This window comes from Aptenodytes patagonicus, chromosome 3, assembly GCF_965638725.1.
Source record: "Aptenodytes patagonicus chromosome 3, bAptPat1.pri.cur, whole genome shotgun sequence".
Classification (NCBI taxonomy): Eukaryota; Metazoa; Chordata; class Aves; order Sphenisciformes; family Spheniscidae; genus Aptenodytes; species Aptenodytes patagonicus.
In genome coordinates this window covers 54,189,325-54,477,682 of record NC_134951.1, presented here as the reverse complement: position 1 = coordinate 54,477,682, position 288,358 = coordinate 54,189,325, and the positions used below count along the sequence as shown (strand labels likewise).

General features: G+C 41.4%; 5 protein-coding genes and 1 long non-coding RNA gene across 24 annotated transcripts; 4 read left to right on the top strand and 2 right to left on the bottom strand.

The window, feature by feature from the left end:
- The first annotated feature begins 8,603 nt into the window (after positions 1–8,603).
- Positions 8,604–49,256, top strand: SLC22A16 (solute carrier family 22 member 16). 2 transcript variants are annotated; one of them, XM_076333418.1, is made up of 8 exons: positions 8,604–8,683; positions 31,066–31,542; positions 33,562–33,679; positions 35,576–36,125; positions 38,037–38,164; positions 38,558–38,667; positions 39,178–39,277; positions 44,400–49,256. In XM_076333418.1, exons 1-8 carry the CDS (start codon positions 8,634–8,636, stop codon positions 44,610–44,612), a joined length of 1,746 nt encoding a protein of 581 aa, XP_076189533.1. In that variant the 5' UTR covers positions 8,604–8,633; the 3' UTR covers positions 44,613–49,256. The 2 variants fall into 2 exon arrangements, with proteins under 2 accessions (XP_076189533.1, XP_076189534.1); XM_076333419.1 differs by lacking the exon at positions 8,604–8,683 and adding an exon at positions 12,139–12,161.
- Positions 49,257–52,951: 3,695 nt separating this feature from the next.
- On the top strand, positions 52,952–64,379 carry DDO (D-aspartate oxidase). 5 transcript variants are annotated; one of them, XM_076333414.1, is made up of 6 exons: positions 53,075–53,482; positions 56,207–56,285; positions 58,383–58,586; positions 58,784–58,892; positions 59,730–59,906; positions 62,455–64,379. In XM_076333414.1, the coding sequence occupies exons 1-6, from the start codon at positions 53,141–53,143 to the stop codon at positions 63,020–63,022; spliced, it is 1,479 nt and encodes a 492-aa protein (XP_076189529.1). In that variant the 5' UTR covers positions 53,075–53,140; the 3' UTR covers positions 63,023–64,379. The 5 variants fall into 5 exon arrangements, with proteins under 5 accessions (XP_076189527.1, XP_076189529.1, XP_076189528.1 ...); XM_076333413.1 differs by having other exon boundaries at positions 56,204–56,285; XM_076333412.1 differs by lacking the exon at positions 56,207–56,285 and having other exon boundaries at positions 52,952–53,482.
- Positions 64,380–79,455: 15,076 nt separating this feature from the next.
- Positions 79,456–130,328, top strand: METTL24 (methyltransferase like 24). Its single transcript, XM_076333411.1, has 5 exons — positions 79,456–79,761; positions 100,806–100,904; positions 104,728–104,867; positions 110,733–110,961; positions 128,768–130,328. The coding sequence occupies exons 1-5, from the start codon at positions 79,456–79,458 to the stop codon at positions 129,104–129,106; spliced, it is 1,113 nt and encodes a 370-aa protein (XP_076189526.1). The 3' UTR covers positions 129,107–130,328.
- LOC143158023 (uncharacterized) lies at positions 86,195–107,812 on the bottom strand. 2 transcript variants are annotated; one of them, XR_012994894.1, is made up of 5 exons: positions 107,711–107,812; positions 107,478–107,605; positions 99,582–99,719; positions 93,364–93,500; positions 86,195–88,160 (listed from the first exon to the last, which is right to left on the bottom strand). It is a non-coding gene; the product is annotated as an uncharacterized LOC143158023 (long non-coding RNA). The 2 variants fall into 2 exon arrangements; XR_012994893.1 differs by lacking the exon at positions 99,582–99,719.
- A 10,184-nt stretch (positions 130,329–140,512) lies between the features above and the next one.
- CDC40 (cell division cycle 40) lies at positions 140,513–182,779 on the bottom strand. Its single transcript, XM_076333410.1, has 15 exons — positions 182,588–182,779; positions 170,979–171,065; positions 169,289–169,418; positions 159,353–159,436; positions 157,226–157,365; positions 156,504–156,600; positions 154,683–154,822; positions 153,319–153,393; positions 152,615–152,660; positions 151,115–151,216; positions 149,697–149,812; positions 149,481–149,614; positions 144,251–144,327; positions 141,906–142,050; positions 140,513–140,982 (listed from the first exon to the last, which is right to left on the bottom strand). The coding sequence occupies exons 1-15, from the start codon at positions 182,777–182,779 to the stop codon at positions 140,805–140,807; spliced, it is 1,743 nt and encodes a 580-aa protein (XP_076189525.1). The 3' UTR covers positions 140,513–140,804.
- Positions 182,780–184,054: 1,275 nt separating this feature from the next.
- On the top strand, positions 184,055–286,990 carry WASF1 (WASP family member 1). Of its 13 annotated transcripts, none has more exons than XM_076333402.1 (12): positions 184,055–184,184; positions 204,598–204,772; positions 238,950–239,154; positions 250,219–250,483; positions 253,747–253,907; positions 268,438–268,572; positions 278,158–278,311; positions 279,008–279,125; positions 279,937–280,109; positions 282,211–282,390; positions 283,752–284,389; positions 286,076–286,990. In XM_076333402.1, the coding sequence occupies exons 5-12, from the start codon at positions 253,775–253,777 to the stop codon at positions 286,231–286,233; spliced, it is 1,689 nt and encodes a 562-aa protein (XP_076189517.1). In that variant the 5' UTR covers positions 184,055–184,184; positions 204,598–204,772; positions 238,950–239,154; positions 250,219–250,483; positions 253,747–253,774; the 3' UTR covers positions 286,234–286,990. The 13 variants fall into 13 exon arrangements, with proteins under 13 accessions (XP_076189517.1, XP_076189516.1, XP_076189519.1 ...); XM_076333401.1 differs by lacking the exon at positions 250,219–250,483 and adding an exon at positions 244,687–244,765; XM_076333404.1 differs by lacking the exon at positions 250,219–250,483 and having other exon boundaries at positions 238,950–239,030.
- Positions 286,991–288,358: the final 1,368 nt, after the last annotated feature.

The window sequence follows — 288,358 nt, the reverse complement described above, 5'->3', positions numbered from 1 at the left end:
AAAATCCAGAGCCTCATTATTTTACTTCTTTCATTTCACAACACTCTGGTCATTTTCTCCATCTGATTTGAAGCAGTGACAGAGGATGGGGACCTGATTTTTCCCTTTACCCAAGTTTATGTCAGGAGTAACTGTTCTGGGTTGATTTGTGTTTGCATGTTGGGGAATATCAGAGAAGCACGAGATGTATAGCAAGTGCACAAAATCACTCCTTTAGTTTCCTGAGTTGCTGATATTACAGTTGTCAAAATACTGAGTGGTTTGGTTTTGCAATCAAGTGCTTATGTTAAGCTTTGCATGTCCTTCGGAAAATTCAGCTGTGTATCGTGTGTTATTTGTTCTGAACAGGAACAATATTTAGTACCTTAAAATAATTGCCTCGAGAGGACTGGAAGTCCTTGAGCATGTGCGGACTTAGTTCAGTCCCTCTCAAGTCAGCCAAGCAAATTTAAAAGTAACAGGAGCAGCATTCTGAGTAATCACTGCTTTCTGCTTGAAATCTCACATAGGCCAGCGTGACAGGGTGTAGGAGGAATACTAAATAAACTGTTAATCCCAAAGGGTTGGCAAGAACTCACTGAGCATACCTGCCTCACTGTGGTCTTTTAGCATATAGCAGGCATCAGCACATCCAGTAAAAGATAAACTGGGTCAACTGGGAGAAAAGCAACTGCACAAAAAAATCGGTATAATCCAGGTAATTTCCACTGCAAGATTTAAGAGCCAAGTATATCAAAGGGAAAGCAAAGCAGCAGAAATGCTGTAAGGATATTGGCTTTGCTAGCACGTCATCAAAGTTCATGTTGCACTTTCACACCACCGTTTGTCCAAAGAACAGGACTCTACAAATCTTGAAGAATCACATCTACCAATTTCAGAAGTGGAAAGGAGGGACAGCTTCAGGGGGCACTGTGTTAAACTAGCGGTGGTTGTTGATAGCTCACTTAAGTGAAGGGAGACACTGGAAATGCATAGGTTTTTTGATGCAGGGTGCGTGCTATAGAGTGTGAAATGCCATCTGTTGTAGGACTCTCTACACAGACATGGATAACCCTGTACAGGAAACTAAAGAGTTACAGTTAAGAGCACAACACCCAAAATTGCTAGCAAATTTTGCCAAAATGTGTAATTTTTCCTGCCTCTGCTGTCTAGGAGTGGTGGTGTGCCTGCAAGGAGAGACAAGACCGTTGCTTGGTAGGACTTCTCTTGGAAGGTCCTTGCTGTAGTGTTTGCTGTCTGTGCTGTTTGGCTTTGGCATTATCTTCATCTACTCCTGCTTCCCTTGCACTACTGTGTGGAAAAACCCATCTGGAGTATTGCTTGATGAGAGTGGCTGCTCCATACCTCTTAAGAAATGATGAATGTGGCAATAGGATGAGGTTTTCTATGGGGTTGCACTTGGACAAGGTTGTGGAATTAGAGTTTGAATTTGCTTTCTAGCCATTTGTGGATTTCACCTGGCTCAGCTTTACAGTAATCTTTAAAGCTTTAAAGAGTTTACGTAGCCAATGTCAGCCTGAGATTAGACTTTCTGAGTGAGGGATGCTTGAATCTGTCTTTGGAAACTCAGCTAAACAAGCCTCTTTTTTCTCTTTGGCTCTTCATAGCCTAAATGCAATCAGTCCAGTGAATGCAAACTCGCCTGTGGCATTTTGTATCCCCAACTGGTATGCAGGATAGGAATGATTCTGTAATTGTGTGTAGCAATAGCTTTTGAATCTGTTGGCAAAGTTCCCTAAAATTTTTGCCTTTGAATCAGACTTTTTGATGAGAGTACCTGACATTACCTGGCTGCATATCTGTGTATAGTCTCTGTCTGATTTTTGCCAAACGCACACAAAATATGCGTCTCATTTTTAGTACGTTTCTTACAAGAAGAAAGTATTTTTCTCAAGAATTTCAGTTACATTTCATTACTCTTCACCCTGTGTTAAAGTCATCTTGCATTAGGAAATAAGTAGCTCCTACTGACATATGCAGTATAATTTCTGCTTGCCTGCTTTATTAGCCCGGGTGCTATTTTGCAGTATACAGTACAGGCAGTATGTATTCCAGATCCCTGAGGTGCTTGTGCTTGGCGTCCTTCCTGCTCCGAAATCTGTGCTGCCACTTCCTCATTGCTGAGACCACCAACAGACAGGATCTGGGAGTCCGAAATGCAGTGGTTTAAGACACTGCTGGCACTCAGGTCCAACCCACCTTTCTGCCAACACAGACAGGGCCAAATAATGTGAAATCTGTACCTCAGCCAGCCTGTTTCACAGACCATATATTTGCTGAGGCATCAAGCAGCGGGCCATGGAGCAGACAGCTGGTATTGGTATCATCTTCAGTCACTTCATCTAAGTCTGTCAGATCTCTCTTGACTGTGTCCTTGGTTCATGCTAAATAGCTTAAGCTAACATGATATGCTGCTTTTTTTTGTGTGCACTGTTAAGAAGCCACAATCCTTGTCTGTGGGGTCCCAAAGAAACTCCAGTTTTCAGAGAGAGCTCCATATGTATAGCATGGCAGCAGCGAAAGGAATTCAGTCATTGCCAGCATGGTTTAACTAATCAGCTGCAACAAAAATTTCACCTCATCAATTTTCTCTCTGAATATATATATAAGCTAGAAGGCACTACCTGCATGCCTGATCACTTGCATAGCAAAGGATATAGACTTTCAACTTGTTTTATTACTAACTTATTTGATAAATACCTCTATATATGAGACTATATATAAGAGAATATCTATCTATTTATCTACCTATAAAAGAGAAAAACTTCTAATTTGATGATGTTTAGAAAATTTCAAGGGGTGGAGAATCCATCAGTTCCTTTGCTTGATGGTTCCAATAATTATCTACACTTCCTGCTACGGACGTGGACCTTGTTTCTCATTTCAAGGAATCTGGCTTTAACTCTCAGCTTTTGGCTTATACTATACTTATACTCTCTGTCTCCACTGGTGTATAGGACCACTTGGCAATTGTATTTTTCCCTTCTTCAGGTTCTAATGCAGCATAAATTCTAGTAACTTCTTAATTTTACTTCTAACAAGATTACAAAATTAAACTGTGAGCTCCCTTCCCCTCTTCGACGCTTTTTCTTTCCAATAACTGTTCATTCTGTCCTCCTGTATATTGAACACCATAAGAAGTACAAACCAGCAAATCATAACTAGTGCAGAATGCAGGATATTCTAAATGATGCATAGTCTAAAGATGCCTTGTCTGTTCCCCAATTAAATACAGACTGGCAGAGAACCATTTTGTAACCCTGCTAACACTGCTGTTGCAATCATACATGCTGCTGGTTTAGGAGGGCTCTGGGGAATGCACAAGACCACGCTGTCACTTTCCTGGTCACGTTAATGGTGAGGAAGTTGTGCGGAAAACCTTGGAGCAGAGAGAGCTTGAGAGAATATTGCCCAGACTTTGCCACTGAGCCCTGTGTCCCCTGGCAGGCTTTCTGGTGCTGTGTCCTGGCTAATATGTGATCACCGATCTTACAGGAAGGGAGGAAACATATTAAAAGGATAATAATTGAAACAAAATTAAAGACTTGGGATTTTGAGTGTACCGTGTCACATTTAATTAGAGCTCTCTGGAATTTCTCTTTAGATTAAACTTTTGCTAAAAGGTATTTTTAAGATGTCTATTGGATTTCTCTGACTTTTATAAGGCATCCCTGAAGAACTCATAAAGATATCATCGAGTTTAGCTTCTGCTTTCCCTAGAAGCCAAGGTCTATGTGTATACCCTGTAGGTGTAGTCCAAAACTGAAACAATATTCAGACAAATTCTCATTGCCGTCTTGCTTATAGACTAATGCGCTTCTGTTACCCCAAAGAGTTTAGACGGAGTAATGACCTGTAAAGCTCTCATTGTTTTCCTGCACATTCAACTTGCTTTTCTGAATTTCTGAATTATTTTTTTTCATTATTCAAAAAGGCTGTTTATTCATATTGGACCAGTAAAGAAAGTTTCCATGATGAAGTACTCTGTTCATATGCATTCATCATCTGTATGGCTGGAATAACTCCAGACAAAACAATACTGTGGAGGAAGAGTTCTTGAAAACGTGAAACTGAGGTAGTCCACGCTGAAGTGTCATGGTTAGATGTATCCTTGCAGATGTCCACAGTACAACTAGGAGACATTCACTAGGCTTCCAATATCCTGTCTAGGCCTTTATTGGGCTGAATATAAATCCTGAGTGAGTTCTCTAGAGGAGTCTCTTTTGATTATTCCAGAGTCCTATCCAGGAGACAGTGGAAGAAAAAATACAGCCAAAGCCGTAGCGAATGACTTTGGGCTGCTACAACTGCCCAGTGCCTGCCTGGCCTGCTGTTTGAGTAGTAGCAGAGAGGAAAAGAAGATATATTGAGCATATTTGTCTTGTAGTGGCTGCCAACAAACCACTCATCAACCTTGGTATGGCTCTGGTTCTGTAAGGCTGATGAGAAAATGCTTGGACTGTCATGAGAAAACAGGGAATTGCAGGGTTCCTTCCTTGTAGTTCAGGAGAATCCCAAAAGCTTTTGCATAGGTGGGTGCACATGCTGATCCTCTTTATCAGCCTACTTGCTACACATGTCAGTGACCCTATTTTTAAGTCTGTTAAATGTGTAATGATGCACAAGCTATTGCAATCTAATTGCAAAACCCCCAAACCACCAAAGTAAAACTCATATAATGCCTTATTTTACTTTCCAGCAGACAAAAGCAACATCTGCATTACTTCCCTACTTTTCATAAAGAGAAGTTTTCTGCAAGCTTTTGTCAACACCAGCAGTTCAATGGCTGACAGACATGTACGCAAGTAAGACCCATTCTGGGCTTACTCTCTACAAGCTTCCATTGTGTTTTCATTGATAAATGCACTTGCAATGGTCCTGCAGGTTCTCCCTGGAAGGGAGCAGAAATTGGTAACTTCTAAACAGGAGGTGAGAAGGTTATGTTCAAGCTACATTGTGGTTGATTTCGGTGAGGTTTTTTTCACTAGTGCATTAAAAGCAGACATTGGAGACCACTCAGGGATGGACTCGACCCGCGTGCTTGACTTGAGTGCTGGTGGCAGTAGTTAGATCATCTGTGTTTCTTGCTTGACACAGCTGCAGTTCCTGCACTCCCTGTAATACTGCGCCTCATCTGTGGGTTGCAAGCCTTGTCAAAAGGCGTGGGGAAATAGATGGGTCAGAAATTGGCTCCCGTTAAGAAGTCATTACCTGTGTCCATAGAAAGGTGTTGGCAACACTACCAGTTATCTGCTGTCCTCACCGCTTTGGTATTTAGGGTTCAGCTGTAATCTGAAGCTCAGCATGCACATATGAATGTACGAGAATACGTACAGGAATTCACATCACAGGCATGTTCCTCATATACCTCTCATATCTTGGTGACACTGTCATTTGACTTACAAAAGAGGAGGCCAGGAACAGCCCTTACCAGTAGAAGCCAGTTTTTTCCTAGTGGGAATGACAAACTGAAGGAGATTGTTTTGTAAACCATCTCTTCTCCCATTACAAGTTGTTAAGATCACTTCTTCCTCAAGGATTGTGCAATATTGAGTGTCTCTGTTGAACAAAAACTTGCTTGTGAGTGCCAGAAATGAGGTTAAACCTGTAACTGAAGTTTTTTGTGATGAGTCGTTGCATATTCCCCTTGCGGGATTAAAAAACCAACACTTTAAACCCCTGCAATACCCTGCAGTGTTGACTGTTGTGAAAACTCTCAATCTTCCCATCCCAGTGGTTTCCAAAGACGTTATAGGAAAGGGATCACAACCTCCCTTCTGTTCCTTCTGCTAATAAAATCCCTAAAATTCTGAAGTAAGTAGAGCTTGGATGTGGATCGTCTCATCTTGACACATTTTAATTATAGGTATCTTCCATTTCTTCTTTAGATGTTCCCTGTATTTTCTGTAGCCCAAGAGTTTAGCACACAGCACAATCCTTTGGAAAGAGAGACGTGTACTGTATGTGAACAGTACTACGACTATTTCTAGGTGACTCTGGTGAAAAACAACTCAATGAGGAATAACGGTGACTAAAAGCACAGTTATTACTTCATGTAGCGTTGGTGTAACAGGATAGAAGGAAGGCAGGCTTAAAGCATGTTGTGCATCTTCTGAGGCTTGAAAGAAAGAAGGCAAATCTGTGACCACCACATGTTTAAGAGAGCGGATGTTGCAGGCATTACATTAATAACTTTTGGAAGTGCAGCATGTGGGAGCTTGGTATTAACTTTAATAAGAGAGAATGCAAATTTCCTGTCTTTACTCTGAGATGGGCGGTAAAGTCATGATACTATGAGAGAGGCAAGCATAGAGAGAACTGTGGGCCAGAATGCCTGTGAGAGATACCACAAAGGGAAAACTATTTAGGTTTAAAAAATGGTGCTGAGAGGGATTTATCTATTTATTTCCTGCTTGACTTTTACACCAAAAATAGATCTTCCCTATACCATAATGCCGCTGAAAACTAAGGACTTTACTTGTTGTAGGAGGCAAGACACTAAAAAGAGCCACATGAGCAGCAATGCAATATTTAGCCGGAATGTTTACCATTCATCGGTGTTTATTTTTGCAAATAACTGTTTAACTAGTGTGGCGCTTTGGAGGAAGAAATGCTTTGTTAAAGTACCAGTGCTGCATTCAAGCACATACCGTTTCAAACCTCAAAAACATTCTCCAGGAAAAAACGAAGGACAATTAAATTTAATGCTGATATTTATAAGGTAAAAACCATGCGATTCAAAAATTCTTACCAAAAGCAAACAAATCTGTCCTTAGACTTACTAGTTTATATATCCTAAGAAAGTAACAGCAACAAACTCTAGACTCAGTGTTTAAAAAGTCCTTTGCAGATGCAGAGAGACATATGGGGAGCTTTGTCAAACATAGCAATGCCTTCAAAACTGTTGGGTGAGGTGAGGGGCCTAACAACACGCTAGCTGTGAGGAGCAATCCTCTACTGAACTTACTATTCAGATTCCTAGTTGTGTAACGTGGTATTTGCTCATTTTGCTGGTCGGGTCAGGATTCACTCGGAGCCAAGGAGCCTGACAAACATCTGCTTTTTCCAGGTCTGCGCTGGAACAGATTGTCACCCCGAAGCCCCAACATCTGCTCTGTGCAGAGGAACAGTTGTGGCGCCTGCTTGGTGCCAGAGCCTTTTAAAGGCACATTTCCCTGTGAAACGGTGGAGCCTGACAGCCCGTGTGGGAGTAGAAGTATTTGGGTCAGGTTTTGGAAAGGGAAGGCTGACTTCCAGTGATTTAATAAGGGTTTACTTCTCAGCTTTTGCTGTGCTTCCTCAAAAATGAAGTATGCCTATAGTAAGATTGAATTGACTTGGCTTTTTCGGTTTTTCCCCCCTGTGTTTTTCAATAGAGCCGCCCAGAAAGAGCTCATGCAATCTGCTGGAAACATGTCTTTCATCACAGAATCGTAAATTAATTTAGGTTGGAAGGAGACTTTGGAGGGCATCTGGTACATCTCCTCACCGAGAGCAGGGACAACTTTGAACTTGGATCTACCCGAGAAGAGAAATCAAGTGTTCTGGAGGGGGAAAACCTTAAATATGAGAGCTGCACCTGCAACAGTTTTTTCTGTATCTTGCCTGATTCTCAGAGCCCAGAGCGACTGGGCTGCTAGAGCGTATCTGTTCCAACAAAACCCACTGCTAAGTTAATTACAAAGGTCTCCTGTTGTAACTCGCTTTGCTAATTCTCAAGCAATTTCAAACTTATTATCTTGGCCTACTCTGGGTAAGACAGAAAAATAGGCCCAAATATAATTGACGCTTCATTACAAATTGGAGTGCTAATGACAGTCATGCAGATATGGGACACATTACATATTTTACCTTTATTAAATGATACTATTTTACATTGTGTGCTAAAACTTTGAAAAAACCCCATGTAATTGCAAAGTGATATATCCAAATAACAGAGCAGATTATAAGCCTACTAAAAATGACTCTTACTAACATTCAGATAGTGTCCTGAGAAAAAGTTGTTTATACCCTCGTTTAATTGAAAACGTCCATATGAAATACGCTGGAGCCTGAAATATCAGATTATTAGTGACTGTCACAGGAGGATTTAAGCACATAATTGCCTCCTTTAATTTAATTTTAATGGGGAAAAAAAGAGCGTGCTGCAGATGCTGCCCGACGGGATAGGCAGAGACCCATCTTTCAGCGGCAAGTGTCCGAGGCACTCGGCCTTGTGCGAGAGATGACCCGCTCACTCGGGAACGAAAGCCCTGCAGCAGTAACACAGGAGTTATGACCCCCTCTCCCCCGCGCACCGCCTGCCCGGTGCCGCTGAGGTGAGCCCGCCCGCCTCGGCGGGCGCTGCTCCCGCTCCGCTAAGGCAAAGAGGGCCGCCGGGGCCGGAGGTGCCGCCTGCCCCGCCGGGGACCGGCTCCGCGCGGGGGGCGGTTGGCGGCGGGGCGGCGGCCGTTAGGGCGCCGGCCCAAGGCCGTCCTCGCGGCGGGCCGGCGGGCGGGGGCGGGGCGGGACGCCATACCCCGCCTGGGGGCCGGGCGGGCCGCAGGGGGCGGGCGGGCCGGGCCGGGCCGGTGCCTCTTCTCCCCACCGCCGGGACAGCGACACCGAGGCTCCCGGCTTGCAGCCGCCCCGCCATGGCTCCCAGCTCCGAGCGGCTCTTCGACTCCCTGGGACACTTCGGCAGGTACCGGGGCAGCCCCGTCCCGTCCCGAGCGGGGACCGCGCCGGTGGGCTGCGGCCAGCTGCCCCGCGCACTCGCACGGGCGGACGGACAGAGGCACCGTCACACACGCACTCACGCATCCCCATGCGGGGACGCGCTGACGGACACCCGCACAGGCAGGGTACCATAGCTACCCGCACAGGCACTCACACGCACACGGGGGCTGACGCAGGGAGACGTCACTGTGCATCGCGCGTACTCACAGCATTGCATAGGCTGCAGGGGGATTCGCACGCACACGCAGAGGAGCTGACACACGCACCACACACACGCGCTCACACACACTGCACCCCGGTGTAAACTCACGCTATACAGACAGGCACTGGCACATGTATTCGCACTGCTCTCCACACCCCCATATATAGTCTTCCATACATATGCTGCGACCCATGCATGTGCTCACACACACTACGCCTGCACATCTGTGCGTATGGCATGTTCACATATGCACCCACACACTACCCATTCACACGTAGGCTCACGCACCTGTAGGCACCATGTGCATTCATATACACTACGCAGTCACACACATTCATGTACGTGCACTCTTAGACACTTAACGCTCACACATTTCTTGCACGTGTGAGTGTGCGCACGCACACACACATGCACCCACCCACACAGAGCCCCAGGCCCTGGGACAGCCTGGGCACTTCAGGGGTGGTAGGAGGGTACAAGGAGTACCTATAGGAGTATCGCATGACACACAGGCTGTTTCTGCACAGGGGCACAGGCTTGTTGTGTGCGATAGATGGCGTGTTTTTATTGAGGTTGGGCTTGTTGCATGTGATACACGAATATGGAGTATATGTATATATATTTATCGGCAAGGGATTATCTGTATGGTAATCTGTATGGTGTGATGCATTGTGGCGAGTTTTCTTCGATGTGGTTTGTGGCTATGGCGTGTGTGTATACAGGCCTGGGTTTGTTAGATGGGATGCACAGCTGCGGTATATGTGTGTGTGTATGCTTCTGTAGCTGTGGATGCAGGGCTGGTATATGAGAGACTGTTTACAGCAGGTAATGGAGAAGAAACGTTTGGCGAGGAAATGAAATTTTAGAGGATACGGATTGTAAGACTAAGAGGTGCACATCCTCACGGTGGGTTCTGTCCTGTACTTTCACGATGCGTTGATCAGTGTGGATTTTGCAGGCGCATACTCCTCGGAGCAGATGTCTGGAATAGACCCATACGTCACAATTTGGCTAAAAGTTTAAGCTGTTGAATTGCAGTGTTGGGCTTTCTAGCTTCGTCACCAGTGGGCTAGCCTAACCCACAATGTTGATCTCTTCTCTACTGGGGGCAGGAAGGAGCGGCATTTTGAACAAAGCCTGGGAGCTCCTTTTAATGGTAGAAGTGTGTGCCTGAACTCTACAGCAGAACAGGCTCTTAATATCACGTGCAAGCAGTAGTGGTGGGTATCAATAGCCTCTGCAGATGGTTAGGATGGAAAGACTTTTTCTTTGCTTAACTGGGACCTATGCTTAGATTACATGTTTGGCTAAGTTGTGACTTACATGCATATCTATCTGAACAATATCTCGTTCATTATCAGTTCTGGGTCAGCAACGAAAATACCTTGTTCTGTGTGAACTAGGAGAGAAATCCTAGCAATCAGTTTATTTTGCTGTTGCTGTTGCTCTTCTGTCTTGCGTGCTCTTTGTGGAAAGCAGGCACTTGACACTGAAGACTGAAATAACATGGAAGTAGCTATTCCTAACTACCGAAGTAGTTTTCCTACTTGAGAACATTTATCAATATTTTAGATAAAGTTTTCACGACTACTTCTTGCAATTAAAGAGAGAAGAATTCTACAGTGTTAACCCCACGTCTAGGGGCCAGATTATTTGAGACGTAGTTCAATAGGGGTTACTTTAGGTTTAGGACCTGTGAGATGAACTGCAGACTACCAAAATTGGCGTAGTCATGTTAGGCTCATGGCTGTTCAAGATTTCAAAGACCACATGCTAAAATAAGTAATAATAGTAGCTTATGGCGGATGCATCTATTTAAAAAATGTTGTAAAAACCTCTTTTTAATCCCTTGATACTGCTAGATAAATGATCATACTTCATATAAAAAGTTGTTCTTAATTGTAACTATGAAGTTAGTTCTGATTAGTTTGTATTTATGCATCATCATGACACTGACAGATGATGGATCATTTCTTCAGTTCAGGCAATTCTTATAAGGCCCAAATAACCTATGCACTACATACAGATTCTGTAGATTTGCCACAGTCAGATTCTGAGCAAACCAAGCATGAGTGTTAGTATTTTGAGACTGTTTTGATTTTCTTAAAATCTGACAGATGCAGTAAAGAACGGCCAGCTGTTTATGTGTATATAAGTATATACATGGAGAGAGTATGTATGCATTATATATATAAGTAATATATATAATATATATAGCTATATAAAAATTATTCCTATACAGATAGTATATAAACCTTTAACTTTGTTTAAGGTTGTGAATTTTGCAGAATTGGCATTCACATGGATGCTGACAATATTTTGCTTTCCATTCGGACTCTCCTTCAGAAGTCTCGGTGATGCTGTAGTTCTTACTGGGGTCTTGAGACATGCATGGACAAAATAAAAATGTAATGGCTTCTGTATCCTTTGCCGTTAAAGGAAGACTTTATGCCTGTCGTTGAATTTGGGCATGGGTAGCATCTGTGGCCTATAAATTCAAGAAGGTTGTTTTAAACATTGTTCTTGAGTCTGTCTCTGGAGAATGAGATCGCTGCTCGCTATTGCAGAGGTGAATGAGAAAAAATAGCCCCGTCTGCCTCAAATGGCCTCATCTCTAGTGAGCTGCCAGGCCTTAAAGCTCCCAATTTACCCGCATTGAACTGCACCCTTCTCCCACGCAGCAGTTCCTGCCAGACTGTGCCTATGGGCTCTCCCTCTCCCTCTCTGACCCGGGCCCTTCCCCAGCCCCTTTCTGCCCACCCACTCCAACTGCAAAAACCCGCTCAGGGGCCCGTCAGGTAAAGAGGACGTAGTCCTCTTTATCCACTTGCCGTCGCTGGCAGGCCCCCACACTGGGAAGGGGGAGACGTGACTAACGGGCGTAAAGTTGGTAGCACAGCGTGTGCGTAGCGGGGAGGCGTGCCTTAGGACCTGGCTGGCTGGCTCACACTGCCCGCACATCTAGTTCCCAGGTAAATGGAAGGATTTTTAGTAACTTTAGTGACTTTAATCTACCAGCAGGACACAGGATTTATTTATCTGGTTGCTGGTGAGAAACAGGCTACGTATTTTGCAGCTCTGATCTACACCATGACAGAGTGCTGAACGGAGACATGATCTAATCAGGAATAGCTGTCTAGAGAGAAATCTGGTAAGGTACCTCTTATCGTAAGCGTGGATGAGAGTAAGGATTTGATTTCCCAGCTGGAACGCCTGGTAGCTGTGAGATGCAGCTTACGTGGTACGTAGACTTTTCCCTGTGATTTACAGTTTCCAAATCTTGGCTTATACTTTAGCTAAAAGCAGGTGGTGAAAATTGTCAGGGAGAGAGGGGAAGATTGGGTGTCACCGACACTATTTCCAGGTTTGTAACAAAGTGTTTCCAGAATCTTTTAAAAGATTGCCTTTTCTTTTAAAGTATTCTGTCTTTTACAAAGTTGAGTAAGTTATCCAGATTTTCAAATGTTGGTTTTATAACTAATGTATTTTACTAGCAGTTAGACTATCTAATAAATTAACAATGACTGCTCTTTATCTTTACTGAAATGTTTGTGTATTTATTCAGTTTTTAACATCTTTACATTGTTGTCTTATATGAACTTGTTGCCTAGTCAGTGGAGTTGCTACAATTTGGACTTTAGAAGCAACCAATAGAAGGGTTAGCAACGGCTGCTGTGAGGAGGAGAGAAGCAGGACAGGCTGCCTGTTCGGATAGGATGCTCACCGGTTGCAGCCAAACATGGAGTTTAGTAGAGATTAATACAGTTACCAACAGTTTCAACATTTTCTGTTAATTTCCCTGGAACTTTTCTGGTGTTCATAAATAGACCAGAGACTGTGCTTAGCTCATAAAAAAAACTGGCTTGACTTTTGTAGAGATTCTTTCAATGGACTTCTACAACGCAGACCCTGCTGTTCAGTGCCATAGTAGCAATATTTGAACACTCAGTGCTAACGCCATTTTCCTCTTCTCCCTACTTGTGCTGGTTTTGGCTGGGGTAGAGTTAATTTTCTTCATAGTAGCTAGCATGGGGCTGTGTTTTGGATTTGTGCTGAACACAGTGTTGATAACACAGGGATGTTTTCGTTACTGCTGAGCAGTGCTTACACAGAGTCAAGGCCTTTTCTGCTTCTCACACGACCAGCGAGTAGGCTGGGGGTGCACAAGAAGTTGGGCGGGGACACAGCTGGGACAGCTGACCCCAACTGACCAAAGGGATATTCCACACCATATGACGTCATGCTCAGCATATAAAACTGGGGGAAGAAGAAGGAAGGGGGGGACGTTCGGAGTGATGGCGTTTGTCTTCCCAAGTAACCGTTACGCGTGATGGAGCCCTGCTTTCCTGGCGATGGCTGAGCACCTGCCTGCTGATGGGAAGTAGTGAATGAATTCCTTGTTTTGCTTTGCTTGTGCGCACGGCTTTTGCTTTACCTATTAAACTGCCTTTATCTCAACCCACGAGTTTTCTCACTTTTACACTTCTGATTCTCTCCCCCATCCCACCGGTGGGGGAGTGAGCGAGCGGCTGTGTGGGGCTTAGTTGCCGGCTGGGGTTAAACCACGACACTGCTTTGTAGGGCTCTTGGTTCACTTCTAAAGTCCTACACCAAATGGTCTATCATCTTTTCACATCTCAGAACTTTTCCAGGCTCCTATTTCCATGCTGATGCCCTTATCTTCTCTCTTGTTTCATAGCTCACAGCTCTTGTGATCAGATTACATCTTCTGCAAATTGTGGCGTGTACATGTTACTTCCAGGAATTCTGGGGTTTGTATCAAATAACAGAGTCCCAAGTATCTCAAAGGTCATGCTCACCACTTCTTTTCACAAAAAGAAAATAAGAATACTTTCAAGCAATGATTTTTCGAACTCAAATATTTTACAGATGTCTTGAAAAGTTCTTCCCCAACAAAAATACATTTTTCAAGTGGAGAAGTGTACTTGCTGGACATGCAAAGAAATTGGTTTTCCTTTTCCAAGTTAGTATGGAGATACAGGCAATCATATTCAGCATCTGAGCAGATGATTAGCTTTAACTTATAAAATGGAAACATTACAAGCTTTTTCTGAAATACTAATACGTTTAGTGTTTAGTACATCCTACACAAAATTAGTATTTTTAAACAATATAATGTGAATTTCTGTTTAAGCTTTGAGTAGTTTCCTGAAGATGAACAAAATACCGTGGACTAGAAATGGTTTTCAATAAAACATTTTTTCCCCATATACTGGCTATTCTATACAGTGGAAAAGTTTATCGCAACATATCTGTCATTCAGTTTTCAAAATGTATCAGTGAACAGCTGTTTGTGTTTACTGGAATGTGACAACAGGAGAATCTCAAATCTAAGTCCTCCTCTGGCTCCTAGTCAGGGGTAGTGTTTGACAGAAATGCTTGATAAATGTTCTTCAGCTTTATAACTATGCTATATTATAACATCTGAATCAGCCTGTACTCATCTCAGATGTTCATAGGATAAAAATAAGTGGACTTGGCTGCATTTCATTTTTTTCCCTTTTTTTTTAGGGGGGGGAGTTGTCCGGATATTTTGCAAAGAGTACTTGATCCCGTTGGTTGAATGGCATCATAATAGCCTTGGAGAAGTGAGACAAGCCATGTGTTTTCACAGAGCAGACTCTAGCAGCTTAAACAAAGATCTTATTATCTATGCCTGACTAGGCAAAAGTAGCAATGCTCTCAAGACTCAGAACCAAAGTTGGATACTGGCAAGTGCTCCTGTATAATGGTGACAGTACACTAGCAGTGTGGTCTGCAAGAGGTACTAACAGTATTTGCTGGGATCCAGGTCATATGGGAGGCAGTCTAGCACAGGATCTGCATAGACAAAAGTGTACTGCATCAGAATGTGCTGGCAACCTCACCCTGCCTGTTTCTGGATTGAAAAAGTAGATTATAATAATAGAAGTAGATTAAAAAGTAGATTACCATAATAGAAAAATAACTAAATAAAAGCAGGATGAAATTGCACTTGTGCTATCCATTACTCCTCTAAGGCTAAAACCTGCAATACAAGCAACACGCAAGCTTAAATCAATTACGATTTTTAAACCAGCTGCTGAGATTCAGACTGCACCTCTGAAATGTTGGCAACCCCCCAGGGTGGCTTCTAGACAAAGTTGTAGCATGGACATAGTTATGGCAGCATGAGGCAATTATCACACACATCAAGGAGCTGATGATCAGCTGTTTCATCCCGAAATATTATGGTATGAATGAAAATGAAATATATAAGGCACTGCACAGTGTATTCCCTGTAATACGATGCCTGGGACTGGGATATCACTCCTACAAAAGCTCTGTCCATAATTTTCTCGTAACAGTCATGATTTTCAGCAGTACTAAGATATCTCGACGTTGGAAGGAAATGTTTTATAAAAGGGCTTACTCATGAAAAGTTTGACCAGTTTATTGAAGGAAGTGAAATGATACAAGTAGAAAACAACGTTAAATTTATTTTTCTAAGGCCCCAGAAGCCTTCAGCACATGCTATGAAAATTTCTGTGCTACCATTTTGCTGTATACAAGAAGAATGGAACTGAGATAAATACACAGCTGACATTTTATTTAAGGTAGCTTGAGGCATGAAGCTATAGCAGCTGAACAAGAACAGGAGATTCTCAACTTCTCAGAAATACGGAAAAAATAGCAAGACAGAGAAAATATCAACTGAGGTAGCTATATCTTGGTTGCAAGGCCAAGACTGGAAAAAGTGTGATGACAAACTGTACAAGACAGAGATTTACAAGTACTGATAATGACGGTTGATCTGCCAGATTGTCCATATACTTGGAGAGAAATCTCAGCTGTCTTTGAAAAATACTGAAATTACCTAGAGTGCTAATGTATACCTTAATATCATACATAGACAGCCAAACTGTAATGCTCACCTCGCTCTGAGCAGCTGTTCTCTGAAAAATCACATGCAGTGAAAATGTGGCTTGAGGAATCTAGAAGCACCATCCATTGGATCACAGACTGAACCCTTTCCTCAAGAAAATGTTTTTATTAAGAGGTGAAGCTGGGTTTCCTCTTCCTATTATTTGGAGGCATTACTATTAGGTAGCAGCATCAGAGGTGCAGCCTCAGCAGTGGTGCGATCATTTAGAACTTACGAAGTAGGCAAAAATACGTTTTTTTAGCCTTTAAATTGCAGGCATAGATATTTGTGTCCTTGATGAAAAATTAGAAAATATTACTAATAATATTCATTTAGCCCTTGTTCTATAAATAAATATTACCATATCTATGATGTAATATTTCATTTGGAGAGAGAGAGAAAGTCAAATACAAAAGGTGAAAAATGAGCAATAATAGATAAGCAATATCCAAAAGTGTTCTCTGACACAAAGTCGTTGGATATATAGTGAAATTATACTGATGAGACCACATTTCATTTAAATAATTTATATTCATGGCTCATATTCCAGAACAAATTATTGGTTGGATTTTTTTTCTGCATCTTTGGAACTGGTGTAGGTCAGCAAAGCTGGGAAATACCATAAACTTGTTACAGCTCCACCCTTCTGAGAGAGAGAATTCATGTTAGTCCCAGGGTCAGAGCAACTGGGACCTCATCTCATTTACACTTGTATTTTAGGCTCTTCGGAGAACTGTCGTCCTTTGTAGGTCAGTATAGCCGCACTCAGTTCTGCCTCACTTATCCATTGAGAATAGAGGGGGCAGATGGTACAAAAATAGATTTACGTAGAAGAATCCTGGTAGGTCTGAGCAGAATCCAGCTTCTTTATTGGATTCTTGTGGAGAATGGGACCCGTATATTGCTCATAAATATTTATATAAGGCTAGAAAACAGCATTATTCCAAATCATTCCCTTGTATGAGCTACCATAAGAGAAGGACTCAAGGAAAGAACCTGACAGTACTGTGGAAGTATAAGCAGGTAAAAGAGAATTACAGAATATATTTACTAAGAGGTCAAAGTGCATTCTTAGCCTTGGAAACAGTCAAATCTGTAATTTGCATTTCTTTGTTTTTAATTTAAATTACTTCCAATTTTAACAGTTTAAAGAGAAAGGTAGTAGAATCATCTTCCTTGAATGACTGGAAATGAAAAGGTTGCTTTCCATTAAGAAATCAAGAACAATATAGAATAACTCAGTCTGTTGGTCATGGAAGAGATAAATGACCAGTAAAACTAATGAAAATATCCTTTCTTTGGAAAGATCAATAATGCTGTTAAGATTTTGACTTGTCTTCTTTAGAGAGGTTGTAGAAAAGCTCTTTGTCTAGTTAAAATCAAAGGCAGTATGTAAAATATACAAGATCTATTAAATCAACTTTTGGCATTTCATACTATTTCATATACTCTACAATGTGTAAATCTCTCGGAGGAGAGAAAACAGAAATATTTTTCTTGTGCTGTGAAGACACAAGCTAGCCAAACCAATGCCCAGGACTGAAACTAGAAGGGAATATAAGTAAACAAAAATTGGACAGAAGTTCATGACCAGGCTGCTAATCAAAACAAAACAAACGGAAAAGCTCTCCAATGGGAGTTATTCATTTAATAAGGTCTTATTATGGGGCAGATTCCCATGACCATTTGGGGAGAAGGGGTTGAGGACTTCTAGGCAAAGAGTGGGTTACACATTTGCAGTGAAGAGGAACAGTTTGGAGGGAAGGTGGGCTACGAACCTGCAAAAGAAGCTGAAAGTCCTCTTGCGCTCAGTAACCTTCTTTTATGTGGGTTTAGAGATAACCTGCCTTGCCTTGGAGAAGATAGCCTGTCAGGGATACTAACCTGGCCGAGCAGGAACATGGGTGGGACAGGCTGGATGATCTTGCAAGAGCCTCTGAACAGCCCTTGCAGGAGCTGATGAACTATTGGTGGATCATCAGTGTAGACTCCTGAAGAGAGGAAGAAGGGAGCTATGTCTTACTCCTCTTTGGTGGCCTAACTGGGCTTTAACAAAGTCTGTAGAAGATACAAGCTACTCTGTTACACAAAGAGGGAAAAGCTGTCGGTGTGGAGGGTGTTCTCCTTTTGAATGTAGAACATAGCTGCTAAATATGGATGTACTTAAACAATTCATACATAAGCAAACCCAAGTTTAATAGAAGACAATACTTTGACCATACCAGACTGTGCATTAAATCAAATCTCTTTCTTCAAGTTGTAGAACTGTAGAATTACAAGTGTAGAATTCCATACAGCTAGAGTTGCAACTTGCTGTATTGTCTTTGGCAGCAAGAATCTCTGGCTGAAATTGAGTTGCCTTTCCTAAAGCCATGCCTTGATTTATGTGTTGACTTTGTCTCAAATTTTAGAAGACACAGTATTATCTGACACTTAATTCCCTAAATGTAACATGTTGTTAAGTGCTGCGTCTTTTTTTAGTGACATATTCCTAAAAAGTGAATAAGACAAAGGTGTCTGCCTCAGCTCTTCTGTTTCGCTCTTGATGAAAAGTCACTGTGGTGAAAGTCAGAATTAGCAAAAGAACATTGTAAGAGTTGCAAATGGAGCCAGGGAGAGTAAAATGACCCATTATCCAGGTAATACAATGCTTTATGTAGCCCACAGAAATAGACCAAATTATCTTAATCATATTCTAGGCTGCAAAATTAACGCTATGGGTAAAATTATTGCTTATATTAAGGAAGAAAGAAACAATGGAGCAACCCAAAATTCCATGACATTTCTGTCAATATTTACAGAAATGGTTTAAACATAATTTGATCCACAGAGCTAATACTCCTTATTATTTCTAACTGAAAACTCAGAAGATACTAGTATGTGCAGGAACGGTTACAAACGTGCTAGGAAAGTGATGTCCAGTATGCTTAAATTAATTAAACAGATTTCTTACTTGTTTTAACTTTTCCCATGAGAAAAACCTATAGGAATGAGAAATTCTACAATCATTTTCCAAGCGTGGAGGAATTAAATTTCCAATGTAGAAATTTAAAGCCATGGGTAGTATGCTTAACAATAAGTGTGGCATGGCATGAAGAGAATTTATGTAGAATTCAGACTGAAAATGAGCTGTCTGCATCCAGTTCTTCTTAGGTGTTACTACAAATAGGAAACAAAAAAAAGCGTTCTTAAAAAGCATCATTTCATTATGACAACAGTAAGGCTTAATTATTTTGCAAAACAGTCTTTGAAGATTGCTAGTTGCTTCAGAATTCACAGTTTTCACCACTGTGAAGTAGGTATTCGTTCCATGTATTTGTACCTTCAGCTATACCAGGTTTAGAGTTTTGCAATAGAAATATGTAAATAGACTAACAAATAAGTAAGAACATAATTCATATGAAAACCAATGGGTTTTATTTCAGGATTATAGGCAGAAAAAAAATCAGATAAAATAAATGTAGACTTCCATAGTTTGAACAAAGTTAGTGCAGTGTATCATCAAGGTAAACAGCAGAAAACATCTGATTTCCTAAATGGGGAAGGAAGAATGAAATATAACAGTTTATACATGAAGTACTGCCTATGTCTATAATTAGGTGGAATCTCAATAAAAACATTTAAATTCTGTTAGACACCTTACAGATTATAATGTGAAATGATTTGCTTATGTAAACTGATGGAAACGCTACAGCGTGGAAGGGAATTAAATACCTAATTTGGATTGTCCCCAAAAAAGAGGCTGACCAAAAGAAAACAGTGTCACCAAAGATACTGGAATTGAGTTTTCCCTGTGAGAAGTAATGCTATTAATATATCATGCAGACATGCTAATTTTCTAAATGGTAGATGTTTATAAAAATGCTGTTCCTGGAATGGAAACATCCAAGTATAGAGCCTGAAGTGTTACCACTGTTCAAGCGTAACCACTCTGCTGTATTTAGCACTGATCCAAATAATTCCAAAACAAACCTAAATAACTTAAAAACTGCATGATCATGTTCTTTTTTAATTAAATTACCTGGTATATACCCTTGACACACGTAAAACAGAAAGGACAAGTGGATAACTAGAATGAAATAGACTGACTCCAGCTTTGCCATTGGAAGGTGTTGGAATTGCTCTTGCAATCACAGTCCATTCCGGCTTGCCAGCCTTGTTCCCGTTGTGATTGCTGCTCCTCCTCTGGTAACTGCTGTGGCCCCACTTGGAGCCGTGACCTCAAGTTCAAGGCCTGCTTTACTGGTACCTGTATGAGTGCAAACGTACCAGAATTACAAAGTTTATTTCATACTGATTTTGATAATCAAAAAGAAGGCTGACCAGAAGAAGGTTAGAAATTAGTGATGTGCACCGTTTAATGTTTGACCATTGTTTTCAGTGATAGTCTTAAATTTCCACTTTTTTCCTCCCTTTTATTGCTTTATTTCTACTAGTTATAAGATAGATACTATAAATATATGAAGGAGAAAAATTGCAGTTTCTCCTCACAGCAAGCGAGATGTTTGGTTGGCATTTGTTACACAGGCAGGTCTTGTAGATCTCTCTCTTCACTAGATAATCCATCGGTAGATGGATCCCTCCATGGCAGGTTACATAGCATTTATCTTCCTTTCACCGAAGGAGGCTAGAGTGTGGAGCAAGAGCTGTGCTAACCTCTAATGTTGCCAAACTGTTCCAAGTCCATTGTTGACTTCTCCAGAATCCCTTGTAGTTTACGCATGCAGGAAAGCTAGTGGGTATAGCCCCAGCAATTAAAAAGTTACCGCTCCCAATGATGTGTTCCCCCTCAACCAGAAGTTACTTTCACAGTAAAGTCAAGAGTGGAACATGTGTGCGTAGCTTGGTTGCTTGAGTGCAAATCCAGGGCCTTTGTGTCTAGTCCAGTTCCACTGTCAGTTGAACAAGAAGGTTGGGCGTTGAGCTGAAGTGGCCGAGCTGTGAACACACCGCCCTTCTGGCTGGCTCTCCCCCGGGGGCAGTAACCCTTGGCAGAGGAGCAGCAAGAAATGTCGAGGCATCTTTAATGGCAGCTGCCCTTTCTGCTGTGCATGGCTGTCCATAGATGAAAGCTATGCTACTAAACTGTTGAAACCCAGCAATATTTATCAACTGGATTATTTTGTCACAAGTGATGACAGAAACCTAATGTGCCTGATTTGGATAGTCAAAAACAAAGAAGTGTTCCATTAATTGCAAAAAAAAAAGTATTTTAAAAGTATGGCCCTTAATTCTGTAGCACTAATTCTTGATTTTTACACTGATGTGACTTTGTCTAAGCTGTTATACCAAATGTGCAGTAGTGAGCAGCTGACGTATTTTTCTTCTTGACTCTGGTGAACAAATGCTGGGCTTGTCTTAATCAAAGGGAAATGTGCATAAGTTTAATGGGATAGAAGTGTTACAATTCTTCAGAGAATCAGTTTTAAACGACTGTAAGAATGATTTGGTGAGTGTCTGCTGTTTGGTGACTGCATGTTGATGCACACATTGTCCCCAGTGATGATATATAATTCCTGGGGCCTCCCTAATCCCTATAGGCTTTCTTATTCCTGTTGCATCTGTGCTGTTGGTATGTTTAAACTGGATATCCAGCACAGCATCTTCTGCCTCTGAAAACAAATTCTGGAAATAACCATCTTGCTGATGCGGGCTGAGACCAAGTCTTAGCGTAGTTTAAACCACCCTTAGGAGGGAAGAAAGTTTACTCTTGACACTGTAAGCCAAATAAGACCGTGTCTGTTGTATATTTAAGGCTGCTTCCAAATCTGCATCTCTGCACCACGGCAAAAATATTGCTCCTGAGTCTCATTCAGCTCCTTTCCTCTCAAAAAATAAATGTGTAAGTGTAAGTGCATCACAGCTTTTTGGTTTAGAGTGGAAAGAATGCTGAATGGCTTTTCTCACATTAAAAAAACCCAGGATGGAATACAGAGGTGAAAGTGGTTACGGAATACAAGTTCTTTCAGAAATAGTAAATATCTGGAAATTTCTTTCCACTGAAGCCATCCTGTTGAGTGTACACTGCACAACAAAAACATACTGTGTTTTCTGACTAAGCAATTTGCTAACAAGGTGGTTGAAAAGACAAACAGTAAAAATAGTTCTTGTAAAACCTGTGGAATAGTACAAATCTTTTACTAATCACAGAACAGCCTTGTGACTCTATCCTACACTAAAAGGATTTTTAAATTTTTGTATTAGCTTTTGATGAGTATCTAGTAATTCCCCCTCTCCTCTCTTTGATGGACAGACAAGGAAACAAGTATTATCAGACACATATTTTATTTAACATAAAATTAGTGTCTAACAACAAGTTTTGTCCCTGCTATACACTGCAATAACTGACAATGGTAAAAGTACTCTGAGGCTGGGCATTTATTCTCTAACATATATGCGGCAGTGTCCACTTCAGGTGTTTTTGCATGCCAGATGTACCACCTTTCAAATAGACCGGTGCAGATTATTTGCATGGATGCAATATAAATTGGATCAAGCAACTAATCTGGCTTGGTTTATTTTTTTTAATCTATTTTGACTTTTTTTTTCAAGTTAGATCAGTTTCCCATATAAAATTCACAGAAGGTCCACATAAAATGTACCACCGCAACTGAGGGTAGAGTGCACTATGTCTCAGGGGATGAATAAACAGTGAGAAAGGAGAAGGAAGGAAATATCTTACAGTGACAGTGCCACAGAGATGTTGTGTCATGAGACTACAGCCAGAGCGACAGTGGCCTGAGATCTAGTTCATTATCTTTATGGAAGAATATGTCTTCAACTCAGGTACTGACATTATGATATCACCAGTTGCTTTTCTTACTGGTGAGATCTTAAAACTTGTGCGGAGGAGTTAGAAAATGTAAAAGTCTTTTTTACTATAAACTGTAAACTGAAAAAAGAGTAACTGGGGAGAAATTTCACAGAAATATTTTAAGAAAGACTGGAACATTTTCATGTTGTGTCTTGCTCAAGCTTTTGTGAAGACAGTTTTATGCTCATTTGACTTCTGGCATTCGTTAAGCGTCTCTGTACTGGAGCAGTAACCTACAAAGTCTTCTTGACTTCCATATTTGACACTCCTGGCAAGAGTGACAAAATGTACTTGCCAGATAATTATCTCCCATGGCAAGTCACTGAAGAGATGGAAAAACACTGCGAGAGATTATCATACCTTTTAGGACAGTCATCATGTTCACAGATCTTAAAAATTGCAGAAAGTGTGCTTTTAAAAAAGAAAAAAAAATCTGTAAAAGAGGTATTGAAAACTGCTACTTGCAACAACATATATTACATAATCTGATGTGTGTATGTGAAGATAACTGGCATATAAAATACCCTTGCTAAAAACTGCCTTTTTTGAGATCAGTCCGGGAAAACAGATCACAGACTTTGCTGAAAGAAGCCTTGCTTTCTTTTGGTGGATTTCAATAGTATTTATTGCTACTGCAATGTTTCTTTCTTAACATCTTGATGCACGAGCAGCAGTATCTCTTCATTCAGGGAAATTTAACTTTTAAAATGGGGTTCGGTGAGTTTACTAAAAAGTTTATATTACATGTTTGCCTGCAATAGAAAGATTGGAGCTTAGTAATAAAAGAGTTTCTTATCAGTCCGGTGTTCTTAAATTAAGAATTTGGGAAAAAAGTTAATCATTTACAGTAGGCAGCAAGGACAGCATAGACTTTAACCTGTGCCTCAGGGTCAGTGAAGCGTATGACCTGTATACGTTCTGCTGTGACCTGCTGCCCCAGCACAGCCTGCCGCAGGGGCTGCTCCAGGCTGCCCGAGCGGCAACGCCTGTGCTCCCCCGGCACCAAGTCCTCCCGCAAACAGGGGAAGCTGCTCAGCTGTCACGTGAGCATGGGCCAAGAAGACGCCCCAGGGTTTTAAGACTGGGGAAGAGCATTGACATGGCCACAGCAAGAGGGCTGAGATAAAACTGATGCACCTAAAGGTCCAAAGGGAGGGATCCCAGGCTGGCAATAGAGCAGGCAGCAGCTTTATGTTCCTCCTTGCTCAGCACTGTCTGTTGCCCCGACCTCTGTTCTAGCAAACCTGTGTCTATTATGAGGCTGGGCCTGTGTCTTTTTCTGTCCCTTTTCAATCTTCAGCTGTTCTGGCAAGCAAAGTTCAATGCATCTATAGTATTCTCCCATCCCACGTATCATCCTCCTTACATGCTTTTCATGCTTTCTGTATGTTGGCACTAATGGCCTCATTAACTCCTTTTGGTAACTATGCAAGTTAATGAATTTCCTGACCTCTACGCAATTGGTCTTTCTAGAAGAAAAGCCCTTCCTACCCACCGGAGATTCTCGGCAGCTCATAAGGTTGGGCTTTTCAGTCTAGCATCGGTAGGGGTGCTGTGACAACACTGCTGTAGTCGGCAAAAGAGGGCTTTCAGGTTGGGTTTTTTTTTGTGTGTATACATACACACACGCACGCGTGCGCGCACACACACACACACAGAGGCTTAGCCAGCCCATTGTGGGCTTTTACTGGAGAGAGCAGTAGGTAGTTTTTACAGGCAGGGGAGCAGCCCATTAGTGTGGTGGCAGGGTGGGGGGATTCCGTCAGCCACTGGTGCTGCCAAACGCTTTTCTAGCTTCACATCAGGCCTTATTCTTCCCTACTGCTGCTTCCCCTGCCTGCTCCTTGGCTTTTTTTATTGAGCAGTTAGAGGTTAAAAACTGCAGTGCAATCCATCCTGCAGGATTCTGCAACAACATGGCCATTTTTGCTGTAAAAACGCATGTTTTCCTGTTCTTCAATTAAGTCATAAACAGCGTAAATTATGTCTATTAATGTATATCTGGCATTCTGTTTGACTTTTTGTGTTTGCTTAGCATAGGTGCTGCAAATTAGCTAAGAAAAATAATGATACTACAGAGTGGATTTTTTCATTGGAACTGAGTAAGATTTTCATAACATTGAAAATGGAAGAACCTTTTTACAAGAATCAGTTATATCTAGTTCTAAGTTAAACCCTTGAAAGATGGGTGAAATATGGCATGACACAGATATTTCTTTAAAATAAATCCTTTATTGCTTTTTATAGAGGTGGAAACTGTTCTATAGGACACAAAGGAAAAATGAGGAAAGGGTAAGGCACTGTAATTTATATAGTTTTAGAAAGTAACTAGAGGGGGATAACTGATAATTCTGTACAACAAAGTGATAAAAGACAAGGAAGATTTATTCAAGGTTGCACAAGGATGTTTTATAAGCTGCTAATAGTCTTAGAAAAAGGGGATGTCAAGATTAGATTTAATGAGAAACTCCAACAGAAAGATTTGACAGTGGAGCAGTCTGTCAAAATGGCTATTGAAGTATGATCACAAGAAGTGTTCAGGAAGAGATAAGATAAAACTCTCAGGGGAGCAGTTAGTGCAGAGATTAGCTAGACCTGATCAACATCATATCCCTGGTGATGCTCTTGGGATTTGGGTTTTTAAAAAATAATGTTTGAGGTTGCAGAGAGAAGTCCAGAGAGAAATCCAGGAGTGCTCAAAAGGGACTTGAGGGCACTGGGGCGATTGGTTGAAGGATCAGGAGCACAGGTGGTGTTTTCCTCAATCCCTACAGTGGCAGGGAAGGATACTGAAAGGAGCAGGAAAACACACCTGATCAACACGTGGCTCAGGGGCTGGTGCCATCGGAGGAATTTTGGCTTTTTTGATCATGGGGAGGTTTACACGGCACCGGGTCTGCTGGTGACAGATGGAGTTCAGCTGTCTCACAGGGGGAAAAGGATTCTTGCTCATGAATTGGTGGGGCTCATCAAGAGGGCTTTAAACTAGGTTCGAAGGGGGAAGGGGATAAAACCAGGCTCACTAGAGATGAGCCTAGGGTTGGCGTGCCGATGCCGGGGGCGAAATCGATAGCCCAGCTCAAGTGCATCTACACCAATGCACGCAGCATGGGCGGCAAACAGGAGGAGCTGGAAGCCATTGTGCAGCGGGATAGATATGACTTAGTCACCATCACAGAAACATGGTGGGGTGACTCTCACGATTGGAGTGCTGCAATGGATGGCTATAGACTCTTCAGAAGGGACAGGTGAGGAAGGAGAGGTGGTGGGGTGGCTCTATATGTTAGGGAGTGTTTTGATTGTATAGAGCTCAACGATTGTGATGATAATACGGTCGAGTGTTTATGGGTAAGGATGAGGGGGAAGGCCAACGAGGCAGATATCCTGCTGGGAGTCTGTTATAGACCACCCAACCAGGATGAAGAGGCGGATGAAGCATTCTACAAGCAGCTGGCAGAAGTCTCTCAATCACTAGCCCTTGTTCTCGTGGGGGACTTCAACTTCCCGGATGTCTGCTGGAAATACAACACAGCAGAGAGGAAGCAGTCTAGGAGGTTCCTGAGTGTGTGGAAGACAACTTCCTGACACAGCTGGTAAGTGAGCCTGCCAGGGGAGGTGCCTTTCTTGACCTGCTGTTTACAAACAGAGAAGGACTGGTGGGAGATGTGGTGGCCGGAGGCCGTCTTGGGCTTAGCGACCATGAAATGATAGAATTCTTGATTCTTGGTGAAGTAAGGAGGGGGGCCAGCAAAACCGCAACCATGGACTTCTGGAGGGCGGACTTTGGCCTGTTCAGGACGCTGGTTGAGAGAGTCCCTTGGGAGACAGTCCTGAAGGGCAAAGGGGTCCAGGAAGGCTGGACATTCTTCAAGAAGGAAGTCTTAAAGGCGCAGGAGCAGGCTGTCCCCATACGCCATAAGAAGAATGGGCGGGGAAGACGACCGGCCTGGCTGAACGGGGAGCTCTTGCTGGGACTCAGGAAAAAAAGGAGAGTTTACCGCTTGTGGAAGAAGGGGCAGGCGACTCAAGAAGAGTACAGGGACCTCGTTAGGTGGTGCAGAGAGGAAATGAGAAAGGCAAAAGCCCAGCTAGAACGCAATCTGGCTGCTGTCGTTAGAGACAACAAAAAATGTTTTTACAAATATATTAATGACAAGAAGAGAGCCAGGGAGAATCTCCATCCTTTATTGGATGCAGGGGGGAACATTGTCACTGAGGATGAGGAAAAGGCTGAGGTACTCAATGCCTTCTTTGCCTCAGTCTTTAACAGTCAGACCAGTTATCCTCAGGGTATTCAGCCCCCTGAGCTGGAAGACAGGGACGGTGAGCAGGATGAACCCCCCATAATCCAAGAGGAAACAGTTAACAACCTGCTACGCCACCTGGACGCTCACAAGTCTATGGGGCCAGATGGGATCCACCCGAGAGTGCTGAGGGAGCTGGCGGAGGAGCTCGCCAAGCCACTCTCCATCATTTATCAGCAGTCCTGGTTAACGGGGGAGGTCCCGGACGACTGGAGGCTTGCCAATGTGACGCCCATCTACAAGAAGGGCCGGAAGGAGGATCCGGGGAACTACAGGCCTGTCAGCCTGACCTCGGTGCCGGGGAAGATGATGGAGCGGTTCATCTTGAGGGCACTCACAAGGCATGAGCGGGACAACCAGGGGATCAGGCCCAGCCAGCACGGGTTCATGAGAGGCAGGTCCTGCTTGACCAACCTGATCTCCTTCTATGACCAGGTGACCCGCCTAGTGGATGAGGGAAAGGCTGTGGATGTGGTCTACCTGGACTTCAGTAAGGCCTTTGACACCGTCTCCCACAGCATTCTCCTAGAGAAGCTGGCGGCTCACGGCTTAGAGAGGTGTACAGGTGTAGCTGGGTAAAAAACTGGCTGGACGGCCGGGCCCAGAGAGTTGTGGTGAATGGAGTTACATCCAGTTGGCAGCTGGTCACGAGCGGTGTTCCCCAGGGCTCAGTTTTGGGGCCGGTCTTGTTCAATATCTTTATCAATGATCTGGATGAGGGGATCGAGTGCACCCTCAGTAAGTTTGCAGACGACACCAAGTTGGGCGGGAGTGTTGATCTGCTCGAGGGTAGGAAGGCTCTGCAGAAGGACCTGGACAGGCTGGATCGATGGGCCCAGGCCAACTGTATGAGATTCAACAAGGCCAAGTGCCGGGTCCTGCACTTCGGCCACAACAACCCCATGCAGCGCTACAGGCTTGGGGAAGAGTGGCTGGAAAGCTGCCTGTCGGAAAAGGACCTGGGGGTGTTGGTTGACAGCCGGCTGAACATGAGCCGGCAGCGTGCCCAGGCGGCCAAGAAGGCCAATGGCATCCTGGCCTGTATCAGAAATAGTGTGGCCAGCAGGAGTAGGGAAGTGATGGTGCCCCTGTACTCGGCACTGGTGAGGCCGCACCTCCAATACTGTGTTCAGTTTTGGGCCCCTCACTACAAGAAGGACATCGAGGTGCTGGAGCATGTCCAGAGAAGGGCAACGAAGCTGGTGAATGGTCTGGAGAACGAGTCTTCTGAGGAGCGGCTGAGGGAACTGGGGTTGTTTAGCCTGGAGAAAAGGAGGCTGAGGGGAGACCTCATCGCTCTCTACAGCTACCTGAAAGGAGGTTGTAGCGAGGTGGGTGTCGGTCTCTTCTCCCAAGTAACAAGCGATAGGACGAGAGGAAATGGCCTCAAGTTGCGCCAGGGGAAGTTTAGATTGGACATGAGGAAAAATGTCTTTACTGAAAGAGTGGTTAAACATTGGAAGAGGCTGCCCAGGGAAGTGGTTGAGTCCCCATCCCTGGACGTATTTAAAAGACGTGTAGATGAGGCGCTTAGGGACATGGGTTAGTGGGCCTGGTGGTGTTGGGTTGACGGTTGGACTCAATGATCTTGGAGGTCTTTTCCAACCTTAATGATTCTATGATTCTATGATTCTGTGATTCTAATGCATTGGTTCATGCCATCTTCTCAGTCCGTATCCTTACAAGTTGCTATCATCTTTCAAGCCTCTCCAACACGAAAGGGCATAAACATACTTTTCCTGCTCACTCTTACTGGGTAGAAGGGAACTGATGAACCTGATATTTCTTGTACTGTGAGAGCTAATTACGAAACTCAAGATGAATGTATGGGAGTTTTAAATTTTTCGATACTTCCTCTGTCTGGGAAATACCAACTGGGCTATCTGACACTGCAATTTCCTGATGCATAATGACAGAAATTGCAAATACTGGGGATCCTGGTTCCAGGTATGCCGCTTTTTATTAGCTAGTAGAAGATGCAACTGCACAGCTTCTAGGGATTAAATTTGCTAATTTGCTAGAGGTCCCCTAGTCCTGATTTCAGTCATTCTGCACACAGCAACAATAGCCCAAGTTGTTGAATTTGGTCTTGCTCTGCTATTTTTAAAACAAGTTTGTGTCTTTTGATGGGAACAGTTAAAATGAAACTAGAGAAGACGAACTAGAAAATGTTGCTGACCATATTTGTCTGCATTGATAGGGGGACAAGGGTTACATTTAAGAATAATCTTTGCTTTTTTTGTGGTCCAGGATAGTCCAAAAGCTTTTCAGAGCAGGTTTAGCCTTGCTTTGATTTATGGCTAGCTACTTAGTCCTCAAGAAGCTGTTGTCTTGAGAGGGGATTGGTAGGCTTAAGGGGTGCTGTGGTTATGTTCAGTTTCTCTTGACCATATCTCTGACAAGGTTTGTTGGGAAAGAGCAGCACAGCACCTGTGTGCGGGGTGCCTTGCCGAGTCTTCAAGAGGGAAGTGGAGCCAGCTTTTGAGCTGCCACGGTGGGTTTAGCAATTCAGCCCTCTCCTCAGACTGCTGTGGAAAAGTCAATAGAGCTGTTGCCAAGAGAAAGGGAGATAAAAAGCACTCCATCTGAACAGCAAGAATGCCATTGGAAACACAGGATGGGCAACTGGGTTTACATTTACCAAGGAAAGAAATAAGAATTGCAAGATAAAAGGCAGAGGAGAATGAGGATGGTGAATGGAATTAGGTTATACAAGAGAACTGTTTAATTGGAAAGGTTAATTGGACATTAAGACAATGTATCCAGCACATTCTATTTAAAGACTTTGGTTATAGATAGTTTAGAAATTCATTAGAAATTGTGATGATAGATGATTTAAAAGTCCTAGGCTAGGTACTGTTGCAACCTTTATTGTGGGAAGTCAAGGCTAGATTAGATACATTTCAGAGAGGAGTCATCTAGAGGTCATATTTGTTATGGGAATTGGAATTGCTCTGACTTTTCCCACGAGACATTTCAAGGCAATTTTTTTTTGGCATCATTTCCTATAACTTCAGCAGAGATGATAGCCTCTGATCATTTAAAAAAAAGTGGCTTTTTGTTTCATACTAGCAAGGCCCAGTGCATACTGCAGTAAGGATGTATATATAGAAGCTCATTGAATGCTTCTTCAAATTAATGCAATGGATTGGCCTTCAGGAGATAAAAAGAGGAGGAGAAACCAAAGCGATGTTGTTTTTTCGAAACAGATGTTGTACTAATTATGTGCATAATTTTAACATGTAATTGAGGAAAAGACTCCTTATGCTTAGATTATCAGAAACTGTCTAGAATTTGCAGTCAGTGATACCAGAGTTCATTGCAAGTCTATCAAAATTCAGAATACATGTGCAATTTATACACTAGGATTTACTTGCATCTCAAGCATGTTTTAAAAGCTGTTAAAATGCCAAAAATTCAGGCTATGCATAAAACAACCTTTTGCCATGTTTGCTTTATGATACAATCTTTAATGCATAACTGCACACCCTGCTTAAGCCAAAACCCAGCCCAGTTTACAGCTATGTTTTGGTACAGAACATTTCACGCTGTTCAGATTCTATCTTCCTCTACATGTGTCTATATGTATTCTCTCTTTGTCTTTCAGAGACAATAAAGAGAGGTGGAAGATAGATGGAATACAGTTATATAGATACAATTATGTGAAATGAAGGGCATAATGTGTTTGGTTTGTTTTATTTGATGCGCATATCTCTATTCCTCAGAACCTGAGGTTACAACATTTTGGTTTTTCTAACCGTTCCAGTAATCTAAGGCCTTATTTTGAGGGGATGTACTACACAGAATTGGAGGGTGGAAGGTTGCTTCAAACTAAGTACTTAAATTCAGAATTGTTTCTTTTTAAATGGTCTTCTCTGTGTATGGCTAAACATATGAGTAAGAGCAGCATTTATTTCCTGACAATAGATTACTTCTGCTGTGGATCTTTTCTCACCTTTGGTCTCTTGCAGGGCTTAGCTAATATTGAAGCAGCACTATATAACAGAACACTAGGCACTTAAATGTTGTCTCCATTTACTGATCCTAGCAAAATAACTATGTTGATTTTTTTTTCATGTATAGAGGGCTTTTCTTCAGTAAACTTTTTTCTTTCCCTTTACAGATTTCAAGCATGTGTTTATTTTGCATCTGTCTTTCAAGCTATGTCATGTGGTATCCATTACTTAGCGTCTGTGTTCATGGCTGTTACTCCTAACTTTGTATGTGGGATCCCTGGAAATGTGAGTAGTGTTCTTTTCTACAACTCCTCTGAATCCAGTATAGAGGACATCTGGACGCTGTGGACATCAACAGAAAATTACATTGTAGTCCAGCTGGAAAATGGAGAAATTTGGGAACTTAACCAATGCAGCAGGTCCAAACGAGAAGTCAGTTTGGATCTGGCATATGAATACAAAGGCAACAAGTCCATATTTTCTTGTTCTGATGGATTTCTCTATGATGATACAAAGTGGAAGAGCACAGTTGTTACGCAGTGGGATCTGGTCTGTGACCGAGAATGGCTTGCAAAATTAATCCAGCCTACATTCATGCTTGGAGTCTTGATTGGAGCAGTGATTTTTGGTGACATTGCTGACAGGTAAAGTGCCATCCTCTGAAAATTGTAGCTTCAGCCGACACTTTCTCCCTGGATGTTATCTCAGATCATGCACTGAGATCCAGCATCAGAGCTGGACTCAGAAGCAATAGTGAGATCCAGGATGTACATCTGTATCCTCCTGCTTCTCTTTCTCAACACAAACACACGTATTCCTACCTCAGAAGAACGCCCAGCCGTGCCCCTCTATCCATATGCGAATCAAACGCCTAAGCTACGTTGTACTTGGTTTTGCCTCAGGCAGTTTATGTACCTGTGTTTTGCTTTGCAGGCTGGTTTAGTGTTATTTATCTCTTTCTATAAAGGAACTTGTTGACTAACAGCTCTGTTAGGTGGAGGGTGACATTTTATCCCACAGCTAAGAGTATAAGCAGAAAAAGGAGACCAGGCCTGTTGTTTTCTGATTTTCCTTCATTAGCACAACACTACGGTGTGACAGTTACAACATGGGAATGCAAAAGTGAAGATGATCTTTTTTTAATTTGGCTTTTAGAACACATGGAATCAATCCTGCCTCCCGATCCAAGGCTCTGTAAAACCGTGTTTAATACAAAACCAGAATATAATGCCAACATTTGTTCTGCATCCCTTTAAATCATTCATAGCTTTATTAATTAATACTCAGACATGATTTAAAGGTTATGATCATATTGTTCTCATTTCCATTAATTCGAGCCATGGACAGCCAGTTAAGATAATACGCACATTCTGAGTTGCGGATTTACAACTGTAGATTTTACAGCTGAAAGTTATTATTTTCTGACATGTCCTGGCTGGTGGGAAATAAGTTTGTGAGTTCCTCCCATTCCCAATTAACAGATTTCCCAACAGAAGAGCTCGGACAGCTAGGACTCACTAGGATCTCTTCTGGCAGGGATCAGAGATCAAATGTGCATGACTCCAGGTGACAGCTGGAGAAAAATAGGAGTTGTTTTAATGTAGTACCAAATACTTATGGAGAAAAACCGACAAACGAGCCCACACCCCTGAAAGTCCTCAAACTCTCTGTCTAAATGTAATATCCACGTCTGTGAAAAGCTGTTCGCATTGGAGTAGATAATAAGAGTCCAAGAGAATATTATCAGGGAAGAAAAAGGATTCCGTGCATTTTGTATTACAGAACATTTGTAGATAGAATATAATGAATCCTCACTAGAGTCTTGTATATCTACTGCAGTTTTCTAGGTTTTCTCCTCAGATGAGCTTCTTATTGATAGCATGTGCTCACTTGTTTAGGCACAACTGGCTCTACTTGGTATATTTTCTCCCTGAGATATGGGAAGAAGATAAACAAATAGAAGTTCCTTTTTACTTAATGCCCTTCTTTTACACTGGAAAATACTATGTTGTTGATGGGAAGCTAGTATTTGACATGATTTTTTTTTTGCTGTTAGTATTCTAGCTTCCTGGATTTCTGTGTTTGTGTATGCACGCATGTGTGCTGTGATGCAATCAGAAAATTCAGGGGAACTATGTAATTGTCATTTATTAGAGAATTCAACTTTAAATAACTGGACAAAGATATCTTACAGAAGCCTTTCATTCCTGTCCAAATTGGTTGTTACTTTGGCAAGAGATGGCATGTGTTATCACAGCTAACTTTTGTTAGAAATTATGAACTAGACGTTACTCAATATAAAATATCTGAAAAAGCGAGTCTTACCTACTGTCCTCATAAATAAGACAGAGTAAATTTGCAGATTAGTTATGTAGAAGTTAAACTTGAAACTGGAGGTGAGCATATGTAATGCCCACTTCTGCACGTTGCTTCCAGCCAAGACTTGTGGAATGGAAGTTTTGTCCATAGGAGCTTCTTTTGTCTTGGAAGTTGGAATTACTGAAAAATTAATACGGGTAACTAAATCAGAGTTTCTGTTGTGAGTGAAAGTATTAAGGACAGTATTTTCAGACTCACTTCCAGATAGGCTCTCTGGAGTTGCAGGTGTGTTTTAATAGAATGTTTGTGGTTATTCATAATTTTATTACTGCTGTGATTTGCAGGCTGGGGAGACAACGTGTTATATGGTTCACAAGTGCTGGTCAGTTTGTATTTGGCGTTGCAGTGGCCTTCACATTTGACTACTACAGTTTCGTGATTGTGCGCTTTCTCCTTGCTATGGTAAGAAAGGATGTTCACCCTGGCTCTTTTTATGTGTCATTTCCTACCCCTTCTCAGGAAAACCTCCCTTTTGTTATTATTTCCTCCCCTACTTCATTAATCTAAAGCCCCCTCTGTTGCACTTATTTCAGCAGAGCAGGGAGAGTCTGAATGTTCTTGGACCACAGCACTTTTCCTCTTTGAATTAATAGAAAGCATCTGTATGAAGCAGTGTTTGGTACTTCCTCCATCCCAACCTCTGCTGGACTGGTAATTAAATACCAAGTGTGAGCAGCAAACTCTGGATTCTGCATTGCAGCTGCCATTGCATTTCTCCTTATTGTTAGAAATGGAGTATATTTTTCTTAAAATAACAAATCTATAATAAGTATGATTTTCCTCTACCATTTTCAGTGATGGAGGAGAGATGCACATTTTCTCTTCCATGCATCTCTTTGGTCTTTTAAGCTACATGTAGAATACTAAATACATAGGTAGACATGTTTAACACCTAGATGTTTATACTGTACTTAAGAGTATTCCAGTATATGTCTTTATGCATATCTATACACATACTTTTATATATATGTATGATATATATCCAATATCTGACATATATTCAATATTTGTACATAGTAACCAATTTTAAATTACTATTTAACATCCAAAAGTATAATATTTGTAGTCTTTCACTATATAATGCATAAAGAAATTGGAATGCTATCACAAGAAAAATTATGTAACTTATTTAAAGTAGGTTAGAAATTTGAAAATAATCACATAATTTATTTTATTCCTTCTGACAGTGCATTAGTCAAGACAGAGCCTTGCATCTGGAGTTCCCTTTGCCTGATTAGAGCTCAGAAGGATTTCCTAGCAGGAAAAACTGCATGGGCATTTCAGCCTTGAACAGTGAGATGAACAGGAGTCCCTCTACTGACTCCCTTGGCTGTTGATGCTAGGGCCTGTGGTAGTTTAGGAAAGCAAAAAGCTCTGACCAGACCAATGCTGTAGGTTCTAACTGCCCACTGGGACTGATTTGCGAGATGGAGGTCTAAAGCTCTAGCCCCGTGCCACTGAGATCAGCACAGCCATCCTATCAGGTTCAGTGGGTTCAGAATCAGAGAATATTAACTGGAATATTTTTAACCAGAAAATTGATTAATCAAAACAATATACTGGAATATTTTCTAGTCTAGATTTTCTAGCTGTGTTTTGAAATGTTTTGAGATACCAAGAGTTTGACTGTTGCTAGAGAAATTGAAATATATATATTCAATAATATATATATTCAATGAAGAAATACTATAATGCAGAACATGCTAGTAATTGCATTTGCTAGATAACGTATGAGAACCTATAACCATATATATAAGATTCTCTTCCAACATTGTAAAAATTTGATTTACTGAGATAATTTACAAGGGTGTGGAAGGTAATTCTCAGTAAATTTGCAGTTCCCTGACATACAGATTATTAGTAGTCTACTTAAAAGCCAAGGTCAAGATTTTCAGAAGTGGCAATTACTTCAGGGGACCTCATTTTCCCGAGCGTCCAGTTTGCGATGTCATTAAGGGACCTGATTTTTGGAGGTGAAGGGCTTAGTGACATCAGCAAATTAGGCTCTTTTTCAGGTGTCTCTCGCTGGCTCTCCCCCACTACAGAGAAGCATCCAAAATCACTTCACATTTTTAAATACAGTGTCCAGGCAGTCTGAAGGTTTGAGTGAACTTTTTCTCCGGCTGATTTGTTTTCAGGGTTGCTTTTTTTTCTGTCAGTGTGGGACATGCCAGTGCAGTGGCAATTAAGCATACACAAATGTGGAACACTGTTAGCTGTTTGTTTTTACTGCTGTTGCACAAGGAGAGTAGGTAGAAACCTCACTCTTTTTTTTTTTTCCTCTCTCCCACCCTTCAGGTTTCAAGTGGCTACCTGGTTGTGGCTTTTGTTTATGTGACTGAATTTGTTGGCATTAAAGCACGAACCTGGGCTTCTATGCATGTCCATGCTTTTTTTGCTATGGGAATTATGGTTGTGGCACTCGTGGGATTTTTGGTTCGGACCTGGTGGGTCTATCAGATATTTCTCTCCATAGCGACTCTTCCCTTTGTCCTGTGCTGCTGGATGCTCCCAGAAACACCTTTTTGGCTCCTGTCAGAGGAAAGATACGAAGATGCACAAAAAGTAATTAATATAATGGCAAGATGGAATAAAGTAAGCACTCCCTGCAAAGTTTCTGAACTGTGCTCAGTCCAACAAGATGATCTAGTCAGTGGCAGAACGGGTGACAATGACACGTCCTCAACGAAGAAGCACAACATCTTAGACCTGTTTTGTAACTGGCACATTGCAAGAAGGACCATCACAGTCTGGCTGATCTGGTTCACTGGGAGCTTGGGGTACTACGTCTTCTCCCTCAGTTCTGTCAGTCTAGGAGGCAATGAATATTTAAATCTCTTTCTCATAGGTAAATATTTTTGTACCTTATTCTGCTTATGACAGAACTAGAACGTAACATTTAGAAATGTCAATAGATTTGACGGCCAGTTTTTTAACTTTGTTCATTCAATTATGAACCTTGTTCAAAAAGTTTCTTGATAACTCTTCATAAAGTTGACTAACACAGGAGGAGTATCATTCACTCCAAATCTCACTGTTTCTGAAAAAAAAAGAGAATTTAAAATTTGTTGGTGTACAAAATTCTTCTCCATCTGTCTTTGTGATTGTAAACCCATATTCCGCTTGTCTCTTCTTTGCCCTGCAAGCATATAGCAGATCCACACAAACACCAAGGGAAGCAGACCAGCAACACAAAATTCACATGGCTCTGTTAAAGGCACAAACTAGGAAAACGAGAGGAAAAAATTATTCCTTTAATCACTTACAGTCATGATATATTGAGTCTGTCTGTGTAGAAAATAGAGCCATAATTCTCAGAAGCAAGAGTAATTTTAGTTTTCTCAAAAGTATATTTTTAATTTAGTTGTAGTATTCTTTTAATTTTGTCAGTCTGACTGTAATCTTCCTCTGGTCTGTCAGTTGTTTATAAAGGCAGCTCAGTGCATTCAAGGCCTGATCCAAAGTTTAAGATCATGGAAATATTCCATTGACTGTAGAAGACTCTAGATCAGGCACGTAGCTCTGAGCCAGCAAAGAATTAAATCATGCGCTTTGCTTTATGCAACTGAGTGCTCTCAGTAAAGTGAATGTGACTGTTCATGTACATAAGCACACAGAAGGACTGGGACACTGATGAATTCAGTTTTTGTTGTCACATATTATAGCGTATTGGTTGACTGACACGTTGAAGAGTAGTTGCTAGTATTGCACAGAAACGAAAACATTACGGTGGAGTACAGTGCATAAATCACTGTATCCACCTCCTTCAAAAATATTTTAGCAGACTAACATACACTGAATAATTGCAACCTGCTTTACCAACACAGGCCCAAAAGATTGTTTCCTGATATTATAAGTGTATTGACATACTACATGTGCTCAGTAAAGGAATGCAGCATATTTGTTCAGGGCTGTATCTTATGTTCTTCCTTGATTTTACATTGGACATAGTAGCATTCTTCATGAGCAAGTTGGTTTAAAACATGTCTGAACTGGCTTCGGCTCAATATAATTTGTCTAGGGGCAAATCATGTTTACACAGGGTTTGTGAACAGTCCTAGCCAAATGCCAGTTCCTTTAGAGCTGCAGAAGCTTTTCTCTGGAAAGAGGCATTAGGAAGAGACGGTCTGAGTAAGAGTGGGACATTGTAAGCAGCTGCCCTCTTTTTAATGGAGAAGAGAGAAAGCTGGAACCGTACTCTCTGTATTTGTGGAGCTAACTCAGAAAACCGGACCTGGAGAGACCTTTTACATTGGGGTGATTTAGGGCTGAAGCTGGGGGAGGTGCCTGTGGCTTCGGTTCTGTGTCCAGGTGGAAGCTGGCAAATCCTGAGAGGTGTGTCGGTGTGACACCAGCAGTGTTCCTCGTGGGCACAGTTAAGCTGTTGATGTGAAAATACCTGAAGCAAAAGAGCAGCAAATGGAGAGCTTTCAGTCAGAAGTGCCAGTGTCATAAAAGCAGGACTGTGGCCTTGCTGTCTTCTGTAATTTTCCACCCCAAAGCGAACTGGAGCTGCTCTGTGCTGTGAAACCTGTTTCCCTTGTCCTTCTCCATCCCCCACTACCATATTTTAGGCCATGCCTTCTGCCTTCTGTTGCCATTTCTGTTACCAAATGAACTAGCTCAACACACTGATTATCTCTAGATTTCACTTATTTATTACGCCCTAGATTAAATGAATCCCCATAAAGAGGAAGTTAGAGTTATAACATGAATATGTGTAATCATGACTTAAAACGAAATAATTTCATACTGACAGGTGCTGTGGAGTTGCCTTGCTATGTCATTGCTTGCATTGGGATGGACAAACTGGGAAGGAGAAACACACTCATTCCGTTCCTTATTTTAAGTGCACTGATCTGTGTTTTAATTATGTTCATACCTCAGGTTAGTTACATACCGTTGAAAGTGTTCCTATAGTAGAAATTGATTTTAAAGGCTCTTAAGCCTTTAGATGCAGCTGCTCTTTCTAAATCATATGGTTGATTAAAGGCTGTTTTTAAAGTGTGGCTGCCAGTCTAAGATAGATTTCTGTATTTTCAGTACAGGTTTCACAGTTTCGTTGCTGGAGTCACATGTAAAATGTTCCCAGGGCTTCAGTGAACCAGGACCGGTAAAAAGTTATATGGACACTAGTTACGTATTGAGACCAATTTTAAAAAAGCAAGCAATAAGTATTGCTTCATGTTTAAAGAGGGTCACAACTTTTGAAGGATTTAAATTAAATTTGGAACAGTGTTATTTTCTTGTGGTTTATTTATTTGTGCTCTCTTTCAATAGGATTTCAATATATTAATTGTCTTAGCAAATATGGCTGGAAAATTTTCGATAGGTGTGGCATTTGGCCTTATATATCTCTACACAGCAGAACTGTACCCAACAATTGTAAGGTAAGAACTTTCACCAGTCATATATTTTTCATTATTTTGCTGTTATTTCCTTTTCTTTGTTATGCTCCTGGGCCAGATCCAGCAGCTCTTGACATTAGTGGTGGTGGTCCGGAAGACTTGGGATGGGATGAGTTCCTCCGCTGCTTCAGAGTTGTCTGGTATAGGCTGTATAATATTTTTTAATTTATTTTTCATTTCCACATGCATTCTTTTGTTTCATTGAGGAACTAGAAGAATACTCAGTACTTTCTTAAACATTATTTATGCCTTTCTTAAAAGTCCTGGTTGTTCATCCTGTGGTCTCTGCTGAATGATTGTTGTATTTTTAATCTTAATTATGGAAGCAGCTGAATGTCATGACAATATAAATTTACACTGGTGTAGCAATAGCTTCCTGGTACCAGTGCATAAAGACACCTATCATCCTACTGATGTTTTGAGTGTCTGTGCATTTCTAATTCTTTGCTTTATCTGCCAGAATTCTTATCAAAGTCTTTGTTTTATGTGTAGATCTCTTGCTGTTGGGAGTGGAAGCATGATGTGCCGTGCAGGAAGCGTGGTTGCTCCTTTCTGTGTATATCTGAGAAGTGTTTGGATTTTCATGCCACTTGTAAGTATTTATTTCAATGGTGAATGTTTCTGGTTTTGAAAAGGCGTATGTGTCACTTGTTTTCTTAGGAACCAAAAGCTGAACTTATATTTTGAAAAGGAAATTGAATGAACCATTCTTCGTATAAATTTTACGTCTCAAAGTAACTTCATATTGTTAAAAATATGCAGCTAAAGCAAAAGGAAGACTTTGAGTCACTGAAATCTTCTGAAAAGTTTTTACAATGGAAGATATAAACATACTTATGCACTGAATCCTAGTATAAAATTGATAAAAATATTTTTCATAAAAATATACTTTATCTACCATGTAACATTTAGGAAGTGTCTTAATCCATACTTCTTTACTCTGCAGGCCTAGCAGTTTTTGACCATGCTTATGATTTACTCTTACCTTTTTTCAAAGGCATAGTTCTTCCATTCTTGGAATTCACCATGGGTGGCTGTTTTTTCTTAATATTATTCCTTAATCTTTTCCATGGCTTCCCTGGGACATTGCATCTTTGGAATAGCCTTCCAAAAGATCAAGAATGTCTTATGCTTACTATACTTCATCTTCACAGCTGTCCCAAAGCTCCTTTTTCACATTTTTCATTTACAAGAACTAAACAAAACAATTCATGAGATGATAGAAAAAGAGAAGCAAATGGTATATTGATGAGGTTCATGGTGACTTTGACAAGCAACAGAACCTTGGATTCATTAAGCACATCCTACCTGTAGGTGACTCCAGGTCAAGCTACCATTAGGTTTTGTCTTCTACCTCCAGTTGCCCCAAGAAAACAGAGGTGAAACCATTCCTTCGTGGACTTTGGGCATTTTGTCTGCATTACGTAGCTTCAAATCCATTTTGGACAAAATATTTTGTGTATTTACTGCTTCCAAATGAATCGCATTTCTTCATTACATTTATGTTATGAGGCATTTGCTGCTTAGAAATCCTACAGCTATTCAATCCCTTTTTTACTCCTGAAGGATAGTTTATGCCCATATATGTAAAACCAGACATATATACATATATGTAAACCAAAGTTTATGTTAAAGCTTTAAGTAGAGAAGAGTTTATTAATGATTTAAAAAGAGTTTTAATTCTTTCAAAAACCCTTAGAATTCACTGTGACTAGCACACAAATGTTATATGTAGATTACACATGTCAGAAGGTGAAAATGTAATGGGATGTGTCTTTGACCTAGATTCTTACTCTAATTTTGTCTACCACATTGGAATTTCCTGAAAAAGTGGCATTGTGTCCTTTTGATTTTGCAACTATAAAATCTTCAGTTATAGATGCTAGAGTTTGGTTTCAGAGAATTCTTGGGAACTTGTTTCATTATTTAAATTAATTACTTGCAGTTGTTTTGGATGAAAGTTAAGAGGATGAAGCAGACCACAAATTAATTTATTCCCTCAAGCTCCTAAAAAATGTTTTCTTTCTTAATAATGGCCCCATACAAACCAAGATATCATAGCAGAAAAGACGAAGAAACATTTGCACAACAGAGTGGTCATGGGAGAACATTCTTTTTCTCTTGTCAGTGTTCTGCTTTTACTGGCTGAGATAAGCTTTATCTGTGCAGAAGTGCTGCAGTTAGTTAAACCACAGATGGGGAATGCTCAAACATGCTGGAGAGCAGTGCAAATGGCGGTATAAACAGAGGAATTATTTCAGCTGTGAACAACTCTCAGTGTACAAAAAGTATCCAGAGTATTTGTAGACTTGTGTAGTAGTTCACAGTGAATATGTTTTCATTACTAGCTCCTATTATAAAACATTCATCAGTTTATTAAATAGGCTTGTCCTGAGTTGGAGCATAGCGTGCCAAGTCTCAGGTAACGTAAGTGTTTTGGAATGGAAATGAAATGGATTACATTTGTAAGTAAACTGATATACATCATGTTGATCTATTGTATACACCACACATTGTCAAGCAGTTACTGTTGCTATTTGTTTGACAGTCTGCCTCCCATACAGTTATGCCACCTGTGAGTAATGCAAGCATCTCATTTGAATGACTATAAATCTTGAATAACTTGCCAAGTATGTTTCTCATGTGACAACTTTCTAGAAAACTTACAGTAAAGCAACTGCTCCATGTGTAATTTCTCAGCTGTTAAGAATTATGTTACGGTAGTCCTTTAACAGACTTGATTTTTCTCTCAGATAAACCATAAATTATAAATTTAAAAAAAACTCCACTGAGGTCAGTAAAGGTAAATGAATGCAAATCCTGTGTCTAATACTAGTGGATTTTCAGGACAAGATTTAATCTTTTTTTGTTGAAGTAGGAATTTGTAAATAAGATCACATTTTAGATTGGCTCAGAGCCATCAGATGTAGATATAAATATAAAGAGCAGACTAGAATAATCATTTGTTCTCAGAAGTAAAAGTATTATTTTGTAGGGATATTTAATTCAAATTATCTTTTGTTCTAGACTAAATATATTAAGTCCTGGTCTTAGACAACGGTGAAATTAAAATTGTTGCTCCAGGTAGGGAGGAAGACATATGAAAAATGGTGGTAAATCTTTTTTTGAAGTTAGTTATGGTAGCTGTTAGAAGCTGCTGCCTGTACTGAAGTGTTGGGAATACTTCAAGAGTTTGACTAAGCAGAAAGTCAGATTTGAAATGAAGACCCTGAAAAAGCAATGAATTTAAGCAGGTACTCCTGTCAAATTAACTTCAGTGGAGCTTAAACATACTTAAATACTTTGTACAATAGTACACTTTAATCCATAAGCATTTAAGTCATTGACTATATCAGAAGAACATTTTCTGATGTTGAATTCTGTATGTAAAATAGTACATACATACAAAATGTACACATTTGTTATGAGCAAGCAAAGAGCTAAATTATGTCAGGTGCCTCATGAAGTAGTCCAAGATAAGATAAGACTGCAAAAGACTTGCTTTGACTAAATGTGAGTAACTTCATTGACAAGTGTGGTTACTGCCCCTGAAAAGGTAGATGACATTTGAGAAGTCCTTTCGTTAATATGCTGTATCTTAATTGTTTCATATTCTGTCTTTCATAGGAAATATTGGAAAATGCTTTGTAGGGTCAGGGAGAAGGGAGACACACTGAATTAGTCGGCATGCAGCAGCTTTCACATTGAAAAAAGAAAAACTAACGTGATGGAATAGAGTTAAGAGAGCTGAGATGAAAAGGCAGGAAAGATGGTGGTGTGTTCGCTTACAGAATAGTGAGAGTTTGCAGGGGAATAAGAGGTAGGTTCATGAGGAAGGAAAACATGAGAAGAATGCAAAGTGTCTAAATGACTAACCGAAACAAAGACGACACACATACTCAAAGCACACAGTGTTGCTTTAACCTTGTTCTGTTGGGCATCAGTAGTGACCCTGCTCTCATAAACTCCAAATGTACGGGTATCCATAACCTTCAATATCCTTAACAACCCTCAATATCCTCAAATATAAACTTATGAGAGCCTAAAGAATGTGCACAAGAGAGGTTACCGTGGAATAGCTGCCATGTGTCAATTCATCCTGTCTTACCATGGCAGAAAATCATATTTTGATAGTGGAGAAGGGTTTTGACACTCAGAGGTGAGACTTTAATATTTTGGAATATATTTTTAAATATCACCCATGCCACATATATATATCTCTCTCTGCAAAGATTTCCCTCAGTTTGTTTGTCACTCGGTGCCATTTCCTCTGGTCACGTTACTGCTAGGATTTTTTTTAATTTCTCATGGTAAGAGCATGACTATTTTATTTTCACTGTATTTTATAGTATTCAACAGTATTTTGCTTAATTTTTTATTTCGTCAGCCTCTATATTTAATGCAAGTGCAAAAAGAGGAGTGTATGCAACAGTGTGAATTCTGCTTCTCAGAAGAATGCTTGAGATAAGCTGTCCTCTTCTTTTGGAGGAGGGGGGAAGGAAAAGCAGCACGGTGCATTTGCATGAAAATAGCTCTGTTCAAGGTTACAATGGAGAATTCCAATTTTAAAGCACCTTTCTGACTTAAGGAGAAAGTCTGGCTTAGCTGCAGATGGTAGCTGGCCAGTTCTTGTCTCAAGCTCTGTGTGAGAGACATAGGCACAGTCATTCCAAATGCTCTCTCTCACACTTGGAAAGAAAGTATTAAACAAACAGGACAGACCTGAGAATCAGCATAGGGCAAGATAAGGATAATACAGTATCAAAGTGCACAGTCATAAAATGGAAAAACACTGAGGCCAGGCATGATGTACGCTGTGGAAGCATTTCTATCAAGAGAGATTTGGGTCATCTATAACCTGATGTTGGAAGAATGTCAGGGTTTTAATGCTGTTCTGTACTTCAGAGGAGGAAAGTGTGAATTGTTCTTACTGAACAAGGCACAGAAATGAAGGGAAAGAAAAGATACTCCTGGAGCATGTGAGTGCTTCTGCATCCACCCCACATGATCCTGATCCTTGCACCACTCGTGCTGAAGTAAGCTGTCGTTACGGAACTGTGTACACCATGGAGAAATCCAAGATGTGATCCCAGTGCAAATGTCAGTAGATGCCTGCACCCCTAACAGATCTTTGAAACTGCAGTTGAGCAAAGTATTCCTGTTTATGCAGCTCATTATCTGCTGAAGCGCTCTCCTGAGCAGGGATGTGCGCTTCTGTGGCTCCAGGCCGGCGATCCATACTGAGAAATTCTGATCTGACTGTGTGCAGGAGGAACAGGCACACAGGTACAGGGGGAATAGGTTCAGGAGCTAGAGTGCAAATTGAGATTACAGGTGGCAGGGTAATTGTAGCTCTATGAACATGCATGTAAAAATAAATGTATGTGATCCTAGAATCAGTTCTTAAATACATACCTGATAGTAGCAATACCAAATGAAGAGATGTGTATTGTTTTCTCCAACAGAATTATTCCTGCTTGCACTGTATTGATCCCTTGTGGAACAAAACACTTCACTTGCTCTTCATTAATTCTGCTGCATGATCTTTCATTTATGCAAAAAAAAAAAGGCAGATCTTTTATACAGTCAATATTTAAGACTTGCTTTACATTACCGTTCCTTGTGCTTTATTTTAAATGTACTCTCAAGCAAGATCAGAGTTGCATAACTTGAAGGACGTTTCTACCTTTACAGCTACTGTTTATTTCTTCTAGTTGCTTGTTGGAATCATGGCTCTTCTGAGTGGAATATTAACAATAATGCTTCCAGAAACACTGGGAAAACCATTGACTAATACTTTGGCGGAAGCTACAGAAATGGGAAGAAACAAGAAAAGCTGTTCAGGAAAGACTCCTCCGGCACACAGTGGTGCAGCATTAGAAAAGATAGAGATGTTTTGTCAAGAAACAGTCAGCACTGAGAAATAAAGCAACAGCAAAATGGCTGTTCCCAATTTTAATCATTATCTAATTTATAAGATATTTTTATTCGAGAAATGTGACTGTTCTATAATATCTGTGCCTTTTAATTTGTATCCAGTCTTGCCTTTTCAACAGAGCAAGTATATAAAACCTTTTCTACATGACTGAGGTACTGCAGAAAATTTTATAGGAGTTCTAGATCCCTTGTCAAACTTACACAGGCTTTAGAAAACCTATCTGACTTTCTGTGACCAGTTGGAATGATTACTGTAGATGTTGGAACCTACCTGATTACACATGTGTAAAAAATATGCCAATTCTTTGCTTCACATTTTCTGCAGTTAGATTTGTAAACCCACCACAAAGTGCCCTGTCCGCTCTCGTCCGGTTGCAGCTGACGCTTACGGGCCTGAGACTTCAAAACATGGTAAACTCAAACAGTTATAATTCAAGAGAGAAGCCTTAACATTGCATCAATAATTTCAAATTCTAACTAATTTATTCTTTTTTTTTCAAATTTTCTACTGGAAAAGGTGCCATTGCTAACAAAGGAAAATAGTCTCTGGAACAGCTTCTGACTGAAAAAATACTACTAAGTTTGCAAAACGTGCAAATAGTTTGTATACTATTCATTCTGTTGAATGGCAAATGTATTTTTATTAGTGGTTTAGAAAAAAAGTTCACTGGATTTACTGCAGTCTTAGGACGTTCTTTTTAGTTTAGGTAAAACTAAAATGCCTGATGCCTTCGAAAGTCATATTCATTCCAGACTGTTATTTCAGTGCTCCCCTTCTCACTTATTTCAGCTCAGATCTAGCATCAGGTTATTCATAACTTTCAAGAGCTACACCAGCAACTTTGCCAAATGCCTCCATCAAGGTCTTCTCAGTCTTCAGTGGAGCAGAATAAGTGGCAAATGGGTCTTACTCAGGCTCTCTGCACAGAGGTGGACTTCGTTATTAATGAACGTTTAGTAGACATGGTATCTACACACCGTTTTTCTCATAGACCAGCTGTCTGTAGCTCATTTTTTCCTTATACCAAACAAAATCAGTTAGAAAAATATAATTAAAAAAATGGTAGCTGGAGGACACTGATCAATAGAAGAGTGACCGGTTACTCTCGTAGTTTTAGTCGAAGTGTCTGTAAATGTCCCACTGTTGTCACACCTCATGTGTACATCAACACTTACTTGCTGGTGCAGTGATTGTGCCTTATGACTGTGGACCACAGAAAACTGATAGATAGGAATGCATCATTCTGGCTGCTATTTTTATGGCTTTCTGTCCCACCTCCCCTTTTTCAGTTTACCTCCAGACCTGGGGGTTGCTTCCTTGCCTGAGGATCTGTATCCTCTTCTCTCGGCCACCCTTCGTTTGAGGGGGGCAACACACAAAGCTTCTCTGTGTTGAGGTTCAGACAGCCCTCTCTTGCCTGGGCTGCGTGAACCCTGTCATCCCTGGTTTGAAATCAGAGTTATTCTCATCTTAGGCACCTACTCTCATGCTAGCTGGTACGAGCTCATCAGAACAAGTTTTCCCTTGTTTACTTCTTTGCCATGTACCCCAAAATGAGACATCTATATTACTGTAGATAAATATTCTATATACTGCAGAGTTTAATGGTCACATTTTTCAATTATATCTGCACAGCCATATTAGTTTCAATGACTTCTGAAACCAGAATAATGGTTTATATCCCCCTATAAAAGATTTTTTTCTTCACTGCACTGTCCTAGAGTGTCAAGAAGCATTTTGGTCCTGGTATTAGGACATCATATCCTATATGAGGACTAACATTTCAAAGCTAAGCAAAAATCAGTAAGTTTAAGTTCAGGGAGTTTCTGTGTGATAATTACATGGAAAGCAGAAGGGAATCTTGATGCTCCCTTCAGTTCTGTGGGTGTTCCAATATTTGCAGAGAAAACCTCCGAAGAGAACTGCATAGAATACTATGGCTTCTGTCCAGATATATTAGTTCAGCAAAAGCATGTGCTTAACCTTACCCACGTGAGTAATCCCATCATTATTCAGAGAACGACTTGAATACATACTTCGATGACTGAAGATAGGATTACTCACATGCTGTGGCTTTTTATTTTGCTGAAGAGCAGACCTGGTATTCTTCCACTGCTTTCAGATCCTCCTCCACTTCCCAGAGCAGAACAACTCTCCTTATCTGCAAGATCTGTTGCCTTAAACAGGGGTTTAACCATGCTAAAAAAGAAAACATCATTCAATAGACCTAACAAGCAATTAAACCGCTACTGTCTTGACATTGCAACCACCACCACCTCCCCAGAACTCCAATTAATTGCATTATTTTGGGGTTCTTCCACACTGATACTCCCTCTTTTCTTAGTGCAAGGTCCTATCTTAAACTCCTTAGTCTCGAGTGCTGGGGCCAGTAGAGTCTATTTCTAACAAGGTACTAAAGAACAATTAAAATTAATTCTTCTACTTCCTTACCTGCCGAATAACTGATCTGGGGGTTACCCTGCTAAGAACAGTCAATGCATGTTCTGTGTTCCTTTGACTTGAGGGATTCAGGACCTGGTCATCTGTAATTGGTATACATAAGGTAAAGCAAAAAAAAAGAAAAAAGCAAAAACTTAAATGCGCAATGATACTGAGCAGTCCTTACAGGCTAAAACTTAATGATAATTCTAAAACACAACGTAGTTTGATGGCTTTTAATCCCAAAAGCCAGTTCTTCCTGTCACTGAAGTCAGTATTTGGTATTTGGTCTTTGACTCAAATGAGACCTGAATTTCCCTGAACTAATGATGTTACTTTTTTCCCTGGAAATAAGAAGTTTATTGATCTACAGGTACACCTTTTGTGTTTTTAAGCATGAATAGCTTAGAGGATGCCTTGGGGTATCCTATTCTTTAACCTGAGGAAGCATATTACTGTAAAAAAGGAAATAGCACGTGTCTATATGTCTCTAGCATTTTTGTTTGCTTGTTTTCCCCATATGGACAAAAATATGTTTAACACTAGTCATACGTTATAAACGTAGCATAGACAGGGTGAGTTGATTTCTTTCTCTTAAGTATTCATAGATTATCTAAATCCTTTCGCAAGAGAGCACTGAGTTTGAGAACAAATGCTTCTGTTCCTGTGGGGCATATTTTCCTCTCATTGCTCATAAAAAGAATTCCTTTTCATAGTTTCTTATCTGAGTCCTTAAGTTCTTTTATGTTCATATTTGTCATCTCTATCTTAGTGCAAATTTATTGTGCTGATCAATGTCTCTGGAGTTACATAATGGGTTTATGAGATACTGGATTAGAATTCTTATCTGTCTTAATTGCTGGTCACTATTGCACAACGACAAATGTTTTTGTCCTAGATTTGATATCATATTTTATTAGACAGTCTTGCAGTTTGTTAAGGATATACTTTCTGGGTTAAATATGGGAATGAGAGCAATTATTATTAGTTTAATGATAACTGAGAAAAAATAGTAAGTAAATGCATTTGATATTTTGAATCTGTATTTTAAAACAGATGTATTTTCTACTTTAATAACTCACTTCAATTTCTTTGTGCAAATTTCCATAGTTTAAACATCTATGTAGAAAAAAAAGCTATCTAAACTACATGTGCTCTGTGTCAAATGCTTTGGGTGGTACCCTGAATGTCTCAACAAGGGAGTGAATCCTGCCTGAAGGCTGAGGGGTTTTGTGGAACAGCTCTGTGGAAACAGAAGATGGTCTGACATCCCAGCTCTGGGATGGAGGAATCTGACATTCTCCTGTATCTTTCACAGCTTATTTTTACCAATTCCTTACATGCAGTCACCTAGGAAGCCTCTGTAGCATTGGGCTCAGCAACATGCAAGGCCTGCGAGTGCCTTACAAAATGCGAGGTCGCTTGCGCCATGGAGGCATGATGCCAGAAAGGCATTTGTGGCTGCAAAACGGAGGGTCTGGATTCATCCTATAGCCTTGTACAAACATATCTTAAAGATGCTTGTCTGAATCCCACAACAGATTGATAGCGGAGAAATTGAACTCAAAGATTAAAAAAAAAGAAAAAAAGAAAAAAAGAAGAGTGTTGACAAAAGAACAAGTTTATTTTATCAGGAAAAATTCTGGTAAATGCAGTTGAGCATTATCTGCATTGTTACATCTCTCATGAAGAAAGGTTAGAGCACATCTAAGTACTGGTAACCTAATAATTTTGTACAAGATTCTGTACCAGGTGGAGTGTGCATTTTGGTAACATGGGGGAAGTATGTACTCATGGCAAGGAGTTTGTTTGCCTAGGATATGTGGGTTTAGTACAATATATGTTAATGGGATTTTTTATGTGTATTTATTATTTGCAATTATGTGCAAGAATAAAGTCAAACACATGTTATTTAATCTTTACACCTTCACGTAATTTAATGAACTCCTAACAATCACCAGCACTCCATTTGGTACATGCTCCCTTGTAGGAGCTGGGCTGGCGCTTTGACATCCCACAGAGATCCCTCCTGCCGGGAAACCCATGGGATACCTTCTGCATGGTTTAGGCTGGCAAGTATCACCTGCGTGCCTTTTTCCTGTTTGTGTTTGCAGGTGTAAACCAAGGTTTGGGTAATGTGTTAGGTGGTGACTATGACAAGATGTGCATTAAAAATGTAACGGTTTGCATTTCAGTTGCAGGAAGAATATGATTCTTTTTTGCCTTTACTTGTGTAAGCTGGCTGGGGCAGTAGTCCCTCAGACAAATTCAGTAGTGACAAAAATAGCTGCAGAATATAGGAATGACGAAACAATATAACTTGTAACTACTTGGTGTTCAGTGGATGTGAAAACTAACTGTAACTTCCTCATGCAGGAATTGGAGTGGGCAGACAGCGCAAGGAAAATGAGAATTGCAGTAATCTATAGCCCTATTCTTTGTCATTTGTCCTCTTAGCCCTTCTCAGCAACCTATTTATTTTCCACTCCCCTTAAATCTCAAATTTAGTGCAAATTACTCAATTCTCCATGCATATTGTATTAATCTTATGTTTTCTGATCAAGTTACACCCATCATTTGGCTTAATCATTTGTGGTTTAATGGCTTTATATGTCCTTGCCAGGTGATTTAGGTTCCTCCCTGAAAGTAACCATAGTGAATGGTTCAAATATTTGTTTGCTAAAGTTGAGAAATTTGAATCATCCCTGATAATCTGATTTCAAGAGCACTGAGTTCAATCAAGCTGAGAAAAATCAAGCCTAAAAAGTATATACCTCAAATGGGGAAGTATCCTTTTTTTAATATGACTGATATAGAAAAATGCTTGCAGAGAGGTTTGTACACAAAACCAGCTCTTTCAAAGAAATTACTATCCTAGGTTTATGAATTATCAGAAGTAATGGGGAATATCTCATTTACTGACAAACCAACTCTTTTCTCTTTGCATTCCTGTCTAACACACAGGCTTGGATACTGCTCGGGTGTTCGTTGCAGATGAGTAGGATCCAGCCGTGGCGTGCTCACAGGCATCTAGTTACTAACGTTGCCTCATAATATTCCATGTGGAGACGAACTGACTTGTACAGGAATAAGAAAAAAGCAGCACCAAGGGGTGATCCTTGTGAAGATTCTCTCCACAGTCTCACTGCCAGTGATGAGAATGAAAAGCAGTTTTGACTGAGGTGATCAGGAACATAGCAAAAGAACCAGGGATAAATGGCCAATCTCTCAGTAAATATTTTCACAAAGCTTTTCAATAGGAATGTCAGTACTGCTGGTATCTTCCTCGTATTGAGAGAATTCCCCCAAAAGTAAGTAAATAACATGGGAAAGCAGCAAGATGAGGAGCAGCTTAACCTCTTTGCTGAAATGGTAACTTGCCGTGGACATTGATGCTTGACTTGATCTTTCAGCTGGTTAAAGAAGTGGCAGAGAAGTGATTCATGCCATTCATAAGATCAGAAACAGGTCAGCACTGCTGTGTTCACAGAGGTCATTTCTGCTCATCGTTACTGCTCTATTCAAGAGAGTACACAAAGCAAAGGGAATGCTAAGGCAAAGGGAAACACTTCTTAAGCACTGCTCGAGCTGGGTTGGTGGTGTGCTGGGATGCCACTGCCGGTCATTGTTCAGAAGCAGCTCCAAGTACAATCAGGGCTGTGTTTGTTTTATGCCAGAAGCCTGGTGCTCTCTTCTTGAGTGACCAAATCATGACTTGCATTCAGTCAAAGCATACAATAGCCACTATCACAGAGTTTGTCAGGAGTGTTTTTGAAATACAAATAGGTGAATGTTGCACTTGGAGTACTATTTAGCCAATTATTTATTAGTTCAAAATGACATACTTTGCACAATACACAGAATAGTATATACAGAAACATCCAGGGGGTCTTCAGCAGTTGGGCTGTTATGCAGAGCTTCTTGTCTGTCCTTGTGCTTTTTCCCATCTTTCGCGAGAGAGCACCAACATCTGCAGCAAAAAATTTCTCATATCTTGAAGGCCTCAATACAGAATGGCTGATCTTCAGTTAATCAGGGCCCTGGGAGTTAGACCAAAGAGGCTCTATATTGTGCTGTTCATTTTAGGGAAGAGCAGAGGTAAGAAAAACAGTGGCAGCACTAAGGAGCTGAAATTTCTTCCCCTTATAGATGCCTGCATGGATAAACAAGCATTTGTGGTGGGAAGTCACACATTTAGATTACATAGAAAGAGGTGACAAACGAAGTTCTTTCCTCATCCTAAAATATGGCAAAACATAGTGTGTTCACCCTTCCAAAATACTTTAGCCCATAGAAGACTAAGAGTTTTTCAATGAAATTACTTGTCGTGGTTTAACCCCAGTCGGCAACTGAGCACCACGCAGCCGCTTGCTCACTCCCCCCGCAGTGGGATGGGGGAGAGAATCAGAAGGGTAAAAGTGAGAAAAACTCGTGGGTTGAGATAAAGACAGTTTAATAGGTAAAGCAAAAGCTGCGCACACAAGCAAAGCAAAACAAGGAATTCGTTCACTACTTCCCATGGGCAGGCAGGTGCTCAGCCATCTCCAGGAAAGCAGGGCTCCATCACGCGTAACGGTTACTTGGGAAGACAAACGCCATCACTCCGAACGTCCCCCCCTTCCTTCTTCTTCCCCCAGCTTTATATGCTGAGCATGACGTCACATGGTATGGAATGTCCCTTTGGCCAGTTTGGGTCAGCTGTCCTGGCTGTGCCCCCTCCCAGCTTCTTGTGCACCTCCAGCCTTCTCAGTCGGTAGAGCATGGGAAGCTGAAAAGTCCTTGACTAGTGTAAACACTACCTAGCAACAACTAAAACATCGGTGTGTTATCAACATTGTTCTCACCCTAAATCCAAAACACAGCTCTGTACCAGCTACTAGGAAGGAACTTAACTCTATCCCTGCCGAAACCAGGACATTACTGTGAGAGTTGGTATCCCAAACCAGCATGCATTTCCTGAGCCTCATTCTCAGGAAAAGACACACTGGGAATTCCCTGAAACATTCAGCCTTGCATAAACATCCGACACAGAAAATTTCAATCTGAATCATTCAAATTTGGTGAAGTTACAAGCAATGAGAAGTAGAATCTCCGGAGGAGAAATAGCAGGTAATTTTAATCTTAGTTGGCACTGCGACCTCTATTTATATTTTAAGATTTCCGTATCTGAAAGGCTCCTCTCCAAAGCTATTGCAGATATCCTGCAATGACTTAAAATAGTGTGTATTTTACAATCAATACACCAAGCCCATCAACAATTTCATTTCTAAACAAGCAAACCTTCTCCATTCCTCTGCCTCCTTCCCTGTCTTATTCAATACCCTATTTTCAAACCACTTGGAAAAATCAAGCTATACTATAATTTTGGCAGAATTATTCCTTGTTCCTTTCACTGTTAAAGGAAAAAAAACCCTAAAAATTATGCATCTGAAAAGGTGAGTGATTACATATATGTAATATACGATGGCTTTAGTTTTATCATTTAAGAACACGGCTACACTGGGAGGCGAGAACAGCTGCCTCCAGCTGTATGTACAGATGCCCTTTGGATGGCTGCCTGGTCTGTATTTAAATGGCTACAAAGAAAAGGCACCTGCTTGCAAGATCCATGGCAAATGTTCAACAGGACTGGAGGGGAGCAGTCTCCAAACACTGTCCTGCTGAGCCTGTTCAGGGACGAATGCTCAAGCAGTCAAATATTAGCCAAAATGTCCTGCCAATGGCAAATACCCTGGAGCCAAGAATCCCTGGTATACAATTTCATCCTAGTCATCCTGCAGACAGGTTTGTTTTTGATAAACTTGTGTTTTTCTGCTGAAAAAGGTTAATCCGGACAGTCTTGCCTGGCTGCGCTCGTCAAGCATTTGCAGTTTAGCAGGGACTTGTTCCTTCATTGGCCTGTGATGAGTGAAATGTCCAGGCCCACGGACACCCCATGTTACTGCCATCCTGACTGCTAGCATGATTGCTCGAGCACTATGGCAATCTTAAGGCAGCTTCAGAAACATTCAGAACATAATCAATTGCTTGTAAGAGAAGAAAAAAGACAATATATTCTGCTCGGGACAGCAGGGCCCCATGAGCCTCCTCGAGTGCACCGGGGAAATCTTCAAGGAAAAAAGTTATCGGCAGGCGGTGAAGGGCACGGCTCCAGCAGCGCCAACGCGCGGCTGCCAGGCTCTCCCGGGAGAGGTGCCAGCGCTGGAGGCGGCCTTTGCCCAGGCACAAACAGCTCCTTCATTAGCAGAGGGACGCCGAGCCAGGCACTCGGGGAGCGGCCTCGGAGAAGGGGAGCTGCCGGCAGCCCCCTGCGCCCCCCCACTGCCCCGGCAACGCGCTCCGTCCTCTCCCACTCTGCTTCCCCGCGCTTCCCGGGAGGGCGACTCTTCCAGGCAGGACCGGGGGCCTTCTCCTCACCAGGTATTGCCTTCTCTCCCTGCTTGCTTTTTTTTTGGACCGTACTTCCAGTTGAGGAGGGAAAAGTTAGATGACAGAGCCCTTTTGCTGCCGAGGGCCGGGGAAGGTGCCCGCAGGGGCTGCACGGGGACCTAGCGCTGCCCCGGGGACTTTCCACAGGGCACAAACCAGCTCCTTAGGCTCAGACAGGGAGAGGTTTAGGCCACACATAGAGGCGGTCACACAGTAAAAGTGTGGTGGCTGTCACAGCTGGTTCTGGTGTGAGGGGTGAGCCGCAGGGTTTGGCCAGGCGTGTGAGATCCCTGCTGTTTGGGGTGTGCTAAACCTCAGCTTCTCCCTGCTTTCCCCCTCTCCCCACACAGAGAGGCAACGGGCTCAACAACCCCCGCCCTGCGGGGAGTGAGCAATGCAGACCTCTCCGGTTTTGGAGAAAAGCAAGAGTATCGCTTGGCATGTAGGTGCTGCTGGTGGAGGTTAATATTGTTGGTACCTTATAGCATGGGTATAACCTACCTTCCTTTAGGAGGTATTTCCCATGCATGCATATGGAGACAGCTATCTGAAAGAGGAGCTGAGGCCTGCCTGGTAGCCTCAGGTCTCTGTGGTGGTGGCTCGGAGACACCTGCTTTCCGGCAGTAATGCTGTACGTGCACCCAGCAGAGAGGCTGAGGGGGTCCCGAGGAGCCTCCAGCATCCCTTGTTCGGTGAAGAGAGCATCCTTGCCTTCCCCCTGTGGCAGGCCCCGAACGTACGTCTCACAGAGCAGCCCAAATGACTGAAAAGGGATCAGGCCAGAGTCAAAAGGCCAAAATCAGGGCTCCCTCCTCAGCAAACCCCCAGCAACAGATCCAACTTCGTCAGCGTCTGTAACTACCTTTAGCAAAGAGCCTGGCAAAACCCCTCTCCAGGATCAGGTGAAGGGAAGCAACACCAAGGGTGCTTGTGAACTGGGGAAGTGAATAAACAAAGGAGTGATCTGCAAAAAAAGGAAGGGAGAAAGCGTTCCACGTCAGGCACGGACGGGGACGGCGGGCGCAGCCACCCCGGGTGGACGAGGAGCCCCTCCGGGAGTCCAGAAAGGCTGGAGCCTTTGCTCCCCGGTACCGCAGGCTTCAGGCGATCCAAAAAAATGTTTCAGCACTTAGATATGGTGAGAGTTAGTTCAAAAAAACCCCACAGGACTTCAAATGTAACAGGTTTTGGTTTTCTTTAGTTAATTCCTGTTGATCCATTTTCTGGTCAACAGTTCAGCTGGGCTTTTTGAACTGTTCATTTGGTCGTGTAAATATGCTTAGCTTGGTAGGTCAGCCGGGTTGTGACACAAGCTAAGAGCGGCCAGCCTGCCACGGAAGCATGCTCATGGAGTTGGGCCATAAGGGGAAAAGGGTAGGGCGAGGGGCCGTGCCCGTAACACAAAGATGCCAAAGCAATAGCGTTCGTGCAGCTCTTGCAGCTGAGGGACGCCAATTTCCCAGGGTCCATCGCAGCCTGAGGGGCAGCCTGGAGGAACCATGGGCCAAGAGGCTACAGCTGCAGCTGGCAGTGGGTGTGCATGTTCCTGTGCATGTGTGTGCATGTGTCTGCTGGGGACCAGTGTACTTAACCGTACTGATCACTTTATCCACTGATAGAATGATGTTAAGACTGAGGGTCAGTGGTGATACACAACTATGATGTGAGGCAAGAAAGAATAAGGAATGGATCTAATTAAACCTGCAATTTAAACCCCCTTGCATCACATGAGGCTGACATTGTCTCCTCAGCTGCAGGAGTTGGGAGATTAAGTCACATCACAAAATATCTCAGTATTTTTAAAAATAATTCATTCTGGCCTGGGAAGAGCAGGACAGAGGCAGGGGGCATGAAGCCCATGTCAGGCAGCCCGTGTCTTCTTCGCTGGGGAATTACAGCTCCAGGTGGCTCTGTCTGGCTTCTGTCCCATTCTTCTGACAATGACATTCTTCTGAGAAAGGACAGAGAGCTAAACAATACCTGACACCCTTCGCCTCCCTCCCCAACAGTTACTGCAACTGATTTGCCTTTTAAATGCTGATTTTTGCAAAACCCTTAGCACAAGCCTGTCTGAGGGGGCAAGAAGTGTCACCCCTGCTGGCACTAAGCTGGCCTGCACATCAGCTAAAAATAGTTTCTCCTCCTGTGCCCTCCCAGCAAGGTGCTTGGCTCCCAGCTGAGGCAGGCTGCGCTGCCAGGGCAGAGCCACAAGTGAGTCTTGCACTCATAGTGGGGTCAGTGGCTCTGCAAACCCCCAGCTGCGCTTGCTCATACAAGCTGAGTGTAGCCTCTGCTTTGCACCCGGTTAATTTTTGGCACATTAGCACAGTAAGGCTTGATGTGCTCCTGGATTGCAGCAGTAAGTGCTAGAAAAGCAGTGTGTTCGACGGGTGCCCATCGTGGCCTTCTGAGCCATTCCCGCAGGCTCCAGCACTGCCAGCAGCCCCTTTCCACCCTCACTGGCTTCTGCAACATTGGGATCAGTTGATATCAAACCGGCTCGTCTGCAAAAATCCCATCCAAATTGGGAAGACTTGTGAAACCTGAACCTCTGCCGAGCTACAGCTCCCCTTTCTTCCCTGGCAGTGGGGAGGTCAGTCAGGAAATTCAATCTCCATCACGGTCCAAGGGCTTCAGTGAACGAGAGCGGTGAGGGGCAACCGAGAGCACATCTCTGGCAAATGCATGAGGTACCCGGTGCATATGTTCCAGCAGGACTGTGGTCATCCATGGACTGCTGGGAGGCTCTCTGGGTGTGCTGACAGCCACACACGATTTCCACAGCTGCCAGAAGGTTTGTTAATAAAAATGTGTTTAGAGACCTTTCTCAGAACCCATTTTCCTAACAAAAGTAATTTCAGCATTATTAAAACTCCCCTAATTTCTTGTCACTCCTTTTCTTTTCTGTGTTGTTTTTTTTTAATAACAATTACCAGTACAAAATATTCTGGAGACTATGGTAGGGAAGCATACGCCGTCCATGATCTGACCCTCCACAGGCGTTCCCGGTGCAGGTGGCTGAGGCAGCCTGGGGCGATGGTAGAGCTGAGGAGTGCAGCTTTCATTCAAATCAGCATTTTTTCAGATTGGGTTTGTGGGTGGCAGTGAGGCAGGCCAGCAGTTCTGGTTCAGGGTTCATCTTTACCCCTGCAGTGCGTCCTCTTTCCCTGCTATGTGGGCACTTTTATAGTCAGCTTGTGAAAGAAGATGTAATAATTAACAGGAAGAAACTTAAGCATCACGCTGAGAAGAAGAAGAGGGGTTGTAACAACCCTCAGCTGTGATGCAGAAGGAATGCAATGATGAGCAACAGTGCCTGGTCCTCTCTTCCTTCATACATAGTAGGGACGTCAAATTTTAAGTAGTAAAACCTCAGGGGTAAGTGAAAAGCTGTGTGAAGAGTTATGAGCAAGGATCGCATAAATAAACCTGACCTATCATAATCCCACACAGTCTCTCTTGCCTAAACTTACATCAAAGACGCCAAAAGCCACAGGAAGATGGGAAATCAGCCCATCCTTATAACTGCAGGCACTTGTTTGCGGAAAAGGTTCTCAGAAAGCAATTAGTGAGGCTGGATTTCTACAGTCAAGAAGAGTGAGCCCTGTAGGAGAAAGCAAGACTGTAAGGGAGCAAGACTAAAGGTCCATATCACCCAGCATCCTCTCCAAGAGTGAATATTGGTAGATATTCCAGGAAAACATAAGAGCCACAGGCAGAGGAGATTTTCCCCCTACATCCCCGCTCAGCCTTTGGCAGTAACCCCCAGACGAGTGCCTGAGCCAGCAGGTGCACCCCAACTCGCCTATTTCAAAGCCACGGAAGGATTTATCACCTCTGAGGTTGCCCAGTTTCTTTCAGGCCCATTTAGATCCTGGCTTCAAGGGCGCAACGAGTTGCATGGATCAGTTGTGCTTCATGCCTCTGCCGGTGTGAAACCTGTTAGCTGGCCGTAGCCAGGTGCACAGGCCGGCACCTTGCTGGGACAGGCAGCCAGGTGATTATCAACCAGGAGCCGTGTGCCACTCATCAGCGCCGGTGCCAAGCTCCGAAACTTGGCCAGGACAAGGGAAAATAGAGATGCTGCACCTCCTGGAGTAGCAATCAGCAGTTGAAGATGCTGAGGAGTGGAGTGGAGCTGCTCCAGGACATAAAGCAGATTATAAAGCAAGGCAGAGAGGCGAATATACAGGCTTTTGGGGCAGCGAGGCTGGCTAGCTCCTGGGGACCACTGTGTGCTGCCAGGAAAGCATAGTAGCCTCAGATGCCCATGAATCTGTCCAAGGCAGTGGGTCATGCTGGCAGGTACAGGGGCCAAGGATGGGTTGGAGACCTCAGGTCACTAGGGGCACAAAATTCCCCAAGGTACAGGTAGCTTCTCTTCCCACACTTTTCCCGCCAAGGCATCGTGGCCCAAACAATTTTTGGACGTGGAGTGTAAACAGCCAGGCTGTACCTTGTGAAGCTATGCATTGCGTTTAATAGCTAAAATTCACGTTTTCTAGGACAGAGCTAAGCAGGTAACCCAGTCCTCAGGGTCAGAGGGGGAGCCCTGCACAGCAGGGGAACTGAGGTGCATGTTAAAAAAAAGTCTTTCACAATGTGCCGGACCCTTTGCTCTGTGTAGACAATTTGCCTCCTGTGCAATTTGCTTCCGCTGCCCAGGCGGTGACAGACCTCATTGCTAGAGATGCTGATGTTCAAACAGCCTTTTTTGCTCATGGTGCCTAAAAGCCAGTTTCCCCAGAGCTCCAAAGGCACTTTTGCCCCCAACATGATTAGCTGCCCCAGGGGGGTTATGTTACATCTTGTGTGGGTATTTCATAGCTTGATGAGGGTGTCCGGCAGGGATATTGGTGACATGGGATATGTTATTTCCAAATGCACCTAGGTGCCTCTCTCCTCTGGCTCTGCACCCCGGAGATGGCAGCACCCAAGGTTGCAGTGGTTGGCGCAGGAGTTATCGGCCTGTCCACAGCACTGTGCATCGCAGAGACTTGCCCCAGCTGCTCCGTGATGGTCCTTTCAGACCAGTTCAGCCCCAACACAACGAGTGACGTCGCAGCTGGGATGCTCATCCCTCACACCTACCCAGGTGCGTGCAGCCTGGCGTGGCGTTGCTCATGGCACCGCATGCAGCTGTGTGCCCAGGTATGCAGCGATGCACAGAGGTTCAGGAAGAAAAGAGCCATACCCTGCGTTCCCTGTCTGTCCTGTCTCCTCGACACTGGTTTGTATGCTTCTCCTCTTTGCATTTTCCCTCTCTGCATGTTTGGTTTTGTTTACATGCAGGCACACCGATTCACGTGCAGAAGCAGTGGTTCAAAGAGACCTTCACTTACCTTTTTGCCATCAGCAACTCAGCTGAGGCGTCAGAGGCTGGCATTCACCTGGTCTCCGGGTAAGAACAGGCCCCCAGGGCAGCCTTTGGTATGCGTGTGCCACGTGCTGGAGCACGCAGAGAGGTTTTCCTTGCTGGAGTTCAGGCATATTCCCTTCATGGAGTAGCACTTATGACCATATTCCCAAGAAACTGCATTGCAGCTGCTCAGATACTATGTATTTTCAAGCAAAATTCATGCATAGGTGTGTACAGAGAAACCACTCAAGACTGGCCAGCACCAAATGTCTTTTAATAACTGATGTTTTCCATACCATCATCCACCAGTTGCTTGCAGCAGGGGCAGTCTTCATAGTGATGGGACTGCAGGATCCTCCAGCTTCAGCAACAAGGTATAGGGATGCAACTGGGGTGTGTGTGTGTTGGAGGTGTTTTATGCTGCCCATTATCTACATAGAAATTCACCTCTTGGGAGTGTTGAGGCTGGGCACTCTGGAGCTTTATGGGCACCCAAAAAAATGTGACCAGGTGTGCAAGTGGCGCTACATGAAGGTCCAGCCAGGGTGGCCACAGCTGTGATGGGGACACTGTGTGAGGGGACTTTGTACTTCTACAGCTGGAATTTCATACAGTATAGTTGGAAGAACTCCCTCCAGTTTAGTTACCCCAGTGTGTCACCTGCAAGCTTGGCTGTGGCAGCCCCTCTGCCTGTTTGCCAAGGTGGGTATTGCAGTAGCAGGCAGCAATGTTTCCCTGTTGCTGTTAACCTTGCAGAGCTGAACTGATGAGTGGGAACAGGTTCTTGAGTTCCTGGGTTTGTGCTAAGATTGCCGTGACACATAACATGGCAGAGCAATAGTGACTAAGTTTTGCAGCTTTTTCTCTGTGTCCTTTTAGGTGGCAGGTCTTTAAAAACACTCCCAAGGAAGAGTTACCTTTCTGGTCGGATGTCGTCCTGGGATTTCGACCAATGTCCGAAGCAGAACTCCAAAAGTTTCCGCAGCACCGATTTGGTCAGGCCTTTACGACACTGAAATGTGACTGTCCACCCTACCTGCTGTGGCTGGAGAAAAGGTTGGTTTTGCTGCAGGCTGGGCATGCAGAGAGAAACCGAGGCAGGGGCACTGGGGGCGAGCTGGGGACTCCTTGAGAGCCTTCGGTTTGAAGAAAACTGGAAAAGGGCTGTTTCTCACTGGGGAAAATGCAGCAAGCTCTTCCTTGGGGAGAAGCACAAGAAATAAATACCCAATTTTTCCAAAATGTGAAAGGCCCCATCTATGCAATGTCCACTTTCTACCACTGTGGCTGTACAGTGGGGCTTAGAGTGGGAGCACCTCTGGGCATAGGACTGCATAGCCACAGGGGCCACGCTTGGCCAGCCAGACCTTGAAGGTACATCAGGAACATGCCATGTCCTAAGAAAACATGCTCCTCATTTGTCAGACTTCCCAAATATATCCCTCTGTTCTTCAAGATACATCCAACCCCTGGGAGAATAGGCACATCTGGGAAGATGTCTTATCTGTGAAGACTTTGCACTTAAGAAGTAGCTGGACCAATTAATCTCAAATTTAGTCAACAATTGGAGGCATTTCTCAATCCAGTCGGGTGAAAAAAGGTCAAATAGCATCATCTTGTAACAAACCTTTTGGAAATGTTTGCCTGCGTAAGATGGGTGATGCATTCACTCCGAGGAGTTGTGGCTTCAGAGGCCATGCCTGGATTGACATGAAAGTTAGAAAATTTGCCGATTTCCAAATTTCCAAGTTTCCCCAAAATATGTGGATTTTGGAGAACCGTAGGAGAGTCAGGATGCAGATCTAAAAAAGTTGTGACACCTGGGATGTGTATTTAATCCATTTAAGTATCCCTAAAGTGAGCAAATAGCTGTCTCCGCTTAAGAGAAAGCGATAAGCTGCAAGCTGATTTGAGGTTAAGTAAAGAGACGTGTACCGACACCGTGGTACAAATTGCCAGCTCAGCCGGTTGCTTGGACGCCTTTCATCTCACTGCAAAATGTGAAAAAACGTTTCTTGTTCTAGCAGCCAGCCAGGCTGGGAGTACTCCAGCAGCACCAGTGCCACGTGAGGTCTGTGCCGCCTCCTCAGTGCACATGCTCTGTCATGTTTCATTGCTTAACTGAATCGGAAATTTCTGCTGAAGCACAACTAAGTTGTTCAACCCATTTAGTATCTGCCATCTGATTTCTGCTCCCTCCTTATTCCTGCTATAGCCTTCTTATTTCTCAAAGGATGTAGTCTAGTAAGATGATCAAGCTCCTTTTCTTTCTCTTCTCTCTGGTGATGAGAAATGAGAGCATATTAAACATGTAACTAATTCTCAACCCCCTAGTGACCTGAGCAGTATTTATAGACCATTCTCTTGGCAATCCACAAGGAAAACTGTTTTTGTGCCCACCTTGCTGGTCCAAAAATAGACTTCAGGAAATTTTTCCTGCTTGCTTGCCTGAATTCAGGAGTTTTCAGTGTATTTTTTATGCCATGATGGCGGAGTCCCAATTACAACACTTAGAAGCTCTCCCAGCAAGTTGCCCAGCCAGAGCTGCTGCATGAGACCTCCCCAGTTCCTCCCAGCCAGCCTCAGTATCCTGCTGCACCCGAACCCCAGCCCCCAGAGCGCCAACAGTGCCCTGGATCCTTGGCTCACTCACTGCTTTGTGGGAAACCACTGCCTTTATAGTGGGGTTGATCACTGTCAGCTGCCAGAGTATTGCAGAGGACAGGACTTCCCACTTAGTGCATCGTCATCGCAGATCTGTCTCCTGACTTGCTCATGCTAAAACCCCCAGCGACTTGTTCATGCTAAAACCACCCCAGCGACTGGATCCAGCTGACAGCATGTGGTGACTCCACCTCACGCCAATGTTTCTCCATGGAGAAGGGTATCAAGCTTCAGGCAAGTTCAGGGTAGAATTTGGCTTGAAATTGAGCTCAAAGGTGAACCTCAAGAAGGGATGAATTTTGCTGAAGAGCAGACATGGATGTGTAGTGCTCTGAGCTGTCCTGGGTGACTCCTGGCTGCTGCTCTAGAAGGGTGTGGGTCTCCTGGTGGTCCCATGCCACATCTGCCCAGCCTGCGGGGACATCCTGGGTACCCCAGAGCTTCGCATGTGGCACTACATGACTAAGTGGCTCCTGGTATCCGGGGAGTGAGTTGGGAATGAATGAGACGGTGTGTAATAGGCACATTAAAAGGGGTGTAGAACGATAGTGATGTCACTAGCAGAAATACATTGTTGAATAAATCTGACATTTTTCAGCTTGCTTGAGCTGTTAAAGCTTGGTACGGTTATAGAAATGAATCAATGAGACCATGAGGACCTTTCTGTCTGTCTAGGGTCTTATGCCAGACCCTTCTCTAATATTGATCAACTTACTGTATCTTTTCCAGCCCAAACAAGCTAAAAAATAGCTTTGATGAGACCAGATCAGACAAGTCACAAACAGAAACCCCATGGCATTTTCTTTGCTTTTTGTCCCATCTGTTGTTTGGTTTTGATCGGTATGTTAAAGGCGATCTATCCCATTTACTTAATGTGCATAATAATTACATGAGGGTTTAGGGGTTTCTTTTCTGCCTCACTTCTGGAGTCTCTTTGCAGGTTGAAAGCAACTGGCGTCCAGATGTACACCAGAAAAGTCGCAGACCTGTGGGAGCTGCACAGCGAATATAACATCGTCGTCAACTGCACGGGCATTGGAGCCCACCAGCTGGTGGGGGACGAGAAGCTCTTTCCTGTCAGGGGACAAGTACTCAAGGTTCATGCTCCTTGGGTGAAAAACTTCATCCGGGATGGCGATGGCTTAACTTACATCTACCCGGGGATACACAGGGTAACCCTAGGGGGAACCAGGGAAAAGGAGAGCTGGAGTCTCTCCCCTGATCCTGGCGCTACCAAAGGCATCTTTGACAGATGCTGCTCCCTTGAGCCCTCACTGCGGGGAGCTCAGGATATCAAGGTGAAGGTGGGCCTGAGGCCATCCAGGCAGTGCGTGAGACTGCAGAGAGAGGTCTTGAGCCAAGGAGGAGTTAAGCTCCTGGTGGTCCACAACTATGGGCACGGGGCAGGTGGCTTTTCAGTGCACAGGGGCACAGCCAAAGAGGCTGCTCGCCTGGTGGGAGAGTGCATTGCTGCCCTGCAAGGCTCCTCATCGAGGGCCAAGCTTTGAATGCCAGAGGCTCCTTTTCCATTTACGACAAGCTAGTGTTGCATCTCCTAGTAGCAGCTTTGGACTTTTACTCCATTACTGGATAGAAGGAACCTAAGACAACAGCTTGTGCCATTGCAGATGCTCGGTGGTATCTCACCTGGCTTCCAGCTGCCACCTAGGAAAGGCATGATGGGTTGATCCAAGTACTATTCCAGCTGTCCTTCTCCCCCATCTGGCATTGTTTCTGCCCTGGGCATTTCTCCTAGCCTCATGTTAAGGAGAAGGCAAGATGTATAAATATTCTTCACATAACAGGGATCAGATTGCTGCAGTATAATATCAATAACATCAGTTTAGCATTTCTTCATCTGCATCTAAAGGGTATCAAATGCACTAGGTTCAGATTCAGTAAAAACTAGTTCTCTCCTCTTGTACCAAATCTAATCTAGTATTGCCCTTGCTCCTGCCATCTTGCTAACAAACTTCACCATTTTCCATGTGATTTACAAGGAAAAGAAAATGCCACGCAGTGCTGCATTACAGTGCTCCGGGTCAGCTCTTACAGAAAGCAATGTCAGGTCACTGTCATGCACAGTGACCAGGCAAGTGTGATTTTAAGAGCATGTCTGTGACACCGATCACTGCATTTGCTCATATTACACCTTAACACCAAGTTTCTGCGAGAGGAGGTTGCCCCATATGAGCTACAGTTTTGTGCATCTTTTCTCACACTTGTTTGCAAATCTCTTTTTTTCTCCAAGCCCCTCAGATTTTGCTCTCAGACACAGATGATTTCCCCCCCCCAATAGGAGCATTGACATGGCCTGTGTTCTACAGAAGAGGGTTTTTCAGGGTGGGCTTGGGAGTGCAAGCATCTCTCTTCTACTTCACATCAGCACTGTCTGCTTTCCTTGCAACAGCTGATGTGAATAAATCTGTGACAAACCAACAAGGATCTTAACACCAGCTTCAGTTTCATAAGGGAGAGAAGAGCCAGTTAAGACTAGATAAACACTCTAAAGACGAATTTGTCTGTAACTGGACATGAGCAAGCTCCTCTGCCATAAGGAAGCTGAGCCACTGACGCCCAAACCCTCACTCCGTGGCAGAGGCTGAGCTGGGCTTTACACTCCCCTCAGCAATTCAAGCCCTTTGATGTGGCTGAAGATAGTCACTCCCCAAAATTGGAGCTTACCATCGAAGTACAGGTCTGACAGTGATTAAACCACTCATTAGATCTTAAATGGCTCATTCAAAAGCGTTAGCATCCACTTTTGACTAGTTTTTTGTCCTTGCAAAACAAATCAAAATCCTTCAAGAATTCACACGATTAAAATGAACTGATAAATAAAGTTCTAATAACGGAGCAAAGGTCACTTCTGTAGTGTTTCCTTTCATAAACAAGGGGGTTTCTTTCACTTGGGATGGCCTGACAGGACCAAGAAAGGCCACATTCAGACATGGCTGCCAACTCCTGCTGTTCTCAGGGGGGATGAGGACAGTTATCCTTCGCAAGGGACAGCTGTTGAAAGAAACATCATCAAATTAAATTATAGGTCAGTTAGCACCTGGGATCAGCCTAAGCTAGCCCCGCCTTCAGCAGTCTTGCCCTCTTCTCCTCAGCTCTGAAGGCTAATTTTGCACTCCCGCCCCCATCATTTGTCCTTTCCAGCGGTATGAGAGGGCAGAGCTGCTGCTTTTGGCATCAGTGTTGGCGTAGGGCTTGTCAAACTGCAGCTTTGTCCTCAGCTAACACGGAACAGAAAAAATACATGGGAAAATCATGAGAGTGGTCTATTTTTTCTTAATCTTGATTTTAATCTTAAAAAGTAACAAACAGTGTACCTTATCCTGGAGCAAGAAACACTGCTAATGCTAATGGGGTGTTCATAGCCCCGTGAGAAACCAGAATTCTGGTTGTGCACTTCTTGCTCTGCAGGGTGGGGAGGTTTCTTCTAATTTACTTCTAAAAGTTGTCTGGTTGATAAAAATGGCAAAATAGGTTCAGCTGCAAGGCCCGTCAGTCTGGCATCCTAGCTCTGGCCATGGCCAGCAGTGGAGAGGGCCACTTCTAGCATACCCTGGCCCATTCAGCTGAGGGGTAGCTTAGTGTTTCATGGCCCTCAGATCATTTATCTTCCACACATTTGTCGGATTGCTTCTGAAACCATGTACGGTGCTTTTGTGGTCCACGACATCTCATGACAACAGGTTCCATAACGGGAGACACTTTTTCGCCCAGGCACAGGGCTCCTTGCCTTCATGTTTGTCTTGAACCTGGAAACATCATTTGATGGCCCTTTCTTGCATCTTATGAGAAGTGGTGACTAGTTATTCTCCATGACCCTTCTTGAATTTATAGAGCTGTACCATTCTCCCTCTCGGACTCTTCTTTCCCACCTTGAAGAATCTTGGTTTATGTAGCTGCTGCCCACATAAAGTCATCCCATCTCTTTGGTCTTCCTTGTTGCCCATCTTTATGCCTTTTCTCACTCTACCATACCCTTTTTGAGATGGAGGGACCAGAACTTCACACAGTACTCATGGTAGGGGGTGAATCCTGTATTTAATTGATGACATCTGTCTTCCCTTCCTAATAATTTCTACTATTCAATAGTTTTATAGCCACTAATCAGCTTTTAACTATCATTTGGATAGAACTACCTAACTTCAAGATATTTGTCCCGAACAGTACTAGGTGGTTCAGAGGCCATTGCTGAGACTGGGTAGTGAGGGGTGGTGAAACACTGGCACAGGTTGCCCAGAGAGGTGGTGGCTGCCCCACCCCTGGAAACATTCCAGGTCAGGTTGGACGGGGCTCTGAGCAACCTGGTCTAGTTGAAGATGTCCCTGCCCACGGCAGGGGGGTTGGACTAGATGACCTTTAAAGGTCCCTTCCAACCCAAACTATCCTATGATTCTGTGATTCCCAACTCAGCCATCTGTTTTTCTCTGCTGTTATCCACACTGAATTTCACCTGCCATTTCATTGCCCAGGCTCATGAGATGTTTTTGCAGCTCCTTGCAGCCTGTTTACATTTTACTACCTTGAATAAGCTGGTACCATCAGCAGTCTAAGCCACTTCACCATTTACCGCCCAACTGATGGGTATGTGGATTAGCACTGGCCCTACCATGGATCCCTCTCAGATGTCATTGGTGACTTCTCTCCATTGTGAAAAACAGATGATTTATCCTTACCTTGTCTTTCTATCCTATATGCAGTTGCTGACTCATGAGAGGATCTTCCCTTTTACCCCATCCCAGATTAGCTTCTTTATGAGTCCTTGGTGACAGACGTTATTAAAGGCTTTCTAGAAGCTGAGCAGATCATACCGAGCGGATTGCTCTAGCCTGCAGCCTCACTGTTTCCTCTGAAGCCGTAAGAGGATAGTGAAGCACAGCTTCATAGCTCCTCACTGCAAAGCTCTGATGATTCTTCCCTCTTAGTCCATATCTGTCCTTGCAACTATTCTATTATCATGGCTTTTCCTGGTTGCCTGCTACGGGTGTCAGATTTAGTGGTTTGCATTTCTCTAGATCCCTCACAGCACTTAAAACAGTATCACATGCCATCCTCTTTTTTCTTTGGCTGTTTTAAGTAAAGGGTTATACACCAGTCCTAACAGTGCAACAATTTCCCATTAGCATTCCCTAAAAACCCACAAGTGAGTAACATCTGCTTCTCATGAATTTGTTACTACCCGTTGCATCTATTTGTCCTAAACCCTCATCTAATGGCCCTTCAATCTGAGGCAGCTTCCCTGCATTATCCCCTTAACAAATGGCTCCGCTGTGGGAATTTCACTAAGCTTTTCTGTGCCGAATACAGACACAAGTGGTCTGTTTAGCTGTCGTGTTAGGGCTTGTCATCTCTCAAACTCCTTTGCCACCCTGATTGTCTGTTGACTGCATACCCTGGTCACCTGCAGACCCTCTGGCAGGCTCCTTGCTCCTGCTGGGGTAGAGGAAGCTTTTTGTCTATTAGCAAGTTATTTCCTCAAGATCTTTTTTAGTCTGCTTTTCTGTTTCTGCTTTTAATTTGACAGAGTTCGTGTCCTTTTCCATTTTCTCATTTGGACGAGATCTATTTCAGTTCTTTCCCATGTAATTTTTATCATGCTATTACAATTAGCCAGTAGTAATCTTTCTTCTGGAAAGACTCTGATATTTCAATACCTTTATATAAAAATCAAGCATTTTAGTCCCATATCTTATTTTTAGACTTATAGCAAATAGAAACAAGCATACATTCAGCCTGATTGCTCCAGCTCCTGTGCCCTGTTTAAAGGGGCCTTATTTGTCCAGATTGCGCCTTGGTATTTCCTGCTTACTTGTGGTTATAGAGATGTCAAAATGGCACCTCTAAGGACATGCCATCATGAATCCCCGCTCCTCTCTGCCTGCTCACTTCCCTCCAGTCTCTAGCTTGAAATTTGTTTTTTAAATCTTACTCTTTCCTGCAGAGGCTTTCTTCCCCACTAAGGTCGTGCCACAAAAGGCTGAGCATCCTACTCAGCTTTTTGTTCCAGAAACTTTAAATTTGCCAAGAATATGTCCTAATATTTTGGGAATAATTGCACATCCCTCCCTCATTTTTCTCCCTGGGCATGGAAAATTTAAATATTCTAATGTATATCCATAGATACATAGTGATGCTGCCCTGTGCCAACTATACACCTACCCACAAAGGGGAGTCACAATGTTCCAACGCCTGCAAGCCAGCTCGCTGACACTGACCACTTGGCTTTTAGGCAGCTGAAATCTGTTGAGATGAGTCCTTTCTTGCTTCAGCTGCCCAGCCTTGGGTGTCAGTCTCTGGCAGTATCTTATCAGCCATCCCTGAGTTTCTGCTCCTCACCCAAGAGCCTTGCCAGGAGCTGAAGCAAAGATGCGGCCTGTGTTAACTCTCCAGCTCCAGCTGAAACTGAGCCGGCAGCTGAGGAATTTGCAAAACTCCACTTTGATCCTAAATCTGTCCATGCTGTTGCGTCGACTCCATAGTCTTCATCTGGAAACGCAGAGCAAGTGTCAGGGAAACATTCGCACATGGGAGAGGGTGAACAGTGGAAGGTCATTAAACGACTTTCCATGCTGATGAAAGGAGTCCTTAAAGAAAGACTTAGCTGTCACCTGTGCAAAGCATTTTATCCTTGTGCCGTTCCTTAAGCCCATGAGTATCCGGACAAAAGTTAACTGGATCGTACTTGAGTATTTCTTTCTTATCCGCACTTTCTGATCTACATAGAATAGGCATTCCTGGCAGATGGCAAACGATCTATCACGCTCACAGGGAACTTCAAAGGCGTAATTATGGCATAGAAAGGGAACAATTATATTTTGAGACATTTCTATCAATCCTTGTGATTGCAGATAGCAGATGGGCTGTATGATGGATTTTAGAACTTGAGCACAAAATAATACTTTTCTGGAACAGGGAATTTTGTTGATTTTCTTTGCAGAAACAAAGCCATAAAGACATATTGTCTCAATATAGGCTTTTGCCTATATTTAAAACAAATTTGCCTAATTTCTGAAAAAATACAGGAAAATTGGCATTCACCATTCATTACAATTCTTTTCCAGTCGAATACTATTTGACATAAACTTCAGTGTGATACATTCAAATTCATTTGGAATAAATGTAGTAATTAGAGAGAAAATCATGGCCTAGACCAAGATCTGTATTGTTTTCACAACTATCTTAAACCAATGTATATGTTGTATGAGGCTTTATTTTATTCTGCTTTATTCCCTATTTTCCACCAGAGGGAGGTATTGGATCAAGCAGTTACGCAAAGAAACCCACACGCTCCATCTCAAAGAGCAAATGCAGGGATGCTGAACTCGGTGAAAATGTGGGTGCCTGTCGGGCTCCCACATACCTATAAGGCTTGGAGGACTTGGGTGCTGCAGTAGAGCTTAAGACATAATTGTGAATCAGTTAGGGCCGTAAAATGTCATGGGGAATGCTTAAAAAAAAGTACATTGAGGAAATAGAAATCTGAAGGTAGCAGCACACCAGAAGCTGTTGTTAATAAAATTAAGGGATTATAATCCTAGACAAAGCTGTTGCTATAGCAGCATGTCCCAGAGCTTTCCCCCACCAAAAGGCTGGAGGAGAAACCACTGTCTTGGGTAGCCAAGTGTCCTCGATTCCTTGTGTTGCGGGGACTTGGGGTCCCCTAGCACCTCGAGCTGTACCTGGGCTAGACATCCTGCGGGGGGGTCTCTGCGAGGCTGCAGCCTGGCCCATGAGCCCACTGCCTGGCCTGGCTCCCAGCGAGCCCACGCACCACTCTGCGTGCTCAGGTATTAGAAACTATCACTGGTTTAAGGCTGGTCCGAAATGATCTGTTTTCTTTCTGGGAATTTCCCCCCCACATATCTGTTCTTCTCAATGAAGATGTCAAAGTTACATATTTTGGAGACGGAAAAGTGGACATGAGTCAAAACTCAGCCTTATGAGGAAGGGGAGCGGCTGGGGAGAAAAGAAAGCGGAAAGAAACTTTTCTGAAAGTGAACAACTTCATACAAATGGTATTTCCAAATGTAAAAGAAGTTTCAAGGGAGTCTTTTTCCTGTGTTTTGTTTTTCCTCCTTTGAGACTGTCTCACACCACTGACAGCAGCCAGCACTAGGAGAGCACTGTCCCACATTGCTTTCCTCTGTTCCTGTTCATGTCCGCTACCTGCTATGGGGACAATATATTTCTCAAATTGTAAGAGGTATGCACCATGTGCACCACATGCTGTGCTCCTGTCACTGTCACCTCTGCTGCCTTTTCATTTAACTTCTGCAAAGTCTCAGTCGACCAGCTGATATCCAAGCCTTACACTAGCCTTTACTTACATTTATGAGCCAAACAGGGGAGGGGAGGCTTGTTTATTTTCTGTATCACCAGAGAATAAAGAAACTGAGCCAGCTGCAGGTGTTTCTGAAGCACCTGCATATACACCTCCAGTCGGCTTTTTGGCTAAAGTGAAGGTCTGGAAAACAACCCTTCCCTCAGGGAATGCAGAGCCACAGAGGGAGCCTTGCGCTTGCTTTCCTCCTCGCCAAACGAGTGCAGTGTTGGGCTTCAAGGAAATGAAGCCTCTTCTCCCCATATGCCTTGCAGCCTGGTGAGCCGAGTGGTCTCCTGGTTGGTGGGACAGCTGGTCTCCTTTGAGCATGCAAGGAACTGGATTGGGGCTTCTCACATCCCATATAGCTGAGACAGTGGCTACAAGAAGAGCAATCCCAGTTTCCAGGGATGGGGCAGCCACCATCTCTCTGGGCAACCTGTGCCAGTGCTTCACCACCTTCAGAGTAAAAAATTTCTTCCCTATATCTAGTCTAAATCTACCCTCCTTTAGTTTAAAGCCATTCCCCCTTGTCCTGTCACAACAGGCCCTGCTAAAAAGTTTGCCGCCATCTTTTTTATAAGCCCCCTTTAAGTACTGAGAGGCTGCAATAAGGTCTCCCCGAAGCCTTCTCTTCTCTAGGCTGAACAACCCCAACTCTCTCAGCCTTTCTTCATAGGAGAGGTGTTCCATCCCCCTGATCATTTTCGTGGCCCTCCTCTGGACCCACTCCAACAGGTCTGTGTCTTTCTTATGCTGAGGGCTCCAGAGCTGGACGCACTACTCCAGGTGGGGTCTCACCAGAGCAGAGTAGAGGGGCAGAATCCCCTCCCTCGACCTGCTGGCCACGCTTCTTTTGATGCAGCCCAGGATACGATTGGCCTTCTGGGCTGCGAGCGCACGTTGCTGGCTCATGTCCAGCTTTTCATCCACCAGCACCCCCAAGTCCTTCTCGGCAGGGCTGCTCTCAATCCCTTCATCCCCCAGCCTGTCTTGATACTGGGGGTTGCCCCAACCCAGGTGCAGGACCTTGCACTTGGCCTTGTTAAACCTCATGAGGTTCACACGGGCCCACTTCTCCAGCTTGTCCAGGTCCCTCTGGATGGCATCCCGTCCCTCTGGCGTGTCAGCTGCACCACTCAGCTTGGTGTCATCTGCAAACTTGCTGAGGGTGCACTCGATCCCACTGTCTGTGTCATTGATGAAGATATTAAACAGTACCGGTCCCAATACAGACCTCTGTGGGATGCCACTTGTCACCAACCTCCATCTGGACATTGAGCCTTTGACCACTACCCTCTGGATGTGACCATCTAACCAATTCCTCACCCACCGGACAGTAATATTTTGCTGCAAATGAGTTTTTGAAAAAGCTAGGTCACTGTATAGCAGTTATGCTATCTCATTCTGTAGCAGTTCAGTAGGATGGCAGCTTGAGCATAACCAAAGTGTAAGTTAAAAGATCTTGAAAATCACTGGCTATCCTGCTTCTGAAAATCCCTCCATAAGCCTTGGCGGGCAAGGCCCGCACCTTTTTTCTGTGCTGTGAGTATATCTGCACAGTGTCAGCACTCCAGGAACAATCACGGGGCGAATTGCCACAGAGATTTGCAGCAGGATAATTGCCTCAAACAGAAGGATAAATAGCTTTTTCTGGCATTTAATGGGCCTCTTAAGTGAACGGCAATAAACTCTATGCGAACAGATGTTTTTCCTCTTTTTTCGGCCTCTTGCTTCTCATCCATAATTATGCACTAAAATGTTCTTGTCTGGGTTGCTGAGAGCAATCTTGCTGCTGTTTGTCTTCGTAGTGTAAGACTGAGCACTTCAGCACAAAGATTGAGCAAAAAGCCTGCGATTCCTAGAGGCTCCCATCGCTGTACATCAGTGATCATCTTCTTTCCTTCACGTTAAGCCTGAGGGAGGAGCCAGAAGTTAGCAGGAAAATTTGCCTCTTCCAGCACTGGGATCTCTCCCTGCCTGCGCCAGTGCCCTGGGTTCCAGCCAGGAGGTTCCTGCACTCGCCTGGCTTCTGGCATTGACCCAGCTACGGCTCAGAGTAGTTGCTTCTCCTTTGCCTTGTGGGGGAGGTAAGTGTCCTCTTGAGACAGTCCTCCCCACTCTATGCCACTTCTGCTACGCTGACCGGACTGCGGGGAGACGGCAGGGCAGGCTTTCCTCTGTAGCCACTGGCTTTGCCTCCAGCCTTGCCACCAGGACAGTAGCAGGCACCACGCAAGCCCTGCAAAGAGCCTTTATGCTTTCAGGAGCATGTACTTTACCTCCTGACAGAGTACAGAGAAATGACCTTGTTCCTGAAGAAATTCAATGCATTCTGGCAGAGGGATCTCCTCCTAACAAGGAGCCTGCAAGCAAGACAGGAGCTGGGGCACAACCACAAGCATTAGCCTGGCTGAGTGTTCATTGCCTGGAGTGATGTCTGCAGGGGTGCCTGCATCCTCACAAACCCACTTCGTCCTTCCCAGCGCATCTTCGAAGAGTCTGGCTGGCCTCTGCTTTCGGCATCCACAGCTGAGAACGGAGGCAGACACGCTGTGGGAAAAAGGATGCCAAAAGGATGACCCCTGCGGTAACACCTAACCTATATACAAACTCTCAGCTAAGGAGGCTATTCCACTTCGGATCAATACCAATATCTCTGCATCACTGATGCTGCTCTACATGGCATTGAGGGCAAACTGCCTTGAAAGAAGCCTGCGGGAAGAGCACTAAGTTTTATCCTCACCGTCTGGTCCTGGCCAGGCTGCTTGGCTGCAGGGGAGCCGTGGCATCTTTTCTGCTGAGGGCAAGGCTATTTCTCTCCTCCTCGTTAGGATTTTGTTTAAGACATTTAAAATGCAACTAGCTGGAGGAGAGGATTGGCTGACGACATGGCAATAGTTCAGAAAAGCAACCTGTTTGTTACAGGTAAAGACAGTGATACTGAATTTAGTGTCCTGCAAAAATGGGACACTTTTCACACACGTGGGTGAGACCTTTATTAAAGGTGGATGCATATGATTAAATTAGCCTGCATACTGGTCCAGGACATTTTTGCACGCCTCCTATCCTATGAAAGCTGCTTTCCACCCATCAGGTCCATCAAGGATGCTGCCAGCCACTCCCAGCTTTTATTTTATCCTATTGCCTTTACTGAGGCATAAACTGTACAGACACATGCCAGTATATCAAACAACATTGCGAGACAGACTGTAGAAAAAATGCACAGCATTAATTATGGGTCTTAATTTGTTTGTGAAGCTGCTACCTGGAACATGTTGCTGCTGTTCTTCTCCCTAGCAGCCCCAGCACTCTGGCTTGCATCTCTTCTGCCCTTGGAGAGCCCTTTTCCCCGAGCACTTGCAGATTAAAGTCTCTCTCAGTGACCAAATTGTGACATCTGTTCAATTACTCCAGTGCCATTGCCATCCCCTGTATAAATACTTTGGCATTTGTACTGTACTATGTAAACCCATTAAAAACATGTAATAAAAAGGCTTATATAACTTCTTAAAGCCATAATTACTACTCCAGCTGTGGTGTTTTGTAAAATTCTGAGCATTATAGATTAATCCCTTTGCCAAATTACATTTTTTAATGAAAGGTATTCATCCTCAAGCTTAGAAGTGTAAAAATGCCAGTAAAATTGATTGCATCCAAAAAAAGGGAGAAAGCTGAACCCTGAGTGACACCAAGGTAATCTTTAAAACATGCAGAAAATAGGATTTTGTAATAGAAACTCAGGGTAATTTTTAAGCAAAGCTGGACATCTGTCTGGGATTACAGTATAGATACAGGGGAAATACAGACAACAAACTAATATCGCAAAAATCTTTGTGCAATAGTACGTGAACTGCATATGAGCTATCACTGCTTAATTCCTGTAAACCGGAATGTCTTTTTTAAAAAATGGTGATACATGTTTTAAATTTTTATACTAGTATCTGTTCAATAAAATTGCCAGCCCTTACTTTAAAAACCAGGCAGAATTTTGCTTGTTCAGAATGATTAGACAATTTAGTAAAAGGCGGACTGTAAAACCACCGTTGTTCCTCTCCAGGAGTGAAACACAGCTGCTGGAGGCAATAGTTGCATTTGTAGATACCACGAAGATTAGGGTTAAATCAATAAAGGTAAGGCCCAGGGATAGCAGAGAGCTGCAGAGCATCTTCTACTGAAGGGCCGTTGTCTCATTCCTCTTCTCATTCCTGCAGTGAACGTACGTGCACAGGTACAGGTATGTATGTGTGCAAATGCACAAGAGTGTGACTTAGAGGTAAATCTTGATCTATAATCCCCTCTCCAGGCCATTAATTATCAACTATCTCTTTCATCAAATTCGGAGCCCACGGCTAGGCTGTGGTGTTTGAATCTCTCCGTAGCCGGAGGGAAAAGAGAGCTTCTGCCCATGCCTCGCGCTGAGCTGCCGAACAGCAAGATCAATCTTGTGTTAAGCTGCCTGAATATCCCATGAGCTTGAGGAGAGCTAATGGGAGACTGCATGAACATATTTTTTTTAGCTGTTATCTTCAAACCTACCAGTGGCGAGCTGAGAAGTGGTTTTAATGATCCACGCAGCTGAGCTTTAGCCTTGACAGCCATTCAGACACCTATTTCTCAGCAGCGGTAAGTGGGTAATAGACCAATGCGGCCCATTTACTTCTCCATCGCTAAGATCTAAGAGATAACAGAAAGAGATTCTTTCTCTGAGTTTTCAGTGGGATTTAAGGCATGGGAAGGAAAAAGGGCTGTACCTCCCTTGCAGAGCTGCTGGCTGCATGCAGGCTCCAGGGAGGTCTGTCGCTTGGTGCATAGAGAAATACTTCAGGACTTCCAGATGCAGTTTTAAGGAACAGAAGTGAGACCGGGCTTGCACCGAAGCCGTCACTGAGAAGTCACCCGGAGAGCTATAAACATTGCATCCCACATTCCTCAGGGCTATGGCAGAGCCTTGGCCTGTAAATGTGCAAGGCAATAAAACAGACCTGGACCAAAGCCCTGACTCCTGCAGACTCAGGATCAGATGCACACACATCTTCTGCAGGGAAGGACACACCGGGCTTCTCTTCATGCAGCCACTTTTAAAATGACCTTGTGAAAGTTTCTACACAAAACCTCTTTGTTTTCATGGACCAACGTCACTCCGGTTTTCAAAGCATTAGCCAGGAATGTAGGAGGGAGGAGAGGGAAAAAAGTCTTCCTTCGCTCTGTCCTGTAGATTTTGGCAAGTGGCTCATACCAAATCCAGCGGGGTTGTTAAGCAGAGTCAAAAAGAGCATTTTTATTCATTTACTCATTTTATAGGAGGAATATTTGACTTCCATTAACAGCCCTTGAAGAATCCAGGGAATTCCCAGTGGTGTTTTCCTGCCTGGGGTTTAATTTTGCACAGAGACCTGGGCAGACATTTTGACTAGCCAGAAGATAAACAGAAGCCTTGACAGTGGGTGGAGGCAGAAGATGGATGGTGGTAGGCAAGATGTTTGAACTAAAAATGGCCATAAGAGAGATCAGCATTAAATAGCTGTTGCAAAGGAGAGATTTTGCTACCAACAACATCCCAGGCAAGATGTAATTTATAAGCAGCAGGCAGCACTGAAGCAATGAACTTCCATTGATGTTAAACTTTTTTCTTCCAGAGGTTTAGCACTGTGCTCTCACCATAGACAAATTTGTAAATGCAGGAGGAATTTTACATTTTTGAAGACTTTTCCTGGAGAAATGAAGGGAGCTGTAGAAATCTGTGGTACCTACATAAAAAGTAGATACAGTAGGACTGATGTCTGATTTTGGTTATCAGGGCGCAATGCTCGCTGCTTTCAGTAGAAATTGCATGCTCAGAGTCGCTGTTTCGATTACTCCTTGCATTACGTGGCAGTACTTTGAGCTCTAGTGGATCCGGCACGATATATTTTCCTCTAACACTATCCATCTTGGTTTGGGGACAGCAGGGAGGGGAGGCTATTTGCTGCCTGACTCAAAGAGTGAGCATGTTTAGCAGAAGCTGTGAAACTTTGCAGAAGTTGTATTTCCCAGCAATCGCCTCAAAAAGGTCCATCCTCCAGTTGAACTGGAGCTGCATGCATTATGCTGCAATTTTGATTTGCTTTTCATCTTAACAGGCATTGCTCACATACAGGTGTCTTTGCAGCAGATTCCTGGGGGAAGAAATTAGTTTATAATTCACTTGTTAAAATGGAAAGGATGCTGGAGAGGTGAGAATGTTGAAGGTGCTATCTTAATTCCCATTGATTCTCGTGCTAATGCAGATAAGATTTCTCATTGTTCCTGAGATTTCCTGAGATCCTTCTCTACCACTGTTCCCTTTTTCTCCGTCTTTAGAAACCCTCTGTTGTACTTTAAACAAGCAGACTTACAAAAGACATGGGGGAGAAGCATGAGAAATTCAATTGTTTGTTAAAATACAAAAGCAAAATGAAAACACCGAGTTAAATTCACGAACTGTTCTTTATCAGGATCACTCTTAGCATGCTCACAAATTGGGGCTGATTGGCTTTCTAAGGAAGGGAATGTCTCGTACAAGGTCGCCATTTACAGTTGCAGCTCAGCGATGACAGGAAGAGTGGCTGGATTCAAGTATTTGAGCTTTCTGTTGAAGCTATACAATGAGAGAAGAACAACAAATGAACCTGTGATGCTAAAACCAAGAAAGACCTTGTGGTTTTTATTCTGCTCAGTCAGACCTCTTTCTTTGAATATGCATTGTTCAAGATTTTAGGAAAGCTTCAATTTTTCAGGGATTAAACTTCAAGAGAAAGTTTTAAAATGTATTTGGGAACTTTATACTTTTTGAGTCTTGACCTTTATATTGCTGCCTTTAAGATTTTCTCCATAACCATACAAACACAAACTTTTCTTTTAATAGGACCTTCACACGCCATTATTGACCAGATGCTGATACTCTAAAACAACCTTGGTGCTAAGAATTTTCTGATATAATGATTTTGGGTAGCAGTACTGCAAGTCTTGTGTCTTGTTACATTTATCCCTGCATTTAGTGTACTCGACATATGTCTAAACCTCTCTTTCCTGAGCAGTGACATTACTTCTGTCCTCCAGATGGGCGATGCCATTTCAGTCGGACGAGCAGAGTGATGCACAGGCGCCCCCATGCCAGACCGAGCGACCTTCTGCTGATGAACTCCAGATGATGGTCATGGATGGAGTCGGGTGCCCATCTCTCAAGCTGATATCAGTCGTGGTTGTTGCAGTCACACTCTCCCTCTGCCCTCATGTGTTCCTCCCTTGCACTAGCACCAGGGCTTGTCTGATCCGCTCGTGAGCCACCTAAGGGAGGTGTGTAAACAGAGGAAAAGTGCGTGGTTGTCAGACCACAGCTGCCAGAGCCAACTCGCTTCCCTGTGGCAAGCACCAGAGCCTGCCCAAGGGAGGGACAGGGACCCCTGAGCAGGGGCAGGGGGAGAAGCGCTCTGATCTGCACTGCATTTCCCTGGAGGCATAAACGACCCAGAGGCTGTCCCATGTTGGCTGTAGGCTGACCAAAAGACAGGATGGTACCAAAAAGGGTGTCCAGGTCTATTGGGAAACTGCTCCAGATAGAGTTTTTCTTGAGTTAGTTTTCATCTGGGTCATTGTCCTGGTTTGGCTTAGCTTAGGACAAAGGAGCCCCCCTCCTGCTACAGGAATGGCATGCAGGACTGCCACCTACCCCCTTTCAAGAGGAGCCTGCATTTAGGGTGGTTTAAAACAAACATGGAATTGCTTTAACCTAATTTAGAAGTATAGTTTACCTAAAAAAAGAGGACAGCAATGTTTAAATGGCAGGGAGTGTGCACCTGGCCTGCCAGTGCATCTGTTCTTGGAGCCATGCTTGAAATTCCACTTCTGCAGACAGATCACGGCTTCCTCCCTTATCTTCCTGCGTGCAGCTCCTCCGTCCTGCTGCCAGCAGGTCTGGTTGCTCGGCTGCTGGCAGGCTTTGCTTCTCCCAGTGCTCCTCTCCGACCTGCTCCCCTAGCAGCAGCCAGCTCTGCCTCTACCCCAGGCTGTGAACAGACAGGAGAGGTCAGAGAGGAGCAGTGCAGGCTGCTGCCGGGGAGAGGACAGTGGAAAGGAGGGAGAAGGAGCTCAGTGCAGAAAGCCTCTCCCTTGCCAGCAGACAAGGCAGGGGCGTTGGAAGCACAGTACTTCATGCAGGGGACAAGAGTCACAACCACCCTCCCCTACTTGGTAAAAGAAATGGGGATTAGGTGTGTGTCCATCTCCTGCACATCTCACCTGGGAACCCCTGACGTGTCTCTCCACCTGTGGTTCCTGCTTCAGAAAATCCCACTGGCCACCACTACCTGCTTATCACTCAGCGATGGTTTAGCATTGTGGCTTAAGACCAAAGCTGGCCTGTACACTTCAGTATTTCTGTGTAGCGTGTCCCCGTTTCGAGACAAAAGGCCCTGTGTGCTCCCACGGAGGTAAGCGGCACCGCCCGTCCCCTGCACTGCCTCTTGGCCCTGCCCAGCTCACCCAGAGCCTTTCCCTCACGGGTGAAACCAAGGATGTGTCATGAAAATTCACAGCTGGCCCGTGCCGACCCAGGAGAGAGGCTAGGACACAAAGTATAGACTTACAGGAGTAATTCTTTTATTCATGCACATGAAGTGTCCCAGCCAAACTGGGTTTTCCAGTGAAACCACGCCAACTGTGGTTTCATGCAGGGTTCTCATACCCTTCAAACGTTCCGGTTCAACATGATTTGACTAATCATTAACATCCACACTACCGATTACTAATCATAGCAAAACTTTGCAAAGCAACTCTATTTTTTGCAGCATTCTTGCTGTTTGTCTATTGATCCAGATGTCCCTAGAGCCAGCCTTGCTAGTTACTTATCTGTAACGCCAGACGACGCTGGGAGGGTTTCAAAGACATGTCAGAGGGGCTAGGATGCTGGTGTTATCTTGGCTGTCCAGGGGTATCCTTTATCCTTCACCGACAGCTCTAACCTTCCACAAAGCAAAGTCCTCACTTCCAGGGCCAGGCTGTCCTTTAGTTTGTTTTACTGAAGCATGAACAACACCCAAGCCTCCAGTAAAATTCCACTACCTCATGACATCACAGTGTATAATGTGAACTAATATATATATATTAACAAGTTAATAACTTCCATACTATAAAGGCGGGTTGATATAACAGGGAGGGGACTTTTCAAAACGGAAGTCGCCTGTTACACCCGGCCCTCGAGGGCAGCGTGGGTCTGGGTGCGCGCACAGGTGACACGCACGTGTGGCACGCTACACGGCAAGGACCGCCGCCGTGAAGGCGCCAGCGCCAGGCCCACACCCGTGCCCGGGCGCTGACCCACGCTCCGTGGGGCTGCCGGGGCGGGGAGCGTCCCGCGGGCCGGCCGCAGGCGGGCACCCCCGGCGCCCCGCAGCCCCCCGCGGGGCCGGGACAGTGGCAGGGGCATGGGCATGGGCATGGGCATGGCGGCCCCTCCCCGGCCGGCCCCGCTCGGGGCGGGGTCTCCCAACTTTCGGCGGCGGCCGCGGGGCCCGGCCCGCCGGCGGCATGAGCCCTGCGGCGGGGCGGGGGGGGTGACAGCGCCGGGCAGGGCGAGCCCCCGCCGCCATGCCCAAGGAGCGGCCGCTCTGGCGGGGCCCGGCCTTCCGCCTCTGCCTGCTCTCGGCCGCGCTCTTCCTCTGCCTCCAGCTGGGCATGAGGCGATCGTGGTGCCCGGAGGAGAAGCCCCGGGCGCCGGCGGCAGTGGCGCCGGCGGGGCGGGCGCCCCCCCCGGCCCGCGGCACGGAGCAGCACCCGGGAGCGGCGGCGGCGGCGGCGGGCAGGCGGCGGGTCACTTACGTGCGGAGCGGCCGGCGGGGGAGCGCCGCGCCCGGCTGCTGCCCCCTGCAGCCCCCGGGCGGCCGCCGCAGGAAGGTAGGGCGGGCTGGGGGGGGGAAAGCGCCCGCCGTGTCGCGACAGGCGCGGCGCCGCGGCGCCACGGCGCCCCCTCTCCCCCTGAGGGGGAGCCGAGTGTGACCGGTCTCCTGGGGTCCCTGTGCCGCCCCGGTCGGGGCTGGGCTCTGTGGCCGCTGGAGGACCGTAAGAGCCCCGCTTCGCCGATGTGGCCTCCTCCTGTTGCTGAGATGTTGCTGGTACCTGGAGGGTGTTGGTGTGGTGAGGTGAGGTGGTGTGATGGCGGCTTCCTAGGAAGGTGTCTTGTGGTCAAGACATTTTTTGAGCGATGCTGCTGGGCTGCAGGAAGGGTGGAGTGTGCTGGTGCAGGGGCTGAACAAGGTCGGACCTCGCTCTGGAAAGGTAACCTTGACCCGGAGTCACCAAGCTTGCTCAGCAGGCTGAAGCACCTCCAACAGGAGCAAGCTTGGGAAAAGTCCTTGGCCCTTGGCATTCTTGGCCTCCGAATGCCATTTCATTCGCTGAAGGCCGTCAAGAAATGTTTCTAAGACATGGTCTGCATGAGAATTAATGAGTTAGTTAATGAGTTGGTAGATGGACCTGTAATTAGGTTCAGACGTGATAATGATTGTAAAGCCTTTTGGAGACGGGAGGGCCATCATTAGCATCTGGAGTTCAGCAAGAGTGAGGAGTGTCGGTACTAACTTCTCCCCCCAGTTAGCCGCATGTGTGACCAGTAGCGAGATGCCGTCTTCTTCAACAAGCTCCATGCCGTCTTTGGTTTTGGCAGATGCCAGTCTCTCGGGTATCACTTATAGATTCAAGTGTTTATTTTGTGGAGTTTTCTTTGCAGTCTTTCAGGGGGAGAAGAGCCAGCTTTCGAAGGCCAGGAAAGAGTAGCTTGTCACCTATTTTGAGGTACCACTGTCAGGGTGCAGTAGTAGTGGTATGTGCAGATACTTAAAGAAGCTGGAATGACCGTGAGGAGGAGCAAATGGGATTTTGCTAGAGATGGGACCACCTTCCTGGTCAAGGTATATAACTATTGCTGATGTTTGCCTTGACAAGAATAGAACCAGTTACCTGTGGAACGGCTAAACCTTCTCCTGTCCTTAAACTGAAGCTTTTTCTGGGTTTGCTCAGACTCCCTTGATGACGAGACCTCTTGCTAACATCCAAACCACCATCTGAGCAGATGTCCTGTGATCATGGGAAAGCAGGATGTGATCATCTGCAAATCTGCTTGCTTTTCTTTGCCTGTGCGCCCCCAGTAATTTATTTTTTGTTTGAAGAGGAGATGGACAATGAACTCATGTATAGTTTGAATTTTAGATTTGCCTCATCTTCCGTGGGGAGCTGTGATGGAAAAATAAAACTGCTATTTTCGCCCTCTTGTTTCCTGAAATGTTTAGAAGGAGAAATGAGATAATCCCTTACTTCCTTCACTGCTGCAGCAATGATGTCGCGTATTTCTTCAACATAATGACTATGTGGTGTCCTGATGTGCTGTGGTATTGATACCACGTTGAGGCGTCTAGATCTTGCAGTGTCAGTTTTTGTGATTTTTGTTGTCAATGCCATGTTACTTGGTATTCTCCTAAAGCCCAACTTTTAAGTGATTGTAATTATGGAAGAATTTCAGCATTCACGGGGGGAAAAAAAATGTAATCATATGGATTCAGATAGTTTCTTGAAAAGGTGCTAAGCATGGCATCAAAAAACAGGAGGCGAAAGTAAAGCATATCCTAATTTATTTCATGATTTTTGAGGAAACCCTGGTGGAGAAGTAGCATCAGGAGAGGCTGCTCGTCATACCAGAGAACTGGCAGTGCCTTGCGGTGTTGGAGAGCTCGAGGCTCTGGAGAGCCCACAGTACGTTTTGGTGTGTCTCCAGGTGAAGTGTGTGAAACATCATTGCTGTGGTTTGTGGTGTTGGGCATGTTGCTGCTGAGGTCTCGTTTGAATCCCTCTAATTAAGTCAAGTGAAAAATATTAGTAAATATAATACAGGGTGGAGTTGCCAGGTAAAGTTTGAGACCATCAAGTGTCTTCCATGTTCAGCTATTTGACTTGAGCATGTTGCTTCAGGCTAAGAAAAATCTACTTAAAGGGAAGATAAGGCTTTGGGGATAGTGGGACTGAAATTCTGGGAATTACCGGTTTTGAAGTAGAGCTGTTAAATAAAAATGTAGGGGGAAAAAAGCAATGGGAAAATAAAGTAGAAGTGGTCTGAGTACTGCCATTTTTTCTCATGGAAGTGGTGATCATGCGTGATAGCTAAAAAAAAATAATGGGTGATTTATTTTAATTTTTTTCATCAGGAAATATTGTATTTCACTTCAGACTGTTTTAAGACAAGACAGGGGCTCTTATCAGAAAAGGCTGCTTAAATTGGTGGTCAATGGCTTCTAAAGGTGGCAGCGTGCAACTGCTGCCAGTGCGGTTTGCTGGTGTGTGTAAATGCTGCCTGGGGGAGAGGGACAGGCTCCTTGCGCAGATCTGTGCCGTACCGGGTTGGGATTGCTTTTTCCTGTGGGTTTTATATGTTTTTGTGTCTTCTGTCTGTCTGTAAACCGTTGTCAGTACATTTCTGAAGCCTGCAGAGGCTTTCAGGTATGGTTTTTTTTTCCCTGCCACTGGTTGTGGTGGTGGTGGTGGAGTCTGTTGCGATGTGTGAGCCAGCAGGATGGCAGTAGTGAAAAATCAGCGAGGCCAAACTTTGGTCTGTTTTCCTAGTGCCACTTGGTTATAACTCTGCTCACACTTACATCACTGAATTAATGCAGAAGACTGATGAACAGAGCGTTTCCATAGATCAAGTTGAATATCCTACTTTGTGGCTGTATAAAAAAAAAATTGCAAAAACACACAAGGAAATTATTTGATGCCAACTTTGAATCACTTTAAAGTTTCCTGAAGCAGAGTTGTGTTATTTATTTCCCAAGCACAACTGCAGGCAAATAACCAATGGCACCAAAAGGGGAAAAAAAAGACCCAGACAGGATGGGGAAGACAGAGACTGGTCCGTAAGTGGCCCCTGCGTCTGCAGGAAACTGCCTGTGCAGTCGTGCGCTTTTCCTGACCGCTGGTAAATCTTCGTCAGCGGAGAGAGTGACTGTGCGGCAGATGGGAGGCTTTGGCCAACGAGGTTACAAGTGTCTGTTTGCGCCTTAAGATGCATGCATAAAAATGCTAACTGAAAGCAGCAGGGAATGAAGTAATTTAGCTATGTGACAGCTCTGGGAGCTGCCAGAGCTGCCTGTTCTGGTGCTTTTGGGAGCTGTGTTGCTCCCAGCCGTTTTGCTCCCAGTGGAGCCTACCAAAGAACAGATGCTGCTGCTCTTGCTGACAAATAACAAACAAAATTTGGCATTGAGAGCCTATGATGGTCATCTGAAGAATGGGAAGAGTTTTATATTGTGCTGCAAATGTAAAGCAAATGGAAGTTTGTAATCCCATTTGTATTTTTGTGGGAGCGCTTAAAACTGTCTTGTTGCTAATAAAATGCCCAACTATGTTTATAAACTGTGATTCTAAGCTCTGGTTAGAATAGCACTATTCTGGTAACATATGCAGCAGATAAAAACTCCAGCTAGGGACACATGGAAACACACAGCCCTCTCTGAGAGTCTGGTTAAGAAAAGCTAGAGTCCTTTGCCTTCTGGGCAGTTTTATTTCCATGGAGGAGGAAGGGGAAAAAAAAAAAAATTGTAGGGTTATGCATGAAAGAAAAAAGGCCGATGTTAGTCCGGGCAGGTGTTTTAAGTTCCTGCAGTTCTGCTTGCTGATGCAGCAAGTGCTGTGACTATGTCTTTCCTAAAAACCAAGGTTCGGGGTCTTGCTTTCTGCATGGGCGTAGCTGGGCTGTGCAGTGGGGACTCCTGGAAGGCAGGCTTGGAGAAATGCTTGAGGCCGCTAGGCTGCGGCCACAGGTGTGTTTTCTCAAAGCGTGCCTGCCGGAAGACAAGCAAATTACTAAATTTAGTTTGAAAATTGTAATATCAGCTGGAAATCACTTCATCAGTTGTTGTGGCTGTCCAAAGGTGGGGAGTATGGTATGCTGCTGAAGTTAACCTGATGTTATTTTGGATGCTCTTTCATCTCATATCTAGGGATATAAACATGTTTTCCTTCAGTGATTAAAAGCTAAGAGTTACATTTTGCTGCTGGGCCCATTTGTGTTTTGTCTGGGATTATAACATATTTTGAAACCTGAAGTATCATTGCCTAAAACAGAAAAATCTTGTGAGATTATATTTTTATAGATGTTACTTACACTTGTATACATTTGTATTTTGATTCTTTATAAATACAGACTAATTGTCTTTTGCTGTTGCTTGCTGGGTTGCAGGTTTTGTTTTTCTTTAAATAGGAACTATTTCTGAGAGATTACTGCTTCTCTGCAGTAATGACTGATAACAGTCTCATCTTTAATGTAATTGAAATCTGCAAATTGTTTTGGAGTGATATCTTCGAAGTTATGTGGAATAACTGTTTGGCAGTTAATAATATGGCAGGTTCAAAATAACCTCATGCAATTTAGAATTACATTATTGCTAAGATTTTACTTAAATTTTACATTTGATTTTTAATTTTAAAATGGCAATGCTACTTACATTTATGTCAGCAATATGTAGGGCTTATGCAATGAGTCCTTTTTAATTCTTCTACAAATCGGGTAAAAAAAAATGTATCAGATGTTTTCACTGCCTATTTGTATGTATAGTGTTTTCAAGCTGACTTCACATCTTTAAAAATCTGGTAAGCTTTGGGTACTACTTGAATAGAAGTTACTCTGCCTCTTGATGAGCAGGAGCCAAAATTCTTGGAGAAAACTTGGTTATTCTGAAGTCAAATGTATCCATCTGTCTTTCCATATCCCATGGTATAATAGCTGGTCTGTTCTGGATTGGGACTTAGCTTTTATAACAGTTTATTCGTTATGTATGCCTGGAGCAATGTTTTAACATTACAGCAAAGTTTAACACCACAGGGCTTTGGAAGCTGTGAAGCGAGTCACATCAGGCTGTGTTTAAAGGAGCAGATTTGCCCAGCATGAGCCAAAACAAGGGAGCGGCTGGGGCAGCAGCATGGGTCAGGGCAGCCTTTATCTTGGATATCCTAGTGAATTTAAATCCAGAGCTTATTCCAGTCACCTCACCTGTGTACCAGACATGACAAGCTTCACAGCGTGCAGCACTGTTCTCTAAATGCTGAGGCGAGGAGTGAATAGCGTCGTAGCTTTGATGAACGTGAGTTGCAGCTGTGATTCTGTTGCAGAGGAGTGCAGTGCTGAAGAGCTGGGTATTGGTTATTCTTTTGAGTGTGCCTACTTCTGGGCACCTCCTTTAACAACAGGTAGACAAACTGGAGAGAGTCTCAGTGGGAGGAAAAAGGCGTTAAGAGGTGCAGGAAGGCAGGCCTGCAGGGAAAGCCTGGCAGAACTGGTACTTGTTTTGAATAGGGAAAAGTAGGTTTTGAAAAGAATGTGCCACGACTCTTCAAACTAAAAAAAATAATTTTTTTTGAAGGGCATAATGACCGATTGTTCCCTAGGTCCACTGCAAGTAGGGCAAGAAGTAACTGGCTTAATTTTCAGGCAAGATATTAGGAAAATCTTTTAACTCTGCGGTTGGGTAAGCAGTGGAAAGGCTCCCTAGAAAAATGTGAACTTTGGGTATCGCACAGGGAAGGTCTAGGTATCCTTAGTTGTGCTTCAGGGCAGGGAGGTAGAGTGAGTCAACCTCCTGAGGTCCCTCCATCTACATTTACCTGCTCTGCAATTAGAGAAGCAGTCTGGCAGGTACAATGTGATTAGCCAAACTGGAATTTAGCCTGAACAATGATCTAACATCAATGTAATAAAAAGCGGTAATGGGGTCTTTAAAGACTATAAGCGATCCTTGCCCTGGCTTAATACCTCACTAGAGAGACCAGACCCTACCATAATTAATTGTCCTGTGATGACTTAGTGGACCCCAGGGGAAGGAACGCTACCTGACAACTTTTTTCCCTCCAGCACTTGGATGTCTCTTACCAAATATAAACCGGCCCAAAGTTGCTTAGCTTGTAAGATTAGCACAGGGTGGGAGCTTATGACTTCAGGCCATTAGTACCTGGGGAACAGCTGTGAGAGCCTTGGTTGGTTTTGTTCAAATATTCAGGCTAATAGCACAAACTGAGGGAGGTCGTTGTGTTTGGAAGAAAAGAACAAACTTTTATTGATAGCAGTTTTCAACAGCAGACAACCAAATCTGGGGAGCACCAGCCAGCTCTGCCTCTAAACAGGGGCAGCTGAGGCACTGGAAGGTACCCAAGCACAGGAATCCTACTCCAAGTAGCCAAGCAAGGGCAATACTGGCCTTTTGCTGTATTTTAACTGCAGATGAAATGTGTTTATGGTAGACCATAAAGAGGAGATGGTAATGTTGTTTCTGACAATGATGTCACTTGCGAGCTTGTGAGGTAAATGATCACTCAGAATAACCTTGATTCTTACACACTTTTTATTACCTAAAATAGGTTCTTCCTTCATGAATTTTTGAGAAGCAGCTGGGGAATATTATCCTTCAGAAAGTCATTACAGCTTTATGAGACTTAATTATATCCAATAATACATATTTCTTCCAAATACCTACTCAAGGCTTTCTTTCAGCATATAAAGACAGGGGAATAAGATAGCTGTGGCACAGAAAGAATGTTTTTCAGGGTAGAGAAGCTTTTCTATTTAAGGACATAACCCAGGGACTGAGGCGGTAATTTCTTCTGCAGATACCTTACTCCATGATGGCTGTTACAGTTGTGCCATCTTTTTCTTGAACCAGGCTAGATGGTCCATGGGCCTCATACAAAATGTGAATCTTTTATGACTGTGGTAGCGGGTGCAGAAAAAAACCCATACTGATCCAGTCCCGTTTGCTGTCTTCAGCTCAAACTGTTGAACGGGACTGCTGTGCAGGGAAGCGACCCACACTGCCCTCCTGCCCGCACGGTGATGCTCAGAGAGTGGCTGAGCAGCTCTGGGCATGGACATGGCCTCTGTGTCCCACTAAAGGGCAGCAATTCAGTAAACGGGTCCTCTGCTCTCACCTTTCTTCACCCCTCCATGGTTCACTGTGTTTAGCTTAGCGTACTGGATTGTGTTGTCTGGCATACTGTTGGTTATCAGACCTTATGAGCAGCAAACAAGCAGGACTCCCCTTCACATGCTGTGTACGTGCTCGGGGGAGGAAGGATGTCTTCTGCATGAGAGCAGCTGTCAAGCAGGACGTGGGAGGAGGTGAGCACTGGTATGAAAGTCAGTTGTACAGCAAGTCACAGTCTTGTCATGGGAAAAGAGCAAGAGTCCCTGAAAGTCAGAAATTTTGACAGCATTGAAGAGAACGAGCATAGTTAGTACCAAAAATCATCTTTTGTCACGTTTCATGTTTTATATGAGCAATAACAGAAGTGAGGACAGTTTTGAACATGTAGCTTTCCTTATTCCAGCGGTTCTCAAGGTGGCCAAGCTCGCATCATTCTTTTCCAAAACTTCCTTCTTTGGAGAGAGAAGAGGCCAGAAGAAGAGATCTGAGACAAGTAGAATCCTCCCAGAAAGCCTTAGGGTTTTTCCTTTGCATCTCTGACCTTTAGCTGCTTTCTTATGAGACAAATATATAACTCCGTCGCTAGTAAGGTTTTCATCCCAGTTTGTTCAGTCAATTCACATCAACATTTACCCATCCAGCCAGGCAGCTAAGAGAGATGTGCACTGTTATGTTCAAAGATGTTCAAAGCTGCACGGTAGTTGCTACCATGCCAGACATCTCTTTCATGACACTTTTACTGAACTGTGGGAGTGGTTCAGACTGTGGTGCAGCTGGTGGGTCTTTGGTGTGAACCCAGAGCAAAACTCCAGTGGCCCATGACAAGGGATGCAGTACTGAAATCCAGCAGTGAAGAACGAAACCCTCTAACAGCTGCCTTGCAGACTCGTACAGACAATGTGACAAGTGCATCACCTGTCTTACAAAACAGATGTAGAATTTGGAGGTTTAGATAGCGTTAGTGAGGGACCTCCAGCCTTCACACAAGCAGTTTTGTTTGGTTGTGGTAGACCACGCTGTCCTCCTCCTGCAGCCTGGTGGTGACGGCTGTCACTCACGGCACAGCTTAGATAAAAGACTTAACACGTAGGTGAGAAAGTCCGTGTGAACCACCGCTAATCTTTGATGGCATCCGCAGCAGCCCCCTCTTACCGCTTGTTCTAATATTAACTTTGAGCTGTGTTTGTCTTGGACAGCCGTTCAGCGCTCCAGAGCTGTGTGCGGTGGATGTGAGTCATTTAATCAACTCGAGTGTTTTCGTAGCTAGCAGATACACACCAAGATACTTTTGTGAATGGTGAAACGTTGTCCAGAGCCCTTCTGTGCTGTTGAAGTCTAAGATCAAATGGCATTCAGTTCAGTGGAATAAGTAAAAGGGAAAAAAAAAGAAGAGATTTGGTTTAATTTTTCTTTTAATTGTGGTATAGCATGTATATCCTGGAATCCATAAGATACATTACTCACCTGGATGTTGTTTATGTTAGTGTTTCTGTATACAAAATGACAGGGTGACGTCCTGTCCTATTTTGAGTTAGCAAATCTCTAAGGGTAATAGAAACCATGTGCACAATTAAACTGATGCCTTGGGTAACAGAGATGAAAGCCATGATTTTGAACTTGCTCTTATGGCAACAACTCAGTCACTTTAAGCAGGAGATGGCAGAAACGTTCCCAGCTGTTTATGCAGTACTAAGTGGAAGAGTTTGGATCTTCAGTGATACCTGTTTTCCCCTGCCTGATCTTCTGTCCCGTCTTCAGTAGTCTTGCTTTTAAACGTGCCATCAGGCTCAGGTGCCTTCAAGAAAGGCACTGGTGTGAGGTGCTCATGGACTGCACTGTCAGGGAATGGGTGGACGGGGTGTCCTCGGGTGACTGCTGACCCCTTGAAGAGCACAAGTGCCGGGTCTGGCTCTGGGGCAACCCCTTGGTGGTTATTTTGCTTTCTTTTTCATGTTTTTGCAGCATTTGAAAACTAGTCGTGTAATTTATGTCCTACTTGACACATGTATAAATATGATAAATAAACCTTTCCTTATGTTTTTGTGTAATGATAAATGTAATAGTTCCAGCAGCTGTTACCACATACACAGAAATCTTGCTTCTCTCCGGAGTCTTCTCCGTATGCTCTGCAGACGGGAACAAAATGGCTTTGCAGTGTTCTTCGAAAGTCAGTACCACAGAACTGTTTTGGCTTTGCAAATCCCAAATCTGGGGTATCCTTGTGAGGAACGTCTTTCCTGCTGCCACCTCTCCCCATCATGCAATGGGGGCTTCTCTTGTCTCTGGGAATATAGGACCAGGAGGACTTTTCAGTGAGCCTTTTCAGTCAGCGTTACAAGGACTGACCTTGTGGTTCCTGCAGACTGAAGGAATTGAACCCTCTGCCTTTCTTGGGATGTGGAAGACAAACTTCGTGGGCCTTGAGAGCTTAGCAAGGAAAGGTCTGCAAAGAGCCAGTTAGGCAACTTGTCTCTCTTAGGGATATTGCTAAAATAGTGGATGCTCTGTTTTTGCTATTGGTTTTGATGAGGTAATAAGTCACTTTTTTTTGTGTGTGTGTGACAGGGCGGTCTGTTGGGGAAAATTAACCTAGATGAAAAGTAAGCAAAGAAGCAAATATCGGTGGTGTGCCAGGGGCTGGACCTGGTTGGGAAATGCATGCAGTTGAAAATGATGTTAGAACCAGTGAACGTTGACATCGTAGAGTTGCCATCGCTGATTTAACCACCCTGCCTTTGCCCCATCCATCTCCAGCCCTCTTCCTCATTCCTCTCCTAGCAGCTAGCTTAGTCAAATAATTAACTGGAAGCTTCAAAGTCAGTGCCCTTTATTTAGCATCCTCTTTCATATTTTACAAAGAGAGAGTGTTTGAAATGCTAGGGGGAAGAGATGGTAAAGTCTATTGGTGTAATTTAACATTACATGGCATGTAATGTTAAATAATACTTGCCACTTAGAAGCCTAAAAATGATAAGAATCAGTTTGAAATCCTTCCTGCTCCCTCCAGAGTTGATGGCACTAGTGGAGGATCGAGATTTATCCCAGAGATGAATGCTACAGGGTAGGAGCTGCCTGAAAAAAAACCCAAAGGAACAATAAAATTTGTTAATACTGATGTCGGGTCTTTTTTTGGGCTTTCCTCATGGTTGTTCTGTGGCACTGAAACTTTCAAAGAAGTGAACTTTGTTTCATCCTGAATAGAGCAAAGCAACGGCATCTTGTTCCTTTTCCCTCACTCTTTTGAGAAGATTAAACAAGGAGCAATTATGTGTCAATTGGCTGCTGCTGAGCTGATGTGTTTCTTCTTAGTTAGATGTCTTAATTAATGGTTTGATCTTGCAATTATTATTCATTATGAAATCTGTGGGAATTCTAGGTACATCAGGAGTTCAGGGTCAAACCATGTAGCTGTTCAGTGCTATATTTGGTATAATGCTCAGAATTAGTAATAAAACATTGGAAAATGTCCTTAACTAAAGAGGATGGTGCATATTTGCCCAAGCCCATCCTCCATGGGCTTATGATACTTGGGTCTATACTCGTCCTGAACAAAAAAATATTTCAAAATTGTGTGCTTTGAAACGAGCTTGATTTTCTTCTTTATAAATTGGAAAATAAATGTATCATCTTGTACTTAAAATCCTAACAACTTGTAAGCCAGCTCTCGTTCCCTTTCTAGACATGGGGAACTAATTGCCCAACACACTGTTTTATTTTGCTTGGAAGACTTTTGCATAGCTCTAGACTAAGGGCAGTAGTCCATAATCATATTAAAAACAAGAAAGGGAGTATGTTTGTAGACATTTAAAGCTAGTATACATTTCATTCTGTGGAGCTCCATTACCTTGTTTTATTAACTAACGCTTGTATGAAATAAGGAGTTGAAGAAGAAAAAAGTGAAGTTTGGCTTTTTAAGTCTTCCCTGGCTATCCAGTAAACCCCAGTACGATCAAGTGAACTGACGGTGGGTTGGAGGGACGGAAGCCCCTAGGTACCTATTGTGAATATTTTCTATCTTGCCTTAGGTTTTACGCTATGAAATCTAAATACCTGTAGAAGTCGCTCAGCCTTTTGGTTTACCCATGGATAAGAATTAATGTTTACTTGCTTTATGATATTATAGATGCCTAGTGACAAATACTGCCCTCTCCTGCTCCCTGGGCATAGAATGTCCTCCTGGTCCTTGCCCAGGAGGGGCAGATGAAGGGGAAGGGGGTTTCTGATGCTTCAGATCTCCGTTTAGGCTGGAAGGTGTGGTGGACCGTTTCTGTTTAGACATTTGCACTCCACTTGGATGAGAGAGAAAGCTGCACAAGTGTGAAATGCTCTTATTTGTGTGAAAGCATTAAGTTTTACTTTAAAGCACCTTCTTTTTCCCCAGTTCTTGGTGTCAGGCAGAGCCTGCTGAAGTCGGTGGCTGCCAGAAGCATCCCTATCTGTAAATCACAGTTAGAGTGCTGGAATTCGCATAAAATAATCTCGGCTTATCTGGCTGGCTGAGTATTTACTGATTAATTCTGTTTGTTGTATGCTGTGGTTTGAATATTGCAATGAAGTCAACCTAGAGGAAAAACTAGCTTTTTTTCCTTATTGTATGGATTATGACATCTCCCATATTTTCTCAACCAAAGCACTTCATTTAAAGCAGTTATGAATACACATTGAAACCGTGGTCTTGCCTCTGCTTAGCTAAAGTCTGAATTTGACAAGCAGTGACCAATAGTTGCTGTATCTGTTTCTTACTGTTATCCTTAAGAGTTGGCAAAGACATGCAGGCACTGGAAATAATTCAGCTGACTGAGTACTACATTGCTTAAGCAGTTTTGAGAATTTGCTTCCATAAATTTCAATCTGTTCTGGCTCTTGGTTTTATCTCCATCAGACATAAATTATCACGCTGTCAGCCTCTGGATAGCGCTGGAATGCTGCTGCCTGATTTATTTATTTTATTTTATTTTATTTTATTTTATTTTATTTTATTACCATAGCAAAGAAATCCCACTTGACTGTTTTTAAAGCCGTGTGTCTCTTAGCAGGGTAAAATCAATCTCTCTTTTAATAAACGTATATTTCTCCCTGATGTTGCTGGGATTTCCAATGGCAGAGCTGTCAGTCTTTGGTGACCTTTGAAGGTCCGAGGAGGGGTTCCCCGGTGCAACACTGCCCTTTCCTACCTCTGCAGCTCCCAGCTCCTTTGGTTGCAGTGGATTTATTCCTCAGAGGTAGCGAGGGATGGTAGTTATGCTATGTAAATAATAAATTAGATTCAATGCTTTCTGAATTTGTAAGTACCTACAAATTAATATTTTGGCAAGTGTTCTGAAACACATGCTTCCTGTGAGTCACAAACCTGCACCCAGGGTGATGTACATTAGTCGCTGAAGCCCAGGTCTACTGGTGAATTTATGGGGGTGTCCGCAACGGCTAATTTAAACCTGGTGAGCTGGTTCCCAATACCCATTTCCTATGGAAGTCAGGGTTTCGATTTGAATTCAATGGTGCATTAGTCACCTAAATTCCTCTACAGATCTGGCCGTGCCTTGTTAGTTTTGGAAGGTGCTCTTTATTTTTCCAAAGCCATTTCTTAATTCTTAAAGAGATATAAATTCTGTCACTTGAAGTCGGTGCCAAGCATCCTTTTTTTCTGCATATGCTTTTCTTATGAGACACTTGTCTGGGAGAAAAGACACAAAACTAAGAGTTGGAGAGCGCTTGAGCAGGGGCTTTGCGTGTGAAATGCTGAACCAAGGCATCGAAGTTGTTGTTTCGCATCGAGGTCACTGGTGTGGCTTGCCTGCAGCTTAGGCCAGCAGTTCCCCCATGAGCACGAGAGCTGTAATTTGTATGCATGTGGCTCTGTTTCATACCGTCAGATGGGAAATCAGAAGCAAAAGGAGCAGAAAATAAACATGAATATTAACAAAAGGAGAGCAGAGGTGAAATGCTTGGTGATTGCTGCCTTTCCAGGGGTTGTTATGTATGCATGTTCAGACTGATTTGCTCTACAAGGGTAGAGACTCTTTTGGTTTCAATTACCATGCAGTGGCTCAAAGCTTTTCTAATGAGAATTGAAGTCAGAAAATTGTTTTCTTCATTTCAATTGAAAACTTTGCATTCAAGATGTATCGCTTTTTTCCTTTTCCCTGCTAAGCGTAAGAGTTTTACTTATGGTGCAAACTGCAGCCTTGGGAAGCAAGTGCTGATAAACTGCTCTCAAGCAAAAGCCCTCTGGGTGATGCTCAGAGCTGCTAAGTTGGCTCTTGCAGCAATCGCATCCTGCTCCCAGGCAGACAAATGTGTGCTGCACTGCAGAGGCTTGGTGGAGGTGATGCACAGAAAGCAAGGAGCTAGGGGAGAGTTAAGTGCATCCTAGAAGTTCCCTCTTCAATAAAATAAAACACACATGTCCAGACATAGAAACACCTCTAGTTATTAAAGTTCTTCATACACAAGTCATGTCGAAAACTCATTTAAATTGAAGACACCCACTTATTAATGCAGAAGACACTCTTATCACAGGACTGGTTTCCATACTTACTCTGGTAAGTAGCCTTGCTGCATGGGAGAGCCTGACTGTATGTGTTACGTTGCTTGCTCATCTTGGCGCAAAGCTTTTTTTCCTCAGCCTAATGTTCCGCCATCAAATCTTCAGATAAGATCATGGAGCAGATCCTCCTGAAAGATATGTCAAAACATACTGAAGACAGGGAGGTGGTTAGGGACAGGCAACATGGCTTCACCAAGGGCAAGTCGTGCCTGACTAATCTAGTGGCCTTGTATGATGGAGTGACTGCATCAGTGGTCGAGGGAAGAGCTATGGGTGTCATCTACCTGGACTTCTGTAAGGCCGTTGATATGACTCCCCACAACGTTCTTACCTCTGAATTGGAGAGATAGGGGTTTGATGGATGGACTGTCGGATGGATGAGGAATTGGCTGGATGGCTGCATCCAAAGAGTTATAGACAATGGCTCAATGTCTAAGTGGAAACCAGTAACGAGTGGTGTCCCTCAAGGGTCTGTACTGGGACCAATACTATTTAGTTTGAGCAACCTGATCTAGTGGAAGATGTCCCCCATGGCAGGGGGTTGGACTAGGTGATCTTTAAAGGTCCCTTCCAGCCCAAACCATTCTGTGATTCTGTAACACTACAGTTTTATAGCGCTGGAGTTTGCCTATGGGAGGGACTCCCTGTGTGGCCTGCTTGTTCCACTGCACCAACCCCATGTGTACAGAGGATGGAGCAATCCTGTGGTGGCTGGATATGAAGAAGGCTGTCTGTTTGCGTGCAGAGTTGTCAGAGATGCCTCTGATTTAGATAAACTCGGAAAAGTGAAAAATGGGGAAATAGAAAGATTTCCTGTATTAATTTTTTTTCAGTTCAATATGGACTTTGTGCAGCACGTGAAAGTTTCACTGTTGGAGTGGAAATTCTCAGTTTAGGTGGCTGCAGGACTAGGTGTCGGCAGCATTTTCCTGCGATACTCCCAATGCCTGATGCCTCAGAGGGAACCCACTGCTTTTCCCTCAATACAGGCACACACGCGGAGCAGGAGTGTATGTAGCAATTTCTGCAGTATGGTTTCTTAAGCAAAAACCTCATATGTTTAAGAAAGCCAAACTGCAAAGAAAAATAGAAAATAATAGTAATAGAAAAGAAAAAAAAGGGGAAAGAAACAGTTCAGACATGTAGGGATGGGATACCTATAAACCCAGGCACGTTAGAAGTTAATTCACTCAGAGCTTTAAATATGAGTCATAGTCACTTTGTAAGCCTGTATTTTAAATTACAGCTTACTGAGCCTGTGTGTGTCCCCACTACTTCTGAATTAACAATGCAGCGTAGCATGTTTTTATGAGTGTACCTCTTGTGAGCCCTCTGTATGATGCTGATTACATTTAGCTAAAGGGGACCGTATGAATTGACCTTTCTCAAGGAGGTCTTTGCCAAGGCTGAGGCATACTTATTCTCTCCTATTGACACCTCCGCTTTGAGGTGGAGTTTGTTTTACTTGTGCCACGTATTGCTGCTCCAAACATAAAACGTTCGGAGTTACTCAACCTTGCTGAAGAATAAAGTGCAATTAAGTGTTGCTTGAGGCTCGCAACTGAAGAGGAGGCTCAGCCCTCTAAAATACAAGATTTTCTGCAGCATTGCATGTATGATAGTCTGGTCTGGGGTTCCTCTTCCGTGATGTTGAATGTCTACGGTGTAGGTGTTTCTGAGCCCGTCCTCCCGGCTTCGTCTGCAGGCCGTGGAGAGACATGGACGTTTCCAGGGTGTGACTCATCTTACTTATTTTAGACGTCTACTCTATAGTGAGGTGAATCGTTCCCTTAAAGAGCCCGTCTGCCTCGTCTGTCCTGTCAAATAACTTAGTTCCCAGCCCACTGTGGGAGCTTGGTCCCTGGTTGTCTGCACTGCAGGAATGTTTCTTCACTTCCAGCTCTCCCTTGGAGTCAACCAGCTAATTGCCTCTGAAACTAAACGTGGGCGTTCACGAGGGATCGTTCACCGCCGGAGCTGCTCCGTGTTGTCAGCGAGAGGAGCAGTGTGCCAGGTTTGGCCGCCTCCACCCTCAGCAGCCCTCCCACTCATCTCAGCAGGCTTTGCACTTGTTGCGTGTCCCTCATGAGGCGTGCTGGTATGTCCCGTAAAGCCAGTACTTGGGTGGGCTGCAACACACTGCTTTCACTATTTAAGGTACTTTTGAATTGGGGGAAAAAACCAAAACAACAAGACCACTACAATACAATATGCTTAAGGCCACAGGTGCTCCAGGGGGGACCCAAATAAAATGGTGTCCAAGCCCTGTAAATCATATCTAGGGACAATCTACTCTCGCAAGGGTGAGCCTTCAGGAATGCAATCCAGTAAATACACATTTGCCTTGTAAACGTGTGAAATTTTGCAATTTGAATCCCACCCATTGCATTTTAAACTGATAAAACTCCAGCAAAATTTCACCCACGAGCAAGCTCTGTTCCTCTGTACCCTTCCACAAGCGGTGAGTGTGGTGATACGCAGAGTACAGCCAGAACAGTTGGAGGTAAAGATGTGTATGTCATTTGTTTCTATGGCTAGCAAATATTTATGGTTATTGATGGAGTTTGTTGCCACAAGTGCTTTCCACTCACATTTGGTCCTGCCTCAAATGTAAAAAAATATCATTGCACAGTTTAATCAGAGGATTTTATATTTTTCCCTTGATTAAGACATCTGTGTATGTATTGACAAGTCTTTTGTTTCTTTGTTGGAAGCAACAGACTGCTTGGCAGGGCAATGGGATTCCCAAATTTTTGTTTATAAACATGGCTAATATGTTTCTGTATTTTAATAGGCTGCTAAAAAGGAAGGAGATTGAAAGGAGGGAAAAAACAGTCACTGAGTTAAAAAAGATGGAAGTATAGAAAACTTACTAATTCCCTTTCAAATGTAAGCAGAAGGGAATGGAGGAGTTGGGCTGTTTGAATTACTGCACTGAAACTAGGATTGATCTGGAAAGAATTTAATGATTTATGTGTTCAAGTTTATGCTGGGAAAGCCAGAAATTTTGCAAACCTACAATTTTACCCCTGCTGGTTTGTGAGCCCTTTGCACATGTTACGTTATGATTTCAGATTTTTAGGACAAATGATACCATATGTATACTACAGATTATTAAGGGATTATCAGATGACTATCATAGATGGCTGATGAGGGAAAAATTCTAGAAAGAAATTGTCCTGGTTTTGGCTGGGATAGAGTTAATTTTCTTCCTAGTAGCTGGTACAGTGCTGTGTTTTGGATTTAGTATGAGAATAATGTCCATAACACACCGATGTTTTAGTTGTTGCCGAGCAGTGCTTACACTAGTCAAGGACTTTTCAGCTTCCCATGCTCTACCAACTGAGAAGGCTGGGGGTGCACAAGAAGCTGGGAGGGGGCACAGCCAGGACAGCTGACCCAAACTGGCCCAAGGGACATTCCATACCATGTGACGTCATGCTCAGTATATAAACTGGGGAAAGCTGGCCGGGGGGGCCGCTGCTCGGGGACTGTCTGGGCATCGGTCGGTGGGTGGTGAGCAATTGCACTGTGCATCACTTGCTTTGTGTATTCTTTTATTATTATTGTTATTATTATTACTATTTTATTTCATTTCAATTATTAAACTGTTTTTATCTCAACCCACGAGTTTTTCTCACTTTTACTCTTCCAATTTTCTCCCCCATCCCACCGGGGGGTGGGGGGGAGTGAGCGAGCGGCTGCGTAGTGCTCAGTTGCCGACTGAGGTTAAACCATGACAGAAGTGGTCTCCAGAGAAAAGTCACTGTGGATTACTGTCAGATTGGTCTGAAGGAAACATCAGTCCTTATCCTTAAGTGTGAAGTACCTGGAAAAAAAATCAGACCTTCAAATGTGTCCTAGTATTCCTAACAAAGCAATGACAGTGCCTTAAGATTTTCTTTGCTCTGTGGTTCTCTCATGTGGCGAAAATTTAAACATCACTCTGGATAACAGTTTCTGGATATCCATTACTGTTCTAGGGTAGCTGAAGTCAGCGTCTGACCAGTGCTTGTGATAAAGTCTTGCTGAAGACTGATTTTTCTTACAATGCTAATTTCAGGTAACATGTCTGTAAGTGAAACAATGTAAATAGAGGGATACTTCAAGATATTCAGTATCATATTTTTCAAGTGGCATTGTAACTTTCCAGGTACTGTCATCTCTTTATATTGTGGAATCAGGATATATTGGTGTTGGGGAAAACAGAGTCATGGTGTCTCGTTGGATGAGTCCTTACCCTAGGGAGATAGCACACTGATGGCAATAACCAGAGATGCAGAATGTCTGAACCGGTTTTCTGGCTCCTCCTGGGCGACCTTGGGGAGGTCTGTCTGAATTTCATATCCAAAGCTGCATAATACGGACAGTAATACCTCCTCTGCTCCTCTTGTGTACTTGCTGTAGAAGCCCCCTGTGAAAGGAGCTGCTCCTCAGCCTGTTTTGTACAGCAGCCACAGGGACCTGCTCTCCATTATTTACTCTAGAGGTTTCTGTGATACAAGTGAGAAAATCCAAATCATGATGCCACAGTCAGGTTTGCTTTGAGTAAATAAAATTGCAAAGTCTAGAGGGGAAAAACTCAAAATAAGGAACATGTGTTTATCAGGAATGAACCTGATTTTCACAAAGCAGTTGGTTCACAGGGACCAGGTGCATTTTATCTGCAGAGTTTATTTGAGAAGGCTTACATGGAAACACTATGGAACAGGCTGAAAATCACCTGAAAAACTATAAACAAAGGCTACCGATGTACACAGGGAATGGCTCCTTCAGGAGGTTATTTTGTGAGTCCTGAACATACCCATACTGGATCACCGACATCAGTGAATTAGCCGCTGGGAGGGTGTACCTGGTCCAAGAGATGTACTGGATTTTCACCCCCATTATTGTAATGCAGCTGTTGAAGTGTCCCATAGGGCTGTTCAGTAGGTGTTAGGAACAGACCTTTCTAATGTATTCGTTAGTGAATGGAAATGGGCCGCTGCTTAGTAAGGAGCCAGGGACCAAGCTGAAGTTTGAGAAGCTATTCAAAAGCATTGCTGTCAAACAAGAGCTCAGGTCTGATCTCTGCCACAGAAGTAGCATTTGTGTAGCACTCCTAAATTTAAAGAACTATATACAAGGTTGATCTCTCTCTTCTTTTTTTTAACCTTTTTTTTTAAAGTGAAACTGCATTGTTAAGTTACTGGGGTTTTTATCTTCATAGTTGTGTGTTTATTGATACATTTTGGAGACGGTGGAAAGGCAGTTAGCCATCTGTAAGATTTTAAGAACCTGAGAGAAAGCCACAGTGGCTTTTTGATACTGCACTCTGCTGAAAAAGAACCTCATTCACGTGGTTAATTACAGGGATTTTTTTTTTCTTTTTCTTCCCCATCAACTCTGTGCAAAGGGAATTCTTGCTGAATGGTGCCACAATGGCCACCCTGCAATTCCCCGACTTAATGAGCTACTTCTCGCACAAATAGATTTCAGAATAACTCGGCACAGATGTTTAGGTGTCTTTTTTTTTTTTTTTGCCTGAAAATGATTGTCGGTCTTCATTTTCCTTTCAGCTTTCAAGCCTGTTGAAACGACAGCATTCCTGTCATTGCAAACGTTATTCAGCCGTGTGAACTGTGACTCATTCTGAAAGATCACAGGCATTTCCCTTCCCGGCGTGCACCTATCCTCCTGCTGTTAGCTGTTTGCAGGCTGCCTCCTGCAATCAGCAGGTCAGGGGTACGTGCTGCTGCAGAGCTTGCTTGCTAGCTTGCTTCCAGCCTTGTGCTGTGCAGGGTATAGGAGCCAGTGTCTACTGCGGGCAGCAAGTTGCAGGGTAGGAAATGCTACTTTTGTCTGCTTCTGGGGGAAAAAAAAATCTCAAATGTCCTTTTCAGCATCTCTTTACAGTAAAAAAAACCCAAAGAGCAAATGCTAAAGGAACAGTAAACCTCATACAGACCTCCTGGCTCATGTTCACTCCAAGACTATGTTTACTTAGGCTGCAAAAATACCAATTCATGATGTCAGCTCAAGGCAACTCCATCTGGTCTGGTGGTTCCCCTTTAATCATCTTTCTTCTCTAGCATTGCCTTCTCTTTTTCTTTCCTGCGTTCCTCTCTGGCGTTAGAGGATCCCCACTGTCACCGCGCTGGCTCTTCTCCTGGGGCCACAGACCAGTCCGATGGTGGGGCTGTCCTCCCTGGTAGGGCTCAGCATCTTACCTCTCTGATCTGCCTCCATCCTTTCTGGTTAGTTGCTCTTTCCTGTATGTTTTCCAGGGCTTTGTTTGAAATAAGGTCCTGTGGGAATCCCAAATGGGGTTTCGTTTGTTTGGTATTTTATTGGATGTCAGCGTGAACCTATGGGAAAAAAAACCCATCCTGTTCATTATGGAAGCTCAGTTAATTGGGGATGATTAAAGGGGAGCTTGATACTACCTGCCCAGCCATCGAAGTGAGCTATGGCGCCTGAAGATGAAAAGCCATGAGGAATCAATCTTAATTTAGTACAACTTAACACCGTGCTTGTATTTTTATATACTTAAGGGCAAGGGATAACAGGTCTAAACTTCCCAGTGTGACAAAAGCAGGCAGAATTTGGAGAAGGTGGCGCAGATGGGAGTGCAGAGCCCCGTTGCTCTGCAAGCACGTGTCTGAAAGACCTCTTCTGTCCCACTCTGTCTATGTGGGAAGTGTTGCTGGAAAAGCTGACAGGATCCCTGAGGTTCAGAGCTGAGGGGCCTCACAGGGAGTGCGGAAAGCATCCACCAAAGCTGCTTCCCTGGGGCTATGAAAATGGGGAGTGGTAGGGCTATGGACAGCCACACTGATGGTTTTTTCAGGAAAACAAAGAATTCTGGTGTATCTCGTCAGGCAGGCGTGGGAGAGGAAGAGGACTTTTTCTCAAAGACCGCAAGAAGCTTGCTTTTCTATTGAATCTAGATTTTAAAAAAGGAAAGAGATTGTTTGCAGAGGTTTCCTTTAGTGATTAGTGTTTGCAATTCAAGTTCTTGTTTCAGTGGACATTCAAGCGGAGATAGGCGATAGATATAAAGTTAAAATTATGTCACTGTTTTCAGATGTTTTGCTAGAGGATTTAGTTATTCAGATCTTGGTTTTCTTCATGTGTTTCTACAAGCCAGGGCTTACTTGGGTGTCCTAGAATAACTGCGTTGACACATGTATCCTGAATGAAGAGCCCTTTCTTGCTGAATTACCTACATCTGCTTTCAAAGCTGATAATGATAAATCATAGTTAGATGTTCTTTCACCGTAGTTCAAATCCTACTTTATTCTGAAATGACTTTCATGTGTAGATAAGCCCCTAGGAAACTCTTTTTGTTTGAAATTAAATCTCCTTAATTTATTAGCCCTTGCATTTTATGCTTGTTCCGAGAAATTAATCCTGTTCCTTTAAGGTGTTTTTTGTTTTGCTTTTCTTTGCAGACTGTAAGATGGCACATTGAACTACAACCATGGGCAAGTCCAACTCCTTCCCTCAATTACGAGGCCTTGAGGTTCCTGAAGTACATTAGCACTTCTCAGGTAGGTTTTTAATTTCAGTCACCATTTAGAAAACAGTTTGCCTGGCACAGGCTGTTCCCTCTCAGATAAGGAATTAATCTCACACCAAAGTGGTTTCGAAACTGCTTTATTTCTAAAGTTGCTTAACCTAGCAGTGATGGTCAACATGAATGTAAAGGTCAAAACACAGGGTAGAAAGAATGCATTTTTTCCTTGATTTTTATTTTCAGATGGGTTTGTGTCCTGACAGGAGTACGATACGACTGAAATTCCAGACGTGGTTCCTCTCCCACTCGCTCTCTCTTTCTCACTCTCTCTCAGACACAGAAAAATAGAGAGCACTCTGTGGCAAGAGAACTGCGTATTCAACCACTCCACCTCTCAATAATAATGCGATAACCTAGCTCATTTTAGCTAAAAAGGATGCATTTGAGGTTCCCCGTAAAATGAGAACAAGGCATCAGTCCCTAACTTGGACAAGTTGTCCAAATGGTACCAATGGAATCCTGGTATTTTGAGGACAAAAATGATGACCTGGAAAATTAGTGGGTTTATGTGCTTTTTCAAAGGTGACATTTCCAAATCCAGATTGCGTTGACAGATACTTCCAGGGTTCAGCATATATGGAAATTGGGCCGTCATGTCTTAATGGAGGCATCACTTCTGCACAACAGCATTTACGCATGCATTTCCTGTAATAAAAAATGGATGAGGTGCTGGATGCCCACAGTTCCGACAGGGCAGCTGCTTTTGGTACCCAGGTCTATCAGCAACTGACCCTTGAATACAGATTTAACTGTGCCATCGCTTACACTGGAGAACAGCAAAAAGCCTCAGGTGCTAATGTCACTGAAATGTCACTCACATACGAAATTCTCTGTTAATTCAATGCCTTCAAGGTTGAGACGAGATTCATTTGAAACACGTCTAAAAATACGCTGCTGTGCTGATGGTGTGGTAACTGGGAGGGTAGCAGAGTGTTCACTTATCCTCCAGCTTGTGGGTACCCCTGGCTAAATGCTCAAGAAGAATGACATCTCTGCCTCCCCTCATGCCAGCACTGAGAGGGCAGGAGGCAAGATGATGCATGTGGAGACAGCAAGAGATGTGTGTAGAGCTGCTTGTTTTGCTGTACAGAAGTTTAGGCTGTGGCAGGCATATTAAGCTGAAAACATCCTTCATCTCGGTGACTTAATAAACAGTGGCAGATGCTGCTAAACTCCACTAGTTGGGTCAAAGCCTACAAGGACATCAATTAGCAGAGAGTTTATTGCTTCTGACACACTAATCCAGAAGTTTTGTTCCCAGAGTAACTGACCCTGGTGGTAGGGAGAAGCATAAGTGAAAACAAAAAATGAGAGAAATCCTTGTTCCTGACCTGGCAGATGTTATAGGATTAATAACTGACAGGATAACACTATGACTGGTATGAGCACTTCTGGAAATGGGATCCTGCTTTCGTAGATGAGCATGGGATCTCATTTTCCTTGTTTGCTGAGCAAGTGTCTACTAATTACTCTGCCTGAGTTCAGCTCCCTGCCATTAGTGTAGAATGGCTGGAACTGCTGGAGGGGGAAGATGCTATGTCAGCAGGGTCGAGGTGTGGCCAGAAAAAGCTTTTTCAATGCTGGTGTCTAATCATCAGAAGAACCATCTTACATGTGCTGTTGTTTGTTTGTATGATAGTAGTGAGTAGAAGCCCAGAACAGGACGTGAGCTCAGTGCATCAGAGTCTGTAAATCATGCGACAGACTGGTGATGGTGCTAAAGGCAGAGTTCAGGAATTTTTTATTTTTGATAGCAAGAGCTATTAAGTAGCAAGAGCTATTAAAATTGCTCCAAATTCTGAGTTGTAATTGCTCATAATGCCATGAGTCAATTAAGTGGCAGCACTGCAGAATCTTAGTTTTCTGTAGAGAGCACATTATTCTTCTGTGTCTTAAAATTAGTGCTTGTTATTGCAATGCCATTTATTCCTTGATTGTTATGTGACTGAAGGGAAATGGGTAGTGGGGTGCAGTGCAAATCATTGCTTAAAACTTAGTGAATCCTGAGAGCAGCATGAAGAGATGCTATATTAGCTTTTATGAATTTTCCATGGGAATTACGAGCTGGGAAGGAGCAGGGAGGTGGTGATGCAGCATGCAGCTCTTTGTATGTAATGCTCCAGGTAATGATTTTTCAGAGCTTAAGCTTCTTAAGGAATGAGAGTTTTATTTATTTATTATAAGGCACATGGTGGAGAGTGCCTACCACAGCAAAGGCTGGGTTCCAGTATTTACTCTCACCCCTGTGTAAAATTGTTCCATTTCTGTGGTTCTAGGTGGGGCCAGACCTGTGCTTTTTAGTTTGGCTAAAACCAAGAGCTGAGCCTGGGCAGTCTGCTGTAGAGGAAGGAAGGAGCAAGATGAGAACAGTCAGTTCAGGACTGATGTTTAACGTGGTTTTGTCTCTACTGCTGTTCTGTCCACCTTTTTTATTGTTGGCTTTCTGGCAGTGCCAGCTCCCATCCCTGCAGCCGGGGTTGGTACTGGGCCCAAAGAACAACTTCTCATCATGATGGCTCAGCTGGATTCCTGCAACTCTTCTCAGTCTTTGCTTTCCTATCTGCGTGTTAGCGGCCTGCGCGCTGCAACCCCTGAATTTGATGGTCAGGCTGCACGTGGTTTGAAAAGCCCTTCAACAACCAACTGTAAGCTGATGCTGGTGCAGCGCGGCACAGCCTCTCTGGGGCAGAAGTAGCCACAGCTTTGGTGCCTACTTCTGCTTCCCGTTACCTCCTTACCACTGCTACGGCGACAGCCATACAAATTGCACTGGCTTTCCATCGCCTGCTGTGCCCTGGCTCCCAAATGCTGGAAGGGCTGCAGCACCCCCCAGCTCCACGCCTGCCTTTTCCAGAGTGGGTCTGGAGGAAGAGGATGGTGCTGAATGGTGTGGCAGAGCCTGGGGGTGAAGCGCTGGCCTGAGCTGCCAGGCGGACAGGCAGAGCTGGTGCTGCAGGCAGGGGCTCCTCCGTAGGGTGTCACTCACGGGGCCATAGCTTCGTTGACTCAGTCACCGCTGTGTTTCGGCTGTTGCAGGCTGCTGCTCAGCTGCTGGCAAAGCTGACTTCACCTCTCAGTTAAGTGATTTTTGCAACTTCCAGGTTTCTGATGGATCCAGCACGTTTTAGTCCTTGCTTTCTTGGTCTTTACAAGGCCTTTGACTTACAGTGTTCCTCCCTGCAGGGTCTCTCTCTCTTCTCCTTTTGCAGTGTTTTTATCCTGGCTTTAGACTCTAGATGTCTAAGCCAGCACAGCATAGACACACGTGCTATGATTCCTCTGTTTAGTTAAGCACTTGCTTAAATCCCTTTGTTGTTGGAGAGGGGGTGTGTTGGGGTAATGATTAAATCCCTTCTGGAACTGAGATCCAGGACACTTTAGGTAAGGTATACAGTGTACATTGCAGTGACACTGCAACTTGTGATTACAATCTTGAATCATGACATGATTTTAACATTATTCAGGATGCAGAATCCACTCCAAAAAAAATAAGCATTTTAATGCCAAAAGAACTTGTTCTCGGGAAAATTGATTCTTGGATATGGTACTAATGCTTCATTATTTGCTTTGCAAACTGCATTGCTCTCTGGGGGATTATGTAAGCCTTAAATTTCACCAAGCAGAACAGACGAACACAGAAAAAAAATCGTCAAATCTCCATAGCTGTGTATCGGATTGACAATCAGATTTAAATGAAACCAATTAACATTTTTCTTCTTTCCACTCTTTCCCCAGAAGGCAAACTAAAAAAAATTAAAAGTCATGTCCTAAAATGAAACATCCTTTGATTTCAACAGATTTCATGTGAACACATGAACCTGAACAGCCTGACAGGGCACTCTGAAACCGCAAAGAAGCCCTGGTCGATCTGTCTTGACGAGAGGTTTAGCCTCATTCATCGAATCAGAAGCAAGCAATGCCGCCTCTATTCCCTTGGGTAAGTGGTCTCTTTAAAAGACAGCAAATTGTTTCATGACACCCAGCTTCAAAAAGCCCTATAAATGCAACACAGGCTGCAACAAGGTTGTATTTTAAAATACAGACTTTGTTCAGGTTTGTTTGTTAGGTGTTGATGTGCTTCTGTAAACTCTGTTTTTAGGGAAAAACGTTTCTCCATGAGGGTCTTTGTTTTCCTTTGCTTTTCTAATATCAGTATGGAAACAAATTGCTTAATGGTGAGTAGTGAGTAGTAGAGTAGTGAGTAGTTCACGTAGAGGAAGATGGAAATTAATGAGATAAACTGAGAAGCCTACAGCATCTTCCCTGCGCAGAAATGATTGCATAATTGTCAGGTACTTCAGCAGCGTTACTTATAAAACTTCATGAACTACCCCGGGACAAAATAGTACATTTCCATATGAGAGTGTGTTTGCTAAGCGCTTCGGGGTGACATGTGCCGAAGTGATAATAATAAAGGCAGTTGCGGCTTTATTTTAAAATGTTTGTAGTGTTTATGATGTTTACAGCACTTGAGATTGAAGTTTTCACTCTTCACAGAACAAGTGCTTTCACAGGTAGTAAAACCACAAATGCAGCCTGTTTCCCTGCTAATAAAACACTCCGCTTCCCCGGGAGGACAAGGGAGGTCAGTCCTCAGAGTTCGTCAGGCATTACCTATCAGCGCACCGGTGCATTAGGAGAATGATTGCTGGGGTCTGGAGCTCGTTTCACACAGATCACCACATAGCTGCAGCCTAATAAAACTCTCTTTGCTGTCCTGGGAGCCATCTTTAGGTTAGAAGTGTATTGAAGGGCTTCATCTCCCTTGAAGCAGTGGAGTTTATTCCTGTGATTTTGCTGCTGTGGGTTTACAAATGGTGGATAGCAAGGACCTGTGTCTGGGTGGCATTTCTCAGTGATTAGCGCGTGGCAGTTAACACCAGCAATTAACGTAAGGTGGATGCAGAGTGCACTGCAGTCAAAGGGGTTGTTTTCTGTTAATTTGGGTGGGCTTATATTTGGGTGGAGCTTATATGGAGCTGTAAAGACCAAACTCCTCAGAGGGTGAGGGGCTCTCAGGTTTTGTTCAGCTGCATTGCTCTGTAGCAGAACAACAATAACGTGCCCCGTAGAGACAAATCACATACATGGAGAGCAAACTCCTCTCGACTACTGTAGCTTCTTATTTTCTGAATGTTCCTTGCAATCTATTTCAAATTATATCTGCCTGGCTTTAATGCAAAATATAGGTTTACATGATTTTTTTTTTTCCCTCAGTTTTTCATGTTCCTATGCAAGTTAGGAGAAATGCTGTGTTATCCCATGCTCAGGTCCAGACTGTATCTGCTTGACTGTAATACTTGCTCGTTGCCTCAAGCTCCTTCTAGTAGTCAGTAGGGAGAGGCAGGCACATTCAGGTGGAAAATCAGCTAAGCTAAATAACATTCTGGAGGTAGGCATAGCTTTCCTTTGATTATAGAGGAAGCCTGGGATAACGTGGTTGCTGACTTTAGATGTCTTGGCAAAGTACTCAAAGTTCAGTGGAATTAATCTAGACCTTGCCCTTCAAGTTACATGATTATTAATATTAGACCTGAGCTCCTGCATTAATGTCCCTCTTCCCTTTTGCTATGGACCAAGCATGGGTTGAGAATGGTATTTTTGTTGAATTGGCCAGTAGACACAATACAGAGTTAATTTCATCTGTGCTAGGAAATGCAGATTTGGCACAAAGCTGACCAGCACAAAGATAACTTGCTAATGGTTTTGAACAAATCTGAGCTAGTGCACGTGTACCAGTGCTTTATATGTGGTGCTGTTTTGGGTACGGTACAGGGAGCCTGAATGCCAGATTTTGTGTACTGATGGAACAGTAGGGCTTAGCAGAGATTGAAATTGATGTTGGCTCTCCCATCAATCATCAGATACACATGTGCAGTAAATACCCAACCGTCACATGAAACAGCTAAAAAATAAAAGGGAAATATTTGAGGTTAAGAAGGAACAGTCTTCAATCCTCCAGTTTACTTCTGCAGCCTTTGGAGCTCGTTACTGCATAATTCTTCTCTCAGACTCACTTCCTTTAGCTTATGGCAGGCAGAAAAGTAATTTTGTTCTGCGTAAGACAAAAATCCCCTTTAAACATTTCTGTTATCTCTTACAGTTCATTAAGAGCAAAGGGGGAACAGCTGCTTCCAATGAAGAACATTCTCTGTGGAGAGGATGGATGGAGGGCAAATGTGAAAGTTCAGTGCGAGTGTTACTGGGAATCCTGAATTAAATCCATATATCATTAAAAATGGAATGTGCTGCTTAGGCTTTGCCATCTTGAATGCTATAGAAGAGGTTACTTGTGAATGGGAGCAAGCAGTGTCTGAAATGTCTGGAGATCTTTTTAATCAGTATTAGTTGCTTCCACTACTGGGAGGCAGCAATGTTTTTGCTTGGGGGACAGGATTTCCCAGTATGATACATAGTTGCAATCTGCATTAGTGAGCTCTAGTTAGTAGTGCTAAATCTGCTTAGATTAAGCTAAATCCGTTACAAACACCACAGGCAGGCACTCAAGCTGGGATAATAAAAATGAATAGGATTTCGGAAAACTTACCAGTTGAGGTTTAATCTCGCTGCAATACTGTATAAAAGCCCTTTCAGGTGGATCTTAGAGTGGAGGGCTTTAGGATCCAGGCAGAGGATGCTTCTTTTTCCCCCAAGCTGCAGAGCTCGGTTATCTTCCTTTGAGAAAGAAGGGGAGGAGAGGGAACACAGAAAGGGAAAGCTGGACGTTAACGTGCATGTTTTTACAGCTCTGTCCTGTGGTCCCTGTGGGAGCTGGAGTACCTGCAGTTCTCGGGCTGGATCAGGTACAGGTGTCCGCTAGAGCTGTGCTGGAGGAGACAAAGCAGCTTTTGTGCCACCTGCGTGCTTGCTGCGCTCCAGGATGACGCGGGGGCCGGTGCGATGCTCGGTTCAGTGCAAGCTGCAGCCCAGTGTTTATTCCGAGCGTGAGGCTCTGTGTACCGTGACCCTCTGCGAACTGTGGGAGCAGGGGACAGCCAAGGGACACTGCTCCCTGCTGTGCTGCGCTCTGTCCTGGGTCAGCATCCCTGCCCTGCTGCCGGCGGGGAGCAGTGCCAGCCAGCCCTTCCTTTCCACTCTCGGGCAGGCTAGGAGGGCCCGTCTGCAGGGTGCTGTTCCTGCTGCTTTGAAAGCCCACCTCTACCCCCACTGCAGGGGACTGCGTGCAACTGCCGACTCTGTAACAGAGCTCTCCTCCTTTACAGTAAAAACAGGTCGGTGTCTTTAGTATTTTTTATTTTGCTGTTGCTGGAGGCAGCAGCTGCTCTCTCTTGATGGTGGGGAAGGGCCTCTCTAGTCTTCCGTGACCTCCACACCTTTCTTCTAAAATCATGGTCCCTTTTTAAGTAACACAAAATCTTTCTTAGGAGACCTCATTTGTTTACCTTTTTACCTTATCCCTTAGCATGATCACATGTGAGACAGGAATTTTTCAAACCATTTCTTTTGGAGATGACCTTATGTTCTCTCCTAAATATTTGTTGGTTAGGTCTCTCTTCAGGCATAAATTTGAGCTGTTAGCGAGAGTGCCAGAAGATATATCAGCACCTTCTTCACCCTCATCTATATTTTTTTTCTGTTTTGCACCACTGTGAACCTCCCTTTGCAGTCCACATGAGTAGCAATCTGTTTGGAGGCAGCCTGAGGTTTGTCTACATCAAAAGCATCTGGCCCTGTGGATTGTACCAGCTGGTACTGTTAGAAGTGTGTCACGGACGCATGTGTCCGTCAGTCGCTGGTAGGCTCGTTGCTCTAATGCTGTAACTGTTCCCAACAATTCACATGTTGTTCATTTTTAGCCAGCTTCTCATTCCTAAGGGATTACACTGGTCTTTGTTCATCAGTGTCCCTTCTGTAGAAAGCCACATGCAAACAAATATGTCGATTCACTTGGTTAACTTCTGAACTTTTTTCCTAATGTGTGTTGAATGTATTAAAAGAAAACTCCTCTCTTCTCCTCCTACACGGCTGTACGGGCTGGAATCCTGTGAAATAGAGTTGTTCTTAAAAGCACGCTGGGCTGTTTTTGCAAACCTTGTCTCCTCCTACTTTCCCAGGACACCCGAAGGGGAAGATGGTTGAGGAGAAGACCTTCTAATAGGGCATCGTTACACTGTGCTTAGCCAGGATTACAGCAAGCGTCATACCGTATTGGTAACTTCCAAAACATATGCTCTTCCAAGCATTGTTTCACAAGTTGGATTCATTTTAGTTCACCAGTATGTCATCTATGTAAAACATTTAGTGCTGGCTTAATGTCATACCATAGTGTAGCATGATTTAAAATGTATCCTGTTTTACATATTGATGCAAATAGCCAGAATTATTTCAGACTTACACCATTTCTAAGGACAATTGTGGTGTAGTGTAGCAGGTGCTCTGACAGTATATCTAAGAGTACTGCCCTGTAATGGTTTGTGTATGATAGGTAAATGCCATGCTGTTAGTAGATAGTGGATATTCTCAATTAGAACAACAGGTTGAAGCGCTGATTTAAAAATCTTGATTCTCTTTCCAGCGCTACTTGTGTGTATATCAAACAGTATCATTTCTATTAAGTCTAAGGTTTAGTGCATGATTTGAACTACGTTTGGAAGAAGCTTGGAGGAGTAGGAATGAAGAGGACATCCTGTTTTACGCAGTAGGGAAGGCTTGTGGTCCAGACATATGATTGCAACGGTAAATACCAGAAGTTTTAGTGTTAGTGTACCCTGTGTGAACCAATGGGCTGTAGGAGGTGGGAATCTGGCACAGCCTTGTAAAGTACATCTTTACAAGAGACAGGGACTGAGACACTGCTGTACGATGGGGCTATTAATTTTTCTTCTTCTTTGGGGTCTTTGCCAAATTAGCAGCAGTCTCTCTCTTAAGTCTGTGTAACAACTCTGCTACTGTTGTGAAAGAGTTATTTTTAAATTTGCTTTTTTATCTGTGCCTTCCTGTGCACAGAGAAGGAGAGGCATTTGGTTCTTGTGTCTTGCCCCTGTTGGTGGCCATTGTGGCTCATCTTTGTAACACCAGATTATAGACACGATGGGAAATATGCCTGATTTTTACAGAACAGTATTGTATAAATTTTAAACGTATTTGCTCTTCTGCTTATGGCTTGGTTATTGGAAGTTTGTGCAGTTGGGACTAAGGAAGGTATTGTAATCTTGTCAAGAAAAAGCAAATTGAAAACAGAGGAATTTATATAAATATAAAATATAAATAGAGGGATAATGACAGCACAAAGGTTCTAACGTTTAATTTACTTTCTTATAAATGATGTCAGCTTCTGAATTAAGAAAAAGCTCTTTGGGAATGTTATCAGCCTGGCTAAAATGGTTTAGTTCTTGCCTTGAAAGGAGCCCTTCATTCTAATCATATGCAGTATGTTGCATTGAGCTTGAATTTTCTGGTGAGGTTAGTTCATGCAATCCACTCCAGTAGTTTCATTCTATAAATGAAAAATTTCATTGAAAGTGTCTTAAGGACGATTATGAATGTGACATTGGGAAAAAACACGTTCCTTTAAATTTCCTTTATCTAACTACTTATTCCAAATCTTCAGCAGGTATTATTGTGGACCCTTAGCTTTATTTCTGGTTATCTCGTCAGAATTAGGGTTAGATTGTGCTCAGTGCTGTGGATATATCCCAAGCAGCAGCACAACAGCTCCTCCACTTTGCTTCAGAAACAAATAGGTTGGATTTTACCTTCTTTTACTATGAATCCTCAGAACGTCCTACTCACTAATAGTTCTTTTTGCAGCATTAATAGTTACATCTTTTTTGTTTCGTAGGCTAGGCAACGATGACAACCAGTTTGAGATCAGCATGGCCAACAGCGGATGTGAGGTGCATCGCTTTGACCCCAGCATCAAGTCAGCACACATTCAGGAGGGTCGGCACCTCTGGTATCATCGCCTGTCCATTGATTGGAGGGATCCCAATCCAGCCATCGCTGCTCATAAACTTCACAGCAACACGAAGAAGCTGGGCACAATATTGAATGAATTTGGACATCAGAAGGTAAGGACTCGGGGGTCAGGTTTCTGACTGCAGGATTAGGTGTTGGGAAAGCTGCAGAACTTCCTCCTTGCTGTCTCAGGAGTTCGGACACTTTCCAAGGTTATATCCTGACAACGGGTCTTTCTTCAGCAATACCTGTATTTCTTGTAGGGGTGCCTTTCCTGTCTTGCTTTTTCTGTGTGCTGATAACAGCCACCTTGATTTTAAATCACTAGCCATATACTAAATACTTTCCTCCTCCTCCCTTCCTTTTCCCTTCAACTAGCTGGTGACATTGGGTGCTAGTATTTTTAGTCCTGTGGAAGTTCTGGTCTTTGCCTGAGTATGAGCACTAAACTACTCATATAGCCAAGTTTATAAAGAGAAAAAAAAAATATTTGCAACACTAGTTAGAAGAGAAGAGGTAATGGATGGGTTGTTTACATTTTCAAGGTCACTGGTCCTAATTACAGTCATCGACAACAAAAACATCCTGTTTTGAAATTGGCAACGATCTGGGTTTTTTAACATTTCCCAGTTTGTTTTTAAGGAACTGTAAAGACATCAGAAATCTTCAAGTCTCAAATAACTGTTGCCAGAACACATTTGAGGAAGTTCCTTAGGTTGCTTTTAAGAGAGTTTTTCCCTCGGAGGATATACAAGCATGAATTCAAATGCTAATGTACTTCATTGCCTGCAGCTAGTTCTGCTTGTCTTTGTTTTTTAAGAAATAGGCAGCCTGAGCTAAGGAGGAGCTTTTCTGTAAGATTTACAAAGCAAGCAGTGCAATGTTTGTTTGGTTTGTTACAAAATGCAAGATGTCCTTTTCAGTTAACTTCTTGCTTTTCTTTAGTATTTTCTTTTGGTTCAGTTCTACTGATTGGACCATTTTGAAGATAAGAGCAGAAAAAGGAAGCTTTTTCCTACTTCTTAGTCATACTGTAACTACAGTAGGCTATGCATTAGTGAAACATCTGGGGAGAGAGAGGGAGGTGGCTTTCCTTTCACGTGTGCCTTACATTGATTGTTTTGATTTTAGAAGAATTAGTCACAGAGCAAATGATTAATGACCTGATCCAGAAAAAGCGTCTGAGTCTTCTGATATACCAGACCTGCTGAGAACAGTCAGTTCTCAGGTTATCATGGTAATACAGAGTGATTGTAAGACCTTCTGTGAATGAGAAGGGTGTAGCTATGGATTCTGAGTATATAACTTTCTGGGCGAAAGTTAGCTGACATGAAAGCAGCCGGCTGGAGGGCAGCCAAGGAACATAACGCACATGTAACACATGCGGTCAGGCTATTCTCTGGCTGTGTACACATGGCATAGGATTTGGTTAAGTGTGTTGGCGCATCATGAACAGTGTGTATGGCCTCTTGCTCTATTAGCATTCGGGTAGCTCCCCTGTGCCAAACTACGACATTAGTGAAGTCAGGAGCTGACTTTCTCCCAGTGAGGATAAAGCTGTTAAAGACTCTGCAATCTTCTGTTACTTCCTATTTGTGAAATAACTGAATGGGCTGACTCTCCTCACATTGCTCTGTTTAGTTTTTCTTTAATTTGAAAGGCAGCCTGAGAAGTTGTATGTTGCATAAAGACACCGATAAGCTCCAATTTATGAAGACAACATCAAACTAAATACTGTGACGTTCAGGTTTTCATTCTTCTGGTGAATGTGAGTGGAATGTTCCCTTGACTGAATAAGTAAGTTAATTCAAAACAGTTTCACAGAATATTTTCCAAAGCACTTTTTTCAATTAGGAAGTTAAAACGCTCTTCATCCCATTCTTTAAAATGGGACTTTAAAAATCCTTCCGCCTACCCTCAAAGTCATTCCTTTCCCACTTCAAGGCAGGAATTCCAGGCAGCTGCATTCAAAGTTAATGCCTCATTTTCTCCTTGCTTTTATTCTTTAAGATTTGGGACTTGATCCAAGACCTTCCAAGTGATTGAGAGTATTTCCACTGATGTCAGAGACTTTGGGTCAGGCTGATGAAGAGAGGACAGACAAGGCCTCCTGGAGTTCTTGCCGTTGTAGCCCTGAAAAGAAAACATGCAATTTGGGGGTTTTGTGTGCAAGGGAATCAAAGAACTTGGATGGGCTCGTTTATGCTCTGGCTTGGATGAGAGCACACCTGCTATTCTGCAGTCAGTACTGGGACCTCATCCACAGAAAGGGAAACCCATCCTGATATTATGGCAAGAAATACAAACGGGTTTTTGGTGTTAGAGTGGATTTGAGGAAAGATTAAAAGAACTTGATCTTTTTAACTGGCTATGTGGCGTAACAGTCCTCAGTTCTCTGGGGAGTGTAAATAGCCTGGAGGTAGAGGACTTATCTAGTACTATATTAGGATAAGACTGACAAAGGAAACGTAGTCAGAGTATTCTGGGGAACTGTTAGAGTGTGAAATCTTTTAAGCCCTGGAATAATCTCCAAAGGATGTCATGAGAGTCCTATTTCCTGGTACACAAATCTAAACTGAAAATTTACTGGTGTATCTTCTGAGAAGAGCAGTATTTTATTGGCCATAGGAAAGGATAAAGATGTAAAAATTGATCTTGCTCATCTTCCTCCCCACCCCCCCAATTTTTTTGCTGAACATGCACACTCTGTAGCGCACTGCTGATAAACAGTGGAAAAAAGGGAGAAAGCCACTGAATGCACAAGATTTTCTTTCTTATTGCAGTGGAATTCAATTTTGTGAAAGCTTTCACTTTCATATTCTCTACCTACCTACTGAGATGAGGATGCTACAGTGCTGGTGTTCCCCATGGATTAGTGATAACTGGATGGGGAACTTCCTTCATACAGAGTCACTGGATAAATTCAAGTCAGAAGGGATCTTGAGAGGCTTGTAGTTCAATCCTCTGCTCAAAGAAGGCCAGCTGTGAAGTCAGACCAGGTTGTTCAAGGCTTTATCCACTCTGGTCTTAAAAACCACTGAGTTTTTTCCAAAGTGGAGACTGCACAACTTCTCTGGGCCAGCTGTTGCCCTGCTTGACTGTCCTCATCATGAAAAAGTTTCTCCTTATATCCAGTCTGAAAGCCCCCAATTTCAATTTATGCCTGTTGTCTCTTGTCGTACTTCTATGCACTGCTGAAGAGCCTGTCTCCGCTGTCTTGATGACCTCTTCATAGGCTCTACAGGCTGATGTTAGCCCCCCCACAAAGCCATCTCCTGCCTAGGTTGAACAAACCCCATTCCCCCAGCCTCTCTTTGCAGGGCAAGTGTTCCAGTCCCCAACGATCTTGGTGTCTCCCAGCTGACACACAACTATGTGTGGTGCTCAGTTGCCAACGAGCCCAGATTTTAGTATCCAAAAAAACTATAAGGGGAAGACCGTATTGAAATGCGAGCTCCCTCCCACTACTCCAACATTATCCCCTCTACAAAAAGTCCTAACCCTTAACCAGAAATTCAAACCAAGCTACTACATGTATTCTGTATTCCAAAGGTTATGCTATAAAGCAAAATTAAAAACCTTTGACAGAAAGGCCCTGAGCAGCAGAAGCAAGCAAGAGTTCATTCTGTCATGAATGGGCATGCATGAGTAAATCATGCATGTTCACATATGCAAACTCTTACTTCAGTAGTAGTTTTCCTCTTTCTGGAGCTCTGTAGGACAAATCTCATGTGATGCCATCAGTAAGCGCTCTGAATTTGCATTCCTTGGCAGTATAGCTCAGCAGTAGATGAGATGGTTTCTTGGAAAACAAGTTAAGCTGGAAAGGACAATCTGAGAATGCAAAGTAAAACCTTCATTTAATCAGGAAGTGCTCTTAGGTGTAACTTTCAAGGGACAGCACAGTTGCGTTCAACTCCTGCCGTTCATCTTGAACAAATTGTGTAAGAGCCCAAACTGTGTCATTGTTTATTATGAAAAGAAACGCAAAGCAATCTTTAAGTCTTGATTTTGATTTGAAGGCTTTAATTTACACTGCCTCTTCATGAAGATTTTTTTTTTGTGACAACCTGGCTAACAGGTGTCTGTTTCATTTTATTGAACAGGTTTAGATTCAGGGTTTCAAAAGGAAAAACCTCCTCCCTTTCACCTTATATTTAATACTCGACACAACTTCAAACACTACACCCTGAAGCCATTTTGATTAATAACCTCATCTCCTCCTAGGCAAGTAATTTATCACTTGCTCCTCTCTTAAAGCAGATACTATAGACTCTATTTCGTACTGCACTTCCAGTTTTGGGAAGACTGGTGTGAAAGAGCAAAGATTAAAGAAAAGCGATTTACCATTTTGGTTTAAAATCGGCTCTGTTGGCAGTACACAAATAAATATAAAAGCACTAGGAAAACTGTATAACAACTTAGTTGTGTATGGAGATTTGATTAACAAAACAAAAAATTAACTCTTCAGGTTGGGAAAAGTCCATGTTCAAGTTTTGGAGCAACCAAATCCATGCAACTGCTCTTTACTACACACACGTCAGGACTGCAGGGGCCAGAATAGTCTTTTGAATTCTTGACCCTGCCTAAACAAAATCATTTAACTTTGATTATCCCTTGCAAGGGTAGACTTAGGTATTGCACTGGGAGCCTGGGGGTTAGTTAGTGTGAGTTATGTTCACTAAGGGGCTGCCATGCCCAAGTTCAGCGTGTGGATGCCACCAGTGTTTATAAACTCAGCTCAGCTGCCATCTTAACTCACAGAAGGTCCTCAGTACAGGCTGATGAGCGCCTGCAGACTGGTCTATGTCCTGATGTGGAAGCCTGAGCTCGGGATGAGAAGCCAGGAGCTCAGAAGCCCAGGAGCTCTTGCAGGGAGGTGAGTCCTTGTCACTGTTGCTGCTGCAGCCGGGGAACAGCCCCCTTCACCTTGCTGGAGCAGGAGGCACAAGTTCAGATCTGCACTCTGCTACGTTTGGCTTAGCGTCAGAAACACCAAATGAGACCAGCCCTCTTGAATCGCTGGATCATACAAATCCTTAAGTAAATGTTTGGAGTTCTGTCTTGAAAGGGCTTAATTTTTTCTTTGCTTCATTATGCTTATTTGGGGCTTTTCCAGAATCTCAATTCTAGAAGGGGAAAACCCACCCTTCATCTGATTTTTAGCCTCATTATTTTCACATCCAAGTTTTCTTGTGCAATCAATGGTCTTTAGGCTTAAGTGGCCCTTTTTCTGCAGCTGTTATTTACCATCCAGATATATTTGTACCATCCAGATATATTTGTGAAGAACAGCCTTTGCTTTGGTAGGGTTATCATGCTGGCCTCTCTAAGTCTCCTCCGACATGAGAGATCCTGTATTTCCCATAATATCTTGTTGTGGTTTAACCTGGCAGGCAGCTAAACACCACACAGCCGTTCACTCACTCCCCGCCCCCGGTGGGATGGGGGAGGGAGTCGGAAAAAAAAGTAAAATTCATGGGTTGAGATAAAGACAGTTTAATAGGACAGAAAAGGAAAGGAAAATAATAATAATAATAATAATAATAATAATAATAATGATAAAAGAATATACAAAATAAGTGATGTACAATGCAATTGCTCACCACCCGCTGACCGATGCCCAGCCAGTCTCCAAGCAGTGGCCGCCCCCTCCCTCCCCCCAGCTCCCCTCAGTTTAGGTACTGAGCATGACATCACATGGTATGGAATGTCCCTTGGGCCAGTTTGGGTCAGCTGTCCTGGCCGTGCCCCCTCCCAGCTTCTTGTGCACCTCCAGCCTTCTCAGTCGGTAAAGCATGGGAAGCTGAAAAGTTCTTGACTAGTGTAAGCACTGCTCAGCAACAACTAAACCATCGGTGTGTTATCAACATTATTCTCATGCTAAATCCAAAACACAGCACTGTACCAGCTACTAGGAAGAAAATTAACTCTATCCCAGCCAAAAACAGGACACATCTTATTAGCGTTTTGTTGCCCCTCCTGCAGCTGGAGCGTCAGCAGTCAGTACTATTCAGAAGTCCCAATGGGGTGTCTGCTAAGGCTCAGGCTGTGACTGCCTTACTCCCCATCCTGAAAATGTCTGCACTGCTACCGCTTGTCATCTCGTTTGATTTTATGTGGATGCATCAGACTATCTCTTTGTTATATCAGTTTCTGCATGGCACAGTAGAAGGAGTTTTGTCCCAGAGCACTGATTTTTTTAAAAGTGTAAATGGCTGGTCCTGGCCTATTTGTAGTAGGAGTAACTCTGCACAGTAAAGTCCCACGTTAGCACTGGACCCTTTTGCACCAGGCAGATGTAATACTGTAGCTGTAACAGCTTATAGTCTAAATAAATGACCTGCCAGGGGATGGAGGAGCATGGAACCCACCTCCATTAACTTAAATTGCTACACTTGAGATAGCTGTTGAGGTCCTCATAAACTCAAGGGAAACCGTTAAGGTGCAGTTCATCTCATTCAAGGGCAGATGTTTAAAACAGGCTGGATGGTGTGACCTGCACATCTCAAATTGCCCTTCAGAAGTTCCTGTTCTTCTCTGTCGCCTATAAAGGGAGCTTGGACAACTGGTTTGGGTTTAGATATCTAAGGCTGGGTGAGGTGGATCCCATCTTGAGTGACTTGCCCGCAGACTCAGCTCTGTGCTCAGCATCTGTCTGTCCGAGATGCTGTCTTTGCTCACATCTGTCTGTCTGAGATGCTCTCTATGCTCAGCATCTGTCTGTCCGAGATGCTGTCTGTGCTTAGCATCTGTCTGACAAGTCCTGAGATCAGGACTTCAAAGTTATGCAAACCTGTCTCACACGCCTGATTTCCGTGCTGGTTGTGCTGAAAGGGAGAGCGCCGGAGATAACATTGGGCAAGCTAGCCAGAAAATGTAAAGTAATTTTTTTTTTTTTTAAGTCATCCCATTAGAGCGAAAGCTCAGAGTGCTGGAGAACATGTTATTCTACAATAAGCATCTGCCTCTAGCTCTGTAATTTGATTTATGAGTTCTTGTGAGACTTATTGCCCGTAACACATGCATTCAGTCCCTCTGAGGTTATGTTTGTACATGCTGGACCAAATTCATTCTCTGTGTAACACGACCGATTTCCTTGCAGTCTGAGCACTAACTGTTGCCACATGTGAACGTTTTGTTTGGGGGTGCGTCAGTGAGTTGGCAAATTTTACTCCATTTGCTGAAAAGGTGCAATCAAACTGGTGCAGATGTTTCCAGCTGCAGTTGGAAATGCTGCCTCTGTAACCTTGTAATGGTTGCCCCCGAGTAACCTACAAGCTCCTGACACATAGTGTTTCTTTCCTGGATGTATATATTTTTTAATTTTAGCGATAATGAAGTCAAGGTGGTAATTGCTCTGTATTTGCTTAGTCAGCTGCGGCTGCTGCTGCGTAAAGTATTTTAATTGTAACTAGATGGAAGAATTTGGCTGCAAGGAGAAATGGGCTTGACAACCTCGTGTTTCTGGAAGCAAAGATGTTTGGACAGTGATTTACTGCTCACCACCTCTCCCACTCTCTGTGTCGTATGCAATGCCTCATACACGTTCCTTTATGGGGTTTTCTCTTGGTCCCTTACATCTCCTTTCGCCTCATTTAAATTCTCTCCACCAGGAGCAGTTGTCAAGATACTGTTAAGAATAGTGGTGTTTCTAGGGAGCGACCTGAAGGTGCTGTTTAGTATGCAATTGTCAGGCATGGAGTGAAGATCTTCTTAATGATACCGTTGCCCAAATGTGGTGTGATCCACAGCCTTTTCTTCCCCTAGGAAAAGAGCTTAGTGCAATGCCTGAACTGTAATGGAAGTATTTCACTGTTGAAACAGAACTTACGCAGGTCATCTTTAAAAAAAAAAAAGCCCTTTCAAAGCATATTATTGTCTGCTAAATTAGGAAGGAAGGAGGATTTTTTTTAGGGTTTTATTTTCTTTTTTTGTTGCCTTTGTTGTGGTTAAGACCCTTCAGAAAAAATCGGGTATTAAAAATCTGCTCTCCCTCAGCTTTACTAGAGGGCTGCACAAGCTGTGTTCAATTCCCAGCACAGTTCGGTGCACTAATATGCCGTTCCACCTTCTTTTCGACAGCAGCAGCAGCAGCATAACCACTATTTCAGCGTCAAACAGTTGCATTCAGGAGAGTCACGGCACTCGCTCCAGGCACTGTGGAGCCATCATTGGTATGCCGCTGCTGTAAGAAGCCAGTCACTCCTGGTTCCCTCCTCCCACTGAAACCGGAGTTCGGCAGGAGCCTGGGGAACCTGCCCTGCTTCACAAGGTGGTACCAGATGCAGGGCACCTGCCGAGCTCAGACCTGTATTCATGCTCCCCAGCTCCTGCTTAAGCCATTAACACCATCTTAAACACAGTAATGTGAATCTGTATCGTTTTAATTCGGCCGAGGTGCTGAATATCTGCTCAGGGTGGCGGTCCATGACATGACACTGGCTTTATGAGAATTGAGAGCAACCCCCTTTCCATAAGCATCCTGGTCTTTCTCTGCTACCCATCTTTCTCACAATTTCCAGGGAGTAATTGACATTAACAAGCTCTTTAGATAAATGCCCTATCCAGAGCACTTAGGAGCTCTCTAAAAAAATGTAATTTTTTTCCCCCACGTTTGTCCCTAGTAGCTCATCCCTCCTCCTGTCACTGTTTACAAATTCTTGTCACTGGAATTGGCCGTCTCTTGTTTTAATACTTTCACCTTAGTGTCTGGATCCTTTCTGGTCTCATTTTTGGTCTGACAGCAGTTTAAGGCATCCCTCCATTCTCAAAAATTTGAAATCCAGAGGTCAAAGCCACAGCAGCCCTCCTTTCCCCTCCTCGCTGCCCCTCCCAGGTGAAATCTGATAGTCGTGAAAGCAGTTCAGGGTGTTCCTTATTCACGTTTTCAGGAATGCGCAGCTTTCTTCCTGCCATGGTTGCAAGCAAACAGCAGGGTGGACAGAGAAACAGTGAAGCAGAAGAGGGGCAGGTTGGCACCTTGGACCAGAAATGGAGTGAAACAAATAGATCACCATGAAGGGGTTTAGTCTTAAAGGACTTCATTGCACTGGCTAGTGCAGATGGGAACCAGGTCCTCCACCAGATTTAATTGGAGCTACTCAGTTATACTGGGGCTGCACATTCTCATCCTACAAGAGATGTTCTTTAAGGTGTGGTGAATATTTTTTGAAGATGGGACCCTCAGCCCTGTCTTCAATTACTTGCATTTTGAAGGCCCCCCTGGGCATTGTATTAATAAACAATAGCAGGTCTTGCAGCCAAAATGCTCGCTATGAATGACCATTTTACGGTAGCCTAAGCCCTCTGTCCCTTGCACGCGTGCACACACTCACAGGCCTTGCTCCTCAGGGCTTCAGGATCAATTGCTGCTTAACTATTTGCCTTCTAATGCAAACCTCCTGCGCCGACTTCCCCCTCGTCCCCTCGTAATGCATTTGTCGTCCTGCTGCTGGCTTTCACCTTTAGCAAGACCGGGATAACGTGGCCTTATGTAAGCACGGAGCCGGGTCCCTCTGCCCTTGCTTGGTGCTGGGGCGACACAAACAGACTGCAAATGTTTGTTCCCCTTTAATGAAGAGACGTGAGGGTCCGGCATACAGCATTTCTTCTTTTGAGTAAACATCCGTTCCCACAGGCATCCAGCAGCGTCTGGCAGAGAAGATCAAAAGAACAGAAATGAAAGGATTTTCTCCCTTTGCGGGGGGAGCGGGCAGCGGGACATCTCCTGTGAGATTAGATGGCTGAATGGTTTGCAATGCAACTCGTGCACTCGGCCAGAGCTGTGCACGGAGTGACTGCGTTTCCAGCCTGGGCTGTTGGCTGCTGGTGGAATAAATGCAATATTTAAAATGTCTGTTTGCAGCACGGGCTTCGGCAGGCAGAGCTCTTGCTGATGATCAGGCTGATAAATAATTTAAGATCAGGGTTTCTGCAGCGCCCTTGTGGGATTTTTCCCACGTGGGCAATCTAGCCATCAGATTGAGGGACCTGGTGAGGGGATGTTGTTTTCATCTTTTTCTGTACAACAGAAGAGCCATGCAAACTGAAAAAGGTAACACAGTGCAAATGGGAGCTGGGGCACAGTGTTTCTGAGCAGGGATGCACGCTTGTGAGCTGCTGCCAGTCTGAGCAGGCAAGGAGGTCGCTGTTTGGGGGCTCATGTCCTCATGGTGGCTCTTCACCCTGTTTCCTCTGAGAAAGCATCACTTTGAGTCCTCAGCTAGCACTGAGGTTCCCATTGCCTGCTCTGGAGACTGGTCTCGGTTTAAAGAGATGGGGAACCAAGATCTCTGATGCTCAGGATTTTTGTGAGGGGAAGGTCCTCTCCCTCAGCATTGTCTACATGTAGTGCCAGCCTGCCGCATGCTTAGGGCTTGTAGATCCTGTTCTCTGGGTCACTGTACAGGAACCTTGGTCTTGCTGGGTAGCAAGCTAGACAAGATGTTAAGCACAGCACCTCTAGCTTTAAGGTCATTATAGCGTAATGCTAGCTAAACCCATCAAACCTGTCTGAAAATCAGTTCAGGCTTGGGGACATGTATTGTTTTATGACCAGAAGACGATTAATGAGTGAGCTGCTGTCTCTGGCTGGTCCAGTGCCCAGAGTGAGTTAAGATGAGAAGATGCCAAGAACTAATCCCACGATGAAGAAAGATGTTTGTGATGACAGGCCACAGGTGAAACCCTACAGCCTCCTGACCAAATGCGGCCGGGGAGAAAGGATTTCAGGCCATGCTGATCTCCTAAGTCAGGTGGTGGTTGTTTGTCCAGAGATTATTTTGTCCTTTGGTAAAGTGGCATTGAAAAAAGCCTCCTGCTAGCTAAAAGGCCTCTTCTTCTCTGCCTGTCCATTGGAGTAAGTGGCATCACTTGACTGGACTGGACTGGGGGGGGGGGCGGGTGTCTCTTTTTCTATAATGAGTCTTCAGAGAGAAATTGCTTCCAGATGGAGAGAGTATGCGGGAAACGTCTTGGCATCAGAGACCAAGGGAAGAAGCGGGGAATAAAAGTGCCAAGTGGCCCCCACACCTGGGCTCTGCGGCTGTGGGAGGGAGTCACTTGGGGTGCCTGCGTGGGTCTTGGCTGGGAGCAGTCCCCCATGGGACAGCATGGGCGTAGTGCTCCTGAGCACTCAGCTGAGATTGATGCTGCCTGCGTGCACCGGGTCGGCTTTCCGGATGGTTACATTTGTCTGTCTGGGGCCATTACTGCTTCTGGCAAGCTGTTGCTATACTGACAGTTGGCCATCAGAGAAAGTTAAATAAGTTTTCTTAATGTGATTATGAAACATTTTCTCTAGCTTAAGCAGTAAACATAAAACGACTGTTAATATCCTGCCCCTGCTGTGTAACACTTTCATGGAAGCATATCACCGAAACTGGGGGAAAAAAGACTTCTCTGTCACTTGCAAGGCTGCGGAGGATCAGTGGTGAGAGCAGGGGAACAAAGCTCATCTGCACTCATTGCAGGTTTTCTGTTTCGGTGATGTGTATATTGTGTGACTTCAACTGGACAGTTGCCCTTTGCTGTAAAAAAAGACCAAAGACCATGTAAGCACCCAGCTGCACAAACTGGCTTTGTGGCTTTGATGCCTTAAGCAGATACTTGAAGATGTGCCCGATCTGTCACGTTGTAAGCGAATAATCTCAAATGACACGTTTGTCCCAGAGTCATTTTGAAGGTGGCCATACAGACCATCACGGAGGGGTGTGTAAATGTGAGTAGGAAGGAAGGGAGGTAATTTGATGGAGAAGTGCTGCTGTTTGGAGCTGTACACCACTGTAAACCAGTAGTGATTGACTTTTCTCCTGATCTCAGTATCTGTGTTGCTCAGACCATGCCCACAGCAGTCCCCGTCTCCCCACCGGATGGCTCAGAGAGAGCTGGGATGGTTCCCACTCCTACCGATCACAGGGAGCACGGGGAGGAGCAGTCGCAAGCTGCTGGGAGCGTAATTTGCTATTAGGCTACGTGGCATCCTGTCTGCCATCAATTACAGCCTCAGCTCAGAATAAAAGGGAATGAAAGGGACTTAACATCCAAGCCGTCGCCTGCTGGTGAGGAGGGGCTGGGTGCATTTTGAAAGGAAAGAAAGTGAGGGAAGTATCATGCTGAAAGGTTGCAGATGGGAAAAGAGGGAAGCTACGTTTAAAAAAACTATACTCCAGAACCTGTTTGTTACCTGCAAAGTCGTGTGCTATCAAAATATGAATTAAACAGCTTTTTCTGGAGTTCCGTCTGCTGAAAATAGAGAATTTTACTTAGGTGGAGAGGGGAAAAACTGATGCATAAGCAAGCAGAGTTCATCTCGCTGTACAGCTGGTGTCAAAATGGTAACTCGGTATCAGGGAGCTGGAGCAGAGGGTTATTTCTCACAGCCGCAAATCCCGAGTGCAGCACTGTGGTTCAGGAGGACAGGGTGGTTCTGAGCTCCGCTCCTCTGAAAGCCGTAACCAGCTCTCCTCTCCCTGCTCCCAGCTTACGCCGCAGAGCTGCTCCCACAGAAAGGGAGGGATCCTCCTTACCTGACCTGTACCACATTTGCTGTTTTTGCCTTTCCTGTCTGCCGCTTCCACATGCTGAGTTTGTGCTGGAAGTAATACAGCTAAATTGCTTCCTCCAGCTACTCACTCTCAATTGACTCTTCTCCGCGGGGAGCTTTAAATGGTGCCCACGGGGCAGCACAGAGCCTGAAATCCCCGTTAACCCTGGTAGTTCAAGAACGATCAAAGCAAACAGAGCTCTGATCTCTGCTTTAGGAAATGATGCACGGTTGTAACAAGTCATTACCCTAAAAAGAAGAAATGAGCCTTTATACAGTACAGTGTCAACCTTCACTAACTAAAACACATTCTTTTTCAGCTGTTTTATATGCTTGGTTGTGCATGAGGAAAGGCTTCTTTTTTTTCCAAGTGTAACTGGTACAATGCTACACTGCTTTTTCAAGGGAGCTAAACACTGAGAAAACATTAAAAAAATCCACATTTTTTACTTTTCTGTGATAACCTAGTTAGTTTGTGGAAGATAAGAGGAACCAGCCTTTGCGAGTACTCGAAACCGGCGGGCAATTGACTGCCATATTTTACCTTCAGGCACTGTAGATCTTTGCCCTCCAGGATTTACTCTCAGGAGCAGACTCCAGCTGCACTCCCAGGTGAATTAGAGCTCTGAATTTATAGATTTGTCCACTAATCCTTTCACTGGCACTTTGAATCAAGGCATCTGGAAGGTGGTAGCGCATTTCTTACCTGTAGTATGCTGCTTATCACTGAGGGTAAATATCTCCTGCGTGATCTCTCATCACAAAACTTGCATTCGGTGTTAGCAGGACACTTGTTATTTGCTCAGATACTCTGACACAAAGCTGTTCTGCCGTTTATTTTACCCTATCCGTGGCATAAAATGGAGACTCTGGGCTGAGATGGACCCCTTGCATGGAAGGCCGTCACAACAGTTGGTGGGTAGAGACAGGTACCTTCCTCCCTCCAGGTCTCTGAGCAGTGCAGGGCACTGCAGGTAACAAAGAGCCTCTGGTTTCTGCATGCAGCACATCCCCACTAGTGTTGTGTTTTTTTCCTGGTCATTTCAGTACGTGTTTAAGCAGTTACTGTGGTAACTCATTTTATCCTACTGAAACATTGGTTAGCAGCCACTTTTCGGATCAATTTTGCAAATACAGCGCAGAGCGTGCAGAGTACCTGCTGAGCAGCCAAAAACAGCAGTTAGCGTCATGAGAGAAAAACAAACCAACCTGGATGATGACTGAGAACATTACCATTGGGAAAAGATGTCCTACTGTTGCCATAAAGCAAAATCATGGGAAAACAAAAGCAAACACTTAGAAACATACACACACCCCCCCAGAAAAAAAAAGGTTTTGCATAATTTGTCTCCTTTCAAAGTTACAGAAGTCTCCCAAAGATAAGAATCTGTGGTTTCTGAAGTATGGCAGCACAGTCCTATGGCAATTGCAGCCATGTGGAATCAAAACTACCTACAAAATTGCATTACAAGTAGACCTGCGAGTTGCTATCTGAAAAATAAGTAACCTATTTAAATGTATAAAGGGAAACAAGTGAGCTCAACCATGAAGTAGTTCTCAGCTGAAATGTCACGAGCAGCATCGTTTACATTCAGCCTCCCCTTGAACCCAAAGGAGCGCTATGCTAAACTGTTTCACTGACCCATGTATGGACAGACTGACAGGCTCTTTGTTGCAGAGTCAAGTTAGGAAATACCAGAGCTAAGGTTGTCCGTGCAACCTTCCTCTCCCCTCCCCATGTGGACATGCCACAATATGGGCTTTAATTCCATAATCCCTCGGTCATTTTCCACTGGCCCCCTGCCTCCCTCAGTGTGGAGGAGGCACAATGCTGCCTTAATGAGCAGACAGGCAGCAGCTTGGCTTGTCATTATTTGGTCTGTGACCGTGGACCTCATTCAAGTCCCACTCTCCGAGTCCTGCTCTGAAAACGCAGTGTTTTACAGTTTTCCCACAGAAGTCTCACAGCCCTTCACGGACACAACTTCTGCACCCTGCAGCAGGAGTTCAATGGTTAATACCCTCGTTTTACAGATGGAGACCAGAAACAGCAAGCGTTTAACACCTACCGATTCTTGCCATCCCATGCCCATCCATAGTGCCGGAGCACAGCCCCTGAGGAGGGCTGATGTGGTTGTGTTACCGTAAGTCGGCAGATGAAGAACTCTCCAAGACTCAGTTTGGAGTTTTAGAGAGCAGGCATTCTTTATTGCGGTGCCGGGTGCAAGGTGGAATTTCCACAAATCAAGCACACCTATGGCCAGATCACCGTTACATTTATACACAGAAATTACAAGGCAGTACACTCCCAGTTACAATGATTGGTTAGTGATTTACATACACTTATAATATCTGCTGTGTCATTCTCTTCTGTTACTACGCTTGCGCAGGGGAAGGGTCTTCACCTGGGCAAGGGTCTTCTTGACCTGTGGGTGTGTTTTTTAGTATTATAATGCGGGCAGTTCACTTCAGGATACCTTAAAAGTAAGTTTTGTTGCCAAGTTGGTCAGCTAGATATCTACCTTGCCAGGTTGTCAAATAACTCATCCTATATACAATAGAACCTAGGGGCTCTGGTTATGGTCTAGAGGGTCCAGAGAATAGGGACTTCAAGCAACACAGCCTTGGATAACAAGTAACACAGCAACCCCTACATAACGCTAACATAAAGATTAATCAAAATGTTCTTATAGTCGCTTATTCACTATCAAACACAAAATATAGAAAGATTCAATAAAAACTTACGATAATCTTCAACAGTTGTGAGCGCTCGGCACCTCAGCAAATCAGACCCTGGTGCCTCCAGTCTGCCAGCCAGAGAACAAGGGAAGGTAGACGTGGCCATCCCATTGGAAACTAGGATATCACCAAGCCCTCCATGGCAGCTGTCTTGCACAGTCCTCAGATCTCGGTCCTACCCTCCTAGCCAGCCCCCTTCTCATGCTTCGCCCTGTTTGTCTCTAATGACCTCTGTTTTCCCACTGGTAGCAGCATTATCTGGCCCATGGCGTAGCTCCAGGTCGTAGTAAGACAGGTGGGAGTAGCCATACACTGTCCTAGCCTTTACCCCATTGGGAACAAGAACAGCCCAGGGCCCGTTGCTCCTCTTGTCTCCCTTCTCTGGGTTATGCGTTTGCAGTTGGGAAGCACCAAGCTTTTCACCTTCCATTGGTTTCTGCCCTCTTTCAAAGACCCTCTTAAAGCCGAGGAAGGAAGGCACTCTGTATTGCTGCTGCTGTGCTCTGCGTGTACCTCGTTACTAGAATTTCCTCCTCCACTACCTCCAGCCCTGCCTTTTAAATCTCTGCCCAAGCTCTCCATCATACTCCTTTTTCCCAATGTATTTCACCCAAACTTCCAGTCTGAGGATAACTCCTCCATCAGTCTCTGGTCCCAGCCTCTTCAACCTCTGCACTTTTTGTCTTAATGTCTCTTCCCTCTGCTACCAGCCCTGCCTGCCTCTGTCTGTCCCTCAGGCAACCGGGGACCACGGACTGCAGAGCTTTGGGCATCCAGGTGTGATCAGTGTAGTACTACAGGTCCAGGTAGACTGGAGGGACCTTTGCCATGAAGTGAGAGCCCCTGTGTAGGAAGCCTACACAGTTACTGTCGTTTATTTTTGACATGTGAGGTTAAAATTTGAAATTAATTAATTAACTCTTAAAACTTCTTGTCCAATGTCTTTTGACATTGTGGTTTTGGTCCCTAACCCCAGGTCAGGGATGAGGAAGAGTGTGGCAAGATAGCTGTATGAGGCAGCCTTCCTCCTCTCAACTGCACTTACCTATGGAAGTGGATGGCCAAGTTATTTACAGCCCTGGCCCTGCTCCCTAGGCTTTAGACTGGTGAAGGGCATTTATGCACATTTATGGGTGAAGTTGAGGAACGAACAGCATTTCCCTTAGCCAAGGCACAGTTGAAGAAGCAGCCACGCGAGCCCCTCACACGGTCCTGGCAGCTCACCTCACCCAAACCCTGCCATGGCCCTGTGGTTTCTGGCTACGGCCCCTGTGAAGCAGAGCTCACAGCACAACCCCTGCCCTGCGCCCCTGAACAGAGGGGTCCACGAGCCAGGGCCCCAGCCCGCATGGACGGGGCATGGCCTGACGCCAGTGAGGCGTCCTGGGATGGGGCAGCTTAGGGAAGCAGTTGCCTTGGCAATGCTTTTACATCACCTGCCCAAATTTCTCTCCTGTACCTGCACAGGTGCCTTTTCCAACACTGCCTCAAGGGTTAGGGTAGGCTGCCGAGAGAGCCTGGGGTTTTGGTTTTTTTTACTATTCTTGACTCTAAAGTCTTCAGTTTTCACTTCAAACTCATCCTGAGCATGAGCAGATGGGCAGAAGCAGCAGTTCAGGTGGAACCGGCACAGGCAAACCCTGCTCTCATGGTGGGGGGGAGGAGTTTCCCCTGTTCAGCTCTGGGAATCACGGGCCCTCTGCAGCTTGTGAGCATTACTGCAGTCATCATTTTCAACCAGGTGCGAAATTTTGATGAAATGCTTTTTTTTTATTGAAGCATACAACTCCCCTCCTCCAGCTAACTGCCAAGCAAAATCAACCCGCACTTGTGTTGGGCTGTGAGATGTTGGTTTGCTGAATATCTAACGACAAAATTAAGTAATGGTCTAAAATTAAAACAGGGCGCTTGTTTATTAGTTGCATTTTTCCCTTCAAGCAACTTCACGGCTTCTTTCCTGCTGTCCCTTTTTCTTTGGAGCAGCTGCCCTTAAAACCCTGCAGAGTCTTTGCATAATTCTCCTTTGAATTGGTCCTCCTCACTCAGCATCCGTAGTGATGCCTGCAAAAGCTTCAGACAGCAGCTTGGCCGTGGGTAACTGATGACCTGAGCTGCTCACAGTACTCATTCCACTTTGGCCTTCTCTTGCACTTGTGTGGTGCACGCAGCACCTGGCACACAAGGACCCCGCTCTACCGTGGAGCAAGTAATCACTGTTAGTGTGTTTTGTTCTGTCGCAGGATTTTGTGATGGAGAGATAAGGAACAGTAATGCCTTAGTGTCTTTTTTTAGTGAGGTGGGTTTCTTTTTTCCATAGCTTTGATGCCACCACAAGATTTGTGAAGGAACAGTAACATGCTTTGATTGTAGGATCAGCTGCATCAGGCACCTTGGGGTACAAAGCTTTTCAGCCCAGGAGTTGGAGGCAGCAGAAGGGCTGTGAACAGGCAAGCATGAAGCTTCACCTACTGTCCATATTAGCCCTAGGATGTTCTGAGATATTTTTTTTTTTTTTTTTAAACACTAAAGGAACTGTGCATAAGGGCAATTATGTATATTATAAAACGGACAAGCCTGGCCTCAGAGGATACTGACAATAATTGCAAAGCCTCTCATTTTCATTTTTGTTGCAGATTGATGTCCTCAAGGCAGATGTGGAGAGCGCTGAGTGGAAAATTTTGGAAAACCTGATCCTGGAAGATGTTGTTGAGCAGATAGGACAGCTGGTCTTTGAGGTGCACATCCACTGGCCTGGGTTTGAGGTCAGTGGCAATGACAGCACCGTGGTGCGGTACTGGTACAGTCTGCTCCGAGAACTGGAGCTGAAGGACTTCAGGCTTTTCCATACCTACAAAGACTTATCAAAACCACAGATGTTTCTGAAAAAGGAAGCCTTCAACGCCAGTAGCTGTTACACACTGAGCTGGGTAAATACAAGATGGAAATATCAGAAAGGAATTTATGATGTGTGACTGCGAGCCATCTGGCCCTGTAGCATTATCGAAGAGGACTTTGGCGTCACTGGCTAAAGTTGCTAAATATGCACACAGTGACTGCTAACAAAATGGACTGGCTTTTATTTTTATATGTTGTCAAAAGAACTGGCACTAGGAAAAGATACATGGTGCAGATTTGTGTAGCAATATATTTGCCAGCGGGTACACTGTCTCAGAGGACAGAGGTTTCTGTAAAGGTTTGTCTGGGGTGGGTAACAGCACGGCTTTCCCATGCTGCCCCATGCCTGAGCGTGCCGGCACAGAGGGCATCCCTCTGGGGCTGCCCCGGGAAGCTCTGCTCGCTGAGCTGCACAGGCCCTCGGGCAGAAGAGCGCTCATGAGGAGGTGCTTTTCTCAGGAAGAGTCAAGTGTTACTTATCTGTAAAGCGATCGTCTTTGATTTGCACCTTTACTTTTGCCTTCTTTCCTATGGAACAAATTTTAGGCAAGAACAGTATGTTCTTCAACCCACTGGCAAATTGCAGCTGAATTTGGCAGAGGCAGAAATCGCCACCAAACTAAATTCTTATCTATTTGGTTGAACAGATTCTGAGTGCTCTGACTTTGACTCTATAGGGCAGTCTGGCCGCGGGAAGCAAGTTCAGCGCTTCTCACACAGGTGACGGTGGGACAGAGAGACTCAGCTGCAGGAAAAGCTGCCACCAGCACTCCCCCTCCTCACCCTCTGGAGGCTTCAGCCACAGAAGACAGGGCTTCCCTAGGTCATCTGCTCAAAGAACGGCTTGTTTTAAATTACTCCTGCGATGGCTGTAACAAATGGTTTTTCATCTAGTGAGATACTTATTTAAAAGAGCTGAAAATTAAACCTGGTCTTTTTTGTTCGTTTGTTTTGGGTTTTAGTTGAATGTTCTGCTGCGTGCCTTCTCCAGTGCTGGGCCTGGATACCTGCTACCTCCTCAACACCTCCCTGGCCTGGCCGCCTCTCCCTGACATGAGCAGGCCAGACCCCGGGTCCGCACCGATGCTGGCGGAGGTGGCGGAGGCAGATGCCCTGGCTTGTGGGCGTGCTGGGGCTCTGCAGGCTGGTATATGGGTTGTCTGCAGTGCACTCCCAGGAGCCAGCCTTGGCCGTTCCCTGAGGAGCTAAGGAATAGGGGGAGCTAAAAAATATATAGCAGGTTGGGTTTTTTCTTCTCTTTAAAAGAATTTTTACATTAAACTTTGCATTAAAATACAAGATGACACCACTTCCATGTCTTTGATATATGGCCTTTGTAACTGCCTTTGGTTTCTGACCTCTGCAGGGCTCAGTGTTCCTCCCCTTAGTGTGCCTCAGGCCAGCGTTGTTTTTAACAAGTCCCTCTCTCTCTGTCCCCGTGTTGTTCTTTCTCTTGTAATCCTGGCATTCCCCTCTCTCCTTTCACACCCTCCTTTACTTTTTCACCCTCTCCGCTGCCTCAGCTCCCTCATCCCCTCCTTCCCAGAGCAGGGCCCTGCGCTGAACCCAACATGACCACAGGATCTCGGCAAGCAGCCAGAGGGGAAAAAAAAGAGTAGGAGCTCTTCCTTCCAGCCAGGCGAGTCAGCTTTCTCCCAGAGGCACTGCTTTGCCTCACCAGTGGCTCGAGCCATTCCCCTCACCTTCCCCAGGCTTCGCCCCGGAGCGAGGCATCTGCTTTTCTCCTGTCCCACCTCTCTGAGGGCTCCCGCTGCCCCAGGGCGGGCAGGGACCGCTCTCCTCCGCAGAAACTGCTTCAGCCCTTTGGGTCAGCTCCCTTTCCCCCGGAAGAGGCCAGCAGGCGGGTGACCCTCTGGGGCTGCGGGGAGCCACCTGCCCTGGCCCCAGCACCCGCCTCCCCACTGGGACCTGCAGAGCCCGTCGTGGGGCTTGAAACTGCTGCAGCGAATCTGACTTTGAGCATCCGTGCTGGCCACAGAGGCCCCAGACCTCGGGCTGCTGTGGGAAGAGGCAGGAAAAAACTCTCTCCCTGCTTCGATGGTGAAGGACTAGGGTGGTGAGGGGCTGGTGGAAATGGGAGGGATTTTAATCTCTTCAGAGAAAGCCAGCTCTGTGTCCTTGTGCGTTCAGGTTTGTATCAGTCTTCCAAATCATGTTTGAAATTTTAACTTGTGGCTAAATGTCAAACCCTTTCTTTTTTAACAAATGCATGCTGATTTTCAATCTACTGCCTTTCAGTCATGCTGACAGTGCCTTGTGTTGTATGGACTCTCTGATTTACTGCCTCCCCATTTTATTTTCCTTTTAAAAACAAATCCATCTACTTCTTTAGTTACACTTGGATTTTCTGAAGTGGAGTTTAATTCTAAGAGGACTTAACATGGGCTTCTGCACACCAAATGCCTCATTTAGGGAAGAAAGAGGACGGTGCAGCTGGACCAGGACTGCTGACTGGGTGTTGATCCCAGCTGTGCCTGTGCTAGTAAATTAAGCAGTGGCAGGCAGCATGCACAGGCTCTGGGAACGGCTATCTATCTGGCACAATTTTGGCTCAGGCCATCTAGGGTTCTCCCCGACGATTCTTAGGCACAGCTGGGGAGTTAGCCCAAGCCAAGGACAGCTTGGATGCAGACACCTTGTTTGGGAAGCTGAAAGAGTTCAGTAAATGGACATGGCCAGGCCATCTTTGCCAGTTTGCCTCGAGGCTGGGGAATACCTCCTGGCACCGCTTTATTTTCTGGTATAAATGTAGCTTCTGTTTCTGCTCCTGCACATCCCACCTGGACCGGGGGGCGAGGGGCTTTGCAGTCACCCAGAGCAGGGTGCTGTGGGGGCCCACCACCTCCTCAGCTCTGCGGCGCTCAAAATCAAGATGACATATTGTTGCTGTGTTGGATTCCCCATGTCCAAGACGTTAGGCAAAGCGCTTTGCACAGGGCCAAGCTACATATTGCCGTCCCTGAGCCAGGTTAATACACAACCCAAGGGAACCACGACCTCTGAAAATGGCTAGGAAATGCTTTCTCTGTGACAGCCATGCTTGCTGCAAACCCTCCTACATTAAGTACAGAGGTTGTTTAACAATGCAGGGCCATGAGGAGATTCATTAAAATGCGAGAGGGTGCCAGGATTTCCTAAACCAATATCTAGCTTGTTGGAACAATCACACTTACTGCACCACAGAATGGCTCAACTCCCATTTTTCAAATAATGAGGTGGCAAAGGCCCAGCTGTGAGTCTTGATTTATTAATAAAGCATAAAAATACAGGCTCTAGCACTGCACAGGTTTTTCCTCCTGATTAGTCTTAAAGTAACTAGCCTAGTAGCTTATTATAATTTGTTTAAGAAACCAATAGATAGAGGTTAAAAATTAAATTACATGATCTCTTTCAGATGTTAAAATTCCAAAGGGATGCACATCTTCCATCATTTATTGCCCTGAAGAAAAAATGGTGATGTATATGTAAATTACAGAAATGGAGTGGAGGTCCATCCTGGTTCTTTTTTGCTTAAGACGTAGAGTTTAGTAAACCCTCAGCTAATCTCTTGCTCAGGATTGCCAGGTAGTGTCAGGAACAATTCAGGCTGTAGCAAATACATCTTCCACAAGAAAAGATTCCAATAACTATGGTAATTTCTAAGGAAACCTTCTCTCAGATACGGGATAGATAAAAGCCATTTATCATTCTGGAGGCAGTTATGTGATATTATGGGAGAAAATGAACAGCTCTTACTTTATGCACTATCTGTGCCTTTCTACTTAGCATCTCTTAAAGCAGAGTTACAGCCTTCCTGAGGTCTTGCTTTTGCACCCTTACCACTTCTCTTTTATTGATCTCTTTTACCTAAAGGAGAGACTCTTAAATGGATTCAGTTCCCATCTCCTAACGACTGAGCTGCCGGGTAGGTGACAGGGGCACAAGCTGGCGCTGGCTGACTGCCACAGCGGACAGGCTGGCACTGAGGGATGCCGGGTGGGTAAGTGTGTGTCCACCCACTGCCATACCCAGGCACAATTGTCCCCTACTTGCTGCCGGGTCCCAGCCATACACCCTGCTCAGGCGGTATCTCCAGCCCGTTAGGGACAGTGCTGAGAGAAAGGCGGGGATCCAGGACTGCTGATATCCACAGGCTCTCGCTGCTTCAGCCAGAGCTGAAGATCCACCAGCCATCCCCCCCCAGATTTACTGCTATGTGCTGGCTCTCAACCACACCAGCTACTCTGGGGACATCCGCACACATTTGGCACCCGTGTTTGAGCCTGCCTTGCTCCTCTGGGATGGCTCCTTGCGGGGAGCATTGCACTGCCCAGGAGCAGCTCTGGAGGAGCTGTTGGAGAGGCCACGAAACAGGTGAGGAGGTTGTTGACATGGTCTCCCTGCAGTGAGCCTTGCAGTAACCGTGTGCCAGCGTTGTACTCAACATCTCTTCCCAGATCAGACCTGCACAGAAACTGCGGTAGCTGCTCCCTTCTTCAAGTGCAGCATTAAAACCGGTGCGGGCAGGGCATTTTCCCATTAGAGCCACAGCCTGGAGACTGGTAACTGCGTGGCCGTGCCCAGGCAGGAAGAAAGGGCCGCTGGCCTGTCCTGGCATTGCTAAAATATTCCTGAGTGCACTGTCTGAGCAGCGTCCAGCATCTCCTGCAGACAATGCAGTAAAGCCTTTTTTTCCTTCTGAGAGATGACTTGCCAGAGACCCGCTGCGGGGCCCTGCCCTTAGCAGCATCTGAGGAAGAAAGTGAGACTCATCCTTCAAACTCCTACTGCCAGGAGCAGCACAGGAAGGTGCCCGGACCAAATCAGGGCAGGGCAGGAGCCCAGGGGCCAAACCATCCCACATCATCAGGTGGCAGCTGGCAAATGTGCGTCTCTGGACTGACCTTCCAGCAACATGCTCGGCAACGTGCTTGCACGGGAGATCATTGCAAAAGAGTGGCCTGTCCCCTTTCCTAAGCTGTAGGTCTGTACTATGCCATCTACCAGGTGCTCCTGGCACCTACTGCCACCCTGGATCTGCTCAGTGTCACCGTTATGGGTATTGCCCAGCTCCACTCTCCCCCGAGGCTTCTGGCCCTCAGTCCCCAGGTGCATTGGGCATCTCCCCGTGCTCCCTGCAGGTGTCCACATCAGCTCTCCAGAGCAGCCAGCCCATTGCCTCCAGCCTGGCACTGGGTGAAACCTAGCCCAGGAGCCTCCTTACTGCCCACACCACAGATCACTCATGGTGGCCGCAGCAGTGCCAACCCCAGCTAACGAGGACATAATGACCAGGTCTCGGTCCCGAAGTGGAGTCGCTACAGCATTAGTTTGACACCTCCACCAGGAGGTGTTTCAGCTGGGTCTAAAATGGATCTTTGCAGAGATGACCTGCATGTAGTGGCAGTTTTATTTGTACAGATCCCTGTGTGGGGGTGAGGGCATTTCCTTTTCAGAGAGGCCCACAGTGATTTATAAATCACACACATCTGTGAATCAGAATTTACAGGTGCTGCTGTGACCTGGTAAAGATGAAGAGCAGCGACAGATTTGAATCCCCCAAACTATCACACTTAATACTGCAACATGGGCTTTCCATAGAGAGCCCATGGCAGCACAGAGGGGGACGTGTTAGGACACTAACACTCTTTTCCAGGGGAACCAGTCCCTTTCTGAATGCCACGCTGGCTTCCTTGGAGGTTCCAAAATTTGACCAAAGAAAGGTCTGACCTCCTGCCCCACTCCAAAACCTGATGTTTATCGCATGCACTTCGGGCCCCAGGCTTTGATCCCATTGGTGACTTGTGAAGGGTTGCTCTTCACGAGCACCTCTCAACTGTGAAAGATCAAAGAAAATGTAAAGGGAACATATGTCTGGCCTTTCTTGGCAGATGCCAAGAAGACGTATTACCTGGTAGCACACCTGAAGAAATAGCAGTCATTCTCTCTGGTGAATTATTCAACAGCTGAGACCATCTGGTTCATTCAAAAACTTTGATTTCATGAGATTCATTAGCCGCTCCCTTGCCCTTGAAAGGATCCTCAGGCTTATTCAGTGGGAAATCACTCTTGATTTCTTCCTGCTTGTTAACACAATGTGACATTTAATTTAATTGCAGTCAGTAGAGACCTGGTTTAGTGCCGGTGGAAGTTCAGAGCTGACCTACATTCAGAGACATATTTATACTTGCTTCCCTCCGCTGCCTTTCAGGGGCAGCATCTGCAGAGCAAGCCCGGCACTTGAAGGGAACTGCCAGTGATAATGAATGGATCTTTTCCCTTAAATAGAAGTCCCTGTTCATGGTGTAGTTTGACCTGCCTGTTGTAAAGTGTTTCAGCTGGTTCAGAAAGAGACCCTTGCAGAGACAGCCTGTGCTATGTCCCTTATCCTGATAGGCAGGATCTTACACAAGGAGAAAACAGGAGCCTGCTTTGCGCTGCGTAGAAACGACGACTCAGACGTGAATACCAATGCAACATCCCTGCTCTTTTTGGTGGATTACCACCATATGTGCTTATTTTTCAGCAATTTCCTGAAAGAAAGTTCAGTGGTGTACACAGTACAAAACTTCTGTAAGTAATTAAAATGCTCCTGCACCTCAGCTGGTATTTCCCCCCCTATATTTGAAATTCCATTTCTGAATCAAAACCAAACAACGTGAATCCCACCTGTGCATCCACCTTCAGATACCTAGAGTGGAGCCACCACCCTGCGTGCCACCACCCTCGCAGGGAGGTGGGACAGCCGCCTGACCGGTGTCAGACCTCTAATGCCGCAGCAGCAGCAGCAGCAGCAGCAGCAGCAACTGTGTCCCAGCAGTACCCGCGTCTCTCCGCTGACACCAGCCAGGAGCAGCCGCAACACAGGGGCTGAGAATTCATCAGACCCCACGCTGACCTCCCAAACTGGCTTGCCAGGCAGGAGAGGCCCTCAAACGCCTTCTTCCTTCTTCTTCTTCTTCCTTGTGAAGGGAAGGAAAACTGCTCCAAGACATAGGAGAATTCAGCATCTGAAGAAATATTATTGCATAATGTTATTCCACCTTTATAATATTGGAGGAATTATGACAAAAAGCAAACAAAACCACCTCGCCCCCCTGCCCCAAGGTACTCCCAAAGGGTCGGCACCAGGGGAGAGAAAGAGAGGAGCTTGCTGTAGAGAAGCTGTTCTGACCAAACTCAACATGGTTTTGAAAACTCTGGGGAATGGGGCTTACTTTTTTTTCCTGTAGATGTCTGGCCTGACAACTGACTTCATTCGGAGTCCAATTTCCCTCTTCATCTCCTGAGCAAGGAATATTGGAAGGGATTACGTTTTACAGAGTATATATGGAGGAGCTGAAGGAGCAAGATTGTACGTGGATGCGGAAGCAAAATAAAACCAACTAGCCTGGGCGAGCAAAGTCACAGCTGCGTGGGGAAATCAGCCTCGTGCAAGCTAAGGTATGAGGTTAGAGTGTTACAGCTCTTCTGGTACAGGCCATTTTTGCAATTTTTTTTTTTAAATGTTGCTTTGCAAGAGTTTAAACTCCACCGAAAAACCACTTATTCTACCACTGACGCGTTTAGCTGGTGAGTTAGAGCAAGACACCAACTGCGGGGTAATTATGCTGGGAGAACTGGAAAGATTTGCAGCTCCCAGAACCATGTCCGGGTAACTGTCAGTGGTCTTGAAGCTCCATAAAGTTCCTATTACTGAAATGACTCCCTAGAGGATTTGTGGTGTTGTCTTCCTTTCCCAAATCAGAGGAGAAGCAGGCTCAGTTAGTCTTGACATCTTTCAGACTAACCAAAAAACCCAAGGCCTAATGAGAACCTCTTATTCTGAACGACAAACCCAACGCATCTGCAGTAACGTTTCATTTCAGCAGCCTCCCAGTGGCATGAAGTGCAGCAGGTTAAAAGGAGACTCAGAAAGACTCAGTGCTTTAGCATTTAACACACTTTAAATGTTCCATCATACAACAAGATAATAAACAGGTCTGAGGTCAAACTTCCAGAGCACCTGGCAAATTTAGCGGTCCATGCCCCATTGAAAGTCATTGCAACTTGTTTCCAAAAGCTTTAAACTCTGCAAGGAGCTTCTGTAAACATAACCCTGCCACAAGCAGTTTTCTCTGAGCGCTGCAAGACAGCCGTGGTGTATCTGTTATTTTTTTTATCAGCAAGCCTGACAGAAAAGATACGTTTTACTGCAAGATATGAGACTTAAATGTTGAGTGTATGCTAGTGAAGTCAACCTACGGTAGCAAGTCCTTAAGTAGTCTCCAGAGGAACAACCTCCCCGGAAACTGATTTTTCTGGTGTATAGGTTCAACTGTTTGAAGTCTTCCAAGCAAAACTCCCCTCCCTCCTCTGCTCTCCACGTGGTCCCCCTCATGCAGGCTCCTTGTCATGTGGAGTCTTCCTAGCAAATGGGAGCAGGATTTTGTAATGACCAGCTGGTAGAAAGAAGGAAAGTACATTGTGTTACTGGGCTGTCAGATCTGCAGAGCTCGCTGTTTAAATCAGCCTTTAAAGACCACAGTGTTAAACGGTATATTGAACATCTGCCTGTTGCTAAAAATTGGCTTTTTACAAGACAATCTTGGACATTTCTGGATGTACAGTAATTTAGATATTTGTTCCTCGTAATGAGCGCAAAGACTGAGCAGCCTCATCTTACTGGGGACAATTATAAACTCTGTGCAAGGCAGATGCCAAGACCATCTGCTTCAAGAAAGACAGCCTTCTTACCAGCAAGTTGCATGAGGATATGTGGGATATTTCCCCCTCTTGCATATGAAAAAAGTCCAAGAAAAAGAGATGGCACAAGGCCAAAGGAACTATCAAATTTCCCAGGCAGAATTCCAAGAACGATGGAGATAGTTCACTTATCTGTACAACCCCCACTGTAAAATAATTGGTATTAATGAAAGTGGCAATATATTGGCACATCATTTCTGAAAGTTACAGATGCATGATCAAGGGGAACAAAATTATGACGCTATGACAGCAACCCGACACTCCAGCTTGCACGTATTCCTTCCCGGCAGCGTGACACGCTTGCCTCCAGCCCTCCCAAGAAGCTCCTTTCGGCTTGAACCACTTTGTTGCATTCTCCGCCTAATGTTAGGGGAGAATAAATTGGGGGAACTCGAAACACGCTCTTCCCTTTTCTCCCAACGCTGCCTTTTCCCGGCTCCGTCTGCTCACATGCCAAGTTCAGCCTAGGCTTGTTCTGACCAACATTTGTAACAGACCAATTTCTGGCGAAACATGAAATTGGGAAGATAAGAGAAGGACATGATTCAAGTTAATTAGCCCAGCAAAAAATCTTTTCCCAGGTGGCTGCTAGAACGACAAGTCTAGACTCGCACCACACATGCTGTCTATCCTCGTGCACAGCAAACTAGCTGACAACGTGAGCTTTGGAGTTTGCAACTCCCAAGCCGACAAGGGGGAATTATCCTCATAAAAATTCCCCCTGCAGGCTTCAATGCAGATGTGAGAAATTCCACAAAAGATTAACACGGTGACCAACTGTGAGGGACAAAGGATTTTATCTGAAAGTTTCTAGGGGAATTTTCAGTCCTGGGCTTGTTGCAAACATTTAATCCCAGTTTATCAACTCCAGTAGAATTTATGGAGTCAACATTTCTTATTTTTGTTCCCCAAAGGCAACACTCAGTATATTACTACTAAAGTTTATAGACTTATTTTTATACTTAGTATATACACTCATATGTGTGTGTGTATATATATATACACACACACAAAGTTCTGCCTGGTAGGTGACACATGGAAAAACACAGTACCAACTACAGAGCCAAACATTTTGTGTATTATGATTTAAAGGGTTTTAAGCATTTGGGAAAGATGTTTCTGATACGGAAGTTAATATCCATTCCTGTGAGAGTTTCTTGTATCTGCTCTACTCCTCCTCGCCTCCCCAATTCCCTGTACTTGTAAGCTGTTAATGGTCAGGGCACACTGCCACATATCCATTTAAGAAATGTATTTGAAGGAAGAAAAGTGTTCTAAATTATTTCAGCCCACTGCCTCCTGAAGTGGCACCCGGGGCACAGTGCACACCAGAGCTCAACTCCCAGCTCAGGAGTCGAGTCTTCCCTGTGAGAACCACCACGTCGAAAATTCACCCTCTGCGACATGGCAGCAGCTCACTCTCACCTGCACCCCGAAGAGCCGAGAAACACGAACAGCCTCTTCTCTGCCTGCAGAGGGGACGGTCCTCAGGACACACCGGACCGGCTCTTTCCTCTCACTCCAGGCTCTACCATTTCCTACCTCAGTACTTGCACGGGTGCGAGGCTAGGCAATGCCCAGTTACCACCAGCACACCGCTTGTGAAAACAGTCTGTGGAGTTTTTCAGGTACCCGAGGCTACCGAGATGGGAAAGTAAACAGAAACACGTAAGCTTGGTGCAGTTACACAACGGCATGAATGGACAGTAGAAAGACTCTCAAAGCAACCAACCCATTTCCTCCCACCTACCCAATTTGAGATTCTTTGCATCTCATCTACAGACGTGCCTTATCTTCTATCCTGCTGTCAGTTAGGGCAGTTACTCCTTTGCTATTGTTTATCATTGATGAGCAGTGATTGGATTTATAGCAAACAATATAGTGTAATTCAAAAGTGCAATTAAAGACTGATCAATGGGATAAAAATGTGTAATGAATTTATTTCCATTATGTGCTCAAAAAGAGAGCGGATAGGGAGTTGAAAGGATTTTTTTCTCTTGGTTCCAGCTTGCATTAGTTTTGTACGAACAGTGCAAGAGAATGAGTTTATCTGAATGCTGGTACAACCGCAAATTAAAATACCAAATGGTAAGAAATATTCTATATGGACACTGCTAGACAGAAGAATTGAATGAAGATAAGCAGACTTTTTATAAAAAGATTTATTAAAAATAAGTTCTTTAAAGAGAAAAAGTGTGACGTATATACATTAAATTGTCAAAAACTTTATGGGGTTTATAATACAATGTATTCCAAACTGAACAAGAGACATTCACTTTTTTTTTTTCTTTAATATGTCATGCTTATTGGGACTTAAGAGCATATGGGAAGAGAAAAAACAACACAACACACAACCATTACAAGCAAAATCTTGAAATCGAGGAGTACTTGCAAAGATAAAACTCAGTGACCAGCATGATGCTATTGTTAAATAAAGACAGAAACCAAGAGTTTATGAATACAGTCTTCAGTCGATACAGTTTATCTGACGACTGCTAGCTTCTGATTAGTTCTTCATTTCTACTGCGAATTAACAGATCTTAGCAAGTGGCTTTGTGTTCTATAAAGGTAGAAGTACTCTGGGGACAACAAAATACCGCCCAAACCCAGGTAAACAAATGCATCTTCTCCAGCTCTATTGCAGTAGCTATCAAAGATTTCTTCTTAGGAAGAGAGTTGCACAATTGCTGGTTTTCTCCTTTAACTCCCCACATCTCTGACAGCCAGAACCACAAAAATAGTTTTTCTTAAAATTATTTTATTTTACAAGAGTGTTTTGCACAAACAGTGACATGACAAACTAACACTTGATTCTGCATGCTTCAGATGACCTCAGCTTCTCATACTCAGAGGTCATATTTAGAACTATATCCTTTCAGCTGTGTCTTCTGAAGATTTCCCATTTTTAGTGCATATATACAGCTAGCTGAGAACTGCGGTATTACAAACGTCTACCCATCCTTACAGCGGAATTCACTCTAATCTCAGAGGTATGCAGACTTCCATCTTTAGATCTTCGTCGCATCCTCTTTAGTCCCATAGTTTAATAAGACCATCCCAGCCACATGTAATGACTTTAGATGTTTCGTGTGGATGCCACACTGCACCGATACAGACTTTATCATGCGCTTTTAATCTGCTGTAGAGTTTTGTTGTCTTCCAGTCCCAGATGTTAAGCTTTCCATCTGCATCTCCAGATATCACATAGCTATATTAAGAGGATTAAAATAAAAGCTGTATCATGTGTGAAGACTGCTTGTATTATAATACTTTTACACTGAGCAATGGAAAAGAGCTTCACCCAGTGAGCTTCCTGTCTGACAGTCTGCAAACGTACCTACCAAAGAATTAGCATTCACGCTGTGCTCTAACGCGCACAAGTCCTGCAGAAGGTGATTCATCAACTGCGAGGTAAATGTGCTAAGCAATGAGATTATACCATACACTGTGTTACTGGAACTAAAGAGGATACATCCATCAGCAAAAGAGAAAGTGCCAGAAGTTTCTCTAAAATTTATAGACACTTCACTTTTTCCTCCAGTTTTGCTGAGGTTATTCTCCAGTTTTTATAGTAATGAAAATCTTACGTACATACAGTGGTAAATGTATGGGCATATTACTAAGCAAACAGGATGAAAAAGACGGGCCTCTGAACAATAAATGAGGATACCCACGCCAGACCTGCAAACTGGGAAAACTGGGCAAGTCCAAATCCCAGGTATTCTAGACAAGTGCATACTGTGGGAATAGACCTTGTGCTGCAGACCATGCGCAAAAAGAGCCAGATGCGAGGCAGAACTGGAAGCCTCCTGTGCTGCACCAGGGCTAGGGTGGGAGACAAGGGGACTCTCTGGATGGTTTAACAGCAGCGTAAATCATCTTTGCAGAATGGGGAATCTGGACTACATGGACTGTTTCCTAAATGGTGCTCAGAGCAACTGCTGGGTATAACTTAGTCCTATCGAATGGCAAGAGCAAACTTTCCATTCTGCTGCTTGACTAGAGAACTCTGTCTGATGCCGAGTTAATAGGATGGCTGTGCATCAACGAATGTTGCAGAGGACTCAAAAAAGAAATTCAGTGTCTGTGCCAGCAAGTTTTAAGATGAAGCTCACTCCCACAAAAACTTACCTCATGTCAGGTGAAAAATCCACTTGACAAGCGTAGCCAGCTACCATGTGACCTTTGAAAATTTTCTTTTTGTTTAATCTGAATCTGTTCTGAGCTCCAAAAATCAGAATTTGGTTATCCATCGACTGGCAAGCCAACCACTTCCCTATAAATGCAATAAACAAAGGTGGTATCAGAGTGCCGCATCTGAAGAAACAGACTTAACTGGAAGGTTTTAAGATATTTTTATAACTTTTCTTGCACTATCTCAATCCAGATTTTCATTATGTATCAGGGTTCTAGGTAGCAGCTGATATTGCTTCTGCCCAGTACAACTGCCAAGAAGCAAAACCTTATGTTTGACAGGATTTGGGATGCCTATTCCTACAAAATGCACTCAGAACTCTAGAACAGCTCTGGCTGTTAAAACAATGTGCTGCATCAACCCCACTGACTTGCTGATAAGTTTTTCAGCTACTGAGTAAGCTTGCTGGTGCACATAATGAAGTAATCCAGATGAGGTAAAAAAAACCATCAGCTGCAATATATTTGATTATCTGTTTTGTGGGTACTCTAAGATGGTCACCTTTTATTTTCTTTGTGGGAAAAAGAGGTCTAAGGTAGACTCAGGAGTTTGAAAATCTTTATAAATTTTTGCAAATATTTAGTATTCTCTGCCCTAATGGAATACAATTTATGAAGATATTTTAGTGAAAGAAAAAACCCAGGCTTTTCTAATCTTAAGTCTATCCCATTTTGTGTCTTGGCAGTGCATTAACTCCTGCCTGAGAATCCAATGATGATGTGCTACAGAACACCACAGAACAGACACTTCTGTCCTGAACTCTGCATATCGTCACTGCCTTTACAGTGTTTTATGCAAACAGCGATAACATAAAATGTGCTGACTTGACTGTAAATCTGACCACGCTTCCAGCTACTAGCTTGGAATTTGAGGATTTTCTCAGCCTCCCAAAGAAACAAATCAAGTGTGTACCCCAAGCATGTTATTCTCCTCTTCTACTTTTTAAAAGGTCTGTTTCCTGCATCACTCAGGAGGAAGATTTTAATTGATGAGATTCATAAATCAGTGCCCCTAAGCAGAAAAGTTCCACATCTGCAAAAATTTCAATCTACTTTTCTTTAAAGGACTCATTTAACTCCAAAATGATGCATGACGTGTCTGGCACAATCTGTAGTGTAACTGTTCCAGAAGAACTTGTTTTGTGTGATATTGGACTACTGTAGGTCAAGATAATGTTAGTTAACATGACAGGTGATATCTTGAGCTGAAAAGATGACTACTTTATCCCTAACATCATTTACTGTCTCATCTCAGAAATCAAATAATCAAATGCTGGCCAGCCAGAACTGGAAAAAGAATGAGAAATCCAGTATTTCAATGTGGAAGAATGAGATGAACTGAAAAACTGGATTAGAACACAGCAAGTTGTGCAATTTCAGAAACAGGGATTGAAATAGGCCAGCTTGGGAAGCTAACATTTTTAAATGCAGCTATCTCTTTCTCCAGAATCTTCCTTTTTATATTAGAAACCCACTTCTCTTGTTAAGAATAAAATATTTACAATGCAAAGCAAATACAATTTGATGCTGATAGCTGGCTGAAAACATTAGCTGTGCAACAAGTTGATCAGCCACTACTCAGCATAATGGGACTGTTAACTGTAAATCTAGCAACACTCTAATAATGTTGACACTAAAGCTATTTAATTTTGGCCAAAACAGATAACAGAAATTTTGTCCTGTTAGAAGGACTGATTACTGGAGGCACTAAACCTTTATCCTCCTTCAGTTTGATACTAATTAAAGAACATAAACACCAGTGAAATATTAACATAGAGAAACAGTGAGATAATTTGGGATTTCTCTTATGAAAGATTTATTTGGGCTATATTCAGAACAGAAAGGAACAGCATTGACATGATCATGTGCAACATCAGTTTCTGCTTTAATGGTGGCACCACAAGGACTGCTGAACTTGCTTAGTACTTTGCAGCCATCGTCAGTTCCCACCATTGTTTCTCTTAATATTTTAAATACAGCAAAGAGCACAGAGTAGCTCTATGAAAAGAAAGAGTCCTTTTGCCCTGTCTGGATGACAGTCTAAATTTAAATTGATACAGTTATCCTGATATAACCCCTCATTTTGACATACTTGTTCTTCTTAAGACTTTTAAATCAAAACCAGATCCAGTCCAATCTTTGAATAAATGCACACACTGATTTGGGGGGGGAGGGTAGTGTGGGGTGGCAGGGGGATGCAACGTGGCAACATCACAGAGGTATAATCAGTAAGACTTGCCTACGTAAACTAGGCCTAAGAAGGCAGTAAAGTGTTAACCTACCATTTGGAGACAAAGTCACGGCTGGCATCGAATGCATACTTGGCTCAGCTATGTATTTGAAGTCTACAGGAATGTCCCTGCAAAAGGAAGAAGTATGTGTTTCATGAAGACATGGAGGTTTTCCAAAGGGCTGCCTCCAGTCAGCTGACGTACTCAGCCACTGAACCATGGAGAGCGTATGGTGGTGTCCAAAGGAAGAACGTGCAAAAGTTCAAAAATATTACAAATGCCCACCTAGAGGGCTCCAGCTGTGGAGCCATCTACAGGATAACCTCCAATAGAGTGAATTTACCCCCATCAAATGACCCAGAGTCTAAAGCAGAATCATAATTCCAATTGTTAAGAGTAAAACTGTAACACAAAGATACTCTATTGCCTCCAGTTTAACTGCAGCTCTTACAAAATTCTTATACAGGTAGCAAGAACAGACTGATACATGCATGTGTCTTATTGGAATGTCTTACTGACTTGAGTTTTGTTTTAACTAGAATATTTCTGACTTTTTTCTTTTTTTTTTTTTCTTTTTTAAAGGAAAACAGGAGTCTCTCTCTCTGACAATGCCCTTTTCCTCCTGATCTCCCCAAATGGGATGCCAACCAGTTCCAAATGTTCACAGCTGAACTGAACTGTGAACTTTCTTGTCTCGATTCCATACAGGACAGTGCCAGTGTATGTTTTAATAAGAACATATGCTGTCCTGTACAAAGGCTTGTGGACCTAGGGAAAAAACAAGTACAGTCTAATCCTTACTCTGCAGAACTGTCATTTGCTTTTGACTATATAAATTGAATTACTAATGGGCCATGCATATTCACAGTATTCCTCATACCCTACACTAGAAGGCTGGTAAAAAGGGAAGGCATGCATGTGTCTTTCTCATTAAGCAAAAGAAATCTCCAGCAGAAAACAGATTTGATTAATGTATTCAGCAGAAAACACATACAAGATGTTCTGTAGCAACATTCATTAATACAATGGGGATGGTTATGACTTCATTGTCTAATTCGCACAGCAGAAGAGCTGCTGGGACACTATCGGAGCAGAGAGCGTGGGTGGCTGCCTTGTACTTGCTGACCGAGCCTTGCTGGATGGCAATATGGTTGACATTAGCAAGGTAATTACAATTCTATTTTATTGTAGTGTAAGTTACTTCCCGTCATCCTGTGTTAAGTAATGTGCGCATGGGCAGCGGGGTGAGAAGCTGCTCTATTGTCAGGAAGCAACACAAATGCTCCTGCGAGTTAAGTGTTAAAATCATTTACCCCTCTGCCTGAGAAGGGCAACCCACTTAACACACTCTGTGGATAAGAGCACGCGCAGGGGTAACTGGCTTCCGAACAGGCAGACCTAAGACTACTGTTGGACAGTGAACCTGTAAAGGAATAACAAGAAGTCCGTATAATCTCTGAGGCTGACCAACATGACAGCACAGGAAGTGCAGCCCCCCGTGCCCCATCCTACCCTTTTGCACCAATACCCAAACAGCTTCAAAGCCCACCTGCAAGAGGACAGAGGACACAAGGTCATCGCTGCAGTAAGGCCAGATCCTGATCAACTCCCAACATCCAACACTTCCTCAGCCCACCGGTCATCTGGAGTCCTCAATGCCAGGTAAAAGCAATCTCATTGGAAGCCCCATTAAAAAAGTCTCATCACAGAAGATACATCTCCAAATGCTGAATTGTACTGCAGTGAGAACTTTAAATGCAGCACAGGTTGTCCTGCCTTTTCTCCCTTCACAAATGATGGCAGGCTCAGCTACTGGAATTTATTCAAGACAGCTCTGCTTTATGTTGAAGCCTACCAGACACACTTAGGACAGCTGCAGGATATGCTGCATTAAACTATTAAGCAGAATAAAGAGATACATTTATGTTTCACGTTTGCTTCCAGTCAAATTGCTAAATAAGTGATATCAGCCTGCTGCCTTAAAAAAAAATTTAAAAAAAATTACCAAGAAAGATGCTGTCATGGCTGCCTGACCTCAAAACTCATGTGATATATCGCTTGTTCAAATTTTTTAAATTTAAAGATCTTCAAGTCCTCTCCCCACTTCATAGCATTTCAAAGGTTGAAAAGTTCTAAATATCAAAAGTAATATCTGCTAGCCAAGATTTAGAAATGTGATACTCTGGGGTTCTAGCACAACTTCTTCCCCAAGCAGGAGAGAGAAAAACCCTTTCTAAAGAATAAAGAAAAAAACCCAAACCCAACCCAATCCAATTTTGGGATCTGCACATCATGAAGAGCTCCCTCAGGAGCCTACTGTATCTCTACTAGGAACAATGGAGAGAAAAGGCCTGCTGAGGGGTATGGTTTTACAGACATGACAAGGTTCCTAAGCCTGCCAGGATAATAGCTAAACTACCAGCGTACAGTTCTTGCTTTGCTAGCTGACTTGAAGGTAAAAGGAAATAAAAGCCTCCAAGGTCAATCGTCCAAATCATTTCACTGTTTATCCAAGTAGGACCAGATGCATACGAAGCAGACATAGACAAAATAACATTTTGCATTTCTAGAAGAAAGAACACAGAATACGATACCCCTGTCAACTTTAATATCACTGCTGTAATGATAACAATCACATGAAATGCAAAAGCAGACAAATTTTAAAGTACTCCCATTAAGACTCCTAAAGAAACCATTTCATCTGCAAGAGTCTGTCCTATATTCGCAGTCTGAACTTTCAGCAGCCAACCAACTGCAATTCAGTGTACAGCACAGTGAAATCTATGCATGGGATGAACTCCTGGGGAAAGGAGATTTAAATTCTCAGGGGAGAAGTTCCCCACTGTGATGAAGTCTGACATGGCATCCCATTACCAGCCCTGGCCAAGTCAAAGTGTTTACAAAACATACTACAAAATTCCTCTAGACAATTGAAGCTAAGCAATTAGACCAGCTTCAGTTACTGTCTTTTAAGGCCCTACTCAGGTCATAATTACTTCTGCTTTGTTTCTGTAGGATACCGAAGAAGTATTGCGCTGAAGAACATATAAGGAAACATGCCAAAAGGTGCAGTAACCAAATCACCCTAAGTTGCAAATAATTTTCCTTACAAATTTAGGAAAAAGAGATTTGAGGTGCAGCATGAAATAATTTGCCATGGAAGCTTTCAAGCTCCAAAAGCTTCTGTACTGAATACATTAACTTAGTTTTAACGTATTGTAAAAATCTGGATCTTGAAATTATAGAAATATGCCTACAGACCGATTAACATATATCATAGCAGGTTGTGAAGAAAGGTTTTCAAGTTGTGCCTAGGAAGACAGCATTACATTTGCTTTTTATAAAACAAAAAAAAATCCTCGACGACTGTATTACAGAATATTGCCTACAGTTGAGTTCCCTATTATCTGAACAAGGGAGCTTTCTTCAGCATACAGCAAGCTAGTATGTATTTTTTTCTTCAGAAGGAAAAAAACTTCTGCTACTGGAACAATCAGGTTGCAATGTTCCCATGCCAGAACCTTTTTGCCTTTGCTGCTCTTCCCCACAGAGTGACTAAATCCACCCACTTTGCTATTTATTTCAGCCATCAACACAAAGCTCACAAAACAAGGGCAATCCAATCTCAAGGAAATAACAGATTTGTGCAAGTGAGATCCTCCTCCCACTCACCAGAGAGGAGACACTCCTTAGCAGATATGGTATTGTAAAGATTTTTCTTTAAGGAGCTCAGTAAATACATGGGACTAATTATGAAATACTGAACAGAGGCTCTCTTGGAGTGACATATGGTGACAGCACTACATGTCTAGCCTAAGCCTGGGTTCCCAGACTTTGGTCATTACCACCGCTGCTACTGGCAATGATAGCAGCCGATCACAGACACGCTGAGGGTTTTGCTGGCTGCTTGGGTAACATTAAAATACCACAGATTGGAGTCTCTTGTCTAGGTGTTTAAAAAAAAAAAAAAAAAAAGAAGCTAGGAAGGAACTGATTAGTCACAGAGCTGTTGAACTAGCATCCATATTGTGCAACAGCTTTGCATGTGTGAACGGCAAAATGAAATGGATACCTAAAGATATGGGAGTGATTATTTCAAAAAGAAATTTGAAATCCTAGAGAAATCTTCAGAGTCCTAAGCTGAAAAATCTTAGTACCTAGAACCTTGTGGAAAACATTTCAGATAGGAGAGATTTGGTTTCTCCCCAGATATGTTAAAAATTGGAAGCCATTTAAAATGATGTTTTTATGAGTTTTTCTTAGATAGACTTTCACTTTTCTGTCATCTATTGTATTCATACTGTGGGTATCAATGATGGCCAAAAACCCCAGACTACCAGAAAACCAGAAATGAAGCTACACTAAACTAGCCATGTCATACATGGGCCAAATATTATATAATACTATGCACATCCAAGTTCAAAGCTTTCAAAAGCGACACACACTAATGTAACAGAGCAGGCATTTCTTTGAAAGATTAATTTAAGGGCTAATACACCCTTGGGGAAAAGAGAGAGAACAGAGATCACTAATAGAGTGCAACGTGCTTCAGGCTGACAGGGCTGTTTTATGCTTTCTTTGGGAGAGAAGGAAATCTGTGAAGTGTCTTGAGCATTAAGCCAGGACGGGTTGGTTAGCATTCAGCAACGTGATAGGAAGCAACTGGTTTTAAAGATTAAAATCTCTAGAGAAATGATTCTAAAAAGATAAATTATTAATAATTAATGCTAAAAATAAATACAGCCCAATGCCCATATAAAATCTGCACCAATAAAACAGAGGCTATTTAAGACATTTTACTTCGCATACAGTGATTTAGGTTTTCAAAATTTTCAAAAAATTTTTCAAAAGTTTTCAAAAATTGCAGTACAGTAGGACAGTAATTCACTATTAGACATTAAGAATGATTTCAAAGACATTGAAAGTATTATACTAAGATTTTGGAAGGGATGTTTCCTTTCACTGGACAAAAATGTTTAAGAACTAGACTGAGTGGCAGTATGCAGGAGTTTGCAGAGTATATGCCCAACTTCAACAGTTACCAGAAATTAGCAACAACAATAGCTGAGATTGTTCTGGTTCTACTTTATTGTGAAACGTTTTAGCTACTGCATATATAATTACATAAAAAATTGTAGAAATTTAAATTCAGCTCTTCTTCAGCTAGCTAGAACTCAGTACACTCCAGTATCCTATGTGCTACGTATACTTTTAAAAATAAACTCTCTTCTCAGTTTGCTCATAATAGACTTCAAGTTAAAATTCAAATTTTTAAACTTACCATTCCCAGACTCTTAAACTCTTGTCATCAGACGTACTCACAAACCTTCTATTTTCATCCACAAACACAATGGTGTTGACAGCTCCCAAATGCCTATCATATTCCTGCACAATCTCACCACTTCGAATATCCCACTACAAATAAAAAAGTCAGAATAAGACCTTGTTTTTACTAAATATTGTAATTTTTAGAGGAAGAGATATTAAGTAGACATACCTGCACAATTTTCTTATCTGACATTCCTGCAACAAAGAGATTTTGTTTATCTTCATCAGGATTGAACTTGACACAATAAGGAACCTTCCTGTTTGTGAATCTTGAAATACACTGCCCTGCAACAGACAAGCCATTCACAGCACGTCAGGTTGGAAGTTCTATGGGCTGATTAGTTCTTCGCAGATATTGATAAAAACCATTCATTCTACATTTACTTTACTAACAGCAGGAAATATTTGTTTTAAAGCCCTTGAGAGGATTAGAGGGTAGAATCTACCCTGCTCTTTGATTATACTTTCACATTTGTATGCACGCACCTGTATAAACACATACATATACAAACTATTCCGTACCATTACTACAGCTTTCCAAACAATATCACTGCTCAGTACCCTGTATGTCATCAGGACATATCAAGGACATCAGGACTGGTCAGGATATCACAAGCTGACCACTGTCTTTGCATAGCATCACCTCCTTAGGATCAGAGGTCTTCTTGACAAGAAACTTAAACTCAGGCAAGAATTCCTCAATCCTAAGCCTAGAAAAGGATAACAGTAATCCAACTGCAAAACAAACCACTGACCTCTTCTCCTAGCCTCAGCCATAAATACCCTAATTACATGTTATCCGTAACTTACAGGAGCCTGTTGTAGTCCGAAAGCGTAATACATTTTTCAGGTGTCTAAATAACTGAGTTCAGACTCTGAAGAATTTGACTTATACCTTTCTGGCTGTCACCTGTATGTGACTAGTGGCACTGCTAACCAAAGAAAGCTAACGTCTTTTTTCAACATGGAAACTTCCTGTCTTAGGAACAGACTTACGTTTTAAAGAATATTGACAAAATCTACCCTGTATCTTTTTAGCTTAAGAAACTATTTGGAGCAGAATGTTACAGAGTATCTCCCAGGCAGTTCTGTGACAGCATCAGACCTACCCTCCATTCCCTATACCAGCAGCTCAATTTCTACCACCTTTTCTTATTTGGACTGCTCTTCAAGTTCAGGTTAACCAAAAGATCAAGTGAAATAATTCTAGATTAAGAATATTTAGGTCTAAAGTGTAATTTCATTACTTAATTTTATGCCTGTAAATGTAAACATGCAATTAACTGATTTGGTAAAATTTCGTCTTTTTGCTGAAAATTGTTCTGGCATTACAAGTAACTATCAAACTTCTCAAATAAAAAGGTATATGAAATACAGGTATATAGGTAGTGTCAATTGCACCATTACAGATAACAACTAAACATTTAGGAAAAAAGACTATTCATCCTGTAATGAAAGCCTAAACACTGAACTACATGACAATATTAAGGACAATTGGAAACAACCTGACTGACTGATAATATATCTTGATATTTACTATTAATTAAACACAGTGCCAAATAACAGCATCTACAAATACAAGCCTACCTGTTTCAGTGTCCCAGAGTTTAAGATAGCGGTCATATGCAGCACTAAGAAACCGAGTGCCAGCATTATTAAAACAGATGTCTCGAACAGCTTTACTATGTCCTACAAGATAGGAAAAATGCAATGATAAACTTTTATCCATTCATGTTTAGAATTAATGGGGTTTTTTTAAAACATTATTCAAGGTAAATGCTCCAGTCTTTAACAATGCAAAGATATTTCCTTATTGAAGTTCTTCATGAGCACTAGTAAAGAATGATTCAAGTGAGAAAGAAAAAGTAACTCCTAAAAAACGCTGAGAATAAAACCCCCCAAACCCCACACCTCTAAAGCACTGGAGAGAGAAACAATAGCATTGCACAGAACCAACCACTGTGCATCATTCATAAACTGATACACAAGCAGAACAAGCAGGTACTGTTGGCTTCAAAGATTGTTCTGGTCACAGTTAAGAGCTGCAAGAGAAGTATAAAATACTGTAATAAATGTCAACATCTAATGAAAAAGGAGACACAAACACTACAGGACATACATTTAAAGGAGAAACATTTAAAATTAGAAAACAGGTACAAAATATGGGAAATATTAGATCAGAAAATTAAGAATGCTTTCATCTGGTGTTAACCTTGCTACCCCTCAACCCCAATACTTTCATCTGACCACTGCATCAGACTTGTAGGAGATCTCTTTAGTTAAAATATTGGCACAGTAACTTAAATATATCAAAACAGCAGGTGAATCTGGTTGATAATAAGGACCTTTTGAGAAAAACAGTCAAACTGTTCAGAAAGAGCAGTCTATTGAAAGAGAACCTTTTTTGAGCCATTATCTTCACCACACTGCTGTCATCAGAAATATTAGGTGACAAAAGACTTCTTTGTTGTTACTCAACTTATATTCACTCAGTGTTCTAGAAATGTTCCCATTTCAAAAGGGGAATCAGATGCTTTTGTTCTGCATTCAAGGCTGCTAAGAAGTTTGCATTTCTCTGTCTCTCTCAGCTACCTGCTTTAAAAAGCACCTGTTACATGAACAAAGACGGCACCCTGTAAAAAAAAAAAAAATCCCATGCTTTTGCACTAGAAACTCAGTACAGAAGAGACTATCTATTTAAGGTGGGATCATCAGACCACAAGATGCCCTCACTGCAAAAATACACAGGGCTACTGTTCTCAACATGAAGATGGGGCAATTTAATTTCACAATTTTGCCTTTGGAAGAGTCTTGCATAAAGTATTGATGACTGCAGTACACTGATGTTTTGTTTTAAGGGTCGTAAGGTGTTATACGTCAACATTAAATTGCTTGGAATAATGACAAATGTTCACTAAAAACTTGCACCTTTTTCAATTCTTATTGCCAAGATTATACTGAATACCATTTGCCTTGGATGCCTACAAGTCCTCTCTATGATAAATTACTAAGCTAACCTAAATCATATCCTTCCACGAAGTTGTTTTAAATATACATCAGTTTAAAAAAAAAAAAAAAGACTATTACCAATAAATGTTCGTAGACATCTTCGATCACCATATACTTCCCATAGCTTGGAAAAAAAAAAAGGGATGGGAAAAGATGTCAATTGTTAAACAATAATGATGCTGAAATTAAGCGCAAACATATATGGCAACATCTTTTAAGAAACTAATTACAAACATATGACATCTACTGATTAATCACAACTATCTACCCAGGAATTCACAAGAATGCTCTGTCACCTTGTTACCAAAACCCCCTTAAAATAACTAAAAACCCCATGCCATATTCCGACTATAAAGCCCTAAGGTTTTGCTAGTAAAAAAAATTATCAGCTTTCTAATATGATGTATACTGGACTAAAATGAGATTAGTTCAAGACCACAAATGCTTTAGTAAAACACTTCAGCAGAAACCTATTGCTAGTTGTAAAACTAGGCTTCACAGAAAATGAATTATTATAATAACAAGGGCAATAACCTGAGGAACTTGTGACCTTCTAAATGCTATTACTAAATGATTAACACTGTTCTAATACCCACAGTCTTGTGTATTATTTCTAGCTTTGTTCCAATGAATTTGTAACTTAAAAATCAAGTGAGAAAAATAAAAGTAACACAGACAAAAGGCATTTGGTAGAAATACCAAATGTTTAAGTATTTCAAAACGCATTGTCTGTATTTGATGATGATATAAAATATATACATGAAAATAGAAGAATAACTCACCTTAATTTTGCAATCCATAGAGCAAGACAACAGTATATGTCCAGAGAGAGGAAACAATCTAACTGCACTGACACCCTGTAAACAAGGACAAAATTAAACAGTAAGTGGAGCATCTAGATATTTCCTCAGTTCACTTGCCCTCTTTTCTAAGCAAAAAGCTAAAGCTTATCTTCATAAAATATAAAGATACTGTATCTTGAAAAGAAATAACCTACTGACATTCCATTTTAGAAAGAGCAATGCATTTTGAACAATTGTTATTGGCAACAAATGGATTCACTTCAACAGCTGTATATATACCCTCCTTCAACACTCACACCATTACTGTGGTAAACACAGCAAAGAAATACAAATTGCGGGTTTGGGCAACCGTTTTTCCCAGCTTTTCTAGATTTGTCAGCCCATCTTTCTTTTGCTTCTCTCATCGATATCATTATTCATCTCTTGTTTGAAGGAAAAAGCTCTTTTACGCATCAGTCTGTTCTAATAGAATAATAGGCAGAGGAGTGACTAGACTTTGGGGAGGAGATGTTATTCTGGAAAGCACTGATAGTTGCAGCTACAAGCTCTTTGATGCAGCAATCATTGAAGAAGAGTTCAGAGCTGTGACTCAACTAAAAAAGGGTAAAAGCCAGAAGTGTTCTGTGTCCTCCTTTCTTCCATCTTTCAGATATCATTAAGGTGCTGTCCATTGCAGCACAGCATATTCCCCCAAGCAATACTGAAAGTTAGAGGCAAAAGAAGCAGCAAATTGAGTATAGGCTTTACAAATCTGATCGGTGAAACACTTTTTTTAATACCAAAATTATGTATATAGTTACGGGCTCTGGCACAAGAAGAAACTGTACATGTTAAGTAGCATCATAAAAAAAACCTCTTAACAAGGCAGACCTCTCAAAGGTAATAACTGTATTTGGGAATCCTGTAATGCTGATGCATCATAATCACAAAACCTATGTAACTTTTCATAAGTTTGATATGAAACAGCCCTTAAGTACTTTTACTATTAAAAAAAAAAAAAAAAGCAGCATTTTCAGGGATCTCTAGAATTAGCCTTACTCTTATTCACGTGGTAGTTTAGGAAATAACTCCAAGTCCCACAGAAGTCACTGAATAATATTTGTCCCTTTAAAGGAGGTCAGGAAGTCACTATGTTCATGAAAAAGTATATGCAGGTAAACAACTGCATTTGAGCAGGCAAATACCTTGTATGACTGTGTAATGCAACCAATTACACGTATAATGTGGTAAAGACGAAAATACTCCTTCCTTCTACTGATACTTCAGTTTTATAGAAGTTACTAGCTTCAGACACAAAGTGAAGTGGGTTTTTATGATGCACGCTCACAGCCACGAATTCCTACCTTTGTATGTCCAGACCACACATGGATTTGTTTCTTTGGAAGATAGCACTTCTCAGGTGGCACTGTAGAACGTAGATTAACTCCAACATCTTGAGGGACATGAAGATAAGATCTTCCCTGATAGTCATACATTTCCTTAACTGAAAGGGTAAACACAGAATTCTGAGAAGCCAAGAGCCTGTATTTTAAGAGGTTATAATCTTTGAAAGGCTCGACAGCCTCACGCAATTAAGGTTATTATCAACACAGCTGCTATGCTGTGAAGTGGGAGGGAATGAAGAAAAAAAAAAAGAAAAACCCACTTCATAGGACACAGATGTGGAATCTTATTGGACATCAGTTAAGCTCAAATTAAGTCATTTCAGCAAAGTCTGCTTGAATCTGATAATCTGAACATTAAGACAATCTCCCCCCTACACATCTTACTCATCATCAAACAGCAAGAGAGTTCCTCCAGCCAGCAAAGGTTTGCTTACACTAACTCTACACAGATTATAATGTGCAACTCTAACCCTGGCATTTGCTTGCAATTCATATTCAGCCAGCTCTGTGCTGTGTCAGTGACATCAACAGAATTACAAACCAGAGAAAAAGAGATCCATTTGGCCAGTGTGAACCAATATAGGTCAGCGGTAGTCAACAGCTCTTCTTTAACTAGATTTAGGAAGTGATTGGACAGTCAGATGTGCAGGGATGCATTCTGCATAGAAATGGATATTTCAGAGTAGACTTGTATTGGAGAGCCATGACATTAAGCTGCGCACTGATTAAATTAATTTCTCAGTTTCTGGGTTATTGTTATGGCAGTTTTGGTTGTACAAGTGACCTCCTGCACAGTATCAATGTTTACACGTCTACAAAATGGCATATTTCTGGAATGTTTGTGTTTGAGAAGATTAAAGTTTATCTTGTAAGGTCTTTCACCATGAAACTTCAGCTAGAGACCACGAAAAGTTGGATACAAAATAATTATTCTATAGGAGGCTCAGTGGCTAAAATTTCAGGTTTGTTATGCTTGTCACTATTCAATAAATAGTCATGATCTACTACATATAAACAGAATGAAGCACTGATGTCAGCAACAATCTCATAGCCACTTCTTCTTTAATGCCTATAAGAAAGGATGCTCCAGCTGAGCCTGGCTGTAGAAAGCGGTAAACAAAGAGAGACTTGGTTTACCTAACCATCTGTGCCAAGCAACATGAGGCAGGACTGTTTTGCATGCAGAGAGTTGAAGTAAGTTTCCAAAAATCACTTAACTTTACTTACCAAACCATTTTCTTTGAAGGTACCACATGCTATAGGCTTCCATAGGGTAATTATTTGATACACAATTATTCATAGTATGACAGCAAGAACATTTACATTAAGAACTGAGGAAGTATAAAGTCCAAGTGATTTTCTAAATTGTATGTAAGCCATAACTCAAAGTACTACCTGCTGATGAAAGTACTGGAACATAAAACTGCAGTAATTCTGAAGCTGAAATTAAGCTAAACTCATAACTTTAAAATGTTTGCTCTGTAAAATAGGAAAGGGATATGTGCGTCTAATACCATTAAAAAAATAAATAAATAAAACCAGTACCCTGAAAGATGACTTTTCCACGCTGCTCTTCACAGTATGAAGTGGAATTAGTCCAAGTTTATCTCTTTCCCTGTCCTTTATGCTTATTCATGTGAGCACTATTATCTCCAATACAGAAACATCAAGGTGCCTCAGCAAAACTGCTGAGGCTGTCTGCCATCCTTACTAATTAACACAGCAGGTAAGAAAACACAGTGAGCAAGAAAATGAGAACAGGCAGGAAGATGCCATTACCATGTAATATAGTCTTCTCCTCTCCAGGTTTATCATCTTCTAGTTTTCCTCTCTTCTGCCTCTTAGCTGTTATTTCATCCAACTCCTTCTGTTCTTCCTGGAAAAATAAAACATGATCTTGACTTTTAAAAACTCAGTGTTCAGAATCACATAACAAAATCCAGAACTGCACTACTGTTTACTTACTATTAAGAACACATTTGCTGAATGAGATTAGAAATATTTGTAAGCATCAATAAAGAGAGTACCTTTATGAAAACCAGAGTAATTTCAGTGTACATAGTATTTAAATCTTTTAAAAAGCTATCTTTTTATTCATAGACTACAGCTAAACATCGCTGACGGAACAAGAAGGATGTTTGTTGGTTGGAGAGGGGTTTTTTTGGGGGGGTAGTTGTTTTTCTGTTTGTTTTTTTCTTTTCTTTTTCAAACAAGTTTTACTTTCAGTTCTTTTCAAGCTGCTTCTGTTTATAAATGTCTTTTAATCAGACTCTACACACAACACACAGATACCATTAATTTTATTTCCAAACAGCCTTGCAAATAACTGAATGCAGAATATTCGGAACACCTTATTTGGACATATCACCTGAAATGTTTCTACCACCCTAAAGCATAGCATGGATCTTCTGCTTGGAAAGACTACTAGTGCAGCTGGATCTCTGTTACAACTACTGCAATGTACTAACAATTTGTATCTATTGTGCTAAAGTAGCACTTACTTCTGATGGTTTGGCTACTTCTTTTTCATCAACGTACTTCGCCCATGGTCCCAGGAAACCATCAATATTAGATGCATCATTCTCCTTGAATTTCTTCCTTTTTTCAATTTTCCTTTGTCCCGTTTCAAACACTGTTAAACCTGAAGAAAGAAACAATGCACTGCCTAGCTGCTAGCACAGAATACAACACCATAGGTCACACCATAGTCAGTTTAAGAGAAAGAAACCACCACCACTCCTTCCAATACACACAGCAAAATGGAAAAAGCATTTGAGCAAAACTGGCCAAAGCATTGCTAACTTTTCTAACTATGAACACTGCTAACTATGTACAGTGGCAGAGGAACCACTTAAACTGTGTGTCATGGTTCGTTAGAGTATTTAATCATGCAAGTACGCATGCATTTTTAACAATCTGCAGACTGTATGAATACATCAATTTTCATACTTTAAATAGTGCAGTGCTTGAAAGAGTAGTCCTAACAGTTGGCTTCTGATCCCCCTCACCTCTCTCTGTTTCTAAAAAAACCCCCCAAAACCAAAATAAGACAAGTCTCCCAAAACCCCAACCACAACTGTGTATTTTAATTTAATAAAAAGTCATAGAATGGTTTGGGTTGGAAGTGACCTTTAAAGGTCCTGCAATGAGCAGGGACATCTTCAACTAGATCAGGTTGCTCAGAGCCCCGTCCAACCTGACCTTGAATGTTTCCAGGGTTGGGGTATCCACCACCTCTCTGGGCAACCTGTTCCAGTGCTTCACCACCCTCAGTGTAAAAAGTGTCTTCCTTATATCTAGTCTAAATCTACCCTCTTTTAGCTTAAAACCATTATCCCTTGTCCTATCGCTACAAGCCATATTAAAAAGTCTGTCCCCATTGACATGGTCATCTACCTCCAACAACTATCTTGTTCTTCCATATAAATGCTAGCTTTTGACAAATGCTGTGCTCTCAGAATTCCATTTGTCAAAACCATTAAACAATATAGGTATGGGAGGAAAAAAAATTAAAGTTAAAAGATGTTAACGTAATGACTTAAAAGTTTTTCAAAAGGTTGTATATACAATTATGTGCAATTTTCAAACAATGTTTTCCTACAGCATCAGTAATACTCAACTAGTGCAAGGGAGCCAAAAAGAGCTTTGTATAAGCAATGGGAAATAGGCAATGTAAAAATTAAAGTAATGATCATATGAAGGAATTGTACATTAATGAAGAGTTTTCTTAAAATAAATTTCTAAAATTCCATTATGAAAAGGTTATTTTTTTATTTTTGAAATTATTTAATCTTAGCCATTTCTGTCTAGTGTCTGTAGCTGCTATACCAAAATAAGTCTATGTTCTTTATCTTACTTTGGAAGGAAAGAGTGAAATAACCTTGGATATATTCCATGAAAGAGGACACAGAAATAGAGAACCTTTGCATACACATGTGAATAAGATGTTAGAAAAAGGCAAGGGAAAGCATAACTGTAAAGTTTACACAGGTACAATTTTCCAATGCAAAGAAGTCACTTTGAGTGTTAAATATCTTGTATCAAAGTATTAATTACAAACCCCATGCCTCTGGTAGTCAATCCTCCCAGTGGCACTATGCCTTTACCATTTGGCAACCTTCCAATGGTTTTTCTTTTCCTAATAACCCAAACAGCTTAACTCTGCTAAGCAGAGGGAACATGCAATTTGCAACAGAATGCTAGAGATTGCGTGGAGTGATCAGTTTGCTAGAGTAGCACAGTTAAGGTGATTAGCCCAACATACAAGTATCCTAATGCAGACATATGACAATTTTAGCTAAGACAGAATTTAAGAGGACCGAAAAACTCTGTTTCAAATATACAGATCAATTCTATTCATGTAATGGCACATGCTGGGTTCCAGTTACAAATCCTAATTTGAAATCTGACATAGTGATAACCTGAAATATTTGCTACTTCAGGAAAACAAAGCCCCCAATATCCCTCTTCACATTACAATTGCAACACGTCTTCATTTATTGTGTCTTTGGACATGGGTAAGTCTCTCATAATTCCTTCCTTTGCCGATACCTATTCCATTTATTACTGAAGAAGAAATGGAAAGTCATCAGTTGCAAGTCATTTATACGAGATTCTGAATTATTTACCTTGATTTTTTTCAGCTTCTTCTACAGAACCAATATATTTGGTAGCAACTTCAGGGTTATCTATAGAGGGATCTAATGCATAACCTAGAACAAGAGGAGAAATAAAATACTGTTATTTCAAGCTTTTTAGTTTTGTACAACTTTTATTACTCTGCCCCCACCCCCACTCCATGAAATTTTTTCCTGTTGGCTCTCAAGGAGCTAGGGATGAGGAAGGGTTGATAATTTGAAATCCCATCCACTTTTCACTTGGCCTGAGTATTAAGAATACTACGAAGTATTAGCTTGAGGCCCTTGAGTATGCACTGCTGCCAGAATGCTTAACTTTGCACAAGATAGAGAAGCAAATAAATATAATAGGCAACGGTTAACATAAGACACAAAGGGAGGGTAGTCACAGGAAGCAAAGTCACAGAACCTTTCTGGTGGGAAGGGACCTCAGGAGGCCCCTGGCCCAACACCCTACTCCAAGTGAGGTCAACACTGAATTCAGACCAGTTTGCTGTAATGCAAACATTAGATTTTGAAATGCCATAGCAACCTCTTCTTGTTGTAACATGGCATAAGGGAAAGACTAGCTCAAAATCTTATGTTAGTGACACGTGATTTTAAACAGATGCTGCTTTAGTTCAGGGCACGGTTCCTTGGTTTGCAAAGCCAGTAAGTCACACTGAAACCAGTCTGTTGCTGCTGCACACAGAGAGCCTTCTGGCTTCAGCAGCAGCCTCTGGCCCCGCAGCCCCCTGCACTGCCCACTACCTCCACTGGGTCAAAGAGAGTGCTACTCATCTCTGGCAGTCCTGGGGATGGCAGCAGCTGGAAGGAAGAGGACAGAAATGGGGAAAAAAAATGAAAGCAAATGAAGTTTTCTAGGGCTTTGTGCATATTCTGTCTCCCCCTGCAGAAATTATTTTATCCTCCTCCTGCCAGAGCTGGGAAGGCTCGTTCATTCAACTTGAAAGCAGTTGCTTTAACTAATGTGGATGGTATCAGAAGCAGCAGCAATGGCCTTTAATTTTTAAAAGAATTAAGTATTCACACCTTCATTTCCTGATTACGGCTATTGAGTCTCATTAAAAAAAAACCAACCCAAAACCTGCTGCATTTACTCTTACAAATAATTTAGAAAGTGTACCAGCATTTCATAGATATTCAGGATAATAACAATTTTTGATACTGAGGTTCTCATTTTAATACACATATCTTACAGTTTTTCTCCATTTCTCCTGAAGCTGATAGCATGATCTTACGAGAATAAGACAGATGAATAAATTAATCTAGTTTCCAAGAACAGGTGCACTGAACAGTTACTGACCACCATGGCTTTTTTTTTTGGGAAAGACTGCACCCTGGTGGACATATCACCAATTTTTATCAAAAATTATTCAAGTGACAAAATGTCCCTTGAGGACCCAATGAGAATTTCTCCATATCAGGAAGGAAAAAAAAAAGGAAAAAAAAAAAAGAAAGAAGCGATGAAGATATTAAACCACCAGTAAAACACAAAATCAAAGAAATCCTACACCATACAATCTAATTCTTATATTTTTGTTGATTCACAGAGACAATCAAGAACAGTGGGAGATTACCCAGTCCACCCCAGAGACCAACGGCCCATAAAAGCACTTGGGTGCATATAAGTTAAGAACCTATCAACATCATCCCAATAGCCAAAGGAGGTCATCTCCCCAGCCATTTCTCAGAAAGACTACTGTCCTAGAAGATGGTCCAGTTCAATTCTTTTTAGATGCTGGGGGAAAAAAAAAGAAGTTATTGAAATTAGTAGAAGAGCCGTTCCAAGAACACAGCAAGTGTTCACATACAAATGGAGCAATCCACCTGCAGACCAACTCTCAAGCTTCAAACCTGGTAAGACCCAGTTGTGGAACAACCTATGCCCAGACGCTCCATCAGTATGATATAGGGAGAGAAGTATATACCAATGCCCTCTTACGAAATATAAATTCCCACTATACCTAAACCAAACAACAAAAAAATTATTCTAGACTATTATTAGGATTTACTTCCATGGATAACCAAACTGAGCAGACACTGCAATTAGACTTTTGCTAATTTAACTGCCTGCTTTTATTAAGCCCCACTATTTCAATGAGTTCTTTTCCATGCTATAAGGTTTCTGTTAAAAGCAGAGAGATATTACTTTGGATTTATGTCAAAATCAATACAGTGGTTTCCTTGTCCTCCAACTGTATTGACGCAGTCTCTGGGACTCTATTTGCTCGGCACTTGCATAAGAGGGACAGTATTCTAATGAATAGGGCCCCTGGGCCAAGCACAGCTTCCCGTGGAAGCGGAGACTTCTTATATCTGGGTTGAATTTGGTCCAGCATCATTCCCATAGAAAAGCTCTGAACAATTTCTACTTTCTAGTGGATATGTGAATAAGAATCTTTTCTTTCTGGCTGAGACTCCTAAATGCAGCTGCAAAAGACAGCTTGCTTTTATCCTACTCAGCTGGTATGCCATATAATGTGCCCTGACTTCTACATCTCCTTCAATTTTATTTAGGAGGTAGATATTTCATGCCACGTTTTAGCAAAGAAAGGTACAATTATACCTACATCCGTAACTTCAAGTGCACCTGAAAATGGCTGCTTAAATAATCAGACTTTGATGTGCATTCCAGAAAGACAGCTAATTAAAGTATGTTTACACCAAACTGTGCAATGCAGCATACAGAGACCCAAGGTAGCTCAGGTATGCGGAAAAATACAGCTGGACTAACCCATTCTGACTGCACTGGCCTCTCTGCAGAATCAAAGTAATCACAGAATAAAGTGCCTACAATTGTAAGAGGTAATAGTGACTGTAGGTGTTGCACGTAACATGAATAGATGAAAAAAATCAGAAGTGTTATTTCCAAGTCAGACTCATTTTAAGCTCTTAAAATATCAGTCTTACTGATGAAGTAATCCTGTTATAGCCAAGTTGCTGAATACTCATGAAGAGCTTTGAGATTCACGGACAGAAGACTGTTTCTTATTAAAAAGGACATGAATATCTTGTGAAGGAGAGATTTTAAAATACTAAGTGCTGCATGAATGAAGCAGTCCACTTCTAGGATGAGTACTGATGCTGAAATAGCTATGAAATTATTTTTCTACCATATTCATGAACAGTTTGTGTGCAGCATGTAAAAAATAATCCGTAATTCTGCTTCACACTGAAAATTTATATATGCCCACATAATTAAGGAGAGTATATTGCCTTTTGTTTTTTTTAAATAAACAATGCTCAAAAGGGAATTTTCAAGAACAGAGACTGCTTCTGCTGAGGGTACAGATATAGGAGAATAAACAAGTGCTTGTATTTTAGGACTTCCTAGTCTTTTTAACCATGCTCCAAGGACTACAACATTGGAAAAATAATGCTAGTTAAGCTTTTGGCCATTTACATCATAATGGCTTCTGAAGAGAAATTTGTTTTTCTAGAGAGAAAGCCTTCTCTTTAATAGCTGAAATTATATAAGAAGATTGCCTTACATCAATGGATTCAAAATAGGGTACATTACCTACGACTGCAGATGCAAAACTGGTTACCAATTAAAAAAAGGTCAAACTCTCACAGAGTAATTATTAATGGCTTTCCATCAAACTGGGAGAGTATCTTATACAAGATACAGGCCTGCCTGGACTATTTTATTCAATATTTTTATGGATTATGCCATCAGCAAAGGATCACGTACCTGTAAAACCTGCAGCTGACACCAAAGACAAGTGTGAAATATTTAACTTCAGCAAAGACATGCTGAATGACAAATACAAAAAAAAAAGAAAACAACTGATTAGGTACAGGGGAAAAAAACCACAGGCTGCAAGGGTAGTGGTGTTAATACACTTAACAAGTCTATCTGACACCAATGAGGGAAAAAAAAAAGAAAAAAGAAATCTGAGATTTATTGCAAAGGAAAAACTATATAAAACATGGAACAGCACTGGCAAGGCCTAATCTAGATTGGCGTGTCTGGTTTTAAGCAGTGTATTTTAAAGAAAAATTTAGATAAAAATTGAGATTAAAAAGAATGATAAAATGTTGGGGATGGGGGCAAGGCCTAGAAAAGATTGAAGAAACATGCTTGTCAGTCTAAAGAGAGATGAAGGACAGAAGGTGAAAAACTGATGGACCCAAAGGTAGTTTCAATATGCTAGATATTAGAGACAACAATGATCCATGGCTTGCTAGGGCTGCTGAAGGGAATAGGAGAAATAGTTTAAATTTGCAGCCCAGAGGTTCAGGGTGGTATCAATAAAATCTCAACTATTACAATCATGAAAAAACTGCAACTACAATATTTATGTAGATATTAAAACCATGCAAAATAGTATAAAAATAGAAATGACCTTGAAGCAATTCTGACTCAAGAGATCTGACTAGATGACAGGTTTCAAGCTGTTGTCTGTGGATACAGGACCTGAATATCCCCTGACTCCTCCTGGGGAGTCTGAAAGACAAGAGAAGCAGGTTTGCATTCACAGTAACAAGGGTTCACAACCTCTTGGGGGTCAGGGATGAAATGACAGCTTAAGAATCCAGTGTCTAGAGGGAAGGAAAAGGAAAAAAAAAAGGGAGAATGACTAGAGCAGTCTAAGATTTGGCTTTTCCTTTTGTGTATTATATGCCTGAACTACAATGTTTTGTATCCTAAAGAATAAAGACAGCAGCAGATTTGGAATGACACACAACCTTAAAAAAAGACATATCCTTAAGCAAAAGCACAGAAATCTGAAACCTCAGATAACAGGGACAGCAATAAGCACAGAATCCTATTTAAACTGAGGGCAGGGAAATGGAAAACCCAAGCATGCATACAAACTGGCACAGGCTAAAAATAATACATAGTGAAATCGGAATATCTTGTTTAAAATTCATGAACTAATGTAATTGGTAGGACAATACTGACATAACTGGATAGAATACACTCTTTAGCAGGTAGAAAGAATACAGAAATAAGATGGTCATACCAGTGGGGAGAAACATGCTATATGCTACAGAAAGCTTAAAGACAAATCAGATTAACAAATTAATAGCGTTAACAAGCTTTAAAGGATCCTTTGGATTGAAATTCCAGGTTTAAGTAGTGGTGAGTACAGTTGCCAGGACTCCCTTACTGACTGTTCAGCCAGAAGATGCAATAACCACGAAATGGTAACAGAGATTAAACAGATGCTAGGGAAAGCAATAATGACATATTTTCATCACCTCCTTGTAGTAGACTGTGCAAATCTCACACCAAGATGTGATGGAAACAGCATTTTTACACAATGTACTTGTACCATGAAGCAGTCATGTTAGAGACTCACAAGAAAAAAAGCCAATTGAGCAGTGCAGGAAACGATTTTAAAACATTTTTTCTAAGGATACACATTTTAACAATGACCATAATGCAGTATAAATCAACATTGTTGAGGAAGCAAAGAAAGCCATAAAAACATTTACTACAATGATCTCAATCTCAAAACAGGAGGGCTATATTAAGTAAAGAAGATTTTAAAAAGGAACAGAAAGTGAGCACCAAAGGGTAAAGCCTTTTCCAAATGCAGGGACACTTCAAAGGCACCATGTAGGAGAAAAAGAACTAATGCCTGCCAGCTATTAAAAGATGACTTTAAAGAGACCAAAGGAAGTGAGCACAGCTGAACAGTATGTAAAGAGAAACTGTAAGAAATAAGGAACTGTTCTTCAAAGAGCTTAAGTTGCATCCAAATGTGAAAAACACAAAGAACCAAACTCTAGCAGACAAAGTAAACACTACAGTAAGGCAGCCCTGCCCCAAAAGCGAGGAGCAAATCACATAAGGTATAAGAACTAACACTTGTCCTTTGTCAAAAACTGCAGGGGCAGAAAGCATACCAGACAGTAAGTAGGCCAACAGATGATCAAGGAATGAAAAGAGAGCATCAGTGAGGTTCTTTTAAACATATGCTCATTATGGAGGAGCTTGGGTAGGCTCCTGTGCCAGAACCTTTCTTTATAGGTAACGTGACAAAATATCTACCTCAAAGTGAAGTGTCAGGAGACTAAAGAGTCAAATAAGTGGTAACAAAACACCGGGACCGGATGGTAGTCATCCAAGAAATCTAAAGCCGAACCACAGGGCAAAAACTCTCACCTAATATTGCCTCAATGTGACAGAAATGGAATGTATCAAATACAATGCCAACTTTCAAAAGATGCTTCAGAGGAGGTCTGGGGAACTACAGGTCAACCAGCCAGACATTTGTATGGTTAGAAGTTTCAAGCAGTAGAAACTATAATAAAGAAAACAATGAGTAGGCACTTGGATGAGCATTATATATTGCAGCATAGCAGACAACACAGCTTACTGTACAGGTAAATTACAATGACAAAACCTCCAGAATATTTCTGAGGTGACAATCACGTGAATGAGCAAAGCTTGGTTGATGTTGGATACCTTTAAGAAACTGAGTTAGACTTATTACAGGGTGCCTCAAAGACACTTTAAAAACTGCACATGGTCAACTGATTAAAGTTATTAAAACACTGGCAATAATAAATGGTTGGTTTCCACAGCACAGGAAAGTTGCTGGTGGATCCACGCTCAGGCCCATGCTGCTCAACATACTGATAAATGATCTGGAAAAAGGGAGCAAGCAGCTTTTACAAAGTCACTCAAAGTCGTAGAGAAAAATGCAATGCCAAGAATCCTTAGAAAGTGAAGGGAAAAAGCCTCTCACTTTATTAAGCCACAGAACAAATTCATGGTGAGATTACATGCTAGATGCTATGCACAGCTTTGCTGTTCATCTCGGGAACGATGCAGTGGAACTAGCAGAGACATAGAAGAAAGACAAGCGCAGCCATAGGCATGGAAAGGCTGCAACAAAGGAACAAGATTGACCAGATCTTTTCAGGTGGAAAAAAAAGCAGACTGAAATGAAGTTACGGCCAAGATCTATAAAATAAGGGCGGACACAGAAATGGTGAGTAAGAAATGACTGCTTATTGGGTCTTCCAACACAAGAGACTAGGGGATATCAAGTCCAACTAGAAGGCTGTTAAGTTCCACAAGTTCAAAACAGAGGTACTTCCTCACACAAGGTGCTGGTAAGCTGCAGAACTGCCTGCAATACGTTACTATGTACAGGAAAAAAATTACATGGGTTCAAGAAGCAGCTGGACAAGTTTGTCAAAACCAAAAACCAAACAAAACCAACAAATTGACTGAAAATCAATAAATATAGACATTGCCCCTGGTTGAGAGGCTGCACATTGAAAAAATGTATTCAGACGTATCACTATTTGCTTGCTTCTTTCTTCTACTCCTCACTAGGTACCCATTGCTGCCCACCTGTCTAATAGGATAAAGGGCTGGGAGGACCCTCAGTCAATGACGGCATGGATGTTCTGAGCTATCCAAGCATCCCAAGGAAAAAGTACTTTCAACAGTAAATATTTACTGCAAGAGAAGTAGATGAGAAAGACTGTTTGCCAAAAAATACTTGGGTTTTGTTTGTGATTAATATGTAGGTTTGTTACTGAGTATGTATTAACTTTCAAGATGATATAGAAAGCTTTTTTCTTTTTTTTTTTTTTTTTTTTTTAAAGACTCTGCAGCAGTTGAGCTGTTTTGGATACACAATCTCATTTACCACCCTCACTGTCTTGTACCACACTTGTCCTTCATTTATAGTCACTGCTTATATACATGCTAGCCACTGCAGATTTGTTTGAGATCTCCTGCCTTAGCACAACGGTGCTAAACAGCCTAACAGAGGCCAGAGGTCTCAAGATCTGCAGCTTTTAATTAAGAGGTTTACTCTCTGTTCTTCCCATATGTTATGACTTAGTCATTAAAAACATGTACGACTTATGCCTAGCAATTATACTTGCGTTTTTATACTTGGTCTTTTCCGAGAAGATATTTATTACCTCCTTCCAAATGAAAAAGAGAATATTGAATTTTTTTAATAGACAACTTTTTGACAACTTAAAGGAGTGCTGTTTTTAACAGACCTTCTAGTGAGCCAGGATATCGTGCTCATTTACTGCATCTTCTAGCTTGAACTTCAGCTTCTCAGTGCTCGTTCTTGCAGTTTAAATTGCTTATCTCAGCCTTTTCATAGCTCCATTTTCACCATACCCAGATCATTATCTATTGAACATTTCTAGAAAGCTGAATACGATAATTGCACAGTTGCCAATGTTATCAGTCTTAAAAATATATTTTTATACTCTCTTGTAATACAGCTTTCAAGGCAGTTGCTGAACACTGATGATATAAACCAATAGCAGGAGCTTTGAGTAGACTTACTAGTTCTATCTTCCCCCAAACTAAACCTCACAAACAAAAAAACCCCAAAACCAAACACTATATGCCTACAGACCCTTTTTTCCAATATCTATTTTACACACACACACAAATGCACAACCCACACAATGCAACATTTAATTTCACAGAACAAAATCTAATCTATTCAGATCCTGAATAGGCTCCTACGTGCATTGTCTGTCAAGTTCTAACATGAAAACTGCAGTCAAGTAAGTTAAAGTTGTGCTATGGAACTAGACATGCATTTCTTAATATTGGCATTTTGCTTATATTCCACATCCTAAAATCTCAGTGAAAAGTACCTAATAGCTAAAACTGTGTAAAAGAAAAAACACTGCCTTAAATATATTTCATTGTTTAATATTTACAAGAAAACCTCTAATAAAACCCACATATGAAGAGAAACTGAGGATGTGATAGTCTCTGATTTTAGGTAATTTTTTCTTGCAGGTTTCACTGTAATACACGGCTCCCATAGATGTTAGCAATAAAGTCCCAGTCTCGTCCATCACAGAATGTAGTAAGTGAATTCATGCATGCATAAAGCCCTAATGAGTTTAAGGGGACTCGAAACCAAGACAGTATGGAGGTGTTTTTGAGGCATGACAGTTTGCAGGGAGTAGTATTTTGAATGTAAATACAAATAAGAAAGACACAAGTCTGTTGTGCAAGAAGTTGAGTGCTGTGACACTAAGTTTACATGGGAAGTATCAGAACTTGCCTAATAGACTGAATTTGAAGAATATAAAGTGATACTTCCTCTGAAAACAAAGATTCATATTTGCAAGACAAGCATTTGCAGTCAAGTTTAAAACAGAAATGAAAACTTACAACGAAACACAGAAGAAAAATTAACTATTGTTATATGTAAATATACAGCAGTTTTGTTCTTTCAAACTTGTCCAAAAGAATGCTTAGAATCCATAGTCTTTCCATGTTTTCCCTATTAAAAAAATCCATTTTTCTTACAATCCATAAAAAGTCTATTTGAAACTTGAGCCTCTCCAAAACTCTAACGTTTCATTTTTCAAATGCAACTATTTACAAGTGAAAGTGTTCTTAAAGATAAGAAAGCAGCAACTATAATGACCACCAGTATAGAGTTCTTTGGGTCTGTCTTTGCTAAGAATATTTTAGTAACATATACCCACTTTCTTCGATTCCTGTTCATTCAGCTTGTATCTAGAGGCAACCACTGTGAAGAACCTGACAACTCAGTAAGGCTTCCTTCCGGTTTTGAAAGAGCTACCTTTAGTTAGAATCACATGAAAGAATCTATTTGCATAACAGATCTACAGTTATTTGTCATATTAAAAGTGTGAAATTTTGATTTGTGTTTTCTACACTGATGCAACTAATGGAAGGATTAATTAAGAGGGGTTTGGTAGGAGGTCATATACTTGATTACAGTTTCAAAGGGAATTACAAAATGAGATTTCCCAAATAAATACTATGATCTCCAGCCGTATGGGTTCTCATTCAAAGACCTTTCCCCATTTTAGTAAGTCTGTTAAAAAGCAATTTACATAACTTGCAGTCCTATTAGCTGTTCTATAGAGAACAACTTACTTTGTCTAACCTGGGCATAATAAAGGTGGAGGTGAATTCCACTGTTAAGGACTTACCATAGGTTGCAAATGTTCTTCTTTGTTGTTCAAACATGAAATCATTGATGTGAGCTGGTTCTGCATATCCAGAAAGCATATTTCTAGGTGCAGCCATTTGTTGAGTCCTAAATGGGTTTTCTGGTCCAAACTACATCAACAATGTTAAAAGAAAGTATATCAGAATTACTAATTTCTTATTTATGTGTGTGTACTTTTTCAGGAAAAAACACAAGAAAAAAAAAATAGACCTGTCTTTCAAAAACTGTAACGCAAAATCACTTCAACTTTGTATTTCTTTATGACTACTGAATAAACTTCTTAGTCTGTTATTTTACATGGTAATCGCTTACACAGTTGCTTTGAACAGCTCGTTTCATGATTGAACTTTCTAGCCTGTATTACTGGTACAGAGGACTTGACACAAAACACTGCCATTCAGTATGTGATCAGTACAAGCATTCAGAAGACAAAACCACAGCGTACTGTGCCTTGTAAGGGGGAGATACCAAGAAAGAGATATCAGGTCCTACTAAACTTGTGTACTTAATATGGAAATTACACTGCCAACAATACTTTCGTGCATTTAAAAAGCAATTGGGGACTTGCTGTATTATTCCAGGAAATACACTTATGAAACCCTGCCGTGCTTTTCTTCTTGCGAGATGACAAATGCCAGTCTTCCTGACCATACCACGGTTAGGGAAAAGAACAGTGAATACAAACAAATGCAATACACTAAGACTAATATCAAACTAAATTTAATTGTAACCCCTATGCTTGTCAGCCGTATTTGCAGATACCTGAGACTGCCCCATGTTAGGCTTCCCTAACTAAAACGCTCACACAAGGTAACACTGTAGTAAGTTTAAATCAGTATTTGCTCACACACTTCATGGCTTTGGTATGTTGCAAAATGCAAGCTTGCTATGAAAAGGCCAATTTATGTGGTTCCACAAAAGGTTTTCTAAATATAAAGCATAACTAATATAGAAATTTCAAATTGATGCAGCCTTTGTCTACCTAGAATGCTAACCCCTGCCCTAACAGAAGACAAACTGTACAAAGTAGTTAAATACTGAAAAAAGTTAAATGCTTGAACAGTTATTTTTATCTTTCAGATAGCCTGTCAGTTATAATAAAATAGAAAGCGGTTCACATGGCACCAGGCAGTCCAAATTCAGCCTAAAATGGCTTTTCACTCTACACATTTAGCATAGCTTAAGTTACTAAAATACTTAACAGTGATGTGAATAGTTATACTGAAAGTACTTGGATTTTAATTTTAAATCCTCCTCTTAGAAGCCATATATCTACAAGATTTACAACCATTCATTTTGCTCTAAGTAGCATGATGAGTAAATAGCAAAAATGTGAAAATAGTAAGAGACTACTTTAATGCAGTTCATGTTTTACTCAACATCTTTATAATGCTATTTTCCTAGCTTGATTTTTAATTTCCATAGCTACAATTCTAATAAACACTTTAAGATTCTTCTTAGAACAGCTTTATGCAGAATATTAAAATTCAAGCATTAAAAATACCAACACACTTATGTGTAGAATCTTTTTTCAATTTACTCAAGCTAATTCCAAAATACAGCAAGCATCCAAAGAAGATACGTCTTACATGAATTTCACATGAGATTTATAGAACCTCTGCCCTTTAACCCAAAGGCATTTCGCTCTAAAGATCAATATTGTTTCTTACCTCAGGTGCAAACATGGTATCGTAAGTGGGATTGTATTGAACTTCCTTGATAGCAGGATCAAGGTGGACTCCTGTTTCCACATCTTCCTGAAATAAAACAGACATATTAATAAACCATTTTTCACATCCAGACTTTTAAATATATGACATTACCCCATTTCAGACCAAATTAGGGCTGTAGTTCAAGTTGACACTTTCAGCACTATGAAAGGAAAAGAGTAGCTTGGCCAAAGTTTCTATTTTTAAAAAACATTGATTGCAAAACCAATGTCAGGCCCTCACTGAGAAATTCGTCTAAGATACATGTGGAATTTTGCATGCGTATTATTACTTTTTTTTAAAGACTTCATGCATGCATTTTAAAAACAGTAGCAAGATTGGAGGCAAGTTTGTTTTTTTGAGGATGTTTGAAAACCAGACCTTGTAAAGAAGATCCAATTGAAACAGTCACCAATTTAATATAAAAGTGTGAAAACTAGAGTTCTACAAAAGGCAGAAGTCACAAGTAACTGTTTTGAAAGATAGTTGCGAAAAAAATATTAGACATCAGCGCAAACATACATATAACAATGAGTTTCAGAGAATCCAATGATCCCTTAACTCCAAGTTTTTACCAAAAGGTATAAACGTAATTCAGCTTCAGTATTTAAACACACTTCCAAGCCCGTTGTGACAAAAATTTAACTCGATAGATGAAGGGACAAGAAAGAGGGGCTAACCAAAAGAATAACTTCTCAAGCAACTCAAAGGGAGAAACTCAGAAGGGCACATGCAGCTGAAGTAGAAGACAGAAGATGGGAAAGAAAAAAGCTGATTAGGTGGCAGTGCTCAAAAAGACCAGGTTTCACAGAGCTCTACAAAGGCTCATTTACATTGATCCTAAATTGACACTACCTCCCCCCCCGCCATTAAGGGCTCAGTTAATGAAGGAGAATGTTATTTTGTGGTATTATTACTGGTATTGCTTCCTGCATCTTTATTCTAGAATAATTGCATTTGAAAGGGATTTACAATGTGCTAGTATATTGATAATATCCCTAGTAATTATACTGAAAAAGCTATCTTAGCATCAGTGTTTAATCAGTGCTCACCTACAACAGGATCCAAAAGCATTTGCAACTCTCAGAAGTGGCACAACAGAGGATCGAATTTTAGCAGTCACTTCATTAATAGAAAATTACCTCGAACAAATTCAATCTTGCTTTGTATTATAGTATCTTGAAAGAGCAAAATGGCATGTTCTTTAGTTATTTAATATTGTTAGCTATTCTCTGACACGCCGTGCCCAGAAGCATCTCTTCTCCCCAATTCAACATCAGGTCAATTACAAACAAATTTGCTTAGGCATGCAAGACTTAAAAGGTTTTAAAACCTGGTTTTCTAGAACACAGAAAAGAAAAACAGTACCTAGAGATCTTCGGTGTGTTACCTGATTATATTTGGTTAAAACCACTCAAAAAAAAAGTGTGGGGTTTGGTGTTTTTTTTTTTTTTAAAGAAAGAGAATGACATCAGCAATCCCATCAATTGTTTTTCTACTAAGACCACTGTCTTAGAATTGTTAAGTCCAACTAGAAAGCTTTACTCTCACTGTGTATCAATTACTTTAACAGGCAGGTCCAGCCATTGCACTGCTCTTGCTTGAGCCCTTAGCACTGCCAATTCTCGGCTTGACCTCATTTCTCTCATCACACGACCTTTCCAATTCACTGGGCTTGGATGACAACGGCTACCAGTACATTCACAGCCCTGACTTTCATACACTATGAACTTGCCTGGGAACAGCACAGCAGGCCTAACCCAGTCATTCAGCAGCAAAAACAGATCCTCCCCCATCCCCAGCTAGAATAGGAGCATATTAAAACTGTTTCCTAACCTGTATTACCTACACACTTATATTTCCTTTCACAGCTCCATGACCTGAGGACATTTTCCATAGACAACTTTTTCAAGTCACATCATACAGCTTGCTCTGCCAGCTAGACTTCGCACCTTATCCACCAACCTTATAATTTGAGAAAATAAAAATTAATATCATTGATAATATGGCAAAATTTGTCTGATCAACTGTCAGTGACATTTAAACAGTTATCAGTTTACTTGAAATTAAGACACAGGTTTTTTCCTGCTTTTTAAACTGAAAAAGTGAGAAAAATGCAGTTTTGCAAAAATGCCAAGAATTTTTCAGTTCCGCTATTTTTCCTCCTCTTTTCTCCCTGTTAAGTCCTATTATATGCCGCTCAGTAATTGAGAAAAGAAACAGATTGTGCCATGAAAGCTGATCCTCTGCTGGACGATTATAGCAATTCTGGTTCTACTTCGCTGCTGGTGGAACAGTGCTAAGTCACTTGGAAGCCACACAATATGTTCACTCCTAGACCACCACAGGCATAGTCTTTCTGTGTGAAAACCACCAAGCCTTGAAATTGAAGCACATGTTATATTATCAGAGCTACACTCCCCAAGACCTCCAGCCTTATTCATGCTTTCATATATTTGGGCATCAAATGATGATCTGTTAATATGCTGCTGAAGTGCATAATGGTTATGTTTTCACTATGCCATTTCGCTTTAAACTATATAATAATTTGAATGTGTCCCAACTCCCCACTTTACCTTCTCAGTATTTTAAAGAATCGAAATCTCGATAGGAAAATAAAGTATTGACACAACATATTCTGAAATGTTAGTCTACGGCAAGAGTTTGAAATGCAGCAGACAAATTATCCTTTGGTCAACATTCGGTAAATGCCATTTTGTACAGCATTACGAGACTCTGGTAGGTAGCAGAAACATTAAAAATATTAACCTAGTCCATCAATCATTTCACAAATTGGCAAGCTATCTGCATTGGGGTGTGTTTTTGTTTTGGTGGTTTGTTTTTGTTTTTGTGTTTTTTTTTTTAATGAGAGGAAAGAACTCATCAGCAACCTCTGCACATGGCGAAGATCACTGGGTACAACCGCATGTGTCACCGTAAGACTATTTCAGCGGAACTCACCTTTCGAATACCCAGAAAGTGAAAAAAGTAAACATACAGGTCTTACGAGTCTGTCCCTTTATGCTGGCAACAGCCAACAGAACTTACCTGCATGCATTCTAGATGCACTTGCCATAGCTACAGCGAACAGGGAAGGGATCACAGGAGCAGCAGTCTGGCAGAGCTGTGACTGAGATAAGGTAATCTAAGGGATCATGTTCCTCTGCTGTGCTATAGTTTTTCTTTTGGTCACACACAACATGTCTTGATTTATCTAAAAGTCTAAGGTGAGCAATTCATCATGTAGCTTAAGTCCCAAGTATGACACAAGTGGCTCTGCGGGATGGAAGACTTATCAGTAGCTAGGCTGAAAGGGGAGGGCGTCTGTGAGTTCAGTGATGGGCTAAGTATTACCCTAGGTCAGTTCCCACTCACAAACGCACAGGAATCATGAAAAGAGGGGTCAAGAAGCTGTCAATTTAAACAGATACAGTGTTTGTCCAGAGAAATCGAAAAGTTCAGCTGTAGGACTGGCAGAGAAGCAGCTTATGTTTGCTGCAACTCAGAAATTATATAAATATGGGCTTTATGGCACACCGTAATATCATTAAAGGTGGCACACCTCATATAACCTGGAAAAGAAGAATTAAGGTTTTAGGAAGTTATGTTTTACTGAATATGGCTTTCTTGGAAGACATAATACAATGGAGCTGCAAACTTCAGCTCTACGTGTCACCTCTCTGCTTTTCTCAGCACTGGTAACAAGCGCCCAACTGAAATACAGTGGCCGCATTGGGCACCACGTATCAGGTAAGACACATGCTACTGAAAAGGGTCCAAAAGAGAAAATCAAGAATGATGAGAGGTCTAAGAAAATATGACCTGTATAGAAAAATTGAACAACCTAATTCAGCCTAAAAAAGATTCAGATTATGCAACTTAGCATAAATAAGGACAGCCAAACACTGAAATTGCTCAGTCTATAGATCCACTGAAGTTTGGTAAACAGGTTAAATGAGCGTCTGTCCAGACAGACACAGGTACCACTCTTGCTGCAAGGCAAAAAAGAAGCAGATGATGTCTTATCACTGAACTACTTGGTGTGTTGGTTGGGTTTTTTTGTTTGTTTTTTTAAATAGATGCAATGTCTACTTACTTGCAGTATCAGGTTGATTTACAGTTCAGATATGATTTGATTAGGTAAAAAAATTCTTTGATACTTAAACGCTGCTCTTTTGTCTCTTTCATCCTACAACACAGCATCACACTATCATAGAGGAATGGCACTCAGGGCTGTACTCTGGAGTATTAGCGTTTCCTAAGGAATCTACCTTGAGACAGAAAGAAGCTTTCGACGCTAAGTGTAGACAAGCAGGTGCTTCATTATAACTCCCTAGAGATGGCAGAATGTCTAGCTCCTACCAAGGTGTGCTCCTTTAGTCCTACCATGAAGGCCCTTTGGCCAGTTAAAAGTCAGCATAGGAAAGAGCACAGGAAATAGAAGGGATTTTAGACTATAAATAAAGTAAATCAGATTAGCTTTCCTTCTTATGGATTCCTTAAACACGCCACAGTCTTGTTTTTCTTCGGAAAAACCCTACCTGAATGCTATAAGAGAAAACCATTACCATCTGTGAAAAGTACTTGATTTATAAAATGCAAAATAGTTCAATAATTAAAAAAAAAAAAATTAAAAAAGCTTGCTACAAGTTTGCTTTTATATGTATGCAAGACAAAAACATTTTTGAATTAAACAGGCAAATCCCTGTAATAGGCATCAAAGCAAAACCTTAAATAAAAGAAACAAGCTACAGCATGGACTGCAACACTGGATGCTAATTCTGTTCCTTAGAAAGAATACAATGTTGTTTATGTTAAGGCAACTCACAGTCCTTTTAACCCACGATATTTTTAAATTTCAGCCAAATTCTGTAATCCTCACTGTGCTAATATGTGGCTACCTGTAAGTTTAATGAGAGCCATTTATGCATTTAGAAGCAGAATTTGACACTTAAATCTCAAGTGTTTTGTCTAAACACGAAGTTTGTTAGAACAAAGCAAAGGTCAGAGTTTTCCAGTTTCATATCATGCAAGCAAAGAGTTGTGATGTCTATATGTTTTTTTTTTCTGGACATTTTAGATAATAAACCTACAATGTTCCCTTCTCTCCAGCTAAATTCGTTACTAATTAGCCAAATAGCTAAAGAGGGCAGGCTGCTTTGCATAAGATTTCATTAGTTTTAATTATCCATTAAATTAAAATGTGGTAAATTAAGACCCCATCCCATGAGCCACAGGGACTTAAGCAATTTGTCACTTACCAATTCTTGCATAAACCACTTGGGCTGTCAAATACATAGTATTATCTCGTTCTAAAGATTTTCAGATTTATTACCAAGAGATGAATGGCATTTACAGTGAAGTCCCAACATTAAGATTCAGTTGTTATCAGCTTTTAGTCATTCTACCCATTCATATACTCTTAACAGCAAACGTCCATCCCACTAACTTCAATAGAATAAAAATAAACCAGCAAGAAAAGCATATGTTAAATGGTTTTGTTGAATAGGCTATATTCTCAGCATCTTGCAGGATGACAAGTTCTAAACATCTATTCTCTACAAGATATTTTGTGTCAAAGAAAGCAGAAAACCCCACCATATTAAAAGAAGCCAAAACATTCCTAACAAATAACACCTCCCAAGGCACTAACGTTCACTGCTACAGAATGGTCACACACTTTGTGTCTTTCCTCTCTCCGTAGCTGGGCAGGGATTAGGTTTTAAAGAACATTAAGAAACATGACTGTATCAGAAATAGCGTGGCCAGCAGGAGTAGGGAAGTGATCGTGCCCCTGCCCTTGGCCCTGGTGAGGCCGCACCTCGAATACTGTGTTCAGTTTTGGGCCCCTCACTACAAGAAGGACGTCGAGGTGCTGGAGCGTGTCCAGAGAAGGGCAACGAGGCTGGTGAGGGGTCTGGAGAACAAGTCTTATGAGGAGCGGCTGAGGGAACTGGGGTTGTTTAGCCTGCAGAAAAGGAGGCTGAGGGGAGACCTTGTCGTTCTCTACAACTACCTGAAAGGAGGTTGTAGCGAGGTGGGTGTCGGTCTCTTCTCCCAAGTAACAAGCGATAGGACAAGAGGAAATGGCCTCAAGTTGCACCAGGGGAGGTTTAGATTGGATGTAAGGAAAAATTTCTTTACTGAAAGAGTGGTGAAACATTGGAACAGGCTGCCCAGGGAAGTGGTTGAGTCCCCATCCCTGGAAGTATTTAAAAGACGAGTAGATGAGGCGCTTAGGGACATGGTTTAGTGGGCATGATGGTGTTGGGTTGACGGTTGGACTCAATGATCTTAAGAGGTCTTTTCCAACCTCAATGATTCTATGATTCTATGACTGAAGTCTATTTCTTCCCCTGAAGTAGTATTTTTCTGGACACCTGCATAGTGCCAAAGGTAAACCAGATTCAACAGAGAAATAGACCTGAGACTTCCAACCCCTTCCCACATTAAAGACAACACAAACCCTCCAGCTCCTGTAATGGGCCAGGCCAGCCTAGTTGATTTCAACCCAGTTGAGTATTGCTTCAATTGCTTCAACAGCAACAGTTGAGTTGCTTTGTGAGCAATCTTAGGGTGATTTTTTCGTATCAGTAGAAGCTGTAGGAAAATAATTATAATTGGTTTTGGCAATGTCTAGCAAAATATAACTTAGAAAGAATCCTAAAATAAGAGGTTTAGAGTGAAAAAAGGAAACCGCTATGTTATAGGACTTGAAACACATGCTGGCCTCTACTTTCAAATCAAAGCCAGCATTATTAAAACACTGAACAAACATTCATAATGCACTGGTGTTAAGGACCAAGTAAATGAGCGTCTGTATTTGACTTTTTCAGTTTATGTTCTTAATTAGCCTAATTCACTCCACATATAAAAGCCACCACTAACAAACACACCTTACTCAGCCAGTTTCTGGGTACCTAACAGCAAAGGAGCTCTAGATCATCAGACTTCCATTACTTAAACATATTCTGGGTTTCTTCTCACTGCGTTAACCGTAGTTAATCAGTTCACAAAACTTATTGTTTTAAGAGCATAAGAGACGAAGAGCCTGCCTAGCCCAGTATCATGGGCACTGCCATGCTGGGGAGGAGATCTCTATGGCCAATTCATACCTAGTGCCTCAAGTTCTCAATAGGTTCATACTCCACAATAACCAGAGTCAACACAACTGTCCTGGAGCTACCCATCCTGCAGCAAGATGCTCTTACAGAGCAGAAAGGCCTAAGGCCTCACTTCAGGTGGGCTCTATTTCTCTGTAAAGTAGGCTGGAGCAACAGACATGAAGGACGTCTGCCTGCGTGAGGCTTGACTACTAGCAGAAAGGGCTGGTGTTCCTGTATGGGAGGGAGGGAAGGAGATAAGCCTCCCTTCCTCTGGAAGCCACGTGTGGCTCATAAGAGACAGAGAGGCAAAAAGGTTGTACCTTTTTGTTGATTTTAACTGCCTTAAATCTCACCACGAAGCTGATTAAGGCAAAAAACATCCATAGGAAACCAGTACCAAAACACCAGGATGGTGTGTGCTTAGCCAGTACAGTTACTACAGAGTCAGATGGGATGGACGAGCTATGCTTTGCGAAGATCTGCTTCTGCCATGAGTGGAGGAACCTACTGTATCTTAGAGACAAAAAGGAGAACAGGACTTTATTTTTTCCATACAGAAAACACAACTACCAGCAGGAAGCCGAGAAGAGCTGCATCTATGTCAACAAGTCAATGAATCCATACAAATCCTTGCAGAAGTCACAGGACCTGATTTTTCTCTGAAGAAGTCCACTCATGATGGAATGGACAAGTAGAAGTACTGAACATCCACTCTCATGGTGCAAGTGCTGAGACTACCATAGAACTATTCCATATGTCCTGCCCCTCACAACGACCACTGCTGGAGGGAAGACATATCCTACCCCCTGGCTGTTGGCAAGTGGGCTCCCTTCCCTTTGTGGAACAGCCTCTATCAACAACACTGTAATGGTTACCTGCTACCTGATGATGTATTTGGAGTAAGAAAATATCTTGATTAACCTATCCACTCTACCCACAAAAGAAAACATCAGCCTTACAATAACTTGACACCTAAGGGAGAGTAAGAACAGGGCAAGTGTACATGACACTACTTCTGCACTCTCCCAACAGCCAAATATTTTCAGGTCAGAAGACGTTGTGAGCTTGAAAAAATCTGTGTATTTACTGACACCTCTTCCTTCAATGGATCTCTTCCAAGTACTTGTCCAGACTCTGCTTGTAATATAACCCCCATTTTTAAAAAAGGAAAAAAGGAGGACCCAGAGAACTATCTTGGACCGAGGCAAAAAAGTCACTGAGTACCTCCGCCTTCTCCGTGTCCCAGGTAACCACGTCTCCCGTTTCGTTCTGGAGAGGGCCCACATTTTCCCTAGTCTTCCTTTTATCCCTGACGTACCTATAGAAAGTTTTCTTGTTGCCCTTGATGTCCCTGGCCAGATTTAATTCTATCAGGGCTTTTGCTTTCCTAACCTGATCCCTGGCTGCTTGGACAATTTCTCTGTGTTCCTCCCAGGCTACCTGTCCTTGCTTCCACCCTCTGTAGGCTTCCTTTTTGTGTTTGAGTTTGTCCAGGAGCTCCTTGTTCATCCATGCAGGCCTCCTGGTGTTTTTACCTGACTTCCTCTTTGCTGGGATGCATCGCTCCGGAGCTTGGAGGAGGTGATCCTTGAATATTAACCAGCTTTCTTGGGGCCCTCTTCCCGCCAGGGCTTTGTCCCATGGCACTCTACCAAGCAGATCCCTGAAGAGGCCAAAGTCTGCTCTCCTGAAGTCCAGGGTAGTGAGCTTGCTGTGCGCCCTCCTCGGTGCCCTAAGGATCTTGAACTCCACCATTTCGTGGTCACTGCAGCCCAGCCCTTGAGCTTCACATTCCCCACCAGCCCCTCCTTGTTGGTGAGAACAAGGTCCAGCATAGCCCCTCTCCTCATTGGCTCCTCTACCACCTGGAGAAGGAAGTTATCATCGACGCATTCCAGGAACCTCTCGGATTGCTTATGCCCTGCCATGTTGTCCCTCCAACAAATGTTGGGGTGTTTGAAGTCCCTCATGAGGACCAGGGCTTGTGAGCGTGAGGCTGCTCCTATCTGTCTATAGAGGGCCTCATCCACTCTGTCTTCCTGGTCAGGTGGCCTGTACCAGACCCTCACTGTAATGTCACCTGTCCCTGCCCTCCCTTTAATCCTGACCCACAAGCTCTTGGTCAGCTCCCCATCCATCCCCAGGAGGAGCTCCATGCACTCCAACTGGTCATTGACATAGAGGGCGACACCCCCTCCTTGTCTCCCCTGCCTGTCCTTCCTAAAGAGCCTGTATCCCTCTATCCCAACACTCTGATCATAGGAGCCATCCCATCACGTCTCCGTGATGCCAATAAGCTCGTAGTCCTGCAGGCGTGCGCACGTCTCTAACTCCTCTTGTTTATTCCCCATGCTACGTGTGTTTGCATAGAGGCATTTAAGTTGGGTACAATGACTAGAACTAGGATGCAGAACACCAACCACTTAAGGTTTACATTCTCAACTGCCAAAAATGCACTTGTGTGCAGCTGTCGTTTCTATTTATTGTATGACTAACCCTTCTAGCCTCCCTTCTTACCATCTTTTCTTATCCATTCCTGGTCCCTTGTGTAATACATATCCATGCACTTAAGAGTACTTGATCCTTATTCATGTCAAAACAACATTTGCACAAGTGAAGTGATACTAATGATCTGTAACTCTGCTTTCCTCCCCACTCAGCCTGCTGTTTTTCCAAGCCTGTACTTAAAGAATTCTTGTGACCTACACTCAAACATCATGTCTTTTACATTTGTTCAGTAAGGGCTTTCTAATCATAGAGAGTTAGGGTAAATTCCTGAGGGGGTGACTGGCAAGCTTTCACCGCTGATTGGTGGGACGCTATCATTTTTAGGCACGGAAGGTGCTGAGAGCATGTTGTCTATGAGACCAGCACTTCTTTCTTGAACCGCAGAAGTCTGAAAAGAAAGCCTGATATCACTCTACAAGGAAATGATCTGTTACTCCTCGAAGAAGGTTGTGGTACTAAAAGAAGCTCCAGTACACTGTGTATTCAGAAAGCCCCAGCTTGAAGTCATTGATCTTTTCAGTTATATGCATCTCACCTATGATCTCAAATAAAAATGATAGACAACATTTTAATGAAACATCTTGATACTCAGAAACCTCACTTCCTTTTTATCTTGGTTAGCAGAACGCCTGCGGCACAGTCAGTCCTAGATGTACCGGTGGATACCCCTTTCAGTGCATAGCCTGGCAAACAGCTTTGAACAGAACGTGCTACTGACACCTAACTCTTTCCTCCAGCTGCCTGTTCCTACTCTGGCACTGGACATTTAACTGTGCCGGCACAGCATTTGTGCAGCTACATTGCAAACCAGATCAAGGAACGGATCCAAGGACACATAGCTCCACCAGAATTATTATTTTTTTTTTAAATTCAGATCAGTTCCCCGATGTCAGCCACCAAGCAACTGCATAAACCTCTGTGCTGGCATGCCAAAGGGAAAACCTGTTGCTACAGCCTTAAGAGTGGCGAAAAGCACAGCCAATGCTACTTGCCACTTATCATCATTCACACTCAAAAGATATTACAGATGTTAATTAGCATTCCTTTCAAAGCCTGTACAAGACAGTCTGCCAGAGGCTGCAATTCAAGAGTTAGATATTTCTAAGACTCTAAGGGATAAAAAAATGCACATCTAGTCAATACATACAATGTGACATGCATACACAAATATGATCAGTTGTGGTAGCATATGAATTAACTAATGACAACAAAGTGAAAGATTCCATCCACCTCTTTGTCACAAAGTAGGAAACTTTTCAGAACAAATGGAAGCAACAGAATACTACAGTGACAGTCGTCATGGTGAGACACCTGCTTTTGATTAGTTGCCTATGCTAAAATCCCAAAGCCAAACTAACACCCTCCCCTCCCCCTTTCTGGAATCACAAAAGTGAACCAATATGATACTGAACTTGGAAAATTAAGGTTTCCCAAGCAACATTGGAATGAAAACAGAAACACCAATCAGCTTTCGGGCTGCTCTTTACAACAGGATTCAGCTGTGCTCAGCCTACCAAGTATCGATTTCACCCCACCACCCGGGCAAACCGCACAGAAAAACACTTTAAACTGGGGGGAACAGAAGACAAGAGTATCTGAGGAACTGCAAGCAAAGCACGGCTTTGAGAGAGAGATAATACGCTTTAATAAGCTTAACGGCCACAGTGGGATCCACCGGCCGAGCCCCGCGACACAGCCCCGCCCGCCCGCCCTCCCTCCCTCCCTCCCCCCCAGCTCTGGCCCCCACACCGCGGGGCCGGGCAAGGCCAGGCGACGGCAACGTCCCCCCAGCGGCCGCGCACCCGCGCACCCGCCCTCCCCGGCACCCCGCCCGCCCCGCTCCCCCGGCCCGGGGCTGCCCCAAGGCTGTCCCCAGCGCTAGTGGCCGACGGTGCGGCTACAGCGGCGGGCGGGCGCCGCGGGCCCCCGTCCCCGAGGCGGCGGAGAGACGCCTACCTTCACGGCTACTTCCGGGGCCGCGTCGACGGCCAGGGCCGGGGGAGCGGCGGGCGGCGCCCGGAGGTGCAGCACAGCATCGCGGCTGGCGAGCACGGCGGCGCGCTGAGAGCCACCCTCAGCCTCGGGCTCCGAGTCCGGCTCCGAGTCGGAGCCGCCGTAGGAGGCGAGCGCAGCGATAGCCGCCGACATCTTGGCGCGGGGGATGACGGGACGAGCAGGTCCTGGCAGCTCCGCGGAGCTCACCGCGTCCCTTCCCCCGCAGAACGAGCGGGGTGGGGCTGCCCCTTAAAAGGTAGCTCATTAAAACGGAAAATACGCTCTAAAGGATAAAATGCGGTCTTCGGTGGGATACACAGGCGTTTGAGGGGGGATCATCTCCCTTTGCTGTTGCGGGTGCTTAACCTTTCGGGACTCCCGGGCGGGACTACGAGCTCCGGCATGCAACGCGGCTCCGGCCGGCCCGGTCCCGGGCACAGCGGGCTCCGCGGGGCGGGGGGGACGGCATGGCCGCACGGGTGCCACGGAGCGGCTGCTGCCGTCCTGCCGCCCGGGCGGAGGAGTTTTACGGCGCCGCTCTAGCCGGGGAAACGAGCATGAGGGGGAACTTCCCGCTGCCCCTTCCCGGGGAACGCGCGCCGGCCGATGACAGGGGCGCGAGCCCCACCGCGCGTCCGCGCCCCGGCTCGTTACGGCCTGTCACGGGCGCTGAGGGTTTCCTCCCGCGCTCGCCTGCACCTTGCGTAAGGGCGGGGGAAAACATTCAACAGAGGGCGGGCGCGATAGCTCCTGGGCGCCCGCCTCCTCCCGCACACAAAGGGTTTTCGCCATCTCTTCGGCAGAGGGGCGGCAGCGGAGCGGGTCGCTGCGCAGCCGGGGAGCCCGGCACCGCAGGGCTACCGCCCGCGCCGGTCCGGTCCGGTCCCGGCGCTCACCCCCGAGCTCCCGCCGCCTGGCCAGGGCAGCCCGGGGGCGTGCTGTGCCCCAGGGAGCCCCGCCCCCTCCCGCTGATTGGCCGTCAGCAGCCGGCTTTGGGTACGTCACAATGGCGGGCCCCACCCCGCCCGTGCTGGGAAGAGGGAGCCGGCGGGCCGGACTGTACCACCTGCCGCCGCGGGGTGGGGTGGGGTGGGGTGGGCTCGGCTCGCCTCGCCTCGCCTCCCTCACGTCGCGGGGTTGGGGGGCGGCGGCGCATGGACCAGCCCGAGCATTGGGCGGGGGGGCCGGGTCCGGCCGCCGGGTAAACAGCCCTGCCTCCCTCCCTCCCTCCGGCCCGCCTCGGCGCGCCGGGAGAGGCCCCTCCTCCCGCGCGCGCACACACACGCACTCACACACACACGCGCTGCCCTGTGCCTATTGTGAAGCTTTCGGGGGAGCTCCGCGCCGCCGCCGGGGCCGCACGCGCCCCCGCCCCCACCCCCGGAGCCGCCGGCCGGCCGGCCGCCCGCGGCGCGCGCGGAATGGCAGGCGCCGTTTGAAGTTCCAGCGCCCCAACGGCCGCGGGGGCAGCGCGAGGCGAAGGCGGAGGGAGGGGCTGAGGCGAGCGGCGTGAAGGTGTGAGGCGAGGGGAGGCAGCGCACGGGAGCCGGGCCGGCGAGTAAGTGCCCCGCACCCTTCCCTCGCGGCCCCTGGGGCGGGCGGGCGGGACCGGCCCCCGCCGCCGAGCCCGCGCCCCCGCTCCCCTTCCCCGGCGCTGCGAGACGCGCCTGCCCCACAAAGGGACCGGCCCCCGCCAGGTGTTGGCCCCCTCCCCTTTGTCCGTGCCCGTGCGGGGGGCGGCGGCGGGAGGGAGGGACGGAGGGAAGCACGTCGCGGCCGCGGAGCCCCTTTCCCCCGTCTCCCCGCCGCCCCCGCTAGCAGGGGCAGGAGGGGGCGTGTTGTGAGGCGGAGGAGCGGAGGGGGCCGCACTTGTGCTGGAGCGCCGCGCTTTCCTCTCCCTCTCCTCGCCGCCCAGACCGCTCGCCCCGTGTGTCCGTACCCGGTGAGGCGGCGGCGGCGGCGGGATCGCCCGGCGGGGAAGGTGCGGCCGCGCGGGGCCGGGGTCAGCGGGCAGGCGGCCCGGGCGGGGGGCGGCGGGGGTGACGTCAGCCGCAGCCAGGTGCGAGCGGCTGGCGCCGGGCCGGGCCGAGGTGAGGAGAGGTGCTCTCCCCTCCCCTCCCAGCCGGCCGCCGCCGCGCCGTTGGGGTGACTGGGGCTCGGGAGGGCAGAGGTGGGGACGGGCGGCGGGTTTGCCGTTCGGAGGCGAGGGGATTCGATCCAATTCACGGCAGATCTGCCCGCTGGAACACTGCTACCATTGTTAGGCTGGCTTGGAGATCGCGGCTGGCTGGGAGCGGGAGAAGCACGTAGGTTCCAACTTCTCCAGCCAGCGAAACGCCTGCCTTTGCGCCCGCTTCACTCGCGGACAGAATAAAGAGAAAGTACAGAGCGCTGAAGGGCTGGCTTTAGTGCCAGGTATATACATTGCGTGCGCTTGCACCTGGAGCGGTACATTGCCATGACTTCCTTCCATGCTGCATGTGCTTTCAGGATTAAAGTGAACGCACAGTGACATCTAATTGTGACACAGTGGCATTTAATCAGATTAAACGCTCTAGTTTGATCTTCCACCCTTTTCAGCAGTCGTGGTTTTAAACAGATACCTTAACTTGGGAAGGTATAACTTGGATTCTTTTTGAAAAAATGATAGAATAGATGTAAGGGCAAATAGAAAGTGTTTGTAGCATGGAGTGGAGCAAGGTGCTGCATTTAGGTCTGTTTTATTAAACACGGACATGCCTTTTCTTTGTATGCTAGAATGAGGATTTTAGGTAGAAGTCCCACATTTTCGACACTCAGACCTTTCTTTTGTTTACATCTCCAACAGCTGAAATATGCTATGGTTAACTAGCATTTCATATGGTAATGAGTTGATTTTTTTCTCTTAAGTATGTTGATGATGAATCTACAAGTAAGGAAAGCTGTATGACGCTTCACATGAATCACTGCTTATTAATATCAAAAGTGGATCTTCCACTGCAGTCGATTTGTTTATTGGCTGTAATTGTTAACCGATTCCATATGCCTGCATTCCTTTTTCTCTTGGCATGCAGATGCTGGATATTGTCTGAAGTTGAAAGGTGCGCTTCCTGAAAAGTGAAACATTTCAAGATCTATTTGTGCAACCAGTCTGTGATATTTTATCTGGAGAATTGTGTTGAAAATGATTAAACTAATTCTGCTTTGTTATCCTTGAATCTGAAATGCTTAATTGACAAAGCTTTGGTAGTTTGCTGAAGTATGTTCAGCTACGTTGTGTCCAAGCATCTTAGATTGCTTGCCAGTAAAATTTAATCATCTGGGATTCTAGATGCTTTCCTTGTAGAACTTAGGAAAATCACTTACTGGTTTAAATTAGTTGCCTTTCTGGTACCATCAGGCTGGTATATAAGCAAGCACACGAGAAGGCGTTCAGTGGAACACCATCTGAAGTTTCTCTTTGCTTCAATCGTAGCAAAGATTAATTTTTAGCAAGCATGCAGATGCCAGTTTTGAATATGAAATACTGACTTGACTATGCTTTAAAAGTGTAGATGGATAACATACATGGTTATCTAAAAATCTGGTTTTATTGAAAAAGCTGAGGAATTGCTGCTCGTCATTTGTGTCGAGATAATATGTTAACACATAGTGACTATTAACTGAATATTTGTGAATTCAAGAAGGGGTTGATCGGTATAAAACAAATCAAGAGAGTGATACAGCTTTTAAAAAAACCCTCTTCTCATTGATTATTGTACATTGTAAGGATGTTCTGTTTTAATTGGGTTCCAGAAATCGTATTATGTCATGCGTTGGATGCTGCTGGTTCTGAAGGCAGGCTGGAGTAGTGGGTGGAAGGTGATTTGGGTTACTTGGCTTTTCTTCCCATCCAGCTTTTCCACTGCTGTTTTTCCTTGCAGTCGCTTTGCCTCACTTGCTTTGATTTCTCCAAAGGAAGATAAAAACGTCCAGCTTTGTACAGCACTTTTGCATATAAAAAGGGCCTTTTGGCACCTGTTTGTTACTACTCCCGATGGTGAATACTATACCAAGTATTACCATTTCTTCCTTTTTTCCCCAGGTGAAAGAGGAAGTATTTTAAAAGAGTAGTTCCTTGAGCAGTAGAAGCCTGGCTTCTTACCCTTTTTTGTTGTTGTTGTTTAAATCTCACGGATGATTGTAAGCTCTAACGGAATTTTTTTTTTCCCCAGTTTGAAACATTTATAGTCTCATCCTTTTGTGGATCATCTAATGTCTAATAAGGTCTTAATGCATACTGCAGCCTTTCCCTTGGTCAGGACACTGATAGCATCTTGATTTCATGAACTTAGCATTTTCTTAGGCAATTATCTTTGAGACCTCTACCCTTCTGTCAAATTTGATTGAATTCAGCCAGCCAGTTTCCGATTGGGGGCCCCCCCCAATACTTCCTGCATGAGACTCATTTCCTTAAAAAGCTGGGGTAAAATACATTGTTTTAACTCAACATTTCACAATTTTTCCTTCACATCAGTCTTTTCTTCCCTATAGTAGATAATGAAATCTGTTTCCCTGTGCTTTTAGTGTGTTTTATCCTACTTTCTGTTCCCTTTACTTGCTCTTTCATAGTTCTTTTTTGTCGATTTCCATGATGGATGTGCTTTATCTCATACCCTGTGTTTTCTGTTATTTTTTCTTCCCCAAAGAAGATGATGCATATAGTCCCGCTTGTTCTATTTTTTCTATGTATTTTTTTTTTTAACACTCTTAAACTGCTATCAACCCACTTGCATATACACTCACTTCTCATCCACCAAGATCTGTAAGTCTGCAGTTTGGAGGGGGGGGGAAGCCAGATACTTGTCAGACAGAGGACTGAACTAAAATATGAGGCTTTATTGTCTGTGGGAAATACATAGTTTGAAAGAAAACGAGGTTTTTTTCCTTTGTTCCTATGCTTTTGTCTGCTGAGAAAAGGTATCATGATGGAAGTCTTATCAGGTTACTGTTACTGCATTCGGATTGGGCCTTTTTATAACCTTCTGCTTGTGTGTCTGATGCATCTTAATGTACTCTATTTAAGTTAACTGCTTGGAGAGTGAAGCACCTTTCATAGCTCATGCTCTGCTTTTTCTACCACCTTGGAGCCTCTGACTCCTGCAAGGGTGATAATACCTCTTTTCCAGTTTTTGGTTTTTTGGACAATGTCCCGGATTCTCAAAGATACCGAGGCGCCGGATTGCAATAGGAGTTCTGTGTTCCAGTACATCTGTCAATCAGTCTCTTAAGTTTTTTGGGAGGGATCTTGAGGTCGTCTGACACAGATTACAGGCTATATATTTCACGTTTACAAGGCGTGGTTTCAAAGAAAAGAAGATATAGGATAAGACAGGAACAACTTAGCCTGTCATACTTATTTCAAATGACTTTGCAAACAAAATCTTTTTTTTGCAGAGCCACCTCCTCCCTAGAGGTCAGAAGCTGTGTAGCCTCTTCGAACTACTCAGGTGCTTATGCAGTGCTGTGACCTGCATCTTGTAACACAAGTTGAACAACAAATGTGTTGGAGAGGCAGCAAAACATTAATTAAAGACTTCCAGGAAAAGAAATTAATTAGCATAATTAGAAATTCTCATATCTTTAATATTGGATTTCTTAATTCTCTGAAAAATGTTTTTTTTATCAGTTAAAGGGCAGAAAATGTCATCAAAAGTGTATACATTTCTAAAAATATATTAATTTAGGTGCCTATATTTTTGGGGGATGGGAAGCTAAACTGAATGCTAGCTTACTTATGCTGGTGTGTTGGTGTAATAAATTACCTTATACACACAAAGAACTACAGAATAACAAAGGTAGTCACATTTTAACAAAACACTTAATGAAGGGCAGAAATTATGGATAGTTTTCAATGAGTTTATACCTTGCTGCTGATTGACTTTTTAGTTAGATGCTATGGTTGTGACATGAATTTAGTCTTCTGACAGAAGACTCCATGCAGAAGTAGATTATTATGAATGCCATAACTGTCTGACACTTAAAACTTACTAGAAAACAGGAATCTATTCTAAAGCCAGGTGGGGTTTTTTGGCATCTAATAAAAGGCATTAAATTCTGTTGAAGCATTTCTTATAGCTAGGGCATTTGTACTGTTTTTTTCCCTTTTTTCCTGCTCCGTGGTAAGCTGCATTCATTTACTAGGGTATTAATAGAGTCTCTGTTCTCTATCTGGCTCTTGTTTTCACAAATTTGGAGAATGTCAGTGTACTTGAGTCCAGTTTGGTAGAAACTGGTCAATAGATTTTAAGTTACTGAAGGAGAGCTTCCAACAAATACTCTGCAAGTGATCTCCTAAACTTTGTTTGCACAGGAAACAGGTCTGAAAATTGTTGGGCGCTCTTAAAGAAAAAGCATGCACACATAATTGTCATCCCTTACAGTCACAAAGACTGATGGTAGAGTCAGTAATACTAACTAGTATTACTAACATAGTTAGTACTGCTTCTGCAAAGACAGTTGTGCCTTGCTAATCTGCTAGGGTTTTTGATTGCAGTAATAGCATAGCAGATTAAATTTTAATATAGTTCTAATTTATATATACTTTTTAAAGGTGTAATTGAAGGTTCCTCACACCAGGCTATTAAATAAAGAAGCCATGATGTGAAAGGTAAAATATTTTCACGGGTCACAAAAGTCTCTGAGAGGAAATAACACAAATAAATGTTAGGTTATAGGAGGCTTAATATTTGTCTTAAATCAGGAGCTGTTCAGTATTTTCTATTAATCATCTGTAGAATTTGATTTATAAAGTAGCAGTATTTACTGAGGATTCAAAACTGTTTAATCAAATTCAGAAATACTGGAAAGGTCACCTGAGAAGTCTAAACAAGCTGTGTGAAAGGACAGCAGGATGACAGGTGAAACTGATTGTTGGTATATGCAAAACAGTGTGTTTTGGAGGCAGAAAATAAGATACCATTTATATGTCTTAAAAGTTCCTAAGTTAACAGTATTAGTATAACAAAATCTGGGCATCATTGCAGTTTGCTGAGGTATTGTTACCCAATTTATAGCTGTAATCAGAAGTGGGGAAAAGAGCATAGAGAAGGAAGTGCCATTCTATACAAATTCCTTAATTCTTATCTGCTATTCAAAGTGTGTTATTAACTGTCAATTAGTTTAAAAAAGATAAATCACAGTATCCTAGAGAGTTTGATATGGAGGATATGGCAGACTTTTTCAAGGGATTGAAAAGATTGGAGTTATTTACCCTGGGAAATGAAATGCAGCTCAAACAAGTGAGAACTGGGAAGTTATAAAATGGGTGTGAATTTATGCTCTCCAATAGCAGATGTAAAAGAAAAAAAGCTGCATTCAGTAAAAGACAATTTGTTGAAGCCGTACTTTTTTGCAAGGAGAGGGGAATTGAGGATTTTTCCCTGCTTTCACTCAGTGTACTTGTATTTCTCTCCATGTATGTATGTATCTATCTATCTGTCATTCAGTGTTAGACTATTTCTCTTGAATACACAGAACCAGCTTAAATTCCTTGCTTTATTTGCTTCAAACCAATAATTTGAACTTTGCTCTTTCTCATCAGAGATGACTACTCAAATAAACTAATATTCATTGGAGTGAGGTATTCTCAGTCTTCTATAGCTGAAATGAATTTTGTAATTTCTGGGCTTTGGAGTCATTTTCTGGCTGTTTGATGTAATGAACTGTTTTACACGAAATGAAATAGTCCAAATCAGGGGGATAATGAGAGAAACTCTTACATCAATATGTTGAATATGGAAATGGCTTGTAGCATGGGGATGGCCAGTTTGAACCCAAACCACGGATGAAAATTGATGTTTGAAGAGAAGCTGTCTTAGGCCAATCCAGCAAGCTTACAGTGAAGGTGTATGGCAAAGGAGCATGAGGGTCCTTTTCAGGGGTGGAGCCTTCTTTCAGATTAACCCTTTTATTTAGTATCAGCACTGCATAATAGATGCATAGGTTATGGAAACTTGGAAGTGTGATTGACACTGAGGTACTTTACTGGTAGTACTTATGCTAAATACTGTATTACAGCGGCTTGTCCAGCAGCACTCAGTCGCCACCTCTAAAGTAATGGCTATGGAGTGGCCAAAATCAAAATTGTCAGCTATATTTCTACAACATGATACTGTTCATGGTTTGAGGGTCCAGAATCTTTTACCTTCAAGCAAATTCAGGATGTTGATGTGGGTTCAGATTGATTGTCTGCCAGATCAGCTATACCAGATAAGCAGGGTCACTACTGAAGAGCCATTGTTGGTTGCTGAGAGCAGTTTTAGGCAAAAGAGTCTCATAATCATAAGACAAAACAGCACCCTCCACAGTGATTTTGGCACAGACCTTCAAGTAATTAAAAAAAAAAATTAAGAAAATAACAAGTCATTTCTAACTTGATAATATGTGTGAACTTAAGTAGTTCAACCAGCTCTTGTAAAAATGATGTGCAGAGTCAGCTTTTCAGTAAAAAAAGGAAATGCTTAACTTGTTAAATCTTGTTCAGCCACTAGCCACTGAATGTGTGTGCAGAAATGCTTAGAGAGGTCTTTTACGCTCAGCTGGTTCTGCCTTTTTGTTGGTATTAAAGGAGAAGGCTGTGATGGACAAACTTTTCCAATTGTGATTCCCCATGCAGTTGTGAAACTTGCTAGACTTGAGAACACAACCAAAAATACAAGTTGAGTTTGTCATAGGTGCTCTTTCTTTGGAAGCTTCTCCTCAGGAACAAGGGCTTTACAAAAATTGTCTAATTTGTGGGGAGGGAAATCTCACTTCTGTGCCTCCCAGCTACCCAGTGTGGCAAATGTCAGTCTCTGCTGCTAGTACAAGACAGTGATATTTATTACATCTTAATACTCTAAGCAACCTGCTCTAGTTGATCCTGCTTTGGGCAACCTCAAATGTTCTATGATTATATGGTCTTCATAGCAGGAGGAAAAAATATCTTGCAAATAATTCAGGAGAAGTGATAGGTGGCCTAGACTGCTGTAGAGGTGGTAATGAAAGTTTCTGGCATTGTAATCTGATCTGAATTTGCTCATGTGAAAATGAGCATCAAAAATGATAGAAGTATTCGGTGTTGCAGGGGTCTACGTTGCAGGTGAAGAATGGCATTATATGGCAGAATACATATGCATATTGTTCATATACAGAATGAACTGATGTTATTCCATAGTCTTGAATCTTCAAGACTATTGCGCTCTGGAAACTTCAGATGTGACTACCTACTTGAAACAATACTGTCTGCATCCCCAGGCGAGACAGCAGAATGCATTCTGTGGTTCTGGCTAGCATGAGTGGTCTATTAAAAAAAAAAAAAAAAAAAAATCTGAGTTACAAAGGAGTTAACAGTTTTTGTTTCCCATGGGAATGAACTTCAAGCAAATCTACCTTCAGCAAGTTCCGTAATACAGGGAGGGATTCTGTACAATTCAGTCCGAAAAGAATATACTTTCTACCAACGATGATGTTTCCAGTAATGGAAGTCAGATATTGGGGATTATCTGTGGCTAGCCTATCTAGCTAGACTTTTATCCATTCTACTTCTAACTGTAAAAAAGATTTTATTTCTTAGTCTAGGAAGGGAGAAGAAGTTTTATTAACAAGGAGAAAGATTTTTTTTTTTGTTCATGCTATTTTTTTTTGTTGTTGGAGGAGACTTGGACCTCTATTCCATACCTGTGGCTACTCTGCTGATAAACACATTATTTTATTTCAGGATGACAAATGTACATGTCTTTAAGCTCTGGACAGGTTTGTATGCCTCCTATACAGTCATCTGTCCGATCTGCAGGAAAGTTCAGAGTGGAGCTTCATTACTCAAATCTTTACAGGTGCTGGCAGTATTCATGAAAAAATTTGATAGTAGTGATACTGTGTCAAAGGGGAAAAGGAGCTCTTATGGCTCCTCAGTCCTTACCTGGTGCCTTATATACGAAACTCTCTATTGCAGTTGAGGTAGATGGGATTGATTCTTAAGATCTACCATATTCGATACGTTCTTGAAGCACTAATATATTTATAGGCTGTCTTCTAGTAAACTAGGTTCCTCACAAGTTTACTATCTGCTTATTCATTAGAGATCTGATCAGTGTTGCCAAATGATTATTCTCTTGAAACCTGTGGACCATCCCTTTGAGTATCTGTTGATTTGTTTCATAGAGCATGGCATGTTATGGCCTTCTTGTGGTGGATCAGTGTGGCCCAATGATGGGACATCTTGATGAATGTATATACTTTTGTGGCCTAAAGTTTTTCTCAACTTTGAATTTCTGACAGCAACTGAATGCACTCTCTGCCTAGATGTTAGGGAGTTCCCATGGGAAATAGCCACTTAATGATCAGTGTTGTCCTAAAGCAATACTTGGTAAGAGGTTTCATGTGGAATAACCTATTGGTAGAGAAAAATCCTTGTTACTTTGAATACTTTCAGACTCTTGCCCTATCACATAAAATAGTCCCTTAATTCTATCTTTTGTTGTTCCTGGGAATACATTGAAACGCAAAGCCATTTGTATACAGAAACAATCTAAATGAGTCATCTTCTGTGTCTGAGTATTTTCAGAAATGTAAGCACTTTCCCCTAGCTCAGTGCTTGCATATGGGGCACCGGCTACCAAAGCTGATTTTTGAGCATGAATGTAGCATCCAATCCTTTTTATGTGGTAAGAAGCAAATGTTTTAGTTCTTCAGAATCCCAAACCATATGCTTGTTGTAGATATTCTAGTCCATCTTTGATCATAATGAGCTTCTTTACTCATAGTTAGTCATTTTTCCTTTGAAACCTTCTGTATCATTAGAGAAAGAATCTTTTTTCTAAAAAGATTAACTTTATCAAGCAAAGAGATAAGTATATGATTTTAAAATGGAGACAGCTAGAAAAGAAAACCGTAAGAACTGTGTGATGCGGTCATAAAACGTGTTGGATGTTGATTTACTGTTCTGGTTGTTGGTCAGTGTTTGTTCTGAAGCATGTTAGCTAGAGAGAGCTAAGGACTGTGCTTGATGGTAACCTTCTAGAAGGCCAAGAAAGACTTTGAAGGACAGATTCTTCTCTACCTGTTTTATGCCTCCTTTTTCAGGAATTCATAAGCTCACTTTGCAACGCTTTCAAACGTGTACTGTAAGAGTTTTTAATCTTGGTTTCCCACTTTCCTCAAAAGTCTGACTTGCAACATAAGGCTTTCATATGTTTTTTTCTAACTTGCAACTTGCCTGTATACCATTTTTGCAGGTTAGCGGTTTATGTTAATTTTCAAGACATTAATGTCTACTTACATCCCAAGACACATCTATTAGCCTTATTTGTAGAGTACTCAGCTATCTCTAAGCTTGAGTTGCAGACAAAATGATAGATGGTTTTGATTTCATGTTGGAACATGAGCAACCCTTTGGATGTTTTTGTTGAAAGGATTCTAGAGAAGCCTGATTCACCTGTACTTAGCAACAGTACTTTGGTTCAAAAGATACACTTCAGAAAAGTATATATTGTGTCAGGACCTTATTTCTGTAAGACTGTAGGAATATTGAAATATCTGGAGTCTTACAGAAAGAAAATGCATGTTCAGTGCACAGAGTTATAGCCCTTTAAAAAGTGCAGACGTTTTAGGATGCCTAAAACAGACAATGAAACATTTGAATATAATGATAATAATTTTGTTGTTCAGATTGGTGTGGTGTGGGTTTTTTTTCCTAACTTTCTTAATGAACATTTATAACTGGTACATGGTGGTCTCACTGTAGTGCATTTATTATTATTTCCAAGCTTTGGAGATAAGATTTAATAAGTGACATGCAGATCTATTTGAAAACTATAAAATTGTAACTTAATTTCTAGATTTAATTGGACAAAATGATGCTAATTACAGATACGTAATAATTTTTGTTACAAATGCTGTGGGATCTGTTATATAGATGTAATTACAATCGAGTGCTTCAAAATCACTTGTTATAAAAAATTAATGAACGTTTATAGTAAAAATTAAATATATTGTAATTATTACATATTTAGAAAGTAAAAGTATTGCTAATACTGTTTGTTATTGTGCAGCTGTTAGGATTTTAAAAATATATTCTGTAATTAGTGGATACCCTAGGGAGAGCAATTTGTCTATTAAATATAGTTAGCTAGTGCATGAATTGGGCAGATGAGCGAATGGCATCCAGTTTGACTCTGGTCCAAGGCCAATACGAGCAAAACTTAGTATTTTCAGTGGATGTGCTTGCACATTATAAAGCTCATCATCAGAATTAGTGTTAATACTACGACAGATAAACGAGGAGTAAATGGATCTAAATGTGTATTAGCTTCTTCTATTACATTGTTTAACTTATAAACCAACCACCTGCATTCCAAACTTTCTATGTTAAAAGTACAAATTTGAGTCATACTCTTGCAAAGTCTTGAGTTTCAATTTTTCTTGAAACTGCATTTATTTTTAGCATATCAAGCTTATTATGGAAGTATATCTTGAAGAATATCAACATGAAAACCTATTTAGAAAAGCATGGCATTTAACAATTCCCCCCCTACATACACTGTTATTTCTTCTTCAATTTTCATGTGTCGATTATCTGACAAGTTGTCTTTTGTTGATGAAAACGGAATTAGATCATGATACAGGACTTCTACTTAATAATTTTAGTGTGCGTCTGCTGGGATGCCACTTTCAGTCTCTCCTAAAGATTCAAAAACTAGTGCTCCAAAATTTCAGGTAACTAGTATGTATTATATGGGAGAATAATTTTTGGTCAATTTGATTATCGTTGGAGAAATTAATGTACTGAATCTTCAGTACAATCAGCAATATTAAGAAGATACCTTACTTATCAGTAAACAGTTAGGAAGTTTTCCTTATTGAGTATGAAAACCAACCTAAAGCTCAGTAAGTTTAGAATTTATACTTTTAGTTAAATAGCTATAATTTATCAAGTATTAATAGAAAATAATAATTTTTGTCCTGTTTAATACACAGTGTGTTTCATTCCCTCTGCTGCAGCTTGGATTTTTGTCAGAAAGTTGCAGAATGAAATTAATGTCTGTCGACTTGGTTGAGACTTAGGTACGTTCTCGTCTCTCCTGTGTAACATGCATGAAAATGAAAGGAGAGAGAAAGTGGTTTGGCCTTGTTTTAGTGCTGATTGAGATACGGTGTGTCCAGTATATGAGACTTGGGGATAGAAAACACAAACTTCAGGGATCTTGTTTTTCAAGAAGAAAGTGGTGGGTTGCTAGGCTTTAATCAGGGAACTGCAACTGAATGTTACTGGTGGTGGACCTTACTGTGTAAAAAAGGTGTCGACTGCTTGCTGCTTTGGACTGTGGCTAAAAATTGTCAGTCAAATCATCAGTCCTGGATGTTTTGTCCTGTTTCGTATCTACCTACTTTTTTCTAACAAATAAAATAACAATGTCAAACTTTCTGAGAACATACATTTCTTCTTTATTCAGTTTTTAAGGATGTTGTTTGTGTTCTGAGTTTGTAGCATTTTTTTGTTGTAATAACAGAGAATTTTAGAAATTAATTGAAATACAGAAAGGCTCTCTGGAGGATGTATTGTGTGTCCTAACTGCTGAGTCATACAGTAATGCTTACTCTTTTTCTGCTGTTGTGAATCTTGAATTGTTTTGTGGTTAGTGGAACAACTGCAAAGGGAAGGTGAATAGTTTTCTAATTTGTGTTTGTCTATAATGTATCTTCAGTATATATATTCTCCCCCATGGGAAGTAGGAGATATGTTTTTGAACTCCCAGAAAGCCAGGGAAGATGTTTCTGCTTTTTAGGGGACAGACCTAATATCAAAGATGGGCACCCTCTCTCCTGGCCACATTTTGTAAGAGAAAGTAAGGACATCTGCTTCATTCTTTGAAGGAATGAATGTAAACAGCTGTGATCATCTTTAGTGGATAAAGAAGCTTGCCTATAGGTTTAAATCTGACAGATGAAGTCTAGAAAAGGCGTGGAATATAAAATTCACCTGTCTTTACTGTCATCTAGAGATTTTTAGATTATACCCTCTCCACATCATATTGTATGTGGGTAGACTAGAAGCTTAAATGAGGATTCTTCTCTGACGGGCAGTCCATACTGCCGTGGGCATAGGATGGGGCTGAGGCAGTGCTGGCTCATTTCCAGACACCTTAAAGGCTAGCTGTCTTCAGCTGTCCAGGTAGACATACTGTAAATGTTTTATTAGATCTAGGCTTTAATGATATGATCAGATTTGACCGAATGGTATATAATGCAAAGTTGCTTGACACAACATGTATATAAAAGCAAGTTGGGTTTTTTTGTGTGAGAATAAAGCTGTCTATACAGTACTGAAAAAATGTATCTTTTATATGAAAGCTGACACACATCTGTGGAAATGGAGTCATAGTGTCTCTTTCTTAGTACATTTCTTAGAAGAATGAAGTATGCCTGAGAATAAACACTGGTGGGGTTTTTTTTGGGGGGTGGGGGGGTAATACCTCTGCTCCTCCTCATATTTCAGTATTGAGCGAAGCAAAGTTGTTAGATGCATGTTGGGTAATTTAAGTTTGTTTTCTAGCATATTAGTAATCTTGAATGCTGTTTGGGGACAGATAATAAAAATGAAGCTGACCAGTAACTGTCATATCATGGTTTGGTAGGGAAATAAGAATTGTTAGAATGCGGAATCATGTTTCATGTGTGATTACAAACTTCTCTCCCTCACCCAAACTCTAGTCTCAGAGAGATCATGTTCTTTCCCGGACTTGTGAAGTTTAAAGTCACACCATTTTCCTCTCAATCTTCTAAATATGGCACCTCCATAACTGCTGATTTACTATCAGCTTTTTTATTGCAATGGAGCATGAATTTACGAAGGTGATCTATTTCTGTAGGCAATGGAGAAACTTTGAGCAGAAAAATCAACATCTGTCGGTGTTGTTCCACCATTTTCAGTGCCTGATATCCTTAATCTCTTCTCCCTGAATCTGGTGGTGTGCTGCAAACCTCCATTGCTGTAAGGCATCTAGTAAGAATGTAAATAGAACTTCTTCTTAAACTAGCAGTTTTCAAACCTTTTTCCTTGAAGTTGCTGAGCTTCTGTTTACTGCAGTCTGAGAAACACTGGCTTGGTTTGTCTATCCTTGCTCTGTTGTACCTCTGCATACCCATAGAACACAGCTGAGAATGAGGAATGCGGGGAGGCAGTATGTTCCCTGTCTGCTCTTAGTGGAGAAAGGAAGGTACCTAAAAGTGTTGCTTTTCTAAAGGGCAGTGATGAGCTTCCGTTAGAGAATGCCGGCTAATGCCTTTCTTCTCACCTCAGAGCTTTGCCATCCATGGTCTGTCAAACCTACCCAAAATGGCCCCAGAGAGCGCCTTATCTGTAAGGGGTCACCCCTTACAGTATGCTGCAGTCCAACATTAAAAGCCCCTTAGATTGACAGCTGCTGTCATGGAGAAAGAGATCTCTGCAGATGTTGTGTGACTGCTGCTTTTTAAGAGCAGAAGAACCTTCAGTCACTTTAATGTTCTGTTGTGACATGTATATAATGGATATTTCATGGAATTCCTAAGTTACTCTTTGTCAGAACATTTTGAACTTCAGATATTAGAAACTAATTGAAGTGCACATTTCACTTCAGCCCTTGCTGACCTCTGCAATCCACATTACTGCTTGGGATAGTAGTTGCATTCACTTGGCCGTTAAACAACTTCTAAAGCTCTACTCTCTGATCTCAAGAGCGTAGTTTTCCTAATGGGATTTTTTTGAAGGTGGCCATAAAAGAAAGACAACAGCTACTGTCAGAAGTATTAAGAAGTAGTGTGCAATGTGAACAGGCTAGTTTAACTCATTCCTAAATATAATTCTCTTAGATTCTTCTAAAAATAACTCCTCCAAACAATAAAAATTGACATAAGTTGACAGCATGTTTTAGCAGACATCGACAAAATGTTGATTTCTGCTTTTTGAGCTTTTAGATAAAAAACGTAAGCAAACAGTAATTTAAACTCTTAGTAGATGTTGTTGCTATATTACACTGTCCTTGTCTGGTTTTTGTGTCAGATGAACACTGCAAATAAGCATTTCATTTGTCTTCTGATTTTTTTCCTCATCTCACCATTCTCTTCTCCTCCCCTTCTCTTTTCTACAAAATTGCCATGTTTTACTTGCTGAGGTAGTATCTAGTTTGAGCAAGAGACAGCAGCCTCAGTTGTGGAATAAGTTACTTTTCACAGTTCTTGCCTTTTTGTTCCTTGCTAAGTGAACCGGTAACTAAAATGCTTTGTTCTCTTCTTGTGGTGGAGGTAAGTCTTCTCTGCATGATAAAGCAGAATGATGACAGGCAGGACTTGTTCTAATGTGTAGATATCATACAAAAGACTAGGCAAGTAAATGTGTTACAAACTCTTACAGCAGATGTCAAGCTATGCTTATTTACGTTGGCAGGTCACTTTAATGTGAGTATGTGGAAGGCTTAATCATTTTAAAAGCCTAAATAATGAGTTGTAAATTAAAGATATTGCTTGGATTTTTTTTTTCTAATTGCTGTAAATTGTAACACATAATTTTCTTTCCATTGTTATTCTAGTTGTAAGGCTTCTCACTTTTTCAAATATTTTAAAGGTAGGAATGCTAATAAGCTGTGTTATACTGTGCTTATTTTCGTAAGCGTGAGTTCGTCATTATGTACCTAAGCAAAAAACTGCATTTAATAGCAGTTGAATTTCAAACTGAAAGCTAGAAATTTGTGGCAAGATCAAGAGGATAACAAAGGAATCATGTTTTGACCAGTAAATTCTAGAATGTAAAGACAATAAACATTTTGTTTTATTTGTAATAACTAGTATAATTTAAAGAGCTAGGGATATGAAGAGAAGGTAAAATTCACTGTTGGAATTTTGAATTCCTTATGTCATATATTAAAAAAATAAATTTTTTGTTCTAAATTATTAACAACTCTCATACATGTGGTTTTTTTGGGGGGGAGGTTGTTTTTACATTGTGCTATATAAAGCTTGCTCAGGAGAGAATTCTTTAACTAACGCGATGCATTTGTGTATACCTAGAACTTGAGAAAATACCTTTCTAAACAAAACTTTGCAGTTACTGTTAAAAATTTTTGCTTGTGCTTTCATTGTAATTCTAGGCAGAATTGTATTTAGTGAGAACAAAATAAAGCCATAATCCTGAGTGGATTTTTTTTTTATTGTAACAGTTTATTAAAATAAAGAAACATGCACAAGTTCAGAGAAACCAGTCATCTTTGGTGATAGGTGATGCGTGTGCAAAATCTGAAATGATTTCTGTGTGACCATTCATAACTATGATAAATATAAATATCATGTAATAGCTCATAGCATTTATAGTTATTACAATGAAAGCCAAACAGAATTTTTAGAGCTTCTCTGCTCACTTCAAAGCCTGGGCAGCAGTGTTACCAAGGAAGAAAACTATTTGGTTTCATGCTATTATTGTCTCAAAACTAGAAGAAACCAGTAACAATAAATGGTGTTTAACAGGTGAAAAAGAGGATGTGGAAAAGTAGAGGAAATTACTAGCATGAACAGTGAGCAGTTCCAGGATCGTGTGTGGCAGTTATGTTCCGAAAGAAATTTGCTCAGGCTCCCAACTGAGTCTTAAAAATTCTGCCACCAAATTAAAGGAAACCTCGAGTGTTGTTGTTGTCTGCAATAGTAGTCTTATTTCTGGATATTGCTAAATCACCATTATAACACCTAATTTATGTGGGCATCTCAGGAAGTAATTTTTAAAGTATTACAGCTTTTTGGAATGAGCCAGATTTAGCAAAATAAAATATGCTCTTGAAATCTACTAAGATGGTATACAAAATAAGCTCTTTACTCACAATTTGTTTTACCCTTATATGTCAGTTGGCATGTTCAAATGAAATCTTGTCGTTCGATAAATTTGTGCTTTTTACACAGAATACATAATTCTTCCAGTAAAATGCAGCTTAATATTTGCTTGCTTGCCAGTGTAATTGGTTTTTTCCCTTGGTAGTTATTAGAAAATTTCAAAGTGGAAAATCAGACTCTAAGCCTTGTCATAGTCCTTTTCTTCCTAGTTACAGACTACGGATACAGCAGGTTTTGTCACAAGATGAAAAAATTGGGTTTAAGGGCCTCTTGTGCTATCACAACCACTCAGCTTTCTAGCATAGATGGGCTGTGGGTGGGGACGGGATGGGGAGATTTCAAAGTTCTTTTCTCAAGCCTGCTGCAATAGGTCTTTGGGAAGAAAATGGATGACTACTAAAGAAGGGGGGGGGGGGGAGAGGGGAGGGAGTGGAAACTTGTAGCTAAAAAAACAACACCACTCCCCCGCTTTCACCTGAAAGGCTGAAACAAGAACACAGACTAATCGGTCATGTTTTGAATCCATTTATTTGACATTTGGTTTTATTTTCAAACAGTTTTTTATATACTTAATTTCTGTCTCTCCTTGGAGAAGAGCTAAACTTGACAAATGATGAGAAGGGGAGTATGACCACTGTCATACTTACCAATTTGTCCTACTTAACATCAAGAAGACAACAGTTTTGAAAACAGGAGGAAACTCCTGTTGTGGTCAGTCTTCCACGTGTGCAGAACAGGAAATTTTTTGGTTCTCTTCAGCATGGAAAGAGAGTGATTTATGTTCATGGTTGTGTGTGATCACATCCTGGTGTGATGGAGCTGCAAGACATATGGATGAGTGGGATCAATAGATGGCATTATCTGTGAAGGTACAGAAGTTAATCACCAAGATGAGATGGGTGAAGCAGTGCAGCAAGAAACTGTAAGGAGGAGTTAGATACAATAGAAAAAAAAGAAGCATTTGTGATTTTTCAAATACCTACTGAGTTTGAGGGGCACTGGAGGCTTCTGTGATTTTCTCCTAAATTCACTTCAAAAACTGCCCATTTTTCTCTTGGAATTATTTAAAGCCCTGACCCTTTCAAAATTGGTAGTAATATTCTCAGCGTTTTCTTTAATGATGTATTGAATGTTGATGGAGATTTTTATATATAGATAGATAGATTGTATACACTGGCAAGAGTTGAAGTTAATGAGAGAGTGGAGACGGATTAAAGTATAGAAGATGTACTACGAGGAGGAAGTGAGTCTGGGAGATGGAAAAGGGAGAAAGGAGGATAAATCTGGTGTGTAGATAAACAATTTAGGAAAAAATAAAAGGTGAAGGAGCTTTGGAAGAAAGCTCTAATATGCTGATATGTACATTTGAGAAGAAATAGAGAACAGCAGTAAGGGAAAGGAGAATACCTTCTGGGAAACAAAATCCTGTATACAAATATAATTGGTGGAAAACGTGACTGAAAACAGAAAGTGGAGGGAGAAAGGCAAGCAGAGAAAGATAACAAAAATACTAAGGATGCAGAGGATCAAAGCACCTATCCATCCTAAATCAGGGGCTCATTTAAGAAAAGAAAAACACCTGAATTTACAAACAGTCTTACAGAAATATGAGGGAAGAAGAGGAATATGGTATACAAAACTAGGTTAAACTACAACTTGAGGTTAGAAACCCTGTGCAGATCTGAAAGGTGTGTAGGTATTAGTAGAGCTTCTTTATGGGCCGTATTTGTTTTATTCAAAGAAACATCTAGGCAGTCAGTCTAAGACCTTGTTAGCCATTGTCATTCATCCTATAATCTTAGAGTATCAGTTAGGTTTTCATCTTGCCTTCTGGCAGATGCTTTCTTCCTCAAAGATAGCAACATAAGATTTTGCGGAGCCAGTTATTTAAGTGTGGGTATGAGGCTTCAGTGCCTTATGTTATGCTTGGCTGAACAAGCTAACAATCTGCACAAGGCCTCAACAATGTCTGGTTTTAAGAACATTATACAATCTGAAACGTCATGACTAACTTAGGCTAATACCATGTTGTATAAAATTCTTGCACTGTTGACAGTGAACTTGAGGCAGGAACCCTGTCTCTGTGTCTCTTCTATGTTTGTATTTTGAAAAGGCATGGATTTTATATGGATGTAATATTTTAAGTAGGCTCAGTGAATTCCAGAAATGTGCTTGTAAGAAAGTAGATTGTCAAGATTCTTGTGGTACCAATTTTTTTAGGCAGCCCCCGCTGATGGTTCTTGCACTCATGTCACCCTGCAGTTGTATGGTCTTACAGTAAGCAGGATTGATAACTCATCCAAGGTCGTCTTGGTTTTGTTTGCTGGATTACGTTTTACTTGGATTAATTTTCTGATCTCAGACAATTTTACCTGCATGCTGGGGGTAGAAAGATGGGGGAAGAAACTGCAGGATTTCTGTCTGTGCTGCTTAAAATGTGGCTATCAAATTATCTCCTAAGTATTCGTTGTAGATTTATGCAAAACTTTGCCAAGAATTCTCTTCAAATCTATTTCTGCACTTCTGAAATCATGGGGGCTTTGCAATTGATTTCAATAGAATCAGGCTCCTTATAAAAAGAAGTGCACTGGAGAAGCTGGGTGGCTTGAGGGAATTCCTGAGGTTTCTCTTTCAAGACACAAATCTTTTTTTCTTTTCCATTTTAATCACAGTTTGCTTAGTTTTAAACTAGCAAAGTAAGAAAATAAGGCATCTGTGTACGTTTGGAATTGGACTTTGCATATCAGTTGGGCTTTTGTCAGAAATAATTACGATAAGTATTCTACACAGTTACAACATTCTTTCTAAAATCATAGCTGTTAACTATCCTTATTCTTTTTAAACTTGGACTGTTTTTTCGGAAGAAAATAATTCTGGCACATATATTATTCCAAGCTAGAGATGCCCTATTCTGTGAGTCCCTTAAATTATCTTCTTAATTGTAAGGGCAACATTATGGATGGAGGAGCTTTATTAATGAACCTGAGGATGAGGGAGTTTGGAATAAAATAGGTAATAAGGGTGACAATTAAAATGAAATGAGATTTTTATGCCGTCAGTTCTGTAAGGCAGTAGAAAGAGATTGTTCTAAAATCAAATAAGCAGTTTGCATGTGTAAGTTCATTATCAGTAATCTGATGCCATGTCAGACAGACTTCTATAATTGTTTAACTTTCTAATATAAACTATGTATTTCATTCTTCTGAAAAAATAATGTGGGGTGGGGGGCAGGGGAAAGTTTGTTTTGCATGACATTCGTCTCACAAAATAATCCTTTAATAGAGCATCAGGACTGGTTTAGTTCAGACCATTTCTTTGTATGTTATACACTTCAGGTGAAAGGACACGTTTTATTTTAACGGTAATTCCAAACTTCCTTCCCATTTCGTTTTGTATTGAATACAACTACTTTAAGGGGAGATAGTCCTACAATTCTTAGATTATTATCATAGTACTAGGAAAATTAGGTTTGTGTTTCTGTATCTCCCTCCACCTATTCTTTTAATCCATTAGCAGTTTTAAAGTCTTTTCATAAGATGAAACCATAGGTGTGATGACTAGGGACCTCACTTTATCTAGTCTAGACTCCTGCTCAACTCAGAACTATGGCCAGCTAAGCAAGGCTGGGTACCTTTGGATGAGTCTTGAACACTTGTGATGATGGAGCTTCCACAGGCTCCTCTACAACCTGTTCCAGCCTTGCACCACCCTTCTATTGAGGGATTTTCTCCAGAAGTCCAGTCTGAACCTTCTGAGTTGGAGTTTATGGCCATTCACTTTTAACTATCTGCTACTACCAAGAAGAGTTTGGCTCCACTGTCTTTGTAACTTATGTCCAGTAGTTGTCATTTGCCGTTTTTAAATTGCTCCTGAGTCCTTTTGGCCTGACTGAAATGGTCTAGCTCCCCCAGTCCCCTTGGAGGCTGTGAGTTCTCAGTCCCTGACCATCTTGGGGGGACCCTCTCCAGTTTCCTAGTAGTCTTTTTGAAATGGGAACCCCAAACCAAAAACAGTATTCTAAGAATTGCCTTACTAGTGCCAAGTTATGAGTAACTTAGGTAACTTTTCTTGTTCTGTTTGTTCTTGTTTCTGTCTTGTTATTTTTCTTCCTGATACAGCCCAGCGTGCCATTTGCCTTATTTGTGATGAAAAAGCATTGTTGACTTGTCTTCAGCTGAGGGTCCATTGTAACCCTTGGGTCCTTCTCAGCAGGGCTGCCACTCGGCCAGTCAGCCTGTACTGATGTGTGGAGCAACTCTACCTCCTTGTACTTCCTGAACTTCACAGTTTCAGGTGACTCACTCCTCAAGTTTCTTCATGTCTCCTTTTACTGTTATACAATGAGTTTGGTTGTGGGGTGGTTTTTTTGGTAGCGTGTGTGTGGTTTGTTGTTGGGTTTTGTTTGTTTGTTTGTTTTTTTCCCATGTCAAAACAGGATTGGAGCTAGATGTTCTGTACAACTCTGCTTACGTGCTTACAATCTGTGGTAATCTAAAGATGACTCGGGAATCAAGGACTCATCAAAGTGAAAAATGGCCCTGTGAACATCTTGAAGGCCCACTCCCCAAAGAAGGGCTTTTTTAGATTTTTATCTTAGAAAAAAGGGCCAAATTTCCAAACTTGTAAATTAAGGAGAAAGGGAACACTGCTATTTTAATTTTCATCTTTGTAGTGATGAGAAGTTATTGCTACTGAACAGTTGTATAGTGGCGTGCCTGAAATTTCTTAGTAGTAGCACTAGCAGTGGTTACACAATCACTTTAACACAGTATTAGTCTGTGTTGGCCTTCAAGGATGTCATCCCAGTAGACTGTCCATCTATATACTACATGTGTTAAATCTGTTTTATAGATGAATAAATACCTCCTTTTTGGGGATGTAAATACCAGCAGCTTTCAAAGGAGGAAAAATGGACAGATATTTCAAAAATAATGGTACAGTCACATTGTGAGTATCTGCAGTAAAACCTGCTTTATACCCATGTATTTCATATACAATTATTGACATACTTTGTTTTGATTAATACAGTTAATATTGGGATTCTTTTTACATAAATAATGAGGTCAAACTAAGCCTCCTTCTTACCACGTCAAGTATTTCATTTGAAGATACAATTTGAACAGGAAGTGGAGGAATGAAGTCTGATATATTTGCGTGTGAAGGAATTAATTTTTGTTGATCTGTTCATTAAAATTTTAAAAGAAAAACTTGAAAGTTTTTCTGACAACCTAATTGAGTAGTTTGCTTTTTTTAATATTGCAGCTGATATTAAAAGCATCCGTCATAGTGATGTGGATAAATAAAGAAAATATTCCTCACAGAGTTGTTATTACAGACTAATGTTCATCTAGTAATAACATAATTAATAGCAAATAATTTGAATAGTGAGTGCACAGAAAGTTAATGCAACTGAGATGAAGAATGCAAGAGTATTTCTGTCTGGAAAATAGATACTAAGATGTACACAAACATAACTTTCCTGTGATTCTCATGGTTTTGTTACTGTTTTACCAATTAAGACCTAAAGTGCTTATATTCAGTAGACAGACAAACACTGGTAGTAGCAATGTAAGCCTCCTGCCCACACACCAAATGCTATTACTTGCTTTAAATTCATATTTACCATAGTTGTTTTAAGGACATGAAAAGAAGCTGGGTGTTCCTTTCCTTCTCCAAACTCAAAGGTGATTTTCCACCTTTGGCAGCACTTTATTTTGTGTTTTAAATTGAAGGTGCACAGATATGGGTGATCTCTTGCATTCTGAAAAACTGTCTTTCTGAATTTGTAGTGCATGTAAATTGGAAGATGGAGGCCTGTTGTGATTTCTCTGCACTTCTACTTGAAATTCACATTCAATTTTAGGTCTCTGTGCTTTGGTACAGTAGTAGCATATTGCAACCAAAAGGCTAGGAAGTGTGGTGCTTCTGATTTCTGGGCGGGGGCGTTTTTGATTGATACTGAAGGTTAGCTTTGTTCAGTTGTTTTTCTCAGCTGGAAATGTAGTGTCCACGTGTGTAAAGTTTCGGAATGGAGTGCTGAATTCCCAATATATTAGTAGATTTCAAACAGAGAGCCCCAGGTGGAGTTACTTATCCATTTTATGTTTGTCTTACCTATTAATTTGCCACGAGCTGGCTAATTTAGGCAAAATTGTAATCCCTGTAGGTATCATGACAATCCAGACAATAGTGACTCTGGAAATAGATTGTAGGACATTGTGTTCTCTGTATTTCCTCATTTTTACTGCAGGGCAAACAAATGTGTATGCTTCTGCTTACAATTAGTACACCTGCTGAAGTGCAGGACCTTTCCTCAACACTATTGCTCTGTGACAAGAGCATTATTATAATTGTATTTTTTCAGTCAGAAGAGCAGTAGGAGGAATAATGCATTTAAATATACCAAATCATATTTAATTTGTTGCTTAGCAGCCAAAGCAAATTATGGAAATCTCTGAGACAGATCAAATATTGCTGTAGTAAAGGGATTTCAGATCAGCTTGTCCATTTTTGTTGTTATTTGATATTACACTGAAGTTTAGAGTTTGGGGGAGGGACATGTCTTTTCCTAGTTACTAATGTTCTCATTAGCCAAAATCATTTTGATGAAACCTGAAAGGGCATCAGGTGAAAAGCAAAAGTGAGTATCAAAACAAAAAAAGGAGTTGGGGGAAGAAGAGAGGCAAAAAAGAAAAACAATTCTGCCTTTTGAAATCTTACCAGATGAGCACTTTAGTTAGGTACATAGATGAGAAAATGTAACATATCCCTAGTCTGGATGTTTAGGGAATTCCCTGGATGCCAATTTAATTTACAAGTTTTTTCACCATTTAAGTTCAAGTGTATGGAAAATACACTAACTAGTGTTTGCTATTTTGAAGGTACAGGTGATTCAGTTTCACATTGTGCATAGGGGAAGCTATGTTATGTGTGACATTTTAATCATTGGTCTTAATTTAGTTTTACTGTGTGTAGTTGGATACAAAGGATAGTAATTACCACAGCAAAAGCAAACAGAAGCTTTGAGCACATACAATTCTTTCAATGTTTTTCTGTCTCCACTATTTTGTGCAGGAAGGAATTGCTGTGAATTGATGTTCGGGGGTTGGGGATGTGGAACATAAAATGTATTTAAAGATAAAAGTAGCTCCAGATTGATTCAACAGTAAGATAAATATATAAATACACACAGAATTAAGGAGAAAAAAAAAAAAAAAAAAAGGAGAGACACTTCAATATACAGGTAAGCTTTAAGGTGTATGCAAACCGAGCCAAACTGCTCCGGGTTGACTGAGGAGCAGACTGAACTGAGCAGAGGATGTTCATATGTGACTAATGCGAGATCATCTGAGGGGCTGATATAGCTATTAAAAAAACAAACTACCAAAGCTCATGCAGTGGAGAAGGGCAGAGATTGGGAAATACTTTTTTTTTTTTTTTTTTTTTTTTTTGGGGGGGGTGGGGGTGGGGGTGCAGTGCAGTCTGACGGCCTCTCCTGCGCTCTGTGGTCCCAAGCAGCAGGCAATGCTGGTAGGGCTAATCAGGCCAGCCAACGGCATCTGAATTCGGGGTCTTGCAGCATGAAGGAAGCAGCTGCTGCAGTGCATGATAGCTGGGCACTGTAATGGGAGGTGTGCATGCATGTGTGAATTGAGGAAATTCCTAAGCTTAAAGCATGAAAATGGACTAATTTTGAGTCAATATTTTGGGATCGCAAACCTGTTGCTGTCATGAGTTATTCTTCACAGAAACTTAAAACCTTTTGGAAAGAAAAATCCTTTTGGTTGGAAGCTTGATGTACGCTAATCTCTTTGTTACCCAGCACACAGGCCACAGTCTGTTTTCTTTGATTGTCAGTAAGGAAATAGAAGCTGAAGTTCTCAGGCTATGACCACAAGTGTGTTTTATGACTTTTACCTCCTCTAACTCTTTGGGCTTTTTTTTCTTTACATTTCTTTTGGTATAAAGATAGTGTTCACCCTTCTTTTAAAGTTTCTCTTTCTGGTTTAAATGAGTAACCATTATGTGTGGGCAGTATCATTTTGAGGGTAGCTTTTGATGCATAAGCAACTGCTGCAGAGAGATACTGGATATTTATGGAAGTTGGTTTTTTTTTTTTTTTTAAATGAGCAGAATATTTCTTATCCTAACATAGAGAAGGAAATACATAGCTTTCAAAATAAGATATAGAAACTGTTAGCAACTTTTATATCACAAATACTTATTTTATAAAGAAAAACCCAAACACAGTGCAACCTGAATGTCTAGTTTCTTCTTTACTGTGAAATATTTCTGCAGTTCGTATGGTCTTCCAAGAATTCTGTTTACACAGCATCTCTTGTTTAAAGGTATTTATGTACTTCAAGGCTTAATTGGATTTAGTAAAACATGTGAGAAACATGGGAACTATCTGTTTTCTTTCATATCAAAAAACTAAAGGGATGGAGAATCTTTGTGGACTGCTTAAAATTAACACAGTGTGAGAAGCTTGGAAGAAGAGCCAACTCCCCAGACTCCTTATGCCCTAATCTCAAAATTATTATTTATCCTTTTTTGGCATTCAGAATTTCATTTCAAAATATAATTTTAGGCAGTTGCAAAATTCCAGGTTACAGAACACTGCTGACATAAACATCATATTTCTCGAAAGATACTTGGGGATACTAAAGCTGAAATTTGACAACCTAGTTTAGTTGTAATTGAGGAAAGGGGTTCTTACTGTGTTGTGTTTGTGGGATGTTTTGTTTTGGTTTGTTTTTTTTTCCTGACAGAAGCAGGTTCTGTTATTATAGTCTGCAGTTTCAATGGCAAAAAAGGCTGAAAAGCATGCAGGGAGCATCACTTTGGTGTTTCACTGATGAAATTCAAAGCTAATGTTACCAATCAACTGTGGGCATCTAATGGACAGTTTGCTCACTGACCGAAGCCTTAAGAGAGGTAGTCTACAAATTAGCAATGGAATTGTCAGAAGTGATCTCTTTCTGTAAGGTAGTACAGTTTTCAGTTTGAATTGTAAGACAAATTCTTTTAGCTGTACAGGACCTCTGTTTTTCTCAAAACTTACCATAGATACGCTTTTCTCCATGTCTTCCGTATGAGCCTTATAGCTTCAACTATAGGCGTTTAGGGGATGTTTCTCACAGGCACCTTCTTGTCATCCTCACTTTTAGGACACACGTGATCTGTATATTTCTGACAGGACAAGTGTTTATTGCACTTGTGCAGTACAGCAAAAGCACTGACATAGGTTCCTGCTTGTGTCTATTGGAAAGGCAGCATCCAGAAATGGCACCACAGAAATTTATGTAGTATGCTCCCAAACATACTCTTTCCTGAGGACCATCAAAAATATGTTGATGACGAGTTAGGCAGCTGCAGTCTGTTTCCATCTTCTCTCTCTTCTGGAGTGTCTACTCTGTCGTAGGACTGAATATGCATCTCTCACATGGAGGGAATGAAAGACGTGTCAGTAAGGAGCAGACTGCAGCTACAGAGCAGTTTGGCTCATCTGCAGCCCCTTTTGCTCTACTATGTTTGAAAGGTCCTAAATAAAGAGCGTGGACTTCATGTCAAGTGAATTGAGATGACAGGTTCAGTGTGTATCTTGAATTATGTCATTCAGGAAATGGTGTTCCAAAGAGGCTGAAAGTATTCTGGTGATCATGGTTTTCTCTCAGTGTTTGGATCTAACCAACCACGTACTAGATTTGTTGAGTTGAAAATGATTTGGCAAGGACAATGATGAATCTTGTTTTCTAGCCTGTGATCTTGCGGTCAGGGCAGAGACTTGTGATTTGTGGGGGTTTTGTGTGCTCATGCTGATATCTGGAATATAAACTTGTGAGGAATTGTTTCATCTTGATTTGCATTGAAATGCATTTGAAGATTACATCATCTTGCAGGATTGGATCGTTAATCTTTATTGCTAAGTTTCTTCATTTATGAGCTTGACTAGCATCTATACCGCTGATGCAGATAGAGTGAATTTGTCTGCCTGCCTGCATTTATATTCTTAGAGTAATAAATTCTAAGAAGCAGAAGATACCATGATGGTTGATGTTATTCAGAGCTGCAAAGCTGTGGTTGTAGCAAATACGTGAAATTGTGTAGTTTGTACAGAGAGCTTTTGTGCTTATAGGAAGAAAAAAAAAAAGTGCCCACATTCTGTATGTTTTGTGAGCTCAGTTTTTGGTGTTTTTTTTTTCCCCTCCCTAATGCATAACTGAAGTTTACTTGAAATTACCAAAGATAGATCCCTTTCCTGCCACTTCTCTGGGTAAATTCATTGTAACTGCTTCTGGGGAATGTAAAAAATTTACTGAAGGCTTTCTGTGGAATTATAAAGAATGCACTACACTTGCTTAGTGTATATACTATTAACAGTATTCATTCAATGAGCATTAGGTTAGCATTATGATGCCATTAGAAGTCTCTGAATATTGTAGTAAATTAAGATGTTAATTTTCATTCTAATGTCAATAAAAGTTTCTGGAAATTTGGACTGTATGAGGGTGACAAATTTTGGCAGATTTGTTTTTTCTTGTGTAATCGTTTAGATGCCTTTTTTTAATGTTTTATTTATTTTAACACTTGGATATAAAAAAGAATGCTACAGTCACATTCAGGTGTCTTCAAACATGAACACTTTTCCAGCATTCTTGGAACTCTGCTGTGAGAAATTCCTGTATACATTTAGATTAGGAAGAGCACCATAATATGATATGATAGATCATATTACATCACAGAATGGTTGAGGTTGGCAGGGACCTCTGGAGATCATCTGGTCCAACCCCCCTGCTCAAGCAGGGACACCTAGAGCCGGTTGCCCAGGACCACGTCCAGACGGCTTTTGAATATCCCCAAGGGTGGAGACTCCACAACCTCCCTGGGCAACCCGTGCCATGGCCTGGTCACCCTCGCAGTAAAAAAAGTGTTTCCTGATGTTCAGAGAGAACCTCATGCATTTCAATTTGTGCCTGTTGCCTCTGGTCCTGTCATTGGGCACCACTGAGAAGAGTCTGGCTCCGTCCTCTCTGCACCCTCCCTCCAGATACCCATATACATTGGTAAGATTGCCCCCTGAGCTTTCTCTTCTCCAGGCTGAACAGTCCCAGCTCTCTTGGCCTTTCCTCATATGTGAGGTGCTCTGCACTTCTCGTTGAACTTCATGAGGTTCCATAATCTGTTCTTTAACCTTGTATATCTAATATAATGCTTTGTCTACAAAATCTTGTGTGTTCTTTATCTGTTTTTCCATCCAGATTTTCAATATGTAAACGGAGATGACTTTCTGAATGCGTTTATGTTCTTTAATTGAGCATTCTCAAAATTGAAGGAGGAAAAAAATGGTTCTTTCTGCATGGTGGCTATATTTCTGTTACAGTTGTGAAAAAGTTAATGTAGATGCATTACAAGTGACGCAGAAAGCGTGAGTAGCAGTTTGAACACTGTAAATATAGTTATAACATGGATACAAATTTTGAACTTTTATCTTTTAAGTAAATGAAAAGAGAGAAATCAAGCCTAAAAAGAGCCTAGCACCTTAATGTATCATTTTGTTGAAAGTTATTATGAGTTAATAATTTATATTTATTTTACATCTTTATTTTTTAAATGGCAGTCTTAAAAAATTGGCAGTAATGGTTGACCTTCCTTTTTACAGAGCAGACCATTTAAACTTTTTTATTGTTATATGTTCTTTTAAATTTTAATGAATTATTACTGGTGTGTGTGTAAAGAACACTTATGGAAAAGGGAACTTACTAGAAAGGGATGTTTCCCAAAAGGGGAAAAACGAGAAAAATTAAAACAAATACATCATTTTAAGGAAACAGTTCCGTAACCTGTCACAATTTGCCTTTCTCCACCCTGTAGATGTGAAGAAGTAGGACTTGGCCCACACTGAAAGAACAGGGTTTGCACCTTCTAGTAGTTGTCTTAGTCTTGGAGGCCTACGTACAAAGGTGAGAGTAAAAATTCTTATGAGGGAGCCCAATGCTTTCTCATCACATGATGCCCTTAGCAATCTGAAGGCATTCAGGGGAAAAAGGGAGAGCTGTCGTAACATCAGGAATCTTCTAATATCATTTGAATTTCCCAGCTCTGAATTTTTATCTTGGAATTTATAAAAACTATCATTCCATTGAGTCACATATTAGAACTCTATTATGTGCTCCTTCTGCTATTTCTTCTCACCTGATCTTGTAACCTGACTGTTACATGTCAGATTTTTTCCTGTTCTTGTGGCCAGCATCTCTTTCATCATCTCATTTTATTCCTTTTTTAAGATATCATTATTCTTTCCAGTGTCCAGAGATGACATCTACAACTTTGCATGTGTATATATTGAAGTATCACCTTTGTGAAGCTATCTGTATCTAAATGAATTGATCAGATTTTGTTGTATTGTACTGGGTTTATGTGGCAAGGTTTTGGTAGCGGGGTGGCTGCAGGGGGCGGCTTCTGTGAGAACGCACCAGGAGTTGCCCCTATGTTGGGCAGTTTCAGCCGGCCCCAAGACGGGCTCCTTTATTTCCTGTGACTAAGGTTTTTGGAACAAGGAGTAGGCCACTTATAAGTACCAGGTGAAAATTAGAGGATATATACATTGTAAGGTGAGGCAGGGTGGTGAGACACTGGAATAGGTTGCCCAGAGAAGTTTTGGTTGCTCCATCCCTGGAAGTTTTCAGAGTCAGGTTGGGTGGGGCTTTGAGCAACCCAGTCTAGTGAAAGATGTCCCTGCCCACGGCGGGGGGTTGGACTAGATGATCTTTAAATGTCCCTTCCAACCCAAACCATTCTGTGATTCTAAGAACCAGAGAGGTTTATGGTAGGTGGTAGAAGACACAGAGAAAGTCAAAGTATGTTTGTTGACTCAAGGATCTTATCTTAATCTTACCTTAGAAAATGCAGATGAAGAGTTTTTAACTGTTTGTACTGAGAACTAATAAAAAGTTATAATCTAGTCTCTAAATATATTGTGATGACTGAAGTGCTGTAGTATAGTTACAAGAACACTGAATTTAATAATACTGCCTGATATTCATATATTAAAAAGATGAAACTTTTAAAAAACATTCTTTAATAACACTTAACCAGTTGCTGTGTTCCTGCTGGGCATATGCATTACTGTAGGCATATTGAGCTTTGCACAGACAAATATAAGAATCAAGTATATTTTAATTTAACAAAACACTTGGTGCTTGAGTGTTTTATGTTCAGAAAGAAAATAGCTCCAGAATTACTTTAAAATAAGTCTTTATTTTTTCTAAAAATACATAAAATAAAGGTATATGTGTGTCCGATGTTTGTGTTGGGTTTTTTGTATTTTTTTTCCTGGGCAGTGAGGAGAATAGGGAGGGATAGCGAGCACCTGCAGAGAAATACAAACTGTACTCCAAAAGCAAGAAGCTTCCCAGAAGTCTCTCTGATCTTTCAACTCCCTCCAACTGAGGAAATGTTACTTTAAGAATCTTGCCTTTTCCTACCTAACAAGACCACTGAGGTATTTGGAGTCGGTAGTTCTAGAGACTTTAAAGTCACTATCTTTAGCTGGGTCAGGGAAACAGTTGGTGGATTTGTAGAGAGAAAAAAGCTATAGTATGATTTCCTCACAATAAAGTTTATGTAGAAATAGATGCAGTTCTGTTAGTTCCTGTCTTTTGGGCTCGTGCCAACTGTACACGTAAACAGAGAAACCACCAGAGTATGTTTACACATCTGTCCAGCAGGCTGTAACAATTTATTAAAGAATAAAAACTAGGAAAAAAAGTCCAGAGATCATGTGATTCGTTTAATACAATATATAAAACTATTTCTGTTCTGTATTCAAGCATATGGTAAAGTACCTGTGACTTCTAATGGTGGATATTGTTTGCATTTTATTTAATGGACGGAGAGAAATCGCAATCATAAAGCTCAGCCAAATGCTTCGGTGTTAGTTTTTAGTATTTTATTTTTGTTTCTTCACTGTGATTCATACACACTTCAATGTCTGCTTCAAAAGATCATGAAGAAATGTTTGATGGTCTTAACAAAATATATAAAACTAGGAGGAGCTGCTGATACACCAGGTGGTTGTGCTGCTGTTTAGGGGGACCTGGACAGGCTGACAGGAACCTCATGAAGTTCCACAAAGAGAAGAGCCAAGTCCTGCACCTGAGGAGGAACAACCCCAGGCACTAGTACCTGCTGGGGGCAGACTGGTTGGAAAACAGCTTGGCAGAAAAGAACCTGACGGTGCTGGCTGAACATGAGCCAGCAAGGTGCTGTTGCACAAAGAAGGACAACAGTGTCTGGAGCTGCATTAGGCAGAGGGTCAGCAGCGAGTCAGGGGAGGTGATCATTGCACTCTGCTCAGCGCTAGCAAGACCACATCTGGAGTGCTGGGTCCACTTGTGGGTTCCCTAGTACAGAAAAGACATGGACATACTGGAGTGAAAGGCCACAAAAATGATTAAGGGATTGGAGCGTCTGTAACACGGGGAGAGTCTCAGCGAGCTGGGGTTGTTTAGCCTAGAGAAGAGAAGGCTTGGGGGAATCTCATCACTGTATATAAATACCCGACAGAAGGCGGTAAAGAAGATGGAGCCAGGCTCTTTAGAGTGGTGCCCAGTGGCATGACAAGAGGCAATGGGCATAAACTGAAACGCAGGAGATTCCATTTAAACGTAAGAAGAAACTTTCTTTCTGTGGGTCTAGTCAAACACTGGAACAGGTTGTCCAGACATTGTGGACTTTCTATCTGTGGAGATACTCAAAACATGACTGGACAAGGCCTAGAGCAACTGCTGTAGTTGACCCTGCTTTGAGAAGAGGATTGGTTTAGCTGAGTGTTCAAAAAGTGTCCTTTTGAACTTCATTGATTCTGTGATTTATTGGCCAAAGTTGTTCTGACTTGCTTTTCTAATGAACTGAGCTTTTACAGCTTCAAATGTGTGGACTTTTTTAAACGTTCTGGAAACAGTCTAGGAGAGGATAGTGCACTGGAACAGGTTGCTCAGAGAGATTGTAGAGTCTTCATCCTTTCAGGCCTCTAGACCATGATGAGTCAAAGCCAAGGCTGCCCTGGTTTAGTGCTGGAAATAATCCTCATTTGAGCGGGAGGTTGGCCTAGATGACCTCTGGAGGTCCCTCCAACTGAATGTCTGTGTGATTTTGTGTCTCCCTGTGAATCTTAGATTTCATCAGACTTGATTTAGAAAGTGAGTAAGGTGTCTTGCTAATCACCGTGAATGGGGTCAGTATCATGAATCGATCCAAGCGCTGAACTGGAGCTGCAGTTCTTTGAGGGGCTGTCATTATGCACGCAGTGACCTACCTTCTATCCCTGCTGTTTGGAATTTCTGCAGCTGGGAGTTCCTGCCACTGCACGTGCACAAAGAACAACTTCATCTGTTGTACCTGCAGGCGTTGTAACAGAGACAGTGCAGCAAAAGAAAATGTTTCTGGTTAAAAAGAAGACCAAGTTTACCGGGGTGCTTGCAAATCAGCAATGAAAGGTCTGTGGTCAACATGTCTGAAGTAACTATGTTTTGCTTCTAGATCAGTAACTGTTTTCTGTTTATAAAACAGGTGTAAATTTATGCAGCAAAAGTACCTAAGTTCCACTGCTTTCTCTTTTCCTCAGCAGTAACATGGAGAGGTGGTCATTGGGGTAAGGATAATTTGCCTCTATGCTGATCCATTTTGATGACTCTCCACAATAAATGAACCATATTGAGTAATCAGATCCCTTCATGTTAGCTGCTAACTAGCTTTCGCTTTAGCTAGTGTCACGTTAGCTATACTATTAGATAATGGTAAATTTTCATGACTTTTCATACCTGTCCTAGTTACAGCATGTGGGCTTGTTTTGATTGTTTTTAATGCTGATTATCAAATGGAAGACTGTCCTCACTGTTCTGTTCCGTATTTTCTCCTTCTCCCTTAGGAAATGGGCGGGAGGTGGGGGAGGGAAGGAGGAATGAGGTAACACTGGAAATGATGTTGCAACACATCATCTTCTGGAATGGTAGGCAGTTTCAGGTTGTGTGCATCTTATGAGAGATGATTTCGGAAGTTGACATAAAACCATGCAGCCAATGAAATTAAGCTTACTTCACTGAGTGATCTAGTTGCGTAGTTGTGCACATACTTGCACATAGGTCTAAATTTACTTGTTCTTCTGTAATAAGTGTATCATATCAGTATATACGGTTTTGAAGTGAAAGACAAAAAATGTTTTTCACATTTACAGCTAATTATAGCTAAGCATACTTTAGTTTCAGACAATTATTCTCAGTGGCTTGAATGGAAACTTGAAAAACAGGGTTTGTATGTGTTAGCAGGTGTTCCTCTAAATATAGAAAATAGTTCTATCTGCCCATTTTCTGTATTTTATGCAATGGCAGTAACAGTTGTTAGAATACATTTGAAATAGCAGACGTTTTGTAGAATTCTGTCAGGTTATGTAAATTCAAGACTTGCTTTCCTCTCCGCCCCCCCCATTTCTTTGCAAAGAATTTAGTAGTTACTAATCTTTTATTTTCATAAACAAAAAAGGTATCATAAAGTATATTCAGTACAATAAAGATGAACATTTAAATATGAAAAGTACTTTAGTAAATGCAACTTTAGGCAGTTTACATTGTGCACAATGTTTGTTAATCTTAAGGTTGTCAGGCTAGTTTGAACAGGTAAAGGACATGGGAAAAAATTGAGTGGTTTAGAAAGTTAAGATCTATGTGTATATACACAGAAAATGTTGCCAGTAGGAAAGCAACAGGTGTCTTTAAAAAAATGATCCTGTTTTCCTCTACGCTTTTTGTATTAGCCCTAATGTTGGCTGCAGAAGCTCTGACAACAGATCACAGACCTAAGCCTCTTTTCTGTTCCTTTGGCACTCTGGGTGAGGTAATGCATTCTCTTCACCCAGCAACGTGTAGCTTTTTGGTGACTGGGAGAAGGAACAGTTGGAGATCCAAGCTGCCAAAACAGAATTGAAATGCAGAGGAGAGACAGTTGCTCAACTGGGGGGGGGGGGGGAGAAAGGAGAGAATACATGAGGGAATAAGATGAAGAGAGAAATGGGTATAAGGATATGGACAAAGGAAAATTAAACAATTTGATCTCAGATCAGTTTTATCATTCTCAAGACAGATGAACACAAGCTGTTCGATTTAAAAAAAAAAAAAACAACCATGAACAAATAACCCTCCTCTTTCCTCATCGTCTGTCCCCGTGAAAGGTGTCTCTGATACTTCTCTTTCTAACCATGAGTAATACAACTCTTTAAAAATGAAAAGAAAAAACAAAAACCAACATCCTGAACTATTGTTTAAAAAGATTGTAAATACATTCTCTCCCTTTTGATAATATCAAATGAAATACTTAGATACTGGTTTGACATCATCTGGGGCCATAAAGAAAGGAAACTTACCAACTGTGCTTTAAAACATAGTAAAAGTGGTTTCACTTTCATCTTCATTAAATATAGTAATGGAGGAGCCAGGAAATTAAATTAACTTTTAAATCAGTGTTGTCTGAGTTATTCTGAAAATCAGCAAATTAGTTGCATAGTTGAAGACCTGAAGCGGGCAAAATTGCATGTACAAGGAAACTATTGTTTTGAGTTGCACAAAGCACTTCAGTTGCATTAGTAGAATTGGAAGGCAGAGGAAGAGTAGGACTTACATACTTTAGCACAACAAAATGTGAATAGTTGTATGTAATTTCCATGCAGATATGTTTCTTTTTATCAGTTTTTCAAAACAGACACAAATATGGAAACTAAGAATTTTTATAGTGCCCCTGTACTGACAAGGTTTAAGGTTTTTAAGAGGAGGTAACCTGCTATGAAAAAGCTGAACTCTTGTGTAGTCCAAAGGCGATAGTTGTGTTTCTGATTTTGATACTCACAAAATAGTAGAAACAATTAATGAAAGACCATGCTGTTCAGCTTGAATTTAGTTATTTAATTCTAGGTGAATGGCTGGATTTTTAGTTGATTGAAAATCCTTAGAGAAGCATAATGATTTGAAATACATGGATTTTGTCTTTCTTTACAGAGGGGTGTTTTATTTGTGGGTTGGTTTTGGTTGTCTGCAGTTCTGATTTTCAATTTACTGTGCTCAAAGACTGGAAAAAGAAGGGAGAGATGAGCAGCTGGGAGGTATGCATAGTAGGAAGAAGATGGCATTGTTCCCTGTAAGAAATACCCATGATTCGGTTTGGATCACTTGTGGAAAAGACGGCATGCTTCCATTTGATCTTGCTTCTGGTGCTTTAATAAAATTACGTATTATGTACAGAAATGTAGAGACTCACTGAGGCATAATGGAGTAAAGAAGTGAGGATGGTCCATTAAGCACCTCCCCACCCCCCCAACCATACTGTATTTTAGTGGAGGGAAAAAAAAATACCCACAACAGATTTCAGACTGAACATGTGATGTAATTATATGTTCTGGCTATTCTGCAATTTTGACTAGGTCCTATCACCATGCATTCAAGTGATCATTAAAATGGTCACAATATTGATAGACTTCACAATTACGGGATTGTATCTTTGACTTTTAATTTTTCTAAGGTAGTTCTATTAGAACTGTAAAGCCTTTCCCTTAGTTTCTACAGAAAAGACTGAATGGAGTGGCATTTTTCAGTTCAGAAAAAAAGACATTAAGACATTCAAAAGCTTGAAGAATGAGAATGAGAAGCTGCTTTCTGAAGTAGGCTAATGTACACTGTAATGAAATTATGATGCAGATATTTTAAAACAAGGGAGTAGGTTTTCACGCAATGCTTAAGTTTTGACATTAATTGCTTCTGGATGTGTATGCTGACAGTATGATTTATCCTAAGCCTTAGGAAAATTGTTAGGTAGATATCCAGTTAGGAATTGCTAATGTGGATACAATTTATGATTTAGGGAGTACCTAAATTGCTGGTGGTGAAAAGTTGCGAAGCTATGTAACGGAAGTGTGTTTTTACTTGCACTGTTCTTAGATGGCTTCATTAGTAGCCATTCTCAGAAACAGGATCCTGAGCTGGGTATTTTGTGAGCGTATGACTGTTTTTCTGTAAAAGGCCTTAAAATAATGGAAAGAAAGGTTCTGCACAATAGATAGTCATATTAGAAAGCTTGTGTAAGCTTTTTTTGAAAACAAACAAAAAAACCAAAAACCAAACCCACCACCAAATAAAACAAAAAAACCCCAACCAACCTGCCTGTGGAGGCTTGCCATAATTGTGATAAAATACAGGAAAAATGCAAACTACTCATCCTGCAGATAAAAGGTAAAAATTTGATACAGAGGGAGAACTAGAGCTACCTAGGAACTCTGGACCCCTGAATATAATTTTTTTTTTCCCCTTCCACCCCTCCTTTTTTATTTTTATTTTTAACCAAAACAAAACCCCTTGTCAGTAGTGCCAAATAAGGACTGTGTCTGTCTTGACCACAGTATTAATTCTTCTTTAATTCCTTCTGTCTTTAATAAGTTTATATCCATTTGACTTTTCGTCTCATTCCTACAAATTCTTTTGACTGAGTAGAACTACAAAAGCATTCTTTTTAGATCAGTTTGTAGGTTTGGGATTTCCACAGACTTTTGGGATGGGGACTCTGTGATGTCTTATTTCTAATTGAGAGGCTTCCTTTCAGACATTGTAGTAGAGCATGAGGTTTTATTTTAATATGACAGTTGGGATCTCATGCATTCTTTTTCTTTTATATTTAAATAATACCTGAGTTAGCTATCTGAAGTATTCAGCTCTCCTTTGCTAAAAGGAGAGCAGCAAGAAAAAGGTAGGTAATATCTACAAAGGTGCCAAAAGCAAACTTCAGAATTTATTCTCTGGAATACATCTCTCATATTTTTATGTGACATGGTAAATGTATCTTATTTCATAGAGTAGGTTTTAAAAAATTGTACATTATACATTTTTGTTTCATGATGATTTTCATCATGACTTTATCGTAATAGAATTAGGCTGATAACCTTGTCCTAGACCAGTTTGGGGTCTGTATTGCAACACTGAATAACTGCGTTACATAATGACTTCAAAAAAGGTACATACAGCCTTCACATCTTTTATTCTTTGCATGGCAAGCTTATTATTATAATTGAATTTTTTTTTAAGTAGTAATTTTAAAAACAGTTTTATATCTGCTAATTTAGCTATGACATTTTCAACTTTTAAAAAAATGTCTATTTCCTTGACTTTTTTAAAAATATGATGTAATCATTTTACATGCTTTTAATCTGCCTGCTTGGCATGATGACAGTCATCTCATAACACTAATGTACTCTATGTACATATTTATGGCTACAGTTCTGGTGTGTATGCCATTTTTTAAAATTTTGTTTAGCAGAATTGGCATCTAGGCTATGAAACAATCTGTGAGCCTACCCTCCAAGTTATGCCAGTAAATACTAGTGTCTTAGAAAAATTTTAGCTAAGCATGCATATCAGTAACAAAAGACAGTAATTGGGGTGTGACATTGATGCTGGTGTCTTCTACTAATGGGAATAACTTTCAAAGAGAAGGAAACGTTACTTTTCCCAAGCCTTTTCATTTCAGGAAGGTTTAGAAACAGTATTGTTTCCTTTTTTTCACAAATTCTTATCTTTGTTTGCTTTTAAGATTACATAAATACAACTCAGTTCTTCAGGGTTGGCTTGTAATGGTGTTTTATCTTGGTAACATCACCCAAGGAAAGGATGAAATGACCTTTTACAATTAGATATATTATGATCTACGTGGAAGAAGAAAAATTAAATGTGGATCTTTTTCTGTTAGTTCATCTGACTATAATCAACTAATTAAGGTCGGGTGACAGTGATCTTTCTATTATCAGTTTTCAGAATCCACGTTTTAAGATACTGTTTCCCAAGCTGGTTTTGGGGTTGGGTTTTTTTATGTTGAGTACATCACTGGTAATGGAAACCACGATCTAAAACTTCAGCTCTGTGTTGGACTGCGTACAGCTCTCAAGAACTGAAGGTACTGTAAGAGGTACACGTACCATTAATTGGGAGTCCCTGTTCTTGAAGAGACTCCTTCCACTGGAGGCAGGTTGAAGAGCACCCTGCAGAATCGAGAGTGAGATACATTGTTTATGTTGAGAAAAACCATTATCATCACTAGTTCACTATGTATTCTATTTTTGGTATTAGTTGATAATCAGAGGTTTATGCCTGAGTCCAAAATTTCTGTAAAAACTCTTTCCAAATACATATATTGCCCAGGGTTGTTGGTTTGATTTAGGGTTCTCAATTTGTCTGAAGTAAAGATAAATTCACTTTTTGTGTTAGCCACGAGATCATCCTGCATTCTCAGTTGTTCACAGATCTCACCAAATGCTGCTTTCATAGTCTTAAATTAACTCTCAGTTCTTTTGCAAACTGTGTCCCTTGGATCTCTCTTCTAGGGAAGAAGAGCTTCATAATTTTCCCCTTTTTTTCCTCCTCAGAGTCAGCTGCCATCTCTTTGCCAGAACTATTGGGAAAGTTGCTCCACAGAAGGCTCCCAGGATGTTTGTGGAAGGAGTAGCACTGCTTCCTAAACAAATGTTAACTTTATCTGTGGAAACAGCTTATCAGATGCGAATATTTATTCCTTTTTCATTAATCTAGTAGATGTACAATGAATATTTAAGACAGATTGGTTGAAATGTTCATTCTATAGTGCTGCTTTCACTGCTAATGCTTATTAAAGAGAAACTGCATTTTTAAAGTGCTTGAAAAGAACTTTCAGATTTTTTCAGGCAAGAGGATTAACCCAGATTTATTTTCACAGGGTATGCCTGCGCAAGTCACAAATCAAAAATAGTTTCTCTGTGCCTTGATCTACATATACTTGGTGGTTTTTTTGTTTGTTTGTTTGTTTCAAATCTACTACTACCACCAAGAAATGGTGTTAATAGGTGGAGTGATAAAAGTGAGCGATAGAAGCCATTTTTACTTCCTAATAGTAAATAAAGTGTGTTGGCACTCACCTGTAGAAAACCTTGTAACCACTAATAAAGCTGCACTTTGCAAGGTAAAGTGAAGAATAGCTTGTGGTTTGCTTGTTTTGGGGTGTGTGGTTTTGTTCTTTTTATAATTCAATTGTAGACGTAAAGCTCTAGAATTTTGGATAAGTATAGGTGGCAAAAAATTGACCAAAAAGACTCACAAAACTATCTTGTATATTAAGGGCTTCAATTCACAAGCATATTACCGTGTTGTGACAAGAAATATGTCCTTCAGCCGGTTTTTCTTGTGTTGTGTGTGTACACTTGCATCTGTATGCTTATATATTTTCTGTGTTGCAGGAGTGGAGAATGCCCTACAGTTGTAATGGAACAGCTTTTATTATCCTGCAGTAACTTATTTTCATAAGCTTTAAAAATTCCTTTACGGTGTAAAGTTGCTTTTGCCTGTTGATAGTAAGCTCCATATATTTCTCTTCATGAGGAGGAGGAGGGATGCAAGAAATCTTTTTATATGCAACTGTACATACAATACATGTACAACCTTGACTTAAGATAGAAGTAGCCACAGAAACTGTCAGAAGCCTTGAAAGCATATGATTTTCTTGAGATATGCCTTACAGTGGGATAATCCACTATGGCACGGGGGATTAGAGAATAAGTCTATTAAAAATAAATGGCGCTTTAAAATTTTAGAGACTGTGTTTGATTGAGGACAGGTATATAAAAATGTGTATGTTTATCATATGTTAAAAGAGTATTAAAGAAAGCATGGTGCTGAAGAAATTATTGTTGACACTTCCTATCATCACTGCATTACACATATTGTCGTGGCAAATGACAGCTAGTTTTTGAGGTGATAAATAGGTTTGTCTTTTATACTTGAAATGTTTCCTGAACTAGAAAACACCATCTTTCCAGACAAAGCATTAATTTTGAGGTTGTTAATGTAGAGTAACAGTAATGTTGGGGGGGGGGGGGGGGGGAATCACTAATGTTAGGAACAATACATGTAAAATACACAACTTAATTAAATTCACAGAACCGAAGGTGGAATTTCCAGAAACACACGGATGTGTGAAGTACTGCTTAAGAGCTGAAGAGCTGTGCAGAGCCAAGCCAAAACGGAGGAAACAAATCTCATACTCCGTCTATGGCACTGGCAAAGAATAAGAACAGGGAAGGCATGTATACAGCTATTCTCCTCTAAAATCACCTTCCCAGCTTTGAGTTTGCATGGGATTCAGATTTCCAAGGTCAAGAGAGTGAACTATCACCAGTGTGTAAAGTTTCTAGTAAAAACTTTCATAAACTTTGAAGACCGTGCTGAGCCCAGGCCTGGAGGTGCAGCCGTCAGCACGCTTAGGTGTCTAACTTCCAGCAAAGGCTGTTCAGAAACCATGGGTGGACATTCGGACTACTATATTCTTTCAGGAATGCAAACCAGGAGGAATGAGCTGAGCACATTTAATGCGCATAGACAGTAGCAAGTTAAGCCCAAACCACAGCTCTTTTCTTAGCCAGATTTCAGAAACATACAGGGTACCAATGCCTGTATCCTGGTGCTTAAGGCATTCTTCTAGAAAGTGAGAAGGATGGATCTGAATAGACGGGGAGTTTCTGCTTAGTGAATTCAGTGTTTCCCCTTAGTACTTTAGTGCCGAGGCTATTATGTGAGAAATGGGCAATAACATCAATTAATCCAGTTACTGGATACAGATAATATGGTTGAGAAAACTAAATGTGGGAAACGTTTAAAATAATTTGAGGTGCTTAGTTCAATTGTAGCTTAGGTATCTAAATTCATAAAAGAGGTAAAATTTCAGAAACACATTTCTCTTGCACATTTCGTTTTGGTGGTTGTAGCTATTTCCTCTACTCTGGATACTGAGTATGGTGAATACTATTTTTCTATACCTAAGGCTGTATATTCAGTGTATAGAGAATGAAGGTGCTTAATAGAGCCTGTGAATTCCATCCCTAGAGCCAGCCGCGTAATTTCTCATGCTCTGGCCTTTAGTGCCGAGTCTTATTTTGGATCTGACCCTTGGACATGCTTTAACAAGAGCAGTTAAAACTAGCACAGATAATTCAGTGAGATCACTTAGGGCACATTTGTTGTTTTTGATAGTTCTGTACACAGAGAATAGAAGATTACATTTTTCAGTTATATAAAAAATCCATTTTAAACATTCTGAAAGCAGCCTTATCTTTGATTCCTGATGAGTGTATCTTTAATGGAAAATAAACTCAAGCAATGAAAAAAAAATTTAAAAAGGTTTCAGTGCACAGTATATTACAAAATGCATAGTGCGTATGTAAAGAAAACTTTTCCAGATGCAATTTGTATGCATAGTCATACTGAACTGTGCTGCTTGTCATGCTCATGTTAATGGTATTCACTATTTAATATCTGTAAAAATACTTCATTATAGTCAGTCAAAACCCTCCTTATAATTTGTTGTCAAATAGCTACCTAAACAGGCATAGGTGATACTAATGCCAATATTTGTCTCTGTGTTCTTCTGTTGCTTATTTTCTTATCTCTTGTTTTATATTTAAATTGCAAGTCTCTTGAAGGAGATACCAGTCTTAATCAGCACACAGAAAGTGGGAAGATACTGATGAAATCCGTAGATGAGACAGTGGGAAAGCATCATTAAATAGTGAATGATCATGGTATTATAGAAGAAAAATTGAATAATTCTGAAGACTCAATTGATTAGTGTGAAATGTAATAGAAAGCACAAAAGTAAAAAGAGAGGTTTTGCATTTATCAGTAGAAGAATGCATGAGAAAACCTGAGAAGCGCTAGCTGACCCAGATGATAATTGCCAAGCAAAAATGAATCTGGATTCAGTAATAGGCACATTTGATATTAGGCTGTATCAGATGAAGTAATTCTGAAATAGCTAGAAATAAAATAGTGCCATTTTAGAAAGCACTGGAAAGCTCTAACGTAAAATTTTATATTCAGGAACAATACATTATGATTGTAATACATGCAGCTGAGGACTAGGAGAGTTATTTGATGTACAAAACTAAAGTTTAAAGGAGTTGTGATCTTCCCCCCCCTCCCCACCCATGTAAGTACATCAGAGGGTAAACACTGAAGGAAGAAGAGTTACTTAAGATAAATGATGGTGCTGGCAAAAGAACAAGTATCTATAAGGTGGGGCATGAATACATTTAGGTTGGAAATTGGAAGGAGTGTTTAACCATACAGAGTTGAGTGTTCTGAAATAGCTTTCAATTAAAGTTTATCTTTTATAGCCCTTCAGTCTATATCAAACGGAACTTGGCTAAAGGAAAATCGTATGACATGATTGGCCATGTTGGACTTCCTTACCTAAATCTGGCTGTATGCTGCTGTTGGAGCAACGCAGAGCAGCACAACAGAGCCTTGGTCTACAGCTGTGGCTCTGAAGCACTGTAGTAACAGAAGGAATGATGAACATCATCCACATTCTAAAATTCTTCCATCTGAGAGGTCCACTCTGCAGTAAGCTCGCCTTCTGTGTATAACCTGAAGGAAGTTCAAGTTCTGGTTAAAATGTTGCCTTCTGCAGAATGGTATGTCAAGGTTTTCAGTGCCAGTATAATGGTTTAGGCTTCAGTACTTTTTTTTTTTTTTTTTTAAAAAAACCAACCACCACCTTTTCTCCTTTGTTGACTACTGGATATTAGCTTGGAAAATACAAACTTCAAGGCACCTGTCTCAAGTGGACTGGGCTTTCATAGCAGACAACAGGAATTTTATGTAATGTTGTACTTAATGGTGCAATCCAATGAAAAAATAAAGAGGCAAAAAATACAGCCATGACATGACAAATGAATGTGCTACAGTAATTTACAGAAAGTATTTAGAAATTATAATTCTGTTGATAAAAGATGAGAATAAATTACATTTTTTTTAAAAAGGAAGTAAATGAAAACACCTAAAGTCCACAGGAAAGATTATTTCATATAAATGATTATAGATAAACTATTTACTGTACTAGAAATCTTACCTAGCTTTCAAAGGTTCAGCAACTAAGTTGCAAGAAGGGTTTGGGCTTCTGAAGATACGAACTTCCGCATGAACATGAGTTCAAGGACAGTGGAATGCAATTTGGATGCTTATCTTTTAAATATTTAAGTTTATGTAAGGTTATTAGATACGATTGTATCCCCTTATCTCAGCCTTTATAATGTGAATTGTTTGTTTGTAGTTTGCAGAAAATGTTGCACCCAGATAGCTAACCAAATAATGAATTCTGCACCAAACTACCTTGCTCAGTCTTCTCACTTCAACAGTAGCCACCAGCAGATGCCTAGAGAAGAGTAAGAATAGGATTAGCCTATATGATACATCCTAATATTCTTTCAGCCTCTGAGCACTTTCAGCTTGAAGGTTTTCTAAACTTTTGGGGTTAGTCTGTTTAGGTACCTGCAGTGAATCTCTCTCGTGAGTGCTTGTCTGGTTTTTCCTTGACCTCATCATGTGAGCTTCTTACATTCAGTGTCCCCGGCAGAGTCCAGGGGGCTGCTGCTCGCTGTTTGAAGTCCTACCACATGTTTGCTTGAACCTGGCTCCTCCTACCTTTATGTGATACCCATTCATTTGTTTTATTGGAAGAAACCATGAATACTTAATCTCTGTCTGAAGTGTTGCACTGAAGATTTTGTAGATCTCTGTCATAGCTGCTCCCAAACTCACATTTTTTGCAAACAGAAGAGTCCCAATCTATTTGAGCATTCCTTGTATGAGAGCAATTCATACGGTTAGGTCCTTCTTGCCCTCTCAGAACCCTTTCCACTTCTACTGTGTCCTCTATTGAGAGGAACGGGCAAAAGCTTCATGCAATATTTAAAGAATGGAACAAACATAAGTTTACAGAATTATATAGAATGACCTTTTTCTGTTTTATAGTCTTTTCCTTTCCCAATATTTCCTAATTTTCATAATGCTTCTTAAATTTCCTAATTTGCTTTTTTTAGTATGGCCAAGCACTGAGCTGATGCTTTCATCAAATTATCTAGCATAACCACACTCTTCTGCTCCTTAGTGTTACTTACTGGTCTACTCGGAGCTTCTTGTTTTATATATGAAGCTAGGATTAGTTTTTCTTACATATATCATTTTACGTGAATCTAAATTGAATGTCACCAGCCATTTTATTACCTGATCGCTCAGACTGATAAGGTGTTTTTGCTGTTTTTTAAGGCATTCATCCTTACTATCTTGAATAGGTATGTACCATCAGTAGATTTTCTCACCTCACTGATGTACTGCCATCCCTTTCTCCTTCTCGCTTGCCATGTCACTTATGCATGTGTTAAACAGGACGGTTCCCAGTACAGCCCCCTGTGCAAGTGACATCCCTCCACTGTGAGAGCTGCGTCTGAACTCCGATCTTCTGGTTCCTCTATTTTAATCAGTCATTTTTCCATACCACAACCTTTGCTTTTATGTCTTGGCAGCTTAGTTTCCTTAAAAGCCTTTAGTGAGGAATTTTGTTTAAAGTCTTTTTGAAAAAGTGAGTTGGCTGTGTGAGCTGGATCACCCTTGTGCACAAAGTTGTAACCCTTGCAGAGAACTTCAGCAGGTTTGTAAGGTGGGACTTGCCTTTACAGAAGCTATATTGGCTCTTCACAGATGGATTGTATTTAGTAAGATGTCCACTAGTTGTGTCCTTTATTATAATTCCTATTATCAAATCTCAGGCTTACTCAAAGGTATTCCCCAGAACTTTTTTGTTTCTCAAGCTTGGCATTGCATTTGTCAGCTCCAGTGTTTAGGTACCAAAGAAGTTGTAGTCATTTGGCTACTTTGTCCTGTATTTCATTAGAACCCTTGGGTGAATACCATGGAGCCTAGGCTATATGTTAATTTGTGTGTTTGTACCATTGCTTCTTCCATAGTTGCTTTCATTTTAAACTGAACCTCTGCTTAGTGACTTAATGACTTAGTTATTTAGTCAGCTGATTACACTTTACCCTGTACCAGCATTTGCTTTAGTAAGTTGTGTACTCCACACTGTGCTTCCAATACAATATCCTTCAGTAGTGTCTACTTCTGCCCGTGAGGATTCAGTTGTTCTAGGAGCCCCTTCTGGCTTTTTTTAACAGTCATCCTAATTTTTACATACTTCCACCTTCTGAAGATTAGCACAACTGTGGTGATTTTCCTTGGCCTTTGTTGTTCATGCAGTGATACTGATTTGAAGTACATTACAGTCACTGCTTCATTGGCACTTTCGCTCTGAGGTCTTGGACTGGCTCTACACATTCCTCAGTGCAGGCATGTCATGCGTTGTATTTCCTGTTTTGTGATGCTAACCATGGAACAATCTCTGACCTAAATAATCAGTGGGATCTAAAAAAAGTCATATTTATGATATTTGTTCCATCTACATAATGTCTAATACAATTGAATGCTCTGCCTTTGCTACATCTCTGATGTCTGTTAGCAGGCGACGCCTCTGTTGCGATTGGTGTCACTATCATGGTTGGGCAGATAGCAATATGCAGCAAAACTTTTTATTTCTATCTGAAATTTCAATCCATGCAGCTTCTCTGCTAGTCACTGGAATGGTAGTTTGTTGCTTAGATTTGATTTTTAAACTCTTTTTAATACATAGTTCCATTGTACACCTAGCACAGTTTACTGTTATCTTTATATTTTGTGTCCCCAGCCTTCCTTTCACAAAGTTTCCAATATGCTTGGTATATTAATGTTTTTATTTAGGACAAGAAATTGATCTAAAATGGTCCTTTGAATTTTCAAATCCTGTTCTAATGCTGAAAGTATAAATAATGTGTTCTGAATGATTAATGCATTCTATAAATATTGAGAGATAGGTGTTAATAATCTAATAAAATTAAGCATTTAAAACATAGTTTAAAATGTAATTGTATATAAAATGAAAGTTAAAAAAGAAAAAATGGCACAGGAAGGAACAAAATGAAATGTCTTAAGTGCTATGCACTAAAAGTATGAGCTGTATAGTACGTGCTTTTAATGTAGCAACGCTGGTGATGTAGAAATATGCCAACATGTACTTTTTCCAGCTCTTCTGTTGAAAGCCCAGAATAATAAAATGGAACAAATAGCTGAACAGATCAGCCAGAATAGAAACATGAGAATTATATACTTGACAGAACATTTTTGTGTTAAATGTATATCCCTCTCATTTTATGGGGAAAATAATTCATTTTGTTCAAAAAAAGGAAGTGGCTTTTTCTCTTAATTAGAAAAAAACAAAAAACAACCAAGTCACATGATCAGCATTTCTTCCTTCTGATATCTGGTATTAGGTGAGTCTGGTACCAGTAGGTCAGGATTCCACAGTTATTTGGGACTTGACCTCTAAAACTAAATAAGAGCTTCAGGGCAGGAGTAATGTCTTTATTCATGCATCTAGCACTAAATAGAGTTTCAACATGATACCACAGTAAAACTAGTAATAAGCACAAAAAGAAAACCTTTGCAATTTTCATGACCGCTTCTTTGCCCTTTCTTCTGTGTGTTGTACTATGAGAACCCACACAAATAATTTGGCTTTTTTTTTTTTATTAACTTTCTCTAAATTTAACACCCTGAACAATTTAGAATTATCATAGCAGAATTTGTAGTGTTCTCTACCTATACAGATTTAGTACACGGGGTTTTGAAGCAGTTACCCCATGCATGAACTAGGGATGCCTGGTGAAAGTTCTTTAATCCGTGCCTCAGAAGACTTTTCAGCTGATCTGTGGAATTTACTGAATACTTAAGATTAACCATCCTCATTTCAGTGAACAAGCTCCAGGAAGCTTGCAGTTGAAATAACGTGAATAACATAAGTAAGTACTGTCTGTGTTCCCCCCTCTGCCCCCCAAATTCTTTATTTGAAATTCAGCAACCCTTCAGAGCTGCACCATGAAGTCCTTCCATTTTCTTTGTATTTCTGTATTGTCAGAAAGAATTGGACATGGAATTATGAATGCAGCAAATAAGCTGCTAAAAGATGTAACAAACTGTTTCGAGACTTTCTAATTGTCTTATTTTATATATATATGTTCCATTAATGCATGCAGAAATCTTCTGTAGCGCATAGGAACAAGCAGTTACTTCATGCATAATTTATGTAGCATCTTGAGAGAATCTATTTTAATACTAAAAAAGTGAAAAGCTTTCTTTAACACAGAAATGTGGCAAATGTAGTATGCACCCAGCCAAAGATGATAATTTGAAATGTATTAAATACTGAATATAGGGTTTACTTTATATACTTTCTGGTAACAACTTTAGCTTGAATTTCTCGGAACATTTATACAGCTTTAACACTTGCTCTTAGTTTTACTGTGAAATTTTCCCATTCTTTGCTCTTTTCAACAGGAAAATGTAAGTGAAGAATCCAGTAGCATTACCAGTTGAAGTTAAGAATTACATTTTTCTGTGTGTACAGTATTTGTAACTATTGAAATTTGCCTCCCAGGTAGGGCATATGTTTATTTTTGAAATAATTTAGTAGATGCAAAATTTAATTTTTTTGTTGATGTACTGATTTCTCTACTTTGAATTATTTTAATTAATCCCGGGAAAATACTTTTTAATATTTTTACCACCATTGCTTATTACTTTGAATTGGCCCCATTACAATCACAAGAACTATCAGGGCCTTCTCTAGGAGAGAGAATCTAGAGGTGGACTAGCAGTCTAACAGACATCTGCTTACTCTCTGCCCTCCTTCATGAGGTTCTTTATTTGGAAATTATTAGGAATATTTCTTCTCTGTGTGCGTTTCAGACTCGTCCAAACTCCGCAGTTTAAGATGCTGTTGCAGTAATGGCAGAAGAGCAGCTGAGTGATAGGGTTGTTCATTATAATGTCAGGAGGAGAACCGGGGACCTTGCTGCCGGGACAGCAGTGCCAGACAGTGTTAGCATGCTCAGTCAGAAACAAGCACGTTCCAACTTCACAGGATACTGCGCAGCGCATAATGATGCTTGACAATAGTCTCTTTCTCTCCCTGTTTCAGTTTACAGAGGTGAATAAAATGCATCTTGGTATGGAGTACGATGATTATATGCAGTTCTTTACAGGGCTGCTTTAAAAACATTCACTTTCAAAGTGATAAATCGGAGAGCACCTGATCGTACTCTGAATGCTGGTAATTGAGGGCAGCACACAACTAGAAACCAGTACTAACAGTGGGACCTTGCATGTAGGAAGCGGTCTCAAAAACAGAGCTTGTATTAAAAGTTCAGAAATCCTCAGCATAAAAAGACAGACTCAGTTTATTCATCTGTTTGCCTTTCTTTTCAGGCAGCGTTTCTTTTTCAGTCTATGGTTGGTATTTCTGTATAGGAGGTGTTTAAGAGGTATAGTAGTTGGTGAAGGCAAACATGTTCTTTTTATGTAGTTGTCCTCATTGCCCTAACGTTGTTGCACCAACATAGAAGAGACTCAGCATAACTGAGTTTCTGAACAATGTCCTTAGTCTGTGACTGAAAATATAATTTCGTTGTTTTCACCGGGTTTTTCACCTGTGGGTAGGTCCTTTGATAAGGTCAGTTGTGGATAAAGTTGTTGGTGTGATGGAGTTTTGTCTTCTATGCACTTGGTTAATTGTCTCTTTCTGCATAGGTCACTGAAAATAATTACATAGTAGTTATTGCCAGTCGCTCCCAGGCTAGCCTGGATTTCAGCTGAGAGGTGGAAGACTCGGGGACCATTTATCCATTCCATGAGCCATCCAGCAATCTAACTGAGAATTGAGTTTGATTTGGGTTAACAGCAGAATTACTCAAATTCTGTCATATTTATCTTGGACTTAGGTGTATCTGAGATTATTTTTAAGCTGTTGAATAAAAACATAATATTTTGATACAAGCTATCTTCATTCTGTAAGAAAGGAATAAAGGACTGTAGATTTGCTATCATTTTGGCAATTATCTGGAGTCAGTACAAGTCCTAGAATGACTGGCATTTATGCTCCTGACATAGATGACTGAGACTCTTGACAAACGAATTCTGTTAGAGTTTGTTGCAGAGGTTTAAGATGCTGCTGTCTGTCCCACCTATCTCATGCCCCTTGCAAGGGTGGAAGAAGATTTGTCTGCTTTTCGCCAGTTCTCAGTTCAGTACATTAGCAGGCATGACTGATAGCTTAAACTAAATTTGCCAGAGCTTGTGTGGTTGAAGCTTTGAGATAGGCAGAAAAACGAGGTACAGTTTTCTGGGGGTGAGATTGTTTCCCTAGATGAGCTACTTTTGCTGTGAGAACTCTTCCCCCCACACCTCCTTCTTTTCTCCTGTGTTTTCCCAGTATTTTTGTTTGGGACGAATAAGATTTATTCCCAGGTATAATGAAGGATACTTGTTCTCAAGTGTGCAGGTGACCTGCGGTTTTTATGAAATATTGCAACAACTTTCTTTGGGAGTTCGCGAGACTTTCTGAGACATTGGTGGATGTTTTTAAGGACAGGTTAACTGATCATTTGCTAACAATAACTTGCGTATAATTGATCCTTCCTTAGAATGGGAGGATGGACTGTAGATGACCTGAAACTTTCCCTGCTCTTGTACTCAGCTTTATGACTCTTAGTCTTTTAAAACTCCCGCAGGAGCACTCTTGGGATTTGCTCATTGTGGATTCCTGCAGTCTTCAGTCTCCTGAGTGCCTGGATGGGGTTCAACACAGAGACAGATCTTCCCGAGTGACCTCTGCAGGGTGGCAGGCTGAAGAGAGGAGCGCTTTGGCAGAAGGTGCCTTTGCTGCCTCCCTCGCCCTCAGAAAGCCTGGAGGAGTTAGGAAAGCAGACAGAGAAATGAAAGATGCTCTGCTGAACGTGGCTAGTTAAAGAGTCCGACCATCGAGTTGGGGTCTCCAAAGTGACTCAAAGCAGCAGGAAATTCTGCGAGCTGTCCCTAGGGGAGTCTCCTTTGGGAAGCCCTGGCAGAGCTCCTCATGCTTTCTGCAGTGGAGTGTCTTTATCTTGCAGGAGATGTCAGGGCTTCCTGAAGTGGAGTTGGAGTCTCTGGGCAAGAGTGCTTTCTTGCCAAGGAACTCACTCTGTGGAGCCATTTCAGCAGGCTTCGTGCTCTTTGTACCCGCCTCGCATCTAGGGGTGCCCAATATCATATTTTTGGTACTATTTCAGCAATCCTGACCAGGAGCTGAAAGGGGATTTTTAAAATCGGTGTTCTCATCTACAGTTATGTTTAGAAGGAACAGGTGATCTTTAGGCAAGTTGGAAGTAGTAGCCTCTTGAAGATGCAAAATATATCAGTCTCATGCAAACTTCTGAGAACTGTGGAAATTTACTTTCTCCACATTCTGCTCATTCAATATCGGCTATTAGAAATCACTAAAAAAATATGGCAGTGACTGAAAGCTTAGTTTTAAATGAAACTTTCTCAGCAAAGTACCTTCAAAGTGGAATTATCTATTTTTGTAGTGAGAAAAGCCTGTTCCTAAAGCTTTTTTGTTTCAATTTAATTTAATTGTTACTGTGCTACTATGTTGGCTGGGTCTACAAAGGACAAGAACCTCCTCTTATCCTTGATCTCAAAGTTAACAGTTTAACAGCTTTAAGTGTTGGGTAATCATTTGGGTATTTTCTTTATGTGACAAGATGCTTCTCTTTCTTCTATAAGTAGTAATATTTTTGAGTTACAGGAATAGTAGGGAATAATTTCTTTATGGGGAATAATTATGGCTCGGTCAACTTAGAGCCTTCATTATGAATGACTGTACAACTACAAGTGCCGGACAATCACTTTCAGCCTTTTTATTTATGGATAAGGTTGTCTAAATATTTACACAATGATAATTTAATGGCGTTACTGTAAAGTCTTGTACAAGGTTGCTTTTTGTTATTTTCCTTTCCTTTCCTCTTGTATTAGCAAAATATTCTCCCTGTAGTGGTCTCCCTGGCCTGATATAAACTGAGTATTGGAAGAAGATGCTTTGGACTTGTGATGTAGCTTAATAGCAAAACAGAAGGGGTTTCCTCTTCCTATTGTTCTCCTTTTAGTTAGTTTCTGTCTGGTTAGTTCTCTGGAGGAAAGTGGGTTCAGGGTATGATTGGGATATAAATTTTGAAGCATCTCCTTTCTTGTTGCGTTAATACTCAGATTACTGTGCCCCTCCCTCCCTCTGACTCACGTACATTGGAATGGATCATCTCAACACTAATAGAATAACTCCAAGCACATAGGAGTTACCGTGTGAGTTAAGCCTTAGTTCATCCAAACATGTACGTGGCAAGGATCATCTCAGTACTAATAGACTAACTCCAAGCACGTAGGAGTTGCCATGTGAGTTAAATATTAACTATCTAAGCTGGTACCAGTCTTCGGTTATAGCCAGGGACTTAACACTGGAAAAGAAAATACAGACATGACATAACCACAAGAGGTTTATTTATAACTGTTTGCATATGGCTTTTTTTCCTGGAAAATTAGCATGTGCATGTATTCCATAATTTGAGGTGTTCTGTTGTTTGTTCCACTTTTTGCATGCATGTAGTTGAAAGCAGAAGTTCTGGTATTGGTGCAAAAAATTTAGGAGCGTTTCTACAACCTGTGTGCTGCAGTGAGTCAGAGTAGGTAAGTTCAGGTGTGAATTCTGGCAGTATTTTTTCCCCACATGAGAGTCTAGCCCTTAGGGAACACCACTAAATTGAGGTTATGGATTATAAAAACATAGATAAAGTTGGCATGGTTTTTGAGAAATGTGCAGAAATCTTATTATGCCAAACTAAGTTAAGTTTTCTTTTTTGAATCTGTGCTTTTAGATCTCATCTTTGGGACCCTTCATTGTATCTATATATAAATATAAAAAGATGTGTTTGTTTAGTGAATAAACAGCAGTATCAGTTTGTCGCCAATGTAGTATTCTCTCCTGCTTACTGTTGCAAAGTATCTCCAGACTATTAGTAGGAACTTCTTATCTACTGTATTAGGTGCATATCTTTTGTAGTATTGATCTGGAAGTAATATTTGGTGGCTGCTTTAGCTTTTACTTGTTGCTGTCAGCAGCATTATTTTCTTTTGGATTGCACTACAGATAGTATTTTTTTGAGAAAGCTTTTTACTTTCCTTCTTGGTTATTTTCTGGCCTTTTGATAAAGGTTTTGATTGAAGATCTTGCAGAAAAGCCAAGCAGTTGTTTTTTCATTGCATCTGTCATTGTGGTACACAGGGTAAAGCAAGGATTTTATTTACAGCTTGTATTTCTTATATTTATTGGGGAAAAATAGAAATTTGCCTGTAGCTTCTTTTTAGGTTATTTCAAATTAGTTGCCAAGAATTTTAGTGGTATAAAATTATTCTGCGCTATCCCATTGAAATCAACAATTTACTACAGAGGAATATTATTTTAATTAGTTTTGTTAGTTTTTACTGACAAAGAGACAGATGACTATCTGAATTTGCCATATGAATATTCCAACTAAGCTTTGTATGAATATTTTCAATTTATGGGAATGTTTGTGAAACTTTCCTGGAGATGATAGTCACAGTGATGCCTTTATACTCTCATCTCATCCCCCAATGTCTCTAAGAGACAGTTTAGGTAGGAGTTGTGTTTTAAAGAGGAAGAAAACTTCTCATTTAGTGTTTATTAGTTTCCTGGCATTGATCAGTGGAATTCTCCCACCTCTGATACAATACATGAAGTAATATTTGCACAGGAATTTACCTTTCCCTTTCAAAAATAAGCTGTGGATATGCCGAAGTTCTCAAAACTGAAGATGTGTTTATCTTCAGTAGCACTCTTGAAGGTAGTGTCAGCCCTTGCACACGCCATGCAGAGACTACTCTGCTCCTCTTCACTCCTCTCAACTGTCTGGCCAGGTCAGAGCTTCAAATGCTTATCTACAGTGCCAGAATGATTTGTAGGCAGTAAACTCTAAGCTTTTGGGGGTTCACGCTTATTTTTTAGCTTTTCTTTATTGCATTCTCTTTTGTGGGGTAATTTTTATTGGGTTTTTTTGCCCCTCCCCCCCATTTGGTTCTGGACCTTCTACTCGTGGTATGGTTTTCTTCAGGGTTCACCCTTTTCCTTTAAGAAGTTGGATTCTTACTGCTGTGAAGTAATCTTCAGCTAAGTCTGTGAGCTTTAAAGTTTGGACACTGAGTGACTGCTACGTATCATTATTGGAATGGACATTTCCATGTCTGTACCACGTCTTTGGCAAATGCATTTGCAGATGCTTTGAGCCAGATGCAAGAGAAGGGTTCAAGGAGCTCTTGATGTAATCTTTGAGAAAAGCCATTGTTTTGGGCTTAGATCCTAGACCTTAACTGTACAAAGTTTTCTCATTTCAGCCAGACTTTTCATCAAGGACAAATAAGACTGCTTCTGATTGTGATACCACTGAGCATTTCAGGGACAAGTTCTTAACCAAGCTGTTTCTGTTAATACTTTAGCTTTTTTCTACTAAGTATGATGGCTTTGCTTCCTCATTCCATTAAAAACTGCTCTAAGACTTGTTAGCTTGCAGAGAGCCAGAGACACATGGCAGGGAGTTTCGCCGTTTCCAAAAATTTTGATTGACGCTCTCATATACAAGCCAAAGAAGGGAAAACTTTGGGTTACTCTTGCTTAATGCATATAGGTGATGCTGTTGGTAGCCCTACTGCTTGCTCTAATGTTCTTAGTATTACATCTCAGTGCTTTACAGACCTTGGTGCCACAATATACTTGCCATACGTAGAGCCACTTTCTTAGTTGCTTATACTTTTTCCAGTTCAGTAGTTACCCACAGTTGAGAGAGTTGCTTTTTTGCTGTGACTTCAAAGCCTCAGTGGCATACTCTGAAGAATGCTGCAGGTTGGTTGTCTCAGATGTCTGTAAATCAGAGACGTAGAGTATGTTTCGTTCCCTGGTGGTACTAAGGCAAGGACACTAGCTACCCAAATCCCTAGTCTGCTCCTCAAATGATGTTTCTTTTCAACCGTCTTGAAAGCTTTGGCCTAAGCAGTTGTCACGGTGTGAAGGAAATCTTATGGCATAAGACTACAGCACCGGAGGAGTGATTCCACCCAGCGAGTGAGCTCAAACGGCAACTGTTCTTCTGCTCTCGCATGGGTGAGAACTGCTGTAAGCGAAGACTAACCCTTCTTAAAATTCTTTGGCTTCACATACAACTCAAAGTCAATCAGTTCTCAGCAATACTTGAATTGGGAGGTCAGGGGATTCCTTCCCAATTGCTGTGTTTTGTCTGCTTGTTGTCTTTCACCTTTTTTTGTGTCACCAAAAGTGTGATGAACACTGAGCACAAAAATTGTCTGCTGCATAACAAATTTTCCTCTAACACAAGGTCTACTTTTTAGAGACAGGCCTCTGGAGTTATTCCCCACAATAAACATTGATAGACTTTGCTGACATGGCTGTTCATCTAGAGATGTGCCACTAAAAGATGTCCCTTTTTTTTTTTTAATGGAGGGTATTTAGTTGGGTGCTGTTTCAGCTTTCTTTTTTAAGAATTCAGTGGTTACCTTGGCATCCTTTTTGGAGCCTTTCATCTGGTTCTAAGATTAATTTTTCTGAACGTTTTCTTCAACTTCCTAAGTTTCAAAGGCATATTAAGACTTTGTAACTCTCAGTGGAGGAGACAGCAGTTCCACTGCAGCAGACGATTTTTGTGCTCGGTGTTCATTGCACCTCAGACATGACCTTGTATCTTTGCTTAGGAGATGCCTCCTCTTAGCTCTAACTTCTTCCTTCTGAAACCTCTTTGGGATCGGGCCTGAAGCAGTTTCACCTTGAAAGGAAGTATTCAACATCATTCTGTTCAATAACCCCTCCTCTGATTCCCTAGCAGCCCTTAGCCTTAACATCTCCATCTCTTTTCAGTTACCTTTTTTTTAATTTTTTTTAACAAAAGACTGACATAACAAGAAGCTACTCTTCTAACCAGAGAGAGGTGGAATTAATCCTTCCCATCTCAAGAAAAGAATTTACTGCAATTATTTTCTCATGCCAAAGAGAAAGAGATCCTGGATCGGAGAAGTCTGGATGCCTGTAGTTGCTGGTTGAAGATAATGTGCAAGACATGATGATACTGTCTCTTCAATAGAGATAGTGGCCCATATTTCTTGGTTTTCAGGACACTTACTTCTGTATCCTCTGTCTGGCAGAACACACCTTGCAGCCTGTAGTGATCTGGCCATTATTGTTGTGTGCTGTCAGAGCTGTTATGTTCTTGTGCATAAAGTATCCCTTTAGTGGTGTAAAAAGAATAGCTGTTTTCTCTTTATTAGTTAAAGGCTCCCTGCAAATCACTTTGGGATATTAATAAATATAAAAACTCTCTACTAACCCGTATGCAAACCCCTGGAGAATAGCAGAACCATTGTGGACTTGGTTTCCACCTATGCTTACCTTCTCCAAGCTGTGATCTGTACAATGGATTTTTCCTAGTGTTTCCCTACATCCTCTTCCCATACACTGATGAGCTCCTTAGGTATTCTGCGCCACATAGCAGCCTGCCCCTATGCTGAATCCCATGCTAAATTCCACATCCGCTCCTTTTCAGGCATGTCTCCGGATTACGTGGATTCCTGACTGGTGTTTCATCAACGTAGTAGTTACAGTCTCCTGGACAGTTTTCTCATCTGTAAGTTAATAAAATAACCTGAATCGGTATCTGAAGAACACCTCTTGACTTGAACCAAAGTCCATGTGATAATCAAGGTATTCTGAACTTCCTTGACTACGCAACTTGTCCTTCCATCAGAAAGGTGTGTTGTTGCCTGGTTTTAATTATCTTAATTTTAGTTATAATATATTTTAGTTATGTAAAACTGGGAAGATAGTAAAGGACAGAAGTACAGTTGGAGAGACAGAATTTTCTAAGGAAAATGGGCAATGAAGAACACTTTTAGAATGGGAAAAAACTAATATTAATCATAAATTTAGAATGGAATTGGCATATTGTCTCCTGTCATCTAAGGAGTAAATTGTGCTTAAAGTTAATATCAGGGGCAAGGATTTAACTAGGTTTAAGATGGAGCTTGATTAGTTTAGTTCATGAATAGGGTTATACAGCCTTGTCCTCTGTATTGCATAGGATTAGATTTGTGGTTTAAGGATGACATACCCTACCCAAATTGCAGTTTAGCCACTCAAAATATATACGTCTCAGATAGTCAAATCTATTTCTTTTCCAAGACTGTTTAACACTATGTGTGTAATTACATTAGGCTCCTCCCTGCCTAGCTGAGACATTTATCTTGAGTCACCCACACATGCTTAGAGGTGCTTGCTTTGTCTAGATATCTGGACAGCCTCCTAAATTCTCTGTCATTCCCAGGAGAAGCTTGAAAAGGTGAGCTGGGGATTAGATCTATGACTGATTTCATCTCATGTGAGAGTGGTCATTACTGACCCTGACTGATAGAGTATTCAGTTAGTTATGCCATATTAGAGCACTGAGAAATACGGGTGCAGCACTCAAGCTAGGTGATTTAAACCTATGTCTTCCACCTTCTAGGGGAGAAAGGGCTAGGCAATAGCGGAAAGATGCCTTTCAAATAACCAGAACATTAAACTGGAAGGACGCATAGCTAATTTTCTAATCAATAATTCTGGAAATGGTTTTGTCTAGTGACAATATATATTTTTTTAAATGCATAATTATTTTCTGGGATTAAGATCTGGAAACTGAGTTCTGCCGCTTGCAGCTAATATCCCAATTTCTGGATAAGATTTGGCTTCCTTATTTGCTTGCTCAGTTTCAAGTGCTTTCACAGAAAATGTTTTGTGGCTTAATGCTTTTGATTACTGCAATAAGGGAGGCATGAATTCATTTCTTTTAATCTGGCTTCCATCCTTTAATCAGTCTTTCCAGCTCACTGGAGTGAGTTCTCCAAACAGCAGGCTGTTGTTCAGGAGGCAAGAACCATCCTTCCTTTGGTGCCTCTACTTCAAAGAGGGTAGACAGAGTTAATCTGAAGTACATGGAAGCCTTTTAGATTTCCTGTTTTTCCATACGTCCTTGGTAGAAAAAAAACCAATAATGTAAATGGACTGGATTGCGCTTTATAGGCACCTGTGATTTCTGTGCATTCTGTGGAAATGTAGACGTTCAGCTAGGTACGGTGATTTCCCACTGCTGTCCTCAGAGAGTGCTAAAGTGACTATTTTGCTGTCTTCGCAGCCGTGCCCATTTCCTCCCTTTTTCTATGCTTGAAACCAACATTTTGATGACAGCACCAATATTTGATAGTTAGAATTTTATACAGTTTTATTCCAATACTGTGTCCTAAATTCTCTGAAAATATACAGTTAACATATCTTAAATGCAGAAGGAATTACTGAAATTACTGAGTTCCTTGATTCTTACGTTATCTACCTCTGAGGCAAACGGGTATCTTTATTACTTGATAATTATATGTACTAGTTCAAAGTCTGACAATTCCAAGCTATCTTTTCAGAGCTCCCTGTAGAGACAACTAAAGATAATCTCAGTTCTCCATCCCTATTCAATCACTATCTACCCTTTGCTAAATAGTTGTAAGAGAGAAGGAGCCAACTTTATTAACTCCCTTACTATAAGTCTGTCCTTCCTCTTGGCTGGCTGGGCTAATCTTTTTGCTGTATTGTAGAGAATAAACAGATTCACCTTCTTTTCTTTCCCTTTTCACGTCTGTAGTCCCTCTACTCCCTCAAAGGAGCCGGCAGAGATCTGTGTTTACTCAGTGTTTCCCGTATCACAGAAGATACTATGATTGTCATGTGTAATGGTCCTGAGGGCCATGGATGTTTTGCCTGCAGACTGAGAACACCTTATTTTCCCTGATAAATATGTACATGCAGGTTTTTTGGTCATACTGATTTTATAATGTTGATGCCATAAGCCTTGTAGGTGTACCTTTACTGTCTCTTTATTAAGAAGTCTGATGTAAGAGGAATGCACAACTGAAAACAGTCTTCTGACCCCGTGAAGATAAGTTCCCTCGCAAAGCTTCCAAATATGAATAGTTTGTCTCTGCTTGAAACTGAGGTGGCATCTCCAGTTTAGTGACTGTAGTTTTCATTCCCATGGATTTTGTGTTTCCAAGCCCAAATCAGAAAGTACAAGAATGTGTGAATTTCAAAATGTTCTTATTTCATGTTTGTGCCTCCAGTTATTTAAGCTAGTAACTTTAAATAATTGCTGTTTGAAGCATAGCACAAAACCAAGTTATTTTAAAAATCAAGTTTCCAAAACTGGGGTCAAGAAAAGGAGGTGAATGCAGTCATTCTTTGTCTGTTTGTCTATGATTCCTATTTCATCCCAATAATTGCTAAACTGCTGTCTGGTTTGAGCCAAATTTCATAAGGGAACAGATATTTGAAAGATTGTTAAACTCCTGCACGTATTATGAAAATGTATGTCTTTGCAAATGTTACGGGCAATGGAAAGGTGACAGTGTTAGTTTACATGTAAATAGATACAGGAAACCAGAGAGGAAAGGCATCTTACAGATATCCCAATTATGGGAACAGCTTTAGTTAAAGCTCACAATCAACCATGACACAAAAGCCTTGAGAGGACTAGCTTTAATTAGTTCCAGTGTTCACAAAAAAAATTAGTTTTCTCTGCAATATTTTATTCCTTTCCTGGCAAGAATATTCCTCAAACTCGGACATGGACAGTGAAAGTAAATGCTGGCTAGAATTAATCTTAGTATTTAAATTTAGGGGAAAAATATAGAACTGAGAGGGAAAGAGGGAGAATTGAGACATTTTCCTGTGTATGAGATGTAGTTGGTTGTAGAAGTTTACCCAAGAAATTACTGGAAACCCCCTACCTAAAATGATGAAAATTGAATAGGAAAAATACTGGAAAAAATATTGTCCCAAACAGCACTGCACTGGGTAGGAAACAGGCACATCTGAGTCCTCCAGTCTTTACTTAGCAACTCTTGTACTCACTTCAGTGGGGAGTTTTGACGTTATACTGAGTGAAGGATGAAATGATCAGTTTCTAGCCTTCAACAATATAAATCATCAGTGTTTCTGGACTGTTGAATATTTAATAATGTTTCTGTTCAAAAGTAAACAACTTCTCTGTACATGTTAATACCTTTATCCCACAGCATGTCTGTTCAAACATGTTAAATAGCATAAATGGCAGTAGACAGGAGAAAATGTTGTTTATGCACATTCACATTTTTTGCAACAAATCCTCTTCTGAGGAATTTTATTGTTCACAAGGGGGAAAAATTAATCTACAAAGAAGCTCAGCTAGTAATAATAAGGTGATTATTACACATCTGTACCTCCCACTTGATAGTTGGTATATCTTAATTCTGCCTTTAAAACGTGAAAAAGAAAATCAAAACCAATAATCTGTCAATCATGGGTTTGGTATCGTAGCATAAAATGCATTTAGGCATTTGGTATTGCAGCATAAAGTGAGGTGAAAATTTCATTTTTTTAAATACATGGCTTATCTCTGGCTCTTGCAGTGCTAACATTACTTCTTCAAATCTAGTAATGTTTTGAGGCACGAAAAGCTTCTGATAGTCATTGTCGACACCTGTTACTTAGTTTAGTAAGTGAGTACTAGTTAGTATAGTGTGTATCACTGGTGGATTAATGTACGGGAACTGCACAAGTAGCTCCTGCATTGTATGAGGTTTCTTAGTCGTAGCCCTCTGTACATCGGTCTCATTACTACTGTAGATTGCCAACATTATTTATTATTTCATTAGCATCCAATTTCCTTCTTGGATTCAGCAGTAAGGTCAACACGATGAAAGGCCCAGACTGTCGTATTCCCCTTCCTTCCTTTCCTCACCCATGCACAGCCACTCATTTCTTTCATTTTTGGCACGTCATAATTTAGTATTTACCAGTTGTAGCTTGGTACCAAAGGAATAATTATTTCTTAATCACTCTGCCTTCAGGGGGTTCTCCACTTGTGTCTGGGGAAAAAGGGCAGGCTTTGGTCGTCGGGGGTGAGCGCTTCAGTGTTTCCTTTGTAAGGACAGCTCTGTTGTTAAGGCAGGGCACTGCGTGTTGAATTCTAATTCCCTTGTGCGAGGGCCAGCCTGTTTTCAAGCAGCCCAGTGCGGGAGGTGTTGGCTGCGATTAATAGTGCCACAGCCCGGGGGCTCCCTTGGTGTGGGGAGTTCTGGAAGTTGGCGATGCACCGCTGATGGGGAACGTAGCAGTTCGGTGCTGTAGCCAGGGTGGAACACCTTATCTTCCCAGTACCCACCGGGTTACTTTTCTTAGCAGCTGGGAAGTTCAGGTACCTTTTCTTTAAATATTTATTATTTACTGCCATGAAATACTGTCCATTCAGAAGCAGGTTGTTGTAGCCGTGCAATAGAAGTATATTGGCATTCATTTTACATGCATTTGGTAAATTTTATAAAATTAAGTTATAAAATTGACATGTGCACTTAATAGGTCTTATCCTGAACTGGTAAAGGACTCTGTAACAAAGGTAGCTGTTAATACATAGAATATACATTTTCAAGAAAAATTGTAGAAAATTTTCAAAGGTAGTATGTTATGATAGATACGCTAAACCCATAGAAGCTGTACACTTGGTTCTGGTACTAAGGTTTTGATTTTAAATTAACACTGGATTAGTTATCTGTCTCTGTCAGGACTATAATAAAGAGCTTTTGTTGCAATCCATTATAGGGCTTTTGTGTTACACACACATACGTAGAAACTGTTAACAGGAAGACTAGATTAATGCTGAGAGAAAAAATGTCATCAGATAAAACATAGGTCTCAAAAAGCAATTTCAAATCACATAGTATGTTATGCATTAATACATTTTTAGCCTTTGGGGAACGGAGGAAAACTTGTAATCAAAAATTAATTTGAGCATTCTTGGCTGTACCTAAATTGGAATCCAGGATACTTCCAAAAATGTTTTTAATCAAATGACCTGACAGGAGCTCACTAGGAGAAAACTAATGAGTGCAGGGTAATCTGAATAATATTTAGTAATGTTGATAAGAAATTTTGCAGCTCTTTTTTCAAATCTTACATGTAATAATTTAAAAGATTTCTATTTAGAGGTAGCAGTATGTGTGTGTGCATGTATGTAACGCAAATATGTTGTGCATGTTTTATATTTCTTAAATCAACTTCTGCAGAAAGCTTACTAGAAGTACAAGTGCAAGGAGTCACTTTTTTTTTTCTTGAATAATATCCTAACAATAAAGTGCAATGTGGTTCCACACAACTTAAATATTTCTCCATTAATATATGGACACATACAATGAATTTCATTAATCTTTTTTTTTTTTTTTTTTTTGTAGTAAGGTATCATTAGAGCTTGTGCCTGTTTGGGGACAATGATTCTCATCTTTTCTGTGAACTATTCACAAGATTGCTTTTGTAAGTCTTCACTGTAGTTTATACTGTAATTTCAATATTGGAAGGAAAAGAATTGGTGATTAGTATTTTGTGCCTTTAAGACTTGTATTTGGATTTGAAGAATGCAATTATATTCTATTCAGTTTCTGATTGTTTGCTGTTTTGTAAACTGAAAATATCACAGGTTATGAAAGGATTGGGTTATCATATATGTAACAAAAGTTTTAGTTTAAAAATACTAGAAGTAGAATTGTAAGGGGGGGGGGGGGCAAATACCAATTAATTCTAATCTAACATCTGGAAATCTTTAGTGTTGAGGGGTTTTTTTAATATACTTAAGGAATTTTTTGAATCAGAAAGTTTATTCTGTGTGTGTTCTGTGGTTTTTATGTTATATATATTTTGGAAGTAAGTTGTAATACCAAAAAAAGTTCACTATCTTTTTTAATTTCCATTTTTGCTTAAAATACTTAATGTGAAGGAAGTTTGTATGTCTCAATGTTTCTTGCTGTAGACATGCTAAACAGTGTCACGTCTAACTTCGTTCATTGAATTTTGTCTATGAGCCAGAAATGCAGCTGGCTTAGTGCCTTATTGCCCCCAGCAGTCCTACTGTTCAGGGTAGGTAGTATTGAACCTTCCCCCTGCCCCTCCCCCCGAGCAATTTGATTTAAATAGTTTCTTTATTAAGACGAACAGAAATGTTTTTATAGTTATTAGCAAGACACGTCAAATAACTGCACTTACGGTGGCCGGATTTTTTTTTGCTTTTGCTGCTGATTTGTTAAATTTGATATAAACAACTTATATTTAAAAGACACCGTAGTAAGATAGAAGCTGTTGGTAGTGGGGGAAAACAAAGGAAGCAACACAGTTAAATGAATCAATGCTTAACAAATTGACAAATCAGTAGGTACTTGTGTATATTCCATAAAATCAGAGGTGAAGATAAAGGAAAAAACTTAGTTAAGTGAAATCAAGCTGAGCTTAGCCTTGTAGAAAGAAACTATCTAAAAAAGCCACAGTTTGTAACCTGCTGTGCTCTGAATTGTTTGTGTTTGAATTCCACTTAATTAATAGGAATTCTGCTTAACAAAAGGGATGAGATTTGCAAAGTCCGCATGCTGTTTATTTAACCCTATTGTATTTTGCACCTATATTGGGAAAAAGAAAGCAATATTGAGCTGAATACTCTCTTCTTGTATTTAGGATACCTTAGGTTTTTGCTCTGTACACATGATCGGAGTGAAATCTTTCATTAGGGCTTGAGGGGAGGAGAGGACTGTATAAATGATGGTGACAGCCTCTGTCATCTGCGTACTGGGACAGGAGGGGCCAGTGACAGTGCAAACAAAATACAGGTGGGAGGAATTTCAGACAGGTGTGTAAGGACCCTGAGGAAGCCCAAACCCATACAACAGGTTGCAGCTGGAGTCAAGCTCTAAAGATCTTCCCCAACAAAATTGGAAGTGGTATGGAAGCCCTGAGGGCTGGACTCACTCAGTAGAAAGTGGTTGCTGCATGCTGTGATGCTATATTTTGTTACACATTGCTCGTTGACTTGACCCAGATTGCAGTGTCTCACTGAAAATATGCTGTTGCTGCCTCTAAAACTTGAGGTAGCCCCTGTAGTTATGAATTGGTATGTCAGCTTTCTCCCCTGAAATACTGCTGCTGTTTCTATTAATGAAGTTGTGCTTGCTGCATTAGCAGTGCTACTGTGCTGTTACTAGGGGATCATATTTTGCAGTGTTATCTATGCTGGGACTTCTGCTGTTGCTGCCATCACTGGAGTTATCTCAGTGACAATAACTATTTCAGATTTTTTGGAAAAAACTAATTTGTCGTAGATAAAGCTCTTAAAAGTCAGCATACAAATAATTAATCACTCCATTTCTTCTCACCTATAACTTTCCAAAATTGCCTTCATTTTTATTATACTGTTTCATGATAGTCACAACCAATATAGAGCTGAAAAGATGAACTTGTTTTTTTCCAGCGTAAAAAATTACTGCCACTTTTTTCATTTGTTTAATAATAAGGTGCAACTTAGACATTTTGGCAAGGAAGTAGATGTAGCTGTGGTTTGTATCTATAATCAAAGCCATAATTCTCAAATGTTTTTTCCATGTGCTTTGAAGGTGAGCGTGCCTCTGTGTGTGTGCAGGTGTGCATGCGTGCATGGGGGAGAGATTGTAGACTTATGATACACATCTGGGAGAAAATTGGCTGGATGGTAGTGGCCGAAAAGTAATTTTTTAGCACTGTCTGTAATTATCCCTTAGAGATTTAGTAGAACTCAAGTCCTACCCATTTTTGTGACTGCATTGTCTGTTTTCTGCTTATCTGACATGACAGATGTACTGAGATGGTTACAGATAGTTCTATAGGAAGAATATAATAATTGTCACAGACAATTAAAACAATACAGAAGCAAGTCAATATTAAATACAGAATAAAAATTACAAAGGCATTTTTAAATACATTTTATAATTTTATGAGTTAGAAATCTGTTCATTATTATCTTGCAAATCAAATACTTTCCTATACAACGTTACTGAGATAGAGACTTCAGTGGCCCATTGACATATTAATCCATCCCTGCATACTCTTATCTTCAGTTCAGCAACAGAATATTAAGAGAATGTTTGAGAGACTGTTGTTGGTATTACTTCAGGAATAGTATTTCTTATATTTGTGACTACAAATAAAATAAGAAATATTTTATTAATGACTCTGTGGTTTAATAAAAAAAAAGAAATTATCAACTTCCTTTATATACCCTGTATAGTCATTGCTCATTACATTGACCAAACGTGTAACAACTTTTTTCAATAGACAACCTAGTATAGGAAGTATTAAGATGTAAACAATTCATTTTACACTCATTCTTAAACAGCAGTGATGTCAACATCACTTTGCATTTATTTTCTTTGACACTTTTTTAGTTACAATAAGGTCATCTTTTCTAGTCATCTGCAGTTAGAAAAAATTTTGAGAGCAAGTTGCAGAAGACTGAGATTTGAGGGAAGTGTTCCAAGGAGAAGATCTTTCGTTCTGTGACATGGTTCATAACAGAAAGGATTGCAAAACTGTAATTTAACAGTTTTCTGTTGAATTGTCAATTTAAGATGTCAGTTGTCATCTTGTCAGTTCCAAGATGTATCTTCTAAGGGATGTTAATTGCCTTTAGAGTTTTAAAATTGTTATGTTGACTCAGCAGTAGGTGGTAGTGGCCTACTTTGTTGAAGGAGGACACCATGCTGCTGGTGTCTGTTTTTTCTCAAGCTTTTACCTGGATCTTGATCTTGCAGCGGGAGCTGCAGAGAAACAATCTGTATGAAGTCTTTGCACACTTGCCTTTTCATAGTAGAGGTGTGTATTATAAAATCTCCATCTTTGGATTTTCTGCAACTGGTATAACATGATGTCTCGTAGTATAATTAAAAGAAAACTTGACAAGAGAACAAGCTTGTTTTGTTAACTGATACAATTCTGATTTTACCAGATTCATTAATACAGTTGAGGATTTTTATTAGCTACTTTCATTCTGTCCCAAAGTCTGTATAGTGTAGGTGCAGTTAGTACATGATTATATAAGCAAATATAAAAACTATTGTATATTCTATTTCTGTTTCTAGGAGTGGGTGGGGGAAGTGTTAAATTGATTGTTGGGTTTCAAACTGTGGTCTGTTCTGCCAGCAGCTAGAACGTGATCAATTAAATGAAGCATATGAAAGGCATTGCTGTTGCACATTGTTAAAGGAAAATTGCAAGAAGTATGGTAATATTAAGGCATAAAGATAGGCTATAGAAGTGGTTGGAATTAAATTTAACCCCGTGAAAGCAGGGGCATTCAGTGCTGCATTATTGGTATGTTATATAAAAATTATAGATGAATGAATGTCTTTCATTAATGCTAAGAAAATAATGTCAAGTTTAGTAAGGACAAAATGTAACCTAATCAGAAATAAACTTTCATTAAAAAGACAAGATGTGATTTGTGATATTATATTAGTCTTCTGAAAAGAAAACTGAAGTATAGTTTAATTACCAGTTAAACTATTGGGCAGGTTAGTTAGTTTTTCCCCACTTTAATGTTGTGCATTCATTCCTACTTGTCTTACTGTACTTGCTAGAAAACCTGAACCATTACTGTGACAACTGACATTTCAAATTTTTCACAAGTTTCTAGTAATGTAACATTTCTCCACACATCTTGCACTTCTGAGATATTTCTACAGGAGCGTGTTGAAAGGAAAATGATAGCTGTTTCCTGCACCGGTGCTGCCCAGGGCCTTCTCTTGGCACCAGCAGCAGGGTGAAACCGTCCCGGTCGGAGCCGTGGGAGCAGCGCCGCTGCTGCAGGGGCTGCGGTGTGGGCACGGGGGCTGCGGTGTGGGCACGGGGGCAGGTGCCCCGACAGCAGGTTTCTCAGCTGCTGCCAGCCGCGTTTGAGAAGTACAAGGCGGAGATAGAAGAGTGACACCCGTAAGGCCCCTAACAGCTGAAGAGGGCTGTGCAGCACACTAAACAACTTGCCTTTTGCAAAGAAGTGCAGTCAAATCTCATTAAGGCTGTTCTTCTAAAAAGATAATCATTAACTTTTATTTGTGCCATTGTTCTGCAGTTGTTTAAGTAATAGGAATTAATTGAAAAAGCAACTGGAGCATTTTACCTAAATCCTAAAAAATCATGTATCAAAGCATGAGAGGTTGATTAAAAACATTAGATACTCAGTATGTACACGTATTCGTATTCTGTACCCATACTCACCGCATATGTGTGGGGGATGAAGGTTGTGCCAGCCATTGTGCAACTGAAGTAGCAGAGGGGTTTGTGAAGAAGATTAGAGTTGGCTTCTCAAGTGGATTCAGAGTGCTTCAAAGGATGCATAGGAAGTGAGGGAGAAGAGTTTTCAATAGTGGCTCTGCAAAAGAGATCGGTGTCTCTTTGTAAAGAGGAGTTTCAGTTTAAGATCACTATGGAGTAAAGCACTTCCAGTTAACTTGAGTGTGAACTAGTGCTGCTTCTTAAGAATTGCCTTGAAGATTTGTATGGGACAGTAGGGAAGAGGAGATATTTGTGTTTGAGGATTGCCTTCCCTTCCCCTGAGTTTTGAGCTGAGGAGCAGTGGGGCTGAGGGGAGGGAGAGCTCCGAGACCTGTGTGACAGGAGAACTGTAAGCCTCTGAGGAGGTGTCATGTAACCTTTCAGCCTAGGGATCCTCTTATGCACTGACAAGCTGCTTCGCTCTTCTGCCTGGTTGGAGTTACGAACAGTTTCAAGGGCTTGCTTGGGAGCAACATGGTAACAGGATTTTAAGATCTAGGAATGAATTTTTCCTTTGCTGCCCGAGTGGCTTGGGTAATGTATGGTTAGGGAGCGGGCGGTGGGGTGTATTTTTTTTGCTTTTAACCTAAAGGATATACTACATTGTAACAACGCCTTTTTTGTTTTTTTCTCTTTCACAGCTCTAAAGCTGCATAATAAATACAGTAATTTCAAAACTTTTCAGCTTTCTTGATAAGAACTGCATTAGGAAAGACATCTTTTACAGGAGTGAAGAAATTGTTTGGGTACAGTAAAGTTTGGTTTGCTGTTGCACACCCGTTTCATGAGCAAGGGCTCCCCGTGCTGGGATTGCTAAATACGACTGGGGAGGAATCATCAAGATCTTCTAGTGGTTGTAACAAACTGCAAAGAATATGTGGTCCGTGGTGGACAAATTACCGGCAGGTATTTTTGTTGTATACAGCATCCTGTGGCAATGAGTTCCACAATTTATTAAACATTGTGTGAAATGCCTTTTCCTTTGTTTTAAGCATGTTTGAGTGATATTTTCCTTCGTTGCCTCCTTGTTCTTGTTTCTGTGGGAAACAGGGAAATATTCTCTGTTCAGGCTTTGCATAGTTTTCAAACATGATGTGTAATTTGGCAGGTGTCAGTTATATCTTCTGTCGTTTCTTTCCTTTCCAAGTTTATTCTTCTTTTAAAACTATACCTTTTACAATACTTACTGTTCCCTCTGCTACCTTTTCTTATTATACGGTATCTTTGGATAGGACAGCCACAACTGTGTTATTCAGACATTAGCAAATGGTATTTGTGGGTTTTGGGGGAGAAAAAAAGGTCAAAGAATAGATTTTCTGCAAATTCTAGAGAGGTCAATGCAGGAAAATTTCTGTTGTCTTAAATAGACTTTTATTCAGGTTCAGAGTTGTACATTTTGAGGTCCAGGGAGTTCAGGCTTAATCTTTGCTTATGCAGCATCTTTTTATGCCTGTTGGAGAAAATGTTTGGGCCAATACTGCGCCTTCTCAGCTATTTTGTTAGGTGTTCTATCCTAGAGACAAATGAGACTGGTAAAGGGCAGTACACACTCAAACGCTGTTACTTAAAATCTAGCTAGCAGTTGGCTGGAATTACTTTTAAGAACCTTTTTTTGTTGTTTTTTGGGTTTTTTTTAATTGCTATTACACAGTTTTCTAAAGAATCTGTCATAAGCATCTGAAGCTTTACGTTCTATACATGCTATAAATTGGGCGAGTTTTTTCATGAATGATATAAAATCAAGGAGGGAGAGCAATATCATCGCTTACTAACACCTTGATTATGTAAGATAAAAGAAAAAGTGCACTAGCCATCAACTGCTTTTATGCTTGTTATTTACAGATGTTTTTAACCTTTATAACCCAGATCTATATTAGATAGATAGAAATAAGGACTATTTCAGTTTCTTTTATATGTAGATTTTTACTTTTTCTGTGAAAACATTTCTTTACATACTTGTTGGACCTCTTTTAAAAAGACTTGCCTGCTGTGCTGTTTATACAACAGTATCATTAAAGCAGTAATCAAGAAAGGGCTTAACTCTGGAATTAATATTTAATTGCTTCTGTAGAACATTACTCATGTATCATTTGTTGTGTTTCGTTTACAGTGACAGAATGGTTCCTTTATTTTCTGTTGGGAAACTGCGATAACGAACCTGTAGTTAAGGGTTTCTTCAGGGTCTTGTCACTGGGGGGAGAGGGGTTGCGCGCTCCTAAGACAGGAGAAGCTTTGCTGGTGGGGCCCGTTTGATCTCCCTTGCTTCATGCTATACCTGTGTCTTGTACCAGCAGGTATAAAGTCTCACTTTAACTATAAACACTTTCTCATTGCTTCTATCTGGGACAGTGTTCAGATTTGCACTTTTTATTTCATTTAGCTTGTATGTAGCAGCTAGCTTTTTAGTACTTAGTTATTTAGGGACTAGAAAGATTTGGGATATTCCTAGAAAATAAAAATAAAAATTTGTTCTTGTAATTTACCCCTGCCCCATACACGCTACCATAATTTTTACTGTTAATATTGAGAAACTAAATTACACAATTTTGAGAACTGTATAATCTTTCCCTTAAGCCAGTGACTAGAAAAATTATTTTCATTGGGTTTTATCCCTCAAAAGCATAAAATATTTTTGATTGTTCTCTCAAGAAAATAAGGGCAGTAGACATGGTGTTAAAATGCAGTGAATGAAGTCTAATCAAATCCTGGAAACGCAGAGGTGTTTCTCAGGTAGACTTAAGGATCCTGCCTGGGTCCCTCAGCTATGAGCCCTGGCTTCAGTGAAAGAATATACTCCCAGGAAAAGTGGCAAGGAGAAATATAACCAGTCTGCAAGGGGAAAATACTTCATTACAGTTGTCTTTGACTCTTTTAGTTCCCTATGCCATTCTAGGTCAGCAAAATTTCAGCTCTACCACCATGGCCTTATGTTATCCAAAAAATCTCTCTGTTTCGACCAAGAGAAGGTAACAGTGGCTAAATATATACTGTAGGGAAGATGCATTCTCTGGCGCAACACGAAGCCCTAGCTGCATCCTGGGAACATTTTGGGATAAAGCTTCTAAGCAGAGGATGGATGAAGCTGTGGCAGGCTATCCGGTTGAGGGACGAGGACTGCAGGTTGCGTTGTGGAAAACTTCTCTGCCTTGCTGTCCGGAGAAAGTGTAATCTCTTCTGCAATGGGAAGGGAGACTTAAGTTATACCAAGTGTATCCATTCTCTGCGTATCAAATGGGAGTTTTGCATTGGTCATTCAGAGTTTTACATGACAGATGATGGAAAAATTACAGAATTTTAGGGAATCCTTTTTTCATGAAGAAAAGTTTTAGTAGACAGATCTGAATAAGCAGCACTAATAAGATGAGAGGCATAACTTGCCCCCTGGGAAACTCCTTCCAGTCAGTGCCATGGGTGTAGAAAATTACAAGCCTGGGATTCACAGCCTGAGAGAATTCTTACGATGTCTGCAGAACTAGTAAAAACTCTTGATTAATTTAACATATGTGGATTTGGAAAGGTGTGGAGGGGTAGGATTTCTGAGTCGTGGAAGACTTTGCACTACAAGTTTACTGAGGAGCCTTTTGTATTTGGAAGATGCGTTCTTAGCTGAATTTATTGCCAGTAGCAGTGTAGGTGGAAGGGAAACCTCTTTTCTTACCTTGATTAGGTATGATTTAGAAGTGATGTTTAGACTAGAAGGGTCACTTCTGCTAGTAACATGACATTACATAGTGAATGGATCATATCTACCTTTCAGGTGGAATAGGCAACTAGTTTGACTTTGACCTCATAATAAAGGGAATTTGTTGCTGGACTTTGCCTGGCCTGGATAAGGAAGTAGTCCATCAAGAAGGAAATCATTCTTTAATGTTTTTGTACCGCAGATTTTCCTGTCCTTTTTTTCAGTGGGGGAAGAAAAAAACATGAATTGTAAAAAAATTATTTGTCACTTCACTGGCATCTGAGTCAGGTAAAGGTTTAAAGAGAGAGAATGAAATAGTCTTTCATTGGGCAAAGAGGAAAAGTTGTATGTACTCACAGAGCAATGAATTCCATCAGTACTATGGAGGTATTTTTATCTTGTTAGGATTAGTCGATTTAACTTTAGACATAATCTGAATTTAAAATATTATTAAACTTATAACAGTATTTGTCTCCTTTCTTTACAGGTTTGCTGGTCCTCTGACACATTTCAGAATGCCGCTGGTAAAAAGAAACATAGACCCTAGGCACCTGTGCCACACAGCTCTGCCCCGAGGTATCAAGAATGAATTGGAATGCGTCACCAATATCTCCTTGGCAAATATAATCAGACAACTGAGTAGCCTAAGTAAGTACTTTGTCATAATAGCTGTATTTAGAACTAATATATTTTACAGTCATAGTTTTTGTGGTTGAAGTAGGAACACCTTTTCAAATTCTCTGAGCCTTGAATGCAGTCCTTTTGTGGCTAGTGACTAGCATGGACTTCTGTGAAAGAAAGCTAAGAATTTTTCCAGCAGCATGTCTTAAAACCATTCAGCCCTATATTTCTGTTACCAGTGGAACGCGACAGAAAAAGGTATCTGGTGGTTAATGAAGTCAGTAATTGCTAACCTTAGAGCAATTCTTGGGTAGGGAATATGACATAATGAGGAATATATCACTGGTTGCTTAATTGTCTTAACTTAAACCCTTGGTCATGTTGTGGTCATTCAGGAAAAAAATAGTTGCCTTTTAAAATAATAAACCCCGAAATTTAATTATTGCATAGTATTTCAAACAGCTAAAGATTTTTCTTCCTCCTTCTCCCTTCTGTCAACAGTTTTTCCCTCGGTGCATTTGAGGGGAGTGAATACTTCTCAAGCTCTAGAACTCTGAAGGAGTTTTTCTGAAAAGGCTGGTTTCTGGGTTGTTTTTTCTTTAAAGAAAAAACAAGCAACTTTAAAAAGTTGTCAGATGAACCAGCATTTTCAATTTCCACTACTACAGGTGCTTTTTAACCACTAGCACATTAGTAAGACTGCCAACACATTAAATATTAAAATGTGCATGTGTATCCATCTACAATGTGAAAAGCCTTTCAGCTCCATCAGTATCTTAGGATCATAGGTGATGTAGCCTAATTTGTTAATTAGATTGATTTAGTTATTGGTTTGATGGTATACTGTATGGTGACTCTGTTTTGGCAGCATTTCAAAGCTGTTAGGGTGCTATTAGGTTGAAGACTAATTGAGGACACTGAATTATGCAGTTGTGACAGGAATGCTTACAGCACATAAATATGAACATTATTAGTATAGCTGCTGCAACAGCAAGGAAAATAACTATTTAAATTCTTTTCAGTGAACCAAGGGCATATCAGATTAGGATGCAGTATATGAAGTGGTTGAGTCACCAGCCCTGGAAGTATTTAAAAGACGTGTAGATGCGGCACTTAGGGACATGGTTTAGTGGGCATGGTGGTGTTGGGTTGACGGTGAGACTCGATGATCTTAGAGGTCTTTTCCAACCTTAATGATTCTATGATTCTCTATGATCACCATCTGTGGTCTTGCTTCATTCTGCCAAAAGCCCTTCTCAGACTAGCCACTCGTGTACTAGCCTCCCCTTCCAAGTCACTCTTACTAATATTGTATTCATTTATTTTAGTTTGCTTGTTTTAAAAATTCTTACTTGATTTTATACTTCATGTAGGGGAATTTCCTTTCGTAGGTGGCATACCAAATTTACATTTGATATTTTCATATGGAAGTTTCATTTGACCTTAAAAAAACAAAAACAAAAACAAATCACTTGGTTTTTCAGTTTTAAAGAACACCAACTTCTAACTCAACATCATGGTCTCAGTGCTTACCTATTGAGATTCAGCTGCCTTTGCTATGTTTTCTTGGTGTACAGAGCTTATGCCTGACATTGTGTATACAACTGCTCAGGAAGAGGTCAGGATGAAGCAATACCAGAACAGAAAGAACTCAATTAAGGGAGAAAAAAAAGTATTGAAGAATATCCATTGAATGCCCCCACATTTGTTATATGGTTTGCCTAATGTATAGCACAGTTAGGGAGACACTTTCCAGGGAATGTAACCGTAATTATGTAAAGTCCTTTTCTGTAAAAAGAATGTGGTTCTATGTGAAGCATGCATACATAGGAATGAGCCCTAAACTAGCTGTTTTCACTTGAGAGGAGTTTCTGTCATGAACTTGTGACTCACTAGTGGTCAAAAAGGCACACAGTGTTGGAAATGACAAGGAAGGTAAAAGGAGGAGGGGAAATGCACTAGTTTAGTCTGCAACAGCAAGCCCAGAATAGGTCATTCAGAATTTTTTATAGGTAAGTTAAACACTGATGAGCAGGACCTGTTACTTCAATCTTTTGTTCTTCCTTCCAAATAGCATCATGGTGTTTGCGGGTTTTCTACAGGCAGTGTTTATACCAACTGAAGTAAGTTTTTGGTTTATACCGTGTATGTTTTCAACAAAAAAACATTTTTTCCTACAATTAAATAGAACATGTTCTGCAAAATAATCCTTATTTCTCAGCAACGTTAAGGATTGCTCTATAAAAACGGAGATCATGTTACAAAGGTATGAGTACCTGTGAAAGTATTTTGTTCCAGAATTCTTTTAGCTTTTCTGCCTCTTTGTGCTAGTAGCAATGCAAATTCAAAAATATTTGGGAGTTCTGGCATACGAGTTTTGTCTCTCATGCTTAAATCCAAATAACCAGTCTTCGCTTGGTGTGTCACTGTTACCAGTGTACAGCGAGGCCTGCTGACATGCAGATAAATTTTAGTAGTTGCCTGTGAGTCACAGCCAGCAGGCAAGGTTTCACAGCAGTCCCCTGGCAACCAGCTTCTCTGCAGTCCTTCCCTTTTTGTTTTCTGTGGATAATGTGTATGTTTGAAAATCAGCCTTTAAGTTGTAGACAAAATGAGGCTTCACTCTGGGAGCGGAAACTGAGTCTTCTGGTAGGGTTTCATTTCCTTTAAACTAAAGCTGGTTTTGCTTTTGACAGTAAAGTTATGCAAATTTAAATGAATGGTCTTTGACCTGATTAGCACTTAGCAATTTCTGCCTCTAAGATTTTTCAGTTACCAGCCCTCAAATAGAGGATTAATCTCCTGCCATTATGACTCAAGACCAACCATTCTTAACCTTTCTTCTGATATGATATGGACAAAGAGCGCTGTGATGGAATTAGAGCCTCCAGTACTTTAAATGATACTGATAAACATTCTTTAGAAAAGCTAAGTGTAGAGTTTTGTCATGTATGTCGTTAGATCTCCATTCTTGGCGATACTAATAACTCGACTGGATTAGTCAAGCAACTGGATCTAATTGGATCTGCTTTGAGTAGGGTGTTGGACTAGATGACCTCTGGAGGAGGTCTTTTCAACCTGAACACGACTATGTTTCTATGATCTTGGGTGCTATGTGTAAGTAGGACATGCCTGCAGAAACAATACCTATTAAATGACAGGAATTCTGTTTTCCTGTGTTTTAATATAAAATGAAAAGAGCTTTACATCAGTATGTCAGCAATAGCTGCTATGTGTCTCCATACCAATTCTCAATCCTTTCATAGTTTATTTGATGTGTTGCTTTTAGTTGTTCAGTTTGAGAAATTTTCTGACCTTTAAAAGAAGTAGAGATGAAAGGATGAAATATTTATTTCTGCTTTGAGTGATAGTCCTTGCCTTTCTCCCTGGAGCATGAAAACACATCAGTCTGTCTTGATACAACATACAAAATTGCCAGTAAGTAATTTTTTTTTCCCCCCTGTCTATTCCCAGTCTTCTCTAACTTCATAAAAGGATCTGTCTTCTGACAGCTTTTCTTAGCACTGTGGCAACAGAAACTCTGGACAACAGCAACAGCTGTTTTAGTTTCCTAGCCATTCTTCCCTGTATTTCTTGCTTTCTGACTGTATCTACTTTGGAGAAGTGCTTATCTATTTTTTTCACCAATATTGCAGATACATTAGTACTCCAGTACTGCCTGAGTTGATATATGTTTGTGTATGTCAGGCTATAGCATTCCAGCATACATGAAATGTAACTGATAGCACTGTGCAGCTGTGCCATTGTTGGATAAATAGTTCTCTTGTGTGCATGTAACCTCCTCATTTTGTTCACAGCTATTGACCAATCTTGTTTTTCCTTTTATTCAGCTGTTCCCTGTACACAGAATTTCAGTACCACATAAGAAACCTAACTGATGGGATTTGTTCTTGGCCCTGGTTTCTGACACCTCCATCTGGGGAGGAGAACATTTCTCCTTTTGAGTATGTTCCTTTAATGAATATTTATATTGCAGGCATTCAGACCAGAACTCTTATTCAGTGATAGCAAGATGTCATTTCCCTTTTTTTCTTCTACCTCTGTATGAAGAAAGAGAATGCTGCATAACTCTGTTTGCTAAGCTGGAGCACCTTTTATGTTAGTGAAAACAATTTTCAATTAACATTGAACCTTCAGTAGCCTTTCCCCTCTTTCTATCTTTTCTTTGTACTATTTCCTATTTTTACCATGTTCTCCTAGTTAGTTATTTCTTTTCCTCACCCCTTATTTGTTAGTTTTCAGGAGTGAAACCCTGACTTTCAAGCATATTATTTTTACCCCCTTTTTTTCCCTCTCAGACACTTTTAACTTTTCTTCCTTATTTTTTGCTTACCATGCCATCCCCTAGAGGGTTTTAAACACTGCTCATCTTGTGAGAGACATTTTCTCACCTCAGGGATCCTTCAGTTTGCCATGGCTTAAAGTGTTAACATTCAGTAAGTGGGAAATATTTCTCCAGAAATACCTACCAGCAAGGTGTCTGGACTGCAACTAATCTTTAGAACCAGGCCTCTTCAGCTCAAAGACCAGCCTCTCTCTCTTCATACTCTCTGGACAACGTCTTCAGCACATGGTGAGGCCCCCGCATGTTGCATGATCAGAGGTAGGTCTCTGCAGATCTGCAGCTAGAGCTTCAGTCAGTATTCTGGAGCCAGCAGAATCCCTGCAGCAGGTCCTGCCCTGGGAATCCTCCTCCTCACTGTGCTCACAAGCATATTCAGTATTCTCTCTGAATTTTCTCCATTAGTCACCCCTCTTTCTTTGTTATTACTATGATTGCCAGGGAACACTAGAGAAAGTGTTCTTATGCACATGGGGTAAGGGAACTGATGGACTTGAAAACTAAAGGCTTACTCAGCTTTTCAGAGACCCCCATCCTCTCAAAGACTTCTGTCTAATTTCTTAATGTTGTCTCCCCAGCAGTGGCAGTATTGGCAATGTGATGCTGTTTCGTGTCCACCTCGAATGATAATGAGGGAATGAGCAAATGGTCAGTAATTTCTCATTGAAAACAACTATGTGTTAGCAGAAAAAAGTCCTACCTGTCATTAATTCCTTGCCTACATAGAGCAGTGAATTCAGGTGATACTAAAAAAGGAAAGGAAGAGCAAGACTTCCCTGTGAAATGATCTTTAGGACTGGTGCCTTCAACATCAGGTTCAGCTCTCAGCAGTCTCTCTCACAGATTTCTGAATACCTAATGGATAATCTCAGCCAGTTTACTTGATGGTGTTCTCAGTGGGAGGTAAGAAATGATATCTCAGACCTCCATGACTGGAGATTTTTGAAAGCTGACTTTTTCTTCTTGGATGTCAACAAGAAGCATCAGACCTGCTCCAGAGATGGCCTTTAACATAGTTTATTTGATACTTTTGATACCCTGGTCAGGTTGTCTGATAAATGCCTGGTTCAATTTTGCTGGCTAAAGGAACCAAGTTGTCTCTTCAGTACTCTGATATTCCTGTTATAATCCTTAAATCCAGTCCTTGTGGACTGCCCTTACACCTTCATAATGATAGGTTCCTAATTAGCATCACTGAACTATATTTAGTACGTCATTTTTCAGAGCTTGCTCAGCCATAGCCACTAAAGTTCTCAAGGATCTACCAAGGTTCTTATCTCCAAGCCTGAGAGAGAGTTCAGTCTCCTAGCTTTTAGTCCGTCTCCTAGCCACTGAGCTGTGGGATTGAAATGATCCTGATGAGAAACAAGTCTAGGGTTTCAAGTGAAACTCAGATATACCTTGATTTTTGCTAAAACACTCAAATAAAATTAATGTAGTGAAGATCTGAAGCTGAATCAACAGGCAATGGATATGTTAAATTATGTGTCAGAATTAACGGAGGAAGAAAAATGTATTAATAGACTTAGAATAACTTTCTTGTTTTGCTTTATAAAGGGACCCTGGTTATATATTGTTAGCGGCTTATGTGGTAACTAATTATCCTAAAAGAATATTTTCTAATATATGCACTATATTGTGTAGGAAGCAACTATTCAGTAGTGAATAATGTAATTTTGCACAGTGTAAGTATATTGGGAAGGGATTGTGCAGTAGGGCATGAGACAGGTTTTACAGTTGCTTTTGTTCTATGCTTTTATTGTTCAGAAAATGTACTGGGCAAAAATATTGTTTAGTGTGTGAATGGGATTGAAATAATAGAAATCAAGGAATGATAGCGTATAGGTGGGTAACAGACTGAATTCTTAGCTTATTCTTTCTGATATTTTATCAATTTCTACTTCTTTCTAAAACATCAAATTGCCAAACCTATATTTTTAAACTGTAATAACATTTTGAGGTTTGTATATTTCAATATATCAATGTATTTACTATTTTAATATTAAAATAACAATAATATTAAATTCAATTATATAACACCTCATTATACATTGCATTTGATAATGCCATGACATATTTAATATATTAAGTATTTTTATAATTTAATTCCAATGATAAGTATGTTGGATTAGATTTTGTGTACATGTTAACCCCTCCCCCCTGCTGAGCTCCAGAAGTTTGACAGATTAGTTAAGGCTGAATTAATTAAGATTAATACTTTTGGCAACATTGAACAATAGTCTCATTTTGTTTGTCCCGCTTGATGCATCTTGCATTGGCCTGAGATTTACCAGTCATCCTCTTGAATTTCCAAAAATGATGCTGTTCTATGGCATTGAGCACTTTAGGTGCTCAATTTATTTATCCAGATAGCTACTTAAAATTTAGACCATGGTTCCTAGAGGCTGCTGATGCCATAACCTGTCTGCAGGGTGCTCTTCCAGGTTTAGATGCAGTTGAAGGGTTTGGAACTCTCTTTCTTTAAAAATGCAAAAGGATAGTAAAGAAGTGGCTTCTTCCACAAGTCCTGCTTCAGGACTTGTGTCCCAATCCTTGTCTGAGAGCCTGTAACTAAATCTGATCTAGTGTTGTGAAATGATTAATTTAAATGCCCTTTCTTTAAGGTTTGCTAACAGATACAGCATAGAGAATGCCGTAGTTCAGGTGAATTTAAGGACTGGAGTTTTGAGGGGACTGCTAATTTATGCCCTGATCCTGCAGCGTGTTAGTGTGGTTCTAGGAATTTGTACAACAAAATTTATAAGACTTACAAGACATCTCTTTGCCACGCTTTGTTTAATTAGCCTGAAATAAGGTTCAGAACCTTATGTTGTGATTGTAGTTGACTTCAGTTCATCTGATATATACCCAGTCCCCAGAACAAGGCAAAAACAACATTTCTTTTACCTTATCCCTTCATATTAGTGTATTGGATAGTTAGAAATTATTCATTTGTGCACAGAAGCCAATGCTGGACAAATGTTTAAGAAATTATGGGAGAAAACTAGGAGATAAAACAAATTAAGAGAAACAAATGGTGAAAGAGGAGAACTGTAAAACTGATCAGTCGCTTTTTCAGATTTTATAAGCCATTGTACGCTTACTGCTGCGGTAATGAACAGGAGTGGATGATACATGTTTTGGTCATCTTAATTGAAAAAAAAAAATGAGGACGGTAGTAAGCAGTATTTTTTTTATTCTGTTTTCAGCTAGTGGCTACTAGCAAGTATTCTGTTTTCAGCTCATAGGTCTGTTTTAAATGTCAGGAAAATAATTGTTCAAAAAAGGCTATCAAAACATACTCACGTTCTCGGGGGGAGAAAGGACTATGCATCGCTTCCAAGCCATTTTATTTGGCTGTCACAAAAAAGGACGTGGACTGACACCAGAGGGAGCTGCATTCCTGTATCCCTTTCTTACTGAAGGGTTAATTGTGACTAGAGCCTTTGAGACAAGAAGAAAAAAGTTGTGAAAAGAATGAGGTGGTGAATAATACATTCCTTAATTAAAAATAAATAATAATGTATCGTTTTATTTAAATGAAAAACACTTGTACTCTTAATAAAAATAAATGCCAGTATGATGGACTGAGAAGAACAGCTAGTAATATTGGAGGGAATATGACTTGCCTTTTGAAAATGACAAATTTTGGTATATTTCTGGTCAATTAAGCAAGCTTTGCAAATACAGTAAAATAATCTTTTCACAGATGTTAAAATAATTTATTTGCAGAAGTCTATCGTGTCATTTAATTTAACAGGCAAACAAGATCGCTGGTCTTTCTGATCTGGTATTATGTATCCAGTTGTGACCAAGATGCTAAAGTGTTATTATTTTGTCATAGTCATCTGTCATTCTCTTTCTTGTACTGCATGAAACAAGAGTAGAGTTTTTCATCAAGCAGTCCCATAATGATGTAAATTTTCTGAAGCATTAATAATGCTTTGGAATATTCATTCTATATAACGGAACTAATTTTGATTCCTTACTCTTCTAACATATTACCTGTAAATTAAGTGGAATGAGATCGGGTTTGTTTACTGATGTATTTTTTTCTCATATGATTTTTTTTGTCTATTTGAGTCTTTGTGACACTTTGTTCAGTGTTATCACCTATAATCGTATTTTTTGTAATCCATTTGAAATTGAAGATACATTCATATGGAATACACACAGAGATGGCAACATAAACAAATACTGCATTATAAATGTTGTATACATACATACATTCACACATAGTATTCTTTTGAAGGGAAGTTGTACATTTCACTAAAAGCAAACATTTTGCTTTGCTTGAAAAAGCATTTAGTTAAATGTACTTCAAGCTAATAAAGAGACTGCCAACAGGCATGTAGGTAGAGACATTATGATTGGCATACCACTTCAAATGCGACAGGTTGTTTTTAATGTATTTCCTATTTGAGGATTAGTGTTCATAAGCATAGGCAAATTATTCCTTGCAATATGTTTGTGGCTGTATGCAACATAATGAAAAGATTTTTGAGACAGATTATTTGCAATTGGAGCTCCTTAATGAGGTGGATGAATTGTAAGCCTGATGAAATGATAGATAAACCAAACTGTAGCCTTAAGATACACCTATAAAAGGGGAGTTGTTGGATTTTAGAGCCCTGCAATTTAAGTTTTATTCTATACATGAGATTAGACACTGAATTTTAATTTTAATTTGCATGTGTCTGAATATTACGTGAGTTGTCTAATTAAAATGAATAATATATCTGAATATATTATCTGAAATACATTAAATTTGTAGTAAATGTATGTTAAAAGCTTAGTAATCTTGCTTCATAAGACTATATAAGTCTTATGGTAGGTGAGTTGCCAGCTAAGTAGACTTTACTAACTTTCCATCTCTTATTTTACTGTGGACTGGTACTTAAAGACAAAGGTACTTAAAGAATGGCTGCACCTTTGATCTGCTTCTCACTGTGGCTAATAGAAGCTGCTCCAAGAATGAGAGCAAGGCAAGCATGTACGATACTCCTGCTAATCTCCCAGCCTCCAGCTCTTTCCAGCGTGGAAGCCTCTTCAACCAGCTGGGGTTTCTGTGTATTTGCTAATGCTCAGTGTGTTTCTTTTCCATGACTTAGTGTCGTTGGCAAACTTTAATCTCATTTTTTTCAGGTAATTTACGGATATCTTGAATAGCATAGGTCCCAGTACAGAAACCTATGAAAACTCACCTTTCTCAACTGTGAAGACCAGTAATTTACTCCTATCCTCTGTTTTGTACCGTTTGAGAAATTACTTATCCATGCCATGTTGTTTCTTTTTTATGTCCCGTTTGTTAAGTTTTCCTAAAAAGCTTTGATTAACGACTTGCAGAACTCTCTTGGAAATCTAACTAGATCATAGCTCTCCATCTGTGTGCTTATAAACCCTTCAGAGATTCCACTTTACAAAAGCTGTGTTGTCTCTTCTCTAACGAGTCATCCAGGTGTCTGCTAATTCAGTTCTTCATAATGATTTATACTAATTTGTCTGGATATCAGGCTTACAAGCCTGTAGCTCTCAAGATGTTCCATGAAAAAAATTTTGAACCTTACTGTTGTGCTTGCCACCTTTCAGTGTATATTAAGGAGATTTACAAATTGTTACTAATGAAGGGACGGTGTGCTAGCGAGGTCCTTCGGTCTACCATCTCAGTGGAGGTGGGGGATGGAGATCCATGCAGTGGCAAAGACACAAGGGTTGTTGATGTGTTAGAAACCACGGAAGCGCCTCCGAATGGTCACGTAGGAATTAGGGCTTCTCCCCTAAAAAGGTGGCAGGATCAATAGCCCAACTGAAGTGCATCTACACCAATGCACGCATCATGGGCAACAAACAGGAGGAGCTGGAAGCCATTGTGCAGCAGGAAAACTATGCTTTAGTTGCCATCATGGAAACATGGTGGGATGACTCACGCAACTGGAGTGCTGCAATGGATGGCTATAAACTCTTCAGAAGGGATAGGCAAGGAAGGAGCGGTGGTAGGGTAGCCCTGTACGTTAGGGAGTGTTTTGATTGTCTAGAGCTTAATGATGGTGACAATAGGGTTGAGTGTTTATGGGCAAGAATCAGGGGGAAGGCCAACAAGGCAGATATTATGGTGGGAGTCTGTTATAGACCACCCAACCAGGATGAAGAGGCAGGCAAAATATTCTGTAAGCAGCTGGGAGAAGTCTCACAATCGCTAGCCCTTGTTCTTGTGAGGGACTTCAACTTACCAGATGTCTGCTGGAAATACAATACAGCAGAGAGGAAACAGTCTAGGAGGTTCCTGGAGTGTGTGGAGGACAACTTCCTGACACAGCTGGTGAGTGAGACAACTAGGGAAGGCGACCCGCTGGACCTGTTGTTTGCAAACAGAGAAGGACTTGTGGGTGATGTGATGGTTGGAGGTTGTCTTGGGCATAGCGATCACGAAATGATAGAGTTTTCAATTCTCGGAGAAGTAAGGAGGGGGGTTAGCAGAACTGCTACCTTGGACTTCTGGAGGGTAGACTTTGGCCTCTTTAGGAGACTGGTTGAGAGAGTCCCTTGGGAGGCAGTCTTGAAGGGCAAAGGAGTCCAGGAAGGCTGGACATTCTTCAAGAATGAAATCTTAAAGGTGCAGGAGCAGGCTGTCCCCCATGTGCCGAAAGATGAGCCGGCGGGGAAGAAGACCGGCCTGGCTGAACAGAGAGCTTTGGCTGGAACTCAGGAAAGGTCAGAGTTTATGACCTTTGGAAGAAGGAGCAGGAAGGGGCAGGCAACTCAGGAGGACTACAAGGATGTCGTGAGGTTATGCAGGGAGAAAATTAGAAGGGCCAAAGCCCAACTAGAACTTAATCTGGCTACTGCCATAAAAGACAATAAAAAATGTTTTTACAAATACAAAAGGAGGGCTGAGGAGAATCTCCATCCTTTATTGGATGCGGGGGGAAACATAGTGACAAAGGCTGAGGAAAAGGCTGAGGTACTTAATGCCTTCTTTGCCTCACTCTTTAATAGTAAGACCATTTGTGCTTAGGGTACCCAGCCCCCTGAGCTGGAAGACAGGGGTGGGGAGCAGAATGAAGCTGCCGTAATCCAAGGGGAAATGGTTAGCAATCTGCTACACCACTTAAGACACACACAAGTCTATGGGGCCGGATGGGATGCACCCAAGGGTACTGAGGGCGCTGGTGGAAGTGCTCACCAAGCTGCTTTCCATGATTTATCAACAGTCCTGGCTAACCGGAGAGGTCCCAGTTGAGTGGAGCTTAGCAAATGTGATGCCCATCTACAAGAAGGGCCGGAAGGAGGATCCGGGGAACTACAGGCCTGTCCGTCTGACCTTCGTGCCGGGGAAGGTTATGAAGCAGATCATCTTGAGTGCCATCACGCGGCACATACAGGACAAGCCAGTGATCAGGCCCAGTCAGCATGGGTTTATGAAAGGCAGGTCCTGCTTGACTAACCTGATCTCCTTCTATGACAAGGTGACCTGCTTAGTGGATGAGGGAAAGCCTGTGCATGTTGTCTATCTAGACTGTAGTAAAGCCTTTGACACTGTTTCCCACGGCATTCTCCTGGAGAAACTGGCTGCTCAGGGCTTGGATGGGCATACTCTTTGCTGGGTAAAAAACTGGCTGGATGACCAGGCTCAAAGAGTTGTGGTGAATGGAGTTAAATCCAGTTGGCAGCCAGTCACCGGTGGTATTCTCCAGCGCTCAGTACTGCAGCCAGTTCTGTTTATCAGTGATCTGGACAAGGGGTTCGAGACTGCAAACTCAGTAAGTTTGCAGACAACACCAAGTTGGGTGGGAGCGTTGATCTGGTCGAGGGTAGGAAGGCTCTGCAGAGGGACCTGGACAGGCTGGATCGATGGGCCGAGGCCAATTGTATGAGGTTCAACAAGGTGAAGTGCCGGGTCCTGCACTTCGGCCACAACAACCCCATGCAGCGCTACAGGCTTGGGGAAGAATGGCTGGAAAGCTGCCTGGCGGAAAAGGACCTGGGGGTGCTGGTCAATAGCTGGCTGAATGTGAGCTGGCAGTGTGCCCAGGTGGCCAAGAAGGCCAATGGCATCCTGGCCTGTATCAGAAATAGTGTGGCCAGCAGGAGTAGGGAAGTGATTGTGCCCCTGTACTCAGCACTGGTGAGGCCACACCTCAAGTACTGTGTTCAGTTTTGGGCCCCTCACTACAAGAAGGACGTCGAGGTGCTGGAGCATGTCCAGAGAAGGGCAACGAAGCTGGTGAGGGGTCTGGAGAATGAGTCTGATGAGGAGCGGCTGAGGGAACTGGGGTTGTTTAGCCTGGAGAAAAGGAAGCTGAGGGGAGACCTCGTCGCTCTCTACAACTACCTGAAAGGAGGTTGTAGCGAGGTGGGTGTCAGTCTCTTCTCCCAAGTAACAAGCAATAGGACGAGAGGAAATGGCCTCAAGTTGTGCCAGGGGAGGTTTAGATTGGATATTAGGAAAGACGTCTTCACTGAAAGGGTAGTCAAGCATTGGAGCAGGCTGCCCAGGGAAGTGGTTGAGTCACATCCCTGGACGTATTTAAAAGACGTGTAGATGTCGTGCTTAGGGACATGGTTTAGTGGTGGACTTGGCAGTGTTGGGTTGACGGTTGGACTCGATGATCTTAGAGGTCTTTTCCAACCTAAACGTTTCTATGATTCTAATACTTTACTGGTCATTTTGTTGATTTAGTTTTGTAATTTTTATATAGTCCCTTCAGTTTCTTTGAGCCTCCCACAAAGAAGAGTTCTGGCATGAGGGTCTCTGCAGTTCCTTTCACTGAACACCAGTGGAAAGTGTTAAATTAGCTTGTCTGCAGGGGTCTTCTCTTCTCTGAGTAACCCTTTGTACCTTCATTACCAGTTCGCTCTACAGACTCCCTGGCAGGCTTTCTTGCTCCTCACGTCAGTGAAGGAATATTTATTACTAGTTTGCTAGTTGTTGCTCAGGCTAGTTTTTGGTTTTTATGTTTAATATGCCAGAATTTATGATCCCTTCTATTTTCTTTATCTGCACATTTCTTCTGATATCCCCTTTTATATTCTGTTTTTTATAGTCGTGCTGGTTTTCTATTGCCATTACCTAAGTTTTAATAAATGGTATGCGCTGGCCTTGTGCTTACTACATTGTATCTTTAAGTAGTTTCCACAGTACCTGTAGGAATTAAATTTCTGTCCTTTTGATGTATTTATTTAAAAATGTCCTCATTTTTATGTATAATTCCAGATGTATTGTTCATCAAAGGCAAAATTTTCATAACTGTCCTTTCCTATTGTACCTGTCAGAACTTGTGTGCAAACCAGGTAGTTAGAAATTTGTGAGATTTTTACTTCCAAAACCAATGTAAGTGCACAAACAGTGCACAAATTACATATGCACAGTATGGTAGAAAGTTCTAAAAGCTATCACATGGTATTTCAGAAATGTGGCTACAGATTTTGCTAGGCAGTCTGGTGGGTTTTTTTCAGTGGCATTGGCAGACTACTTGAGTTGAGTCTGGGGGGCATTAGAAGCACTATATGGAGTACTCTGTCTGTAGAAGAGAAACTCGTTACTGACCCTTTTCTCATGATACTTGAATCTCCTGCTCTTTTGGCCTAAATGTGTGATGTCCATTGAAGTGAACAAAGGAGATTCTTCTTTTACTTCAGTATAAATTGGTCAGTTACTAGAATTTTGATCCTTCAAAGTAGGATTTATTATTTTAGTGTGTATTTTTGAATAGGTTGGTTCTAATTAACCTAGATGTAAATATCTGATCTTCCATTTTTGAAAGGTCCTCTGTACGGTAGGAGTGGAAGCTGTGCTTCGTTTTGAGAAATGTTGAGATAAATTTCACTTGGAAGGATTAGTTATTGCTCATACAGGAGCAGCTTTAGATGCTGGAAATCATCCTTTTATACATATCCAAGAAACTAATCAGTCTAGTTCCTTGCATATCAGCATTGTTAAGTCAATTTATACCAGCTGAATATCTGTCCTGTAATGTATTAAATAATTTCATTTCTGATAAATTACAAATTAAATATTTAACTTTTATTTACTTTTCTGAAGCATTCTTAATGAGCTCAGTAAGTACAGGTTGTTACAAGTGATACTCATGCATCTTAGATTTACTTACTTAAAACAAATCTTTTTCAAGGCAAACTCATTTGGCTGTCTTGTGGTATGCTTGGTTTTTTTTTTTCCTTTTTTTTGTATTTCAGGTAAATATGCTGAAGATATATTTGGTGAACTTTTCAACGAAGCACACAGTTTCTCATTTAGAGTCAACTCCTTACAAGAACGTGTAGATCGCTTATCTGTCAGTGTTACACAACTGGATCCAAAGGAAGAAGAATGTAAGTTAACTCCTACACTGAAGATTTCTTATTTTGTCACCCAGACACTATTGATATGTGAAATGGAAATAATAATAATTTAACAATAACAAATTATATTTATAAGAACACAGAGCAAAGCATCATGAGAAAGAGGGCCATTTCTATTTCTGTGACAGGTTTCTTTTATAGCCTTGAGCAGCTTTATGAGCTCTACATTTTCGTGGTTGCTGAACAGTACTGTTACCAATGAATTTACATAGAAACTGCTACAGGATTATGTGTCACTTCAGTAGTATTATGTATTAGTGTTAATAATATTAATAATATATATTATGTGAATGCTTGGCGATTAAGTCTTTACTCTTTTTTTTTTTTAACCTTCCTACTAATTCCCATGGGATGTAACCATTTGTCCAAGTAGGGTTTTTGCATTTAACTGGTTACCATTTTACTTTCTGTATGACGTTACAATTGTATAACTCCATTTATTGACACTATATATCCCCTTGGATTCTTCATAAATAGCTTTTTAAGTACTATAAATATTGGTTAGCACTGAGGAAACAAGTACTTCCAAAAGTCAATAGGGTATGGCTCATGCCTATAAGATGGAATTTGTATGGGATTTAAATGATGCATAGGCGTTGTGATGACTACAGGAACATTGACCACCTATTATGTAAATGCCATGAAGCTTTTTTGCCTTCCTGGATATCTGGTTAAACATTGGAACAGGCTGCCCAGGGAAGTGGTTGAGTCCCCATCCCTGGAGGTATTTAAAAGACGAGTAAATGAGGCACTTAGGGACATGGTTTAGTGGGTGGTGGTGTTGGGTCGACAGTTGGACTCGATGATCTTGGAGGTCTTTTCCAACCTCAATGATTCTATGATTCTATGATTCTATCTGTTGGTTACACGTGGAACTATGAAAGGTCTTGTAACCCCAAACAGTTTTAGGGTGTTTTAGACTATATGGCTAAGACCTAGAAAGTAGAGCAACATCCTATCATGAAAAATAACTTTAGATTGTTTGTGGGATCCAGTTTTAAAGTATAGAAAGCTGTTTCAGTTGTGAATGTCTAGGTATAATAGTTGTGTGTCATTCAGGAAAAACGAAGTGTCAAACCAGAAGCATGGTCTTCAGGCTGTGTTTAGTTACCTATGTCAAATTTCACTAATAGCAAAATTAAGCTAAGGAAGTTTTGTTTCTGTATTTTGCGTGATACTAATTTTAGAGCAGGTTTCGAAAGACAGTTGTTCACAGCTAGTAGCAGATTTTCCACGAAATTGTGACTTGCCTAGGGGAATTCTTACATTAATGGGATTTTCCAGGTCTCTTGACAACTGAGCATAAATCATAAACATACACCTCTTTTTCCAATAAAATGCCATGTTTACTATGACTGGAACGACAAAAATCCTTTCTGTGTACAGTAACAAATTGTCAGCAATTGTAATCTTGTAAGAGCTGTGATACTCCAGAGTGTTAATGTCATTTCTGCATTTACCCTTGACAGCCTAGTTTTTGGTTTAAATCAGAGTGGGATATACGTTGATATGGCATATCTAGTATGGCAACCATTCACATTTCAGGAAAATGGAGAGACTATTTTAAAGTCTTTAAACTTTTAACTCATTGAGTTAAAGCATCTAAGGATGTTACAGGATAGCAAGATCGAAAATTGCACTTTTCTGTGTAAATGGCCTTTGACAATTTTGGCTGTATGTTTCAGTACTAAATATCCATAACTATTTGATGTTAGAGAATTGCTAGAAATATTTTTAAATAGTATGTAGTCCCAAATGCACCAGATCAGTAACTTTTCACAGTACTGTGTATACTGTAGCATTTGCTAAACTGTACAGCTAAAGAAAGGGACAGACACCGCAATTAAAGAAAACAGGGCTGAAAAGAGGTCTACTTGATCAAGTCCAGAGTGGCTAAGTGTGACTTGAATCTGATACCCTGGATTTGTGTCTCACGCCATAGAATAGCAGTGACTGCTAGTACTTCAGAGGAACACACACAGTCCTCAGTGTCGGGAACTATTAAATGGCTATTTTTATTAACCTAAGAATATCCAGTCCTTGGGCCCTACTCAGTGTTCCTTATTCACAAACGTCTGCCCAGAACGAGTCACCAGATGAGGACAAAGGAGATGAGAGGAAATTCAGTATTATATTTCCTTAAAAATTAGATATCAGGAAACTGTTTCTCCTTCAGTATCCTATCTTTGGCTTGAAATTTAGAAGTTCATCACAAATAGTTTTGTTTTAGTCCTGATCTGGGCTAAAATAGCTGGAGGTTGTTAACGCATGAAGGTGTAGGGAAAACATTTGGATTTACCTTTCTTGCCTTTCTTAACCCTCTATGCAAGAATTAAGCAAATTTCAGTACTTCTCTTCAGCTAACAGCATGTGTAAAATAGGCTATACTTGTAAAATGAGTCTCATTTGCTAGTTCTTTGCCAGCAGGCAGTAATAGAAGATTTAATATGTTCCTTTGGGCCCATGCTATTACACAAGAGGAATAAATTAAGATTCATTTAAAGCTAAGTGGCATGAACAAAAACAGCCCAAGTCAGATTCATTGAACGAGGTGCAGATACTTGACAAGATGTTTCTGGTAGAGTCAAAGTAATAAAAAGCTCTGATTTTTTTTAATAGTCTGTGAGTTTTCTCATCTTGAATTATTTATCTCTGTGAAAGAATAAAACCAAATGACACCAAGGTTAGGATTATATCCTGAAGTAACTAACTCCTGGTGTATGATCTTTCTGTCACAGAAGAATTGCTGTGAACTTGGTTTGGTTTGAATTATTGCACTGTTTTCAAATTCTTGATTTCACAGAATTACTAATTTCATATTGTAATCGGGTTTTTTTACATACTTTATTCTTTTTGCATACATGTGTTTTTTTTTTTTCCCCCTCAGAAGAGATACTAAACTTGCATACAGACAAAAATAAATCCTCTGCTTTCCTTCAGTAAACTGAACTTTATTTCAATTGTATGGGAAACTAACCTGTAGGTATTCAAGAGTTGTCATATCCAGGTCTTTTGAGGACCTGGAAAACACGTTCTTGCTATGGAGGTGATCTAAGGTTGACAGTTTCAATAGCCCTGCAATATAAGATATCCTCATAGGTCAGAAAATAAACCCTAAGAGTATAGTTTCTTTGTAACCATTTTTAATTTCAGTATTTACTTTATAAATAACATTACTAACCTTCCCATATATATGCAAATTTTATAAGTATAATAATAGATTATTGTTAATTTACTACATTTTTGTGAATTTATTTGTGCCATTGAGCTTGAAGTACTACTGCAAGTAAATAATTTCATATCTGTAGAAATCTGACAGTTTTAAAAAGAATATTCATTTTAGCTTTTATGTCGTTCTTTTTTGAAATGCTGATACACAGTACAGCTCTGATGTACAGTGTAATGAAGTATTAGAAAATAGTTGTGTATCACTCAGAAATAAATGGTATCATGGCAGAAGGAGAATTCATAAACTAAGAGTTTATCTGCATATTTTGGTATTAATTTAGTCGTTCTTTAATATGAACTGCCTAATTCTACTTAAATCTCAAACTGGAGAGGGTTTTAATCTCAAAGGCAGTGTATCAAATTCTTGATTTCTACAGCATATCTGTTACAACTGTGAGAAGCAACTTAAAAAACTTAATGGCAGAAGTGCTATGGGTGAGCAGCCTGGCATACTTCAGGAAAGGAATCAAACAGTGTTGTGCGTTGTGTTTCAGTAGGTTTCTGGCTTAGAATACATGTGCTTGTTTTTTTCTAAACATTCTAGAAATGCTGCCCTGTCGTAGAAAGGGTAGTAGTTCAGAAGTTTTGCTGGATTAATGCTAAAGAGAGATTTGAGGTTTTGCTATAGGCAAAAAAAGGTGGCATCTGGTGGGGAGAAACCTAAAAAGCTTGACAGCTAATTGTGGTCTGTATACTTCTGAAAATGGAGACTTGGTCAGCTTTCAAATGGGGATAACTCAACCCATTGTGAGACTTAGAAGAAAGGGTGGCAAATCCCATTTTAAGGGGCACTTATGTCTCTAGCCTCTGGAGGAATTTGGTGACTTGAGTATAAATGTAATCAAAGTTAAGAACAGGGAGCACATGAAAATAGGGTCCTGACCTCCATGTCTAATATGTTAATGTGGAGAATAACACTATTGTCAATTCATTCATAAGAATTTTTACCCCCAAAGTCAAATAAAGAAAAAGACTGTTAAATTAAATTGCATAGCAGGTCACTTTTCCTGCCACATCTCCACTTAACTGAATGTTGGATTTGAGTGCATCTCCCTCTCAAAGATCTGGGCAGGTGGGCTGAGCTCCAACTGCTCTCTGCGCTTTTTCTTCCAATTTTCTTAGCCCTCAACTCAATTTATGGGTTATTTAGTAACTTTTAAATTAGTGTGTCCAAGGCTTAATAGTTCAGTGGTAAAGCCATGATATTGCATAATTTCATAGAATCATAGAATCATTAAGGTTGGAAGAGACCTCTAAGATCATCGAGTCCAACCGTCAACCCAACACCACCATGCCCACTAAACCGCGTCCCTAAGCGTATTTGTATTTTGTATATAAAAAGAGGGATCTGGACAAAATGTCATTTGCTAAATAACATGGCGGTTTTGCTGAGACTCACCAGCAGTTTAACGGCTTGATGCAGCTGGGTGATTCACATCTTCCCTAACGGGCTGCTTGGGGCTCCCTGGTTCTATGCACTGCATTTAAAGCAGCTTCTGAGTCCTCCTAAAATGATTGCTCTATCATTTACATCTTCTCTTTGTTTACCTGTAGCAGTTAAGCTACATATATTCCCTATCCAAAGAGTGCTTGAGCTGTTTTGGATTTTTTTAAATCAATATTTCAGAAAATGTTAATTTCTTGTGTTGGGAACAAGCCCAAAGGAAAGTAGTTTCTGTTCTGCAGAAGTAGTCTCTCTGCTTGGCAACTGTTAAACCTGCAGTGGCCAGTCAGAAGTATTCTGATGGCAGAAAAACCTAATATGTGTGCGATTCTAGGCATGGTTGAAGTGGATAATCATTTAAAAAAATAAAATATATAAAGTAGAAATAAGACTTCCAAGATCTTTAGGAACTGAATCACACAAATCTTTATCTAAAGAGAATTTTCAACCCCACCCCCACAATTAATTACCTTTAATTGGAATCTTATGACCAAGTTGTTCATTCGATACTGTCATTCTTTCTTCCCTGCACTTTTCAAATCGGTGGGTAAGAACGGAGAAAGAGAATTGTGGGCAACTGAGTCCATTGATTTGTATATAATTTCCCGTAGTCATTCAGTTCTGCAAAGAGCCATAGCTGTGGCATTCAAGAGTTCACGGTCTTAAAAGTTGTCAGGATGAAATTCTGCAGAAAGTGTTGAGAGAGCAAGCTTTTAAAAGGAATATATATTATTTATTTATTTACCACCTTTAGGAGAACCATATTTTTTGGCCTGGAACCGCTTCATAAATTGTACATTGGAGTGAGTTTAAAAGAATTAAAAAATCTAGTAACGGGGTTTTTTTCTTCTGGTGAGGTAAAATAAAATATAATATTTAATATCTTCAAAATGTAAAAGAAGCTACTTTCTGTTGGTACACTGATGTGCTCCATACCTGACTTTTACTACAAATTGGGGATTGCAGTTTAATGAGAGGCTTGACAGGAGGTAAAATGTTATTATGTATATATATTACTGATGTGTTCTTTTATTTAACTTGTAGTTCAGCCCAAAAGAAACCCAGTTATTGTATCTCATTAGAGTGCAATTTAAATACCTTTTTTCCCCCCAGTTCATTGTTGATTATGAATAAAAATGGACTGGCATCTCTTTTTCAAAACCAAATGTACAAAAGGTTGGTAGTTTAGCTTTCTGACAGATAATTTTTAATTATGTGGAAAATATTGTGGTGTACAAAAAGTTAGACTTGCCAATATAATAGGTCTTTTTCTACAATCCAAGCAACAGACACAGTAAACAGGTTGTTGAATGAATGTTAAACTTAAATTGTGAACATCTCAATGTTTAAGGAAATCATTTAAGACCCCATTTTTTGTTCATTGCAGTAAACATAAGTGGTGTAGCAGATGGACTCTCAGGAAAATGTATCCATATGAAATTTAGGATCTTGGACTATACGAAGGTTCTGGTGCTAGTTAGGGATTAGGCAACTGGAAGCTTAAATTTACCAACATCAAGTCAAATGCCTGCAGCATTTCCAACTCCTCCTTCAGTGTCTCGTCTCTTCTCACACCTGAATTCATACATCCAGTTTGTTTGACCTGTCCTCTTGCTGTGCCATTTTGTCAATCAGCCAAAGCTAAGTGGCCGGATGACCAGCCAGATTTTCACATATTCTCCCCCCTGAGGTGGCAAGCCACACAGGGCTTCTGTTTCTTAGCCAGCTGGCAAGCTAAACAAATGGCTTTGTAAGCCAAACTGTGCACAGCCCAGGACTACGCTGTGCTTGCAACATGGGATTTACCCCATCCCTGTCTGTAGGTGAGTTGTATCGCTGTCATGATTCTCAGTATTTTGTGTGCCACGTCCTTTCATTTCCGTAGTGCTGTTGTCCTAATATAGTTGGTTGTTTCGAATAATGGCATGCTTTTCAGTGAATGCTGGTCATTGGATATTGGCACAGGAAATGCTGTTAGCTGTTTGAAATTCCACAGTGTATGTTTTCTATTAAGGTCTTTGCTATGTAGCTTAGTTTTAGAGAGAAAGTAATCTATGCTTATTGTTGCGGATTGATTGATTATCCTCAGGTATGTTATCCCCTTGTACGTGTTTACAAAAAGTGAAGATTTAAACAAGAAAATAGAGATTATGAATTAAACCGGCTGTATTTGCTCACTGAAAAGATTAAGGAATGCTAATAAAGAGTTTATAGAACAATGTATGTCTCAATAATACGGTGTCACATACTCTGTGAGCATTTTAGTATTAAAACAAAGAACTGTATTTATTCATTGGAATAAATTAATTTACTTCATTGCCTTCTGTTGTGGTTTAACCCCAGTCGGCAACTGAGCACCACACAGCCGCTCGCTCACTCCCTCCGCAGTGGGATGGGGGAGAGAATCGGAAGGGTAAAAGTGAGAAAACTCGTGGGTTGAGACAAAGACAGTTTAATAGGTAAAGCAAAAGCCGCGCATGCAAACAAAGCAAAACAAGGAATTCATTCACTACTTCCCATGGGCAGGCAGGTGCTCAGCCATCTCCAGGAAAGCAGGGCTCCATCACGCGTAACGGTTACTTGGGAAGACAAACGCCATCACTCCGAACGTCCCCCCCTTCCTTCTTCTTCCCCCAGCTTTATATACTGAGCATGACGTCACATGGTATGGAATATCCCTTTGGCCAGTTTGGGTCAGCTGTCCTGGCTGTGCCCCCTCCCAGCTTCTTGTGCACCTCCAGCCTTCTCAGTCCGTAGAGCATGGGAAGCTGAAAAGTCCTTGACTAGTGTAAACACTACCTAGCAACAACTAAAACATCGGTGTGTTATCAACATTATTCTCATGCTAAATCTAAAACACAGCACTGTACCAGCTACTAGGAAGGAAATTAACTCTATCCCTGCCGAAACCAGGACACCTTCAGAATGTACACACGTTCAAAGAGAAGTATACTAACTTCTATTTTTGTTGGCATAGTCTCCAATAAGTGACAGACAGTTTAAAGACTTGCAGGATTGCCAAGCATCTTTGAACACATACATTTGGTGAGATTTGTAAAAACAACAAGCCAAAGGAAAAACAGCTGAAGTATAAAAGAATCTAAGACTAGGTTTTTAGATGAGGTAAACCCCAATTCTTCCAATTGTGAACTTTTGCCAGCAAACAACCACCTGTACTTCATGACAGCTACAAAATATATATGGTTATTTGAGTGCAAAAATACCTGCAGAAATTGAGACTCCTAGCTGACATTCATACATTATAATACTTCTTTCACACACTTAAAAAGGCTTCTGAGCAGCTAATTAAAGGTATTAAAAAGAATAAAAGACACTGTAATGAAATAGAACCTAAGGGTAAAAAGGAAGAAACTTCTCCAGGAACACACAACCTTGCCAACTGTAACAAACTTCAAAAGCCAAACTGAAAATCAAATAAATCCCATCTTCAGCCTCACAAAGGATGCTGCCAATACGCTTAGGTAAGAAGACAGAACATTCCAGGAATTGCAAGCCTTCTGGAAAAAATCCTGCCTTCTACCCCTTTGCGATCATACAATAGAAATCCAGCTCTGTGTGTGTGTGTACGTACGTATGTGTACACTTGTATGTGTTACAGGAACCAGAGTAACATGCAGCTTTCAGCTTAAACAGGTGCACTCTTTTAAAAAAATTGCTGCCCTAGTGATATGGGGGGGGGGTGTCCTCTCATCTTGAGTAAAGAGGCACTACTATCAACCTGTTTGTATAAAATAGACATAATTGTTTTATAGATAAAATGCACGTGCTGAAAATACTCTTTGCTAGTATGTCTTAAAACTGTTTTCAGTATTGTTTGTGATTTAAAAAAAAAAAAAAAGAAAGGCCCAAACCATTGAAAAGGGCTGCTGCTTTAACTAGTGAAAGTCTAACGCTGGCTGCAAAGTTAGTCTTGAGACACACCTGGACTTCACAGATGTAGTAACTGAAGATCAGGGAGGGAGAGAAATATGAGACTGAACAGGTACGCTGTTTCCAGAATTAAAAGTGCAAGTTTCATCATTTGTGGTCACTTTTCCATTAATCTTTTTCTAAATGTTAATGATTGTGAAATAGAAAAAGATATATGGGCTTTAACAGCAGTAAGTCAATATATTTCAAATCACTGTTTATATTGTGTTCACCTCGTGTTATTTTCCTTTGAATCTTACATAAAGATAATTGATTATTCCTAACTACTGTGCTTAAAAACTCAGGGTGTCTCACCTGAATTAAACAGAGAAGTCTCATCTTGATTAAACAGTCTGATTGAAAAAACAACACTTGACTCATTTCATGTGTTGGAACATAGTATCACCTCCCATTAAAACTCACTGATATCAGTAGCATAAGCTTAAGCGATTTGCTGGTTTGGGATCTCAGTGGGCCTTCAGTGGAACCGCTACCTACATGCAAGGAATGCAGTTTGGCTTGCTGATAGTACAAAGGTAAAATCAATACCTGAAGATAGAGAGTAATTTTTTACTACCAAAAGGATTGTGAGAGGGAGTTGGTAAACGTTACTAGGTACTTCCGAACTACAGAATGATATTTCATAGCTACAGTAAGCAATTTGTTGAACTACTTTGGAGAGACAGGGTTCTGATATCTGTCCAGGTGAGCAAAAATTTCCTCTGAAGCTAAGTAGAGGATAATGTGCTAGAACATTACAAGCATGTTTTTCACATAATCTGACAATATCTTGCTGCGGCAGTAGTGCTAGATTAATTTATATTTGCTGTAAAATGCATAAGATACTAGTAGTAATGCTTAATATTTATATTCTAACCAGCATTAAGCAATTCCAGATTAATCCAAATAAATGATCTTCGGTGTTTTTTTTAAATGGCAATATTCCCTTTCAGTGTCACTGCAAGACATTACAATGAGGAAAGCTTTCCGGAGTTCCACAATTCAAGATCAGCAGCTGTTTGACCGCAAAACTCTGCCTATTCCTTTGCAAGAAACTTACGACATTTGTGAACAGCCGCCTCCACTTAACATTCTCACCCCTTACAGGTTAGTAAAATAAAATTAATCAAAACCAACTTCTAGCTTATTTTATATAATAGAAATGCTATATCCAGGCACCTTGCTCATGTTGAGTAGCACTTGAATATTCAAGGAGCCACCCTAGAAAACTGTGAAGCCGCTGGAGGAATACAGGCAGCAGAAGACATTATAAGCATTAAAATTTTACTCCACTTTACACAAATTTTACCCCAGTGTAACAATGGTAAGAAAAAGCCATTTTTGTTATCTGTATTTATTAAACTGTGTAATGCTCTTGGATGCGAAGTGAAGAAAATAAGCAGGTAAGTATGTAGAAAGAAAGGTCTTTAATGGAAATGAATGTTGTTTGCTGTCCCAAAGTCAATTCGAATCAGTAGTTGAACACAAGCAGCCAGACAAATTTGCTCATTATTTTAAGAGCAAGATTTGAGTCATTGGAATGGAGTTCTCTGATTTATGATACTCTTTTATCTACAGCTTGTGTTAAAGTTACTTTTCTAAAATCAGGACCTTGAATCCAAGGAAAGATAGTAAAGAATGATGGCACAGGAGGTCAATGTTCATCTTTTTAATGTTCCTCAGTAAAATATTTCAGGGTCTGAGATACTACGTATTCCTTAATATGCCTTTCCTTTGCCTTAAAGTTTGGATTCATGTGTTGTCAAATAAGTAGTATGCCCTGTTTGCTTCATTGTATTTCAGGGATGATGGAAAAGAGGGTTTGAAGTTTTATACCAATCCTTCATACTTCTTTGATCTGTGGAAGGAAAAAATGTTGCAGGACACCGAGGACAAAAGAAAAGAAAAGAGGAAGCAGAAGGTATATATGTTAGCTTTATATAGCTTTTGGTTGTTTTTTTCCTGGAAAGGGGTTACTTGCAGATATGGTACTTTTTTGGTTATGCAATTAGTAACAATCCAGGCATCTTCATTCAGCTAAAACTACTTGTATTCATTCAATTCCATCACCTTAACAAATAAATATTTAATAATAATAGTAAAATAATATAGAAGGGCCTAGAGTTTTCATGCTGTCTTAATGTAACTAACAGCAGGTTTGCCAAAACTTGTAAGTCTTCTAGCAATGACTCAAAAAGGAGAAGAAAGGAGGACTACGGCAAGAATAAAGAATTTCACTGGAACACTTTTTTATAATACAAAATTCTGACAATCTTACAGGTGAAAAAGCTTGAATGACATTCTAATAGATATGTTTACTCTAAACTAGAAAGAAATCAGTAGGAATAGAGCACTTTGTTTATATTTCCTTAAAATTAAACCAACACTTTTGCAAAGGTAATGCTACTTTTTTGTTTCACAATTATTCTGTGTATTTCATACATAGAGACAGTAAATCTAAGTGTCAGATTCATAATTTCATTTCAGACTTAGAATAAAAAGCTACTTATACAGTTCTTTTTCTCTGTATTATTCAGCTAATTATCCACTAGACTGAAGTTTCTGCCTTTTACAAGTCTTTTTGGTTTACATATCATATTTAGACTGAAAGTTAAATTTTTCTTGCACTTGAATTGGGATTTTTTTTCATTATTTTGTGGCTGATGTTTAAATGCAACTAATTAAAAACCACTGCCTTAGTTGTCAGTTTTGTTTGCACAACTCTCTTACAGCAGAAAAATCTAGATCGCCCTCATGAACCAGAAAAAGTGCCAAGGGCACCTCATGACAGACGGAGAGAGTGGCAGAAGTTAGCCCAAGGTCCGGAGCTCGCAGAAGATGATGCTAACCTCTTACATAAGCACATTGAAGTTGCTAATGGCCCAGCTTCACATTTTGAATCAAGGTTTCTTTTTATTTTTTCTATCCTTTATTAAGTACAGCTACTCATACTGCACAGTGAACATGCTTGAGAATGGTAAACGATGAGATGCTACTGCTATTCCTGAAATGTACCGGAAATCATTGATTTAGCTCAATCAAAACTGAGTTTTAAAATACTTCATGTGTCCTTAAAGGAGTAGTTATTATCTTGTTATTTTTAAGAGTAGCGTGTATCCTTGGAATTCATTGTATCCTTGAGGATGTGTTGTCGTCTGCAACTTGAAGAAGGAGTAGTGTCACTGTTGCAAGCTTGCACCCAGGTGTGTCACTACATTCCAGTCTTGACATACAAAATCCCTATTATTCTAGTCTCTTGAGTTTTCTTAAGCAGACACTGCCAAGACTATATGGTGGGTGTGATGTGAACAAACGTCCACTTGGAACTCAGATGAGAGCGCTGAGCTTCTCTTTACTCTGGAGCAAATCCAAGATTTGATTGACATTTCTGGTTATAGTCTATTACAAAATCCAGCCTGTTGGATTCTCATTTCACAGCATGTATTTGCTGGTGGCTAAAAGTAGCATTTCACATGGTAAACGCCTGCTGTGTTTATGCTTCTGGTGTTCATGCAAAACCAAGTCTATTTTACCAGCCAAGAAACATCTGATAGGAAAGAGTTAGGAGTTATATTAGGAGAAATATTAGGAGTTTTGGGGTATGTTTTTGGGGGGGTTGGGGTTTTTTTAATTAAAAAGTATTCATTGTCCTCCAAAAAATAGTTACATTTTTCCCCTATCCTTCGCCGGCCAAAAGCACCGTAAGAGAGTATTTTGTTTAGCTTTGTAGGGCCTTCAGCCAAACTTAATGGTGACAGTGGATAGTTATGACAACTCTAGGAGATAGTGTTTGCTGTCTGAAAAATGGAAAAACCTGCTTGTGGAAAACTTAGCTCAATTCAGAAAGTAAAAATGGTCTCAGTGCATTTCACTCAGTAGGGTACAACTCAAGTTATGGTGATTAGCATTTTTGTGGGCACAACTTTATAGTATCTTATCTTTGTAAACTGCTGTGTCAAGTAGTTGGCCAGAAACACCTGCTTTCCTGCTGTCCTTCTGTTGCGTTGTACATCACATTCCACATTAGGCACACTTGTTGCAGGACTCCTTTTATATCCAGGACCCTGGCCTAAACCTTGATTATCCCAATTACGAGTAATGCTGTAGTGCTTCGGAGCACTACATGTGCAGAGCACGTTGTTCAGATACAGAATAGCACCATCCTTTTGAGTAACAGAGTAAGAACTTCACCCCCGAAGAATTTAATAGGCTTAGATACTACAGTGGTGGCAGGTATGTGGAAATGTAGAGTATTGCTTTACTTGTTGGAAAGTGTTCTGCAAACATATTTCCTCTGAATTTAATAGAGAAATGTTTTTAAAATCTTTAATTGAGTAGTTAATTAGAATTTCCTAACTGATCAGGTTCTTGAGGTGTGTCTAAAGTTGTCATTAACAAGTTAAGTTGAATCATCTTTATTTACTGCTTCTACTCAATAATAGATATTTAGATTATCTTCCTTATATCCGTTGTATAGCTACAAAGTATTAGGTCTAAAGTAGTGAGTTCTCTGTATGTATAGGAATATAGATCCTCTGACAGAAGTTCAGCTAAATTATTCAATTGTAAATTCTACCATTCTAACATCGATGGATGTTTCATGAATGTTATAAAAGAATATGGTTGCATATATGTAGGGATTGAGGAGCAGAAACGATCACCGAGTATAACGTCTGTTTCATAATACACTCTGGTATATGTGTATTTCTGATGGTATTGCTATGTTTACTTAACTCAAAATAATGTGACTAATAAACACTAAGATCACACACATACTGTAGAATTTGTCCGATATACCTGTCAAAACCATTAAACCCTTGAGCTGCTAGAAGCAATGGCATGGAAAGTGGGATAAATTATTAAAAAGCCATGAAGTACAATATGCAACGTTGGTGCAGAGAAGATACTTGAATTCAGAAATCAAACTGAAGTACAGAACAGTATCTGAGGGCACTAACACTTTTGCTAAAGGTTACGTTGGATCATTTTTCACTGTTTTCCTACAGATCTCACGCATATGTGGACCATATGGATGGATCATATTCGCTTTCTGCATTACCCTATAGCCAGATGTCTGAACTTCTGAACAGAGCCGAGGAGCGAGTGTTGGTCAGACCAAATGAACCACCACCGCCACCTCCAATGCATGGAGCCGGAGATGTGAAACCTGCGCCTCCGTGTGTTAGGTACGAAGTGGTCAAGCCACATGCGGATTTATTGGGGAGTTTAGTTTTCCATCACCCCACTAATAGTCATTAGTATTATCTCCATGCAGCCCAGGCAGTACACACGTCCTAGGGGCTATGTCAGTCCACAGCCCGGACACATCTGCAGCTGCAGGGCCACGCAGGAGTTGGAGAGAAAGGTCGGCATCTAAACCCCGTAGGGTGCCATGGTGGAGACAGGCCTCACCTTGCCATTAATATTGCAACTATGTCGCCTTCTGAGTTAAATGGCAAGACAAATAACTGTATGGAAAATGTTTCTGTGAAAGATGTTGGAATCTCAGGATTCAGCTTTGGAATTTTGGAAATTTGGAAATCTGAAATTTGTACAACTGAGCTGTGTTTCAGCCTACATGAAAAGAAGAATATATCGCAGGAAGACAGTCAGCTGTCAAAACTATATATTCATCACATTTGCTAAATTGCAACTGCTTTTTTTTTTTTCTTCTTCCCCCAAGTGTTTTTATTTTCTATTTCTCTGTGCCTTTCCAGAACTGGATACATACTTATTTTCTAGAGTGAGGCTCTGGTTGTCACTCCTCTGTTGTTTTATACCCAAAAATCTTACTTTATGGTCAGGTACATACAACTTGGAATGGAGGACGGTTAATTTAGGCACGGTTGTTACATCAAGATGTTAGTCTGTTGAAAAGGATGTCGTTTTACTGTTCAGGAGATTATACACAGAAATGCATAACTCTTTAGATTAATTTTCCACAAGAGCTGAAAGAAATCATTTAGTGGTCTCTCAGGAAAATAATTTTACTGTTACCTTTTGTTTTCTTCAATTCACCTATTCATTGCACTATAATGAGTATCTAGCAATGAGCATCTCTCTGTACATAGTAATTGATGACCTTTGATATTAGCCTCACTCATCCTGTCATCAAACCTTAAATATGTATTTCGAATGTAACTCATCCTCATTGCTTTTACTGTTTTACTTTGTTTTTAAAGTTCTGTGAATCGAAGCAGTTAATCAACTGCTAGTTCCCTCACTTCAGAAAAATAATTTGGATTTACTTAGGGATGGGAGGGGAGAATTATACTAGTATAGGAAACCTTTGGCAAAGATGCAGGTTTGTATAAGAGCATAAACTCGGTTAGTAGCTGAATTTGAGCAAAGGTCTGTTGGAAGACTGATGCATGCTCCATACTGAGAATTAGATTTCCTTGTATACGAGGTATGAATACCTTGAAATCATCATAGTACATAATGCTCTTTAATGTCCAGCGTTCAATATTCTTAAGTTGCAGAAGTGAATCTCTATTTTTTCCACTCTCCAGCTCTAATAACTTTGTCCTGTTATTGGATGTTTCAGTTCTACTACTGGCTTGGTAGAAAATCGTCCTCAGTCACCAGCAACAGGCAGAACACCAGTGTTTGTGAGCCCTACTCCTCCTCCTCCACCACCACCACCTCTTCCGTCTGCTTTGTCAACTTCATCATTAAGAGCTGCAATGACTTCCACCCCTCCACCCCCAGTCCCACCTCCCCCACCCCCTCCCACAGCTGCTTTGCAGGCCCCGGCTGTGCCACCTCCACCAGCTCCTCTCCAGATAGCTCCTGGAGTCCTACATCCAGCTCCACCTCCAATTGCTCCTCCCCTAGCACAACCCTCTCCTCCTGTCACTAGAGCTGCCCAGGTGTGTGAAGCTGTACCCGTTCACCCAGTTCCTCCTCAAGCTGAAGTACAGGGACTTCCTCCACCACCCCCACCTCCTCCCTTGCCTCCTCCTGGCATTCGACCCTCCTCTCCTGTCACAGTTGCAGCCCTTTCTCACCCTCCTCCTGTTCTGCACCCTCCTCCCACAACCATTGTCCCTGGCCCTCATGCCCCCCTAATGCCTCCATCTCCACCATCCCAAGTGATTCCTGCTCCTGAACCCAAACGCCATCCTTCAACTCTTCCTGTAATCAGTGATGCTAGAAGCGTTCTGCTGGAAGCAATACGGAAAGGTAATGTTTGGCTATTAAGGGGCAAAAAGAACGGTCTCGGAAACTTGCTAAATACATGTTAGCTTTGAGAGATGGAGTGTTTCACATGTGTAAGAAATTAGTTTAGAGGAACGCATCTTAAGTCTGTTTCTGCTTTCTGTTCTCTACAGCGTATGCATTGCCAAGTACAGATTTTTTTCAATTTGTAATTGCACTTATCAGATGTTTGGTTTGGATGGCAAAACTGGTTCTCTGTGGAAGTTAGATTTAAAAAAAAAGTACACGTGTTTATAGATGATCTGTGGAGATTCTCTTCATTTCTGCTAACCTGAAAAATGTAGCTGTTTCTGATAACCTACAGATTGTGTAGAAGACAAAAAAATTGTTTTTCACAGACTGTTAGATAAAAGCAGAACAGATCAATTGGCATTGGAATTTTGATCATATATCAGTGTATTACAACAACATATAAATGACATTCAGAAATCATGCTTCAGACTTAAAGCTGTTAAGTATCTAAATCTTGACATGTCTCAATGCAGTAGTGGAGCAGTCTGTGCACTGCAAGGTGCCCCGCTGGCAGAGTGCAAGTGAATGGCACAGGCGCAGGGCAATGTTTTCTTGGTGATCTAGCGAGGAGCAGAATGTACAAGCTGTACCTTTCAGCTTATGTGCCTGCGGCCAGAAAAATCCCCACTGCACTGCGAGTGCTGCCGTTTGACTGTGTGGTATCTTTGAATAGTTAATCTTTCTCAAATGTTTTGAGTACTACATTCTTCTGTTTTTCCCCTGCACCTACAACACAGTACAGAATCTGTATGGTACTGTAATATCAATAGATAGGCTATAATACGACTTCAAACTATTTTTAAAGTATCTATATGCACATGAATTGATAACATCATTGACTCTAAGGAGGTGTCCACAGCAGTTGAGTACAACAGCGGTGCATGAACATTAGCAGAGAATGTCAGCAAAAAACTTAATAAAGGAGAGCCTGCTGGTATAATTTAGGTGATTCCCGAAAACACTTTGGACCAAGTCGTGCACAAGAAACAAGGGCTCGGGTTACCACAGCTTAAATTCCACTAAGGACCTGTGCTTGCGTTGCCTGTCAGTTGACAACAGAGAGTATTAAGTACAGGATGTACGTATTTAGACTGTGTCAGTCTGTGGTGTTTCGAGTATAAAACCAAAATACATAATCTCTGTCATGTTTTTAACTAAGTTACTGGATTTAACTTTCTCACACTATCGGTATGTGTTATTTCTCCTTTGTGTTTGATCTTTAAGTAATACTTTATCCCAAAACAGATCATTACACGATCAAAACTGAGTTACAAGAAATCCTATCTTGTTAGGATACTCAAATAGCTATAACTTTGAACTGAGACCATGAAGAGAGGGTATAAAAATTGTTTGGAAATGCAAGTAGTAAAATGTCTTAATCACTTACAGTGGTTCTAAGAATGTGGGAGTGTTTTTAATGGGAAATTGGAAGCAGGATATTACAGTAGAAGGACTGATGATCTAGCCTGCCATTGCAATTCTGACACTCCTCTCTTTAAAAACTTGACAGAACTTTTGAGGAGGACGATGTCCTCAGCCTTTGTCTTTGCTTGCAAAGCGTTTTGTGAATCATGAGCTAAATACTTTGTATAATGATCAAGGAGGAGAGTAACACGTTTGTGATTTGATGTTCTTTAGGTATTCAGCTACGCAAAGTTGAAGAGCAGCGTGAACAAGAAGCTAAGCATGAGCGCATTGAGAATGATGTCGCTACTATACTTTCTCGTCGCATTGCTGTTGAATACAGTGATTCAGAAGATGATTCAGAATTTGATGAAGTGGATTGGTTAGAGTAAAATTATTACATTGCTGTACACTGCAGAATCGAATGCTAATGTCCATTGTGGTGCTTGTTCTTTGAGAGTTTGATGGTCATTTCTAGTGTTTTTTGTATTCTTTTCTTTACATAATTAATCCATGTTTTTCTACTTTTCAGTTTACAAAAAGCTCCTAGTGCATCTTTGAAACTAAATGTTTTACAGTGGCTTTTCTTACACATCTTTTTTGAAAGAACATACTTTGTTCCAATAGACCACTAAGTATTAAGCATGGGCAGCTGTTGGTAGAGTAGCAGTTTCAATTTTTTGGCATATCTTAACTGTGCACTTTGTGAATTTTAAGTTAATGAAGGCAACTGAGATTGACATTCCAAGGGCAGCTGTATGTACTAATGAGCCTTATTCCACTTCTGATAGTGTTTTAAAACATTAAACCTAGCTCTAGCTATCAAGAGAGCACTGCCTCAATTACATCTGTACACTAAAAGTACATATAGTTAGCAGCACTGAACACACTGAAAGGAAAATGGATCTTTGGGGGGTTTTATTATTGTTTTATTGTTGTTTTTTAAATAATTATGGCCTTATTTGAATGTTTAGAGATTCCCCTTCCCTTCTTCCCTCCCAGGTACATATTGTGTGGTACTATTTTTGCCTGCATAATAAAAGTTTAAATTTTTTTTCCTTGTGAAATCTTTTGACTTAAACATGCTGTGTAACTTATGTAACTGTTAAAATAACGGTTTGATTTAATAAATGGTTCATTTTAAATGTTCCTGGTTGTTGCTTTCTCAGTGAAGCCTGCTTTTCACTGGTATACCTGAGGGATCCTTGGATTTCAAAGATTTAATCTGTGGTCTACAAAGTTACAACAAATATTCTGCACTTGATCTAAGGACCCATATTAAACAAGAAAACGTGTATCATCAAATGGTATCTATATGCATATCTACAAGAAAACCCTGAAATATTACTGTGATCCATTAGTTTAAAAAAAAATAAATTGGAAGCTTTTGGCTTATATGATTTAGGGTTGTTTTTTTAAAAAAATCTTTACCATCAATGTATCTTGAGAAGAGAAGAGGAGATGCAGCAGTCAAAATCATGGTTAATGAAAGATGACAAAGAACGTGGGTGATATTGCAAAGTCATTTTTAAGTGCTATCTAGCAGCGTACTGCATGTTGCGCAGGGCTTTTGTGTTTCCCTTCTCGGGAATAACTCCTTCAGGTCTGAGCACATAGTCAAAATCCTATTGAGAAGGGAAGCATGAGAGAGTGCAGGAGAACTCTACCTTACGAACTCGTTCCTGGAAGATGGAATCGTATAATAGAGGAAAACAAGTGTTGAAAGTCAGAACGAGATTTCTGAAGGTGGAACACGAAATGTTCCGCAGCCTACAGAACGATTTAGAGAGGCATGTGGTTTTTAACCTACTCTTGGGACTGGGCAAAACTCCAGAGGTACAGACTGGAGTAGGAATACCCTACAGCAAGCCTTCCAACTTCACTGTCACCATCTCAGCCTCCACTATAATTTTGTATATGGCCTACTATATTCAAGACTGTTTCCAGTGCAACAGTAATGCCTTTGTTGTGTTTGTGGGAGAAAAATCATTGTCACAATTTGTGAACCTGCATCTTTATAACTATGGCTGCAGTTCTTCTCTATACGCTATTCTCTTTGATAGTTGTCTTCACTATAACGCCATCTGGTTTATTCTGCTGTTCTCAGTTAACTTTCAACATGTGAATTCAACTGGTGAATGGAGTTACATCCAGTTGGCGGCCGGTCACGAGCGGTGTTCCCCAGGGCTCAGTTTTGGGGCCGGTCTTGTTTAATATCTTTATCGATGATCTGGATGAGGGGATTGAGTGCACCCTCAGTAAGTTTGCAGACGACACCAAGTTGGGCGGGAGTGTTGATCTGCTCGAGGGTAGGAAGGCTCTGCAGAGGGACCTGGACAGGCTGGATCGATGGGCCCAGGCCAACTGTATGAGGTTCAACAAGGCCAAGTGCCGGGTCCTGCACTTTGGCCACAACAACCCCATGCAGCGCTACAGGCTTGGGGAAGAGTGGCTGGAAAGCTGCCTGTCGGAAAAGGACCTGGGGGTGCTGGTCGACAGCCGGCTGACCATGAGCCG

What these genes read in the sequence shown, in the direction of transcription:
- SLC22A16 (XM_076333418.1), top strand. Translation starts at nt 8,634, where the DNA reads ATGGCTCCCAGCTCCGAGCGGCTCTTCGACTCCCTGGGACACTTCGGC. An exon ending in TTTGGTGACATTGCTGACAG is followed by an intron (nt 31,543 to 33,561) that starts GTAAAGTGCCAT and finishes TGTGATTTGCAG; the next exon opens with GCTGGGGAGACAACGTGTTA. An exon ending in TTTGGATTTTCATGCCACTT is followed by an intron (nt 39,278 to 44,399) that starts GTAAGTATTTAT and finishes TATTTCTTCTAG; the next exon opens with TTGCTTGTTGGAATCATGGC.
- DDO (XM_076333412.1), top strand. Translation starts at nt 53,041, where the DNA reads ATGGCAATCTTAAGGCAGCTTCAGAAACATTCAGAACATAATCAATTG. An exon ending in CATCCCTCACACCTACCCAG is followed by an intron (nt 58,587 to 58,783) that starts GTGCGTGCAGCC and finishes GTTTACATGCAG; the next exon opens with GCACACCGATTCACGTGCAG. An exon ending in GGCATTCACCTGGTCTCCGG is followed by an intron (nt 58,893 to 59,729) that starts GTAAGAACAGGC and finishes GTGTCCTTTTAG; the next exon opens with GTGGCAGGTCTTTAAAAACA.
- METTL24 (XM_076333411.1), top strand. Translation starts at nt 79,456, where the DNA reads ATGCCCAAGGAGCGGCCGCTCTGGCGGGGCCCGGCCTTCCGCCTCTGC. An exon ending in CGGGCGGCCGCCGCAGGAAG is followed by an intron (nt 79,762 to 100,805) that starts GTAGGGCGGGCT and finishes TTTTCTTTGCAG; the next exon opens with ACTGTAAGATGGCACATTGA. An exon ending in AGTACATTAGCACTTCTCAG is followed by an intron (nt 100,905 to 104,727) that starts GTAGGTTTTTAA and finishes TGATTTCAACAG; the next exon opens with ATTTCATGTGAACACATGAA.
- CDC40 (XM_076333410.1), bottom strand. Translation starts at nt 182,779, where the DNA reads ATGTCGGCGGCTATCGCTGCGCTCGCCTCCTACGGCGGCTCCGACTCG. An exon ending in CAGATAAGAAAATTGTGCAG is followed by an intron (nt 149,615 to 149,696) that starts GTATGTCTACTT and finishes TTTTATTTGTAG; the next exon opens with TGGGATATTCGAAGTGGTGA. An exon ending in CGTGACTTTGTCTCCAAATG is followed by an intron (nt 142,051 to 144,250) that starts GTAGGTTAACAC and finishes TTGCATTTATAG; the next exon opens with GGAAGTGGTTGGCTTGCCAG.
- WASF1 (XM_076333406.1), top strand. Translation starts at nt 253,775, where the DNA reads ATGCCGCTGGTAAAAAGAAACATAGACCCTAGGCACCTGTGCCACACA. An exon ending in GCTTCACATTTTGAATCAAG is followed by an intron (nt 280,110 to 282,210) that starts GTTTCTTTTTAT and finishes GTTTTCCTACAG; the next exon opens with ATCTCACGCATATGTGGACC. An exon ending in GCTGGAAGCAATACGGAAAG is followed by an intron (nt 284,390 to 286,075) that starts GTAATGTTTGGC and finishes GATGTTCTTTAG; the next exon opens with GTATTCAGCTACGCAAAGTT.